This window comes from Colletes gigas, unplaced genomic scaffold (genome assembly GCF_013123115.1).
Source record: "Colletes gigas isolate AHSC1104 unplaced genomic scaffold, ASM1312311v1 Colletes_gigas_Sc00002, whole genome shotgun sequence".
Taxonomy (NCBI): Eukaryota; Metazoa; Arthropoda; class Insecta; order Hymenoptera; family Colletidae; genus Colletes; species Colletes gigas.
The window spans coordinates 3656348-3894567 of record NW_025106631.1 but is presented as its reverse complement, the minus strand read 5'-3'; the positions used below and the strand labels follow the sequence as shown (position 1 = coordinate 3894567).

At 41.4% G+C, this 238220-nt stretch overlaps 9 protein-coding genes across 21 annotated transcripts; 3 read left to right on the top strand and 6 right to left on the bottom strand.

Moving 5' to 3' along the window:
• Positions 1-2501: 2501 nt before the first annotated feature.
• On the top strand, positions 2502-28868 carry LOC122399848 (arylalkylamine N-acetyltransferase 1-like). 3 transcript variants are annotated; one of them, XM_043400885.1, is made up of 4 exons: positions 2502-2612; positions 25134-25401; positions 27702-27918; positions 28650-28868. In XM_043400885.1, exons 2-4 carry the CDS (start codon positions 25167-25169, stop codon positions 28846-28848), a joined length of 651 nt encoding a protein of 216 aa, XP_043256820.1. In that variant the 5' UTR covers positions 2502-2612; positions 25134-25166; the 3' UTR covers positions 28849-28868. The 3 variants fall into 3 exon arrangements, with proteins under 3 accessions (XP_043256820.1, XP_043256810.1, XP_043256801.1); XM_043400875.1 differs by lacking the exon at positions 2502-2612 and adding an exon at positions 5512-5786; XM_043400866.1 differs by lacking the exon at positions 2502-2612 and adding an exon at positions 21242-21728.
• A 138-nt stretch (positions 28869-29006) lies between these two features.
• LOC122399862 (dnaJ homolog subfamily C member 4-like) lies at positions 29007-31122 on the bottom strand. Of its 2 annotated transcripts, XM_043400907.1 has the most exons (5): positions 30682-31122; positions 30516-30606; positions 30176-30341; positions 30109-30145; positions 29007-30031 (listed from the first exon to the last, which is right to left on the bottom strand). In XM_043400907.1, the coding sequence occupies exons 1-5, from the start codon at positions 30759-30761 to the stop codon at positions 29725-29727; spliced, it is 681 nt and encodes a 226-aa protein (XP_043256842.1). In that variant the 5' UTR covers positions 30762-31122; the 3' UTR covers positions 29007-29724. The 2 variants fall into 2 exon arrangements, with proteins under 2 accessions (XP_043256842.1, XP_043256832.1); XM_043400897.1 differs by having other exon boundaries at positions 30109-30341; positions 30682-31117.
• A 1172-nt stretch (positions 31123-32294) lies between these two features.
• Positions 32295-35802, bottom strand: LOC122399843 (alpha-(1,6)-fucosyltransferase). Its single transcript, XM_043400854.1, has 6 exons — positions 35661-35802; positions 35000-35286; positions 34725-34898; positions 34422-34640; positions 34274-34355; positions 32295-34196 (listed from the first exon to the last, which is right to left on the bottom strand). Exons 2-6 carry the CDS (start codon positions 35233-35235, stop codon positions 33135-33137), a joined length of 1773 nt encoding a protein of 590 aa, XP_043256789.1. The 5' UTR covers positions 35236-35286; positions 35661-35802; the 3' UTR covers positions 32295-33134.
• A 444-nt stretch (positions 35803-36246) lies between these two features.
• LOC122399823 (maternal protein pumilio-like) lies at positions 36247-176553 on the top strand. 4 transcript variants are annotated; one of them, XM_043400819.1, is made up of 18 exons: positions 36247-37552; positions 38335-38556; positions 38666-38794; positions 39000-39122; positions 57761-57893; positions 67118-67229; positions 67304-67403; positions 67489-67619; positions 71079-71433; positions 167485-167874; positions 169045-169285; positions 169840-170004; positions 170266-170385; positions 170606-170900; positions 170993-171233; positions 171407-171797; positions 171881-172049; positions 172186-176553. In XM_043400819.1, the coding sequence occupies exons 1-18, from the start codon at positions 37457-37459 to the stop codon at positions 172499-172501; spliced, it is 3729 nt and encodes a 1242-aa protein (XP_043256754.1). In that variant the 5' UTR covers positions 36247-37456; the 3' UTR covers positions 172502-176553. The 4 variants fall into 4 exon arrangements, with proteins under 4 accessions (XP_043256754.1, XP_043256763.1, XP_043256769.1 ...); XM_043400828.1 differs by lacking the exon at positions 169840-170004; XM_043400834.1 differs by lacking the exons at positions 36247-37552; positions 38335-38556; positions 38666-38794; positions 39000-39122 and adding an exon at positions 40809-41795.
• A 6592-nt stretch (positions 176554-183145) lies between these two features.
• Positions 183146-185587, bottom strand: LOC122400466 (pre-mRNA 3'-end-processing factor FIP1). Of its 3 annotated transcripts, XM_043401973.1 has the most exons (6): positions 185573-185587; positions 185298-185501; positions 184498-185053; positions 184145-184401; positions 183696-184039; positions 183146-183464 (listed from the first exon to the last, which is right to left on the bottom strand). In XM_043401973.1, exons 2-6 carry the CDS (start codon positions 185475-185477, stop codon positions 183344-183346), a joined length of 1458 nt encoding a protein of 485 aa, XP_043257908.1. In that variant the 5' UTR covers positions 185478-185501; positions 185573-185587; the 3' UTR covers positions 183146-183343. The 3 variants fall into 3 exon arrangements, with proteins under 3 accessions (XP_043257908.1, XP_043257891.1, XP_043257900.1); XM_043401956.1 differs by having other exon boundaries at positions 184145-185053; XM_043401965.1 differs by having other exon boundaries at positions 183146-183458; positions 184145-185053.
• Positions 185588-186661: 1074 nt separating this feature from the next.
• On the top strand, positions 186662-187867 carry LOC122400482 (probable signal peptidase complex subunit 2). The gene is made up of 3 exons (XM_043401986.1): positions 186662-186764; positions 187039-187343; positions 187421-187867. The coding sequence occupies exons 1-3, from the start codon at positions 186699-186701 to the stop codon at positions 187662-187664; spliced, it is 615 nt and encodes a 204-aa protein (XP_043257921.1). The 5' UTR covers positions 186662-186698; the 3' UTR covers positions 187665-187867.
• A 105-nt stretch (positions 187868-187972) lies between these two features.
• On the bottom strand, positions 187973-193391 carry LOC122400452 (structural maintenance of chromosomes protein 3). Of its 2 annotated transcripts, none has more exons than XM_043401945.1 (15): positions 193250-193391; positions 192805-192880; positions 192549-192727; positions 192314-192472; positions 192078-192237; positions 191732-192017; positions 191492-191666; positions 191308-191421; positions 190990-191240; positions 190786-190929; positions 189345-190724; positions 189116-189281; positions 188896-189034; positions 188574-188811; positions 187973-188416 (listed from the first exon to the last, which is right to left on the bottom strand). In XM_043401945.1, exons 1-15 carry the CDS (start codon positions 193262-193264, stop codon positions 188359-188361), a joined length of 3540 nt encoding a protein of 1179 aa, XP_043257880.1. In that variant the 5' UTR covers positions 193265-193391; the 3' UTR covers positions 187973-188358. The 2 variants fall into 2 exon arrangements, with proteins under 2 accessions (XP_043257880.1, XP_043257871.1); XM_043401936.1 differs by having other exon boundaries at positions 187973-188399.
• A 681-nt stretch (positions 193392-194072) lies between these two features.
• Positions 194073-195258, bottom strand: LOC122400925 (DNA-directed RNA polymerase II subunit RPB3). Its single transcript, XM_043402701.1, has 5 exons — positions 195081-195258; positions 194870-195014; positions 194595-194802; positions 194325-194531; positions 194073-194257 (listed from the first exon to the last, which is right to left on the bottom strand). The coding sequence occupies exons 1-5, from the start codon at positions 195164-195166 to the stop codon at positions 194073-194075; spliced, it is 831 nt and encodes a 276-aa protein (XP_043258636.1). The 5' UTR covers positions 195167-195258.
• A 232-nt stretch (positions 195259-195490) lies between these two features.
• Positions 195491-198454, bottom strand: LOC122399443 (reticulocalbin-2). 4 transcript variants are annotated; one of them, XM_043400132.1, is made up of 5 exons: positions 197722-197913; positions 197075-197316; positions 196835-196982; positions 196315-196770; positions 195491-196243 (listed from the first exon to the last, which is right to left on the bottom strand). In XM_043400132.1, exons 1-5 carry the CDS (start codon positions 197727-197729, stop codon positions 196072-196074), a joined length of 1026 nt encoding a protein of 341 aa, XP_043256067.1. In that variant the 5' UTR covers positions 197730-197913; the 3' UTR covers positions 195491-196071. The 4 variants fall into 4 exon arrangements, with proteins under 4 accessions (XP_043256067.1, XP_043256092.1, XP_043256084.1 ...); XM_043400157.1 differs by having other exon boundaries at positions 197772-197913; XM_043400149.1 differs by having other exon boundaries at positions 197648-197741.
• Between the last annotated feature and the right edge of the window lie 39766 nt (positions 198455-238220).

Genomic DNA, 238220 nt, shown 5'->3' with positions numbered 1-238220 from the left:
TCGTTGAAAAAGAAAGAATCGTTTCGAATTCGAAGACTTAAGACGAGCAAAGCCATTTCGAGCTTTTTTAATCATTGACTTCCCATTTGCATTATTTCATTTTCGAATATTACGTTAATTTATATACTATTTTCAAAAACTCGAAAGAGCAATTGGAATAAATAGTAAAAATGGAGAAGGATCGAACAGGTATAACAGATATACAAACGAAGAGGCTATTGTTGAGCGTAACTTGCATATGATACCGCGAAAATATTAGAATTTTGTATAAAAAAAAATTCACTCATCTCAGTCGCTTAATAACACCTTACGCAATGAGATGTTATTTTTTATATCGCCCAACAGGTAATTTTAACCGCGTTTAATTAATTTTAGCAACACTGCACTATTCAACGTTCGTGTCGCTTTACTATTAAACCTGTAGAAATAACAGGTAATTACGAGCGTCCGCTGTGTGATTACGCGAATAGACATGGCTACCGCTACTCAGCGGTTCTTGTGTTACACGGATGATCACGCTAGCCGTATCCGCGTGGTATTTACGAATTTCCATGAATCTGAGTAATGGATCGAAAATAAGACGCGTTAATCCGTTAAATTGTACGAGAGCTGCTTCGCGAGGCGTGTCGATTCTCATTAATTCGCGAAACAGCGCGGAAATGCGCCCAAGAAGGGTGCAAATGAAATGTTAGTTTTCAAGACTTCCATATTTGGGTGCTGTGAAACGATTATTAAATTCGTAATAGAATCAGATAATGTTTGTTTGCGAAAGGACAATGCATAGATCTCATGGAAAATGTCCCCCGGTTAAATTAGCTGAACTTTTTATATTTTATTTCTATTTCTATTTTCTATTTTTTTTGGGGTGCGATACCGGCATTATCGGCTTCGTAATAACACCGTTTATCTTCTATTTTTTAATTTTTTAAATTCTCTATTTCCTACTTCCACATGTCTCCTGTTCCATATTCCTTACTCCAGGTATTCCCCTCCTTTCTACTCTTTTAACTCCTTCTCCTTCTCCTCCCCCTCATCATCTCCTTTACCCCTTCTTAACTCTCCCGCAACCCTAACTTTTTATATGATGTAGTTCATTATGTATTGATGAAAAGTTCCAATGGGCCCCAAGCTCGTAAATTGAACAGTTTCCGAGATACCGGGGGATCAAAAGTCAATGATAGTCCTCCTTATTCCAGACTACCACGTTTGAGCATATTTGAGTCTAAGAAGCACTGTTGTACATTGTCCATTTATTTGACCCCTTAAAACTCAATAGTAGTACAGTGGGTTCTTAAATATTACCTCTTGACCCCTGGCCCATTGACTCCCCTTCAGGAGTCAAAATAAAAAGACGCCAAAAGGGTAAAAAATGGTTCTCTTTTTCAATGTACAAACATGATGAACCGTCGACATAGCTTGCTCACTCCTTGAAAGCTAGCTAGATAGCTCACTCCAAGCTAGCTAGATAGCTCACTCCAAGCTAGCTAGATAGCTCACTCCTTGCCAGTTAGATAGCTCACTCTTTGTCAGTTAGCTAGCTCACTCCTTACCAGCTAGATAGCTCACTCTTTGTCAGTTAGCTAGCTCACTCCTTACCAGCTAGATAGCTCACTCTTTGTCAGCTAGCTAACTCACTCCTGTTTTGACTCCTGAAGGGGAGTCAATAGGTCAGGGGTCAAGGGGTAATATTTAAGAGCCCACAGTACTACTATTGAGTTTTAAGGGGTCAAATAAATGGACAGTGTACAACAGTGCTTCTCACACTCAAATGGTAGTCTAGAATAGGGTGGTAGTCTGGAATAAGGCGCACTAAGGGGCCATTTTCCATAAGATCTGTGCAGAGTCTTTTGCAGTGTCACAGACGAATATAAGAGGATAGCTGACAACATCGTGGAAAAATTCGTGATTTCCACCCCCTAGAAATTGCTAATAGAATTTGCTACCAATTTCTCTCCCCCAGATACAAAACACACTAGACTTCGCGAACCTGAACGATTAATATGATAATATCACCTGAATGATTCTTTAAATCGTTGGAAATAACAGTCGATCCGTTAACTGAAAAAAGTGAATGGAAATCGCTATTGATGGCTTCCTTTCATCCCCAACACCCCTCCAGTCTCATTGACGCTTTTACGCCTCTGCAGAGGCCATCCGGGGCCCCGTCAACGGGGCAATTGATATTTCCGTGGAAAGTTCTGTGCCGCGTTTCACTGCGCGCACCGATTTAGAACGTGAATGCATCGGCACATGGCCGACGGGCCAACATTAAATTGCTTGATTTCGTTAGGATTTATGGTACAGAGTCGCGCCGGGGAGCCGTTTCTATGATCGCCCCGACGCATCGAGTTGAAGGCCTGATTACTAACAGGTTCGTATCTGCTCTAATCAAATTCAATGGAAAAATAGACTCGGGGTCTACCCTTTCCACGGGTTCCACGACGAAGGGATATTACGCGCCGGATGGTAATGACCCTCCCTATTGCTCGAACATTGTTCCCGGGAGTTGGCAGTGCGTAGTTGGCGATAGACCGAAGGGGACGCGTGTGTTTCGTTCTTTCGAAACGTCGAAAAACCGACGAAAAGTCACCAAAAAAAGTCGAGGCATACAGGTAGGCACGCGTATCTTACGCCTAGCTTAATTCGTTAAAATTATATCATCTTAGCGACCAGAAGAGATCAGAAATTAGCGTCTTTGATCCAGGCCCCGTGGATGCATTCTAATCAACTGTTAATTAATACTATCAAACTTAATTTGTTACGTTTGTGTAAACCAGTGATCTGGTGTCAGTGTCATCGCCCCCAATATCTATTTGCCTCTTTCGTTCGATCTAATTACCTCTTCTTTGTTGATAAAGACGCTTTTAACACTTTGACTGCCACGTCACCCGTATGTGGGTGACAGAACTTTTAACAGTGAAACTAAAACAATTAATTCCCAAGTTAAAATGTCAAAGGAAATAAATTTTAATAGGCTTCGTAAATTTTGACTACGACAACTTTTAAGTTGTGTAATTTACGATTGTCTAAAATCAAAGTTTTGGTCTCGTAGACAATTTTAGGATTTTAGACTGGCAGTCAAAGTGTTAATAGATACTTTTAATAGAGACAACATTGTTGAAAAACTCGAGTCGCCGATAACATTGTTGCACCTAACGATACATCGATTTTTTCGCGTGCTAAAACAATCGGATCGTCGGATTTATTGGGCACCGCGCGAGGCTGGCGTGCCCAAAGACGAATGTTCCGCCGAACCGGGGATATATTTTCCGCGAGGACGATTTACGCCGTCCAATGTCCACCGTTGCTGTGCAAATACATCGGCGACATTGGCAGTGTGTTCTCCACGATCCTACGCCCCGTCTATTTCCGGCCGGAACGGAAATAAACGCCAGCGTTAAGGTGGGAGTCTCGTGTGAATGATAGAAAATTGAACCATTTTTCCTAATTTTTTTCAAGGAAATGTTGCATCTGACACTATGATTCTTTTTTGCAATTTACTTAGCTATCCTTTGGGAGTACAAGATAATTTTTTTATTAATTTTTAATAACTTTTAATGTTGTTATCACGTCCGCGGTAAACGTGTGTTTATACACTGGCGTTAGGTGATTCCAGCTCTCAAGTTTGACTAAATTAAAAAAATCAAAAAGATTTTTATTCGGTAGGTTTGCAGTTATCGCCCGTACCAAAATAATTAATTTATATTGCAAATTGACAAAATGGTGAAAGCTTGAAGTAAAAATTGCAAAATTTCGTCGTTTCTTTTGCAACTTTTCAATAAAAAATTAATCACCCGAAGCAATGACATAATAATTGACATTTATCTCTCAAAATTTAACAGTACTTAAATATATATACTTTCAAAAAATGAAGTAAAAAAAAATTGATATTTTTGAGGTCTCACAAGAGACTCCCCCTTTAATATTAGGGGATTCGGCGCAACAATCGAGAGGATCCTTTTTAAAAAATAATTCTCAAACGTTGAGAGACATTTCGAGACTCTTCATCCTTTAAAAAAGTATTTGCAATCGTATTTGGTGCGAGCACTTCGAACGCCTGAATTTAAAAAGAATATGATTTGCAAAACTTACGTATATTGATCTGAAGAAACACGAATTTCCATCTACGTCCGTAAAACAGTAGTAAATAGATTGTTTGCGCGCCACGGTGTTGTTTAAAAAATAGATGCGTATCGACGATAGGGTTAACAGATGCTAGAGAGGTATGTAACGTTGCAGTTACGAGAGATTATAGAAGGTTAAACTGCACTCTTATCGACTTTAGCGACACGAGACCTTACGCCGACTGTACGCGCGTTACTCCGACAGAATAAGCCGCGATGCAAATAGTCGAGGATGGGATTAAGTCCACTGTCGGCTTACGGGGTTCGAATCGTAAAAAATGATACTTCTGAAAAGCCAGAGTCAAAAAGGTCCACTTCCGGTTCGACGACCCTGCTCGAATCCTACTTTTACGCGATCCCAATGCTCGTAGCTTTGCTGCAACCTTTGCACTGTTAGCTGTTTGAAAGTAGTAGCATTTTTACACACTATGCTTTCAATCTGAATACAAGATAACATTAATATTATGCAAGATATTGCTATGAAATAATTTTCTATTACAATAGTCGAGGATGGAATTAAGTCCATTGTTGGTTTACGGGGTTCGAATCGTAAAAAATACTTCTGGAAAGCCAGAGTCAAAAAGGTCCACTTCCGGTTCGACGACCCTGCTCGAATCCTACTTTTACGCGATCCCAATGCTCGTAGCTTTGCTGCAACCTTTGCACTTTTAACTGTTTGAAAGTAGTAGCATTTTTACAATCTATGTTTTCAATCTGAATACAAGATAACATTACTGTTATGCAAAATGCTGCTATGAAATAATTTTCTAACATACAGAGATACAGAGACCACCATGACTCTCTGAATTTAGTAAATAAACAAAAGAAACACGTTCAATTTTTAACCCTTTGCACTCCAGATTATATTTGAATTTTGTTACCAGCAGCTTCCAACGCTTTTGAGTGTTTTATTTGAAATTTATATTAGCTAAAAAGTAGGGCAAATTTAAACAAATCCAATTAAATATCTGTTTTATTTACATTATTGTTGTATTTTTTAATTTTCAAGTGTATGATATCTCGTTGGTTTGGACTTGAAAAAATATCGAATGAGACAAAGGAGCTCCTGAGATAAAAATTGATGACATAGGTGTACAAAGGGTTAATATTGCCACTGTAAAAATTCCCTCGAAATTGTTAGCGAGATCGAAGAAATATTTCACAGCGTGGAGGCTCGATTTATCTTTTTCCAATATGGCGGCTGCCTTAGAAGAGCTACCAGCCACTGTTGTGGTCCTCGAAAATTCGAATAAAATTGATGAAACGGTCTCCGTAATGCAATGGCGGGATGTTTATCTCGATGCAACAATGACGTTGCCGGCGAGTGCACTCGATAACGGAATTATCATCGACGAGTGGAAACGTCCAGCGGAACGTCCGAGCAGGCAGATTCCCGCGCGAAGTCGACGGCTGTTGCGCGAGAAATAATTTCGTCCCGGCGTCGTCGGCATGTAATTCGATTACACGCTCCGCTTTCGGAGCACCGGTACGTGCCCGAAGTACAAAATATCCCATCCTCGCTAGTTCCGCGTGTTCGACGTGCACCGGCGCAACGACGACAGGCGGGGAGGGTCAGGTGGCTGGGGGGAGGGGCCACGGCGTCCCGACGCATCGAGCACCTGCTTTGATTTTCGTTCGATCCGCAGCGCGACGAGGCAAGCCGTAAGTGTTCACACATCGTCGCCTGGCCAGGCATTTCGACTCGCGTGCCGCGGGCCCCAAATCGCGAGCACGCCGACTTGGGGGGACCTTTCGACCCCTAAACAAATAAATATCGCGTTGGTAAATACTTCGCGTTCGAGGTGCACAACTGTTGTATAAATTGTCCCAATCTTTTGAGCACGAGTTCTAGAGAAGGAGTATAATGGAACCTAAAGCTATGTTATTTTGACGTGCTATTGACGATAGGTTTTATTAGGTTTCGAGTCAAGTTTTGTTCAACTTTCCAATTAGAAAGAGTTCTCTAGCTTCTCGAAGAGTGGAAAATAATTTTAGCCCGAGTTCTAGAGAAAGAGTATAATGGAGGCACCTAAAACTATGTTATTCCGACTTCCTCGCTATTGACGATAGGTTTTATTAGGTTTCGAGACAAGTTTTGTTCAACTTTCCAATTAGAAAGAGTTCTCTAGCTTCTCGAAGAGTGGAAAATAATTTTAGCCCTTATATTTTTATCGGATTCACACGCAAGCGATAGAACAAAGGTGGTGGAGTGTCTATTTCAACACTTTAACGTCACCACTGATATTGTACGCCAAAGTGAGATACAGAATTGTTACAAGGAATTATAAATGTAACAAACGTAGTAAGTTGAGTGTACGATGAAATGGTAACTGATACAGTAGATCACACGCAAGTGACAGTGGCCAGCATCTACTAACTCGCGAAGTCACGTATACGTGACAGCGGCCGTCAAAGTGTCGATAGTCTATTTTAACCCTTTGCACTCAGTTTTCATCTGAGTCCCACTCGACCTTTTTTCAAGTCCAAACCAAAGACATTGAAAATTACAAAATACATCAATAGTGTAAATAAAATAGATATTCGATTGAATTTATTTGTTCCTCTGTTTGTTTAAATTGCTCTATCTTTTAATTAACGTAAATTTCAAATAAAACAAAATTGAAATATAATTCGGAGTGCAAAGGGTTGTTAGCCAAAGGGGGGCGTGTGTCGATGTTGCCCCGGGCGCCAAGGAAGCTAAGCACAGATATGACACTGGTCATCCGGTTCTCCAGGCCAAGGGGATGATGGTACCGCGTTTTCATCCATATTTATTCATTTATTTAGACTTCCTCGCAGTGTCGAGGTCTATATTACGCATTATAGACGTACTTTCGCTGTCAGACCTACACGACATACTGATCCTCGTACGAAACTAAAGTCATGTACATGTGACAGCGTAATCTTTTATTCCATGGGCGTATAAACAAATGAAACGTACTGCTGAACATACTCTTAACCCTTTGCACTCCGAATTATATTTGAATTTTGTTACCAGCAGCTTCCAACGCTTTTGAGTGTTTTATTTGAAATTTACGTTAGCTAAAAAGTTGGGCAAATTTAAACAAATAGAGGAACAAATCCTCCGAATTATATTTGAATTTTGTTACCAGCAGCTTCCACCGCTTTTGAGTGTTTTATTTGACATTTACGTTAGCTAAAAAGTTGGGCAAATTTAAACAAATTCAATTAAATATCTGTTTTATTTACATTATTGTTGTATTTTTTAATTTTCAAGTGTATGGTATCTCCTTGGTTTGGACTTGAAAAAATGTCGAGTTCGACATAGGTGTGCAAAGGGTTAATAACAGTGTAATTCAGAATTTCCCAAAATCTAATCGAGTTCTCTTAATAAGAAGTTTTGGTGGATCAAAATAAAATGAAATTTATTTTAAGCCCCTCTATAATATATCATATTTAAAAAAAAATACTTTTAAAGATATTTTCCCATGTCTGGTATGTGGTACATATGTATAACTTAGCAGTCTACATGTTAAACGGGTAGAACCGATTATTATACATAAGCCACAGAGTCTATGCCAGAGGTGGAGAACCTTTTGACATTTAATGGCCGCGTGTCGCTTTATGGATTCTTCCTAAGGCCATACACTTCATTTACAGTCCCGCTAAAATCGTAGATAGTTTTCTTAATCTAACGCAACTATTCTCAACTTATGGCGCGTGGAACGAAATAATATAAAAAGATATTAGGGAAAGCAACGAGTTCAAAAGTATCATAGTTCCTACGACAGAAGTTTTCAATTGCATCGTCAACTTGAGGATGACGTGTTTTTCTATATTGTCACGTTGCAGAATTGTTTACTATAGCAATCGTGGACTAAATAATTGTGTAAACTTGCCCCTCCCGCTCATCATTATCATCGGTTAAATGCCGTCATCAAACGCACACAGTGTAGAGTTTTCTTTCTCGCGATGCTACGTCGAAGAAATTTGATAGTCTGCGTAGCTACTGCAATTCTACACTAACGAACTGAACACCCTATTATCGCACTCAATGACGCGTGTCGTAGTAAACGTACGTTTCAGTACGAATTCATAAACTGTTCGATAACATTAGAAAATATGTATCGATGCGAATGTCGCGAGATAAAACGACCGCAACGCTCGTATATTCCGTTGTAGGTGATTAAATTTGTCATTTTACGATCTATAGAAATGCGATAAAAATGCAGAAACTCTATTAAAAAAAAGAAAACAGCAACGATCGTAAAATCTTAGAAACGAGTGCCTCTTAAAGTAACGTTACTTATCGATTAAATATGTCATTGTTTATGAAATCGTGGGAAATCGGTCCTGAGTACGTTTCAGTCCCTCGACATCTTCCAACTTGGTTTAGAAACGGACTCTAAAACGAGCTCGACCGCCACAGCTTCGAACGCTAAACGAGATTAGCCTCGATTGCAACGATATACACGTCCGATCGAATGTACCAGGTGATCGCTTTACGTACCTCGAATACAAATATTTCCGCGACGAAATGTTCATTCATGACGCGTACCAATCAAACGTTTCATCGCGGCATACGGAACCACCCGGAACAGTTTCCTTTATCTTTACATCCTGGACGATTAGTTTTCAAAACATCCGACGCTTACATCCCGGGTGACTAGGTCACTGGACTCCTGGAACCTTCTGCAAACAAAAAGAAAATTTCTGAGATTAGTGGTAGGTGGTAGACATTGGTAGAAGTAGACACTGTGAGTAATGAGCAGACGTAACAACCAGATTGTATTTAATTGAGTTTTACTTGGTCATTGGTAAAAGTAGAAACTGTGAGTAATGAGTTGATCCACCAGCCAAATTGTGTTTAATTGAGTTTTACTTGGACATTGGTAAAAGTAGAAACTGTGAGTAATGGACAGACGTAACAACCAGATTAAATATAATCTAACAATCAATTAAATATAATTGAGTTTGAGTTGGACATTGGTAGAAATAGAAACTGTGAGTAACGAGCAGATCCACCAGCCAAATTGTGTTTAATTGAGTTTGACTTGGACATTGGTAAAAGTAGAAACTATGAGTAATGAGCAGACCCACCAACTAAATTATATTTAATTAAGTTTGACTTGGTCATTGGTAAAAGTAGAAACTGTGAGTAATGATCCACCAGCCAAATTATATTTAATTGAGCTTGTCTTGGACATTGATAAAAGTAGAAACTCTGAGTAATGATCCACCAGCCAAATTATATTTAATTGAGTTTGACTTGGACATTGGTACAAGTAGAAACTGTGATTAATGGGAAGACATAAATCAAAAGTAAATTGCTGTTTCTCCCTGCTAGTTTTAGCTTTAGTTTTAGTTTGAATTCTCTATGAGGGGACGGTTTCCTTGCAAAAGCTCTGACAGTGTTGAGGCCAGTCTCCCCATAAATGGACAGCCATTACCCCCTGGCAATGATTCCTGTTCCAGACCTCCTGCGTAAACTTCTTCGGGGGCAAAGACCATATGAGTGTGCATAGTCCTATTACAGGTTCACCCCCCACTGGGTCCGCTATGCTAGCTATCGTTCCACTAACGAGATTTGAGCCGATCGCCGGGCAATATGCTCGGGTTGACTAATACGCGACCATTTGACCACCCACTTCCACCGACGACCTTCGTCGATCGTTGATTTACTTCCAAGCAACCCCATATTGTCCACATCCTGGGTCTGGGTTGGTCAGTACTCTTTTCCATCCCTTCTGCGAAGCTACCTGCACCTAAAACTTTCGTATAGTTCTTAAATTTTCATTTCTTCAAAGAAATTTGGGCTTAAATTGGACTTAAATAATGCCCAATTGATATGGAAGGGAAGTATTTCCATAAAACCGTTTGCATATCTATGAAAAATGGATTATTATATCACTGTTCTAAGGCAGGTCGTGTTTCGAGAAGCATGGGTTTTTTAACAGCTTGTATATCGGTAGACTGACATCAGACGAAGGCGTATCCCGCGCAACTTCTCGCGTAAATCACAATTACCGATTCCAAGGCACGGTACGGGGTTCAATGGTAACTAATACGTCTGTAAGTCAACTAATGGATTTATTACGCAGAACACGTTGCATTGTTTATCTCAAGGCGATCCGGAATAATCCAACGTTCGCGACGTGTCGATCGATATTTTATCATCCCATCCTGAGTCGTTCAATCATTTTAACAAAATTTGGGTAACTGAAATTTGGGATCTTTAGAAACATAAAAATGAATCTAACAACCTACGACAATTATTGCACTTGACGACTTGAAATTAAATTGTTGACAATGTTTTCTCGTGTTACCCTTGAGGACCTCCACTTTGGGGGTTGCGTTCACCCCTTTGAAATATACTGGATCAAGTTAAATCTGTCTCTTATTATACTCGCAAGCTCTACTATCGCTAACGATTGTTTTAATTGTTAGAATAATTCGTATAATTTCGAATAAAATTCGATCGATTTAAGACTGCAAGGGCTGATCGTTCGAAAGCGAAGCATAGAGAGAATAACAGGGTCGATGATGGATTTAACTTTTTTTAGTCAGGTGTTTTATACACGACTTCACCTCGAAGGGAACTCACGTTCAATTACCGGCGATTTAATGCGGGAGAAGGTGTACTTTATTCCGATTGGTTTGCCGCTTACGGATCTGGCACCGCCTCTGACGCTCGATCGAGAATCATTTATGTACGCGTACCGTGTACCGCGATCTCTTAACGGGTGGGTGGTTACGTCACGAAGTATATCAATGATCGACCGACACGACTCGCGGATTTTTTTTCAATTATGAACAATTAAAATGAGGACAACGATGTATAGGTCACCGGTAGCGAATCATTCAGCGGACAATTCACCATCGGGATCCATTATTTATTTACTCGCGATATAAACTTGAAGATTCATTATCCTTAATAAATTTATTTATAAGAATTTTAAATTGATTTATATTTAATAATTTAATTGAGACATTAACGAGACAATGGGAGGCATTAAAGCCTTTGAAACTCTCTTAAAAATTCCAAAATGTTTTGAAACCTCGAATAACAGTAATTAAAATGAATTTTTTTCTCTTTGAGTTTCTTCGATAACATCACTATAATTTAGCAGAAAAATTTTATATTTTTAGTTTCAATATATAGTAACAACGAGCTTGCGTACTAGCAAAGAGGTCTAGAACCAATTAACCCTCCGCTGCATGAATAATGTTCTCCCTGCATGCTCGACTGCTATGCAAAATTTTCGAACGAAGTAATTTGCGCCTTGGTTGTTGGGCTATTCTTATGCAGATTGATTTTTAGTAACGTATCCAGCTCAACTTACTCCGTGTCCTAAATAACGGTACATTCGATACGCGTATCCTTCTGCGCCTTTCAAAGCAACTCAGTCTCGCGGCGAGCAAAGAGCTCTCGCGAACGGTTCACGGCTGAGGAATCATCGACGATGAATAATTATTATTAACGGGAAACGTGACGGTTCGCCAAAGCACGAAGTCGCGAGAGCTTATGCCAATAATAAACTTTTAAATAAATATTCGCCGCCCCGTTTCTTCTCCACGCTACTGTAAGTACTTGAACATTGGAGTTTTCGATGCATTTATGGCGTGTGTTACGGAAAACCCCCATGAAACAGAAGACATTTATTACGTAATTTTCATGTAAATATAACTATCGTGTTGTTGAATCTACTCTTTCTGTATTTTTAATTACAATAAGTTGATGAAAAAGTTGGAGTTAGAAAGCAAGGGACATTGAATTTGTCACGTGAACTTATAGCAACGTTGATGCTAATAATAAACTTTTAAAATAAATCTTCAACGTCCTGTTTCTTCTCGACACTATTGTAAGTACCTAATTATTAGAGTTTCGATGCATTTATGGCGTATGTTACGGAAAAGCCCCATGAAACAGAAGACATTTACTATGTCGAGTACCAAGGGATTACAATTTTCATGTAAATATAAGCGTGTTGTTGAATCTATTCTTTCTGTATTTTTAATTACAATAACTTGGTGAAAAAGATGGAGTTAGAAAGCAAGGGAATTTGTCGCGAGAACTTATAGCAACGTCGATGCTAATAATAAACTTTTAAAATAAATCTTCGCCACCCCGTTTCTTCTCGACGCCATTGTGAGTACTTAATTATTAGAGTTTCCATGCATTTATGGCGTACGTTGCGGAAAAACCCCATGGAACAGAAGACATTTATTATGTCGAGTACCAAGGGATCTGTACAATTTTCATATAAATATAAATATCGTGTTGTTTGAGTCTACTCTTTCTATATTTTTAATTACAATAACTTGATGAAAAGGATAGAATTAGAAAGCAAGGGACATTGAATTTGTAGCGAGGTCATGGCGCATATATGGCACTAGGCGTCCGATTGGCGAGGTGGCATTGGAAATGCCACATTCTAGCAATTGGGAGTCGCCAATGTCGTTCCACCAATCGAAGGACCTTCCGTCATGTGATTCAATGCCCCCCGTGTGTGTATTATTAAACACACTCTTGTTATCTTAAACCCCTGCACTTAAAACTAAACGCAATTTATGTGAGACGACCTTTGTTAAAACAATATTCATCTTTGGAGAAGAATTATAGCAGACCATTTTCTGACGGTCGAAGAGAGGATTTCAGTCGTAGGAGAGCCTCGATTAATTGCAGGAAAACGGAACTGAAAATTGTTGCAACGTTCGAGGTTCAGTGCAACAATGAAGGGAACCAATCCAATAAGAAGAAACCCCACTCGCACAGTATATTTCCACTACTGGCAGTTACTTCCCTCCTCCAACTTTGCTCGTTACTAACAACGAGTAACCATCCCCTTCCACTTGTCAACTCGTTGCAATGGTCGAGGCTCTCCTGCAATCATAGAGATCGGTTACAATAATGCAATCATTTTTTCTGCAAACCATAAAATCGATGTTTGATTCAAAGGACAAATACAGTGATAGTTTATACCCTAGTTTATTTAATATAATCTTTTAGGGCCCAAATTGAGAGTCAAAACGTTTACATTAAACAAACTTGTTCAGACACAGTGTGCAACGTTGTCTGTTTGAAATGGAAGACACAACATACTCTCAGCTTTCCATATTCCATAAATCAATAAAATAGCAAATCCATCGATGATAAAGCATCGCACGTCGGTCGAGGTTGTTGCCGTTATTATCGTGTTTCATCTCGAAACCGGTCGCACGGTTTGTAACAAATTAGTCGACGAGAGGCGCGATCGACGCGAAAATTACCAGACACGATAGAACGTCACGCGATGAAAAATCACGGTGGAGAACCTCAGGGGGGAGCGGAAGTCGAGCGAAAGGTCAGTGTCGTGGAATTATGTGGACTAGAACTCGTTCCTGACGCGGGGAACAACAATCGGAGGGGGACAAAGTTTCCATCGAACTTCATTTTGTTTTCTTGGGTGAAAAGATTCGATTAGTTGTAACAAATAATTGTTTTTCGATCTTTATGCTCGTCACGATCATTATATGTGCGATCGGTTACCGCGAAAACAGACTTTAAGCCTGTTTAATCGCCATTGTTAGTGTTAATATTGTACGTTTGCAATCGGTGATATAATAATTCGAAGGATTTATGGCTGATTGTTGAATTTCTTGAATATTCTTCAGCACTGTTTGAGGATTCGTTAGTTTGCTGCGCCAGTTCGGGCGAAATAAAGATGGAGGCGATTTATGTAGAGAGAAGGGATAATAGTATTACTTATTAAATATTCTTTATGGAGATCTCATAGAAATCGCGCAATTAGTATTGCCCTCTGCGAGTAAATTCTAACCAGGGATGGGAAAAAAGTTTCTACCAATTACGGACGACGAATAAACACACAATAAAATGATTTATTCGCGACCTTCGTCCGATCGAGCCGTACATTATAAATTGAATTTTAAAAAGAGGTCAAGAATACAGAAACATTTTATCGTAATGCCTGCGTGCAATTTCGGTCGTTTCCAGTTGCATACCGTGGAGTATTTATTTATTCCTCGTCTCTCTTAACGCGTTATATCAAAGAAAATAAATTTAAGGCTCGTCAATTGCAATGGAGTAACAAAAATTATTTCCAATTATACAGGGTGTTTTGGGAAAAATTTTAATGAGATCTTAGAGGCCAAAATAAGACGAAAATCAAGAATATCAATTTGTTGATGGAGGCTCTGTTAAAATGTTATTGAAAAATTAAATTAAAAAATTTAAAATCGTTCTAAAAAAATTATTTTTAGTTGTGGGGGTCAGTTACAATCATTTTTGGTGAATACACATACCCCCGGAATCTTACCCACTTTCGAGAAAAAAATTCTAGTAGGTTCCTTAATTTTTTGGCGAAAATAAATAATTTCAAATCGTTTTAAAAAAATTATTTTCAGTTGCGGCGGTAAATTATAATAATTTTTGGTGAATAGACATACCCCCGAAATCCTACACACTTTCTAGAAAAAAATTCGAGAAGGTGTGAAATTCTTTGACAAAATTAAAAAATTTCAAATCGTTCTAAAAAAATTATTTTCGGTTGCAAGGATCGATTACAATCATTTTTTGTCATTATACATACCCCGAATTCCCACGCATTTTCGAGAAAAAAAATTCCTTACTGGAAATCTAATTCGAGGCCAGCAATGCTTATGCGAATCTTTAAAATGTCATAACTCCTGAACGGATTGGACGATTTTAATGTTTCAAAATGCAAACAACGCGTATTTTAGTGTAGAATGTGTGGAAATTCTAAGAATATTCGAAAAGTTGTTCCTTAACCCCGTAAAATGAGAAAAATCACATAAAAATGGTCCAACTTTCAAACGACCATAACTACTAGAATAGTGAACATATTTGAATGAAATTTTTTTCTGAAGTAGAGCCCATGGATACCTACAAAAAAGTATTAAACAAAATTTCCACACAGCGTCAAACAAATTTATTAAACGAAAAACTAATTTTTAAGAAAAATTGACAGGGGGTAGGTGCCTAAATTTCTCGGCGAAAAAAAAAAATATCAAATCGAGTTGGAAAAATTATTTTCGATTGCAGGGGTCAATAACAATCATTTTTGGTGAATAGACATACCCCTGAAATCCTACCCACTTTCGAGAAAAAAATTCATGAAGGTGGACAAATTTTTCGGCGAAAAAAAAAATATCAAATCGTTTTGGAAAAATTATTTCCAGTTGCGGGGGTCAATTACAATAATTTTTGGTGGATAGACATATCCCCGAATTCCTACCTACTTACGAGAAAAAAATTCAGGAAAGTGGACAAATTTTACGGCGAAAAAAAAAATATCAAATCGTTTTAGAAAAATTATTTTCGATTGCGGGGGTCAATTACAATCATTTTTAGTGGATAGAAATACCCTTGAAATCCTACCCATTTTCGAGAAAAAAATTCAGGAAGGACAAATTTTTCGGCGGAAAAAAAAAGTTTCAAATCGTTTTGGAAAAATTATTTTCAATTGCGGGGATCAATTACAATCATTTTTGGTGGATAGACATACCACCGAATTCCTGCTCATTTTCGAGAAAAAAATTCAGAACCAGCCGAAGTTTAAATGTTAATAGCTTCTTAACGAAGCCTTCATTAACAAATTTTTATTCTTGATTTTCGTCCTATTTTGGCCTCTAGAATCTTGCATTAAAATATTTCCCATAGTATAAAAGTAAAATGAAGTACTCGTGTTATTTGAATATTATAAATTCCTATTTAATGACGTATAAGAGGACTGTTTTTTGCTCGTTACGCAATAGAGTTTGCCCATCTCCGATACCAATAAATCGCGTCGTCAATAGCGGAAGTCGTCTCGGCGTTCCAACGCCCGCCACCGAATCCGGTTCGAACGGATTCTAGGAACGTGCAAACGATTGTTATATTTCATTCCGGTGCCCGTCAGCGACCGCCTCTCTCGTTTATCGTTCCTCGTGATCAAAGGCTGCTTAGAAACGCGGTGATTGTATTCGCGTTGTAGGAGACCGTTTCAAAGGACTCGCGAACGATCGCCGGACGATAGAGACGCCAGGATGTCCCTGTAAAACGCGCGGCTGGCGGAGAAAAAAAATGTACGAAAAAATGGGTCAAGATCTCGATTTTTATTCCGAGGAACGTCACGTGACGCGGCGAACGTATTTTTATCCGAGTTTTGAGTATCCTTCCCGAAGAGGATACGCGTATATAGCGCGATACTCGCGATGCCCAGGAGCCAGTGATCGACACCATTGACTGCCGCCTAAGGTACGGCCACGGTTCTTGTCGTCGACCTTCGCGGTTTTAGATTAACGACAGTTCCGTGACCAGCCACCGTTGTCTCGTTCCGTACGATTCGTTAAAGGTTGCATAATTCACGGGTAAACAACCCGCGTGCACCTTGAGTTCATGAACACGCGCGTTTCGCGACTTGTCGCCCAGCTTCCTTTGTCTCGTTCGAGCACCGATAATGAATCGTGTTCGGCGCTCGAAACCGATTCCGTTTTTTTTTTCATTCGCGATTTACGTTCGCTATCGGACACCTTGGCGGCAGACCAACGCCTTGACCAATTTGACTATACGTTTCCGTTGAGGCCGCTCTTTCGATGCCGTCGGATTCCTAGATAACGAGCTTCTTGTTTGGATGCCACGATGATTGCTCCGCTTACACGTTCGAAGGTGGAAAATATCTTACAGGATATCGAAATTTAATGTTCGTTGTTTTGTTACTATTTTCATCGAAAAATTTCTATAATGAAATTAATAGTTTCAACGGGAACGAATCGGGAAAGGATCGACTTTCGATCACGATAGTCGATAGGATCGTTCGAGTACTCGATAGTCGCGCGTCGGTGATCGATACACGCCCCCTCGTTTTGCACTTAACACTAGATTTACGGGCATTGATATATTTATCGATACCTTTCGTGTTGACGATTACCTTAAAATACGATTTTTCTTTCAACCCTTTTAGTGCCAAACGACGATATATCGTTGCGTATGCGATGGTGCTCTATTCTTCGCATTAGGAGAAAGCTCTGTCTCAAAAAAAATTTGTAAAACGTTATAAAGGGTCTAATTTTATTGCAAAAGCATTTTTGGTGAACAGACATACCCTCAAAATCCTACCCACTTTCGAGAAAAAAATTCGAGTAGGTATTGAACTTTTTAGATGAAATTAAAATGTTTAAAATCACACTAAAAAAATTATATTTAGTTACAGGGGTCAATTACAATCATTTTTTATCATTACACGTACCCCCGAAATCCTATCCACTTTCGAGAAAAAAATTCGAGTAGGTACTGAACTTTTTAGACGAAATTAAAATATTTAAAATCACACTAAAAAAATTATATTTAGTTACAGGGATCAATTACAATCATTTTTTATCATTACACATACCCCCGAAATCCGACGCATTTTCGAGAAAAAAATTGCTTACCGAAAATCTAATTAGGTGCCTTTTTTCGACGAAAAAAAAAGTTTCAAATCGTTCTGAAAAAATTATTTTCGGTTTCGGGGGTCAATTACAATCATTTTTGGTGAATACACATACCCCTGAATTCCTACCCACTTTCTAGAAAAAAATTCAAAAATGTGTGAAATTTTTCAACGGGGAAAAAAAATTTCAAATTGTTGTGGAAAAATTATTTTCGATTGTGGGGGTCAGTTACAATCATTTTTGGTGAATAGACATATCCTCGAAATCCTGTGCGTTTTCGAGAAAAAAAATTCAGTACGTGCTCCACTTTAAACGTTAATAACTTTCTAACAAAGCCTCATCTATGTTTTTTATCTTATTTTATAATTATGTTATTTATATGATTTGCAATAAATATTGAAATGCCAATTGCCATTACTTTATTTCGTAATGTGCTGCTTTTTGAATTTTGTAAATATCATTCTTAGTTTGGTTTTTATGAGCTTTTTCTCCAACCATAACAAACTCGTCAAATTGGTTCGGTATTCTTCGCATAGGCACCCGTTTTTCGCTCGGTACTAAAAGGGTTAATTATTGCATCGATCAAATTCAACGTAAGTTGTTAAAAAATATTATTTACGCATTCTGCAATTTTAAATATGTAAGTGTTAAACGACACGCGTGTTGATTTTACGTAAACATTTCGATTCGAAGCGAATTCATCGCGCGTACCTTTGCGCCGGTGATTTTCCGAAACATCCGCCGCTCCGCGAGCCTTAATCGGTTTTCGGTGTAGCCGGAAACGTCGGTCAACACGCCGGGTGAATTGTTTTCCGATGCAGTCTGTGTACACTGAACTCGAGCGACGAATTAAGAGATTACCGGGAAGCGTCTCGAGTCCTTTCGAAGAATTCCTGCGAACAGTAATGATACATTGAAACTTCCGGGTTGCAAACACTTTTCTCCCGACACACGAGCAAGGAATTTTGCAACATTTCCCATTAAAATTACAAATATCTCGGTGACAATAAATTTTCACGGTTCTAACGCGTTCACTGTCCAGGCCTCTCAGCGGCGTATCAAATAGCACAGTGATGTGAACCATATACGGGTCACGGACAGCGAACGGGTTGATATAACTTTGCATTTGGATGAAAATATTTACAAAGTAGACAAAAATTGGGGAACCCCATAAATATTGCCAAAGACTTTGCTATTTAGGGTGTTATTCCTCGTCGTGTGAGGTTCGAGGAAAACGTTGTACGACTAAAAGGCGTGTTTGATTCCCATTAAAGTTACAAATATCTAGATGACAGTAAATTTTCGCGGTTCTAACGCGTTCACTGTCCGGCCTCTCAGCGGCGTATCTAATAACACGGTGATGTGAACCATATACGGGTCACGGACAGCGAACGGGTTGATGTGCTTTTACATTTGGATGAAAATATTTACAAAGTAGACAAAAATTGGGAAACCCCATAAATATTGCCAAAGACTTTGCTATTTAGGGTGTTATTCCTCGTCGTGTGAGGTTCGAGGAAAACGTTGTACGACTAAAAGGCGTGTTTGATACGCGCGTTAAACGGTCTCGCGATCCGTCGAATGCTCGTATTTAATTATAACGCTTACGAATTGAGAAACCGCGACGGTTTCAGAGCGTGGTGGCTTCATTACCTTCGAGGAACAGCGTATTCGAGGATACCGGTCGTTTAATTGATACCGTTCGTTCTTGCACAGTATCATCCTCACGTGCGTCAGGGTCTTACAATATAAACGCAAAGTAATCGACGTGGATAGTAATTTCCTCCGCGGATTATTAGTTTTTTTTTGCGTATTTCTATTAAACGTCGATCGCGTGCGGGAAACGAAGCCGAACGTGTACCCGACGCACGTTATTTCTCCCGGTGTCGTTTGCATTTGCATCGAGCAGATATCGAACGATAAAGCCGTTACAAGGCACGTTACAAATCTGTCCGGAACATTCGATTTTCCCTCGGCACTGTTCTGTCGAGAATGAATTACGACGGGGCCCCGGGACGCGGCCATCGTCGAGACGCGGTAAGAATAATTCGCACGTTTAGAGGATCAAGAACGAATACCACAGAACGAGAAAACATCGTTTTTCATTAACACTAGATTTACGAACATTGATCACACGTATATTTATCGATACCTTTCGCGTTGACGATTACCTTAAAATACGATTTTTCTTTTAATTATAATATGTATTCTTGCGATTGCATCGATCAAATTCAACGTAAGTTGTTAAAAAATGATATTTACGCGTTCTGCAATTTTAAATATGGAATCAGACATCCGTAAATCTAGTGTTAAACGCCTCGACTTTGTTTCTCCCTGTTCCTCCGCTAAAATTATTATCTAAAAGTGTACCAATTCGATGGAATACAATTTTTCATTTACACTTTCTTGCAAAACGCTGAGACGTCGAAGTTAAGTCGATGCGGTAGAACCTCGATAATTGCACGAGTGGTACGTCCGTTGCAAGCTGTCGACAAGTCGCCTTGATTATTCAAAGAATTTTCAGGCTCGATTTCCTGCAATAATCGAGGTTCTACTGTATGTATAATAACATAGCAACCATACGAGTTTACCACGTGATACGGTGCTTTTCGTTAACAATTCAAAAACGAAGCCCCATCCGACATTTTTGCGAAGGAAATTGTTGCTCAGAATCGTCTCAGCTACCCCACATTTCCGGTTCTTACGCTATTTACAGGACACCCTGTATATGTATAATCGTGCAGACTCGGTTCACGAAACGTTTAAATAAAATTGTATTTTCGTAACGCGACAGCCATTATCTGCCTACCCTTTTGGTTTTGCATAACGCGGAGACTATAATTTCTTCTTCAGATCGATAAATTACAAAACGCTGCCCACTCTATTTATCCCCCTATACATCGTAATCCACGTTAACCTCTTACTCCATTTCACTGACATTCGTCCTACTCGATACGTTTATCAATTCCGTTTCGACATGTTTTTCCAAGTTTCGAGCCGCCATTTTCTATACACTCGCCGTTACGATTATTTTTCATTCAACGGTACGAAATTGTAAATTATCCTTAATCGATATCACGCGATATTATGCTTAATTAAATGCTCGAAGAACAGTAATAGTATACTTGGGATACAGTATTTAACGAAACAGATCAAATTAAAACGGAGATAATTCTATAGTTTATCTCTATAATTTACATCTCCTTTAATGATGACTGTTAAACAATTACGCTAATTATGTACCATTAACGGAACAGTTTTTTCACTTTCACGTGCATTATTTTGTTATTCGCCGATGCAAACGATTCCAAGGTGGAGAATTTTTCGACTTCACGAAGAATAGAAAAATGGCTCCATCGATATACATAATGTTACAAATTACTTAAGCTTAACCCTTTGCACTCCGAATTATATTTAAATTTTGTTACCAGCATCTCCCAACGCCCTAATTTTTCCCTTTCATAATTTCGAGACGCTCGAATGAATTTTTATTTGACGCGAGTTTCAGTACCGATAATTGACGAATTAACAATTAACAGAAAAGACGAAGAAACGTGAACGTGAATGTGAACGTGAGCGTGAGCGTGCTCGCGCGCGCGCGCGGGCGTTATGTAAAGTATATTTTCCGGTTCTAAAAGATGCAAATCGATTATTCTTAAAAATGCCCGTTTTTCCTGGGAATAAAAATGAGCGATCGCCTCGAGCAAAGATGTCAGATAAAAATGTAAGAAAAAAAAAACCGGAGGCGCGATCGCGCAGGTTCTGGATCGCGATGTTCTCGATCGACGGTATCCTAAACTATATTCGCCTGTCCCTGTAAGAATGGCTTTTGCCCGTACTGAGCGTATATAAGACAGACGACGTCCTATCACAAAGCGCAGTGTTAGATTACCCGCACGTCGTCGTCAACAACGAGCATCGTGTTATTAAGCAAAGTCTCCCCGGTGTTTCTACATTCAGTGACCTATCGAGCGTTTCATCGGGATCACCTCGATCGCGAACGAACCGTCTCCCGGGATCTGATTCGATCGACACGCGAATTTCGCACTGGGACCTCGTCGCGTCAAGGTTCATTCGTACAGAAAACCCGTAACGAATTTATTCACCATGGAAACGATATTGGCGTCCGGTCTGGGAAGCTCCGATCGTATCGAGGGCACCAAGATACAAACGAACTTCGCCAAAGATATGCAGAAAAAGAAAAAGTACACGGTAAGCTCGTACAACTTCTCGAAACGGACATTTTCAAATACGAATCTTTCGAAATTTCTCGTCGACGCACAGTGTGTTCAGCAATGGACAAAAGTCGAAAAACCAAAGTCTATTATAAATTCTTATATCCCAAAATGTTGATAAAGGAACGTAGACTTTAACAACGATCCATAACTTTTACTGAATTTACCAATTTGTTGTTGAGAATGATGTTAGAAATTTATTGCAATTTGAAAATTTGTGTTTTTAATTTGATTTTTGCAAGTTATGTACAGTATTACAGTTCCTTCTAAATTTTTAAACAATCTTTTTACAATATTAGCAATTGGTCTCAATTTTTTATGGTAAATGTTTATCAATTTTGAATTGAGTTTAAAAAAAATACCTCGATTTTGTATACTAATTTAGGGCACATTAAACTTTAATTTAACGCCAATTTTAAAAATCATTTTGCTCGGAATCAGAATCGGAATTAATCTAATAAAAAGTGTGCTTTTATTTATTTGCGAGATAAGAAATTGTTTCTGTATCTATTTTATATTTTAATTAAAAAGGAATAAATTGAAAAACATTACACAGATGCAAAGTTATGATTTTCTTTTCATATACTCAAAATGATCACTACGATATTTCAGACACTTTAAGCAAATCAAAAAACCTTTTGAACAAAACACAGCAATCACTTGACAAGAAATTGCAGTAATAAAAATTAGCAAAACAATTTTTATTCGATAAAAAATCAAGGTCGTTTCAATTTTTTTGACAAAAATGCACAATTTTTGCAATTGATGCATCTTTGTATTCTCTTTAAAAAGGTGTGAGAGGTCTTGGGTCGAAAATTGACTAGTTTGGAAGCTATGATTTTTGTTACGAATTCTCATTTACAAAACACACTGTGCGACGTCCTGAGAATTAATTTTAATTTAATAACGAACGGTAGAGATTTATTCGTTTCAAGAGCAACGAGAAAAGTGGCTTCCAGGATCCGAGGATCTGAGATCGCCACGATCTACGTTGCTCGTGAAATCAACAAAATTATGAAGAGTTTGTTGATTATGGTAGTTAATACACTGTCGTTCAAAACAACAGTTTTTTTAAGATAATTAAAATGGAACGTTTAAAAGTGGCTATAGTCGAACCAGTCGCTGTACTTTCGATGTTACAGCGTTGACAAAAAGTTCGATTCTATACGCAGTAAAAGACAATCGTACGCTGTCCTTAATTTCCTCGTTGCATCCAACATATTACGCGTGGAAAACAATTTACGATTATTACAGACACGATCGTACGGATGATAAAGCAAAAGAACGAGTTCGTTGCTGGCGATGAAACGTTACATCGCCTATCTCTAACAAAGAGACAAGGTGAGACGTCGTTACGGGAAGTTAATAATTACGAAAGGACGTCCAGCAAAATTTTATCACTCATTGGATAGCATCTTCGTCGTGATGCAACCAACGACGTACAAAAAAATATTTGATCGAACGAGTACTCGTCTAAAGAATTAACAATAAAAATCTAATTTGTACAGACTTGGGAGAACATTGAACTTGAAGCATAATTTAGTATTCTAGCTCGAGAATAATTTTGTTGTTTCAAATCAGTTTCAGGCTTTGGAACAATGTTGCGCGGTAACGAATCGGGATGAAATGTTGCCAGAACGCGGACGCGTCTCGAGTCGCGGCACCAGGCCACGTTAATTGCAGCGCGTGAAAGCGCTAATTCAATTCCCGTTCGTCGGGAAAAACAACGGATTGTTGTTATTGTCAATGTTGCATCGGGTTACATTTCCATACACACGTGGCCGTTGCGCGATATACTGTTACCGAGAATTTGTACGATCAGATACGGGCTGGGTTGCCTGAACCGCAACGGTATGCTGCATTGGTGAAATCGTTAGATCGCATTGGCGAACGTTCTTACGAGTATCCCTATGAATAATACCCGTGGGAGTCGAACGGTCCCGAAAAGAAACGGTTACGCGCTCGTTGTTACATGCAAACTCGACAAAACCAAATACGTGGCTCCAACGAACATAGTTTGTCCACTCGTAAACATTTTAGGCAGTTTTAGGTCCTAATAGTAACATTGTCTCATGCTTAATAATTTTAAAATACTACTCTATGCGTTGTATACAAATGTATGTACAAAAATAAACCACTTTGTTACCTAACATTAATTATCTACAATTCTCTAAATTAAAACAGTAGATTATTTTACACACTGCTCAAAGAGTTCCTTTGAACGAACGGAACATTCTATTGGTAATGAATAAAAATGAACCAAAATGATAATTGAATATTTCTTAATCGTACGTGTTACAGTAGTCACCGTGACCGAACCAAGTGAGTCATCTAACTCGACCCGCTTTAAATTACTCATAAACAGTTTAATTTATGGAAAATTATTTGCAACAAAAGACGTATAGTATTACATGCGATAATAATACGGTATTTCCTGTCTTATCGCTGGTAGTTTGCGACAAACTTAGCATTTTACGATGCTCCGAAAGAAAGTAACAAAACAACAAACGGCCATAAATATCACATCTAGCTTTTCACTATTGCCTACTAAATTTCACCGGTTACGGTGACTTGTCACGTTCACTTCTACGGTGAAACTAATATTATTTCGCGTAGCAATAAATTCGATCGTGCCTGGACATGTTTATAAATACTTGGTGTTTGGATTCGGGGGTCAGTCAAGTATTGTGCGGATTCTTGTTATGTTTAAAAATTATATTGCTATGTCGAGAGATTTTTACACGTTTAATTTAAGAAACTCAAAGTAATCTCGCAAAGCAAAATAACACAAAATTGTCCAAGTCTTAGTTCAATCAGTACTCGCATTTTTCCATATAACAAACAATTTACGTGTAACCTAAGGTGGTCGAGTTAGGCGATTCAGTCGGTATAAATGAAATTTAGTAGCTTTCCTATTAACCCTTTGTCCCCTTTGAAGCTAGTTTATGAAACTAAGTATACAGAGTATCGTAGCTTGTGTCTAACTGAACTTTGCTTACAAATTAGAGATACAGAGTATTATAGTTAGACTGCGGATTTTAATGCAAATTCATATATTTATAAAATTAATAAAATAAGAGCTTCGTAGAGGGTTCTTTCAACCCCTAAATACAATAATTCTTATCTTACTTGAGTATATTTTTGCATATTAAATGCATTCTATAGTTTTTTGACATAAATGCATAAATATCCGCAGTCTAATTACAGTTTATATCCAAGTGGACTCTACTTAAAAATTTGAGTTCTTGCAACGCATAAACCATGTATAATAAATCTATTACAACATCTGAGTGCAACGGAGACGTACTGACAGAGAAGAAAACCGCTAAAATTCAATTTATATGCTTATGCTACTATATTTTATTGTTCCATGTTGTCCCAGCTGGCGGATCTGCCGGACACAGACAGCATTGGCATGGACTATCACATCCAAACGGTGACCAAGGATGACAAGCTCAGGATACTGAAGTTCCTCAGGAGGTTCTTCTTCAGGGACGAGCCGCTTAATCACTCGATCCAGTTGATACCGGAAGGCGAGGACAGCACCTGCCTCGAGCTGGAGGAGTATTGCAGCATGTCGGCGGTGGAGAACAATCTCAGCTTCATGGCGGTCTCGAACAGCGGCGCTATAGTGGGTGTCGTGTTAAATGGTAAGAATCTGACCTGAACGCTGGCGTTCCGGAATAACTGTGTCAAAGATCGACCGTTGTTTTCGAGAAGACTTCTACGGTTCTGTTTACGCCAGTCCCGGATATATCTGGGTTAAACGCGGTATTTTCAGCGGAAAAACGATGACACACCGATCTGAAACGTTCAGCGTTACACGTACCGATGACGAGTTCGTTCTCGAAATTTGAATACCGTATTTAATTCCCTACGTGCGGATGCAGCGTGTCTGTGTGTGTGTGCAGCAGACTGCAAAATATTTGCCCGTGCACCGATGCACGTACGTACTTGGAGGCCGCCGTCGTTTGATTCTAAATAGATCAACGCGAACGATAACGAGAATCGCGATGGGAAGGCCTTGTAAATCGGTTAAGAGTCCTTGCGTCGAAACGCGCGCAAACAGCTGCCGTCACTGTTCGCCGCAAAAATCGTATGGAAAAATAGTTACGAGAGGGGGAGGGGGGGAGGGACACACCTACTACGAAACGGTACTGTTCAAACGTTACATAAATTATTGTACGAGTAACCGAGCTAGAGTGAGGCTTATTAATCGCTACCGGTTGTCGCAATCGCGGTAATTACATTAATCTATCGACAGATCCAGTTAGTCTCGTGTTATTGAGATTATAAAAGTCAACTCGATATCCATAAGAAGATATAGCTACAAATATTTACTATATGTGATGGAACGCGAAAACACTTTTCGTCCCTTCGATTCCATTATGATCTTTGAAGGGGGAAAAGGAACTATTTATAACCCGATTCGTTCGAGACTGATGTTTAATTGAAGGTGTTTGAACATTAAAAAGTTCGGTTTAAGAATTCGAGAGACATTGAAATTACAATAAATATAAAATACGAAATTTTTAAGAGAAAGTGCCTGTTACTTGCATTGAAAATTATTTTCCCGGATACATAAGCAACGTTTAGGCATTTCCGTTTGGACGATCTTGTCTACGTTCGTCTAATGCAACGCAAAGAATACTAATTCCGTAACTCGTTTCGCACGACAAATTACAGACTCCCGTCGTCGAATGATGAACGACTTCGTGTCTGCCGCAAAACGGTCGCAAATTATCATTTCGAATGCAAAGTGGACGTTAAAGAGTTACCTTCGACGTAAGCACCCGAGGCTGATTTCCTTACAATAAGACGTTTCATCGGGCTAAAGTAACTGAACGAGTAATTACCATTAATAGCACCTTGGTTGTCCGTATTAATTATTCGAACGATTTTCTTTAATCCGCGACATATTCGATCGTCGAAGGAAAACGTTACGAGTGATTCACGACGCGATAAAGAATTTAAAAAAAAAGAAAAAAAAAACTGAGGTTATGTCGCGAACAGGACACAAGCCGGGCGCGAATGAATTTTTAACCGATATTCGTTTGGGGTTAAAGATGGCGTTGGGAGTCCGAAGTCGTCGTTGATGTGCAACCTGTGCATATCGAGAAACTTCGTGCTTCATGGTAATTAGAGACCTTTAGAATAGAATATACATACGTATGCCGTTCACTATGAGTATGCAAATACGTACTATATGCTGGTTGAATTTATGACTTGTAACAATGTTTCTTATTAGACATCTGTAGCGCGCCGGTCGCAAATGTTGAAATTATTTATGAATATTATTACAGACACGCTGCCACGAGTTGTGTAAACTTTATTTATTGTTCGAACCGTCGCATCTAAACCCTTCGAAGTTTAAAAAAACTGTTACGTCCTCGTAACCTCATGAGCTAACAGTTTCGGTACAAAGAACTATTACTTCGTTTCATCCCGGATCTGCTGGCTAGATTTATCGCTTATCTAGCAGATCCCGCGTTGGACGCGACGTTATTAATCGCTCGAACAATCTAATTATGTATTAATAAACTATCCTGTAATTGGATGCTATTCAACGAGCCATTAACAGCGTCGTATCTTGGACAGGATCTGATATACAAGACATAAAACAGATCCGGTAACGCGGTAATATTATTTGCCAAATTCAAACTTTTATCCCAGGTTCGTTCGTAATTCAATGGTATTCCGAGCAAAAACTGGGTGTAATTTATAACTCGTAACTTGTAATTATTTTTATTAACGATCGGCGTACTTCGTGCATTATTTAACGACGTGGATAATTACAAACGTTTATGGCAAAGGACGGCCACGTATTACCGGAGTTAAATGTATGAATAGATTGATATTTCGTATCGTATATATGAATAGCAAATTACCTTATTATTATAGTTTCTTTTGTTTTTAATTAAACGATAAATTGCGCTTAATCGTTATGCAGGGAAGATGGATCCGCCGAGCGACGAGGAACCGGAATATTTGACCGCTTGCGAGAACCCAAAATTCAAGAAGATTCTCAGGTTACTGCGTTACGTTGACAAAAACGTGAACAGCGACGGACAGTACCGGGGATTGAACATCCTGGAAATTAGGATAATCTCCGTAGACCTGAGCTGGAGGGGCAAAGGGATCGGTAAAGCTCTCATAGAAAAAACGATGTGAGTGAGATTGCTATGTTGCTGCAATTTAAATGTCATTTATCAGTAGCTTGAATTCTGCGACGCAGTAACGCGAACTAAACGACATTTAATTGAGAATCGTTATGCAGCGCGAAACATAACAGGAACATTTCTGACACGTTGTCTGTGTCCACGGTTGTGCAATTGCAGCAACGTTTTTGTAACATTTATTGTTGCGATAACGTTGCAAGAACATTACCGAAATATTCCAGAACTGCATTATTGGTTATATTCTTTCTACCTTTATGTTAACAATTCACACCTTGGTATACGCAGCCTGCTTCATCCAAGATCAATTTTTTGCACGATTTGAAATTGGTTTCTAATTTCTTTATTAATATTTTTATTCGATAGTAACCTAACCTAAACAATCAGATTTTTAAGATTTCGAAATCCTTGGGGGGGGCTCTTCATGTTGTTGGGTATTTTACAGAAAGTACTGAAATTATATTTGCAATATTGTTCTGTATCAGAACACGTTCATCACTTTTCGATCTGTTGCTACTAAATGTAATTAAAGTTGTGTAAGATAGTGTTTTCTGTATGTTGATGGTGGGTCTAGAAGAGCTCAGCGGGAGAGAGCTAACCAAAAATCACGAAAAGATTTTGAGATATCGAGGGTTCCATAATTTAGAGATATTCGATAATCACACCCCTGGAAATGATAAATGAATATTTACATACGGTTAATTTACATGTTCATTTTGCAGTGAAGTCGGGCGGGAAAAAGGATTTCACTTCACACGTGCCGACTGTTCGTCCTTCTTCTCCGGGAAACTTTGCGCGGGATTGGGCTTCGAGCCAATATACGAGCTACCTTACGCGGATTATGTCGACGAAGATGGCAAGCCTGTATTTTCACCGGCACTTCCGCACACGTCGATCGTTACGTACGTTAAGAAATTGTGAACGGCAGCATAATCTATTTTCGAAATCGAGTACCTGTTTAGTAATCGAAGATAACTTCGAGGAACGCACTCCAACGTTTTATACAATTGCTCTTTAACCGTCTCCGTTCGTTTAATCTTTTTTGGCGGCAATTCAAAAGTGTTGATCATTTTTCTCTATTAAAGATTTAATTTATTTATTACTTTTATACGAATTAACGTACTATCGCGGTAATTATTTTATTGTTGCGTGCATAAATGTGTACATTTAACGAAACGAACTTTAAAAACCGGATATCACATTGCTACAATTTTTTTTCTTTTTCTATCGTAATAGACTTACATGTAAGGAAAAAATTTGATTGAAATTCATATAATTCCTAATATTTTCATGATTTGTCAAATGTAATTATAAATGAACGTCTGTGTAGTCCATATTTTAGATATAGTAATTTATGTTTTTATAAATTAGTATAGGCACATTATAATTCCTGATAATGTTTAAAAATTACAATGTTTATATAACACAAAGCAATATACTTTTCTCCGATAAGCTCTACCACAAATTTGTTTTCTCCCATTGAAAATAAATTACACTCTAATACTTACATTCCGGGAACACAAATCAATCTTTTCTTAAATTTGTTATATGTCCAACTATAATAAATTATTAATTAATAATGGGCGCAATTTATAAAAGTAATTTATTTTATCACACATTTAAAAAGACATTTTCAAATTGTACAATTATATACAGTATATTTAACGATCAAAACAAGCTATACAAGATGCAAACCTCATAATATATGTTTTGAGATCTGAACACTTTAAAATCAATGTATGTTACAAACGAAATTCATTTAAAATAACTATTAATTTACTAATATATTATTACACATTATTTAGCGTAAGGATCTAAGTTATATTTTTCTTGTAGCTCGCGAAGATGATCCATTTGTTCTGTCAATGTTTTATCTTTCGTTTCTTCCTTAAGCTTGATATACTCAAGCTCATCCTTTATGTCCCTTTCTGTCACAGAGCGTCTGTTATACGGTGAGTCGTGTTTTGATATCACGAAACTCAAAAATCCTTCGATGAACATGATGAATACAATAATTGTAAAGACTTTTCTCATCATTCGTTTAGATTGTTCTTCGCTCTGACGTCGACTAGTTGCTTTTCTTCGTTCCCATTGCACATTAGCTCTATACACCAATTATTTATACATTTACAGATATTTAACATAAATAATGGTCATAAAACAAGTACACTTATAACATACCTTCTAAATTCGTAAGTTCTGTTTTGATAAGAATAGTTTTTATAAGAATAGTTTTGATAAGAATGATTTTGATAATTGTTTCGACGAAAAGGGTTTTCGTCGTAAACTATATCATTGTAATGTAAGCTCTTATCATATTCCTGTCTTTTGTCCTTTTTACTCAAAGTTGTATAAGCTTCGTTAACCTTTACAAAATCGTCATGACTTCCTTTATTGCCAGCATCAGGGTGCATCTAATTGTAAGTAAAAAATAACATAAGTACAAAACTTTTTTCCATAAATATTTAATAATTTCATCGTTCGAATAATCTGAAAAAAAAAATAATAAGCAAATGTTTGAGATTTTTTTATAACGTCTTTCGAAATAGTGTTGTGATGCACTGAAGCTGTTAAACAAAATGACTCACTTCTTTCGATAATTTAATATAAGCATCCTTTATTTCTTTTTGCGTTGCATTCGGAGAGACACGTAATATTTCATAATGACTATATTTAGGTCTTTAAAGAAACAGAAAACATTTAAAGGTTATTCGTACATTCGGTAAAATACGTGGTACTTTCTACAATTCTAACCTTCGAGAAGAACTGTAATTTCCATAATTACGAATTATCACAGGTATTTTGAATTTATAAGCGCGAAATATATGTGCCATTTGTTCAAAATTCTTTGCGTATTCATAAATTCTTCAAAATATAACTAATAGAATACAAACATCAAAATATTACATATATGTTATAACTACTTTGAAACGTTAGTCAACTGATGAAAATTCAGAATTGTATACTTTGTGAACATGTCACATTCGTGTGAGAATGATCATCATATATTTTACGTAAATTTTTGTACAATAGTCGTCATAAATGCGAAACAAAATAAGGAAGTTAACGAGTAAGGGGTGGTGAAAATTATGGTTTATATTCAACTCATTTCAAGTCGTACTTCTGTTACACGACGCTTGCTACATTTCATGCTTGTATATTCGACTAGAACACAGCTACGAGTACGTAAGTTCCGGCACTTCGGGCATTCGAGAGAGAAGGCGAATATGAACCTTTCTTTCTGGCTTTCGAAACAAATTCATATACAGAAGCATACGATTTTGAGTCTTAACTGCCCAGGCATTTTTATTTTCCGGCCTACGTATACCTATTACACCGTAAATGAGGTGCAGAATAGATCTATCATTCAATGGGACTTCGTGATACACGAACTGGTATACCAAAATGTCTAGACAATCGAGGCTCGAAATGATACGCTGGTCAACGAAAGTCAGATTTCGGCTGTTTCGAGAGCGAAAAGGAATGGCTCACGTTTGCCTTCTTTCTCGAATTTTCGAAGCTGTTCTCTGGACACATTTTCATTATTCAATATAATATTATTTGACCATACGTATTATATTTATGTTTTCCATTTCTTTTGAGTTTAGTAAACAATGGATTAAGTTTGTACATTTTTGCTTATGGACAAGTACTATACAGCGATGACTTGATGGCTAGGCACGCCGATTGGCCGTAGCTTAATGCCTGCTTTCACACGCATTGTCATTATTGGCTGAGTCGCTCACAACTGCAATTCCATCGCGTGACAAAGGATGCGAAACGAAACGTATAGGAACAGAGTAGGATAGGACAAGATTGTACGCTCAAAATATTAGCCATGAATACTACTGTGACTGCCACTATGTAGCGTGACGTCAGAGCGGGCCTCTATGGTGGGAATAAGGCGGCGAGTAGACCTTCTCTCCTTGCCCTTGCCCCGTTTAGTTTGTTGGTGCCTAGCCAACAAGTCATCTCTGGATAGTACTGTGCTCCGCTGACTTGATGTCCCGCGGGACTGCGCAGGGGCAAGAGGAATCAGACCGCGCATTTATCTATCTCGCTCCCTCGCTCTCAGGCAGTGCGCATGCGCGTGTAACTGCCGCGACGAATAGCGAACCAGAGTTCAATGCGTACGTGGGAATACGTGTATCTCTTCTACTTTTCTCGCATTCCTGCCACGAGACTTCGAGTCAGCGGAGTACAGTACAAGTAACCTATTATTTCGTTGTACTTGTTCGATATATATTTTCAAATCATTAAAATACTTCGTAGGGATCGACATTAAAAAACGGTTCGTTTGGTGAATTAAATATTTATTAAAAACCAAATTCAGATTTTATAATATAGTAACAATTCTCATTTGCGTTTGGTGTATAGTATAAAATATATTACAATATGTATACAGGAAACATCCTTAAATGTATAAGATAGGCCTCAAGCCCAGCTCGATGTCTATGCATATTATGCTTGGCATACGTCATTTATGCATTATTTGTTATGCGTATTGTATAAGCTCTAGTATCATAAAAAAATTGTAATGTACATTGATTTCATATTGCATATCTTATGTACAAATTGTACGCTATGACAATTAATTATAACATAGAATTTTTTTATCATGAGATGTGAGATTAACTAGTGATGTAAAATTTGTAATTTCAACTTACAAAAATTGACATTATCAAATGTTTTGTTATTATGTAAACAGCGGCGTTGCCATTGTACATAACGCTTTGAGAATGAAATGGCATTGGCACAAATAACCTTTGTCTATGTTGTATATCAATTAAAATGTTTAATTTGTTTCATACTTTTAAACGTACTAGTTAAAACAATAATTAAAACTTCAACTATATCTCTATACGTCTCTAATTTAAAAATTTCTAATCTTCATTTATAGTTCAATTTTTAAGAAGATCGTAAATTTATTCAGAACTTTCTATAATTTTCGTTTGCAACTATTTATATACAGTCTTCTTAAAATTCAACATGTATATTTGCTTAAAAAATAGCATAACTTACTTCTTTGTCTCACAACTCGTGATAGTGTCAGTTTGTGGAAATAAAACTTGTTACTTGCTAGTAGTAAAATATATACATATTCATGATTTCATTTACTGCTTTTAACAATTTAAATACGAAGGCAAGTTATATTATTTTGCAAGCAATCTGAATATTTTCAGGATCACTACACATTCAGAATGTGTCTACTCGTTTTTGTTTTCATATAACGGAACGTTTGAATATTTCGGGAAGTCTACAGCGTCCACGGGATTCTTTACTTTAAAACTAGGAAATAAGCCCGTCATGCTAGTTCGTGTGTTGTAACCTTTAGAGTAACCGTCCCAATGATTTCCAAGAACTTCGATCAAATCTCCGACTTTTAGCTCTATTTCACCAATTTTCCTTGGCTTATGATCCAAAATAGCCTGATGGGGATGTGGATTTTGACCACCGTAATAGTAAATATCATCCAGCGATGTAAATCGATTATAAGCGTCCGGATAATATGTTTGCATTAACTCGTACGCCACACGGCATACTTGGGAACTAAATGTACATACTAAATAATCACATTCGGACAACAGATGTATGTCTATAATTATTCCTTGTAAGGAAGAATCGGAATATCTTTTTGCGACCGATGCCGTTTCAGCTATTTCTGGATCTCCTATTATATCATAGTTCGGATAACGATTCCTCGCTGTTGTAATTACTTTCGGATCATCACTGGCCAAAAATACCCTTTTTACCTCCGGTTGTGTTTCAAGTTCATTAAAATACTGTTCAACTTTTACCATATATTCATCTATGTCATGATAAGCAGCTTCAGTCCCAACTTTATCCGTTCTTCGTACATGTATTCCAACAATAGGCTTTTTAAAACCGAGTCTTTCCTTTGCATACTCTAGTGTTTTTTTCACGTGTTCTTGAGGTCGCATTAGATATTTTAGAACTTGGCCCACCCACCATACTAACGGATGCCCATGGAGTTTCTCTAATCTGGGAACTAGATCCGCGGGTACACTTGGCGGTTGAAACCTTGGTTTTGGAGAAACATTATCCACAATCGGCAAGGAAATTACTTGCTGGGAAGAGTCACCGGGCCAATTAGCATGAGATACTCCAGTCGTAGATAGGCATGTATCACTGAGCGGCTTAAAAACAGATTCCCAGCCATCCTTATGATACCTCCAACCTTTAGATTTAATTATTAATGTCCGTTCTGTGCCATAAGCAACCAAGAAACAATACGTGATGTGATGGATCTGAAATATATGAAATTTTTAATTTCAATTTTTCATATAAATTTTTTATTTTACGTAAGACGAACATATTTATTTACCTGACATCCAAATCCGCAACCTTTGTTTAAACTGCACACTAACTTTCTTGCTTTACTGCAATCGCTAGGATTTTGTAAAGACCTTAAAAGAATAGATATTAGTGTATTGGTTTTATAAGTTGATAACGACACAGGAGACTACCATTACCTAAATCTTCTTTGCACAAGGTCAGACAAATCTTTTGACTCCTTTTTACGCCATTCGTTGTAGCCATCTGCTTTTATTAATTTGTCAATGTCTGTTGTGAGAGATCTTTTATGATCCCAGACATTCTCTAACATATCTTGTATTTTTTTTTCTTTCTGCTCGTGGCTCAATTTATCAAAAGATTTCTTAAGTTTATTTAGTTCCGCGCTAACATAATACCTATCTCAAAAATTAAAGTACTGTATATAATATTCCTATTGTTTGAAATAGACGAGTAATCTATGTTTTAGATATTACACTTACCAGGTTTCTTGTACGTTATTTCTTATCCTTCGTCGTAATTCTTCGTATTCCGAAGAAGGTACACCGTGTTTTACTTTATCTTGTCGATCCAACAAGTCGTCGTAAAGCGAAGCCTTGTCAAGCTTCTCGTGTATAGAACCTAAATGATCTCCTTGAATGGATTTAGACCTTTCTCTGGAAATTATGTTATCCTGTACAACGAAAAGATCACCAGGCTCTTTCTTTTAAACTTCAGATATATTTGTTCGCTTTTATAATATCTCCCATAGACTTACCCTCTGACTATGTTTTTTAATCCCTCGTTTTGTCTTCTAAGAATTTCAAAGTCGTTTACCATTTTGGCCAAACGTTGAGCATTCTCTTTATTCGTATGACTTTCGTTATCAGACATTAAGCTATTAGTCTTAAAAATATGCGATACTGATATAATTAGTACCAAAAGCCATGTAGCCAGCAATGCTATTCCTACTTTTCCTAACCAACCAGGCCTTCCTGACCAAAATGTTGCCATTTTATATAATGATAGTAGGATTGTTGTATTTAATGTGTAGCATTACGACATCTATAAGTACATTATTATTACAATTATCTAAATACTATTACAAAAAAATTGTATTATGTTACAATATTCATTATTTATTTTTCTCATTAAGCAGTTTATCGATATATGATGTGAAAACAGTTTTACAGTAAGAATGGGAATTATTCTCGATAAAAAGTACTTTATCGATAAAATAGACATGCAGAAAATAATGTAAAATAATACAAAGTTAAAGAAACGAAATGACTAACTTCCTATTAAACGTATCGAAGGAAAGTAATAACAACAGAAAAAAGGGTCAAGTATCAGTAGTTGTCAAAAATTTCACTGACATAAATGCTTCGATATACAAATAATAACGTAATATCGTGGAGATGGGCAGAAAATAATCTTACCAAGTACTTCAACACCTCGATTAGAATCTTTTAAACGCGCGATAAGAAACATTTGTGATCATCTAACGCGGTCATAGGAACGAGACCTTTTATATTAAATTGACAATTTGATCTTTTTCATATGCAGCTACAGTCATTAAACATTTCCTCATGTGGCGGGTGCTGCTAGTGTAAATCACAATTCTTACGTACGCATTATGAAGGGTCCGCACTGGACAGTTACGATAATTTTAACCAATAGCTACACTTGCTTGCAACGATAGAGCGCGATCATTACAAATAAAATTGTTCGGTTGCTCGAAGAATCCAAACAGTAACTAGTTATGAGCACGTGTATAATATTGTAACGCATACGAGGCACCCTAGTAGCATTATTAAGCTTTTCGGTGTAAAATATTTTGTAAAGTAAACGGTTTTATTAATATTTACAGAGCGGTTAATAATACATAAAACGTTATGAATACGAATAACTAATTTTAGAACGTAGCTTTTATATTAGATGGCGGTAAAAATGGTACGTTTGATTTTAGCATGCAACATCACTATCTATTCGTTTCGTGCGCTATTCTGTCGTATAACCTAGAATCGTGACACACCGTGCACGGCGTAGTGCGAATTCTGAACGGACGATTAACGCCGGGCAAAGTCTACGAATTTTTGTTCAAACGTTTTAACAGTGCTGTCGATGGATTGGTTATCGTGGTAAACGTAGATATTAAAGCAAGAAATCGTAAACAGGACAAGCATGAAATTGACAGAAATAACGTATTGGTTCTGCATTGTGTCGCGGTATTTCTAAACGCGGGTTGGTTCTTTCTTTGCCCGCCTCTCTCCCCATCCCCTAGACCCCTTCCGAAAATCGCGCAGCATCCTTGCGCGCGAAACACGCGTATGCCGGTGGACGCACATTGTGTGCCTGTACTTCGTTGTACATACCTGTGAATAGTGTATTTTAAGCTTTAGTTTAACAAGATGAGTGTGTGAAAAACCGAGGCGTTCATAGTAACCGCGAGGAGTACGAATAATTACGAATCGAACGGACTATATATTGTACAACTGGTCGCGCTGTAGTCATCGCGGCGAGGTAAAACTTGTACCGTGAGTCGAAAGAGTACCCACCATTAATTGTTACCCGCTGTCGTTTCGCGAAACGGATTTGCAAACGATCGGTACACCAACGGCCGAACGAATCTGAATTTTGCGGATCTTTCGGTTTCTTCCCCTCTTTGTTTTCCTACCCCTAATTCCCTTCCGTTGCCCGTCGATGAACAAGCAGTTGTCGTTTTTTGTATGTTTCACTTTTTTTTCCATCGACATCCCCCCAGTTTCGTTGGTTCGTCGCCGGAGCAGTTGTGTCGATTGGTAAAACCCGAGAAGCCGAGCAGAGTAGAGCGAGTTACATTCGTTCAACGATTCTCTTTGTGTTCCCGTTTCGTTTTTCGTGTCGTCCGGCAGTGTTGTCAAAAATCCGGCAGCACCGCTCGCGGCCAGCTGCCATTGCTGTACTCTGTCTGGCGTTCTTGGTCGCGGCTTCGCGATAAATACGTTTCTCTGTGGTGATTATCCCCGTTGCCGTCGTCATCGTCGTCAGCATCGTCGTCGTGGAAACAACGGAGATGCCACACTGTTAAGAGCCACACGTTCGGAACATGCCCGCGGTACAGACGTAGCGGGGTGATTCTACCTTTGGCTCCGGACGCCGGTTCTGAGAGAGCTAACCTTCACAGCGAGGGTTCTTCTTATCTGTCGGATCGTCGATCATCGTGCCCGTGGCAGCGGTACAGATTGACAGAACGATGAAGTGGCTCGGTGCGAGTAGCGCTGGTGCTGCGGGTGAACCGGCACCTTCTGTGCAGTTACACCATCCTTCTGCAAATGGACATATACCCGCGGTATGCACCTATTTCGATATTTTTTATTTTTCTCCCCAGATCGATACACGTCCGACGGAAATTTATTATCACCGCGACGATTTTACGTCCGATTTATATATCATAACCTATCTCACGTGTCTCGGAGACAGGAAGATTATTGTTTTACGGAACGTCAATTTAGAAATTTATCGTATCGTTGTTCCGTTGTATTGTAATTCGTTTCGTTTAATATAACGGCGGTCAATGTAGAGGAGTTCTATTCTGTTGCTGAAACATGGGAAAAGAGTTTTTCTATTGTGCATATGCATGGGTATTGCATATGCTTGTGCTTTGTTTGATCCATCATGGCAGAGTATTGTATAGAAATGAAGATGTTTTGGTTGCATTCATTAAACTGCTTATTGCAGTGAAATAAGGGTAATGGTGTGTATATTAATGGTCTCTTTGTAGTCCTCCAAAGCAATGGATTATATATATATATATATCCTTGCTGTAAAAAATTAATTTTGTATATTTGTATAAAGAATAAATAAAACAATAATGTGTATATTTGTGATGAATCAAGTAATTGTGTCACAATTTAGAGTGTGTTTATTAATGTCATAATCGTGAAAATGCTATCATGTTATCACGAAAAGTACGTTTATTAAATCCATGTATTTTGATATTGTATCTTAATTTGCAATTTTCTATAGTCGGTTATAATGCATTGATTTAAGTTTATCCATGACTTCGTACATCAAAATTACTTGCGTGACGTACAATGTAACGTAACAATCTCTTTTGTTTGTTATCAATAGGATGCAGAGCAATGCGGACAAGTAATGGCTGGTGGTGATAGTATGCGTATACAACCTGGCCAAACACATCAAATAGGTGTAAGCAGAACACAAGATGACGCAATGGTGGGTTACGTGTTTCAACGACCCACAGAACCGGAATTTAATGCACAGTCTTCAAGTTTTCAAACAAAACAAGCCCCACGAGCTTGGGCACTTGCGGATGATGCAATTATTGATAATGTAAGTATGTTAAGAAATAGGAATCGTAGTGCGTCAAGCCCATTTTGAAGAATGAAAAATTATATATATAGATAGTTTAATGATAACGATTTATTGTTATAACTTATAGAATCCAGAAAAATGGAAATATCCCATTACTAAACTGAGTGTACCACAACAGAATCAACCGCAACAATTAGGACTGCAAACTATGAACAATGTCCATCTACCTTACGAGATACATCCCATGCAACTTAAAGTGAGTAATATATGTTATGAATGTATATTACCATTAATATGAAAATTAGCAACAAATTAAGTTTATTCCTGTATAATTATTGCGACAGAAATACATATTTTTAATTTATCAATTAAAAGTAATTTGTCTGAATCAAACATTCAAATAATTTTCATCCGTTAAAATACTTTAGTATTAACAGTCGCATTTTATTGTATTTATGTAGAGTGGTGCACCTGGAGCGGAACATTTAGTTTATCTCAACAACCAGATGACAGCACAGCAACAAGTTGCTCTCTTTCATCATCAACAGCAGCAACAACAGCAACAGCAGTTTAGAAATGGACAGGTAAGCACTGTTATTACTCGTTATATCAGAAATATTCCGTGACATAAATCAAATATCTATTGATATATAGTGTTATCTTTTTATACCTTTTGAAACAACGAGATCAAATAATAGATCAAGTATAATTTACTAGGTAAATGGAATTGATTTTTGTACATCTAAGAAAAGTTTATAAGCAGATACTTTATTGTTTCTTCCATGAGTAGAGATTTATCCAGCTTCAATATTTTAAATATATCTGGTATTTATTTATATCGCTACATATCAAAAGAGAAATGTATAGCCGAATGTTATGTCTACCATATTTTGTAATTCGATATGAGAAGAATCACTCCGCGATGTATTCTCACTCCAATTTAAAAATTAACAATAAGTCTTCCGTATTAACGATTTTCGAGCTTTCATGACTAACATCGAAACGCCAATCGTTTCGTTAAGATATTAACGTAAATCAAACGCTTTTAATATTTACGAGAGATCGCTTTTAGAACTTGTAACACCAATCGTGTCTAAGTACGCCTACGTCGAATAAGCGAGGTTAATAGATTTGATTGAAGTTGGACTTTATAAAAGAGTAAGCTTCAATCTGAGCTATACGCGGAAAAGAATTTTATCCTTATTTTAATACTTTAATGTACGTATCAACGTACGAACAAAAGTATTTCATAACCTAATATTTTTAAAGTCTGATAAACAAGAATCTATATGATCGATGTTTTTTCCTTTTGCATGCATCATTAGCATTATTAAGAAATATTTCGTTTTTTTATTATTAGGCTTCTTACTGATTCGTATCTTCGTGTAAAATTGTTTTCATCTTTCGATAATAATAATTCGTTTGTGTTTCGATTTGTTACGTTAATTCTTGTTCGAAGATTCTGTGTCTAATTAGGATATGTCATTGACACTGACGGCAATGACTAACAATCGGACAGTTAGAAAGTTCAGTCGATGTGTTGGTCCCACGTGCAAATCGTGTCAGGGTCGAAATTTGGCGGTATAGCAAATTACAAACGTTTCTAGCGTGTCTTAAGCAGGCGACCTTCGCCGCTTTGGAAGGAGTTCGAAATAAAAATTTGCACGTTAGAAGGAAAAGTATACACTTATCCTTGCTATTTTCTTAGATATGTTCTATTCTATGCTTTTAATCAATTCGAGGAATTTTATGGGCGAGATAGCTGAAGGTACACATAAAGTATAAATATTAACTTTTCATCGTCGTAATAATGTAACGAGATTTACAGAAGTTCAAATAGCGTTACGTTGCACGTTATATTGGTTCAGGATTGCCCTTTGTGTTATTAACCCTTTGACTACGGTGCTCATCGGTTAAAAAGCGACTGCTGCATGTAACATTGTAGATGCAAAAAAAAATGTCAATCGAAGATAAAAGCAAGAGTAAAATAATTGTATGATAAACGGCGTTCGCAGCCAAAGGACTTATTTTCTCTGAAATTAAAATAAGAAATAGCATTTCAATCCTTCGTTTCGTGGTATCATCATTTTGAGTCGAACAAGATATCGATTTGGTCGAAATTAAAAAAAAAAAAGAAAGAAAAAAGAAAACGTTTCGTCGAAAGTGACCAGGTACATTCAAGCGCGATCAAATTTTCATCCGGTCGCCGTGAGAGGTCGTAGAAACGCAGAAAGTAGAAACTAGGGGAACGCCGATTGGTCGACGGTGTTCGCGAAGCGAATAGTGATTGGTAGAGTCCTCGATAGAGGGCGCACCGTTCGAGCGTCGTTCTTTGTTTCGGTTAGGAGGGCAGTCTCTGTCGAAGAGAGAGGCCGGTTAACGAAAAATTGAGGAGCCGAGACAAGTAAAGAACACCGTGACGACGCTAAGCGTTATTTTAACGGCCGATAACGACGCGTCCCGCGATATGCCAAGACGGACGTGAATCTAGAATCAAGAACGCGGTAATCGACTCGCTCCCCCCTGTAAATAAACGCGTATTCGCGGAGTGAGTGTGCAAAGTGCGCGAGAGGAGAAAGGAGGTGGCGGCGGCAGCAGCAGCAGCTTCAGCAGCTTCAGCAGCGGCGGCGGCGGCGGCGGCGGTGGAGGAGGACGAGGAAGAAGAGAGGAGCATAGGTAGCGGTGGCAGCATCGAGGCACACGGAGGTGTCGAACTGTTTGACAGGCGGCCGAACGCTTTTCTTTCTCTCTCTCTCGCACTGTCGTCCGTAGTGCCGCGATTCGTATTGTTCAGCGGCGGTGTGGTGTGCTCTGTTCGCGAGAGATCCGTCTGTCCATCCTCCGTGTTCAGAGAGGAAAAACGAACGTGAAAACAACCGGGAGTGGTGTGTATTATATTCAGTGCCGGCTGAATCGGTGTCTGCGCCCTGACGCCGCGGTTCACGTACGATCGCTGCCTTCTTCTTTCCCTGCAACGCGTCGTCGGGAACCTACGAATCGCCTCCAAGATAGCCTCGTCCACCGGATAGTGCGTGCAAAAGAGTGTGTGTTGAATTTCTCGTTCGCGTTGTCGGTGTACCACGGGGTTAACGGTGAATCTCTCGGAGGTGACGCGCCGTGCCGAGGGTACCTTGGAGACGGTGGAGAGTTTCGGTGTAGGGTACGGCCAGGGAGCGGGCACGAGCACAGGCGACTGGATGAAACCACCGGGGGATCTTTTCCTTTACTGCGACATGAAGGATTTGGGGGCCGACATGGTATTTATTTTCTATCAGTTTGTTTATTGATACTGTTTTTCTTTTCAACTTTCGCCCGCGTCTTGACACTGGTCGTCGAGAATTGCGACTTTTGTAGGTTATGTTTCGATCATTTTTTTAACCCACAACTGAAACCTCCATGTTTACGAAGTCCGCGAGGGGCTTGACGCTCGTCGAGATCGTTGACGTTAGAGACGTACGGAATAACATTCTGTCTGTCTCCTTTTCTCGCGAAAAGAGCGGTCGACTCATTAGTAAAATTTTTGGCGGTATACCTAACCCTTCTGCTGGTGATCGTATACGTGGGAAGTGACGCATTATATTTACGAGAGTATACTTTCGTTTTGTGTTTGTTTTCGGTTCTGTATCTTTTGTGAGCAATAGCAACGAGAATGCTTTCATTTTCGGCATATGTAAATGCAATAAAACCTTTCGAGATACGAATACGATATGCCATGCAATCTGTCAAGATGTCTTATCTTTGTCATTTGTCGAACTTGGGACGTTCTCGTATCGAAGGTAATGTTTGCCCTTCGCAATGAGTAAACTTATCCGTTTGCCGTCAAATTGCAGCCTTTCTGTATTATTAAATATCTATGAATAGTCGATTTGTCCGAACCGAACGATTTAATCGTTATTTTAATAAAGAATGACAAGTTGACAGTCGAGATAAATCACATGCAATTACCAGGGAAATTTCTAATTATTTCAACAATGGTTTTTTCCCCCTTATGTTTGTTTTGTTTTATAAATACACTTTACTGTGTGTGTTTTGCTTTCATAAATTCTCATTAAACGCGTTGTAGAATAGCTGTCAGAGTCGTGAGTAGAATATTTGTGCGAATGCGGTCGCACGGAGGTGTCACTGATAGTTATTCAGCCAATCAGGTCTTCGAACTCGGTTAACCTTGTAACATAACAACGAAGTTACTACTGTTGCCTTGCACGTTAACGATGAAAGGATGGTCGACTTTCGCGCCACGTGTGTTTTAATCGAAATGTTCCGAATCACGGCCCGCCTTATCGTTATTATTAACGATATTTCTAGTAGATATTAACTTACATTTCTATATACATAGAAACGATATATAAAAATTGCAATGGTTAAGAAATTAATATTTACAGCGTAGTAGGTGCAAGGGAGCTGTTGCAACCCTTTTTCTCCCAGGGTGCGCCACCGAACATCTCAGTCCCATGGGTGTTAAGTTCTTGTTGACTATGCAAATGCGTCGCTGCGTTCGACCATAGAAAAAAAATATGTATTTTTTAGTCCTGGCTTGAATCTTTGCAAAGCTCTGCATCCCCCAGCGTTTCTACGGATGTATTGTTTACGTCCTCGAATTTCTGTCCGGTGAAACAACCGGAGTTCTCTCTCCTCTTACCCTCTCTTTCTTTCTCGTAGACTGTCTGTCTCGTTTTCGCACGTGCGCAAGCAAAGCGCGGAGGTACGAGAGAACGTTCGCGTTGTTTAGGTTAATGTACTTTCGCACGAACTTAGAACGCTTTCCGCTGCGAGTGAATAAAACGATATTACGTGTTCGTTATCATCGGGGAATCGTTTCTTCGTTTTTATATTTGTTCCTAATTATCAATCGGTCCTTTTGCCACGTGATTTCGATCGTAAATCGTACGTTTCGAATTTTCGTTTCGTTTCGAAGGGAAGGTGCTTCGTGTTTGGGCCGGTGCCATTTAAATTTATACGGCTTTGTGTTTCGCATACGTTTCCCCCTTGCTCGTGGTTCCCCCTTCGGGCACGCCTAATCGATTGAAACACTGTCAGGGTTCCCTATGGGTAACCGTGACACACGTGAACGATGCGTGTGCTAAAAAACTCAATGGAAGTTTGCCACTATATTTAGCGTAGCGCATCTGACATCGTGTTAGTTTTGTCGCTTCGGTTTTTCGTAAACAAACATGATCAGATTCGATGCTGTAGTTGCAACATTTTCCGTAGTTTTATTTCGCAAAAGCAATAGACTATTCCTAACCTAACCCAATTGTTTTTGCCATTTCTTATCAACCATTTTATTTTTTTACTGTTCTCAAGATTGGGTTAATAACAGCGTATAGTTATATAAGTTTCTATTTTTATTGTTACTTGTTTGTTTTACTTTTTGGTGGAGGGGACGTTTCTAACCTAACCCAGACCTAACCCAATTGTTTTTGCCATTTCTTATCGACCATTTTATTTTTATACTGTTTTCAAGATTAGGTTAATAACAGCGTATAATTATATAAGTTTTGATTTTTTTGTTATTTGTTTGTTTTACTTTTTGGTAGAGGTTCGAACGACCGTCGCTTGGAATAGTCGATCATTCCACCTTTGACGGAATAGTAAAAAACAAATATATTCATTCGCGAGCCAGATACACCGTACTGCGTTATTCTTGCGCCAATATAAACGGCAAATAGTGCCTGGAGGGATATCGATTCGCGTGAGTCACTCTATCTCCTTTTCTAGTCACTCCGAGGTTCAGGGTTGACCTTACTTGCCACAAAATGGTTTTCAATTAGCCTTGTCATTCTCGGTGCTGTCTTTCAGGATTCGCGCACGCACAAAGTGTCTCGTAAAAATAATATACTTTAACGTCTCCATATTGTTTACCTCGTATCTTTACCTTTCATATTTTATCTATTGTTTGCCATTAGGTTAGCTTGTATATACAGGGTGTTAGGTCAACCCTGGGAAAAATTTTAATGGGAGATTCTTGGGGCCAAAATAAGACGAAAATCAAGAATAGCAATTTGTTGATGGAGGCTTCGTTAAAAAGTTATTAACGTTTAAAGTCCCGCTTGTAGAGCGGCAATCTACGAACAGCTGCGTGCGCGCGATTGTCTGCACACTTTAACTTTAAACGTTAATAACTTTTTAACGAAGCCTCAATCGATAAATTAGTATTCTTGCTTTTTGTCTTATTTTGGCCTCTAGAATCTCCCATTAAAATTTTTATTTATATATTATATGTAATAATAATATTAAAGAGGCGATGATGGGCCATCTTGTTGGTCCGTATTTTGGGACTCTCTATATAATTGTTTGGTTAAACTTTCGAAGAGTTAGAGTTAGAACTTCTTCGAAGGGGTAGACCGACGCTAATACAGAGATTTGACTTTACGATAACGTTGGATGCGTCGTGTTTAGTATTACATGTTGCGTTACAGCACAAAAATATCGAGTGTCACCCCGTTGCAACAAACTTTCTCTTCTCGAGTCGACGGTAACAGATGGTTATGGGTAGTTATGCAGTTTACGCCTACGGTTGGCGAGCCTCTCCGCGATAATCGTTACACAAGATCAGTGTCGCCTTTTCAATTATCAACCTAACCGATTTTTCGATGCAAATAAATCGACAAAATTTTACGAACAGCAACATTAAAAGATTTTTAATTCTATTAAGGTGAGAGAAAAGGGTATTAGAGATCAATGCCTCTGAATTATTTTTATAGACGTAACATGACCTAGAGAGCATGCACATGTACGCGTAAACAATTTTCTAGAATTAATGATTTATGTTCCACTGACGCAGAATCAAAGAATGATACATGCATTCGAAACTGATTTTTGTAAACTAGAGTTTTAAGGTGTTAGTCGTTTATTAATAATTTTTTAATGTCATCATTTGTACAATTTTTAATTAGCTAAATTTAAGAAGTTATTCGATATACAGAGTGTTCGATCAACCATGGGAAAAATTTTAATGGGAGATTCTAGAGGCCAAAATAAGACGAAAATCAAGAATACTAATTTGTTGATTGAGGCTTCGTTAAAAAGTTATTAACGTTTAAAGTTAAAGTGTGCAGACTCGCGTGCACGCATTCCTCATGCGGAACTTTAAACGTTAATAACTTTTTAACGAAGCCTCAATCAACAAATTGGTATTCTTGATTTTCGTCTTATTTTGGTCCCTAGAATCTCCCATTAAAATTTTTCCCAGGGATGGTCGAACACCTTGTATACATTTATTAATAACTATAATCACGTGTTACATTAATCTTGTCTCCTGAAGAGGGCCTTCTATATAGGTTGAAATGTACAGTATTAAAATAAACCACATCAGTTCGGCTCAAAAATCAGGACACGGAATATCCATCAAAAATTTCGAAAAATCGTTCTTCCCTGTTATGTTTTCTTTTCGAGAACGATAAATCTCTTCGAGATCGTGTTATCTTTTCGTGAATTATTGAACGTTTTATCGAGACGTCGTCCAAAATATTTTCTTTTTCGAATGTTAGAATTCACCGCGAAAAAAGAAGTAAACACCCCTCCGGCTAAATATTCGTTTTTGAATCACGGCCAGCGTTATGGTTGGGATACGTTGCCTGGCGACTGCATGGCTGCTAAGAAACTATACGCGCCCACGTTATCGTGTTCTATTCGCGATAAAAGAAGAATGAAACCAGTTTCCGGTTTCTCGAGTGACGTCACTCTCCTGGAAAGAGGTGTTCCGCAACATTATAGAAAGGGACATCGAAGGGACGGATAATCCCTTTCTCAACGTCCAGCGGGATCGAAACACGCGAAAAAGCGATTCGCGTACCGTCGAGAATGTTTATTGACATCGGGTTATATGTCAGTGAACTTATGCAAAGCGCCATCGATAATCGATAGTTCGCCGCCGTTTCGAGTCCCGGACTCGAGGCAAGTTGGGTTCCCCCTATTATTTAGAATAATGAATAATAGTGCAACGTTGCACCGATAGCAGGAGAGACCTGCGATCAAAGCAACAAATTCTAGACATTTTTTTTTCCTCGATCGTTTCTCATTTCGCGGAACTCAGTATGCCGAACGAAGCTAGTAGCTTCTCTGCAGATCAATCGAGATTTTGCCATTATCCGGAATTAACAATTTGTTTAATGTTAGTTATTTAGCAAGAAAACAACGAGTTTCAGTAATTCAATTACTTTAATTAATTAAACACGGATTCGTTTTATCGGAGGCGAAAAGATCATTTCGCAACATTTTTTTGTATCGCTCGATAATTTCCGACACAGTTCCCAGAATATGACTCAAAACCCACGCACGTCATTCCCACGCGAATGGTCAACATAATCCTAAAGTATACCTAAAAGTATTAAAAGTTTTGCATGGTACAAATTTTTCAAAAACGTATTTTCTACAATCCCATAGCTTATTGGAAAAGAGATCTGGAGGATTATGTTGTTTAAAAAAAAAAAGGAATATTGCGACGCGTTTGTCTCTGTTAATTTTAATACGAACTTGAACGATATTCACGATGCAGAATCGCGTCGTCGGTCATCTCGTGTCGTATTCCGCGGATTGTGTCATAAAGTGACGTATCGCGTCGTGACTTGTCGTGACGTGACGCGTGCGTGTCGTTGAACCTGATCGCATCGGTTACGCTCGCGGAATCGTCATCGGGGAACAGCAGTGTGTTACACGAACGAGGAGAAATTCATTTCCATAGGTCTTTCCGTACGACCACGGCCGAGTCAGCTGTGTCGTAAGATAAGATTTGCCTATCTTGTCTCCCGGTTGCAGCAATTATTTGCTTATTTTATTTGCTAAACAATGGGTTACCTCATGGTACAGGGTATTTGACGCGACTGGACCTTTGACTCTTTTGGAAACCGCCATTTTGATGCTCGAACACCGGGGGAATGGAAATTGATTTCTCAGGTTGTTCTGCGTGTAAATGTATTAGGGTTAGATAATCGAATGGTGAAATTATTTGCTGTTACCGTTATGGAACACGCACAGTACAGGCGAAATAGTACTTAAAGGAATGTTTTATCAAGGAAGTTGAAGTATCTTGTTAATTATTACTTTCATATGCAAAATAACTGAAGGAATTGATACGAGTATATAATTGCATTGAAAGAAGAAAACTGCTTGCTTTATTACGTCGTAACAGAAACGAAAAATAATTGCAAGTATGTAAATTTTACGGGTAATTGATATCGTTCTTCTGCAATATCGAACAGGCTCTTTGAATGTAAAAAGTTTCACTCGTCACGATTGCTGAATCACTTCTTGATCGAATAGTACATCGATACTTGAAAGCGATAACAATCGGATAGAACAAAGTCTTTTATATAATAATCTCCTCAAAAATAGTTTTAAGAAAGCAAATTGTCATTCCTTTATCCAACACTGTCTCGACATGTCCGGACAGTCTAGACATAGAACCGTGAAGGGTTAATTATAGCAATGGCCACCAATTAAGATTTCTCCTCCAAAAATATGGAAGCGTTTCGAATGCTCGAAGATAAATGATATTTACGAAACATTTTTCAACGAATCTCGGTATTGGTAACAAATGAAATTAAAAACAAAAGGCAATGTAATCGCCATCATCGATCTGCGAATTGGATTATAACACTTCTTTGGTAACTCTCGTCGAGGCCCGGAATCCGTGCCTTAATCTCGTCTAAACTCGTGAAAAAGGAGTCGAATAACAAACTAGGAACCACCCCCCTAGCGCGGTGTTCCGTAATGCGTGGCTACTGCGCACCCGTTCAGCCGATGCAGGCGCATGTGCACGCACACGTACGAACAGGGTCTAGGAGACGGAAGGGTAGAGACGGTCGAGGGAGAGATGAAGAGAGAACAACAGGCAGGGTTCGCCTCCCTCGTGCCTGACGCTGATTCTCTGCGAGGACAGTGGCCGTGACCCGCGGCCGAGGGGCCTGGGGAGGGGTCGGTGGCCCCGTGGCAGTTTAGCGACGACGACGTCCACGCTGCCGCTCTCGAGCGGTGGGGGAACCTCGTGGGTGTGCAGGACGGGTGGGGAGCTCGGTGCGCAACGCGCGGTGGGGACAGCCGCGTCGAGTGGCGGGGGAAGCCGGGCGGAGCGGTGGAGGGCGCTGGGTGTCTGGTAGGGCACTGCTCAGGGGTACTGGGAGCTATAGAGGACAGCCGTTGCTCCTCGTCGTCTCGTCTCATTCTTGGTTTCGTTTTTTCTCCCTTTCTTTCGCCCGTTAGCCGAACCTCAGTCTGTCATTGTTGCACCTCTGTTTGTCCGGCTCCGCTCGTCCTTCTCGACCGTAGCCGCGACCGTGCAAAAGCGCTTTTGCCTGGCTAGCCGGTTCGAAGGGACGGAACGACATCGTCCTCGTCTATCGAACGCGAGGCGACAGCGTCGCGCATCGTTTCCCTTCTTCCCGCCGTCTCTTTCCTCGTGCCCTTACTTTTTTCTTCAATTTTCTCTTCTCCTTCAGCTTTGTCTTCGCTGAACACACAAAAGTTTTCGCTGACCGGTTTCACGGGGGATGGAATGCTACCGTTCGCGCGCTCGCCTAACGAACGGATTCAATGCACCGGGGATTATTATTATTTTATCCGTGTCTAGTTCTCGGCTCGCTGTTATGCAACTGGTAGGAATTTTTGCTGTCGTTTGGGAAACGTTGGTGGGACGTGTTTCGGGGGGTATGCGCCGCGCTGTCTGCCGCAGTTCCGTTACCGAAAGGCAACCCCTTGCCTTCCCCGCCTTCGCGACCAGATGCTTTCGAGACAAAGATTCTTTCACCGAAGCAACAGCGCGTCTGATCGATAAACGTTCCTCGATATCCTTTATCGTTTCGAAGAACTCTGACACCTGATCACTGGCGAAGCTGAAAGTCGATGCGTGCCCCGACCATTCAGCCATATGCCCTACGTCACGATCCTGTTCTGCCCCCAGGTCCAGTTGTAAATTCCACGAAAGTTAAATAGCTTCCGGCTATCCGTCTTCCAACAATTTTTACGGCATTACCTACGGTCGATGGAAGTAGTTTTAGGAAAGGTTGTAGGAAAAATTTTACTTTCTCGAGGACTATGTTTCTATTTTATTATGTAAGAACATGGTAGAATAAGAGCATTATTTAGTATCATATTAATACCAATTTTTTTTGTTATATATCTTCACTATTTATCTTGATTTTTTTTTATAAAAATTGTTCACGATATATCGTGTAAAATCAATGCAGTGTTCTCGGCCCACGTACAAGCAGCAGTAAATGGGAATCGTGTGTGTATTCAAATGAATACACGCTGCGTCTTGGACCCAACTGGACACGAAACGAGCAAAGAACAAGCATTCCGTGTTTCGAGGCCTCGCGAAATTTCGAATAGGAGTTTCGCGTTGGTCTTTCCGTCGTCTATTATTCGCGTTAACGGGTTAGACATTTCTCGGCCGTTGAAACACGTATGCACGACGCATAAGAATATTCCTATCAGTTTGTCCGTGGAATCAAGTCCCGGACCCCTCTTGGTTCTCGTTCGAGGAACGAGAAAGCCGGCGTTGAACGTTCTCTTGTTCGGTTCGCATTTCGACCTCTTCCCGTCTCTTTCTCCCTGTAGTCGTGCTTAACGTGCAAAAGCGTCTCTGCCGGCCGGCGACGCGGTCGATACTCACGGCGTATCGCCCCTGGTTGACCGAGCCTTACCCTTACCCTTACCCTTACCCTTACCCTTACCCTTACCTTACCAAACCTTCAGACGTATCCTCGTTCATCGTTACACGTTCCGTTTTGCGTCTCATCCTCGTGCGTTTCGGAACCGTAAATGCGTAGTCGCCTTTCCTTACGAATTAAAGAGATATCACCGACACGTTTGGGTCCGGTGTCTCGCGAAGTTAGGGCATCTTGTATGATCTTTTCTCCATCGTCGATTCTTAGAATTTCTGTCGCTATCAATGGTATACTATTTATAAGATATTCTGCGTAGTTGCACAGGGTGAATCGGTAGCATTATTATATTCTGCAAGATTAAAATTTTGATTTCACGCCATTGTAAGCTACATAACCTAAAACTCGTTTCTTATTTTCGTAACCTTGTTAAAATTTACAAATTCCATTCAAATTTATTTCAAATTAATATTTCTAGTACCATGGTGGTAAACGGCAACATTGAAATCCTCCAATCCGTCCAGAAGTTATGATATTTCAAAGATTCGCATGAAATTTTCGGGATGACATTTCTGTCCCCAAATTATAGTTTCGGTAAGGAATTTTTTTCTCGAAACTGCGTAGGATTTCGAGGGTATGTCTATTCACCAAAAATGATTGTAATTGACCCCCGCGACCGAAAATAATTTTTCCAGAACGATTTGAAAGTATGTAATTTTGTCGAAAAATTGCATACCTTCTCGAATTTTTTTCTCGAAACTGGGTAGGACTTCAAGTGTATGTGTAATGACAAAAAATGTTTGTAATTGACCCCCACAACTAAAAAAAATTTTTTTAGAACGATTTGGAAATTTTTTTTTTATCGAGAAATTTCCACACCTACTCGAATTTTTTTCTCGAAAACGCGTAGGAATTTGAGGGTATGTCTATTCACCAAAAATGATTGTAATTGACCACCGCAATCGAAAATAATTTTTCCGTGAATGATTTGAAATTTTTTAATTTAATTTTTTTAGTAACTTTTTCACGAAGTCTTAATCAACAAATTCTTGATTCTAATCTTATTTTGGCCTCTAGAATCTTCCATTAAGTTTTTCCCCAAACATCCCCTATATGGGTGACGTAGCAGTCGGTGTTAAAATTTCTAAAAATTGTTGAAAGGTACCTCCAGCGTAGATTTGAAACGACAAAGGACAGATATACTCGTATAGTCGTTAAATTCTTTCTATTAATAGAAATGAATCAATAAATCCCTTTTTGACTGAAAGAAGACTCCGCAATAAAATTCATGCTACAATTTGGGTTTAAAAAAATATTAGGTCTGGATCGAGGGATATATTGTTACCGTGTTATCCACATTTTTCATCGAAGATTTCTTTCTCTTGCGCTTCTCCGTGACGCCCCTCGATTTTAAGATTGGGGGCGTGACTTGCAACTTTGGGAAATCATTGGTCGAACGCTTTATCTTAGCCCCCTCCCTCCCGGTCGCGTTGACTAAACAGTTCGCCCGGTTGGTACGATGTAGGCACTAAACAGGGAAAGGGTTAAACTTGTTGGGATATATGTACTCAGCTGGTTCGCGCACATCATCCTGGTGTATAAGCCTCGCGTATATCGAGGGAAGGGCGCTGTAAATCCGACGTGTATCGCGCGACGTCGTCACGCGATCTTTGGGAATTTAGCAACGTAATGCAAGCGTTGCATAGCACGCTCGGACACCTCGAAATATTAAGCAAAATTAAAGAAAATTAAGCTTTGGCCAGGAACTTTAACAATGTTGATTCTGTTGATTTTTTTTTTCTTTTTTCTTAGCACGTAAATATTTCATCAAGTGGCAATGTTTAACGACTCCCGAGGAGAGAGTAAAACTGGCTCGTTCGAACGGCACGAAATGCGAGTCGAATAAAAAAAATGTGCCGTAAGATGATGCAAACGAAGATTCGCTTTCCAACTTGACACGCGTATCGCCAGAGTTGCTCTTTCTGCCGTGTGTGTTTTCTCCCGTGGGATTTCTAACCGGTTTCTAGACTCGTGTAACTCGTTCGATTTTTTTTTTTTTCTTCCATTTTTTTTGTTATGTTCCCTTTTATCCGCCGATACGTCGATCTAGGTGAAAAGACGTACGAGTCTCGCTGGAATCGACGCTTGAGATATGCTTTTTTCCCCCCCGTCTCTTCTCTTCTTTCGCGATCGCCGTGAGCTTTCGCGCGAACGTTCCTTTTTTTTTTCTCTTCGTTGTTTGCAGAATTCACGCGCGCTGAAATATTCGCGTGCACCGTCCAGGCTGCGTATTTTCGTTTCATCGAATTTCTTGTTCGATCCTCCATTCGGTTATCATCGAATTTTATCCAAAGCTCGTCGAATCCGATTTCTCGACGCGAAGTTAATCTTCAAAGCAGTTTTTCCGATTAAAATTGTTCGAACAATGGGTACTCTATTTCTGTTCCTCGTTCGTTTCGTAATTCTTCGATTTTTAAAGGATAATCGATGTTGCCCTTTTGGCTGGAATTTACGCTGTAATATTATTTCGATTTAAACTTCAAATTTCGGGACTTTTGCGTCGAGATCGCGTTCTTCCCTTATTCGATAAACCACTCAACGCATTTCGCTTTCTCTGCCAATGAATAAATCATGGCTAATGCCTCGGTTAGACGATAGCTTGTCTGGCTTTTTTTTTCGTTTTCTTTTTTCTCACGCGGAACGCGTAAAACGTTTAACCCTTGCACTCGATGATAATGAGCATGTCTGCTCGCCAAATCGATAATTAAGAACGGAATATGCTTAGCGAAAATTTACGATCACCTTTTTTTTACTGCGAAAAGCGATCAATGAAATCGATTTAAATACTAAAATATTGAAATAAAAATTTCTGATGCGACTAATTACGGAACTTGACATAAAAAAAAAACTCTAATTTGATACCATTATTCCCAATTTGGTTAACTTGAAGCCGTCAATTTGACGGAGTCTGACTCCATATTTAAAATTGCAGAACCCGTAAATATTATTTTTTAACAAGTCATGTTGAATTTGATCGATGCAATGGCAATGAATACATATTCTAATTAACACTAAATTTATTGATACCTTCCATGTTGACGATTACCTTAAAATACGATTTTTCTTTTAATCAGAATATGTATTCATGCCATTGCATCAATCAAATTCAACATAAGTTGTTAAAAAATAATATTTGGGCGTTCTGCAATTTTAAATATGGAATCTGACATCCGGCAAATTGACTTCCGTAAATCTAGTGTTAAAAGAAAAATCGTATTGCAAGGTAGTTGTCAATATGAAAGGTATCAATAAATATACGCGAATGTGCGATCAATGTCCGTAAATCTAGTGTTAAAAACAGATGTTCGTTTACGCGGTTGGGTATTTATACTACACGGATACGGAGTTAATCGGGATTTTCGTGGTATGACTTAACACACGCGCGACCGATAAGAATAAATTCGCGCGAAGGATATCCGCTTACGTCGCGCTGTAGCGTAAGATATAATTAACGCGTTTACTGGTGCACCGCGAGTGATAAACAGCGGCCGTTTGAAACGCGCCGAGCGTCGAGACGCACGCTGCACACCTACACGGTGCATGACGCACGTGCTATTGTACGTGATATCGTCGGTGTGATCGATAAAATATAAATATCGCGTGCACGCTCGAGACGGGGTCCGTCTTCGTCCCGCGACGACAGTAAAAATCTTGGCCTTTTTATTTCTCGCCTCGCGACGATTTTTTTTATCGAACACAGCGCCGGAGGAGTGTAGGAGTCGAGGGTTAATAAGCTAATCCTCGAGTTATCCGCTGGAACGAGCCTCGATGGGAGCGTTTATCGGGGATTCGCGTGGAATCGTGTGTCACGTGTTACGCGGTGAATAGTGCTCGACGAGAAGAAAGGGCTCGAAAGTGCCCCGGGGGCCCGTGAATCGAGCCGATACTTCCGTTTAACGATCCACACAGCTGGTTTTGGCGACGATGCGGATGAAAATGCAACGAGATTCCCGTTGGCTCTCTCGTGCCGTCACATCGTCGCGCGTTGCAGTTTACCTGCATCTAGGTTCCCGCAATCTGTGGACGCTTCCCTCTATATATCCTCCCCCCCCCACCGCCGCCTATATCGTTCTTGGTTACGTCACTGACCTCCAGAGTTAGGCGAGGTCGGGCACTGTGCAGCGGTAGCGTTCGGGTCACCGCCAAACGGACTGCCACTCTCCGTTTTCGATTCGAATCTCGTGCAGTCGGTTTTCCTGCCGAAACATGGCGCCACCGTCGAGCACGAAAGCAACACCGATTCCTCGATACTTGGATGTCTCAACTGTTAGTCGCCATGTTTATAGTAAGTCCTCCTATTTATGAACATTTTGGGAGGACCCAGGAAATAGAGTTTCTACGAATTTTGGTCACGTTTATTTTAACATTGTGACAGCCCTGACGGTCACTGGTGACCGGCGCTTTAAACTTAGAACGGTGTTGTAAAATCGTTTGACAACGAAGGAAATTTAATTCTTACTGTCGTACACCATTATACAGAGTGTTCGACCACCCCTGGGAAAAATTTTCCAGTTACCAATTTGTTGATGGAGGCTTCGTTGAAAAGTTATTAACGTATAAAGTTCCGCCCGTACTGAATTTTTTTCTAGAAAGTGGGTAGGATTTCGAGGGTATGTATAATGACCAAAAATGATTGTAATTGACCCCCGCAACCGAAAATAATTTTTCCAAAGTGATTTGAAATTTTTTAATTTTGTCGAAAAACTTTATATCTTCTCGAATTTTTTTCTAGAAAGTGGGTAGGATTTCGAGGGTATGTATAATGACCAAAAATGATTGTAATTGACCTCCGCGACCGGAAATAATTTTTCCAGAACGATTTCGAAGTATGTAATTTCGTCGAAAAATTGCATACCTTCTCGAATTTTTTTCTCGAAACTAGGTAGGATTTCAAGTGTATGTCTAATGACCGAAAATGATTGTAATTGACCCCCGCGAACGAAAATAATTTTTCCAGAACGATTTGAAAGTATATAATTTTGTCGAAAAATTGCATACCTTCTCGAATTTTTTTCTCGAAACTGGGTAGGATTTCAAGTGTATGTCTAATGACCGAAAATAATTGTAATTGACCCCCGCGACTGAAAATAATTTTTCCAGAACGATTTGAAAGTATGTAATTTTGTCGAAAAATTGCATACCTTCTCGAATTTTTTTCTCGAAACTGGGTAGGATTTCAAGTGTATCTTTAATAACCAACAATAATTATAATTGAGCCCCGCAACCGAAAATAATTTTTCCAGAACGATTTGAAATTTTTGAATTCAATTGTTAATAACTTTTAAACGAAGCCTTCATCAACAAATAGGTATTCTTGATTTTCGTCTTATTTTGGCCTCTAGAATCTCCCATTAAAATTTTTTCCAGGGGTGGCCGAACACCCTGTACTATCGAATATTTATATTTTCTTCTGGACATGGAAAACCGACGTGGCAGCGAACGTGTTAATTATCGTTTCGTAACGTCGAGTCAAAGTCGTGGTCCATACACAACGAACATATGACAAACACGTGTTGCACTCGAGACGCAAATTATGGCCCGAACACGACAAACACGAGTCGTGCTCGTAGTAATATTAATTGCATTCTGTATTATTGCTTGACGTTCGGTGTTTGTTTTGTAATCATTTAATTGCCCAGGTTTTTTTGAATAGTATTCGAGAATTAACTCGATTTTTTATAGTATAATTTAGGTAGGAAGTAAGAAGCATGAAAAGCGCATACGTTCATTTACATAACGTTTTTCCATAAAGGAAACAGCATTTGAAAATTGGTTGTTAAGGTAATATATGATCTCGTTTGATGTTATTACTTATGTATTACTTGTGCATCGTACCAGGATTTCTTAAAATTTACCTATATTTCAGTGCATTAGTGTCCATCGATGGCATCGTATAATTTCTTCGAAAAGCCACCTGTAATTAGGGTTGTAGAGGGTTAGACGGTGCACGATATTAACTACGGTAAAACTTGTATTTAACGGATTTCGGATTTAATGAACAGAATTCTATGGATTATGCCGCTGTACTCCTAAGTTATATGCCAGAGGTGACCAAGGTGACAAGCCTCGGGAGCCGCATTCAGGAACTGCAATTCGCAAAGAGCTGCATTCAATATTCAAACGGATAAAAATCGATATTTAATTTACCGATGAGGAAATAATTCCATCAGACTTTAACGTTCAATCTGCTAATTACTTTCGTGATTTTTTCAACTATTACTATTACATCGAAGTAACATTGTTTGTTAACCGTTTGAGTAATTAACCGTCAAGATAGACGGATAATGCCTCTCAGTGGCAAATGAAACCATTAGAATTCTAAAAGCTATTACTTTAAAATAACATTGTTTGTTGACTATTTGTCTAATTAACCGTAGAGATAGTCGGACGGATAACGCTTTCGGTATGAAATAAAACTAGTGGAATCCTAAAACCCTCACCCGTTCTTTTCCGTGTTATTTTAGCTCGTTACCACGCATGAAAGAGCACGGTTATTCAGTCAATTGTGTAATTTTTAAACAAGAATTGGAAGTGGTACTTTCTACATTAATCTTCGTTAACCTGGGCTTGGGGCCAATTTGCTCACGTTGCAGCCGTGCTAAGTGCTTTGTTTGTTTCCTCGCATAGCGTATTATGAATCGACGATGAAAAGCACAGTCGATGAACTACAGAGCCGTTGAAAAGCCCCGATAAAAGGATTGTTAAACAAACTAATTTCCTCGAATAAAAACAAAAATGTACAATTTTCAATGCCTACTGCAAGATTAAAAGAGTGTCAAGACTACTAAAGCTAGATTTAGGTTCCATAGTCAGAATTACAAAATTCGTAACCATTATTTGTTAGCAATTTATATTAAATTTTCCTGGTGCAACGATATCAACCTGCATCCTGTTCGCGTTCTGCGCTGAAATGTGTCGCGATATTTGGTCACGATCGCAAACTTTTGAGTGTTCGGTATAACGTTTCTGATATGACTGATGAAACTTTTACGAATAAAAAATTGAATAGCAATATGAATATTTCGATAAAAAAACATCAGCGAATCGTGTCTATCGCGCTGCATGGCACAATTCGACACGGATTTTTTAAAACCCCTGGCACTAAAATGATTAAACCATAAATCATAGAAACACGGTCCCCCCGGTTGAGAACCCCTGCGCCCTCGAGATCAAACCGATCACTGTACGATCCAACCCGAGTGAAGTTGACGGACGAGACGCGGAGAATCGTCTTTTGGCTCTTCCACTCGCGTTACCGATCGAGGATCTAATAACGATCGATGCCTACGCGGGCATTTATCGCGTCGATCTAGGAAAGGGTGCGTGTGCACCGGTATCAGCCACGTCGACCGTCCGTGCACGCCAGTTACGCTAATTTTAAGCGGATCTGCGGTTGGCTCGTTAGTGTAATTAATACGATCGTTCGCGTTCGTATCTTTCGGTGCACGGGCAAGCAACCGAGCACTTGGGAGTTTCGTGCCGGCACGCGGCGGCGGGTCTGCGAAATGCGTGTTCACTGACCCCGTGTACTTACGACCCGTTTTCTCGTATTGTTTCAGATCGCTCCCTCGGCAAAAAAGCTCTGGGGCGTGGACGAGGGCGGCTCCAAGGACGAAGGGGGTGTAAAAGGCGGTGGGATACTTCACCTGGGCGACCACCAGATGTGGCGGGACTCGACGTGGAGCACCTCAGGTAGGATCCCCGTCCTCGTTCTATCCGATCACACGAGACCTTCGAGAAATCCTGCCATCGACGATCATGAGTACCAGCATTTGGGCTAACTACTGCATATGATCGTTTCTTCTATCTATCTTTATTTAGAATCTTCAGGGGGGAGTCTCATATGAATGGTAGAAAATTGAACCATTTTTCTTAATTTTTTTTTTTTTTTTTTTTTTGAGGAAATGTTACATCTGACGTTATGATTCTTTTTTGCAGTTTACTCAGCTATCCTTTGGAAATACAAGATAATTTTTTTATTAATTTTTAGTAACTTTTAATGTTGTTATCACGTCCGCAGTAAACACTGGCGTAGGTGATTGCAGCTCTCAAAGTTGACTAAAACAACAAAATCGAAAAGTTCTTTTATTCGGTAGGTTTGCAGTTATCGCAGTAAAAATTGATATTTTTGAGGCCTCACATGAGACTCTCCCCTTAAAAATGTATTCAAACACTTTACCGATCAGTGTTGATCAGTTCCTAGTCGGTAAAGTGTAAGATTGTCGTTAAAGTGGAGCCGATTAATAGGTTACCGGTCGGTAAGTGTAGAGACCGGTCGATAAAGCAGGGGATATTGGCGCACGCATGAAAGTGTTTACTTTCACATCGTTCGATGTTTATTACGAACCGGAAACCAGAATCCCACTTTGTTAGGTCTTGGAGAAATTCGATGGAGAAGATAGCAGCGATAGTTTATATACACGAGGCTCACAGGTTAGGATAATAGTCGAGTTCCACTAGAAACGAATCGCATTTTACGAATCTGGAAACGTCGCGAATATGCTTGGCTCATTGAGCAACCGTGCCGAGTATACATTAGCGGAGCTTCATCGAGGGTACTGGTACGTATCAAGGACAATAGGGTTCGGGATATTTGGAAATAGGATTTCGAGAGACCCGAGGATATTCCATAAATGGGGTTAATGGGGATCGATAATTCGTTGGTAGCACGCATTAGTGCCCCCCGCTCTTTATAGGAATTAATCTATCCGTGTCCGTGACTTTTCCAATTTCCCCCCTTTTTTTCATGTCGTGGAAGTTCAGGATTCGAGACGTTACGGTATTCGCCGCAAATACGCGTCCAACGTGGAAACTGTGTCGCAGGGGTTGGCGTATGAACGATGTTCAGGGTCGTTCCTTCGTATTTTCCGTTCGTAAATTCTCCCAATCTACGTCTTCTCGTAACGTCGAAGTTGTTGGGGTCAAATCCCCGGTTATATTCAAATGCTCCCGCATAATTCATAGCTCCACGATAAATCAATAAAAGCTTTCTTTAATCAGTCTTGATTAACGGTATATTTTTTTTTATGGATTTTTAATTGAAAATTAATGGTTTGATTCTATTAAACTCGGAGAGCATAGCCACCGAACAGAGTAGCGAAACTGCACTCAGCGATTAAAATAACTCGAACGCGATCGAGGCCCCCCAAACACGCTACCAATAGTGTTCGGAATTGGTCGTATATCCCGACCGTATTCTGTTCCGGAATGGCCAGCACAAAGCCCGGATCTGAATCCCACCTAAAATCAGCGAGCATTATCGAAAAGGCGAACGCACACTGTGCATAATTCCCTTCTATCGTCGATAGTTGAACTGTATACCGCAGCAACAGAACAGCGGGAACCGAAATATCGGCCACGCTATCGTCAAAATTGCGTGTACAGGTTCGAACAAAAAGATCTCGCTTGTTATTCGACACTAGGCGTTCAAACAATTTTGCCTATTTTTTTCTCTCTCTGGTAGTCAGCAAATTCAATTTCTTGAATCTTAAAAGTTCGGTGTCGTGTTAGAATTCTTTTAAGAATTTTTCCATTTTTGGAGAGCCTTCGTCGCGTTCATTAATTGTCGATCATTAACAGCCCCGGGGTGGTGGTATCCGTGGCTTTTGTCCGGCGAGAATCTGAATCGTTACCCAGCCAAGCCCAACCGAGCACAAAGCCGGACTTTAATCTCACGAGCCGTGCATCCGTGCGTTCGTGTCCGATTCCCCTTCGAAGCCCTTTAAACCCCTCGAAATATCGCGGTCCGCGTCGGGTTTTCTTCTCCAGACACGAAATTAAGCGCGGTCTGATCGATACGCGTTCAGCGGACGCCGTTCCTGGCTGATCGTTACGTAATCTTCAGGGGTAAGGCTGGCTGTTTTCGAGCCCCCGTCAAAGGGGTATTAGTTCTCCAGAAACCGCGACATAGGGTCATTTTGGGGGAAAAAACATCAGGTTTTATTTTTTCCATTCTAAAGTTTCAATTAAAAACAGCTCAAAACATAGATGAGGATGCATATAGTTCAACCCCCTAATGGTCACATTTTTCTAGGATTTCATTCTAGACATTCTAGATCATAAAAAATACACTGCATTTGATTTTTTCTATTCTAAAGTTTCAAACAAAACAGCTCAAAACATAGATGAGGATGCATTTAATTCAACCCCCTAATGGTCACATTTTTCTAGTATTTATTTGTAAACATCTTAATGTCATTTTGTTAATTACAATATTGCATCTTAGATTGTGTATTTTCTTAACGTAGAATGCAAAGGAAAACAGTTATCTTATCTGCACCCCATAAATGGCCAGTTTAATCAGAGATGGCCTCTGAAAATTGATCCATGGATGCGTTAAAGGGTTGATTATACGTAGAAATTTTTTAAATACAACGTAGAACGAAACTTTTATTATGCAGTTTTGAAAGAAATTCGAAAGTGTGCATCTTTTCCCCAAGGCCTGGAGGTTAGATGCACTTCAGATTGAGGACAGACGCACTTCTTTCATTTGTACCCTCTTCTCTCTGCTTTTATTCTTCTTTTTTTTTCTCTCTCTGTCACACATATTATACAACGGAGAATAGTTGGTACACGTTTTATGGAACCGTTTGAGGCAATCCGGTCTAGAAATCCAATCCACTCCAGGCCTCGGTGAATTGTAATCTAGTATCATTCAGAATTTTCATCGCTCTTGATTGGGGTCTCTTCTTTGGTTTTACCTTTGATTATTCTTTAAGAATCTCTGCCTTTCAGTCTCGCGTTTTATACTTGTACTTCTGGAACGCGGTTTTCTTTTGTAGCCCTGCGTAGTTACTTCACTAGCTTTCCTTGTTTTGTTCCATTCAACAATCTCAGCAATACTCACCTTCCTCTTAAACGTAACGATTTATAAGATTTATTTAGAGGCTTCCTTAAAAAGTTATTAACAATTAAATTTAAAAATTTCAAATCGTTTTGGAAAAATTATTTTCGGTTGCGGGGGTCAATTACAATCATTTTTGGTCATTACACATATCCCCGAAATCCTACCCATTTTCTAGACAAAAATTCGAGAAGGTGTGAAATTTTTCAACGGAAAAAAAATATTTCATATCGTTTTGAAAAAATTATTTTCAGTTGCGGGGGTCAATTACAATCATTTTTGGTCAATAGACATAACCCCGAAATCCTATCCACTTTCTAGAGAAAAATTCGAGAAGATGTGAAGTTTTTTGACGAAAAAAAGAAATTTCAAATTGTTCTAAAAAAATTATTTTCAATTGTGGGGGTCAGTTACAATCATTTTTGGTGAATAGACATACCCCCGAAATCCTACGCATTTTCTAGAAAAAAATTCGAGAAGGTGTGAAATTTTTCGACGGAAAAAAAATATTTCAAATCGTTTTGAAAAAATTATTGTCAGTTCCGGGGGTCAGTTACAATCATTTTAGGTTAATAGACATACCCCCAAAATCCTGCGCATTTTCGAGAAAAAAATTCAGTACGAGCGGAACTTTAAACGTCAATAACTTTTTAACAAAGCCTCGAACAACAAATTGGTATTCTTGATTTTCGTCTTCTTTTGGCCTCTAGAATCCCCCATTAAAATTTTTCCCAGGGTTGATTAACACCCTGTATATAATGTAAACGGTCAAGGTTTGTGTTCCAAAATGTCCGTCCGCGGGGGGTTAAAAATACAAGCTCAACTCGATGGTCTGAAATACTCTGCACGATCCGCGTAACATACATCCCCGAACACTGTCCACCTAATTAAAAAAGGAACTTTAATTAATTGGGTTACGACTCGATACATCACCCGATATTTAAATTCTATCGATAACGCGAGAAATATCAGCGAAGAACGTCTTATTAATAGTAATGACGATTTATTTAAATGTCTGTTCGATACGGGGACTCGACGCGCGAGAATTGATACGTATCGATATTAATGAATATATCGCCAGCATCGATTCGTAGCGTGCGTTCATTTTTACGCGAAAGTTTCAATTAGAGCGGCGCCTTTGTGTTCCACATTTGCCTGTCACTTTCTCGAGGCATGTCGATACCGATCTGACAGATATCGAGGAGATTATTACCCCCCCGTAGATATTATTTGCTCGTTGGTTCGTTTGACCGCGGTTGGCAGACCAACGATAGATCGACCAACTGGTTTCCTTTGTCCTTTGCGTCCGAGCAATCGCTCCCGATCGGTGTGTCGCTCATGATTAGACGAAAACTCGTTCTTACCGCGATCTTATCGTTCCTGCGAAGCTATTAGAAAAATAGGAATCGCATGCATCACGGGAGCGTACACGATTAGCAGTTGTTTTCGATTATTAATCCTGTGACACGTTCCACGGTGAAACCTAACCCCTATTCTTTAATTTCTCTTTCACGTTTCGGTTTGTGACACGAAGATGGCGCCTCCGTTTCTCTTGGGGAAACATTGCTTCGCCGTGTCATCTTGAAACACGACTAAAAGTGTAAGTAAAATAGTAAAACCCTTGGTCCATAATTATTGTGACGATTCTTTATTTTAAAAGTCGTCTAAAATTGAAAATTCTGATTCGAAACACCCCCTTGTTTTTCTCAATGTTTATCTTGGATAAATTTTAGTCTACTCGTTTGTCTCGTTTAAATTTTCCCGCCGTTTGACTGTTATTCCGTTACTCGGAATGTTTGATCTGGACAAGAATTTTCCCTCGTTAAGGTTAGTTTTGACCAGAGTGTCGGGCAACGTTTTTGGTCATTCAGGGCGGGAGAAAAGCATCGAGATGCGAAGCGAGCTATACCACGCCGCGTGTTTTACGTCGTGCACGCTTATTGATTGGCACAGAGCACCGAAAGAACAATATATAGACGAAGTAGAAACGCTTCTGTCCTCCGTCGGTTCGAGCGGAGTGTCAATAATCGATACACCGCTACCAAAACAGATCTCCTCCGTTCTGTTTGTCTTCGCAAAAACAAAGGAAATCGGCGTCTCCAGCAGGTTTACGCGATCAATCGATACCGTCGTTTCTTCCTGGTATTTTCGTAATCGCGCGGGGAATTTTATTTTTATTTTAGAAAAACAAAACCATCTGTTCCAACCGAGCTTTATTCGAACGCGAGATTTCATTAAAATGCTGGCGTTACGGTTCGTACGATTCCCTTATTAGCCCAGAAAGTATTAGGTTTCAGTCGAGACATAATCGCACGCACAGATATTTAAAATGTTTTATAAATGCACCGTATTACCATATTTCTTTGGTACACGGTGCGAGACGAAGTGAAATCGAAACTTCCTGCATTCTTCGCAAGTTGGATCTCTCTTTTCTCGTTCGAAGCTTAATTTCTTCGATTACACGTGCTCGCGGTGAATGGGTTTGGAGGTTATGGGGGCTTCCAGAGACGATCGAGTCCAGAAATGCATGGAACCATTTTGTACAAAAATCTCTGTGCTCGCCAAATTTTAAATTCGAATATTTATCAAATAGTAACATTTAATCAGTAAAATAACATTCAGTCGTTAAATCTAACATTTCTACATCATCCAGTGCCATTCGTATCGTCGAAATCCTTCGTCGTCCTACCTAACCTCACTCTCCTTAATCGTTTCAAATTCATGCTTTTACTGCGCCCCGCTGAGCGTAATACTATCATTTTCCAAGGAATATAGTCATAGTTGCCACAACAGAAATTCGATTACTTTTGGGACAAGCCGTTGCGTACGGTCCTTAGTTGCCCCCAAACACGAATATGCCATTTCCCAGATGGATATATTCCGGTTTCGTTCCATTCCGTAGCGCGCGTGTCGGTAGGGGGCGATCGAAGTTTCTCGTCAATTAAACGAATCCGCGGCGGTAATTGGCGGAGAGTCGAGGTGTGTAAGGTTGTTCGGAAAGGTCGCGAAGAGGTTGGTTCCCGTCGGAGTTCGAGTCTCGTACGGGGTTGTCGCGCGAGGGCGATGCTACCGCGGCTGTGCTGTGTGTGTGTGTGTATCGCGTGTGTGTGCACATCGTGTGCATGCAAGGAACACCTGATTCCAGCGACGGCATGGTACCCCGGCTCTTCCATGTGCACGTTGCCCGCCACGGTTCGCTCGCGCGAACGAGCTTCTTTCTATGTGTATTCCGTGTGTTGCATGTGTGTGTGTGTGTGTACGTCACCGCGCGATGGGTGCAACGCGGCTGTTGCCATGGCGACAGACGCCCGGCATCACCGGCGGTGGGGGCAACGTCCCAACGCCCAGGGTCGTACCTACTGATCCACCCTGTGAGCGTTGGCCCGCGCCAACCCCCTGCCCACCTGGACCCCCGCGCGCGACACGAAATTGCGCGTCATACGGAATCCTAACGCTCGGAACGATCCCGTGCCGATCGTCGGGAACGATTCCGTCCGTAATCCGAGATCCCAGATAAACCGAAACTTCCTACGAAATCGAGATCGAGATATTTCCTTGCTACAAGGAGCGAGAATCTTCCACCGAAAAGAAAAAAAGAACACGAACCGTCTTCCATATTGGAGGTTACAAATTTCATCGGTATAGGAATAATGGTAAATTGAGAATTTATAATTGAAATTGATTAATAGTGCAATATGATCTCCTGTGACAGAAACGAAGTAACAAAGAAAAGTTTATAATTGTGAATGCAACGATCTTTTTGTTAACGTCGTGAGAGATATAATGGGAACGTCATTTGAATAGTTTGATGCAAATCGAACGTCGCAGCGATTTAGGTGGAGAAGCTGCTGCAGTTTGTCGACTTCCGGGGGGTCTAGGGGTTTCCATCGTTTCTAGGAACTGCTGAGGATTTTTACGAATAGAATTTGCGTTACAGCTCCGCGGCTTTCTCGCCCCCGCGCCTTTTATCGATCACCGGTTGATACCGGCGCGAGCGCGATACGGGTGTTTCAAGATTATTTTATTATTTCTTTATATTTCGAAAATATACTGCAAATCGTACGTCAATTTTTGCTTCAGAGTCGTCTATAAATATTTATAGACGATTATACGTATATATGATTTACACTAATACATTAATTCACAACGTATATTATTTAAAAGATTATCGTATCTATATAATCGTAGATTTTCCTTGCATCTTACATTCGTGCATGAAACGTATCTTCAGAAGTCATTGGATGTATAAACGTGTTCAAGATGTATACTCCTTTTGTCTTCCAAATTTATTTCGGCTATCTTAATCTTCCAAGGCAACGTTTTGGGATATTTACGTTTTCTTACACATGTAACGCCGCGTATATTTAGATCTACAATATATTTTTTGATTCTTTCGTATAGTGGGTTTACGAATATTTACCTTGGCATTTACGATATCAGCGTACGTGGAAAAATACTTTTTAAAGCAGGCTTTTACAGGCTAATTTTACTTCGGCAATCTTTCGGTTTTATGCGGTAAGCTCTTGTTAGAATTTGATCTCGTTGTTCTGGCTATTACTGTCACTGTCAAATTACATATCATATCGAGTATTTTTAGTCTAATTATAAATTATCGATCCGCAGTCAAAATTAAAACTAATCTCATCTACCATTCCGGACTGCTAATACTTTTATAATACTTTAAGGTTAGGTTGACGAATTGCTAACCCAGACCTAACCTAAAGTTTTGAACCTCCTCTGCATATTCATACAGAAATAATTAAACTAAACAAAATGTTGGGAATAGTTGTTGGCGTTGTTAATGTGATTATCAAAATTATAAAAATTCTTATATATAGGATGTTACAATTTTAAAATTACGTTTCGTAAAATTTATATAGGAATTTTTTGTACGTTATTGGAACTCAGTTGCTAACCCAGACCTAACCTAAAGTTTTGGACCAACTCTGCATATTCATACAGAAATAATAAAACTAAACAAAGTTATAATAATTCTTATATACAGGGTGTTCGGTGAAATCTGGGAAAAATTTTAATGGGAGATTCTAGAGGCCAAAACAAGACGAAAATCAAGAATGTCAATTTCTTGACTGAGGCTTCGTTAAAAAGTTATTAACAATTAAATTCTAAAATTTCAAATCGCTCTGGAAAAATTATTTTTGCTTGCGGGGGTTAATTACAATAATTTTTGGTGAATAGACATACCTGCGAAATCCTACGTATTTTCGAGAAAAAAATTCGAGAAGGTGTGAAATTTTTCGACAAAATTAAAAAATTTCAAATCGCTCTGGAAAAATTATTTTTGGTTGCGGAGGTCAATTATAATCATTTTTTGTCAATAGACATACCCTCGATATCTTGCGCATTTTCGAGAAAAAAAATTCATGAAGGAGTGTAATTTTTCGACAAAAATAAAAAATCTCAAATCGTTCTGGAAAAATTATATTCGGTTGCGGGGGTCAATAATAATCATTTTTGGTGAATAGACATACCTGCGAAATCCTACGTATTTTCGAGAAAAAAATTCGAGAAGGTGTGAAATTTTTCGACAAAATTAAAAAATTTCAAATCGCTCTGGAAAAATTATTTTTGGTTGTGGAGGTCAATTATAATCATTTTTGGTGAATAGACATACCCCCGAAATCCTGCGCATTTTCGAGAAAAAAAATTCTGTACGAGGGGAACTTTAAACGTTAATAATTTTTTAACGAAGTCTCCATCAACAAATTGGTATTCCTGATTTTCGTCTTATTTTGGTGTCTAGAATCACCCATTAAAATCCCCTGTATAGTGTTAAAATTTTAAAATTACGTTTTGTAAAATTTGTATAGGAATTGTTTGTACATTATTGGAACTCGGTTGTTCTTTTCGGTTCAACTTTAATTTTCACAACGTGGAGCATTGAACCCTTTTAACGATCAATCGGTGGAGGTGGAGGAATGTTTGGAATTTGAACCGTTGGATATCCCCACGTCACGCGTCGACAGTGATTTCTCGGAGCGGTCGTGCATTCATTCGGTGCAATATGCACCAAGGTGACACTATGATTAATGTTGCTTTTAATAAATTTCAGATCATGCCGTGTCACAGCCGATTTCCATGGGCACCGGTAGACGCGTGGGTGTGGGGACAGGATATCACCATCAGACGTCAGAAGTCGGAACTGTCCTCAGTCCAAGAAGCAGGTACGGGATCGCTGTTCGAAAACCGAACGCAAATTATTTACGATACCGTATTAATAAACCGATGAATATTGCAGCGAAACTGGTGGTCTGGGAGTCAAAATGGTCGAGTACGTACTTGGATCGAGCCCTACGACGCCCAAGGATTTGGAACCCAGAATGGCCTCCCTGAGATTGGTAAGCGGTCACGCGTGAAAATTTGACGCGGTATTATATTCGATGGTAATTGGAATGCTATACTTATAACTTCCTTTGCACGCAGAATACCGATGCGGACAAGAAAGAAAAAGAGAAGGGCTCGGCAAGTCCTTTCGACAGTTCGAAAGACGACACAGGTCCACAGAATAACGGATTAGCATCACAGAACGGTCTTGACGATGACAAAGGGTTTAAGTAAGTATCAGAAAAGAAATGGACGCAAACGACGAAGACACTGTAGAGAGAGGTAACGAAGAAACAGAGTGGTAAATTTTGTCCGAGCTTCGCTTGATATCAGCTTACTCGGTGTATCTCTGTCTACTACGAGACGAGTAACAAAGTCGCTGTTACAAATTCAATTTTTACGCGAATGATTTCTTACATGTGTGGCTTAGCCGTCCGTATAATTGCTTTCAATCGGACGATCGTAAACGTGTCACGGGTTGTTCGTGAACGATTGTCATTGCTCCGAGGAGCGTAATAGTGGTAACTGTCAAGGGCGTGCATGCTCTACTCGCGGGGACGATGACATCATTGGCTCTCGTCTCTTTCTCCGATGCTTGTTGCACCGTCATCGTGCGCCATCTGGTGTCACGAATGCCCGTCACCCTCGAGACTATATTACCGACGTGATTTTCGCGGCTCGTCCTTATCTCTGCAGTTTCATCGATCCATTTGCAAGCATTGTAAACGGAACCTTTTTACCTACTTGTGACAAAATGTTGTAACCTCCTTTTTTGCCAATTTCATTGCACAAAGTGTCGTAAACGGTACAATCGACGAGGTTTGATTATCTGGAAAGCGTCGGTACCGGTTAAAACGAGAAGTTCGCTTTAGGTTATGTTCTCGAACAGAATAATTTTTACGAATCTACACGAAATAATATAAAGCCCCCCAAAATGAAGAATAAATAGAACAGATGCATTTACCAATATCATTAATTTTATCCATATAGCGTTTAGTGTTAGCACAGCTGTATTTTTTTAAATTTATTTTTGCACCGTGCAGTTATTTCCTTGTATAGTAATTTATTGGATACTTTGTGTGTACACGAAGCAGAGCAACTTTGTTGACGAGACAGTGTTATTTGTCGCTCTTCCGTATTCGTTATGGAAATTCATCAACAACAAGAACCGGGTTAATAAATATGGTAACTAAAACGGAAAGAGACGTTGGGACTGCACAATCTTGACGTAGTTTCTACTTAATAATTCCATTATGGTAATGATGTTTTCCCATCACTGTCGCCCGACACGATTACAGTAACCGCGCTACTCCTTTTTCCCCCGCGACATCAGAGGTGCTGCAGAGAGTCTCTTAACTCGGGCTCGCGTTCTATTACGTCGCCATTATGCAAAATGTCCCGTTACGCTGCGTTCCTAATCGCGTATTCGTGGAATCTTACGCGACTAGTTTAGGCGCTGTTTTGTACGAGATTGTTCAGGGTGACTTTAACAAAAAAAACACTAATAAATTAAGACAACCGAATATATATTTTCTCAGTATCAATTAAACTAAAGTAAATGGAAGAAAGAAATACATATGTACATACATCCATGTGTAAATAGTATGCCACTCTCTGATCCGAGAGGGCTAAATAAATATTGATTTTCTTTTTGCTTAATTAATTATAAAGTGACATGCTATTAAACTAGGTATATTTACTAGAAATTTACAAAGATACTTAGTTTAAGGAACTAATTGTAGTACGGTAACTTTATTGCAATCGTGTACTTTTTTAACATAATGTATATCGACGAGGGAATACGAATGTATTGAAAGTTTGAAAATTGCATTTTTGTTAGGAATTCTGAAGGGTTGTGACATTTACGACTATCGCTTGCAACAACCTAGGAAATCTCACGCCATTTTCTTTATTCAGGGTGTTTGGCCACCTCTGGGAAAAATTTTAATGCGTGATTCTAGAGGCCAAAATAAGACGAAAATCAAGAATAGCAATTTGTTGATGGAGACTTCGTTAAAAAGTTATTAACGTTTAAAATTTCGTCCGCACTGAATTTTTTTCTCGAAAATGCGCAAGATTTCAGGGGTATGTGTAATGACTAAAAATGATTGTAATTGACCCCCGCAACCGAAAATAATTTTCCCAAAACGATTTGAAATTATTTTTTTCCGTCGAAAAATTTCACATATTCTCGATTTTTTTTCTCGAAAGTGGGTAGGATTTCGGGGTTATGTCTATTGACAAAAAATGATTGTAATTGACCCCCGCAACCGAAAATAATTTTTCCATAGCGATTTGAAATTTTTGTTTTTCGTCGAAATTTCTGTATCTACTCGAATTTTTTTCTCGAAAGTACGTAGAATTTCGGGGATATGTCTATTGACCAAAAATGATTGTAATTGACCCCCGGAACCGAAAATAATTTTTCCAAAACGATTTGAAATTATTTTTTTCCGTCGAAAAATTTCACAACTTCTCCAATTTTTTTCTAGAAAGTGGGTAGAATTTCGGAGGTATGTGTATTCACCAAAAATGTTTATAATTGACCTCCGCAACTGAAAATAATTTTTCCAAAACGATTTGAAATTTTTGAATTTAATTGTTAATAACTTTTTAACGAAGCTTCCATCAACAAATTGACATTCTTGATTTTCGTCGTATTTTGGCCTCTAGAATCTCCCATTAAAATTTTTCCCATCGTTGGCTGAACACACTATATAGAAAATAAGTAATCCCGAAGGCGGACATCATCGATTGCAATTAATAGACTCGTCGAGTCGTAGATATCTCGCTGATTTTATTGGGTCATAAACATCGAGCCACGGATTACTATTACGCGCGCAACAATGTGCATCGAGTTGCAGAAGATTTACGCGCCGTCTGTTTGCAAAAGCGCATCTGTTGAACCGGTTAACAGACGCGTTTATCTTCGCCGCGTGAGCTCGCCGGTTTCCAAGGTTTCGCGAACCGCTTTCGATCGAAACGAAACGGCGAAATGCGTGAAACGGAGCGCGAAGCGATCGAAAGAACTTTTGTTCCTCCGGAGGGTTGCATAATCTTGTTATTTCCTCGGGGCTTTCGAATCGGAATAGCTTTGCATTTACTGCTACCGATAGACTAACATTCGCCCATTACTTTTTATTCGATACGTCGGAGAATCTTAGTTTTGTTCCACTGGATCTATAGTAAACATAGTGATTTGTAAATAGAAAGAAAATCTAATTAGGTGCCTAAATTTTTTGACGAAAAAAAAACAAATTTCAGATCGTTTTGGAAAAATTATTTTCGGTAACGGGGGTCAATTACAATAATTTTTGGTGAATACACATACCGTCGAAATCCTACCCACTTTCTAGGAAAACATTCGAGAAGATGTGAAATTTTTCGACGGAAAAAAATAATTTCAAATCGTTTTGGAAAAATTATTTTCGGTAACGGGGGTCAATTACAATCATTTTTGGTGAATAGACATACCCCCGAAATCCTGCGCATTGTCGAGAAAAAAATTCAATACTGGCGGAACTTTAAACGTTAATAACTTTTTAAAAAAGCAGTCGAAATGACTTCCGTGGGCGCTCTAGTGTTAAAGAAGTACAAGTGTTGTAGAGGACAGTATGACCCCCGTTGAGAAATTCGGTTCATCCTCTTGTGGAAAATGTTCTCGTTGCTAAAGTTCTCATTCTTTGCAGCCGTACACCAGGGAGCCGTCAACCATCGCCCGGAGAAGAAGAGTTCCAGAAGAATGCGGCTGCCACCCTGGCCGTGAGCACCGGTGGCGGCGGTGTGGTGTTACTGAAGCCTGGCGTCGACGTGGTCGGCAGCGAGGAGCATTTCATGGCCGCGTTCGCGCCAGCACCGCCACACCATCTTCAGCACCACCAAGCCCCACCCACGCATCATCTTCAGCATCCACACTCGCACGCGGCGCAGCTTTTCGGCGCCCAGGCACCGCCGCCCCCGCAGGGCCCGCCGCCATCGCAGCAACAACAACAACAGCAGGGACCGCCGCAGCCGCAAGACACCACCACTCACTTTGATGTTCAGGTGAGTCTTCCGCCACCTCTGTTCTTCTCACCTTTGATTCCACGGGACACGGACGCGAACGCAGCCGCCATAGAAACGATCCTTTTCCTCCACGGAATACCGGAGGACGACTTATAGAGGCTCTCGAACAACCGGGGATGTCTTAAAGTCTCTGGGATTAGGATCAGGCGAAAAGCTGGCTGGTTCTTAACTCTCTCGATGCATTGTATAGATTTATATCTGAATTCAAGCTAGGGATTGTAGCATCGACTTGTACTGGAGAATCTTAGCAAGTTGATACGTTGCATATTGGTAGGATTAGGGTTAAGCTCATGAGCTTAATGGGAGAGTGATTGGAGCAAATTTTAAATATATTAAAAGTTTGAGAAAGAAATCGTTATAAATTGAAGATGCATTTTGTAATATATACTTGGATTTCTGAGAATAGTAGGTAGATATCTAAATCTCGATTTAGCAACACCATGCAGGAGCCAATTAATCATTTGCAGCGTGCAATATCATCATTCATTGCACTGTCACGTGAAAAGCAAACACGTGTAATATGTGAAAGGGAAAGACAGATACATTAGAAAGATTGTTTTCTTAAACAACATTATTCCATTCTTAGCAGACTTGCAGAGAGTTAAGAATCACTGTGTCATACTATCAACTTTCTGTCACACGATAGTTTGGTCGGTGCATAAAAGGCATGGTCGTATACTTGTTAATTGCCTCTCTTCTTGCAATCAAATTAGATCCACCAGATTTCATGTGGAAATATTGATAATTCAGAGAACTATTTTAAATAAATCTCTTCTGTATCTTCTGTAATAGTTAAAAGGTTCAATGACAATTACTTTAATAACTTACAATTATTATCATAAAAGAAATTTATCTGAAATTATCTGAAAGTATCATGATGTACTCGTCTTTGTTAATTATTACATAAGTATCTATCATTGAACAGTGGTAGGAGTGGTTCCTTGATGCAAATTGATGCAAGAAGCGAGGCAGTCGAGTAGACTAAAAAAAAACTACTACATGCAGTGTATAATAGTAGAGAGAACAACTATTTTTTGGTCCACTGCACTGTGTAGTGTGCGCCTAGCCTTGTGCTTGGAGTCTTCTTGAGAGTTCTACTCTTGAGAGTCATGCCAGAAGTTGTGTCGTCACTCTTGGAGGCATGAAAGAACCCTTACTCCCAGCGCTGTGTCCACTGAAGTGTCTCATTCTTGGTAACAAAACTCTTCGGTGGACACCACAGAAATTAACCCCTGCGGTCAGACACATTTTTAATATTTCGTTCCAGCAAGTTTTCGCTTATACATAAATTAAGCAATACACTTAGAACGACGTGCGTTGCAATTGTTTACAATTTAAAATTAATTCTCTACTTAATTCTTGCCAAAAATCAACCTAATTTTGCGTTAACTATACAGAATGTCCGGTTACCCCTGGGAAAAATTTTAATGGGAGATTCTAGAGGCCAAAATAAGACACACATCAAGAATATTAATTTGTTGATGAAGGCTTTGTTAAAAAGTTATTAACGTTTAAAGTTCCACTAGTACTGAATTTTTTTCTCGAAAAATGCGCAAGATTTCAGGGGTATGTGTAATGACTAAAAATGATTGCAATTGACTTCCCCGACCGAAAGTAATTTTTCTAGAACGATTCGAATGGTTTCAATTTTGTCAAAAAACTAGTCCACTTACTGAATTTTTTTCTCGAAAATGGTTAGGATTTCGAGGGTATGTTTATTAAGCAAAAATGATTGTAATTGACCCCTGCAACTGGAAATAATTTTTCCAAAACGATTCGAAAGTTTTCAATTTTGTCAAAAAACTAGTCCACTTACTGAATTTTTTTCTCGAAAATGGTTAGGATTTCGAGGGTATGTTTATTAAGCAAAAATGATTGTAATTGACCCCTGCAACTGGAAATAATTTTTCCAGAACGATTCGAAAGGTTTCAATTTTGTCAAAAAACTAGTCCACTTACTGAATTTTTTTCTCGAAAATGGTTAGGATTTCAGGGGTATGTGTATTCACCAAAAATGTTTATAATTGAGCCCCGCAATCAAAAATAATTTTTTCAGAATGATTTGAAATTTTTTAAATTAATTTTTTAATTTAGTTTTCGTCTTATTTTGGCCTCCAGAATCTCTCATTAAAATTTTTTCCCAAAGGTAACTGAACACCCTGTATTATATTGCAAGTATGTATTGAGTAAATGATTATGAGAAGAGGACACGAGAATGACTGGAACGAATGGGACTTAAGAGGTTAGGTTATTCGATGGATCCGTGAAATTCCTCGAGCCGGCATATTGTAAACATGGCTATAGATCGGTCTCTGTTGTTCTTGGATCCGGTACCAGTATGATTTCGCCGGATTATCGGAAGGGTGTCCCAGTTTTACCCCCCTTCGGGTGGCTTGGAGTATATTTTGGCGCAAGAATTGATAAATAACGGACTCGGTCGTAAATTGTGAAAGCAGTCGGGCCGGCTTGGCCGTCCTACATAAACGTGCATCGTAAGGTGTGCCGATTACTATCGTCCCTCTCGAGTAGAGTAGTCGAACGAAACTCGTGCATTAACTGATTGGGACGTCCATCGGTGCACTTTACGTAAACAATTTACCAGATATAGTTACGCATAGCAGCGCGGCAAAAGATGAAGCTCGAGGCAAACGCGAAACGTTCGTAAATCGAATCGTTCAGTAACGGAAGTAGGAACAAGATGAGATTCTACGTATAAGAACCGGGATCGATCGAACCGAAATTTTCTGGAATTTCATTTTTAATTTCATTATAATCCTATTACAGGCGTAATTCAATCCGATTTGGGGGTTAGGTCTGTTCAACCGTTCCGCGATTCGAAGAATTCGTCGAGCTTCGCGAAGTTATATAATAGGAAACATTAGGATAAATCTGGAAACGTTTTAACTACTTTCGCGTCGAGTTATTTATTCCGCGCTCGGTCTAAGTAACCGTAAAGTTTTTCTCTCTCTGTTTAAATATTTCAAGGCAGACGTGTTTAAAAATTTCCGTTACAAACGTTGGGAAACTCGAAGCTTCGAATCTCCCGAATTATTTTTAACGCTAGAACCGACAATTATAGTGTGTTTATTTGTACCAAGGAAATGGAAACGATAGGTGCGTGAAGAAACATATAATGCAATGGAAATAAGTGTTTATTCATTCTCTTATAGAAAATTACGGTAAATTTTTTACAGTAAAGGTTTTATTAGAAATTACAAACGTGCCATTTTGACTGGTTTGGTAGTTCTAGTGTCAAAGTAGTTAAATATCTCTCCAAAAAAGTTTATTAGACCCTAGGGGAGATAGTCGTACCGCTGGATAATAATTTGCTTAGAACAAAGTTGCATTTAGAATTGGCGAGACTGGCGAAGGGGACGACGAAAAATGCGTCGAGTCGCGATTTCACTTTGTCTCGTCTACCCAAGAGAGAAGTATGCTAATGTCGTATTCATACTGACGCAACGTCTTGATTACTCAGCGAACGTGGCTGAGAATTATGCCGCCGGCTTGTCCTCAGTTTCGTAAACGTGATCCTTGTTCGTCCGCGTCGTTCTGTCGTCGTCGTCGCGCGCGCGAGAGAGGCGGTTCTCTTTTTTTCCGCCCCACGATCCACGGCGCCACGGAACTCGGGGAATCCATAATAGTTCCATAGCCGCGGCGAGTATTTAAAGCCCTGTAGATGGTTTTACAACGCGAAGGGCGTCGCTGCCGGCGTTAATTTAGCGATTGTGCCGGTGACTAGGAAGAGGTTATTTTTAAGCAGCGAGCAGCTGATGCTAACGAGCGGTCCAACCACCGTGCGGCAACCCTCTTGTACGGGTTCTCGACGGACTTCCTTTGCTTTTGAAGTCGCGTTTCATTCGAACGGGTCCGTCTATTCGAGCGTGCCGCTGCCAGCGTACAACAACCACGCGGGTTCAACGTAATATGTTTACACGTTTCGACGGTACTTTTCGTTAAATAAAAAAGAAAAAAAGACACGAACGTCTATGACGGAGATGAGAAATTACCCAGACGGGGCCTGACAGAAAATGTAGGGCGTCTTTAGAATTTTATAAAAGACGTATCCGCGTTCCGTGTAATCGGTTTTACGGGTTTCAGAAATTTCTTACGCGCGTCTCGCGTAATTTTTTCAAATAATTTTTAAAGAACTTGTAATGTCGTTATGAATAATATCGCGGATAAAATTACACGCCATAGGCTGCCTGAATTTTCAGCTCGTCACCCTCGTTAATTCCCTGGCGTTATAATTATAGCAGGATCCAGCCGTAAACTATCACCTTGTATCTATAACCATCGCGCGCGGTGACGTTTATTTCGTCTTCGACTCCGTGACTTGGCAAGCCGTGCACATTTGCAATACCCGATCTCGTTATTGCATTTTCATAGGCGATCGAACCGGAATTCCAATGCCAGCGTAAAATGGTCCCGACAGGCGCGTTGTTGTTGTTCCGAAGGGGCAGGGATCGAGCGAGAATACGTTTACAGTATTATTCTCCGTTTCTTTTTATTAGAACATGGTAGGAAGAAAAAATAACCGTGTCACGTTTCGTGCTTGCGTCATCGTCGAGAGCTCATTTGCGATGGCCGCCGGTGCCTCGTTCGTTGTTCGTCGTTCGTCGTTCGCGTGTAATTTTAACGCTCCTTCTTTTATTTTTGCGTTCCATTATTCGGCGATCCGCGTTTATAATTATCTTCCACCGTGATTTCGCGAATACGATCGATGGTTTCGAACGGTCTGTCGTTAAAATTGGCTTCGTGACGACCGCGGATCGAGCGGGTTCCCCTCCCGACGACCTTGCTTCGACTTCGTCCTTGGAAATCTAGCCTCGTAGGACACAGTTTTTCTCGTTCCTCCCTCCCCTTGCTTCCTACGTCGCTCGGTGAAAAAGACCCTCCGTATTGGTACGACCTGACAGGCTTAAGAGACGCGCCCGGTGGAAGGGGAATGGAGAACGACCTCGTCCTCGGGCGCAGACAAATGTATAAATCACCGAGTGACAAGTTCTCGACATCTACTTCGAATCCTATTCAGAAAATAGAGCAGGCGATATATAGCCATCCCCGGCACATATTCATATTTATGCACGTTACAGCGCCTGTCCGAACATTCTATCTGCGAATGCATCAAAATGCCTTCCGTTACGAAACCGTTCACCCCCCCGACGTCCAGTAATTTTCCATGGATAGAGTATTTTAATCCTTCGTTCGTTCCCAAATTGCGGATATTTGGATCGAGTGAATTCGCCGCCGCGCACGCAGAATGCACAATTTCCGACGGACGGCGTTGTGCAGCGCTCGGACCGCATACCGGAAGTCGAGTGGACGTCGACGCGCGCGCACTTCCTTCGCCGGACTCGCTGTTCTTCGTTGCTCGACGCTCGTTCTTCCTTCGTGGCCTCGATCTCCTCAATTTTGTATCTATACGCAGTTTTCTAATCGAGGCTCGTGTCCCATTAGTCGCTTCGGGCCATCGACTTCGTCCGGCTCGGCAGATTTATGGGGCTATTCGCTCGGGATTAAAAAAACACCGTGATTAGTATCATTATTCGTTTATTAACAAGATTAAACCCTTTAGTACGAAAATGTAACATCTTAGCGAATTTAATAAAAATAAATTTATTTACAATATGTTTCAAACATTATTTTAGACTTTCTAATAATTGTTCAATTAAATCTGTTTTATTATCTAGTATTATTATTCGTTTATTAACGGGATTAAACCCTTTAGTACGAAGATGTAACATCTTAGCGAATTTAACAAAAATAAATTAATTTACAATATGTTTCAAGCATAATTTTAGACTCTCTAACGATTGTTCAATTAAATCTGTTTTATTAAACATAATTCCAAAGGAAAAATACTTAACTACTTTATTTTATGTTCGTACTAATAATCGAGACGTTTGGATGCAACATCTCAGCGAATTTAACAAAAATAAATTAATTTACAATATGTTTCAAGCATAATTTTTAGACTCTCTAACGATTGTTCAATTAAATCTGTTTTATTATACATAATTTCGAAGGAAAAATACTTAACTACCTTATTTTATGTTCGTATCAATAATCGAGACGTTTGGGTGACCAAATCCAGAAGTGCAGAGAAATTGTTACGAAACAGTAGTTCCTCTTTCGTATATTCTAACCTAGAAAAGTGTATTGTTTCGAAACAATGCGTTCTCGGAAGAATTAAAATTGTACAGAAAAATAACAAAATAAGAGAATTAATGTGCATAAAAGTTACCGAAAGAATTAATTTTATAAATTGGATGGTGTTGTAAAAAAAAAATAGCGATTGAAATTTTGATGTCGAGGAACGTTTAATTACATTTAAATAGTCGTTTTCCAGAGTTATTGGCAGCGTCACGTAGCGCCTCGTAAAAAAATCCCAATTTGTCTAATTCTGGCACTCCGCCCATTAGGTACGTTCGACATCTGCGCGATGCTCCGCAATATCTGTTTTTCTCTTCGCTCCGCAGTCTATATATTTTCTTCCTCTCGACTCTGTATATTTTCTGACACTCGAAAATTCATATTTAATCTTCATCCACGATTAGCAATCGAATATCATTACGAATTACTTGCCAACAGAGTGAAAGTTTAATTTCATTTAAATAAGAAAGTTCCATTCGAGAATTCTTGTCGCCTGACGTTTGATCGGAACTTATCGCGCGTTGCTCGTACGTGTTATTAATTTTCGAACGTTTTCGTACAACTAGAAATGCCATACTTCCGTCGTGCTTTGATTTTAGTTAAAAAATTTCCAGGCTCGTACACGCGTAGGCACCATCTTGGGTGAATAATTCTTCGAACGCAATTATAAAAGTAAATACAACGAAGAATTCAGGCGGAAATGTTAGCCGCGCGTTTCTATTATCCGGAGCGTGCATTTGTTGTACCTCAGCCGCGAAAGATTTAATGGAAATGTAATTTAAATAATTTGACTCGGATCGGGAGCCACAATAATTTAACCAAAGAGCCATATGCGGCTCTCGAGCTCCAGGTTACCGACCCCTGTTCCGTAGCTTATGTTCCCTCTATGATTGTAATCTAGTGGCATTGTTCTATAATGCTCTTTTCTTCATTAACGATCGCTTTGTGTACACTTCAGTAACCTGATTGCGGTTTCTTTTTCTACTTAAACTATATTTTTATAATAGATTGCACAGCCTTCGCAATATAACACAGTCAGGAATGTTTATACAATTCTTTCTCTGTATTTCCGTTTCGTCCGCGAAAGTTTCCAGCCCCTCAAAAATCGATTCGAGACCATCTGGTTGACTCGCGAACAAGTGGTCTAAGAGATAAGATCTTCCTTCTCGCTTGCTCTCGCTCGTTGTCCTTTCTTTCCGTTGTCGACTACGACCGTTGGCAAAAAAAAAACAGAAAGACGACTCCGAGGATCAAGGATACCTCTGTCTATAAATACTGATGGGTGTCGAATTTCGTCTACGAAAGATAAACGCCAAAGAATGCTTTACTTTCCGCGTAACCCAAAGGGTGTTTTATGGTACAAAGAAAAAAAAACTAAACGTATACTCCTTTCTGTGTCAAACGACTTTCCGTGCGTTCCAGACCTAACCCCTCATTCCGATTATCTCTAATTCGGTATTCCACACTCTCACTCGCATGTACAATGTAGATCACGCATATTTGAATAATAATCGTTACCGTAATCCGGCGGACGGTGCGCGACAAATCTCGGGGCCCGGAAGAGATGCTTTGCGTTTGGATAAGGAATTCGTCCGGCGAACGTAATGAATCGTTCGCGTAGGTCGCGACAACGTTCGTTAAAAGAAAGGCCCCGCGGGCGGCACGTCTACCCGTTGCACGGGAATATATACGCGATTCTGCTTGAAAATGAGGAAATCACAAATGAAAGGGGAGAAAATGCGGTGTACAAGTTCTCGGGTCGTCCAACTCGTTTTCCGTCCGTTCTCCCCCCTCTCTCTCTCTCTCTGTCGCTGTTGGGCGCGTGCGTTTCCTCTCCTACGGGAAATGGTACCCATCGTAGGCAGCATTGTTCCCAAGGTAGGGGGCCATAGCTGCATTTTCCACGTGACGAGCGAACCCGCGTGTGCACACAGGTGCAACTCGACCGCCACAGCGCGGCGTTGGTTCCCCGGTAATCTCTTTCTTCCTTGCACGTTCGTTCTACCTTTTTCGCGTTCCGCACGCCTCGATGAAAACGCAAAATGTCGCACAAAGCACGCATCGAGCGTGCTTGCGAGCGCGCGCGTGCACGCTCTCGTTGAAGGAGGGCCGACGAAACACGGCCCCCCGTGTGTGTGCGTGCGTGCGCGTATGTGCGTGTGCGTGTGTTCGGCAAATGGGTAGGAGAAAAAAATTGCGAACGCGACGAGAGTTTATGTTTTCGCCGACGGAATTCGTTATAAATTTTTTTTTTTTTCCCTCCGTTTTCCCTTCTGTAATTAGTGCCGCGTTACGCTAGTCGAACTGGATACCAGACCGCGGTTGTCGCATTAATTAACACGCGGCCTTCGCCTCGCTGTTCGCGTTTCGACGTTTCCCATCGGAAGCCCGGCTCGTTCAGACACCCTTTAGGTACATTCGCCGCGCCGCGTCGCTCTTCTGTCGTTGTCTGTTTCCGGTCTCCCCTCCACCCCCCGCCGCCTTTGTCGCGAACGTTTTCGCCGATACGGCGAAGTTTCGATGATCCGCGCGGTAAACTGTCTCGAATCGTCCGGTCAACCACTGATTCACGCTTTACAGCCCGTCTTCGAATCGTTCTTCGAAAGAGTTCTTTGGTTAGGTTAGGTTGTATCGTGTTGGAGCATATAAGTTCGCCGCAGAGTTCGATCAAATCCTGTCCGAACGATAACATTTTCTCGGTCAAGTGGTTATACATCACTTTAACACGTTGACTGCCATGTCATTCGGATACGGGTGACACGTAAAATCCACCAGGGGGCAGTGTCAGCCGAATACAGCCGATGCTCACATTTTATCGTGTCACGGATAATATTTCTTTCCGTCAGTTAACAAATATTCTTCTAAATGCGTGTTCTTTATTTTCAACTAGTCCATAGAAACAGTTACAAATATATAAATCAGTGAATAAATTGAGGATCGACGACGTCAGTCTGAACTTGACCGAATTGCAAAATGGCGTTGTCAGGCAGCATTGAAAACACAACTCGCCTCGGAACGAAATGTTTTAATTCCCCGAGTTATTAATAATTTTTCATTTCCGAGCGAAGAACGCGACGAATTTATATTAGAATGTTAAAAATATGGCGGCTCTCATCGATTTATTCATTCCGTTACGCTCCTGTTTGTTCCGCGGGATAAAGCGCGAGGAAAAACGAAGATCGAAATATTGCGAGTTTATTCGCGGATTCCTAAAGATATTAATTTATATTTAGACGAGCGTCCCGTTCTAGTTTCGGGTAAAATTTACTGTCCGCGAAGTATACGACCTTGCGAGGAATCCGTGAAGCGCGACACGTGGCCCTCCGATGCTAAAAGGTTCCCTACCCCAAGTCTAGACGTAGGACCGCAAAGGGTTGACCTAACGGGTCGTGGTTCGGTATTTTTAGAGTAACCGGAATCTGACTGTCGGAGGAAGGGGGGATCGAGGACTTGTGGCAATTTAAATCCGGTGTTTTGGTCGCAGGGACAAATTTTTTTATTACAACATTAAATAGTCTACTATTGTAATAGCTATCGTATGTCAAACCATCTCAAATTCCAGGATTATTTAAAATTTACAACACATCTTCAGAGATTTTAGTTACGTCGTATGAATAATTCCAACTTCGTTTCATCGTGGAATTACGATGAATACGGTGCAATTTCGTAATTCCAGTTTCGTAAACACTGTACGGGTAGCGGAACGACGTTTGTCCCGAAAACCTCGAGGGTTTCCGGAGGGCCCGTAATCCGCGAAGTATTTCCTGGACTCGCGACCTCGACGTCGGATTAAACGTAAACGAAATTAACACGGATTATCGAATCTCCGCTGTACCGGGTGCGTGACGCACGCAAAAATAGAACGCTCGCGCCGTTTACGAGCGCATTACGGCTACGGGCGTTTATGCACGCGTGCTCGCTCCGCAGGAACGTATTCACGTCGTTGTAGTGGTACTCCGGAGAAGCGCGTGCACGCATGAGACAGGGCTGCCCTCTGATCGCGTTATTACGCGAAGTCTCGTGCTCGCCAGTGCATGAAGCGATTCCCAGACCTCGTCTCCGCCTCTCTGTCTCCCCTTGTCTCTCTTCGGCTCCCATAGGTCTCCTCGATCGTTCCTTCCACTCTTCTTGTTCGTTCGTTCGGCCTCTCACCGCCTTCTCGTTTTTCCCCTGTTCGCCAACCCCAACTTCTCTCTCTCTCACTCTCTCACACACACACACACACACTGTATCTCTTCCCCTCCCTTCGTTTTCTCCCCTCTTTCCTTCGTTTCAGCGCTTCTTCGGCGAGTACAGTTCTCTTCTTGTGATCACGCGAAAAGCAGGAAGAGGATCATCGCGAGAAAGCCAGCTGTATGGAAGGGGTGGGAGAGAGATAGAGACCCTCGAAGGTGCGCGCACCCACACACGCGCTCGTACACGTACGAGCACACGTATACGCGGGCATCGGGTTGTTGACTCGTTGCCCATTCAGCATAAAGTGCAATGACTTCCTCCGATGAAAATCTGTATCATCGCCCGAAGGCTACGGTCTTCAGGGTACCGCGACGTCGTTCTCGCCGGTGCAGTTCCGGTCAGGGATCGCGGGACGATGTTCTGTTCCCACCGGGGGCCCCTCGGTTCCTGGAATATCGAGTTTCTCGCGGCAGCTTCGGTTCTTGCGGCCTTTGATCCGCCCACGCTTCCGTTAAACGCGATTTACGGCTACTTCGACCGCCTGACAAATATGCCTCGCGATCATTGTCGCCGTCAGGAGCCCCGGGGACACCGGTGGCCTCGATGCTCCCCGGTGTTACGGTTTCGCGAGTATCGAGACTCGTGCAATTATCGAGGCAATATTGCTTCGAGTAAAACGTAGTTGAATTTTTTTCTTATTATAGAATATTACCTGATTTGTGATAATTTAGATAAAATGAATATTAATTTTTTTTTGTTCGGGTCACGATTGATCCCAGTTTCGAATTCAGTTCCTAAAAATTACTTAAAAAAAAAAAAAAATAGGATCGAACAATGACTTGGGATAAACGAGGCGAGATCTATTTCCAAAATTCATTCGAGACAGGTTATTTGCCTCCGTCCACACCGGTGAAGTTTTCCGGTTTCGTCGTGTCGGTCATCAACGGGTTAACGCATTCCACTTAACGAGGTGCCATAAATCCAAGTCCCCGGTTTATTGCCGATCTTCGAAACCTTGGGAACCGCCGGTGTCGGGGAACGTTTAAACCGCTGGGCGGCCCCGGTCGAGGCGGCTTGAAAATGCCAGACGTTTTGATTTTGCTCTGTTCTCAGTATAGATTGTTTGGATGCGCGTTTTGGCCGGCGCGATCGATCTCGTTGCTTTCGCTGCGCCCGTGGGTTTGCGAATAATCGCTACCGTGTCTCGAATTGCCTGACGATACGGTCGAACAAGCCAAGTGCTTGTCACTCATTCGACGATATTTTTGGTACATCTTGCATAATCGGCCATACTTACGCGGCAAACCTACCTCCTGTTCCCCCCTGTCCCGCGTCTATGCGTGCCGTTCCTCAATTTTTCACGCCGGCTGACTCACTTTGGCATGGCCAGCCGCGAACACCGTGCTCCAGATTGCCGTTTCGACGCACAAATGGGTTTGTTGCTCAGAGTTTTCGGTACTACGAGTTCGCTTCTTCCTCGTTAATCGCCCCGCTTTAGAAACACCTCGTTTTAACCCCTTCCTGGTATCCGTGCTACCTCCGAACGTTTCGACAAAATAAAAACCAACGACTCGTTGTATACGGTGCATCGACAAAACTATTAAAAGATTCATTTTCTCAACGTCAACAAAAATAATGGACGCGAAACGTGAACTATATTCCGAGTAAGCGACAACCTCGAACCGATGGTAATCTGATCCTTCCATCGTGTAACGGAGGTTAGTTCAAAATGGCGGCCACCGAAATGCTTTCGAGCTGCAAACGTAAGTACTCGGACGGTCGAAGATTTAATTAATCTACGGGGCCCCGTGCTTTCGGATTTGACTCCCGTGTTTGTCAGTCTCCTTAACGTCGAATCAACGTCCCTTTAAAATTATCGATCGTATAACGGCGAACTTATCTTAGTTGGCTGGAGAGCTTGCAGGTGGCTCGATTCGTTCAAGATGGCGGCTACCGAAAATGCTTTCGAACTGCGACGTACCTCGAGGCACGAGGATTTAATTAATCTACCGAGGCCCGCGTTTCGTATTTAACTCGGTGCTCGTTAGTATCGTTGACGTTGGATCAACGTTTCTTTAAAATTATCGATCGAATAACGGCAAACTTAGTCCGCCTTAGTTGGCTGGAGAGTTTGCAGGTGGCAGGCGATGTCGGTCGACCGGCGAGCGAGTGCGACCGTGTTGGCTAATCAGAAACAACACGGATTAGCAAATCCACGGCAAAGTAGCTTGATAGAGGCTGAAGCAATTAGGTACGGGCAAGAATGTGCACGCTGTTTCCTTACCTCGACCAATTACATCGTGCTTTCATCGGAAGGCTACACTCCAATTAGACGGCATAATCTACTTCGCGCGCTAGACCCTCTGTAAACTGGCGCGCGCAGCAGATTTATTAAACAGCAATTAATTCGTCGGGCTTGTGCAACCCCTTTCGTTCCGCGTCGCGCGACGTGTCCACGTTAATCGAAAATCGGACGATTAGTTTTAAAGTAATTAAAAGGGCGCGGCATTCGGCCCCACCCATTCTCCGTCGGACTGCCGCGCGTCAACATCAGCAATTTTATTTTTTTCGTTTCGATCGAACTTCAAAGGTACATAGGTTTTTGTTTTTAACTCCGAGAAACGGACGCCATTGTACTCGTAGTCGCCACCGACGGCTCATTGGTTTACGTATTCGTGAATTAATTAACGCGCGTGTTAAACGATAAGTGGCTAATTCTTGGGTGCAATTAGTCGAACACCATAAAAAAATATCGAGCGTAAATCCTGGTAAATTTCCTCCGGCGAACTTAGCAAGAATTGTTTTCGTAACAAATTCTGCCTCGAATAGAAGCTTCTGAAACTAATTCAAAAGTAGGGCGCAGAATTGCAGAGTATAGTTCGATCGTTTACGGTGATTTATTTTGAAAACAAAACTTTATTTTGAAACTCCTTTAACAAAAATTTCTAAGAGTTACTAAATCCGGAAACTATATCTTGGGACGTCGCGAATAAAGAAAACTACGGAGTGATTTCGTTAAGATGGAAGAGAGTTGTCCTCCGTTTTCGCAGCACCTGCGCGCCGAGTGAAACGCGCTTCATCGTTGTGGAAGTTTATGTAAGTGTCTCGCGCGTCGTGTTCGTCGACGCGGAAACCGAGCAGGGGGTCAAAGGATCCTCGCCACCTCGGAACCAGTCTCCTGGAAGAGACTACCGTCTCAGCAATTAAGCGGAAAGATCCGATCCTTCGCAGATACGGTTCGGGTTCCGTGAATGTCTCCTCTCGCCGCTCCGTGCCCGAGTCACCGATCGAATTTCGAAGACAAGGGGGCTCGTTTGTTCGAGACGCCGACCGGTTACACCGAAAAACGGCTTCTTTGCTTTTGTAACGAGGTTATGCTCCGTAGCGCGGACAAGATGAATCGAGCATAAGTTGTTCAAACGTCGACCCGACCCTTTCTCAAAGTCCCGCGGGTTCACTAGCGGCCAATTTCTTGTTCGACCATGATTAGGCTCGCTTAATTTCGTCGGTAATACGAATTATAGTTCCTTGCACTTGGAAAGCATAGATTATTTTTCTACGATCTTAACCTCTTAGGCACGGCTGAATTTTGCGCGGGACAATGCTGTTCTCTACATTAACATGACATTGGCGTATCAAAAACAAAGATTGTATATTGTTAACACTGTTATAAAACGTTGTGGAGGCAAAAATAGTGTGAAACGAAGCATATGAAAACGATCGCTCGAGTCGAACAGTGAGCGAGCGAGCCACTAGAGTGAGCCACTAGAGAGAGCTACTAAGATCGAGCCACTATAGCGGTGCATCGTGCCTAAGAGGTTAAAAAATTAATCCCGGAATAGCGGGCAATGGATGGGCTACCGACAGTGACATTATTCAAAAATTTACAAGCCATTTAGGTTTGTATAATTTTTTAAGGGCTCCGTTAATAACATCTAATGGACTCGACAAGACTATGCCCTTCCCTCGATCATTCTAGAATGCTTTTGCACCGAGATCGACCCGCGTTTTTCTCGACGCTACGAGCAAGCCCTTCGCTAGTACTCTCTGGCGCGGACATCTAGTAATTTTCGTCCCGTAAATGTCTCCCGACATCCAACGCGGTCTTCGAGCGGGTAAAATGGCGGGGGGGCCGCGCCAGGTGATTCCGGAAGGCTCCCTTCCTTTTCAGGAGCTATTAAACTCGCGTTTTTTTCGACGCCGTTAATATCCCCGATCCTCCGTGTTCACGGTATTCCGGGCGTCGGGCCGATTATTTCCCCGGAGGCCGAAATTACCGCGTAATTCCTCACCCGGCTTCTAAGCCTGTTAATAGGTCGCGGAGGGAAAGGTCAGGGTTGATGTTCGCGGAAATTTGTCCGTGTATCGTGATCTCTCGCGCGCGGAAAATCTCCCCGCGGCTGCGAATGATTCATCCCAGCCGTCGCAGTCGTGTTGAGGTTAGGGTAAAATCGATTGTAAAAATATTTACATCGACGAGTCGTCGACGCGTTTCCAGATACAGCCCGTTTCACATCGCGCGACATCTTCAGTAACGGGTGAAAGAGTTTTTATGAATATCTTATTCGATCGTTTATCAATTCACTTTACAATTATAGTCGTTCTTGGAACGTAGCGTATCGAGTCTTTAAAAAATATTTTAAATATACAGGGTGTTTGGCTATTCCTGGGAAACATTTTAATGGGAGATTCTAGAGATATGGATATCAATTTGAAACATTTCTGAGCACACTGTATGTTTTCGGTAAAGAATTTTTTTCTCGAAAGTCCGTAGGATTTCGGGGGTATGTGTATTTACCAAAAATGATTGCAATGGACTCCCGCAACCGAAAATAATTTTTCCAGAACAATTTGAAATTTTTTAATTTTGTCGAAAAATTTGTCCAACTACTCCAATTTTTTTCTCGAAAGTGCATAAAATTTCGGGGGTATGTGTATTCACCAAAAATGTTTGTAATTGACCCACGCAACAGAAAATAATTTTTCCAGTACGATTTGAAATTTTCTAATTTTGTCGAAAAATGTATCCATCTACTCGAATTTTTTTCTCGGAAGCGCGTAGACTTTCGAGGGTATATGTAATGACAAAAAATGTTTGTAATTGATTCCCGCAACAGAAAATAATTTTTTTAGATTGATTTGATATATTTTAATTTTGTCGGAAAATTTCAGCATCTACTCGAATTTTTTTTTCGAAAGTGTGTAGGAATTCGGAGGTATGTGTATTCACCAAAAATGATTGCAATGGACTTCTACAACCGAAAATAATTTTTCCAGGACGATTTGAAGTTTTTCAATTTTGTCGAGAATCTTGTCCACCTACTCGAATTTTTTTCTCAGAAATGCGTAGACTTTCGGGGATATATGTAATGACAAAAAATGTTTATAATTGACCCCCACAACGGAAAATAATTTTTTTAGAATGATTTAAAATATTTTAATTGCGTCGAAAAAATTGTCTTGGTATATACCTCGTCTATGGTATGATATAAATCTGGAATTTAATCGTGAACAATGTTTTGAGATCTTTTTGATGAATTTTGCAACTTACGGACCATCCTGGCAACGTAAACGAGTCTCCGGGCCACGAAAAATGGCCGCTGCATGAAAACGAGGTTACACAGAGCACGCTTGCCGAAATTTCTTCGTTTTATTTACGCTCTCCCGTGCAGTTATGAAACGTTCTGTATAATTTGGTGTCTTCCGCGTTCGCGTGTCTTCCGAAGGTCTTTCGATCGAGCGTACCTCGCGCGGATACGTGGGCTTAATTAACGCGCAACAGACCGCGTCCAGCGTGGTGTGTACGCAGCAGCGAACGGACGAAGCCTCGAGAACCACCGAGCTTTAACATTGCTTTGTCATGCGACGCTGCTCAAGACGAAAATGACACTTGGTCCGCGGGGAGTTATTAATGAAACGAGAGAGGATCATTAGTCTTGGAAGAACGGCATCGTGCCTCGCCCGGTGGATCCTAATTAAAACCTCGGATCACCCGCGGAGTAGTCGAATCTAGGCTAGAAACCAACTTGAAGTGGCCTCTCCACCTTCACCTCCAACCCTTGAAGCCGGAGGCCCCCCATTCTCCCTCTTCCCGTTGCAACTCCCCCTCTTCTCCCGGCGTTCCTTCCGCAACATCCGCCTCATCTCGAGCGTGGAAACACAAAGGAAACGCCCTGAAATCGTGACCAAGTGCAAACTCCAGAGCCGGCGGTGCTCAGAGCGTCCGTTCCCTCGGCTCGCTAGTTGCGGCGTCGGGAGTAAATCATCGGGAAAAAGACCATTGGAATTACGTAACCCCGTGGACCCGATCGAACGAGACCTCGAAACGTGTTTTCGTCCGGTCAAACGACTACGAAGTGGTAGGGGGGGCTAGCAGCGAAAGGAGATCTTGCAGAAGATCCTCGAGCTCGAAGCGGGGGGAGGGTTGTTCCTCGTTGCAGCCGGTGATCTCAATGTTTACGTTTTTCGTCGCGTAGCTTTATCGATCACGAAGAATTTCAGTCGCGCGGCCTGTCCACGAGAGGGGAAGAAAATGTTTCCTCGAGCGTCTCGCTCGATCGACGACGACCGCCTTTTTTCTTTTTTTTTTTCAAACGAGCCTCTTTAAAAACCTGGTTACGGGGGCTGGGCTTCGGTCGTTCTCTCGCACCGTGTAGTCCGCGCGTACGACGTTTGTTGCGCGGCCGTCGTCACGGGTGCATGTGCACACAGGTAGCCGCACGACCGCCGACTATATTTACACGCACGCCGCGTTCAGCTGGAAACTTTTTTCTTAACGATAAAAAGATCGGCAGGGTGGCGTGCGGGGGCAGGTCGCCGCGTTCCACGAGGGGTTGATAGGGGTCGACGGGAGAGAGAGAGAGGACGCGAGCTGGAAAACGGTCAGGACGAAGGAGGGCCTCGCGGGCATCCAGCATGCGAGCTCGCGTGCTCGTACATCCCTTGGAATCTAGAGGTTCTCAACTTACCGCGGGATCAGATTCCGCGGATCGATTCGCGATGGATCGCGGGGTTCAAAGACATCGATCCGGGGGGAACTCGCCGGGAATATTAGGTCAAACGCGTCTCGAACAACTTTTCGAAACTTTTCTCGCCACGAACAGGATCGAAAGTTTGGGGGTGCAAACTTTCGTTCAGATTTTTGGAAGTATAAATATCTTTCGTCGTTGGGGGCTACTAAACATATATGATGGAGACAATTTTTTTGTTATTTTTGAAAATTCACAAGATTATCGATATTTGTAATTTTTTTTTTGTTTTTGGAAATTCACAAGATTATCGATGTTTGTAATTTTGTTTTTGTTTTTGGAAATTCACAAGATTATCGATGTTTGTAATTTCTTTTTGTTGTTTTTGGAAATTCACAAGACTATCGATGTTTGTAATTTTTTTTTTTTTGTGTTTGGAAATTCACAAGACTATCGATGTTTGTAATTACCTTTTTTAACAACATTAACCCCTTAGTTTACAATGACGTGTCAGAGACGTGATAAGTTTACCGGGGTAAACCTTGGTGTCGCTTTTGGCACGCACAGTTGGAAATTAAATCGTGAGGCAGGGGGTTAAAAGGCATTTATGGTAATGAAATATGATATAGAATGCTTAGACACTATGATTAAACACAAAAAATTATAATATATTATAACGCAAATGACCGCATGGAGACTCGTATTCTTCCGTACGCTACTACAGCGCTACCTTGGGTTGACTGCAGGAAGTACTTCAATGTTTTTTTTTTTACATAACCTTGAAATGATCTTTGAGTTGAAAAATGAAATAGAAACGTAAAATTTTGATCCTTCCTCCTCGACATAGTAAGAAATTATTTCGCCTCGTAGCACAGATATTCGCTTACGAAATGAAAATACGGCGGTTCTGTCCAAACTTTCGTGCACTTAGCATTCAAAGAGTCCAACACGTTGCAGAGGAATTCACTTGTTTTCAGAACGATGACACGAAACCCGTAAATCAGCGTGCTCGAAATTATATTTTGTCGTGGTTTGCCAAGTAATAAACAGAGATTTTGAATTGCACAATATTTTCTGGGGCGCCCCAGCACAGACAACGAATTTGGTAACACATTCTACTCTTCCCAAAAATAGAAAAATATTTAAAAAACCCCTAAAAGTTACTTAAAAAGTTGAAAAAATTGCTGTATTTCAAATTGTATTGTATATAGTACAAAAATCCAACAGAATTAAACTCACGGGATAATCGTCAGTATATTTCTCCAGTTAGACTATAATGAACGTCTACTAATAAAACAAAAATCGACAGTTATAATTTCATATACAAGTTAAGTCCAGTCAAGATGGCCCCCATTTTTTTTTTTTAATCGTCAATATATATTAAATATAATTATTACACAAAATATAATTTTGAAATTAAATATATATAGAATAATAACATAGAATAAAAAAAATAATCTAAAATTATTACACAAAATATAATTCTGAAGTAAAATACATATACAATAATAATAGTAGAATAAAAAAAATAATATCTGGTAATCGTCTCGCCCGAAATAATCTTAACAGCCGTGCTCGATAACAATACGGCTCGCATCTCCGAAAGAAACGCTTCCTGGACCCCCCCAAGTTCATCGAACCTTTTTCCATTCCCAGAAGTAGAATACTCCATCGAAGCGGGAGCCCAGGAATTTCCGGTATCAGCCCCGTGTATTAATAGAGTGTGTTGCGAGGATCGAGCCGCGTATTTTGCAAGACTCGACGAGCCCTAGACTGGTCGGTTCAACGGAAAAGCTCAAACGTACTTTTTTTCTCTCTCCCTCCCCGTTTTGTCGCGAGTCGATCGAGGCCTATCCGCATCCGCGAGCCGGTTCGAACGCGAAACCCTTTTGGTACCGACGACGCTTTCACAGTCGCACCGCGCGCGTCGGCATCATTGATTTTACGCAAATACGCAATCACGGTCACAACCAGAGAGAGAGAGAGAGAGAGGTGTTTCGCGGCGTCCTGGCAGGGAAACGGGCTTGATTTTTAATTCGTCGACGAGTAGGGGACGACTCATTGACCACACCCCCCGTCCCCCTTTCTCGCGTCAGGGTGTTTTCCACGGCGGTGGTACCTTTTCAGAAATCAGGCTAGTTTTAACGTATGTATATCGCCCCAACCCCGGGTCTCCGCATTCGTCCGCCGCTCTTTCGCGTTCCTCGTCCGTGCACGCTTCTGCACTCCCCTCCCCCCTTTCTCGCAAGCAAACCGGGGAGAGGAGCTATATTCTCATGGGCAACCGTATTTGCGCGTTTACGTACATGAAAGCACGAAGTTGCTGATATGTAAATAATAGCTGCAAGGTACGGTTGGAACAGGGGGGTATGAATATAGCCCTCTCTCCCCCTTTCGATTGCCTCTCCTCCTTTTCTTCGCCGATACATCCCGAGCCTCTTCTCGTTCCACTCGTACCGTTCTCGCTTTTTCTCTATAATTACTTCTTTTTATATCTTTTTCTTTTTTTATAAAACCCCACCCTCGTCTCCCGCTCTATATAAGTATCCCATCGGTTTTCCCGCCCAGTTTCTCTTACTCCCGGTTCATCTTCGATCTGCCTCTCTTCGTATTCTTTTACTTTTTTTTTTTTTTTAACTATTACCTAGCATCTTCGTCTCTCTCGGGCTGCGCTCGAACCGTCCCTCCCCGTCGCGTTGTGTATTTTCCTCCTTTTTTTCTTTTATAACACTGCCCTTCCCTCTCCGCCCCCCTTCGCTCTCCTGTGTCGGTGGGTTCCCATCTCCCTCTTTGTCACTACCCGCACGGCTCCACGCTCTGTGTTCGCCGCGTGGTATCAGTGTGTGTGTGTGTGTGTGTGTGTTGGCCGCAAAAGGGAAAAGGGGGAGAGCTCTTCCTGTAGACAATAGGCTGTTGGCTACGGGCGACGACAATGTGCCGGCTGCGCAAGAAAGACGGCCTGCCTTCGTCTCTCGTTCGCCTCGCTCTCGTTTCTTCTCCTCCGCGGCTTCCTCTCTTCCGCTCCTCTCTCCCTCTCGGCTCTTCACCGGCCCCTGAGAACCCTCGAGGTGGTACAGCGTACATCAAAATTAAGGCACGGCCAATTAAAGTCGCGCCAAACGCGACTCCCGATCCTCTTCTCTTCTCTTCTCTCCTCCGTCGTCGTCGTCGTCGTCGTCGTCTACGTCTACGTCTACGTCGTCGTGGTGTACCCTCTTCGCCCAGGAAGCGACGGAAGTGCCCCAGCGCTGCGCGATATTCACCGGCGCGAAACGATATTTTCGAGGATCCACGGGGGTATTTTTTCCCCAAGACCGGAAGGGCGCCCGAAGACACACACAGAGCGGGAAAAGTTGCTCCGTTGTAACAACGCTGCCCCGACGCGAGCGTTTGTAGAGTCTGTGCAGCTTTTCTAAACTCGTCACGGCGAAAATCGATACACGCATACAGCCAGAGAGAGAGAGAGAGAGAGAGAGAGAGTCTCTCTCGTTGTACGTACTAGTTCACAGTCAATTATTGGCGTTTAACATATATATAATATATACATATATACATCAGGCACATACCGGGTTGCGTTTTAAACCTAACCCGGAGCTAACCCTTTTCCCGGACGGCCTGTCGTTCGATCGAAGGGGAAACAATGCCAGGAGTATTGTAGGCCAATTGATTTTATTTTTTCTCTCCCCTCCCCTTCCCCCTTTTCTATGTTAATCGATGCTCCTTGTATGCTCGCATTATCCGTCCACCCTCGGGTCTACCGCTGATATATCGGGATTCCCTTCGGTTCCGTTTAGAGGTTTGATTCGTCATATCCATCGTCGCTGCCGGGACGACAACCCCCGAGGGGGCGGAATTTTCGATCTTCGACTTTTACTTGTCGACGGGCAGAATACGTCTCGTTAGGCGAAATTAGGATGCATTCGGCGCTGCTTCCTGGATGACCCTCGTTTAACCCTTCGACCAGGAAGGGATTCACTTTTCCGCCGTCGTACGCATCTCGTCTCATTTGTTTAACCTCTTCGCGCCCTTGGCCACACATGTGGATGTTTAGTTTTTTTTTTTTGTAATTATAGTTAATGTCAATAATAAGTAGATTCAAAAAAGATAAAAAAAATCGTATCTGAAGAGGTTAAGGAATATTGTACGTTTGAAAATACATACGCATCGCGTTTCGAGCATTTTATTTTAGGAATACATTCGCGCGTTTCACAGTGGATTTTTGTTGAACTTTATTTATTAACAATATAATAACAGAGGATTTTAACGTAAGCAGTAATATACAGAGTGTTAGGTCACCCCTGGGAAAAATTTTAATGGAGGATTCTAGAGGCCAAAATAATACCAATTTGTTGATGGAGGCTTCGTTAAAAAGTTATTAACAATTAAATTCAAAAGTTTCAAATCGTTTTGGAAAAATTATTTTCGGTTGCGGGGGTCGATTACAATCATTTTTGGTGAATACACATATCTTCGAAATCCTATCCACTTTCGAGAAAAAAATTCGAGAAGGTGTGAAACTTTCGACGGCGAAAAAAAATTTCAAATCCTTTTGGAAAAATTATTTTCAGTTACGGGGATCAATTACAATCATATTTGGTGAATAGATATACCCCCGAAATCCTACTCACTTCTTGGAAAAAAATTCATGAAGCAGTGAAATTTTTCGACAAAAGTAAAAAATTTCAAATCGTTCTAAAAAAATTATTTTCGGTTCCGGGGGTCAATTACGATTATTTTTAGTCATTACACATACCCCCGAAATCCTACCCACTTCTTGGAAAAAAATTCGAGAAGTTGTGAAATTTTTCGATGGAAAAAAAAATTTCAAATCTTTCTAAAAAAATTATTTTCGATTACGGGGGTCAATTACGATTATTTTTAGTCATTACACATACCTCTGAAATCTTGTGCATTTTCGAGAAAAAAAATTCAGTATGGTTGAAACTTCAAACATTAATAACTTTTTAGCAAAGCCTCCATCAACAAATTGATATTCTTGATTTTCGTCTTATTTTGGCCTCTAGAATCTCCCATTAAAATTTTTCATAGCCTGACCGAACACCCTGTATAAACTTTAATTGACACTAAGTTTTTTAATGGTACAAACGGAACGAACTGGAAATGAATGAAAAAATAGATAATGAAAGCAAAAACGCAATATCGCGGATCGATAATTTCGACGTCACACGCGCACAAAACGTTCATTCATTCGGATGTCGTTGTCCTCCAACAATGTTGATAAACCGTAAATAGACACGAAATAATAAATTGTTCAATTTCGTCCATCGTGACGTTTGCAGATATGCAGAGTAACATTGCAGGGTATATTCGTTGGTGTAACCGAAGTATTCATAATTTATTTCGCCGTGGAGTAATCTCGTAAAATATAGAATATGAGAATAAGGTTCTTTACGGGGCTGTCGTAAACAATACCTTTCCGCGCAATTAGAGAACAATTGGAAGAGGATGTTTTTTCTTTCGGAGATACAATTTTTCAGGAAATTGCCCGATGTAGTATTTTCTTCCACTGTCAAGGGCCGATTGGAAGAGTCGGTATCATTAATATTTATACGTAGTTCCAGCAAATGATATCGATTGCACTTCGTCGGAATCGAGACTCGTGGAATTATCCGATCTGTAACTAATATCTCCTACTTTAATCCCTCTTTGTACCTCGTAGAATGGCACCAACTTCATATTTCAGGCATGAAATAATACAAATAGAACGATCGGTCCTTTGAAAATACTCGAACATTTTATCGTTGTTAATCTAACGCGACGCAGAAACAAGACTTTATTTTTATAAAAAAAAAATTGTTAATCGTAAATATTCTATGCCTGAAACCCAATTTACAAAATTTTTATTCTAGACTATTGTAAACTGCATAACCTAAAATTTGTTCCAGTAATTATTTTTATAACCTTGTTAAAATTCACAAATTCTATGCAAATTTATTTCTCTCGACATCTCAACTCGAGAATTAATTTTTCCAGTTCCATTATTGGAATTGTAGGATTACGGGACGTGTGTGGTTTAAATTATACAACAATATTTTACTGTAGAATTTTTCTTTTATTATAAGCGTGAAGGTACATCTCAGAGATCCGTTTCTAATCTGTGCAGTTCACCCGCAGTAGAAAGGCAAGAGTGAAGCGCAGCTCGCCCTAGAACTCTTATCTTTGTATAATAAACACCATGAGTTCGTAGAAACCGTGGCCAAAACTGAAACGAAACTCTAGCCATACACAGTCGTCACAGTCGATTTTCGTAACATCGTGAGACGGTTAGAAAGTCCAACATCCATAGTGGAAAATCCCTGTCACCCATACATGGGCGCCATGACAGTCAAAGTATTAATACATAATAATACATAAGAATGTTCACAATTTTTTATTTCATCACCGTTGGAACAGTAATTATTTCAAAAAATAATAATCGAATCACCGGTTCCGTCGTGTCCGATAATACACTTCTCGCGGAGGGTCGAAACCTGCCCCCCTCCCCCCAAATGACGTGCAACGTCGGTTCCGGGTTAAGAAACACGGAACGAAAGAAATTTTTTTTTTTCCCTTCCGCGTTGCACGCGTTTTCCCGAGGCGACGTCGACACGGCCAGGAGCCACCGGAATAAAACGATCCCCCGGTTCCTTTCACCGGTTTCTTGCGACGCGCTAATGCTCCTAGTTACTTTTTTTTTTTTTTTTTCACCTGCGAGCGGGTTTCTGATCTTCGTGCAAACCTCTCGAAAGCGGCGACAGGGCAGGGCCGTACTTGGCGCGAGGGACGCTGAACGAGGGGGGGAGCCAGCCTAGCTTCTTCTCTTGCTCCCCCTCTTCTTGCAGAGAGACCGCGTGCGTGTGAGCCGACGGACGTGTGCGCGCTGCCAAGGTACGAAGGGGGTAGTCATCTTCTTTTGAATCTCGTGAAACTCGCGCCCGCCTTTGTCTCACCCTCGTCCAAGTGCAGGTGGTTGGGGCGACAGGGCCGTACACTCAAAAGCACTTGGAGAGAAGAGACGAACGAGAGGGAAAGAAGCCGGGTGAGGACAGAAGGGTGCCTCGGGGACAGGGGGCTCGGGAGAACGTCTGTCAATATTGGAAATTACATGCAGTCTCGTGCTACTTTCACCGGGCAACTGAATTATTCAGAATAATCATACTGCGTCCCGCGGACCCCCGACGCCCGTGCGTCCGGGGGGAGGACGGAGTAACGCGTCGCGGGATATCTCGCGCGCGTCCCTGGCTCGTTCCACGGGAAGATTTCATTCCGTTCGGAATCGTCGACGGGACACGACGGTGTCGCGTTACGCTCGCTCGCTGATATTCTCGATTGCCCCGGGAACCTTTCGGTTGACTCAGTCTCGGAGCGTTTCCGCGAACGGCGATTCGGTAATTAATTTGTTCGCGAGCCTTCGAAAGGCTGGGACAGCTTAAAGAAAACAGTCGAAACAACGCACCCTTTGTTCTCGTCGTTTTTATCGGCGACGCGATAACAGGGGTTTGGAATCACTATTACAGTATCCGGTTTCAGGAGTCAATTATGAAAACCGAGCCCCCGCTGTTACGGATATATCGATTCCCGGCTTATTTCGGTTTCAGAACATTATATCGGGTTCTATAACTGCTATTTCCGGTTCTCGTTCGGTGATCGTATATAATAGGTGCTCGTTGATCGAAATTAAGATTTTGTCGAACTCTCTGGTATTTTTAAAAATTCAGCGAGATCGAAGAACCGCGTTGAAACGGTTATTTTTGGAACTTGGAACGAGTGTTGTTATTTATTAATTATCTCAGGAGCATCCTGCACGTATTGACAATAAATATTTACATTAGTATCGACCCACCGATTTCAGTGACATTAAAGTACGGCAAAGGGGAGAGGTTAACGCTTGTTCTGGAGTGAAACCAGACAGTCTGGGTTAGGTCTGGGTCCGGGTTCTAGACAATAACGAGGAATAAACAATTGTAACTAGAGGTTTTTACGATCCCCGATTACGAGCCAAGGATGCTCGGTTAACCTCCCCCTTACGACATATTTCAAGCCATTGGAAATTAGCTAGGTTGTTAACATGCAAAATAAACATATCGAATTTTTTTTTTTGTTCATTTATTCTACAGGATATCATGAATAAAAATTAACTTAGTTGACGTTTGAGTAGCAATTAAAGCTCAGTTTATTATTACTATTTTAATATAATTAACCCCTTAACGCTCACGCCCGTGACATACAGGATGTTCGACCACCCCTGAGAAAAATTTTTCTCGAAAGCTAATTTGTTGACGGAGGCTTCGTTAAAAAGTTATTATCGTTTAAAGTTCCACCCATACTGAATTTTTTTTCTCGAAAATGGTTAGGATTTCGAGGGTATGTCTATTCGTCAAAAATGCTTGTAATTGGCCCCCGCAACCGAATACAATTTTTTTAGAATGATTTGAAATTTTTTTTTTCGTCGAAAAATTTCAACAACCCTGTCGATTTTTCTTAAAAATTCGTTATTGATTTTTAGTAATTTTGTTTGACGCCTTATAGAAAAGTTGTAGGTATCCATGAGCTCTACGTCAGAAAAAAGTTTCATTGAAATATATTCACTATTGTAGGAGTTATGGTCATTTGGAAATGGGACCATTTTTATGGGGTTTTTCTCATTTTACGGGATTATGGAACAACTTTTTGAATATTTTTGGTATTTCTACATATTCTCCACTAAAATACGCGTTATTTGCCGTTTGAAACATTAAAATCCTCCAATCCGTTCAGAAGTTATGACGTTTTATAGATACGCATGAAATTTCAGGGTAACATTTCTGACCAGAAATTAGATTTTTGGTAAGGAATTTTTTTCTCGAAAGTGCGTAGGATTTCGGGAGTATGCCAATTCACCAAAAATGCTTGTAATTAACCCCTGCAACTAAATATAATTTTTTCAGTATGATCCGAAATTTTTTAATTTCGTCTAAAAATTCAATACCTACTCGAATTTTTTTCTCGAAAGTGGGTAGGATTTCGGGGGTATGCCTATTCACCAAAAATGCTTGTAATTAACCCCTGCAACTGAAAATATTTTTTCCAGAAAGATTAGAAATTGTTTAATTTTGTCAAAAAATTTCACATCTACTCGAATTTTTTTCTCGAAAGTGTGCAGGATTTCGGGGGTATGTCTATTCACCAAAAATGCTTGTAATTAACCCCTGCAACTAAATATAATTTTTTTAGTACGATTCGAAATTTTTTAATTTCGTCTAAAAATTTCAATACTTACTCGAATTTCTTTCTCGAAAGTGATGTATATTTATATCATAAAATAGAAAATTATAATGCTTGATATAGAATGATTTAGGATGAGTTTATGACAAAAAAATTTGTGCATTTTTGGACGGTAAATTGAAAAAAAATGTGAGCGTCAAGGGGTTGATAGGAATACTCCGTAAATCAAATTTTCGATTCTTCGAGCAGCTCCCAAACTTTCGCGTCTTCCTTGTTCTTTCCCGGGGGAGGGGAAATATTAACGCGAACGTTGGACGTTTTGCAAAAGTGCTGAACCGCGACGAATCGCTGGCCATGCATTCTACGTGACTGTGCTCCCCGCGTCCGAAATCGGCACGTAATTAAACGGGAGGTAATTAAATCCCATGGTAAAATACACTCGATAAAAGTACCACCCCGGTGGGTATATCATCGCCTCCGATGGAGAACCGATGAGTTTCGCTTGGCCGGAGTACACAGCCGTCAAATGTTTGAGGAGAAGCACCTCGATCTAACGAGGTTTGCCGTGTCCTGGTCAAAGAAGCGGGCGAAGGGGAGTCCGAAGGACGAAGGGCCGTTCGGAACCAACGAACCGCGTTCCCTTTAACCGAGAAACCAAGGGAACCGACGCGAAATAAAATTCCGCGCGATCTGACCGCCGATTAGCCAACCCGAAACCTGTCGTTACACATTTTTCCACCTGGCTAAAATATTCCAACATTTCGGTGATTCAATCATTATATCATAACTGAAATTCTTCGTAAAATTTTCTTCTCGAACAACGAACAAACACGTTGATAATATTAAATAATATCTGCGAGCTTGACAAAACATCGCGACCCGAGTATAATATCGAGGTCCGAAATTTAATACTTCCATTCTGGTTTTCGTGCGGCCCGGATGTTCCTCGCGTAACTTCTTAAAACGTATATACGGTATGCACGTAATATAAACATAACGTTGCAGATACATACGTTCATGCATACAAAGTATACAAAGTGTACGAAGTTTATAAACACTGATTACATTGACCATGAGCGACACGAACCGCAGACTCGGAACGGAACGGAAACTCTTGTTACTTCTTTCAGCGTTGGCCAGATTACGTTCCGTGAAAAATCATAGTCGACCGAGTAAACTTTTATTCGCGTATTCGCTGCGCGGAGCACGTTTTCTCTCATTGACCGATCAATCAGTCTCTTGCGTAGACGGTCGCGGAATAATTTTATTTACAAAATAAATAACGTCGAAGACAGCGAGTTTTTATTACGTATCGACGAAAAATCGTAGCAGATACGGTGTTCTCGTGAATTTAATTGCCGGGTTTAATATACAGCCACGGAGTAAAAATATTCCCGGTGCGTCGGTCGCGATTAATCGGTCATTAATTCTCGGCTCGATCGAGCGTACGCGATACGTTTGAAACAGCGGCGGGCGAATCTTCCCGCGGAATCATGGAAGCTCCTCTCTCTTGGCGGCTTTGTCGTGTCCTCGGGTAAAAGAGGTGGCCGCACAGAGGGAAAGAGAGAATGGCAGTGAGCGCGCTGGCGAAGGGAGGGTGAAGGAGTCTCTGAGGGCGACAGGGCTGTGTTCTCTCGTTGGGTCTCCGTCGCGGTACGAGCAGAAACGAACGTGTCTGGCGCGTACGCCGGAGAGAGATCGAAGCCGCGGATACCCGCGAACGTCGGACGAAGAGGGGAAAAAGCTTGGCGGGGCGGGAGAGAGACAGAGGGAGCAGCGAACGAGTAGAAAGGGTGCGGAGAGAGGGAAACACGGTATTAAGGGAGAAGGAGAAAGGATACCGTTGGTCGGAGGGAGAGGTAACGAGTGGCAGTGAACGCTAGAGCGAGAGAGAGAGGGGTGCACGCGTCACACCGGCCGCCGCGTCGCGTCGCGTCACTCAAAGCTCGGGCCATGGGAGCGAGGAGGCTCGAGAGGAGGCAGCAGTCAGTTCTCAACTGCCTTTCTATGCGGCAACCGTTGCGAGCGCGGCTTAAGCCCGGATCACGCTGGACTTAACGGCTCGCCACGGAGAACCGGCCTTTCTCGCCGCCGCTTTCCGACCAACGGACCAAGTCGTGTTACCGGAGGAAAAGCTACCAACGACCAAACACCCACCGGCAGGGACCATCGTCGATCGCGTGTCAACCGCGAGGAACATCGTCGCCGTAGCCGCCGGCCGCGCGCGCCTGTCACGCGGAAACTATGACTTCCAGCAGTGCCTTCCCGTCGAAGCTGTTCCCCGGTCTCGTCTTCCGCGTTTGAGAAAACGAGGGGGGGATCAATCGTTCTTCGTGTGCCTTTTTTCGGGATTTTTGTGAACCGCGCGGGCGACCCGACTCCACCACGATCGAGAGGCTTTTCACCTTCGTCGGGTCGAAGAAAGTTTTTGGTGCCGTTTCGCGCAACAGTGCGCCTTGTACAGAACCGGGAGTGAGTGCAATCGAGAGAACACACCCACGTGGTCCCGCGGATTACTCCGTGTCTCCCGCGTTTTACAGTGAAATTTTCGACGGATCCCGGGAGACCGAGTGACCAGTTTTCTCAGTGATATACTGTACATAGATAGATATAATATCGTTGACCCCCCTCGGTGGACAGAACGGTGGAATGCCTTTGGTCCACTTTCCCTCGAACTTGGTGACTTTGAAACCATGAGATCCGACTCTTGGTTCTGTTAAGGAATCCGACCACCGGCTGGACCGAGGCTACGCGGAATCAGAGTTTTCCCACGACGGGTTTTCGTTTCTCCGCGTGAGATTTTAGTGGGTGCGCGCGCGCGCTCGCGTGCCTCTGCACAGGATAACAACGCTCGGCGATAAATGCTAGCGCCTCGCGATATTTCGTCCGTTGGCTGAGCGGGACAGGAGGACTCGCGGGGATAAGAAGGAAATCGCAGCTCTACGAGCCGCGGAAATATGGTGGTTCTCGAGCTGGAGACCGTCTACGCCCAGGCAGCACCCCATACGAAATTGCTGAACAAGCGTTTCGTAGGGGCACACCACTGGCTGGGCCCTCTCAAGGAGGCCCTGGTCGCGCGACTCGCGGCCGACAAGGTACGGACTCGAACCACTGCCCAATTTACACGCGATCCCTTTACTAACGGGTATCAAACACAGAGAACGAAAGCTTCTAGTAGTCGATAAAACATAAACTGTTTATTTATTACTCATTAACTACCAGACAAAGTTAGAACTTGCCCTGGACGCCATTGTCTAAACTTAAGGGTTAAATTAAAAATTGTACTATACCTATACTGATGAAAATTTAGGGGGCTGGTGTAGTCTGCAAGTGAAAAAGTCCCTTCTCAGGGAAACACGCTTGCTGGACACAAATCCTATCTAAATAAAAACTGCGTACAGCTCGTAAAAGATAGACAAGTGTTTATGCGTTTCTCTTTAAATACGACCAAGTTTAAATCGTGGAATAAAATACTCCACAACGAGGCGATAAGTATCTAAGGGGGCAGTCTAATTTGGAAGTAGAAAAAGAAAGGATTACGAATAAAATTTCATCGAGTGAAGTGGTTCTGATTGTTCTTCGTCTTTTGGAATCTAAATCCGTTCGTTTTTTCAATGCACTTTTTGTATTCCTTTTTCGTGGCGTACTGATATATTCTCACTTATAGATTTACTTTCAACACGGTTCGAAAAGTCTCGCTGTTGCCACTTTCAATGTAGCCGTGCCATAAAAAATGCAAATAAAAAATATCGATCTTCCCAAAGTGCCAGACTGGAATATATCATTAACCGTTCGATCGAATAAACGTCACAGATGAAACGCTATACGTTCGTTTTATCGGTTATCTATTATTCGAATAAAATTGTGTCCGTCTCTGGTGCAATAACCCGGCAAATACATATCTCGATTAGAATATTTTGATTCACCAAAATATCGATGACCCGGAAACCGATTTACTATTTTCGGTGCCATTCAATTTTTCATCATTTAAATAATTTCCTATCGTAACAAAGTTCATTTATTCCCTGTGTATGTGTTAATAAAAGAACGTAACTTTATTATTTACGAAAGCAACTCATCGAAAATTTGTTAAACGCACACGCCGTGATAAAAGGTTTATCTGTGGCCTTTTCCGCGATAAAAATCAACAAATTTACGCACAACAGTAAAATAACAATGCGGGAACATTGATGTTGCATCGATTAATATACGTTTAACAAGCTTCCAAAGTGTTGTTTTCGCAATTAAAAAATAATTACGCTCGCTCTTCAATTTCGATCATAAATAACGGATAATTATTTTCCAAATCCGCCTCTCGTAAGAACGAGCATTTCTAATTTAATAATCGTTGCACGGAGTATTCCGATCGTTCCACGTCAATGGCGTTTTTCCGAGCTCCGGACGGTTCTTTATTTTTGCGTCAACACAGTTTGCCAATCAATAATTTTAGAATACACGCTTTGTTATTGTGCGTCCACGTTAGCTTAGATTTTCCACCATATTTTAAAATTGCGTTACACCCATTAATTGTTGATAATTTGGCACACGGGTACCTCGTCTATCCATCTCTATTCTGTCTACAATTTCGTCGCGGCTTTGTTGGAGTATTTTAGTGATTTATTAACGATTACCAAAAGCTTAGAAATGTACTAAATTATATAAAATGTTCAAAACTATAGCAGTGGTGTGCAAAATAAAAACGCACGTTTCAAGTGTAATTGAAACCAGTCGATAATATTTTATAAAAATATAAAGGGTCTGTAGATGGTTGAAATGACATACGAGTTTAATCCAGATTAAAATACATGTTATTTCAAAAATATATAAATATATAAAAGTTTTAAATCCGATTAAATTTGGGCAAGGAAACAGTTAAGGGGTCAGGGAATCGTTTACTTGACCTAACCCAAGGATCATGGTTTTTCACACACACCCCTATTCGATGTGATCCCTCTTGTTTGCGAGGATCGCCCGGTTCACGGGTCGCGTTCATTCGGACATACCTGCCCCGAACGTCGCCGCGACGATATTTATAAGCGTATAGGATTCTTGCACGATGCACTCATCGGCTGGCATTAGACAAAAACCGTTTTCATTGAGGATTTCGGGCGGAACTCCACCTCGAGAATGTTATTTATAATGCGAACGGTCGGGACGCGAACTGTTGACTAATCTATTCGTTGCCCGTGTAATGGACATGTGTCGGAGGAACGTGGAATTTCTCGTTCGAATTTTGAACAACACGCGTCGATGAAACGACAGTTCATCGCTATAACGCGCGGGCTGTTTCGAATCTGACGGTGGAAATTGCTTGTTTGAACATGGTTTGATAACCCATTGTCTTTCATTCGGATTTTAATTAAATCTGAATCCAAATGAAACGCAATTATACTGGCAATTTATGCACGGATATTCTGCAAATCGTATGGCGGTCATTATTTTGGTTAATTTTTCTCGCAAAGCGAAGGCAGAAATTATTTCTAGCGCGGAGGAGTAGGTTAATGTAAGGGAAAACGAGGAATTTATTGCCCCGGTAGGTTGGTACGTTTCGTCACGTTCTCGGTGTTGATCGAGATCAGTTCTGGGAATGCTCAGCATTGCTCTTGGGAGGTTGGAACGGGACAGACTGAACAGGATACGAATCTTAACTGTTTCGCTGCTTAACTCGTTGATTGTGTCACATTGGAGACCGCTGACCGGCGCTTAGAATTTAGAGATTAGAAAAACACTATAGAAAATGTTTGAATCTCTGCCAAGAATGTGCTAATTAGTTGCATTTTGGTATAAATAGTTCGAAAATGCATGTTTAATATACAGGGTGATCAGCCACCCCTGGGAAAAATTTTAATGGGAAATTCTAGAAGCCAAAATAAGACGAAAATCAAAATTTCACTTCATGAATTTTTTTCTAAAAAATGGGTAGGATTTCGGGTGTATGTCTATTGATAAAAAATGATTATAATTGACCCCCAAAAACGAATATAATTTTTCCAGATCGATTTGAAATTTTTTAATTTTGGCGAAAAATGTCATACCTTCTCGAATTTTTTTCTCGAAAGTGGGTAGGATTTCGGTGGTATGTCTATTGACCAAAAATGATTATAATTGACCCCCGCAACCGAATATAATTTTTCCAGACCAATTTGAAATTTTTTAATTTTGTCGAAAATTGTCATACCTTCTCGAATTTTTTTCTCGAAAATCCGCAAGATTTCGGGGATATGTCTATTCACTTAAAATTATTGTAATTCTCCCCCGCAACAGAATATAATTTTTCCAGACCAATTTGAAGTTTTTTAATTTTGTCGAAAAATGTCATACATTCTCGAATTTTTTCTTCGATAATGAGTAGGATTTCGGGGGTATGTCTATCCACCAAAAATGATTGCAATTAACCCCTGCAACCAAAAATAATTTTTCCAGATCGATTTGAAATTTGTTAATTTTGTCGAAAAATGTCATACCTTCTTGAGTTTTTTTCTCGAGAATGGGTAGGATTTCGGGGGTATGTCTATTGACCAAAAATGATTATAATTGACCCCCTCGACCAAAAATATTTTTTTCAGAACGATTCGAAAGTTTTCAATATTGTCGAAAAATTTTACACCTTCTCGAATTTTTTTCTCGAAAGTGGGAAGGATTTCGAGGGTATATCTATTCATAAAAAATGATTGCAATTGACCCCTGCAACCAAAAATAATTTTTCCAGAACGATATGAAATTTTTGAATTTAATTGTTAATAACTTTTTAACGAAGCCTCAGTCAAGAAATTGATATTCTTGATTTTCGTCTTATTTTGGCCCCCAGAATCTTCCATTACAGTTTTTGCCAGGGATGGCTGAACACCCTGTGTATTTCGGTTGTTCTCGTGAAATTATTAATGTTTGCTGTCCGAATAAACGGACATGTCCCAGTTAGTGAACATTTGGCAAAGATTTTCTTTCGTGGGAAGAAAGAGTGCATTTAACAATATCTGCGAGCTCCACGGAGCAATATATGTAATATTATTTATTCCATCCTCGATCAATTTTTCCGACCATTATGCGATATCGTAACTGCCTCGTTCCAAATCGCCCTGTTGTGAACGAAGAGTGGTCGCTCGAGACACGATTTTTAACGTTATTTGTTTCCTAAATTTCTTTATTTGTTATTCTGATTTTTCTGTCGAACGCCAATGGTTCTGGGACTTACGATTCGATTTTCCTTCCCTGTAATACGATACTTCAACATTAGCATATCTATGATCCACAATCAAAATTGTAAATGGATTTTCGACCCTTCTTTTTTCATATAAAGCACGAATGAATTCCAAAACAGTTTGATCTACGAACATAACCTTGCACATATTTCCTATGCATAGAAACCCCTTATTTCTTTAACAAACCAAGCATAGACGTTCAACGAATTAACCCTTTCTACCCGAGGTACACATTTGCACTCCTTCCACGTGTTCTCTTAACATAACAGAAAAATATTAAAAAAAAGAAAAACATCCACAAAAGTCTACAATTGATTTCTGATCACGCAAACCCGAGGTATTTTCCACGTTACCAAGTACGGCTTACCAAAGTGCAAAATGTTCGATCCCATTCGCAGAAATATACAACAATAAACATGGAAAATAATCCAATATATTGCATTAAACGGGCAAGGTAAAATCGCCCGGAGCCGGTGCAATCGTTGACGCAATAAATTTCTGTTTATTATCGGCGCGGTTTTCGTGCATTTTCATCGGGCGTAAGTTCCACGGAACGCATATGGAAACGATAATCGACGTGTGCACGGTCACTCACGATTGCCTTTTTTCTCCTCCTCTTTTTCTCGACGGAGGCTAATGAAATAAGCAGGATCGTTACGTCCAGTTTCCCGAACGCTTTAACCAGCCGCGCGCGTCGACTGTTGCTATCCGTTAAACGCGCAATAAAAAGTTCCGCTATTAAATATTAAACTTTTGCCGTGTTAATGGCCGGGTATCCGCGCGTATGCTCCGTGTATACCGCTGTATTAAGTCAGGAACATGCATACACGCGTACCAACCCTCCCCCCACCCTCCTAATTCCCACTCGGATGGGTATATCCCGGGAGCATATATAATCGAGTAACCTGATTCAACCTCGAATAACACGCGTCCTGATTTAAAAAAAAAAAACTGCATGTCCAATAAACAGAGGGGGGGGGGCGGGGGGTAGCGCGGGGTAGCGCGGGGGTGGAACACGGGAGCGGTCCATCAGGAACACGCCAGCTAATTATCTGTGTTTCGTCGTGTCGATGCCGGCACGGAACAAACGCCAAACCGACGAGTTCGGAACGTGTCCCAGGACCACGGATAAAACACACACGGATTATTAGAGCGCGGGCGTCGTTTCGTTCACGGCGTAATTAAGGTCGTCGATAAGTTTCCCCGAACGACACGTCTTTTCGCGGGAAATCGGTGGATACGGCACCGCCGGGGGTTTTGGCCCACTTGTCCCTTTAGTAGGCCAACTTATACGCACGGCATAGAATTTTTAAGAGCCGTTCTATTTTCTATTGGCCCCACCGGGTACAATTCGCTCTGCGGTTAAGCCTATAGTACAAATCCCGAGAGGTATTCGTGGTATTTAAAATTAGAGAGATCGAGAAAGGTAGCGGGTTCCGGTAAACGGTTACTTTTCGCCCTAAAGCATTCGAATATAAAGGGAAACGAGACTTCGGGAGGCTCGAGAACCGCAAATCAGTCGATGTGCAGCGACACGTTACGCGCAATCCTCTCTCTGTCGAGAGAGAGAAAAAAATACTCGTCGCGTTCCCGATTACCATTACAGAGGACCACCAAGCATCTCCCTCTTCTCTCTGTCTTCTCTGTCTTCTCTCCAGAGTCTCGCGTTTGTAGTCGAAAAGTATTTTTCCCGGGAGGAAAAAAATTGGTTCGTCGTGATGTCGACGCGGTTTCCTTCGATTCACCCGCTACGACGATCGATAGAGAGAACGCGAAACGAGGAGAGGAAGTTGGAACGATTCAAAAGGGGAAGTCCGCGAGACGCTCGATGATTAAGAGGGAAAACGGAACAGTGGACCCCCCCCGCGGGTCTCTGGTGTCGTCTACGCCGTGGCGACGTCGTTTCCACGTTTCTCCGGCGACAGTTCCCTAATCCTGGCGTTACCGGGCTTTTCGCGACGTTGGCTCACGACTTCGCGAGGATTTTTGCCGATAACAGCGCAACTCGATCTCCTCCGTGGAATACTAATCGCGCGTAGATCCTCCGCGAGCGGAACAGCCTGCCCCCCCCCCGGAGACTCTTAATATACATTCTTTCTTTTTTCTTTCTTCTTTTTTCTCTTTTCTGTTTTTTTTTCGCCTTCCGAAGGACGTCGTTAAAAAGTCTCGCGAAGCAGAAATCCGGTCACGTGGGTTAGATTGCGAGGATGGAACGCCGATTTTAACAAATCAGGCTCTATTTAATTTTGTCACTTATTATTTATGTAAACGGCGGCTGGAACAATTTTCGAACGACGAAAGATGAAGCAGAAGTAGACCTTCTCTCGTTGTTAAAATATTCTTTCTTAATCGTACGAGACGCGAGGTTAAACGTTCCTGAATGTTAGGCCCTTTTGGGGTATACGGCCCTGCTCTGTGCGCAGGCGCGTTGGACACCAAGGGACACGCCGAATGCGAGGCGCAGTAGTAAGAAAGAAACGTGTAAAGTTAACGCGCTACGTAACCTCTTCTTTCGAATACACTTAATTATCCTGTGTCACATTATTATTAAGAGATCCCTACATATATTAACATACAACCATTGAAAATATTATACATCTTGCGCAAAGAAGTTACTTCATTCCAGTAGGGGTTTGTGTAATTTTTATATCGGGTAAAGATGTCGGACGAAGGAGGCATTCAAGATGCAAGTCATTTTTCACGGATAGATTCTCGTTATGCATTAGAGTCACTGGGTTAAAAAATAGGCAGCTCATAAGAGGATTTCAAATTGTGCAAGTGTACCGGAACAAAGTGTCAGTAAACGGTTGTCATAAAACAATCGTCGAATGATTGCATGCAACGAGCAGTAGCAGATTTTTACAGAATTTTTCTTTTTAACCTCTTTGTTAGACGCATGAATTTAAAACAAGTGAAAGAAGTACATATGTAAATAGGAGTCACGGTGCAGGTAGAATGATGTCATTCGAACCTGTCTTCGATGATCAAGTTAATTCCCAACCATATAAATGTTAATTCAAAACGTAACCTCGATGGTCAGGACATAACCTCAAATGATTTATTTCTTGCGCCCCGTAAAGATAAATTTAGGCGATCAGCGCGAATCAGAAATTAGAACGTAATATATTTTTGTATCGAGTTGTACGCCGGGACAGATTTATCGTGACATTGGCGGGGGAGTATAGTATTTCGTCCATGACAAATAATTACTCTTCGTTCGAGTTCGATGCTATCCACGTCGTTAATATTGATTGGAAATCGGATAAGGCTGATTCGTAACGAGAACATCAAGTATTTCGTCTTCGAGTATGTCTTTTCGTGTATATAATTAATCCTAAATATTGAAATTAATGTACATAAATGCATCCTCGGCAATATGCAAACGAATGGGCACAGCTGCGTCGCATTAATACCATTCTCTGGGTACTGAAACAGCAATTTCGTTCGATTCTACCATGAAATTCGGTTAAAAATCATTTCTACTCTGCGAACCGTATAATAATGCCGGGGGGGGGGGGCAGGTCTGGCCTGAAGGCCTTAGTTTGCCCGAGCTTTAAAACGAAACTAGACTTGGACGCTCGCTGCATTAATTATACACAAACTAAATACTTCCAGGGCTCACAAATTTGGTAAAAAAATACCTTCAGTTTGGTATCTTCATTGCAATTAACATATTTTATATTTACAACCGAGCAACGAGTCCAGCGTTCCCCGTACTCATTAGTTAACTAACCTCCAAAAATGCAATTATTTCGTAACAACTTTAACCGCGAAATATGTTTATAATTGCTACCCGACGAGTAAAAGTTAGAAAATGTTCCCTAACCTGACCCGGACCATCGAAATATCAGATCGAAAATAAAACAGTCCGTGTGTGGATCCAACGGGGAAAGTGAAATTCGTGATGAGCGCGTGCAAGGTACTCGGTTGGAGTTTGTCTGTGTAATTGTCTCAATAAACGGCGATTAATTAAGACTGACGTGACACGATCGCGGTCGAATCGTGGCGCACACTTTGTTCCATCGGTTTGCACGGATCGTTGCACGCGTTCGGCGAATCGAATTCGCGTTTACGCTTTCTAGAACTGCTTCGAGTCGCGTCGTTCGTGCCCGTAGGATCGTCGCGAGGCGAAAGCACGTTTGACAAGCAACGAAGGAGTTTGGATACTTTGACGCGTTCTCCTGTTCGACCGTGCATCGCGCGCCCGGGCCCTTTCGTTCCCCGCGCTAAACGGTTCAACCCAATCACGCGGTCCGCTAGGCGGCGCGTCGGTCGCGGTGCTTCCCCCATTGGCATTTTGACAAATAGATCGGCCCCTGTTCGCCGGTAACGCGACCGGAGTACCGAGTGTCTTTGATAACCTCGGCGAAAGCGCACGCGATATGCTAATATTCTCAATACTTCCGACACGCGGGTGCGCCAGGAACGCGCCACGGCGACGAAATAGCCACTCGAAACGAACAGCTGGCGCTACTTTGTCGCTGCTTCGTACTCGACTATGTAACGTCACCTTTAACCCTTTGCACGCTTCTATAAATTGCTTCGCGACGAAGAGAGTGCCAATTTTCTACAGGGAAGTATTTATGCTTTAAAAACTTAGACGATACGGAACATAATGATAAAATATTTATTAGCAATTAATATAAACTTTTTCATTTAGATTATTTTTTTTTTTTTTAATTCATGTTTTACTTGGTGCTGGGTTCTCTTCTTTTGTAGTAGATATTGGTTTCTTTTAGACATTTCAGGGTATTTTCTATATGTTTCTGTGACATTAAGGCTATAGGTGATTTTGTCTTTGGGCGATGTATGTATCTTCTACGTTCATGGATAGTTGGTCGTTATGATTTTGTTGCATAGGTTATATATGTTGGTAATTCGATTTTTTTCATTAAGTACTCGTGTGTGAGTCTACAGTGTTCTGTTCGTGAGCCTTGTTGTGATTATTCGGTTTTACCTCTTCACATTATTGGCGGGTAATGGTCGATCAAAATCAACCAAATTATTGTAGTAGTTTTCGATACTTTCTAGACGCTCTGACATCGTGGATCAGTTGAACCGAATATTATAGAGGACAGAAATTAGTATGTGGAACGTTTTGAATTTTATTATGCGACGGCACACAAGAGACGAGGAGAAAACGACCGCTGGACTTTCGAACCAAAGAGAAACACAATACTAGGCATTAGAGATAACGACTGAGCATGAGCGAAAGCAACTTGACACTTGGAGGACCGATAATCTGAATGTAAACGCACAGAGTCGTTGCATTGGCCCGCTGGCAGTTCTCGCGTAGGTTCCGAGGGTGGTTAAATCGGCCCGCTGGCGGTCAAAGAGTCGGAGCAAAACAGTCCTCGTGCCGATCGTATCACGTATTTTACAACCAGTGGTTTTCAATCTATCCGATAGAGATCTTGCCAACGTTTCAGCGAATAAAAAATTTTTCTCAAGGTTGTCTCGATTCAACATCGAATTTTCTATCGAATTTTTGTATCAAATTTATTTAGAACTTTATAGCGACACAATTTTCTTTTTCCATCGTATTAATTTTTTCAAGCGATTTTCCACCTTCGCGAGAAATCCAATTATAGTATTTTTGTTCCATCATCATTGTTTCACCGCATTCCGTGTTCTTTGTGATAATATACAATGGATGGCTACAACAAAGCTAGCATAGAAATAAACAAAATGTGATCAGAATTGACGAGTAAAAACATACTCAGTCGGATTCTCCCCGTCCTATTGTTTTAGTTATGTTTTCCCGATAAATGGCGACTGCATTCATACTCCCCTCCCCCCTCACGGTTTCCCTACACTCATAAATTCTGAAAAAAAGTATCCAGGGTGCTCGGTCACTCCTGGGAAAAATTTTAATGGGGTGTTCTAGGGACCAAAATAAGACGAATATCAAGAATACCAATTTGTTGATGCAGGCTCCGTTAAAAAGTTATTAACAATTAAATTCAAAAATTTCAAATCGGTCTGGAAAAATTATTTTCGGTTGCGGGGGTCAATTTCAATCATTTTTGGTGAATACATATAACTTCGAAATCCTATCCACTTTCGAGAAAAAAATTCGAGAAGGTGTGATATTTTTCGACGAAATTAAAATATTTAAAATCATACTAAAAAAATTATATTTAATTACAGGGGTCAATTACAATCATTTTTGGTCATTACAGATACCCCCGAAATCCTACCCACTTTCGAGAAAAAAATTCGAGAAGGTGTGAAATTTTTCGACGGAAAAAAAGATTTCAAATCGTTTTGAAAAAATTCTTTTCGGTTGCGGGGGTCAATTACGATTATTTGTAGTCATTACACATACCCCTGAAATCTTGGCCATTTTCGAGAAAAAAATTCGAGAAGGTGTGAAATTTTCCGACGAAAAAAATTTGTTGAAATCGTTCTTAAAAAATTATTTTCGTCTGCGGGGGTTAATTGCTATCATTTTTGGTCATTACACATACCCTCGAAATCTTGCGCATTTTCGAGAAAAAAAATTAAGGACGGGCGAAACTTTAAACGTTAATAACTTTTTAAGGAGGCCTTCATCAACAAATTGGTATTCTTGATTTTCGTCTTATTTCGGCCTCTAGAATCTCCCATTAAAATTTTTCCCACGGTTGTCCGTACACCCTGTATATAATTTAATAACCGTATTAATTCATCGACTACCGATGTATTCGATTATCATAATCGATAACTCCGTAAATGCATACTTTTTTCGGATACTGTACATCAAACGTTCGACGAACTCCTACAGACAGATCGATCGACGGGGGGGGGTTTTATGCGACTGCATTAATATGGAAACGCGTCCCCTCGGATATTATATACCACCGTTACCCTTTCTCGCCGACACGAGTGTCTTCGTCTGTACATTTATTAACGATTGGCCTATTTCAACGATCCTTCAAATTTGAATAATCAAGCGACATTTAAAGGACGATTCAACAGAGGCTCTCCCCGGGTTCTGTTCACTTTTAATTAATCGTCCCATTTGCGAGTCCGATCGAAACCCAGCCTTTCTCTCTCTGTCTGGATTTATTATATTTATGCCTATTTATGAAACGTTTTTAAAAGCGACTTTCTAAATTAAATAACAAAGACAAAGGAAAGATTTATTTATAACCGAACTGTAACATCTTGTAAGCGCGCTCGGTATGCGATTTTACTCGTTGAACTCTGAAGTCGTTTTACGATCGGTTTTAGTACGAGTGTTGCAACGATTCGTAATCGAATGATCGAGGCGTTGCCGTCGTCACGCAAAATTGAAACGGCCGAGAAACAATCTTTCACGTTCATCGGCCAAACTAATAGTACTCTGTTTAATATATTTGGAGTCGGTTGCGCGCCGCGGCGCTTGGAACAATTTACTACCCGCGCTATAATGGAGAAATGTATTTTATTAACGCGTAAATGTTTAAGCACCGTAGGAGCTTCCACCTGCGATTTATAGAGATTGCTCTTCGCGTGCGGTGCTCGCGTTACCCCGTACCATAACCACACACGTTACAACTCTCCAATATATTTGTCTTATCAGCTCGTTCGCGTCTTCGCGTCGCTTTTTCCGCGCTGCTTTTGTACTCCGCGCGCGTCCCCCCCACAATGACTGTTCTCGGATGTCGCTGGAACCGCGAGCCGTATTGTTCCACGTCTGTTTCCTCGTCGATGTTATCTTCCGCGAACGATAGAACGGTTGTCAATTACAATTTTCACTTAACGAGCCCTACGCGCCGCCATTTTCAATTCCAAAACGTCCGATATTCGACACGAGGCGAAGATCCACGTTTAAAACTAAATCGAAGTCGTTCGGTGACGTTTCTTCGTACGAAATTCCATTTTCGAGAAAATTCGTGTCGAAACTTGTTTGGGGGCACCGGTCCACCGAAAAGCTAGTTCACTTAACCCTTTGCACTCCTATGTCAAGTGTGACTTGACATCAATTTTTATCTCAGGAGCTCCTTCGTCAAGTCCCATTCGACATTTTTTCAAGTCCAAACCAAACAGATATCATACACTTGAAAATTACAAAACACAACAACAGTGTAAATAAAACATGTGGCGCTGCTTCGCTGCGGGTAGGAACTCGTGAGAATTCGTAGGAGGACAGAAAAGGAAAGGAGGGGGCTCGTTTCGTCCGGGCCTGCTAGGGGACTCATCCAGTAAGGCTTTCTAGCAGGCCCTGCCTTAGACGACTGGGGTTAGTTCGAGGAGTGTATATAGCAATCGAGGGGTCGGTTGAGCGCTTGTGAGAGCGCGACCCCTCTGGTGGCGAGCATGGGAGGCGACGCCACAAACACTTATTTTAACAGGTAAATTTCAAATAAAACGCTTGAAAGCATTGGGAGCCGCTGGTAACAAAATTGGAATATAATTTGGAGCGCAAAGGGTTAATGCTATTTTTTTCAGTTCGTAACAAAAATCTTATCTCTAAATATCGTGAATAGGCTATATAAGACTATACCAATTTCTTTAGTCGAAATCGGTTTATCCGCGCCCCAAATTTCAAGTCACATTTAAACCCGTCAACGATAAATCAGTACAGCGATGTTTCTTCGCATTGCCAAAAAGTAAACACTCTTGCGCCGTGAATGGAACGGGGACTCTTGGCTGCATCGCGTTGATACAACGCTATCGTTTCACGTTTTATCGCCGAGCGTAATCGGTTCCCGCTACGTTTCGTCCGCGAAGTAATTAGAAAACGTTCGCTTCTTCGCGCCGGCTCCAGACGCGGTCTCGAAACGCGTTCCATCGCCGCGAGTTAATTCGTAACGTCGGAAAGTCACGGGGGAAACATAGTTTACCGTAATTTCCACGTCTCTGCCCCGGTTCCAGCCCGCCCGGAAGCGGTTCTTTCTCCCACAGTCGGGCGTCGTTTCAGCACCCGCGAGTCTTCGTCTATGGAAATTTAATCATCGAGCCCGGGCTCTTTCTCTCGACGATGCACGCGATAATGATTTCTCTGTATGCCGTTCGTAATCATTCACCGGGGGCCTCTGTGACGGCTAGAGAAGAAGAAGAAGAAAAAAAAAGAATAATTATCGTTCGACGGTGGAGAACGGATTCGTTCCCGCGTTCCCTCCTCCCCCCTAACCGTCGAATCGCTACGCGACGGGAAGAAGAAAGGTGAAACCTACTTCCAACTCTCGTGGCTTCCTTCGTCCCTGAAAATCTAATTATTGCCCCACCTTGAGCCGACCCGACCGTTCCCGTGGCACGCAAAGTAATTCTCGATCCTAATCTGGACAAAAGAAACTACATAAACAACGTGTCGCGTTCGCTCTGACCCATTTCTTGCGATTCGAGCCAGAGGCTGGGCAACGAGTAAAAAAAACGAATAATTTCGCTGATATCACTATTCAGACGCGACGGGGACCACGTATGTATTGTGGGTTGCTGGGAAGTTGGCACTCAAGAGAGACCGGGGGGGTTCGATTGGTCGCCGCGAAGTGGGCGTGACCATCAGCCTTTCCCTTATTGGTTTAGACGGTCACATGGCTACTCCAGAACTGGTAGCTACTTATTCCTCTCACCAGCAACGTTCACTAGATGATACTTGAACGACAGTAGTATTTATTATTATTAGACTGCGGATTTTTATGCAAATTCATATATTTATTAATAAAATAAGAGCTTCGTAGAGGGTTCTTTCAACCCCTAAATACAATAATTCTTATCTTACTTCAGTTTTTCTTATATTTTTGCATATTAAATGCATTCTATAGTTTTTTGACAATCTAAATCTCCCATAAATGCATAAATATCCGCAGTCTAGTTATTATAGAAACTATTAAAATAGTTGAGAAGACGTAAACAATATATTAACCCCTTAACGATCATATTTTTCGGGTTAACCAAGAATGATCAGTAGACTGCGGATGTTTATGCATTTATGGGGAATTTAATTTTCAAAAAACTACAGAGAGCACTTAATGTGTAAAAATATAAGGAATACTTAAAGCAAGATACGAATTAATATATTTAGGGATTGAAACAACCCTCTACAAAGCTCTCATTCCGTTAATTCTATTAATCAGAATATGAATTTGCATAAAAATCCGCATTCTAATGATCAGTTTTCTTTATTGGATTTGTTTCTAAAAATGCGGTCTTTGTTAATCAGAATGTTGTATCCAACGTATAATTTGAAGGGAAACAAATATTATCATCCCTTAAAAAATATTAAATTTAAATAGTTTAATATTTAAAATATTGATTTGTGGAATCAATGATGTAATTATTAATAAAATTACTTTAAATTATATTATTAATAATTATAGGCATATTTAAATTTAGGCATATGTTATCTTTAAATATAGTATTTATATTGAATGATTAATATTAAATTTTAATAGAATAAAAATTAAAATTTTATTACTTTTAGATTATATAAGATTAATTTTTTTTAGAATTGTAATATTAATTTCTTCAATAGTAATATTATATAGAATTGAATATATAGAAAATGAAATTTTTATAAAACGATTTATTTATTTAGTAATATTATTTGTATAGATCAAACAAATATCGTTTTTCAAAGCAGTCAGACTCGGGCATGAACGTTAAGGGGTTAAAAGCAATATTTTGCTCGAGATGGGTTGACGAAACGTTTTAGAGATTTTTTCCCCCCAGAAAACCACCCTCGTCTAGCGTTGGCCAGGGTTAAACGGAAGTCACGATCGACGTGTCAGGGCGCGCGGAAACAAATAAACCGCGGTCTGAGCGAAGTTAACGGCCCCCCGGGTCTGCGGTGTTTCGAGGCTCGGTCAATTTACGTTCGCCCATTGTGCGGAAAAGTTAAATTCTTCCTAATTGGTCCGTCGAGTGGGCGCGTTTCGCGTCTCTCTTTCGCCTTTCTTCGCCAGGAAATTTAATTATCGCGCGCGGAACAGGGGGGGGGGCCACCCTCCCCCCGCTGAATGCTTGCACCGTCGCGGTGTGTGTCCTTTAATTGTGAGTCGTAAATCACGCACCGGTTTCGAGACGTCGAAACGAGTCGACGGGGAATAACTGGCGAGAGCACGAGCCCCGGAAATGTTTCGTTACAAATACGCGACAGGTGCTTCTAGCTACGCTCAGACTCCGCGGCCCGTGATTTATGCGATTATGCTAAGCGTTCGTTCGATAGTTTTCCTCTCGATAACCGCTAACGAGAGTAAAAGTGGCCGGAATTTTGTTCGACTTGTTCGCGATACTTTTTCGATCAGTAGTTTGGCCTGGTTCGTTTTACTTGGAAAACTCTTTTATTCTTATTTTAGGTTTAATATCGTCCAATTCATGGGAAGCCCAAATGGCTTCGAACTTCGAGCGTGTCGAGTGTAACTTGACGCTCGTCCTTATAGATATATGTTCACTCATCCTCTTTCCTTATCTCAGTTGAATTCCGAGAAGTAACCATGCCAGAAACGACGTCCGTTTTTATACCCTTCCTTGTCTTATAATTGAAAAGACATAGGGACGTCGATCTTGTCTGTCTTCGTTGTTTTCAATTGCAAGACAAGGAAGAACGTTTCAACAGTCGTGTGGCCCTAGCCTTAAGTATCCTACTGCATCTATTTGTAGAAATTTTAAAGGCGATTCTAGGCACTGTAGAATAGGACGAAGATATAACGAAAGTGCAACGAAGATCTCTGTTCCAACGGACGTTAAAACGAGGAGGGGGAAAAATGGCACCCGCGTACAAAGGGTCGAGCAACCCTGTCGATCGGGTACTCTCGAGGGCGGGATTGGCGAGCGGGCACGTAGGATCGTCCAGAAGGGTCGTTGCATCGCGAGATGCGAATTCTCCCTTGTTGTTTCGCTTGCGTCCGCGGGTTCGGGGTTGGGAAACGAGATTTCCCCGTCGGTCGGTTGCATCGTCGATTGAATGGACAATCGTTCGACTAACGAGATCACGCGCAGCGGCAAGATTTGATCGATAGACGAGAATCCGGGGTGCTCGAAGCCGCGTTTAAAGCCAATTGGATTCCTCGAATCTCTATCGATAGAGAGGCCCCATGGCGGCGCTGCACCGGCCGTCAATGGCGGCCGCTGTATGGCTGTCGACGGGCACGCGGGCCGCTCCTTTCGTCGTATTCTTTGAAAGAGCTCTCTTCTTCCGCCGACATACCATTTTGCTCGGTGGTTAGTCTAACCGCGAGCCATGATTCTCGATGGAATGCTAAGAACACAGTGGAGGGCTTCTCGAGCCCCTTTTCCGTCTCCTTTCTCCCCTCGATACCGTTGCACCGGCTATTGCATAAACCGCCTCGGTTCTTGCCTCAGAGACCCGGAACTCGACGAGTTCTCAAGACACGGGGCTTTCAGCTACGCGAGTACGCCCGGCCAAGAAAAATCTGTTTCGATAGAACCCCGCCGTAAGCGGCCTAGGATTATTAAACGATCGCTGTAGAGGTTATTTAAATCGAGCTTCTGTGTTTCTTTCGCAAAGGAAAAATCGTTCGGTATTATTTTTCCCGTCGTTCCGACCAAGAAGCTCACCGAGAGCCCTCTCGCGTCTCACCGCTATCTCCCGCCATTTTGCGTGGACTTCGTGCGATAGTCGCCCGGTGACTATCTGACGTATCCTTGGAAATGTTTGTTTAAATCACTGTAGAGAAGATAGAGAAGGTCTAACCGTACCGATAGAATAAACTAAAAGTGTCGAAAGCTGCGAGTTCGAAGCGTCGGTCAACGGTGACCGCAATGGCATCCCAGCGCGTTCTAACCTATAAACCGTGTAATTTCTCGATCGTAAACGCCTCTGTGCGCATAGTTAAAATTTCGCGAGGACTATTTAATGCGGCTCCGACCATAACGAATGAATATAACGTCGTTAATGCCAATAAAAAATTTCGTGGTGCGATTGCATAGATCCTCGAGCGTATAAATAAGGAATCGAAAAAATGTTGTATAGACGAGCATAAACGTCGAGCTGTCCCTTCGTTCCAGGCTTCCTTATCGGGACTTCTGGCATCCTACAAGCTTAGCTATTGTTCGGTTTAACCATTATATTAATTAAATTGTGGACGTGTGAAACAAATTTTCGAAACGAATATCCATAAAACTGAAATTCAGTAAGTAATCCAATTTGAATTTCTGTATTCGTAGTAATTTTATTCAACACGGTGCACGCTTTGTTAGTCACGTGCAAATTGAATTCAACAGACCACAACCGATCATTCTAAATAATGCGTACCCACATAATGCGGCCGGTGTTTCGTTTTATTTTCCGAACGATACGGTTAATAAATTTGAATACTAGCGTAATTTGAATTTGAATATGACTTCTCGAAGCGTTTGGCTGCCAAAACTCTTGACGGGGCACGAGGATTGATGTTCGTTGCGCAAGAGGAATATAACGGTGGCGCGGGCGCGATTATGGGTTTTTTATTAAAATTTCTTTGCTAATATCGCGTGACTGAACAAGCGACCTAATTCGCGGAATCCAGTCGAGTGAGGCGAATCGCGTTTTCGCGTACTTCACCGGTTAAGTCATCATCGAGCCATCCACCTTCGAAGTTCTATCGAGGAGAGCTCCGGAGGTGCAACTCGTGGTGCATTCAGTAACGACCTTTCCTTTGCAAACGAGAGGTCTATTTATATACCTCTCAGGATTTATGCGGCGACTGCCAATGTCAACGTGTTCGATTGTTCGCGCAAAACGAGGCACTTTCAACGATCGAGCGCGCGCGATTCCAACTTCTTCGGGGATATTATTCGAAAGTAATCCAAAGATGTCAACCGCGAGATAAGAAGATTTATTGCCGTTTGTTAGCCCGTGGAAAATTGTTTAACTCGCGGTCTTCGCGTACGAATCTGTTTTCCACCCTTCGACTCTCAGGGGTGGCTCGTGCGACGAGCTTTATGGGGGCAATTTGCAAACGATTGAATATTTAGGCAGGCAATACCCGATATATTCGAACCGATAACGAGAATATAATTTCATCGGATAATGTAATAAATACAATTTCCATTTTGCGATTGCAATTTGACGAGATAAACATTTTCTTCGACACCTTTACCAATCAGGATATATCTTTTTATTTATAATTAAAATGACAGTTCGTTTCTAACGGGTTTAATGGGGAATTCTAGAGGCCAAAATAAGACGAAAATCAAGAATATTAATTTGTTGATGAAGGTTTCGTTAAAAAGTTATTAACGTTTAAAGTTCGGCTGGTTCTGAATTTTTTTCTCGAAAATACGCAGGATTTCCAGGGTATGTCTATTCACAAAAAATGATAGTAATTAACCCCTCTGGGTAATAATAATTTTTTTAGAATGATTTGAAATTTTTTTAATTTCACCGAGATATTTGTCCACTTAGTGAATTTTTTTCTCAAATCTGGGCAGGAATTCGGGGGTATTTCTATTCACCAAAAATGATTGTAACCAACCCCTCTGGGTAACAATAATTTTTTTAGAATGATTTGAAATTTTTTAATTTCACCGAAAAATTCCACATCTTCTCGAATTTTTTTCAAGAAAGTGGGTAGGATTTCGTGGGTATGTCTGTTCGCCAAAAATGATTGTAATTGACCCCTGCAGTTAAAAATAATTTTTTTATAAGGATTTGTAATTTTTTAATTTCACCGAGAAATTTGTCCACTTAGTGAATTTTTTTCTCGAATCTGGGCAGGAATTCGAGGGTATGTCTATTCACCAAAAATGATTGTAATTGAACCCCACAACCGAAAACAATTTTTCCAAAACGATTTGAAATTTTTTTCCCCCGTCGAAAAATTTCACACACTTTCGAATTTTTTTCTAGAAAATGCGCAATATTTCGGGGGTATGTCTATTGACCAAAAATGATTATAATTGACCTCCTCAACAGAATATAATTTTTCCAGAACGATTTGAGATTTTTTAATTTTATCGAAAAATTTCACACCTCGAATTTTTTGCTAGAAAATGCGCAGTATTTCGGGGGTATGTCTATTCACCAAAAATAATTGTAATTGACCCCCGCAGCCGAAAATAATTTTTCCAGAACGATTCGAAATTTTTGAATTTAATTGTTAATAACTTTTTAACGAATCCTCCGTCAACAAATAGCTATTCTTGACTTTCGTCTTATTTTGGCCTCTAGAATCCCTCATTTAAATTTTTCCCATGGTTAACTGAACACCCTGTATAATAAATTTCTGTAATGATGTGAAATTTCTGTAAATTCGACCAACAATATCAAGGATAGGTTTTAGTTTGTTGCATTCAGTAATGATGTGGCGGAACGTTCTACGTTGGTAATAAAAGCACGAAATAGCAGCAGGATACAATTATATGAATTTATTGATGTATATCTACACGAAAACGTTGATAATGAGAGCCACAAAATACATAGTAGCAGGATACAATTATATGCATTTATTGGAACATTCAAGGAGTCCGATAACCGGTGTTACAAGCAGCTATATAGTCATTCCCCGCGAGAAAATCGATCCGAAGTATAAAATAAAGATTTTTTTCATCGCGTACGACGTGTCTGTGTATGACTTGCCGTTTCTGCTTGTACATATGTAACGTTCATAAGCACCGATCCTGTTTCATTCGATTCCAACTAATTATCATTGTTAATAACTCGAACTTAATTGCCTATTTTAATTCTGTAATCATTTTACACCGCCTATATCGATGTTCATGTTTTGCAGCGAGGGTACGTAAGGGGAACAAGTAGCAATTTATTCTTGTACGTGCAAAATATTCGAATAATCACGTTCAATCTGTCTATTTGCGGTCTTCTCCAATTGCAAATTTAAGTAATTGAGAAATCGACAATGCTTGTCTCATCGAAAACAATAATGAACCAAAATAGAAAGAAACCGGGTCAGCTTAATATAGCGCTTTAAAGAATATAAAAATTCATTATTCAACGAGTCGATTCCCTCTTCTATACATTATTAAAAAAGAAAATTTAAAGATTAATACAGAACGACACTATTATACGAATTAATTTGAACACACCTTATTGCATTACAAAAATACTTTATTCGTCATAGGAGCGGTTCTATGGAAAAATACAATATGGCGTGTCAGACTTTTTCACAAGAAACACGTCCTTCTTTCCGCGATGTTTACGTGACAATATTTATCATCAAGACAACGTTTATAACTGGTTATTACTATCTGGAAAACTTTAATTAACACGTTCACTGTCATATCAAAACTGTATAATATTCTCCAAGACAAAAACATCGATTTTATACCATCGTAACCTACATAACCTAAAATTTGATTCAGTTCTTATTCTCCTAACCTCGACATCTCGACTTGAGAATTTTTCTAGCACCTTAGTGATAAATCCCGTCATCCATGCATCGGTGGCGTGGCAGTCGAAGTGTTGAATCGCAAAATTAAAGAAACTAATTACGATTATTGTGATATTTTTATCCCATAGACCATAAGTGTACGCAACCGGCTAAAAGCTTGTTTTAAATAGTTCCGGTGCACCGAACGGGTAGTTTCCTGTTCGATACGGGTGCTCGACTTTATTTTAGCTACGGATCGACGGTTCAGGCGCATCCGTAGCTCGCCGAGAAACAAAACGCGCGTCGACGATTCGCCGGATCGCGTCACCGGCGACAAGACGTCTGGTACGTGACGATCGTGCGGAATTCCGTAGCGACAGTGTTGTCGTTCGATGCATTTCGATGTCATCGTCGCGTTTTCCCGCGTAACCGTAGCGTTCGCAGATGCATCTGGCGATTTCTATGGCGCATTGTCTGCCTCGACGTTGTCGACCGGCCAGAAAACCAGCTGTCGAGAGCCCCCGCGGAACGTTCCTCGCTTATTCCGCGCCCGCTTTCGACGCGTACTGCATCCTTATCTGTTCCCCGACGTCCTCTTCCCGTCGCGGATAAAAATATCAGATAAATCCAAAAAACGAACGACCATTCCCGCTCGACAATAGAAACGTAGCCAACACCGTCGATTTCCACCCCGTTTCGTACTAATTCGAGATACTTGGCACGTGTTAAATATACTGACTCATAGAAAACTTGATTTTCAGACAAATATAGAATCATCGTTAAAAAATTATAACGATAATACTATTTTTTAAATATTACTATAATTTTTTAAAAATAGCAATACTTTTGTGGCGTCATCTCCCATGCTCGCCACCAGAGGTCTCACGTTCTCACAAGCGCTCGATCGACTCCTCGGTTGCTATGCAGGGTATTCGGCTAACCCTAGGAAAAATTTTAATGAGAGATTCTAGAGGTCAAAATAAGACGAAAATCAAGAATATCAATTTGTTGATGGAGGCTTCGTTAAAAAGTTATTAACAATTAAATTCAAAAATTTCAAATCGTTCTGGAAAAATTATTTTCATTTGCGGGGGTCAATTAAAATCATTTTTGGTGAATAGACAAACCCCCGAAATCCTACCCACTTTATAGAAAAAAATTCGAGAAGTGTAATTTTTCGACGAAAAAAAAATATTTCAAATCGTTCTGGAAAAATTATTTTCATTTGCGGGGGTCAATTACAATTATTTTAGGTGAATAGACATAACCCCGAAATCCTACCCACTTTCTAGAAAAAAATTCGAGAAGTTGTGTAATTTTTCGACGGAAAAAAATATTTCAAATCGTTCTGGAAAAATTATTTTCATTTGCGGGGGTCAATTACAATCATTTTTGGTGAATAGACATACCCACGAAATACTGCGCATTTTCGAGAAAAAAAATTCAATACGAGCGAAACTTTAAACGTTAATAACTTCTTAACAAAGCCTCTATTAACAAATTGGCATTCTTGATTTTCGTCTTGTTTTGGCCTCTAGACCTACTTTCCAATATTCCAATCGTCCAAGACAGGGCCTGCTAGGAAGCCTTATTGTCCACTCCTTTCCATTTTCTGTCCTTCGAAATTCTCTGAGTTCCTAACCTCAGCAAAGCAGCGCCACGCTTCAACCGTGGACGTAACTAATTTTAATAAAATCTAGCGTTAATATCCGTATTCATAAATTACAAATTATAAAAATTCAAAGGAAAAAAAATCGTGCACCGACCCACTCGGTGGGCTATTAACTTCTATCTAGACGCGGATTCCGTCCACGGCCGAGTGGAAAATGTGTGCGATAAATGGGGGAGCGCGTAACTCGAGGGCCGCGGTATGAAATTTGTCCCTCGTTTTCTACTCGTCGGAACATCCTGGCGGAGTTTGGTCGTTCAGCTTTGATACGCCGTGCACCGAGTCGACGATCTGTTGCTTTACCGAGAAGAGGGGCTTGTATAAAACCGTGGAGGGTTAAGGTTCCTTTCCCGAACGCGTCGGAAATGTGAAATAGCCCGGGAGAAAGAGAGAGAGAAACATAGAGGTCGCCCCTGTATGACTTTGTATTATGCATACGACAGATTTGCCCGCGAATTGAAGGCTGCACTTTCAGCCCGGGTTTCCCCCGGCTATAGAAAACCGCGGATGGTTCATCCTGCGGTGAAATCGCCGCGGTTCGGCCGCGTGTCCCTTTTCATAGCGGCAAGTATATGGACACACACCCGGGTGGGGTTGGAACGCGCGTGAAGCGTCGTGCAAACAGCGCCGGGATGATAAAATGTGGGGACTTTTAACCGCGGGGACGAACGGCCGGGAAAAGTTTGAAGGGAAAACGGCGGGCGAAGTATTTCACCGCTAATTAACATTATTTTCTTTCGTCGGCGGCGTCGCGGATCGAGACCGGGAGACCCTCCTTTTCGCCCTTTATGCGAGGCCAAACCGGTGAAAAATGTGTAACGTCTCCTTTGCGGGTTATTCAACTAACGTCTCGGTAAAAAAAGAGTTAATCGCGCACAGTGCCGCGGTTCTTCTCCTTCCTGGCGCAACCCAGACGATTCCAATCTCGCGGCGAAGTTATTTTTAACGAAGGAACGAGTCCTTAGAGTCGCATTGCACGCGTACCGCGATAGTTTCCGTTCCACGAGAATTTAAACGGTGTTTCTCGACCTCCTGCCGCTGGAGGGGGGCAGAAAATTATTTATTTATATCTCGAAGCATAGTTATTATGATTAGGCTGCAAATCGGGTTCTTCGAAGTCATTTTGGTTAAATAAAAAATAGAAAACCATAGAAAGTCACTTGTATTATAGATTTATTTTTTTCTTCTCTTTACAGTATTTTAATTTTAAACAAAAAAAAAAAGGATAAAGTGTTAGCTAATCGCCAGTAGTCGAATGGAGATTTTCTAGACGATGGTCACTCCAGGCGGGGGCATCAAAGAGTTAAAAAGATTTTCATTCGTGCGTCGCTGGGTTCATCGTCGGGTTCCACTGGATTTCATTTTCCTCGAGAAGCTCCGCCTTCGGTGTCGGTCGTGATAAGCGCCGGTCGCTGCTCGCCGTGTCCTGATTCCAGAATTCCTCCGGGATAGGGAGCACCGCGTTAGTGGGTCTCTGCTCTCCCCTCGATGTTTCATCTTCGGCCTTTGGGCTACGCCGCGGCTCTCCCGATGATCAAACTTCTCGCGACGATCGCGGTTTTATTTATTAAACTTCTCCTAACGCCTCCATCTTGAAAACAAAATGGAATTTTTTAAATATTCCGTGGATATATACAGTATGTTCACCCCTGGGAAAAATTTTAATGGGAGATTCTAGAGGCCAAAATAAGACGAAAATCAAGAATACCAATTTGTTGATGGAGGCTTCGTTAAAATGTTATTAACAATTAAAATCAAAAATTTCAAATCGTTCTGGAAAAATTATTTTCGTCTGCAGGGGTCAATTATAATCATTTTTGGTGAATAGACATACCCCCGAAATTTTACGCTGTTTCGAGAAAAAAATTCGGGTAGATGGACAAATTTTCGACAAAACTAAAAAGTTTCAAATCGTTCTGAAAAAATTATTTTTGGTTGCAGAGGTTAATTACAATCATTTTTGGTGAATAGACATACCCCCGAAATCCTACGCACTTTCGAGAAAAAAATTCGGGTAGATGGACAAATTTTCGACAAAATTGAAAACTTTCGAATCGTTCTAAAAAAATTCTTTTCGGTTCCGGGGGTCAATTACAATCATTTTTAGTCATTACACATACCCCCGAAATCCTACCCACTTCTTAGAAAAAAATTCATGAATGTGTTAAATTTTTCAACAAAAGTAAAAAATCTCAAATCGTTCTGGAAAAATTATATTCGATTGCGGGGATCAATTACAATAATTTTTGGTGGATTGATATACCCTCGAAATCCTACGCACTTTCGAGAAAAAAATTCGTGTAGTTGGACAAATTTTCGAGAAAATTCAAAAGTTTCAAATCGTCCTGGAAAAATTATTTTCGGTTCCGGGGGTCAATTACAATCATTTTTAGTCATTACACATACCCCTGAAATCTTGCGCATTTTCGAGAAAAAAATTCAGCACGAGCGGAACTTTAAACGTTAATAACTTTTTAACAAAGCTTCCATCAACAAATTGGTATTCTTGTTTTTCGACTTATTTTGACCTCCAGAATCTCCCATTAAAATTCTTCCAGGCCGAACACCCTGTATAGTCGGTGGACCTGTAATAATTTTCTTTTAATTTATCAACTTGTCCCACATGGTTTGATAAATTTTTCGGACGATAGTCGATGAAATTGTCGCTAAGTGCGTGGGAGTATCGCTAAACTGTAGCACGGTGCGAGGAGACCGGTAAATTATTTAGGTCAGATTGCAGTTTGGAGGCATCTACGGAGTTTAACTCTCGAAAACTGGTTTAGATCACCCGCGCAAAGCATAGCGGCGGAACGAGAGAATGCGAACTGACTAGGTCATTAACAAATATAATCAACCACAGTGGTTCTAGACGCGAGACCCGTGAGACTACGGATGAAACGTTAATCCGATCGGACGGGTTATCACGGACGTTAAGTACTCGGGATTTGCCTCTTAGGTGAACTGTCAATCCGGTCGTAATTTGCAAAGGTAACGATCAATTTTCGAAAACTTGGTCCACCGTGTAACGGGAAATATTTCAAGAATCTGGTCGAGATTCGAAGTTTGGCGACAGGGGAGAGGAAGCTCAATTTTAGATGAACATTGAACCCCGATGAGTATATCCGTTACAGGACGACAGGTTCCAGGGGCGAGCGGAGTTTCGGTCGAATTATAGATGAATGGAAATTCTGGACAGCTAGATCTATTCGCAACGTTCGATCGATCCTGGGGGAGATAAAAAAAACTCCCGTTGGGTATTCTAGATAAAATTGGTAGTTTATTATAAATGAAAAATTAAACTTTGATTGGAAATATTTAAAAAGTAGACCTTGCGCTCTCCGTGTTAGAAAGTGCTTTGGTTTTTCGTTCTTGAAAATAGAAAATTTCTAGTCGTGGAAGCGATTCGAAGCGATTTGGATCGCCGTGCGCCGGTCCGCGACAAGGTTGCAAAGCGCGACAGTCGTGAGGATCGCGTGTAAATAATAGCCGGTTATCAAACGGCGTGATATAAATTGCGATTAATTAGACGATAGAGCTGGCAGTTTTCTGGTAGCGAGCGTCGCTTAGAGACGCGATAATTCACGTTTCTGCTCGCGGCGCGTCATTTCCTCCCATCTCACGGTGAATCTACCTTACGTACGTCCCACGAAGGGAATGTAATAATTACCAGGGCAGCTCTTATTACCATGGAGGTCTCGCATTACCGCTGAGTAGACGGCCACGATGAGATAGCGTTCTGGTGCCTTCGTGCTCTCACGTTGGCTTCTCGTTGTGTCGCTTCGCGAGACACGCCGCGTTGTTACCACGGTGGATAGTTTAGTCACTTAGCGGATAGTTCCATGGCGATCCAACTTCGTCCAAGATTGTTGTCCTTTGAGGGATAACTGGCGCGTCCGAGCCTTCCGAGAATTTCATGGCTCCGTTCGACGCCAAACCGTTGCATTCGTTTCGTCCATTGTCTCGAAAACCTGGCACACGAAAATAATAATAAAAAAAAAGAGCTCATAACCACCGGGGTTGGCTTCGTGTAATCGAATATCGTAGCTTGGGCGTATTATTTTTTTAACGCGTAACCGCGGTTGAAACTCAACTCGAGACCGCCATATATGTACTTTGATTGCACACGCCTCCGAACGCGAATCCTTTCGACGCTCGAAACGATTAGGGCGTCGTGTTTCCCGTCGAAAAATCTCATTCTTGGAAGAAGAACGGTTTCGTTATCTGCAGTCCCCGCTATCCCCCTCCGCTGCTTTTGTAACCGTCGCGGCGAGCGAGACGGAACGAATACACGCGGGACACAGAGAGCGACGACAAACCGTAACACTCGCGCGAGGACTTCGCCCGAGCTTCGATCGTAACACGATACTCCCGAGACGAAGAGGGTCAATGTTTTTTCTCACTTTCACTCGTTAGATTTCTCAAACGGACGAATTACCGAACGCGAAAAAAACGTTGGCTCTGTCTGCTCCTGGGAAATATGATACGTAACGGTCTGTCGTCGCCTCGCTCGCTGGTAAAATATGGGGGACTGTTTCGTTATAAATTGACCTTGTGAACACTGTACCCTGTGACCATTTAGCGACGGAAAAAATTCTATTCGATCAATTATCGTATCGTGACGATTTAAGATTTGGAGTTACGGGAATTCGGTACGAAGACTTTCCTTCCATTAAATGTACTACGCCCGTTCTAACGTCGACGAGCCCGGACTTCCGGTTCTTCGCTGGACTCGATTGTTCTTATCGCCGTGAATTTCCGCTGGTGGATTTTTTCTCTTTCTTTTTTCACTCCGGAAGCCGCCTCTTCCGTCGGTTTCTCTCTCACTCCGTAGCAAAATCACGCGTAGACGTCGTTCTTAATACGTATCACGGGGTGGCACGATTAATAATCGTTACGGGTCGCGCGCGCTAGGATAACGTTCTATCGATCCTCGCCGAGGGCTGAATGCAAAACGGGGGAGCCGACCCCCGCGCGTTGTTTTCCCGTTTTATTCTCGAACGAACGTCCCGATGGTTTTCTGTGGCAGCCTTTGTCGAAGTGTGGTCCCATTCCTGAGCAACGTGAATTCTTAGCGGGTCACCGCGCCCCGACAGCCCGGCCAGACTGTCGTTTCATTTTCTTGGAATATTTAAACAACGATCCCACGCAGTTTTCGTCCAGCTTCCACGCGATACGGTGGACAGCGGATCGACGATCGTATCGGTGGATCCGCCATTATGGCCGATACACCAAGAGTCCTGTTTTTAGTCAATTTATATTGGACGATTTTTACATCGTGAAATCACTATTTCTGTTTGTATTTGAAAACAACACTAGTATCAATTTTATATATGATTTTAAATAATGCAGCGAGTTTGAATAATTTTCTGAAACTGTCGCAGATAGTTGTTGGTCGTGGATTAGGTTTAATTGAGATACACTTGTGTAATTATAAGCTTCACTATTAATGTTTATTATAAGCAGAGCAAATTCATATTTTTATTGATACAATTAATGAAATCGGAGCTTTGTAGAGGGTGTCTTACTTTAAATATTTCTTATATTTTTGCATAACAAATGCATTCTGTAGTTTTTTGAGAATTAAAATTTCTCATAAATGCATAGACATACGCAGTCTAATTATAAGTATATTGATGAATATAAGATATAGCACACGTGGTGGACAAAACAACAGAAAACATCTTGCGATCGAAAGACGAGCGACGACAAAACACACACATACAATTCATACACACACACACTCAGGCACACATGGCGGGCAATACGAGTTTCTATCTCAACAATACTTGAGTTGAGCAAGTATAAATCTGAATCATTCAATGATTAATAAAATGATGTTAAATAAAATTTATCATTACGAAACAAAACTTTCTATTAAGTCAGACCGATAATCGCCCCTTTCGCTCAATTCCGGGTTCATCGAAGAAACCCATAAATTCAAAGGTTGAAACGGTTGATAAAATGTGAAAGTAATGCTAATTTAACAGGCTTTCGCGCAATCTGTATGACAATCTAGAAGAATAATATCTGCATAAACGAGACGTTACCGACTTCGGTAATGGTTGCATGAAATTTTGTAATTTTAAACGAAGCGAGTTCGTCAAACTGTGGTCCACGGACGCCTGGGGGTACGTGCCTTCTCGAAAGATATTAACAGAGGAGAAAACGAAACAATATTTTCGTAATTATAGTAATTAAGATTTCATTAAAGTTTTGCGCAGAGAAGACAAACATTTCTCTTTCGCGTGAAACTTAATCCTCTTTAGGGTTTATTTAAAACGTCCTTTGAGGAAATGCAGAACTTAAATATAGAGTTTTTTAATTATTGGCAAAATTATCTTCGCAAGTGTGCCGGTTTACGAGAAATCCGTGTCCCTAACTTTTTGTCTAATTGGATAGAAAATTTGATCTTCGTTACTAACTCGATTTTTCCTATTTTTGTTCCAGGTAAGTCACGAAAGTTTAACATTGTCGAATCCACCGCTAATCGTCAAAGAGTTTCTCCACGCAGGTATTTAGTATAATTACTCATTGTTCAGTATCAGGTTTTCCCACAAGTATACAAATTTTTTTTATTAACACTTACAGACCAAACGTATAATCTTCTCGTTCTACTAGTTTTTTTATTACAAGGCCTCCTCATGAACCCGTGAATAATTATTTTATTATTTGCTACGTAAATCCATGTCTTTGTGACAACAAATAATGTTGTACTTCTGGGTAATCATAGCAGGTTGCAAATAAATTCGTATTTGCTTTTGCAAATGGATTTAAAATACATTTTAAAATTGATAAAAATTAATTTTTATTATCGAAGTGCTGGTAAACGAATGTAGATGGAACTTCAAGTGCTTTTTACTTTTCGTGGATTATTTATTTTTCAAGGCGGCGAAGTAGAACCTCCGTGTTTAACACGTTGGCTACGTGTCACTCGAATTCGAGTGACGCGTACGGCCCACTGGGGGCCGTGTCACTCGTATACGAGTGACGTTCGTATTTACTTGGCCGCGAATGATATTAGTACGCATTTCTGACAGAGTGCGATATCCTTTTTTTAACAATAATTCCCGTAGAATTTATTCTCAATGCCATAACGTGTGCTCCGGAGTGACCGATAAATTTACAAATTTCATACGATTATCCTATCAATCCCAACCGAGCAAATAAAATTTTACGAGCATTGAAAACCATCCGGAAGCTGCTAATTATTTATTTACGTCATTAATACACGATATTTGAATTACGATCGCTCAATATAATTCTATTTAGACGCCTGGTACAGATTAATTAATTTGGTCGCTTCAAATCTTTGGAAAAATTAAGACAAATTTATTTTTCATTGCTCTGCAGAAATGGAATTTATATTATAAGTGTCTGTAAAGTTTTATTTTATATATTTTTATAGTCGGTAAAAATACAGGGTGTTCCGGGAAAAATTTTAATGGGAGATTGTAGAGGCCAAAATAAGACGAAAATCAAGAATACAAATTTGTTGATGGAGGCTTCGTTAAATAGTTATTAATAATTAAATTAAAAAATTTCAAATCGTTATGGAAAAATTATTTTCGGTTGCGGGGGTCAATTACAATCATTTTTGGTCAATAGACATACCCCCGAAATCTTGCGCAATTTCGAGAAAAAAATTCATGAAGGAGTGAAATTTTTCGACAAAACCAAAAATATGAAATCGTTTTGGAAAAATTATATTCGGTTGCGGAGGTCAATTATAATCATTTTTGGTCAATAAACATACCCCCGAAATCTTGCGTATTTTCGAGAAAAAAAATCGAGAAGGTGTGAAATTTTTCGATGGAAAAAAAAATTTCAAATTGATTTGGAAAAATTATTTTCGGTTGCGGGGGTCAATTACAATCATTTTTGGTCAATAGACATAACCCCGAAATCTTGCGTATTTTCGAGAAAAAAAATCGAGAAGGTGTGAAATTTTTCGACGGGAAAAAAAATTTCAAATTGATTTGGAAAAATTATTTTCGGTTGCGGGGGTCAATTACAATCATTTTTGGTCAATAGACATACCCCCGAAATCTTGCGCAATTTCGAGAAAAAAATTCATGAAGGAGTGAAATTTTTCGACAAAACCAAAAATAAGAAATCGTTTTGGAAAAATTATATTCGGTTGCGGAGGTCAATTATAATCATTTTTGGTCAATAGACATACCCCCGAAATCTTGCGTATTTTCGAGAAAAAAAATCGAGAAGGTGTGAAATTTTTCGATGGAAAAAAAAATTTCAAATTGATTTGGAAAAATTATTTTCGGTTGCGGGGGTCAATTACAATCATTTTTGGTCAATAGACATACCCCCGAAATCTTGCGTATTTTCGAGAAAAAAAATCGAGAAGGTGTGAAATTTTTCGATGGAAAAAAAAATTTCAAATTGATTTGGAAAAATTATTTTCGGTTGCGGGGGTCAATTACAATCATTTTTGGTCAATAGACATACCCCCGAAATCTTGCGCAATTTCGAGAAAAAAATTCATGAAGGAGTGAAATTTTTCGACAAAACCAAAAATAAGAAATCGTTTTGGAATAATTATATTCGGTTTCGGGGGTCAATTATAATCATTTTTTATTATTACACATACCCCCAAAATGCTACCCACTTTCGAGAAAAAAATTCGAGAAGGTGTGAAAGTTTTCGACGGAAAAAAAAAATTTCAAATTGATTTGGAAAAATTATTTTCGGTTACGGGGGTCAATTACAATCAGTTTTGGTCATTACACATACCCCCGAAATCCTACCCACTTTCGAGAAAAAAATTCATGAAGGAGTGAAATTTTTCGACAAAAGTAAAAAATCTCAAATCGTTTTGGAAAAATTATATTCGGTTGCGGGGGTCAATTACAATAGTTTTTGGTGAATAGACATATCCCCGAAATCCTGCGCATTTTCGAGAAAAAAATTCACAATATTGGCGAAACTTTAAACGTTAATAACTTTTTAACGAAGCTTCAGTGAAGAAATTGATATTCTTGATTTTCGTCTTATTTTGGCCTCCAGAATCGCCAATTAAAATTTTTCCCAGGGGTGGCCTGGTATACCCTGCATATTACCAAATTATCAGATCGGAACTCAAGAAGTTTTCGAGGCTAAGAGAATTAGAAAGTAATCACACTTTTGGTATGCCTATTCGCAGTTAACGCGGGGTCATGGTGTGATTAAAGTAATCACCGAAGTTTAGTAGCGAATTTTATTGCAACTTGTACGGTTGCTCGCGAGAACGGAACCATTGCGTGTCGAGGTCTTCAACTTTAACACCGTTTTTCTCAAAATTGCTGCAGCTCCGGTGTCTGAAACAACTTTCGCGCTAACAATCTTCATTTAACTCGAACTATAACTGGGTACGATATCTGGATTCGATCTATTTCAAACATCGTGTCACAGTTCCTTCAAAATCTCATTATTATTTCAAATTCGAGCGATCAAATATGAACCCGTAGAATTTCCGTGCTTTGTCGATTCAATATTAAAATCAAGATTGAATTACAAATTCATTCACTTTAAATTCATATATTTCTGTCTATCACAAATATTATTTATCTTTCTTCCATTATATTCATTTCTCTCTTTACCTATTGCATAATATCAAGAATTAGTTTGCAAAATTAATAAAGAAAAAATTTATTTGTTCCGTTAGGATCGATATACGATAATTGTATAAAAATCGTAGTATAATTATCGGTCCCTCCACAGCAATTACCGCGTTAATTTTCATTTTAAATAGTAACTTCACCCAAAAAGGACTCGTGCATTATTTATAATCGAACCATTCGATTAAACAGACTTTTCTCCAAATTATCGTTATATTTTGTTCCAAACAATCGGTCGTGTTCCCGTCGATTCACAAAATCAGCAAACAAAAATCCACGCACGCGATAATGAAATATTCATACGCTAGAATCGAAACGTATCGAAAGAGTGTGGTGTCGAGGTATCGACGCTCGAAATCGATAAACGCCAGAACGATTACCAAACGATACACCCAGAATGCTCTTTATTGCGTGGCGTCGATGCTAGTTCGAGAACTGTTCTTCCCATCGTTAGACTTGAATACACATTCTACGTTTCTGACACAGTTTCCGCGACAGTTTCTATTTGAAGCGATAATGGCCGACCGCGCGAATGCAGAAACGGCACATATGTATTTAATGCACGGCCTTGTTGATTGCAACGCTGTTTTGGCAGGACGTCTTTTGTACACGAAACGTTCCCCTAACAGACCATTGCCAAATAGGAAAACATCGCGGTATATTGGCTGGTTTCGAGAATGCGCCTCCATCGACGTGTAGACCCAGGAAAAACCACTAAATCCGTACGTTTGGACGAGCTTAATCTTCGATGGCCATCGGTCGAACCGATAAGGTTAGCCACTCGAACGATTGCTCCTACGAAAAAACTTCGATACACGCGATCGTCTGGAGAATAGGGTAGTCTAGGAATCCTTGATTTAAAATTTCTTGCTAAAATTCTATAACCTGAAAAATTTGCCTATTACTCTCAAAAATTCAATCCCAAAAAAATCATCTTTTATTTGTTCCAAAATTTTTGTCTCACAAAATCCGCAGTGCATACTTCTAACTAAACAAGTTCCTCGTCTTGATCATTTTTATTAAATGAAATTCTGCTTTTCAAAAAAAAAATTTGAATAAATGTAATTAAATAATTCGATAAATTACGTAATCAACGGATTCGAGTATCGGGGGGTTTGTCGATTACTGATTAAGTCCAACCTTTCCCCCTCTTCGCGTTCGTCGCATCCGGGGATTTATTCTTCGTGAAAAGAATTCTATTCGAAACTTGTTCGATGGAAGTTTAACCGGTCCGGATGGAAGAATCGTCGGAGGGGAGGGGTCTTATAGGCTGCCTTGAGAGCGAGGTAATAAGGCGGAAGGCTCTTTCGTAAAAGGAAACAGAATTAAATTCTATCCCCGCGGATGGTATATTGACTCGAACGCGCTAGGAATATTGATGAGATTTTTAGGTATCCGGGCGGGGCGTTATGTAATCGGTGAGCAACGGTTTGGTAAATAAACCCACGAATTCCCGGGACTCGATTATCCAACGGCTACGCGGGCTTTCTTCCGTTTATTTTTATTTCCCCCTCCGTCGCGTTATGATAATAATTCCCGCGGGCATACGACGAACGGAGGAGTACAGCGGCCCCGAAGGAGACCGAAAGAGTCAACTTAACGGTCAAGCAGCGTTTACGACCGCGGAAGTACCGTTGTTTCGCAACCGGCGATGTTTGTCGGAGCCATATTCCCGCAATTTCCTCGACGCTTGATTTCTATTGGGTTCGGTGCACGTGAAATTGTTGTGTGCCCCTCGGTCAAGCTTCAAAGGTTCGCAATTTGGTCGAAATTTTGTGCGTTTAACCGATTTTCCACGCGACTCTTTAACCCTTCGTTATCGTGCATTCCTTCAAAATTAAAATGTAAAATAAATTGTCTCGCGAATATAGAAATAACGAGCTTTCATCGAATCCCAATTCGAAATTACGTATAAAATATAACTATAAATTAGGTATAAAATATAACTATAAATATAACTATAAATATAACTATAAATATAACTATAAATTAGGAATAAAATATAACACTATAGGGTAAGGAATATAATTTAAAAATCACTCGTGTATATAGGGTTAGGAAACTGGAATTGTGTGGTAAAACGATGATTAATTATACTTTCTATTTTTGGACTCGTTATTGCACAGTTCGGACGCGTATATGCGAGTTTTCCATGATTAATGGTTTTATCGTACGTGGAGAAAATGAAATGAAAATAAGAAGACGCGACCCGCGTGTGTTCCGACAACGGTGGTTGCATCACCGGAAGTACGAGAGCGAAGTGGGGACAGCGACGGGTACGCGAGACGGTAATGGAATATGCGACGTTCGGAATAAAATTGTTAATTTCATGCGGATTCGTAATTGCCTGGATATACCCCGTTTCGTTTTCGAATATTTCCAGGCGGAAAATACGCGATATCGTGAAAAAAAAATGTTTAATGTTGTTTGCTACTTCTTCTTGGCGGACGCCTGTCGTTGGAACGAGCTATTTAACGGGCGACGCTATCAACCCTATCAATTTTTAATATTTCACGGACGATCGGTCGAGCGACCAGCTTCTCGAGCGTCGTTAGAAAAAAGACGTCGAGAAAACTTCGTCGTTCGAGCGAGAAAATGAAGCAGGTATTAACGACGGAGGGGGGGAGGGGAATCGCTTTGACCCAGCTTGTAAAAGGTCGTATAATGAAATCTAGCAGTCTTTCAAGTTTTCTGCCCGTTTGACTTTTCGAGGTTATAAATTGTCTGCAATTTCGCGACTAGATAGATTCTGGGGGTTCCGACGCGTACACGCAAACACGTTCGAACGTATGCAAACGTGGCCACGCGTTTCCGTCGATCGATGGTTCACGGGGGTTTGGAAACACGCGCGTGTGTTTAGATTCTTTCTGCTACCGTGGAACGAGATATCGACGCGAACCCGGTATAAATGTACAGCCTGGAGCTGGAAAGAATGGCTCCGGATTAAGGGAGGTCGAGAATAGATTGCTTCTTCGTGACTGGCGAGGGAAATTAAAAATAAAGAAAAGATCGGATTTCCTTTTTAGAAAATTCTTGAATTAAAGTTTCTCGTAAATCTATCTCGATATCATTCGAAACGTAGAATTCACGGGCGTGCAAATAGAAGAGGCGATCCGAATAAGTATGACGGTATTCTTAGACCGATCCAATAAACAATCGCGCGAAGTTTCATAAAAATCGACACCGTGCCATTTATATCAGAACTTCCATTCGTAATTGCGATTTCGCTGCCCGCGAACGACACACGATATCGACTGATCGATACGAGCGATGCCCGTGCACTGCGTCGAAATTCTTATCGCTGGATTGCGAATTTTATGAATTTTGCGACGCACGAAAAACATATGCAAAACGTATGCAGAATACAACGGCGGTACTTTGCATGGCACGGTTTATGCGTGCCAGAAAAATACCGCACTGGTGCAATATACCGTTGCAACACTTTACTATAAATCAACGCAGAACTGTTTATTAACTGTGTCAAGTTTAAAATAAATAATACTTAACGACTCACATAATATTACGAAATACTTTTAGCTAATTCAAATGTTGGCGCCCTTATGCGTAGGACCCGTGTGTACCACGAGGACCGTTACGGTTAAGGTTAGGTTAGGTTAGGTGTGAGTCGACGACGCGAGAGCCAGAACATCGTCACAACGAGACAGTCGTGTTGTGGTTAGTAAATCGTGTGAAGCAGAAAGAACACTACAGTTACACAATAATATTATAATTATGGCGTGTGGGTGGAAATTCATCCATAGGTACCGTTAGCGTAACGGTAAAGCATCGTGTTAAATACATTAAATACATCAAATATAAAACGTAGCGTGATGTTGTAGAGTTGACCGGTAAGGTTAAGGTTAGGTTAGGTGTGAGACGACGACGCGAGAGCCAGAACATCGTTACAGCGAGACAGTCGCGTTGTGGTTAGTAAATCATGTAAAGCAGAAAGAACCAGTACAATTACACAATAATATTATAATTATAGCGTGTGGGTGGAAATTCACTCATAGGTACTGTTAGCGTAACGGTAAAGCATCGTATTAAATACATTATAAAACTTAGCGTTGTAGAGTTGATCGGTAAGGTTAAGGTTAGGTTAGGTGTGAGACGACGATACGAGAGCCAGAACATCGTTACAGCGAGACGATCGTGTTGTGGTTAGTAAATCATGTGAAGCAGAAAGAACCAGTACAATTACACAATTATAGCGTGTGGGTGGAAATTCACTCATAGGTACTGTTAGCGTAACGGTAAAGCATCGTGTTAAATACATTAAATACATTAAATACATTAAATATAAAACGTAGCGTGCTATTGTAGGGTTGACCGTTAAGGTTAAGGTTAGGTTAGGTGCGAGACGACGATGCGAGTGTCAGTCGCGTTGTGGTTAGTAAATCATGTAAAACAGAAAGAACCAGTACAATTACACAATAATATTATAATTATAGCGTGTGGGTGGAAATTCACTCATAGGTACTGTTAGCGTAACGATAAAGCATCGTGTTAAATACATTAAATACATTAAATATAAAACGTAGCGTGGCGTTGTAGGGTTAAGAACCACTGTTCTAACCCGATGGGTGCCGTCAGGAGCGTTCTCGTCGGTTCCCCGAGCAGTACATAGAGCCGTAGCGTGTAGGTTCGAAAAACAATAGCTCGTGTACAAGCAGACGATCCTAAGGCAGTGTCTAGTCCTCGCTTTGTGCACGTACACGCGACGCGGCCGGCTTTCATGCATCTTGCTGTACGCGCGTGTCTGCGCGTGGGCGGGTCGGTTCCGTGACAGTGTGCGCCTCGCGACTGTATATACAGAAGAAGTGCAATCAGGGCTTACAAAGGTTGTAGCATTTCATAAAGGTCACATCCACAACCCCGCCTCTCTCCCTTGGGGTGTATTAAAATCAACCCCCGTGTTTGCAACGCGCCTCGACGAGGATCCTGGTTTTTCTCTTTCCTCCCTTGCACGTGTGCGTCCTCGACGTACCGATATCTTCGCGTATTAACGGTTCATCCCCGCGTGTTTATTGTCGTTTATTTATTTTTTGCCCGGCCGTGTACGCTTTTACGATTACGAATTCATCGATTCTCTGTTCCCGGGCACATGTTAACGAGTGCCATGGGTGGATATTTTCTTTTTTTTACACGCGTGATCCCTCTGTGGTAGTGCGATCGGATCGATGCTCGACCGTCTCGACGCGTAGAGATCTCGCGTCCGTGATAAATGTCGCGGATAAAATTATAATGTACGAACTCGTGGATAGAAATCCCCCCCCCGTTTTTTATGCGTCTCTGTAGGATCGTTCCAGGTCTGAAAGGATTCGAGCGGTTTCTTCTTGACAATCGCGTTCGGGGGTTGAAATCGAGGGATACAAGGGGGTTGCTGACCGAGTAATCGACGAAGTTTTTATTTTCTATCGAGGAAAGTGCGTTTCGCGATACCTTGGGAGTTTGTAGGATAACGTAATGCAAAATTAACTCTGTTTAAAATGGATTCCACCGAGCGAAGAGTGGATTACACTTGAGACTTACCCTTTTATTTAGTTTTATGTTAATTAAATTAATATGTAATAAAATTTTAATACACTATATTTCTGTTATTTGCGTATGCTGCTCATGGTAAAATACCAAGTTTGATAAATGAATAAATTCGTAGGAATTACTCGGTGGAAGTTTAGCTGTCGAATAGAAGCGTCATTTCATAGGGATAATGCTCGTATGATCGTATGTTGGATTTGCATACGTCTAAGAGTTCGGAGGCATATATAAACGTATAAGCATTTTATTAATATTTTTGAACGGATCGAAATGTAAATTCTTGAATATCTTGGAACAGGAAAATCTGGACTTACCAGCTTGCTTTCGAAAGAAACCGCTCATGTAATGTCAAGGTCTCTCATATCACTGGCAGGGTCTTTCACTCTGAAGTATTGAAAATGGCGGCTCATCGTGAATTTCCTACTCGAGCGCTATTCGTAATAAGAAAAATTAATTTCATAAAGAAAACACGATTCTGTACTTTCTACTATAGTTTATTGCAAAAATGCAATTAATTTCATGGATAAAAAGCAGCAATATTTTTAAAATTATATTTAATTTTATCAAGCAGCGAAAATACTGATGAGATACTTCCTTTTTCGATAAATAGAGTTTTTAGGGAATTAAATAGCTTATCTAAGTTATTTAATTAATAGACAAATATTGACACACGGACGAATCGTTTCCTGTTGGAATCGTTCGAACGTATCTTCCCTGCCTTTTTCAATCCGTTCGTCGATCTGTTCTCCGTTCAGACTCTTATCTGGCCATCGATGACCATTATCTGATAAATCTGCTATGGCAAGGCGAGAGGCGAGTTCGCGACCTTCTCGCTGCAAAAATCGACCGAATGTGTGTCGCGTAACTCGCCCAGAAGGTCGAGCCCGAGCAGTGGCGCATTATGCTACCAGCCATATGAAAGGCATTCGCCTAGGGGCCCCACATAAATCATTGTCTCAGAAACTTTTGACGAGCGCAGAACCGAGAAATCTCTCCACGGTTTTTTTCCAACGATTTCAAAATAATTATCGTTCTCACACCAGATTCAATTTTATAGCTATCAAAATTGTGAAAATAAAAGTCCTCGTTAAGAAGTTATTAATGCTTCAAGTTCCGCCCGTAGAGAATTTTTTTCTCGAAAATGCGCAGGATTTCGGGGGTATGTCTACTCACTAAAAATGATTGTAATTGACCCCCTCAAACAAAAATAATTTTTCTAGAAAGATTTGAAATTTTTGGATTTTGTCGAAAAATTTCACACCTTCTCGAATTTTTTTCTCGAAAGTGGGTAGGATTTCGAGGATATGTTTATTCATCAAAAATGATTGTAATTGACGCCCGCAACCAAAAAGAATTTTTCCAGAACGATTCGAAAGTTTTCAATTTTGTCAAAAAATTTCACACCTTCTCGAATTTTTTTCTCGAAAGTGGATAGGATTTTGGGGGTAAGTCTATTCATAAAAAATGATTGTAATTGACCCCCGCAACCGAAAACAATTTTTCCAGGGCGATTTGAAATTTTTTTTTCCCGTCGAGAAATTGTACACGTTTCCAATTTTTTTATCGGAAGTGAGTAGGATTTCGAGGGTATGTGTATTCATAAAAAATGATTGTAATTGACCCCCGCAACCAAAAAGAATTTTTTCAGAACGATTCGAAAGTTTTCAATTTTGTCAAAAAATTTGTCCACTTACTGAATTTTTTTCTCGAAAATGGTTAGGATTTCGAGTATATGTGTATTCATCAAAAATGATTGTAATTGACCCGTGCAACCAAAAATAATTTTTTCAGAACGATTCGAAAGTTTTTAACTATTTAACAAACCTCAGTCAAGAAATTGATATTCTTGATTCTCGTCTTATTTTGGGCTCTAAAATCTCCCATTAAAATTTTTCCCAAGGCTGGCTGAACACCCTGTATAATTTAAATTTATAAATAAATAATTCCATATTATTTAAAAAGCGTTCATTCCTTCAATTATCTTTTTTAATGAGATTCTAAAATTTCGTTTTGGCGTGGGCCCCTTTTAGGTACGATGCGCCATTGCACTCGACGTGACAAAGTGGCGAAACGAATACAAACATTTAGTCGGACGCGCGACGACCAACGGTCTAATAAAATCGGCGTCTCCGCTCGGCGAAGACGTTCTTCCGTTGTCTAACGTCACCGTAACGCCCACGCCGATCCTTTCCCCTTAATAAAACTAATTGGCTCGCCTCGATCTTCTTTCCTTCGTTCATTTCCGTCGACAAACGTCTCGATGAACTCCTCCCGGCGAACTGTTAAACAAATTAGTGGTTAATCGGTACGCGACGAGATTACCAGCCACCCCCTCTGAGGAATCGATGAATGAAACACGACCGTAGAAACGGTTTGGCCCGCGTGAAAGATTTAGCCAACGAACCGTCGAGTATTTTCGACGCTTCTGCGTCTTCTTTAGCGCGTCGATACTTTAATCCCTTTCGACTTTGTAAATCTACTTTGCGCGATCGTCGGGCGTACGACGTTCGAAACCAACGGGAAGAACTTTCAGCCATTTTTACACCCCCCCGAGCTTGCATTTCTCGGTATTCATTATAACTTATAAAAATAGACGATCGCCACTTCGTCGTTCCGACGTTCAAACCATTTTAATATTCAGGGTTTTTTTCTAACCTTAGGAATAAATTATCATCCGTAAAGGGTATTTTTAATCAGTCGGTTTAAGAAAATTCTGAAAGTTTACCTAACTGGAAATTCGTATCGAAACGATTAATAGAAATTTATCGCACGGGGAAAAATTATAATTCAAAACGACGCGTAATAAAATGCGAGTGATTTGTATTCGGTATTACGCTTTATTAGCGCAGATAATAAAATGAAAAATTCTCTACGGCTCGTCGTTACGAGAGATAAGTTCGGTGATATATTAGCATTAATGTTAAAATTATTAAATCATCAATTACAGGACGTATTCGCGTGGCGTAAAATAAGATCGATGGGAGGAGGCGCGTTTTGCAAAAATGTTTTTTCATCAGCGCGTTGTAATTTACGATTAAAATTGTAAAATCAGATTTGTTCTCTCCGCTGAGCCTCACCATTGATGTTATTTTGTAATTTTAATTATTAGTTCATGAATTTCTGATGGGTAGCGAATTTGAAAGCGCTGGGCAAAATTGTGGTCACGTGGGTTAATGTAATTTATACTTGGATTTTAGTATATTAATACGAACCATATTATAATCAAAGGTTGATGCAGATACCATAAACCTTGATGAGTATCTTTTTTTTTTCGAACATCTGAATCAAATATGCACTCGAGGTTTATTCTTATTTGGTTATTACAGCAATTTTTTCGAAGAATGAGCAATATAAAAGTTCCATTTAAAAATAAAATGTATACATTCTCGTCAATATTTTATTTTGTGCAGAAATGAGCGCAAAAAATATTCCTATGGCGTAATTTGTCAAACATTCGTGTCGCAAAGGCGAAATGTAGTTCGTGCTCATTTAAAATTGAAATTAAAAATCTGAAACGGTGAAATATGAAAACGTAAAATTTGATAAAAAATAAAGGGTTTAAAGTGAAAATTCGCGATTATTGTTCGTAAACCGCACAGAATAGACAATTCGACTACTTTCTGATGGAAATTAGTCTCGTCTTGTTGACCAGGTGTTCAGCACCGCTTCCACGGACGACACGCTTTCTTCTGCGGCGCCTCCGCGAACGACACTCGTCCAATTACTTTCGTTCCGAGTTTTCCCGCGCTTTCTGCGTCATTTTCGGTCACGACGACGACGACGAAATCCGCTCTTGGCCGCTTTCGAATTTCTTCGTTCCACCGATTTTTCCCTTTGGAAGCAATTATTCGAAGCGGTCTCGCCGGATACTTCCGCCGACACGCTTTCACGAACGATCCTCCGCGGATGCTTTTTCGATCGGGCAGGTCCAATGAAAATTAGGTTTTCAGACGACGTTCTTATGAAACTCGGAGTCGCCTTGTAAGCAGATGCCCGGTTTACAACTTTTTCTTTCGTTCGGAGGATTTTACTTTCGCTGAGAAACCATCGGGAGAAAGATTTGATATCCAAATTCGAATATATGAATTGTGATTTTTGAAAGAACCATAATGTATGTTTATAATTTGTGGTAAAATTAACTGAACACGAAAAATGCATCCCTATTAGTAACCTAACCTAACCAAAGTAAAAATCGTTCTTTGTCACTAATTTGATTTTATCTTTCTGTTTCAGGTAAGTCGTGAAAACCCAGCGTACACGAATTCGCGGCTAATTTCCAAAGAAATTTCCCATCGCAGGTATTTATTATAATCGTTCATTGTTAAGAAGGCAGTGTTAGGTTATCTCATAAGTACGTAACTTTCCACGATGGGTACTTAAGGTGGGAATAAACAACAACTTCTATAAACTTCACCATATAATAGCTTTTATTATCTACAAATTCTTTTACATCTTCCAGTCCATTTCTCGTGTTGGATCGGACCATAATTATATCACTGCATTATAAATTTGCGTTGCTCATTTCGCGAATCGTTTCTCAGTTCTTTCTCATCTCGTTCGCCCAGTTTCAAACGGTACTTTGATTAATTAAAACTGCGAGATCGTTATATTTAAAGCACAATGTTGAAACATTAAACTCTCCTATCGATCTATCCGTCTATGCTTGTCTCGTTGTCCTACTTATCTGGAAAAAGCGAAGAAATAAAACGCAGACTAACAAATCTCGTTCATGAATTTTTTAAAAGTCAGCCCTTGTCATTCTGGCGAACTGTCGAAACTGGAATCGTACAGAGGGCGTAAATAATCATACAACGATGTTACGCGGGAAATTTAAACTTTCCATATTTAGTTATCAAATGTGTTTTAGAACTTTATAACCCCCATAACTCATAAAATGACGTTGTTGGAGATTTCAGTTATCAATCAACCCTTCTCAGAAAATCTAAAACCTTAATATTTGCCACGTAGCTTGGACCCAAGTCGATCAATTTTGCAATGGCGGTTCCGCGAAGACTCGCGTGTCGGTGTTCCGGATGACGCATAACGGGTGTCGCGTGAAAAAGAAGCCAGATAGGTGGGGCTGTGGTTAACGGCCCATTAGACCGCGACAGGGTAACCCCGGCCGCACCCTTAAAGGCCATCCAATAATAAAATCCGCGTCATTTGGCTAAAAGCTACCACGAAGGGTATCTGGTATCAAGGTGTGGCTCCAACCCTTATCACGCGAGTTCTCCTCCATCGAGTTTACCTTCCTGCGCCTCTTCCTCTCCTCTCTCTCTCTCTCTCTCGCTCTCTCTCGCTCTCGCTCTCGCTCTCGCTCTTGCTCTTCCTGTATCCCGCCCTTCTTTTTCTTTTTCGTTATTTCTCGCTCGTCCATCCCCCTGGAGGATCGCTCGTCATCGTGAATGGGCGCGCGAGCGCCGCGTGCACCGGCCCGGGGAGAGTTTATTTTAATTGAATTTTGCAACTAGGCTAGCGCCTCGTAACGGGAAAAGCTGCGCTCGCGGGAGAGACCAGACCGCGGTTAGACTGCTCACAATGGCCATTGTTTCGCGACGGGGTACCTCGATAATTGTGAATCCGTTCCACATGCATTTTTTTCGTCCCACGGAACGACGTGCGAGCGAACGTTGCGGCCTGAGATCCCCGAGTTTTCAGGTAACGGTAACGTTCGGCTGCCTCGCGCGTTTACAGATGGAAAGAATCGTACTCGATTAATGGACGATAAAAACTCCTCCTGCGGCCGGGTTTAATTGAACTGTTGCCCGACGGAGAAGCTTTTATCGGCCCGACGGGATGCTTAATACGATTGTATAATCCACGGTGTGTAATTTTTATCGAACGAACGGACCGTCAAAAGTGTTTTATTTCCCCATTGCGTATGTCTGCGGTAGATATACGTTGTATAGTACGGGCCTCGATATAGCGAGGTCGTAAACTCGAGTAGGTGTTAAAGTTTAGACGTTTCAGCTCCCGAAACAAGTGAATTGACAGAAATACGAGCAGTTAAGGACCTTACGAAGAAATGTTTTATCTAGTGTCGCCATTTTTAGGAAGTCATTTTTAGAGGTCTTATTCAAGTCTTTAATATCTTAATTTACCTGCTTATAATATATGCATTTAGAAAATGGAAGAAGGTAGTGCAGTTATGCTCAAACAAAATGTCATGTACGGCCCTAAGTGCCCTAACAGTAGTCAGTTCCAATCTTCAAGAGTTTAGTTTACCACCTCGCTATATTGTGGCCCCCGGACTACACGGTAACGATTCTTAGTTTCGTAGACGGAGATGAAATTCGACACCAGCAGACATTTGTACACAAAGCTATCCTCGAGCCTCTGAGTCGCCATTCTTTTTTTTTTGTCGACGACCGTTGTCGACGACCGAAGAAAAGGACGAGTGAGAACGCGCGAGAGAGAGAGACAAATTTCTCCTGTATACAAATCGTCGCGGGCACTCCAGCTCGTATCGTTTTTCAGATGTCGTCTTTCGCGCTTCACTGGCTCCAAGGGGCATCCCCCCCAGTTGGAAGGGATAGAAGTGTTGAACTTACAAATTCACGGAATTACGTCTGTGGTTCAGTCTGAGAATCGTCACTGTATCGTAAGGTGAAAGAAAAGTCCCGTAGCAAGAGAGTTTTCTATATTTTTGTTGCACGTTGAAATAGTCTCGCTTTCTGAAACTAATTTGATATTTAACACACGTTGACTGCCAGTATAAAATCCTGAAATTGTTTACGAGACCAAAACTCTGATTTTAGGCAATTGTAAACTTCACGACTTAAAAGTTGTCGTAATAGTTACTTTTCTAACCTCTTTAAAATTTACAAAGCCTATTAAAATTTTCTTTAACATTTCATCTTGAGAATTCATTGTTTTAGTTCCACTGTTAAAAGTTGTGTCATCTATATATGGGTGACGTGGCAGTTGAAGTGTTAAATATGTTTAATATCGGGGAAGATCAATGGCCGAAAAATCGACTCTTATTTAAGATCCAACGTGACGGTAAAGGCTCGATGTTACCTCGTATCTTTACGAGATTATTTATCCCAAGAATGTTGTACGTTTCTATTTGATATCGCTTGGAGCAAGTTCCTGGATCAGAGGGAAAAACGCATCCCGCGTTTTCGTCACCGTTGAACGCGTTTCAGACTGGTCGTGCCACGCGGAACCGGGACAGGTTCACAGGTGGCATTCGCGCGGGCATTTTGTTTTTTGTTTTCGACCGCGGGCTTCCTGGATGACGCGGAAACGGGCAACGATCCTTCGCCGCGGCGTTTCCCAAACCGTGCCTCCCTTGTGAAACGTTTCGCGAATAATAAAACTCTCCGTTGCGTAACGCGACCGTTCCAGGGACCCGATAAAAAACAGTGCCTGAGAATCGTGCCGGGGAATTTTGCAGGATTTGCGTACGGTGTTATCTAACGAGGACATCTAATGGCTCTGTAGACTCGGCCACTTATTGTTCGAGCATTGATTAGTTCGTGCACACAAAAGAGAGGAATTTGAAAGATAAAATACAACGTGAAAAGTGGTTCGATCGCGATTGGTTCAGCAGATTTTGAGATAAAAAAAAAAGAATTCTAAATTAAATACCTTGGCTGCCGGATCGAAACTTTCGATCAAAAATCTTTTCGGTATTTATTTTACGGTGCTTTGTAAGAAAAAAAATTGTACAGGACAAAGTGGGAGTTTTATTTTTACGGATAGAGGGCGTGTTTGGGGGGGAATGAAAATTGTTTGGGAAACACTGGGGTCCGGTGGCTGTCGAACGGTACAAAACGGGTCGGAGAGGGTGTCGAGCGTCTCGGGTCAGTTCGATCGGTTCCCGGTTGGCGTTCCGGGAACCGGTTTTCCGCCGATGGAACATTAACACCAGCGGTTCTCCGCGTTTCGCGGCGATCGCGTGATTTACGGCCACGGGGAACAGTGAAAAGAACACGAAACTCCGCGGGTAGTCCGTGCTTAGAAAGTTGCCATCGCTGCGAACGACGCGCGTTATCTGGAGCGAACGGTAGCTACGCTCGCGAAACGACATTTCGCACGACACCGTTTCTGGATGTTCCCCCGACACGCGCAACTTGCACCTGGACAGCCTGATCGACGTATGAAATTGCTCGAGGGACGAGCATTTTCGCGTTACGGGTGTATCTTTGAGTGCTTTTCGAATATTTCCTTACAAAACTCCAGGGGCTTTTTCCACCGATTTTTACCCAAAAATAAAAACAAATTTTATCAGAGTTCCGGTACAGATTTAAACTCCATTTCAAGCTTTTCGTCGATCGTTTCTCTGTATTAAAATGTCAAGCTATTGTTGGTCCTGTTTTTAAACTAAAATGAATTGCTAAAATTTTACTTTTTATTTATATACGGTGCTACTCGGAGAGATTCTAGAGGCCAAAATAAGTCGAAAATCAAGAATTCTAATTTGTTGATTGAAGCTTCGTTAGAAAGTTATTAAAAGAATTATTGTTAAATTATTAATAAAATTTGTCTACCTACTCGAATTTTTTTCTCGAAAGTGCGTAGGATTACGGAAGTATGTGTATTCACTAAATGTGATTGTAATTGACCCCTGCAACTAAAAATAATTTTTTTAGAAAGATCTGAAATTTTTTTTTTCGCCGAAATTTCTGAACCTACTCGAATTTTTTTCTCGAAAATGCCTAGGATTTCGGGCTTATATGTATTGACCAAAAATAATTGTAATTCACTCCTACAACTAAAAATAATTTTTTTAAAACGATGTGAAATTTTTTAATTTTGCCGAAATTTCTGCACCTACTCGAATTTTTTTCTCGAAAATGCGTAGGATTTCTGGGATACATCTATTGACCAAAAATGATTGTAATTGACCCCTGCAACTAAAAATAATTTTTCCAGAACGATTTGAAATTTTTTCTTTTCACCGAAATTTCTGAACCTTCTCGAATTTTTTTCTTGAAAGTGTGTAGGATTTCGGGGATACGTCTATTGACCAAAAATGATTGTAATTGACCCCTACAACTAAAAATAATTTTTCTAGAAAGATTGGAAATTTTTTTTTTTTTCGAAATTTCTGAACCTACTCGAATTTTTTTCTCGAAAATGCGTAGGATTTCGGGGGTACGTCTATTCACCAAAAATTATTGTAATTGAGCCCTGGAACTAAAAATAATTTTTTTAGAACGATTTGAAATTTCTTAATTTCGCCAAAAAATTTTCCAAAAACAACGAAGCCTCAATGAACAAATTGTTATTCTTGATGTTCGTCTTATTTTGACCTCTAAAATTTCTGATTAAAATTTTTCCCAGAGGTGGCCGAACACCCTGTATATAGATAACTGAAGTATAGTTTGCTAATTCGTCACAGTTTCGTTGATGATTTTGCATTTTAAAAGTTTCCACGAATTTCGAATAGAAATTTCAACTCCCGGAGTCTTTACAGCGGAGAAAACGTAATGTTTTTGTCCCACTAAGGTAATTTCAACTCCATCGAGACCGCGTGGCTCGTTTATAAATTTTTAACGCGTGTAACTAACAATTCGGCCACCCGCTGCAGTCGAGAAAGTTAGACGTAATTTAGTGACTCGCGTGAATCAAATAAACATCGCAAGAAGACAGCCAACAGAATGAAACAGTAGTTTGGATGGAAACTTCGAATTACGTCGGAAGTACGTGGCGAATTTTGAAAGGAATTATTCTAGCGACACGAGGTCTTCGCAAAGTTGCATATTCTAATCAAACTTTTACGCGAACAGAAATAATTCCGTTCGTTACGATTCTCCGTGTATTTTTATCTCGTACGAGTTTGAAAAATTTATAGAAAAATTACTGCTCTCCGGATACTGATTACGAAACTGTTCGAAAGTAACTGTTTAACTCTAGGAACATATGGTATGTACTTATATTTTCGTAAGAACTAATTTTAATTTCTCTCCGGCGTCCGCTATTTTTAGATCCTCTTCGGGAACATTTGGTTTACGTTAGATGACCACGTGTGTATGGCTTCCTAAATGAAATTGTTCGAAAAATTTTCTTACCAAAGATCGAAAATACATCGCCTCGCCACATTGTGCAAATTATTTCTCACATAAAGTTGCCTATCTGCACAAAAATTAATAATATAATAATAATAGCCAGATTAGTGTCAAACGCAGAAATATTCGATTTTTAAAAATTTTATAATCATTAGAATTCTTCTATTATCGTCAATAGCAGTTTGTTAAATGGTCGAAAACCTAAAAAAAAAATTTCAATCGTGGCCCAAGTCGTTCAAGTTCAATTTTCCAAACTCTACGGCTCTCCCATCGTCCATTTCCGCCGTTCCGGAAACCAGCATCGATGTTTTCGGTCCGCGAGCAGCGAGTTACTCCCAAAATAGTGTTCCGTGGGATCCTTGGAAATGATAAATGAATAATACCCTCGACGTTTGGAGTTTGCGGGACACAAACTGGTCGGCTGTCGCTTGAATCGAGCCGTATCGGCGGGCAAACACGCCACGACGTTTCCAACCGATTAATTAGTCATTCCGTCGGTCTAATCGTAATACGTGAGCACGCGATTTCACGTCGCGGAACGAACGCAGCCGCGTTACGGTCAATGGGAACCGGAACGTGTGGAATACTGGCCAAGTTCGTGACTCGGTCGAATCCGCGACTCGCAATACAGAGCTTCTCCCCCCCTCCCACGCCTAAACAAAGTTTCGACCCGTTGTTCGAGCAAATTCTCATCGGGATGATTGCTCGGATAAAGATTTATCGAATCGCGATCAGAGATGGGCGGAATCTCATTCGAATAAATCGACGACCAATTAAACCAAACGGTCGTAATTTATTCCTGACAATTTTTATTTTGGTCCTCGGGAAGTATTTTATTTTATATTCGTAAATTGACTTCTATTTGCGTTCTATTAAAATTCTAAGCAACGAATTCTTGATTTAGCTCTCTAAAGCGTTGCAATTTATTCCCGACAATTTTTATTTTGGTCCTCGGGAAGTATTTTATTTTATATTAGTAAATTGACTTCTATTTGCGTTCTATTAAAATTCTAAGCATCGAATTCGTGGTTTGACTCTCTAAAGCGTTGCAATTTATTCCTGAGAATTTTTATTTTGGTCGTCGGGAAGTATTTTATTTTATATCCGAAATCAGAGCGAATACAAATTTGATATTTGTAAATTGACTTCTATTTGCGTTCTATTAAAATTCTAAGCAACGAATTCTTGGTTTGACTCTCTAAAGCGTTGCAATTTATTCCTGAGAATTTTTATTTTGGTCGTCGGGAAGTATTTTATTTTATATTCGAAACCAGAGCGAATTTTATTAGCAAATAAAAATTTTATATTTGTAAATTGACCTTTTTCTACGTTCTATTAAAATTCTAAACAACGAATTTTTGGTTTTCGATTTTATCTAGATAAGAATTTTGTGCCCATCGCTGCTTTAGAATCGTAGCGCTAGGCCGAAAGCGGCAGTAATTTCAGGAAACGATCGACGTCTGGGAATCGCTGTGCAATCGAACACCTCGACCCTTGACCTCTTTTCGTCGAAACGAATACCCGGAGTTGCGATCTTCACGATTCTCTCTCTATCCCGGTGGTTTCTGCGCTTTTTTCCAAAGTTCTCAGCGCCCCCCATTGGCACACTGTCGAAACCGAATGCGTGGGCATATTTTCTGAGAGATAAAAATTTCCTTTCGTTGTAAACGATATTAACACTTCAATGGCCGCACGTATCACGCGAAAATCGTTGTCCATCACCACTGATATTTTACACCAAAGTGAAATACACAAAGATACTAAGAATATTATTATAAACATAACCTCAATAAACGTAATAAGTTGAATGTACGATAAAATGGTAACTGATCATGCGCACGTGACAGTGGCCAACGTCTACTAACTCTCGAAGTCACGTATACGTGACAGCGGCCATCAAAGTGTTGAAATACGTATCTTGGTTGAAATGCCTGTGACCGTCGCAGACAGTCTTTAATTTATCCCCATTTTTCACATTAAAAAGTTGCTCTTCCTAACCTAATTCCTCGCAAGTCGTGCGCCCCAGTTCCAATTTTCCACGCTAGGTGGAAGAGAATCGATCTCGACGCGGATCGTAATCTAATCTTTCCGCCAAAGTTTGCCGGTGCAGTTCGTTCGCCGCGCAGTTTGAAAACGTTAGTTTCGCGAATCGTAAATCGTTCTTGTACACCCTGTACAAGCCCGGAGGCCGAGGCGAACGCCTCCGGGGGAACGAATAATTCCTTCGGCTCCGCATTCACGGATGCCTCGTTGTTTTTCTGCCCGTCTTAATTGTTGCGTCCCGATTGTTCCCGATGGCTATCGAACCAGTTCTCGAATCGTGCCTCTATAGAACCGGAACCCGGCTCCTCGGACCAGGAATATTCTGCGATTACCTGGCTTTCGTCAGATTTAGTAGAGAACGATCGGTCCTGGGAAATATCGAGATAAGTCTCCCATTCTTTAAACCGTTGTGTTTCAATTTAGCAAGGGGAATAAATAAATTGGTTGATCGTTAACACTAGAACTGCCAAACCAGTCAAAATTCGTAATTTCTAATAAAACTTGTAAAAAATTTACTCGACTGAATTTTTGAAAACACTTATTTCAATTTCTTTGGTACAAATAAACACACAATAATAATTGTCGGTAGTTCTAATGTTAAACAATCTTTTCTCGAAAGTAAAAATTGCTATAAAATGTATTATTATCTCTGTCCACGATGATTTACTTTGAATTAGTAATTAAATATTTACATAAGAATTTCTTAGCATTCTGTCATAAATATACAACAATTTTGTCACGTAACAAAGTAGAATCCTATTACAAGGGAGGGGGAGAACCACCCCCTGAAGCGTATACTTTATGTATACTTTATTTAAGAATTTTTATTCATAGGTAGCTATCACACACAATATTTAGATTTTTCCCAAAGGTGACGAAAGTAATTTCCAACTTTATTTTCCAATTTTTAGAAAGTAAACAATTTCAAAATGGCGGAGTTACGACGACGTCCCCGACAAACACCGGGGCACCTTAGGTATGAAAAATGTCGATCCCCGGTACATGAACAACGTTCCATTATCCAGCAGTCTAGAATTTTCTACGAAGTGTTTTTTACGATGGAAACGGTCGTTAGTGAAAAATAGAAACGATTATCGATCGGTAATGGTGTGTATCGAATTCGAGACGGCATCGCGATGCAAGTCGATAGAGATTTGGAATCGAAGAGTCGTCCGGTGACCTGTCGCGTGTATTTTCGGTGTCTGCCGTGGAATCAGGAATGCGGCGCGAGCAACGAAGACACCCTGTATATTCCGTACACGCAGTCAGGTGAGCTAACGGTGCTCTGAAGCGGTTAAGTAACGGGCTTCTCCGCTATTTGTCGTTGTACTTTTATTTCACGCAAACAGAGCCCGGGTTTCATATATATATATATATACATATATATATACACATATATATAACAGTATACATATACTGCTTCTTCTTCGTTTTGATTTATCGACGCGTTCCTCTTCCTTTTCTCACGCTATGCTTCCATTCGCCTCCCGGTGTTCCGGCTACACGCTTATCGTCCAAAGAATCGTCGATTTCTGAGCGTTTGCTGCACGGGACCAGATCGGATATAGTTAACACATTGCAGGATGGGAAAGTGTGTTTTTCCTCGGGAACAAGCGATTTATTTCTCTATTTTTTATCAACCCATTTCCATCATTAGCGTCGTACATACTCGTGCAATTTTCCTGGACATTATCACCGGATATACAGGTTGTTCGACATTGGGAAAAATTTTAATGGGAGACAAAAATCAACAATATCAATTTCTTGACTGAGGCTTCGTTAAAAAGATATTGAAAAATTTCAAATCGTTCTGGAAAAATTATGTTCGGTTGGGGGGTGAATTACAATCATTTTTGGTTGATATACATATCCTCGAAATCCTAACCGTTTTCGAGAAAAAAATTCAATAAGTGGACAAATTTTTTGACAAAATCGAAAACTTCGGAATCGTTCTGGAAAAATTACTGTCGGTTGTGGGGGTCTATTACAATTATTTTTGGTCAATAGACATACCCCCGAAATCCTACCCACTTTCGAGGAAAAAATTCGAGGTGTGAAATTTTTCGACAAAAGTAAAAATTTCAAATCAGTCTGAAAAAATTATTTTTGGTTGCGGGGGTCAATTACAATCATTTTTGGTGATTACACATACCCTCGAAATCCTAACCATTTTCGAGAAAAAAATTCAGTAAATGGACAAATTTTTTGACAAAATCGAAAACTTCCGAATCGTTCTGGAAAAATTATTTTCAGTTGTGGGGGTCGATTACAATCATTTTGGGTGATTACATATACCCTCGAAATCCTAACCATTTTCGAGAAAAAAATTCAGTAAGTGGACAAATTTTTCGACGAAAGTAAAAAATTTCAAATCAGTCTAGAAAAATTACTTTCAATTGTGGGGGTCAATTACAATCATTTTTTATCAATAGACATACCCCCGAAAGCCTAACCATTTGCGAGAAAAAAATTCAGTACGAACGAAACTTTAAACGTTAATAACTCTTTAACGAAGCCTCCATCAACAAATTGGTATCCTAGATTTTCATCCTATTTTGGCCTCTAGAATCTCCCATTATACGCCCATTTGCGTTATAAAGAACTAGTAGCCGAGAACGAATCATTTATTTTATAATAAAGAGTAAATAATTTGTCGATTGATTTCGATCGTATAAATTTTACATAGGTGGATTCTAATAAAAAAAATGGGTCTCTGAAAGTAAATGATCCCTGCCGCAAAGCCTACCGCTGGGTAGCGGTAAACGCGTAGTAGGTGAGGTAATTCTACCGCCATGGGTGAGTCACATGGATGGAGGTAAATCTACCTCCTGCAGGAACATGTTAAAACACTATTCCTGTTCAACTGTAACTGGAATTTATATCCCCGCTCGTTGAGAATAACCGAGACTGGTCGTTTCTCCGGATCCTTTTCAAACAATTATAAAATCATCTGTGTAGCTAGAAATTATTAAAATTACGTATTATTTCATCAAACCTCTGTATGAAACTTTGTTAAAAAATTTCTCTCACGCTCGTGGCAGCTAGTAGAATATTTTAAAAAATTCTAACATCTACCATTTCGAGTATTTAATATTTTTAATATTAATATCTTTGATAATTAATATTGAAATTGATACGATTTTTTAAAAAATACACTGCTAGATCTCTGTCTACTTTTTACGAGTAAATAAATCCTTTCGCGTACGTCCGTTGTTTTCGTTTCAATTTCACGCGTGTTTGCTCGTATAAAGGTATAACGACTGGGGAAAAATGGACTCTAAAATATTTCTGACCGTGGTAAAATAATCGTACATCAACGGGCCACCACTGTGTGGTAGCGAAGTGCAAATTGGCCCCCGGGCAAACATGAGTTTGACACGCCTGTGCTAGATGTAAACCATTCGTCGGTTGGGCCAATAGGAAGGAAAGGTCGGAGTTTGCGTAAAAAACGTGTGGACAAACCAATTTCATTTAAAGTAAAAACTATATTTACCGACGAAAGTAGATGCAACGTTTTTAGAAACGGTGGGGTAAAAAGGTAATCGCGAAAAGCAGCGATCCAGTTCGACGAAGAAAATTTACGAACGAACGTCGAACGTGGCAACGGAACAGACAATTTATGCATAATCGAGCACGCTGTGGATGGAATTTATTTATTTAAATATATCGAAAAATAATTTTAACGACTATTCGTCAAATAAAAAATAAAAGGAGGCTGTTTGACTTGGAGAGGTTATGTTGATCCAAGCGAAAAGTTTTGTTCCATAGAATATTAATAGATCACAATATAAAATTCGTTAAATGTAATTAGACTGTTCAAGTATTTTTACCTTGGACTAAATATATTTTGTGCGGTTAAAGAAGATTCACACATATGTTATTATCAAGATTGAGAACTCTAATTACATGTAACTGTGTTGCACAAACACGCTCTATTAGGAGGCCTCTAAAATTAACCTGAATATATTTCCCATATAAACAGTTTGTGGAAACTGCACGTTTCTATCCGGTCGAAGCAATTGTTGGTTTTTGGGTTTATCCAACGTCGACCACAATCTATCGAAATTCCTGTGGCCAAAACTTTTAATTCGTCGGTCGCGCTGAATCGAAACTCGATCGCAACCCCTCGATACTAGGTTAGGTCTGCAACTATTCGAACAGTTTACCGTTTGCTGTATTCGACAAATATTCGAATATTGCTACTTAAATGTAATAATTGCAACTTGCACATAATATAAATAAAATTAGAACTACAGCAAATTTTGGGTAACTGCGAGAAACATTAGATTATAAAAGCATGGTTTTTAGTTCCGAGAAAGGCACGAGCCGAGCTGTGGCGCTCGACTTTGTGTCTTGCCGAATGTAGAAAAGGACAGGGAACAAGAGATAAATAAGAATAACACAATGCGTGACTTATTTTTTTTTATTTTTTCTCAACGAGACCTTTGACAATGTTTGCAAAAATACTTGCGAGTTCTTTTTTTGATTGGATGGAGGCGATTCCTGGGGCCTTCTGCATAGCAAGTTTGTAGGTTAGAATCAATAATACGCTCTGTCTCGGTCTGGCGCGCGAGATATGGTAATGTACGGGGTCGAAATCTAGATTCGGTTCAATTCAGCCTCGCGGAAAGTTTTACTGGCCAGTTCCACCGTTCATTACCACTCGCAGATGCACGAACATTTCAGCGGCCGGGTTCTCCGGCGCTCGTATCGAAAAGTTTCCGGGCCGCGCGTGTGTTTCGACTGCACCCGTTTGCCAGCCTTAGAATGGAAACGGGAGTTCGCGGAGGTACGCAAGGGACAGGCTTTTATATTCCCGCGCGTTTCCACGCCTCGTTCTTCACGGTAATTTCCCGTTCGGAGGAACAAAACGTCACGCGACGGATCGCCGATCCGCCCCAGCGAATTAATTTTCACGACCATCGTGGAATTTCTATTTTCATTACAAGGTTGATCCCTTCTACACAAATTATATACAAAATATATACACTATCAGGTAGTTAGTAAAAATAAAAAACTGATGTATTTGAGCATAGATAAGTACACGTTACCGTGTAATAAAGGCGAGGTGCAATTGCATGCTATTATTAATCTAACCTTGAATGCATCACGATCAGATTACGATAAAATTGTATACCGCGAGGAAAAGTGTTGGACAGAGTTTAAAACACGCGGTCTTGACGCCGTCAGCTATTGGTCGCTCGTCGAGTGGCGAGAACCAATCGCGCGTTTCTTTTTACGTAACCTAACCCTTCAGCGTTTCTTCTGTTCCCGCGTCTTGGAACCGTGGCACGACGAACACGCGTCGTAGAACGATTTCCCTCTGCAAATACGAAATGTTCGTGAATCGAGTGTTTATTTAGAACAGATCCATCGTACTAACAAAAGGAGAACAATAAAGTAGCAGTGTAATAAAGTTCATTAGCAGTATTTAACAGTGAAATAGGTTGTCCCACGTACGCGGGAATACGCCAATTGATAAGGAACGAATCATGGTAGTTGGGAAAGGGTGAGTTATAGTGATGGACCGGGACAGTACGAGAATGAATCGTATTCGGATGCACGATAAATTAGCATGGATCAGTCGTTGCGTTCGTAACAAAAATTCATCCTAACGACACTCGTGATTTGTATTCTCCCGTAGGATGGATTTATATATGCAGTACAAAATAACGGTGTTTTCGGAATGTTTTATCCCTGCCATTATTACCCGCTCGAAAAAAAAATCTTCCGTCGCGTTTTCAATATTTCCGTCATTCGGCGATTAATTTTCAGCTCTCGATGCGTTTGTTTCGAAATAAATTTTAACGAGACAGCCCCCGCGCGCGTACAATTGTGTTTCTCTTTTTATCGGCCGCGAGGGTGCAGGTCGGTGTTTGATCTCCGATCAATCTGAGATGCCCTCGAATCGGCGCGTGTCAAGTTGGAAACAAACGGTGTCAAACCGTGTGTCGCGCGCGGTCGATCGGCAAAACCGTAACGCGCAGAATTGAATACTCGCGACGCGGCGCGTCAGAGGAACTAAAAGCGCGTTATCGAAACGCCGCCGCGGCACGATATCCGCGCCGTTATCAAGGTTCCTCCGCGATCGTTGTGACAATGCGAAACGATAAAACGATGGCGGCGGATGCATGCTCCGATTCGAGACCGTTTGATGTCTGCATTACATCGATCTTTCGCGGACGGTTCGTGCAATACCAGTGGTGCACAAGTCCGGCCCACGGGCCAATCCCATCCCTCCCTCGAGTTCATCCCACCCACAAACTACAAATATCAAGATCTAATTTGTAAAGTGCAATGGACGTTTTCATAACTATGCGTCGTACCAACATTGCAACGATTCTTTGTACGTAGGGAAATCAAAAAGGTTTTCTTATTTAATTTATAAGTTCAGAGGTTACTGAAAATAAATTTAGATAGGATTCTTGAATTTTAACGAGGTTAAATGGCAATCGACACGCTCGATGCAAAGATGGAGATTTTTCTAATCGATTGCCAACGTCTTTTATCGTGTTATTTATAATCGTAGAAACGGTTGCACACCACTGGCGCGTTCACACAGAGAACCGATAGGCGGTGACGCTATTAGCGACAAAAAGTTATCGCAACAGGAACGCGCAGTGCGTACGAACGATTTCTCTTCCTCTTCGGGGATCGCTGGCAACGTCCTGCCGCGTCGAAAGTGCGACGTGTCGGCGATTGTACTCGGTCGTTCGACTATAAACAATCGGGGGGAAAAAAAGGGATCGCGAAAAAGTGCAGTTTTCTGAAAGACAATACGTTCTTTCCCTTTTTATTTGTCCCCTCCTTTTCCCGCGACCGTAAAATGGAAAGTTGGCCGGCGTTGTTCGTCCAGTTTCCGTCGTCTCGAGATCCTAGAGGGCGCCTGGTTAGCTTCTAAATTTAATTAAAACAAAATGGCGTCTATGTCTACGTCGATATATTTACTTAAACGAGGCAAAGCACAAATATTTGTCTATTTTCCACGAGAACGGACCACCGGCCGTGAAGTTGCTGCCAATTCGTAGAAACGATCGATCTTTCCGCCGTACGCCATCGCAAGAAAGGCAACCCGCAAACGCGCGCGGTAAATGTTAAAGTTGCCATTCGAACAGCACCGTTTTGAAAGTCAAACGAGCACGCTCGAAAGTTCGTTGAACCCTCTTGTTCCTACGGTAAAACCCGTTTTCACGACCGCGTTGCGAGGGATTTGGTAACGAATATCTCTTACCTAATGGGTTCTTATATCACTGATTACGCCGCGGACCACTCTGTGCCCGTAATCGAACCACGGGCTTTCCGCCAATTCCACGGCTGGACGTAATTCTCCTGGCAGTGGAAACTAGGCGCTCGCGTTACCGCCGCCATTCGTCTTTCTACCACTTTCGCGAGTCAATCGGAAATCGACCTCGTCCTTCGATGAAAAAAATCACCGTGCAGTCTCGAGACTTCTTAACCTCTAAAATATCAACCCTTGACGGTCAAATGCCGCCATTACAAATTCATTATTCCTCCTTAATTATGCACAATAAACTCAACCAAAATTATTAAAATTTCTAAATTGATTTCTTTAGAATTTTTTCAAAATTGATAAATTTATTTCTTCGTCGAATATTTTTGGTGTCCGGTTAAAAACAACTTATCACCGTTTACAGTTTTCACGAGGCGAGAGAAAAAAAAAAAATACGGAACAATGGCGCTCGTTCGTTCGTGTAAATCCGAATATCGCAGCCGAAGTGTTAATCGGATAGTTATCCGAGTTTAAATCCGACCACGGTCGATCGGCGATCGTTTTTCACCCGTCGGTAGGAATCGAACGCCGCGAGCCATTAAGGGCGGATAATGGCCGGCGTGAAGAGGGAGGGTTTTCGAAAAATCTGGCAACGATTGTCGCCACGGTCGACTCGTGCCAGATTTCTTCTCCTCGGCGTGGATACTCGAGTATAGAGCAGAGGAGAGGAGGAATCAATAGGCCTCGTATTGTAGCGCGGGATTTGTAAGCCGCCGGCGGAAACCTTACGTATTCAACAGTGAGTCACACTTCCAGGAACGTATCCCACCCCTCTTCTCTCTCACCTACGACAATGTTCCGCGGCCATTGTTTCCCACCCTTGCCAAAATCAAACGCTCTTCGAGTCTTTCTCTCTCTCCCTCTCGCGTGCTCTCTGTGTCGCGAGCTTCAACCCCATTTCTTTTTCTCACCCCTTTTCAAACGCAATCACCGTGATTTCCATTTAGGCGTTCGTTTCAGCGCTTCCTGTTCGAGGGCACTAATGACTTCTGCTGCGGCGACAGGCTCCCGCTGTAACTCCATTGAAAAACTGTGCCCGTGAATTGAGTAGCCTCTCCTCTCGACCCGTTCTTTCTCGCTTTCGAACGGATCGCGGATCGCTTGCCGTTCTGGGCCCCCTCCCCTCCCCACGAATCTACAAAGCTCCGTTCTCCTCCGTCAACCTGTTGGCCCCGTACGTCGCGTCATGCCGCGTCCACATTGCCCCGATAGCTGATCCTCCGTGTTCTCTCTCGTCGAAGAAGTATGTAAGCGAGATAGCAGGAGGAGAGAGAAAGAAACTAGAGTGCAGCGTTTCGTCCTGGTCTTGCTAGTCGACATATCCAGTACTGGCCGCCAGAGGGCTCGCTCTCTCGCAAACGTTTCGACCCTTCTGTTTCCATATATACCCTCCTCGATCGACCGTCCAATATCCCGGCGTTCTCAGGCAGCGCCTGCTAAGATTATTTTAAATGATTAACTCTTTGCATTCGAAGTTTTTTTTCATTCTTATTACCAGCAACTCGAAGCAATTTTAGTGAAAAGATCATATTTACATATAAGTAAATGATACATGCATTAAAAGAAAAGTCATCGTTGCATGTTATAATTTTTTTAATTGATCATGGATACAAATGTTATGATATATAAAAAAAACAAAAAATTATAAAATTCTGTAAATTTTGTAATCGTCCAAGCAATCGCCAATATGTAATTATTTGCATTGCCTCCATAGCGGAGCCCTCGAGTGCAAAGGTTTAATATATCGATCCTATTCGTGCAAAGAAAAGGATTTAATATACTTGGAATTTATATAAGTGGGGAGAACCCTCTTCTCTGAGGTACAAATCCACGAACAACGCGAAATTCGTCAGCCGCGATACGAAAGAGAGAGAGAGGCGAGTTGTGATTCCAATTTATTATTATCTCATATTCCTTTAACTTCTAACGAACCAACATCTAATCTTGTAACACAAGCTCGAATGAAACTGGGTATTCCTTTAATACCATGTCGAAGCTCGAACGTTCTCTGCAAATGGTAATGCGTAAGTTGCAACAACTTCGGGGGAAGTATTTCAAAAACAAACTTAAACGCTACCAATTTAGTCGTTCGCGGTACCGTGGTATCGTGAAGCATTACAATGCGAGACCAGCGCCATCCCGACTCGACTTTTGGAAGTGTGAGAATCCAAACTTTGTATTACCGCGGGGAACCGTGGAAGGCACTATGGCGTTTAGTAATACAAACTTTGGCCACCCCAGGAAACATTTCCCATCTCGGCATTATTCGTGACAAACCATCTTGCTGCCAAAGGATGCCATCTTGTTGTAATTAAAACTCGAGTATTTATAATCTTTTCACGTATCAAATTATTTGTAACGCTGGCGTTGTTTCAGTGGGCACATTACCATCTTCCTCCATTTTTTCTGTCTGGTAACGCAGGCCGTAGCCTGGTCGAACGCTACGTAGATAATTGTAACCTAATCGCTCGATGAGGTTGAAAGAGATAAGCGGCGGATTCGTTGCCTCGAGTGAACATTGGGTCGCGATAAGATAGCCGCGTGTTATTAAACATTTCGCAGACGTAATAAGCGTCTCGAGTAACCTGGCGTCCATCGTTCCGCGGAGTTTATGGTTTTCTCGGGGACCAAAGCGTCCGGCGATGACGACTGTTCTTGGAATGGTACTTTGGCTGTAACCAGTCGAACGAATCTACGTCGGTAGTAGATCGGTTATAATAGATCACTTTGTACCCGTTTAACTGCGACACTTTATTTAGAATATGACAAAGTCCTGGACTTAGCCACCTCGATGGCCGTTTCTACGAAGCTGACGCAACGACGGAGAAATGGACGACATTGTAAAAGCACACGGGATGATCGATTTTGACAGTTTATGTTTCTTAGAAATCGGTGATCATCGAGTAAACGCACCTCATTGGAAATAAAATACGTTCAAACTCGTCCTTTTGTAAATTATTCTTTTTGAAAATTTAAAGAAAATCCGTCGTTGCTTGGACGATATTGCGTTGAATATAGTCGATCTGCATACAACATTATTGCCTTATATCTACCCCTGGAGTATGCTTCCGTAGTTTGACGAGGCAAATCCGGATCACCCTGCATATAATGGCTTTGAAGGATTTTGGAAGCAGCGCAGGAAGTGATAGGATAGAGCAAAGTTTAGGAAGTGTCGTCGCGGAGAACATGGAAGGTAGAGCGAAACAGGGTCAAAACTATTTTAAACATTTTCGTGCAGACACCTGCACCGATAATAACAAAGACAATTTTCGTGGGAGGCGAGCATAAGAATATTTATAAGAAAAAGTAAACGTGTTAAAAAACTTTGTTTTAGAGGTTATATTGTATTTTAAATGAACGCATATTTTATTCCTTTTTACGTTCGTACGCGAATCTGTGCCAATTTAGTTTTCCCTTTCACACTCTTTTACCGTCATATACTCTCAAAAATTTAAGGTATATATAAACTATATATCTAAGTGCAGACGCGCATAACATGAATTCAACGGTAAACAATTAAAAGCAGATTTATTTAATGATCAATCATGAAAAATAAATTTGAATTTTCCTTGCCTTTTGAAAAGTTTTGAGCATCCTCAAAGACAGAATACTTTCCTTCCAATGGCGGATCTTCTGCCTGCAAAGAATTGCAGATATAATTAATTAATTTATCCAGAGAGATGTTGCGTGAATTTGTCCTATCTAAAACAATTACTAATCAACTTCAAAGCTTCCATTCAGCGCGATAAATTTCGAAGCAACCTCGGTTCACAGTACTATTTCACATTCTTCGCGTCAAAGACTCGTTTCCTTTCTCTTCCGCTTTTCATTCCCGTCTCTTTTTACAACAACAAACGACGCGCTGTCGTCTTGGCTCTGTCCCGAACGGGTTAACCTATATTGCAGCCTGTCGCAAACCCAACAATGCACCGTCTAATGATCAAAAACTAAATCTATAGATCTAGCTTAATATTCAGAAGAAAACAGAAGCTACGTAAATAGGTTTGTGTACGAATAGATTAAAAAGAAGATTTGTCGACGGTCGCGTCGCGTTGGGTACACCGGACACCGTCCGATAACCGAGGTGCAGCAGCTGCATTGGGCGGCGTGCAGACTGGGATGGGTTACCGCTAGGGGGACAAAAAACATCAGCGTTGATTTTCGTATACTCAATTATTTTATAGATGATTTAGTGTCTTTAGATGATTCGACTGGTATCAACTCCGATCTTCTCTACGTATAGAATCGATCCTCGTAACCTATCTGATCCTTTAAATCCCTATGCGTGGTTACATATGTTCGCGTGATCTTCCCGCGGAATTCAGTCGGACAAGGCGCGAGAGAAGGCAGAGTTCTCCAAGTTCATCGGACCTTGAACGATACAAAGAGCGATGCCCACGGGTTGGGAAAGAGGGGTCCCCCGAAGGTTTGCGCGTGGAATAATCATGAAACGTAACCGTGGCCTTGGCTCAAGCTCGAGCCGCTTCCGGAAGAGGTTAATACCCGAAACGCATCGCTGGCTCGGGAGGGCTAGAGCGTGTCGCGAGCGGGTTCGAGTTTCTCCACGCTCTCGCGTAGGGAACGAGCTGTTCGGAACGACTCCTATTTATTTGCTGAATCGTTGTCTTCGTTAAAGGTCTCCGCCGTTTTTATGATCGGGGGCGTGTAACGATCTTGCGGGACGGGAACGAGAAAAAAGCACAGCGGGTGGGTGGTCCCCCTCCCCGTAATCGGTAACGGGTAATTGGCTAATTAGAGACAAATGCGCTCCTTAAACGGGAGGGGAAATTAAACCGAAGACGCGCGAGCCAATTCGTCCGTAATTTGTTTCGCAATCTTCTTCGGTGACGTTAACCGAAAGGTCGACGCAACACGGGGAACTTTCCGTCGACGCGTTTGTCGGTTCTTGTCCGCGTTTACTGTTGTTCCGTAATAGAATTCGATGCTTTATCGTTATTAGAGGTTAACTGTTCCCGTTGGTACCGGTAAACGTCGAAGAAAAATACTTGTAGTGCATTTGACAATAATTGAAGAATTCTATAAGCTTGTGGAAATTAAATTTAAATTCTATCCGAACGTTTCGACTGAATTGCTTGCTTTGAGGTTAAAGAGTAGTTGCGTTGTTCCTCCGATAGAGGCGCTAGCAGTAGACAGACGTGACAATTACTTTCTGGTCTGGTTTACATGATTTAATGGTATCCCTTTTCATTGTCGATAGTTTATTGATAATTATTAACATATTAATAGGATGAATAAACAGTGAAGCAAAATATAACGTCTATTGCAGTCACTGAGTTCCATTTATTTTTGTTCGACGCAAACTGACTTGCACTTGCTCGTGGCCAACTTGTTGCTAGGAACAAACAGAATGTTTGTGAGGGGCGGACTCAGCAAAGGGACACGTAGGGTAAATGCGTTTTAAAAATTCTTCGTAAAGGCGAAGTCGACAAAAAGTTCTTGTGTAAATATAATATAATAATAAAGGCGCAAGAACATTTTGTTGAGTTTGTTCTCCAGAAAAATGCTTGAAACGCCATTCTCTCTATGCTTCTGTCCAGTTGGGCCTTACAACTCCTTGAAACCGAAACAAAACCCTGATGTTTCTCTGATTGTTTTCCGGGCACATAAAATGTTTAAAACAGAAATTCCGTATTTTGGGAAATTTTTCTTGAATATTACAGTCTACTGACATAAATAATCACTTGCTCGGTGGAGGAAAATTTACACACGGTGTGGTGTAAATTTCAACGGCGCTGATTGCCAACTTCGATGTTTGCGTCTCTGGCATGCAATCGCCATCGCTGGAATTCCAATCTCACCACGTGGAAACATTCCTCCGCCGAAAAAAAAAAAATGGTTATTTATGTGTGGAAGATACGCCTAACAATCGTGTGCTATTCACGACTATTACCGTACCTGTGATTTCTCTAAGGAATTTTTCAAAATCCAAATTGTACAATGTCTTTGAGCGACTCTACCCATTTTTACATATTTTCAAAAACTGATTTCATTTAAAAAAAAACAAACTTTGATTTCAAACAATTGTTGACTATATAAATCAAAGTGTATCGTGGTACTTATTTTTGTAAAAAATACAGAGCGAATTTAAATTTTAAATATTCATGTATTTTTATTTTATGCGCATACCCGGTTAGAAAGAAATTTGCGTAAAAATGACACGAGAACGTCGAATGGAAACAATGAGTCGACGGTGGAAAAAAAAAACATTGAAATTAGGTCACGTCTTTACGTTGTACGATGTAATTAGAATCAAACGGATAGAATTCTGAAATGCCCACGTCGGTAATCGTAGGCAGAAACGGCATGGCGAGGAGTAGGTCATTTACATCTACCGAAACGTAGAAGTAATTACGTAATGGCGGAAAAATCGTTCCACGAATTTAACAAATTTCTGCTTCGTTTTTTTTTTTGTCGCCTTTGATCGTCAAAAACGAAAGAATCTTTGGAAGGAGTGGAAGCGATAGCGTAATTGATTTTGAGAAGGTTTCGATGTAATACGTGGAATCCAAGATGGCGTCGGGTCTTGTAGGGCTTAGATAACTTCGATGTTTATAAGTATAGGCGGCGCAGAGTCCGGTCGACCGCGTAGATAAGAAACTGTGCAGATAAGGGTGGATACTCTAGATTCTCTCTTTCAATGGCACAATGAATTTGCAACTATACGCCGGAAAACGTACACCAATAAAGTTTCGCGGTCGAACGACACATGCACGAATAATTGTGTCCCCTCAAAAGAGACCGACAACGCCATTTGAAGACTGACTTCCGGTTAGAAACCGATTCCGTAAAATACATCGATACGATCGTTCCACTGTATCCTGTCGAGAGCTAATTTGTCCTCGATCGACGTACATTAATATTTTTATACACACACTTTTCGTATAAAATTGATTAATCTTTCTAATTAAAGATATATTTTTTAATAGTTGTACTACTGTCGTATATGCAACAAGCTATGGGTTATTTCTTTTTTATATTAAAGCAGATTTTTAAGGTTAGGTACAGTAAACGTCACTCGAACGATCTACAAACAAAAATGGCGGACAATTTAATAGAGTTGATATCACTGTCGTATGCAACAAGCTATGAGTTATTTCTTTTTTATATTAAAGGAGATTTTTAAGGTTAGGTACAGTAAACGTCACTCGAACGATCTACAAACAAAAATGGCGGACAATTTAATAGAGTTGATACTACTGTCGTATGCAACAAGCTACGAGTTATTTCTTTTTTATATTAAAGCAGATTTAAGGTTAGGTACAGTAAACGTCACTCGAACGATCTACAAACAAAAATGGCGGACAATTTAATAGAGTTGATATCACTGTCGTATGCAACAAGCTATGAGTTATTTCTTTTTTATGTTACAAAGGATGTAAGGTTAGGTACAGAAACGTCACTCGAACGATCTACAAACAAAAATGGCGGACAACTTAATAGAGTTGATATCACTGTCGTATGCAACAAGCTATGAGTTATTTCTTTTTTATATTAAAGCAGATTTTTAAGGTTAGGTACAGTAAACGTCACTCGAACGATCTACAAACAAAAATGGCGGACAATTTAATAGAGTTGATACTACTGTCATATGCAACAGCTATGAGTTATTTCTTTTTTATGTTAAAGCAGATTCAAGGTTAGGTACAGAAATTTCACTCGAACGATCGACAAATAAAAATGGCGGACGTGAGAATCGAAAGTAGTGTCGCTGTTATTAGAAAATAGTATAAATTGGGAAGGTCGAGTAGCAGGGAAAAGTTTAACCCGGTGCGGTTGACAAGGCAGGTCCCAGACTCGATGCTCTCCTCTCCGTCACGGTCAAACCGTACCCACGTTTGTCGGTCAATTAGAGTCCAGACCGAGTACCGGTAACATAGAGGCGAACGGTTTGTCGGTGAACGTCCGCAGGGGGTCGTCGACCCAAGCCAAAGCCAACCCAGCCCTCCCTCCTCTACGTTCGTCGACTTTTAACGTCGCTTTTACCGCACTCCGCCTCGAACGCGGACGTTCTCCCAACTTCTCCAGTTTCTCGACCTTGATCCGTAACTTTTTTTTTTTTAAAGTCAACTGGGCCCGGGGTGTCGGTGTTGGGTCTCCTGCCCCGGTAACAGGAGAGAGATATGTCGTCATCGAGCCCCGGAGATTACGTTACTCGGCACTGATCCGCACGATCGACTCCTCGTAATCCTTAAACGAGTCTTCTAGCAAAGCAGACGGAAAAATAACCATTCTTTGTGAATCGTGAGAGTTTCTTTTTACTTCCAAATAGCCAAAAATCTAGGAGCTCGACAATGACATTTATAGGTTATTTCGAAAACCAACATGGCTGACATTGTGGTGGCCATCTTGCTCGTTCGAAACTAGGGAATCAAATTGTCATAGTCAAAATTCTATAGTTCACATTAATAAAATTTAAATTAAATAATTTTTTAAATTTTTATTATTTTAATAATTAATGGTAATTCTATATTTTAGTTTTGACAATGACATTTATAGGTTATTTCGAAAACCAATATGGCTGACATCGTGGCGGTCGTTCTTATTAGTTCGAAACAAGGGAATCAAAATGTCATAGTCAAAATCTCATAGTTCCAGCTGTAAATACACATTAATAAAATTTAAATTAAATAATTTTTATTATTTTAATAATTAATGGTTATTCTACATTTCAGTTTTGGGAAAAATGTATTTAAAGTATCTGGTATCGTGTTATTTTATTGCTGGGAGTTCCGACAATGACATTTATAGGTTATTTCGAAAACCAATATGGCTGACATCGGTGGCGGCCATCTTGCTCGTTCGAAACGAAGGAATCAAAATTCTACTTAGAGTTTCAGCTGTAAATATATTTCAGTTTCGAGAAAAGTGTGTTTTAAGTTTCTGATATCGTTATTGGACTGTTGGGGGGTATCCTTTCCCTCGAAATGTAAATTTAAAAAGAATACAAAACGAAATCGATCTTTTTTGCCGTGGATTACTGGAAGACCCCCTTAAGCGCCTTAATCTCGGTCCGAGCGATTGGAGTTCTGCCCAGAGAGTTCCTCGGTAAACGTTCCGGGCGCATTGTCGAATAAATTAAGACGACGGGGACGAGCCTGACGTCCCTGCCGGTTGAGCCTCCGCACGCTCGCCACGTTCTAGCCGAAAATTTGCATGCGATATCGTGTGCCTGCCGACTGTTCCCCGGGACCTACACGGCACACTCCTGCAGAGATTTCGCCTGATAACAGACCCGTGAGTCGGTATATCCAAGAGAAGATCGATATATTTTGCAGCACCGCGGATATTTTTAGGACCGAGCAATATTTTCGAGACTCGATTGCTCCCGGTCGACGAAGTCTCGCGAACCCTAGATTCCTAGATTCCTTCGAAACGATTATAATCCCTCGAATCGATCATTTCTATCAAAATATACATTTTAACTTCGTTGAAATCGACTAGCGATAAACATTTCTTTATAAATACTTGGTCGCTGATCAAAGCAGACTTTACTCCTTGCAAGTTTAAAATTCTCCAAGCGTACATTTAAAAGAAGAATCCAAGCGAGGACTATAATTAGATATACCTGTGATTGTTTTCTAGAGCATATAACTCTTTGCGTCCGTAGAAACGCGCGGGGAACGTTTAATTACCAGTCGGTTACATCGGGTGCTTTCTAACCTCTTTACATGTCGGCACACTTAAGAGAAACTCGACAGTTTCATCTTTACCAAACAACTAGGATCGTATTAGCATCGCGAAGACATTTCAATGACACCTAATCTCATCTAGAAACACCTACAACACTGCCTGGTTTAAAAACAAGATCGATCGTAATTTTATATGAATCCCAGAACGCGAATGCTCTACCACTAGAAAAGATTATTCCTGCGAATTACAGCAGTGGTGTTCTCTCTGTTGCAGCAATTGTTCCGAAGCCAGCCGCAGGGAGCCACGCCGCAGCAGCTGCAGTTGCTGCAGCAACAACAGCAGCAACAGCAGCAGCAGTACCTGGCCGCGTCGCAGGCGCAGCAGCAGCAGCAGCAGCAACAGCAGCAACAGAATTTTCCCACGGCGCCGTACACCGTGATCAGCGGCCAGGAACCGTACGTCGGCGCGTTGATAGCCGGCGCGCCACCGCCGGTGGTGCCCCAGTATTATGGAGTCGCGCCGTGGGTTTATCCAGCGGGACTGCTGCCGCAAGCGCCACCTCAGGCAGCGGCCCCGCCGCCCCCCAGACGACCGCTGACACCGTCATCGGCCGCCGCCGCGGCAGCTGCCGCCCAAGACACGGCGAACAATTTGGCGCAGACTGTAAGCGGCTAATTAGTCGCTCTAACCTGATCCTAGGCGAACGGACATCGGCCACGCTCGGTGTTTAGAAATAAATCCCATTGTCGACGCGACGTTTTAACCTCTTAGTCGCGATACTACACGTTGCCACTTTCGTACAAGAACCTACCCACCGCCAGAAGGTCTTTGGTAGAGATTAAATATAAACTTGCTGTGCGATTTACCGACCCATTAACGTCTCTGCGTCTCTGTTAACCGTTCGAGTGCCAAGGAACTTTGTTACGATCCTTGAGCACCCATGAGAATAGCGGAAGCAAAGGTGGAACCAGCGGGACGCCTTAAGAGGCTACTACGGGCTAGAATTTCGAAAAGAAACCAGCTATGTCAAGTTCAACAGAAATTGTTGGCAAATAGGTTTTATGAGTTGTGCTGAAAATATCGAAGCTAAAGCAATTTGAATACCTTTGCTGCACATGGAATAGAAAAAGCTTTATTCATTGTTGTATCTTCTCATAATGCATATCATAACTATTCAATCAGTATTTTTGTAGTATAATGTGATCATGATTAGGTAAACTTACGTTTATATTACACTGTTAGCTGATCGACTCTTTAGATAGAAGATTGAATTTAATCGAAGAATTAGATTTGATCCATACTTGTGCCAAATTTCGACACGATCGACCGAGTAGCTCCTGAGATCCTTTGCCCAATTACTTTGAAAAATGTGACTCAGAGAAAAGCGACTTTCAAGTGTCAGATAGTAACGGGAGATACACACAGCTGTCCCGCAATTAATCTGCTATTCCAGTTCCATAAAGTGGTCCTTCCTTTTCCTCAAAATACTCTTGCGGAGCAGTTCTCGAATTTCTCATAAATCACGCTATCTTGATAGTTCTCTATCTTGCATGCGTTTTCCATCCATTACGATTTGCACTACATGCGCCTGTCCGCCTCAAGTTTTGAAATCCTACCGAACGGTTTCATCTGTAATTATTTCTATCTTCCAACGAGTTTGTTAAACTCAAATCAACATTGAATCCTTATTAAAAAATAAATTTTCTGTATGGATTCTCATGGCACTCAAACGGTTAAAACTAGTTTTGGTACACATGGGTGGTGTTTTCTGATCGCCTCCGTCGGTGGTGTTTTGGTAGAATAGTAACTAAAATTGATATGTTAAATCTGCAGGTTCAGGGGCAGTATCAGGTGATACCAGCGTATTACGATCAAAATGGATCCATAGTGATGGGCGGTGTGCGCGGATTAAGCTCCGCGGCAACCCCCATGAGACTGGTCAGTCCTGCGCCGGTTTTGGTGAACAGAGCCCCGTCTCAACCGCCGCCCGGACCACCGGCTCCACCGCCACCGAGTCTATACTCTCAACCGACTCCCACATCCCACAGTAACGCGACAGCAGGAGAATGTTTGGGTAAGGTCCTCCAGGATGCTGGACGCTGTAATTAAATACCCGGATCCGCCCGTTCGTCGTTGTAGATATGTGTTATTGTTTCTCGGTATTCTTCCCTGAGAAGTACAGAAATACCTGTGCAATCTGTGACAAGCGGTGTGTCTCTGGTTTCCAATATAACAAAAAATATTCAAGTGTTTTAAAGTGCCCTCGTTGGACATATTTCTGGAGACGCCCGCTTGTCCCGTTTCGCCCGTATACATAATATGTATATACATGCATGGCACACAGCGATGTATCAATGATATACATTCGATCAACGTCGGAGTTAACCGTGTCTCTGTTGTCTGTACATACGTGTGTCACGCCACGTATTAACCCCGTGACTAAAAAAAAAAAGAAAAGAAAAAGAGAAAGACCCGTTAATATCTATCGATGTCAATAGCGGAAGCGTGGTGTGTGTATGTGTTGGAACGGTGTACCGCTAGGCTTAATAGACGGTGTGAGGTTTGGTAACGTACGGGCAGATTAATTGATAACTAAGAGCGTGTGTGGGTTGCGGGCTTTCGGTGCAGGTCTGGCGGCGTGCAGTGCTGCAGCGGTGGTTGCACAGGCCCAAGCGGTCGCCGTACAACAGGCGCAGCAGCAAGGATCAGGACTAGCCGCGGGTTTAGCCGCACTAGGATACGGGGGCTCCCCACTGGGGGCGCTGGGCTCGCCCGCTCAGCTCCAGAGCACAGGTACAACATTCTCTAGCCAACGACCGATCGTTGAGAGCCCTCCTTCGGTATCAGGCGTCGTTCTGTACATAACCAAGATCGAATATGTTTTGCATGCTTTGCGAGGAGCGTATCGTTTGTCTTTATTGTCATGTCGAACACGTAATCCTACTTCCAGTGACGTCCTTTTGTTTCTTAAAATCGTAACCGCCGGTGGCCGCGCGCATATCCGCTCTGTTCGTCATCGATTCCGCTACAAAACCACCGACTTTTTGTTCGCAGGTCTCGGTCTTGGCGCATCGTCGACCGCTCGAAGAGACTCCTTCGATAGAAACACGTCAGCGTTTAGCCCCAGCTTGGAGTACAGCCGCGGGAAGTGGCCCCAAAGTTACGGAGCCCTTGGTAAGAATTATTCCTACGCTGGATGGAGTCCCTATCCCTGTATGGAGAATGTGACAACTACTCTCAGGAACAAAAGGATAGCACGCTATTTTATTTTCTGTATTCCTACACGTATAGAGTATTTTTAGAATAACGTGCTATCTTTTTGACGCACCACTCGCTACATATATACTCTACCACTCTCTATAGTTTGTCTACATCCTCGTGATCGTGTTTGCAGGCACGGTAACAGCATCGCCAAGCCCATTAGGATTATCCTTGACGCCGCCACCAACTTTAGGCGGATCCTTAGGGGGGCTGGTCGGCGGAGCCAGTCGCGTCTCCGCTGCTCCCGGGGCCGAGGCAAAGTTTCGCGCGAGCACGGTTCCGGCTTTAACGGCAAACGGAGTTTTCGGTTCCAGTAACTCCCTTTTCCCGAACCTGGTGGGCAAACCCGGTCGCGGCGGCACCACCAGCATCGGTGACAAAAACGCTGGAGGACGATCACGCTTGCTGGAGGACTTTAGAAATAACCGGTACGGTGGTTCTCGCGTTGCTCCGTTCGTCCAACGGTGTTACGTTTCCGGTGGCGAGCTTACGTTACAAGACGCTATTTCTCATGCTGCAGATTCCCGAGTCTTCAACTGCGCGACCTGGCGAATCACATAGTCGAATTCAGCCAAGATCAGCATGGCTCCCGTTTCATTCAGCAGAAACTGGAACGCGCCTCGGCCAGCGAAAAGCAGCTCGTGTTCCAAGAAATCTTGACTTCTGCTTACTCACTGATGACGGACGTGTTTGGGAATTACGTTATTCAGAAGTTCTTCGAGTTCGGCACGCCGGAACAGAAATCCACCCTCGCTCAAAAGGTGATTATTCGCGATGAGTATCTTCGTTGGTTCGTTTCAAAATGATGATCTATTTTGCGTGTCAACTGATCTTGTCCATTGATAGAGTGCAATAAAAGCCTGAACGAGTTGAACGAAAGATGTCTCGTGAGGCTCTTTTGAATGTTCCTACTTTCGTATGCATGTTGTGTTAGGTTCGAGGACACGTACTGCCCTTGGCGCTGCAGATGTACGGCTGTAGAGTGATTCAGAAGGCTCTCGAATCGATCGGGCCGGAACAGCAGCAGGAGATCGTGCGGGAGCTGGACGGGCACGTTTTGAAGTGCGTAAAAGATCAAAATGGGAATCACGTCGTGCAGAAGTGTATCGAGTGCGTCGAGCCGCGGGCGTTGCAATTCGTGATCGGTGCGTTCGCCGGTCAGGTTTACTCGTTGAGCACTCATCCTTACGGGTGCAGAGTGATCCAACGTATCCTGGAGCATTGCACTCCCGAACAGACCCAGGGTATCCTTCAGGAGCTACACGCCGCCACTGATCAACTCATTCAAGATCAGTATGGTAATTACGTTATCCAGCATGTACTCGGTGAGTAAACGCTTCCCATCGCAGATTCTTTTTCTTTTTCCCTCAACAAAAATGCTTTTACTTTTGCCTGTTTGTTTCCGAAGAACATGGAAAACCGGAGGACAAAGCACAGTTGATCAACAGCGTTAGGGGTAAAGTACTTACACTTTCTCAACACAAGTTCGCGAGCAATGTCGTTGAAAAGTGTGTAACTCATGCTACGAGACAAGAACGCGCTGTGCTCATCGAAGAGGTGTGCGGCTTTAACGACAAGTAAGTTTTCCGCGGTAGATTATAATTAAGGAAGCGCAAGATTTATATCCAATTTTGCCGGGGGGGACCACGTATAGGCGCGTTACGTAAATTAGTTCCTCCGTGTCACTAATATTTTGCACGTGTTACAAAACAGCGCATTGAACGTAATGATGAAGGATCAGTATGCCAACTACGTGGTGCAGAAGATGATCGACGTGGCGGAACCAGCGCAACGCAAAATATTGATGCACAAGATACGCCCGCACTTGAACAGCTTGCGCAAGTACACCTACGGCAAGCACATCATCGTCAAGTTGGAGAAGTTTTTCATGAAAACAGCGTCAGCGATGGGGGTGGCGACGCCTGCTGGTCCTTCAACGAGCGGAGGCGATCTTGGCCCCATCGGGCCGCCTGCTTCCGCTGCTGGTCCAGTCTCCACGCCGGCTCAGCAGCCAACGCAGGTTCTATAAACGTACGGTTTCAGAAAGTAACAACCATTCGAGATCTTCGTGCGTTGAAAGGAACACGTACCCAAGACCTACGTAAAATATTTATTGCAACGTGTATCCGTCGTCCATTGATCCATAATGGGCGAGAGAAACGAGGATCCGTTTTCGCGCGCCGTGCTCGTCTCGTTGTTCCTTCTTTCGGAAGCTATAAAGACCCGAAAGCGTGAGAAACTACCGCGTATCCAATTCAAAACGTAACCGAAGGAAAGAAGGGAAAACACTACCGAGACGATTTTTCTTATTTTTACAAAAAAAAACCCCCGTAACGAAGGCCGACTGAATTTGTACAGAACGTCCGGAGAAAGGACGACGCGGGATCACGGCGCCGGGAAACGAGAAAAGAAGAAGAAAAAAAAAGAAATTAATAACTTCAAGGTCGAGAATGTGTGTCAGGAAAAGAATCAATTTGTAGAGATAACGTTAGAGGTGCAGTGCATTTTTCTATTAGCGATCAAACGTGCTGCCGAGTAATATTATTCGTAGCGAATTCGTATCGAAATGTCCCCGAAAGTTGCACCGATAACGTTTTTCGAGAACCGAAGTTTCTTCGCAAACGGCTCGAACAAGCTCTCGTCGGGCTTGATCGTAAAAAGAAACTGCAGTGCTGAGATGGCTGATTGTCTTTATCACCGCTCGTTTAATCGATCAGTTGACGCAATTTATAAAGACGGCACGAACACGTTCCGACAATTTGTATGAAAACTACTTTCTCCCCCGCCCTCCCCCCCTCCCCTCGGTTTGGGTAAAATCGTTATTTAACAAACACACAAGTTTATTGTCCTTTTTAAACTCAGCACTATTTCGTAAGAGCGTAGAGCTCTGTCCTCTGGCAAACACTTAAGCGAAAATATAGGAAAAATGCAAAAAAGAGGTAAACAGCAAGAGATATCGCGCACGCGAGCCGAGATCACAGTTAAGCTCGGTAAAACAACAGCAAACAAGGTTCGAAGACGAGAAAATTGTGTTTAGACAGCTAGGATAGATCTTAGAGCTGCATGCATTTATATCGAGTTGTAACGAGAGTGCGATGTCCGTAATATAACCATGCGCGAGACGTCTTGATCGCGAGTGTACCGTGCATCCTTTCGCACGCTAAAAAACAAGTAGTATTATCTTTGTGCGCGGTACACGCGCACGATCAACGAATCGGTATCGGTTCCAGATTTGATAGATGGTTAGGAGCTACAAGATATGTTGATTAAAATCTAGCATAGCGTTTGACATGGGAATGAAGCTGAGTATCCCTGACCGGATCGCTGATCTGCCCCCTTGATTGCTTCAGATTGTTCGTGGATAAATATTAATAATTAAAGGAGGAAAAAGAATAAAAAACGATACCAGGAAAAAAGGAAAGGAAACCAAGTTCGTTATTCTCGTTTCACGTTTAGAATGAAATTTTCGAAAACGAATCGGTATATAAACACGACATATACGCGTATTCCTTCTCGAAAGAAAAAGGTAAAATGATAAAAGAAAAAAAAAAACGTAACAACAATACCCGGAATTTAGCAGAAGCGATATGGAAAGAATGAAACAAAAGATGGTAAAAGACAGTGAAAAAATAATGAGGAGAGACATCAAGTCGTCAGCACGGTTCTCCTTTGTTCGTTTTACGTTTGTCGCCTTCGAGCGCGGAGCATTTTTTTCTACTCTCTTAAACGTCCTTTTTACATCCCCCTGTTCCCCTCAACCTTGTCCCTCGACCCTTTCCCGCGTACCCTGCCCCCCAACGGCCCCCCCTATCCCAAAGATCCTCGAATTTTGTAAATTGTGATATAAATAAATAACAAATGTGTATAGGAACGACGTGACAACCCTACATGAGGAACCGTAAATTCAATGAATAATTTTATTTTTCACGGGAATTCTCTCCTTTTTAACGGACTTTGTGAATATCGTGTATTATAATAATTACTAATTATATTAAATTTAAATATGATTTACGTTCTAATGCTGCTGACCCTCGATCAATATACGTTACACTTCCCATTCTCCTACCGTGTTAAAGAAAAGATGGTTTCGACCACCTAAAACCCCCCCCGTAAATCCCACACCCCTTCTCCCAATCACGTACACACACGCTCATACATTATCCAGTTGTAAGATATAGACATTTTTGACAAAGGAGACGCTTTATAGGAAAGAGATCGTTTATATTCGGATTCATTCGATTCCCCCCCAAAAAAACCACACCCCCCTCGTCCATCCAAGCTCCTCTCGCCCCCATTTTCTCCTCAGTCCTTTTAAAAGTAATCGCAGCCATCGCGTGGATCAACGCGCGGTGATTTTTGAACGTAACCGAGACCCATTGTACATTGTATAAATGATAACGCGTTCTTTAAAAAAAAAGAAGAAAAACGTCAGGAAATTAATGTTCCCATTGCGTGTGTATCTATATCTCTTTTCGCGCCACATTTCCCCTCCGCCCAACCCCCAAACACCCCACCAATTACACGTTCACACGTTAGAAACATATACCGTGTACACATCCGAGCATTTTCGATTTGTATATTAACACTGAATCACAAGACGGTGGAGAAGAGCACCTCTCAGCTGTTTTCAATAGCGTCGGACTTGTTTTTTTTTTAAATCGAATTCGCGAACAGCGTTCATTTCTCGAGTTCGGTTAGCTTCGTTTTTATACTCTTCACTTCTCGTTCGATAGTTGTATAGTTGTACACGCGTTGAAGCCAATTCACATTCGATGACTCACTCTCTCTCTCTCTCTCTCTTACACACACACATACATACGCATTTTCTGCGGATTTCATCGCTATTTTAATCCAGTCGGGCAACGTTGTACGTACGATTTTATTCGTTCAGGACGCCGATTTCGACAATTTCGTTGTTCGGATTTCTTTGTAAATTTCTCCGAGAACGAACACCGCATCGCTTCGAGACAGAACGAAAAAAAAGCTTCATCCGTATCGCAATCACGAGTCGTGGCACGTGTGTATATATAAATTATTCTTCGTCGGGTTTTATTCGACGATTGTACAAAACAGAAAAAAAAAAGAAAGAAAAAATCAAGAAATCACGCAAAGTTTTTTAAATTCGATGTTCGTACGCGCGACAACACCATCCACTCCACCCCAAACACCATTTGTATACACCATTTGTATACACCATCCGAAAAGGTTCGTTGCGTGCTGCATTCTCGTAATCGACGACAGACAATGATAATAATAAGATCGAGTTGTAATCTTAAACCGTGTACAATGTATAATATTTTGTTAAAACTTAGGTGTTAAATATGTAGAATTCTAAAGGAACAGAATGGAGGAAAAAAAGAACGGAGGAACGGAGACGAGAACAGAAAGCAAAGGGAGAACCGCGAAAAAATGCAACTCGAGATCCGTCGCGATTTTGTACAAAAGCAAATTTAAAGAATGACTAAAAGTGCAAAATACGGTAAGAGGAGGAAGAACATAGCCGCGTTTCTTTGTAAGATATTGTAAATAACGATTTATTAATGAAATTGACAAATTCTTAGGTGCCCTTTCTCTTTCTTCTTCGCGCGGAGATTACTTACTCTAGTTGGTGACACGACCCGGTTCACGAATAGGAAAAAAAAATGAACAAATAAAGAAACCGAGAGCAAAGAAGGGGAAATAAAACGTTGATTGAAAGAAGAACAAAAAAAAAAAAACAAAATGGTAGCGCGCGAGACGCCCAGTACTTATCGGATTTTTGAGGCGGTTTTTTTTATTATTTCTTATTTTTTAGTTCGCTCGATGTGCCCGCTCTCTCCCATTCGCGAGAAACCTATTAATTTCGATCGATCGGTACTCGGTGCTCGCGTCGAAACGATAACGAGAGACGAATTTGTTGTTCCCCCCACCACCCACCCACCCATTCTCCTCCCCTCCACCACACGCACGGAATCGATCTTTTCGGAAATACGCTGAGAGGAGGCTGCTCGTTTTTGGAGCCGCAGAACACACACGAAATATATATATATATATATATACATATATATATATAAAAGGATACAAAGAGGAAAAAAAAGAAAAGAAAAAGAACAAAATAGGGAAACTGGAAAAAACGAAAAACGAAAACAGTAACATGTGTACGATAACGAAAACGCAAAAAACTCGATATATACAGACAGAGACATTCCAACCGCCAACTCTTTTCACCCTTCGGTCGACAGGATATAATTAGTTCGCTGTTAACGCGGATTGTTATACGTAGTTAACGACGCTGACGCGTTCGCTGATATTTAATAAGGGATGACGATAGTTCCTTCGTCCGTGTAAATCGCGCGCATCATTTGTAAATTAAAAAACGTCGGTAACGTACGTCTCATTTTTTGTAATAGAAGCATCGATAAATAATCACCCAACCACCACCACCACTACCACCACCACCACCACCACCACCACCACCACCACCAACCCCCCCTCCCCCCTGTCGAAGTAGGAAAACCCGCGAAAGAAAAGAAACCGAAAAGTCACATAGCAGAAGCGAAACTCGAACGCAAAATCTCATGTCTTATCAGCTAAGGTTAACTTGATTACTATTATACTTTTTATTATTATAATTATCATTAATATTATTATTCTTATTATTATGATTAATACGATTATTATAATTATTATCGCTATAGTTATTCTTACCAATATTGTTTGATTAACGACCTTCCCTTTATTAATTATTATTGCTATTTACTAATGTTTGCTAGATACACACTTCTATATAAATATGAATATAAATATATATGTGTATGTATGTATATACACGTATATACATATATGTATATATATGCATATGTATACATACACCGAAATATATATATATATATATATATACACATACATACGTACATATATATAAAAATGAACACGCGTAAAACACGCTCACGTATATAACGCTTTATAAATACGATACATATAAATACGAATATACTTTCTTTTTACGACCCCCGGCTGTCCCTGTTTCCTTTTGTTTTAGAACTTTAGTAACGGACGTTTGGCGATCGGTTCGTCAACTAATCGCTGTCATATGTGTTATATACGTGTGTGTATGTGTGCGTGCGCATGTATGTACATATGTATGTGTATGTATGTACACGCATATATACATATACGTATATCTACTTAAAGCTTCTGAACGAAAAACGAAAATCCTTTAAACATTTTGATTATAAATAGTGTAAATTTTTTATATAGCGCGAGAATGGAAAATATTGGTTGCGCGACTTCTACGGAGGCGCCGGTGCACCGTGTATAAAACGAAACAGAGCGAAAACAATGCGGAATAATGATACGTAAAGAGCGGAATTTACCAAATTAAATGGCAGATATACACAGGATATGATCCTTCGATTTATTTCACCACGACGAGAGCAAACGCGTACGAAGTTGTTTTTTATACTTCGTCTTTTTCTTTTTTTTTTATTATTAGCATTACAAATCGCGCGATCTCAAGATCCGCGTCTACGAAATTTCATTGTCCGGCCAGCGAATCGTTCATGCGTACAATTCTGTTCCAGCGTGTTGTACTCTTTGTAAAATATGATGTAAAAGTGCGCGAGACATTCACAGTATTTCTGTACACACGGTGTTCGGTATGGTTCTTACATTATTTTGTAAATTCCTCCGCGAGATCGTACGGGTTTAATATAGCCGCCCAGCGAACGGGACAAATTTGTTAACGGAGGATCCGAATCGCGGGATTTGTAACGCGAAAGAAAACAAGCAAACGAAAAATTGTATCGAATCTTATTCTCGCCTGTGTTGCGTGTAACAAACGACTAAGAAAAAGGTGGGGGACGATCGACTGGCTCGTTCGTTCCCCTCGAATCGTCGCGTGAAAACTTCGATAATTGTCAAGAAATGAATTGCTAAAAATCGTACTCGCGAAGTTTTCACGCGCTCGCTCCAGAGACGCAGAAATACAAATAATAAAACACAAGAACGACCCGATCCTTTGGTTGTTTCGAATTGTAAAATTGAATTGTATTTTTAGTAATCGCTTGGTACACGGTTGCTTTCGTTCGCCCGTTGCCCGTGCAAACAGTCGCTCGTCTCTGGCGCTAGCGTCGCGCTCCCAGAATGGGGCACCGTCGTGTCGTGCTTGTACATAACGAACTCGTGTCCGAACAAAATTTTACATTTATTCTTTCGTCGTCGAAATAATCCAAGACTCTCGTCGGCGCGCGGTGCCCCGGGGAATCCTCGGAAATTATGCGTTCCCGGAATGGAAACAAAGAATAAAGGTAAACGCTCGACTCGGCGTGTACAAAGATATCGTGCAAGCAATACGACAGCGTTTTCCACGCGTTGCGTTACGTATAATCCCTTTTTGCGCTCCCTTTTTAACGTTTGATATTTGTACTTTAGATACCAATCATCATCTCTTTATCTCTCTTTCGTCCCCCTTTCTCCTACGAGACCCGAGTACACACGGCCAGCCCTCGCGCGAGGGTTGTGGGTCGGTGTGCTCGCCTAACATCTGGAAAACGGAAAAAAAGAAAAAAAAGAAAAGAAAACCGAAGGAACAAGAAAGGGTTTCTCCCCCCTGTAACGCCAGGGGGGGGGAACGCGTACGGAGGATTCGAAAGAGGAAAAATTAAGCAACCCTATAAATAATTGATTATACATATATATATACATATAAATATATATATATCTGTATATGTATACCTTAACAAACAAAAAAAAAACTTTAAAACCTATCGGTATATGATATATATGTAATAAGTACTATTTAAATATTGTAACAATTGTATATGATTTTAATACTACATGCTAATTGTATTATATATATATGAAGGATCTGCGACCTCCCACTTGTAGTACACACTCGATCGTACGCACGCAACACACTCATCTAACCCCCTCTCCACGTACACAGCCCAAATCGCATACGTAAACACAGGCACATATACAGAGGACACGTACGATACAATGCAAACACACACACATGCCACTGTCGTACTTGTGTGCACGAGCAAACAGGTACACACGTATACACACATGCATACGCTACGTACACACTGATTCAGATAGGACATTTCTCTCCCATTCATCATCGTGTTCGCACCCACCGGTTTCAACTGCCATGGCGCTATATATTTATGTGTACGAACAGCAGTTATAGTCGAACGACAAAGGAAAAGAAATAGAAAAACTTGATTCGTCGGCACCCTTCGTTCCGGGGCTGCGCGCGCATACGGACGAAGGGTGGACGAGGACGGGCTTAGAGTAACATCCACGGGAATGGTGCGCCCTGATATTAAGACTGATGTACAGTAGCGCGCTATTCTCATATCGCGGAAAATATCATCGTCACCTTTATCCACCGCGTCATCACGCCAACACACACACACACACACACAGGCACACTCACACTCACCAAGGCACCGTTACACCTAGCAACCACTACGGATTCGCAGGGCTAATTGAACATATATATATATAAAAAAAAAAATTATATATATATATATATATACACATCGTATATATTTGTCAGATATATGTCATATATGTATGCGTACATTCGTTCACCGCGCCACACTGGCTCCTACACAATCGCACGCGTCGTTTTTATTAATTTTTTTTTTGTTTTTTTCGTTTTACACGCGTCGTTCGGAAAAGGAAAAAAAAAGAAGGGGAAACGAAATTCTTTATGTCGGATTTCTCGCGAGGGGACGGAAAAATGTGTCGCGTCGGGTAAATCGTAAGTTGTAATATATATGTAAGAGTGTAATAAGATGTAATGTAAATTATTTGACGTTGCGTTGCTCGATACTGTTTTTCGGAGGAGAGGCGTGAAAATTTTACGATAAGTGTCGGATCGTGTTATTTTCCTTTTTCGTTTTCAATTCGGAAAAGCTCTCTTCTCGTTTTCGCGGCCGAGCGAAAAAGCTTGATCCTTCGTTTGAACGCGAACCGCGCGCGAACCATGTACGAGCCGGTGATGCTTCTGGGACACACGGTAGATATTTGCAGCGGGATATATAAAAGAAAAAAAGAGCAAGAAAAATGTATTCCATATTAGCGGATAAATTTAGATAAGTGGGACGGACAGGCATACGGATTAAAATTAAAAAAAAGAATTGCATAACTTGTATATTAGTGTATAGAACGTAGTAGAAACGATGAAATAGCCACGAAGATGAATCATTTTCGACGATGTTTTTTACAAGCAGGCAGAACAGTGCGAGTAGATTAAAGAGACAAACAAATAATAAATAAAAGAAAAAAAAAAAAAATAATAAGAAGATGTAATACGTCATTGTACCATTTAAGCAAGGTGAAACTAAAACGAGAAAAAAAAAAACAAAGTAACGAGAGAGAGAGCATGTCGAGAAAAAACAGTTTATAAAAAATGATGCACTAGCGACGAAAAAAGAGCCACTTATATAAAAAATTTAATAGACCGCCACCTCGAAAGAAAAGGAAACAAAAGCAAATTGTAAGAAAAGAAAAAGAAAAAAAAATACGAGAACAAGTAACGATACTTGCCCCCGTTGACCCGCCATCCGGTAACATAAAGAGCGTAGATTTTTTTAATGATAATCACACGGACACGCTACTCACGCGATGGTAGCCGGACCGTATTCGAGTTTTTTGAAAATGTATCGCGAGTGACGACGCACGCGGGAAGAAATTTTTAAATGCTCACACACACACGTAATGTACACACACGCGCGAAATAGCCGAGAGAATACAGCAAAAAGAAAGAAAAAAAAAGAGAAAAAAAAATGGTACTTGCATATAGTTCTGTACTTCCTCGATTCGTTTTCTTTCTTGTTACGAACACGCCTGCGTTCGCGTTCGCCACTGTCGCGTTTTCATATTTATTCTTTCATTTTATTCTCACCTCTATATTGTCCCTCACCCCCGTTCATCGTGACACACGACGCCTTCTTTTTCGACTCGTGGTGGCAGCGTTTCGATGAATTGCCCAGGTCCAAAGAGTTCCGTTCCTCGGCTTCTACGTTTGTACGTTCTGTCGAACCGACACGCGATGCGTTTTTTCCGCCGATTATACATGTATTGTAAAACTATTCCCAGGAACGATAACGCGTCGTTACGGTATTATTATATATACTAATTAGCGTCTTTGTCGATTGTATTTCATATTTTCTAGAACGTTAATAAAAAGGATTTTTGAATCTGAGTATATAATGTGAAAGGAGGATGTCGTGATAACTTATTACAACAAAACGAGAATTAAAAATAATAATAAAAAAAAAAACCAGAGAATCGATAGAAATCTCCATGTTCCTGTTCGCTCTGAACGAGATCATCGTGCAAACCTTTCTTTTTTGCTCTTTGGATCCAACGCATTCTCGTTTTTTAATTCTTTCTTTTTTTTTTCGTCGTTAGTGTTTCCTCGAATCTTTCGTTTTTTACCTTCTAACTTCCTGCCCTTTGTTTTTGGTACGTTTCTTCGATAACGATCGATTCAATGTCTTGAAACAATGGTACATAAAAAAAAAAATCGAGAAATGACGCCCCGTGACAACGTAACTGCATTTTACAGAATCGGGAAAATTAGAGATTTATTGCAATTTATCGAGTTACTCGTTAGTCGTTTCAGCAGGTGTTCCTACGTGAATCATCGTGCGAATTAAATAAAGTTATAATTAAATAATCGATTAATCGAGTATATGCATATATGTACTTCAGTATACTTCGAAATGGTATTTGTTCGTACTGAAAAACTTTGCATCTAGTAGACGCGGTTATATTACATGTATGCTCTCTGTCGCTTGTGTTTTAACTTCTTTAATTTTTTTTTTTTTTTTTTTTTTTTTGTATGTAAGAAGTACCTACCTTAGATCTTATTTATTGTCACCCTCCTACACCGGACTCGAGACAATTTACACGTAGGGCGATCTACGTTCTTCGCCACCGTCGATTGTCTGCTCTCTTTCTTGAACCTCCGTAAATAGTCGAACAAACGTTGTTTTTATTTCCTTTCAAAAAATTGTCCAAACAACGAGAAATAAAAAAATTGAAACGTAGGCAGCCGTACTGGTAGCTTGTCTCAGCTATTAGCATCTCACTCATTAGTAGGCATACCTAACACATCAGGTACACACGACACCTCTACATACACTCAAAAGAAAACAAACAAAAAATAATAATGAATTAACGGTATTCTAAATGTAACGTGTATATGATGGCTGTACAAATGTAACATTTTTTTCCGTTATGTATGATGATATTAACGATAACGAAAACGGGAAGATTCGATGCAAAAAACGAGGTACAATTGAATTAAAGAGAAAAAAAAGTAAACGAAAAAGGAATACGTGTGCGTATCGATCGACGCGAGTGCACGGCTGCACGGCTGGCACGAGTGTCGATCAGTTGATTCACCCACGAGTGATTTACCAATAAAATACTATTACTTTTAATTATTATAAAATACCATTTCTGTAATAACATTATGATATAAAACCATACATTGAATGGCAAGTATCGGTGATTTCGTGTACCTCCATGTCCCGTTTGCAATTTCGTCTCCACGTAGGTGTGTCTCGGTGTCCCGTGAAATGGCACATACACTCGGGGGATTCTGGTGCAACGAAACTTTCGTGTCATTAATGATAAAGTTTATTGTTATTGTTTATAATTCATTTCTTGGCTAGAAATCGCGTATTCTTTACGCAAACGAGAACATCGGAAAATATCGGAACAACAATCTGCCATAAACGCCGAGCAATCCCGTTTGCCGCGTGTACCGTAACGCGCGAGAGTGTTACATCGTTAAAAGATTCCGGCGCGCCAATGTGGCCGCGGATAAGTCTTAAGTAACATTTTTCTTTTTTCCATTTGTTTAGTTTTATTCGCTCTCTTCTTTAGAACGTTCCCTCTCGGAGCGTCTGGATTTCTTCTTGCGTCGACTCGGACTTCTGGATCTAGATTTGTGTCTGCGTGATCGCGATCTCGATCGATGTCTGTGCCTTGAACAAGTTCGAAATATATTATTACTGATAGACGACGCGCCACCACTTACGACGATAATGCCACCACGAAATAAAGCGACGTGTAAACGAAAAAAGAATAATTAAACGATTAAATTAATCACCATTGATAATAATTAATTTAAATTACTGATCGATCGTGCGTCGAATCCCGGCACGGATTATTGTTCAAACACCGCTTTATTTCTAAACACGGCGCCGCTCAATTACCGCTCTTTGTGTCGATATTGGGAACGGGACCTGTCGCGGTCCCTCTCCTCCTCCCTCGACATCGAGTCCCTTTCTCTGTCCCGTTCCCTGACCATGGAATCCTTTTCTCTTTCGCGATCGCGTTCTCTGTCTTTGTCTCGTTCTCTGTCTCTTCCCATCGAGTCTAATTCTCTGTCGCGATCTCTTTCCCTGTCCCGGTCTCTCTCGCGGTCTCTAGAGTCTCTGGGCGGTAGTAGCGGGGGTATATTCGTAGGCGGTACCATGGTCGGTATCGTTTTGGGGCCAGTGTCCTTGTCGTCCTCTCCCTCTGTCATTGGAATAGCTAAATTCGTCGGTTGCCACGTCTACAACGAAACGCAAATGACCAATTACTATCAACACATGATTTAACCGTGGCCCCTATAAAAGGAATCGAAACAATTAGACAAATAGGATTGTGTTACATGTACCGGATCATTGCCCCACTGATTGTCCTGCGTGGGCTCGTAGCTCTGATAGTACGGGTCTGTTTCTGGCATGTAAAACGGAGCTGGTTCGCCAGGGTACCCGGGCGGGGGCATGTCGAACGCGGGGGGCATCCCCGCGCCTGGTGGCGGCACGCTCATGTCAGGGAAACCTGGTTTTCTAGAATACTCCCTTCTGTCCGCGGTCATCACTTGTATCACGTTTCCTTTCGGCGGGGATTTATCAAGATTCCTTCTAGAAGCTAAACCAGAACTACCAATTACATCTATCGTTCCCGCCATTTTTCTTCCCGGAGGCGGTCCAGCTCTTTTAGGTCCCATTATACCAGAATATTTACTGTTATCGTTCGTAATCGCCACTTGAGGTACGCGCATACTGCCTGCATTACCACCGCCACCTCCAGCATTCAATATCAGACCAACGCCGGACTCGCTTCTCATTCTCTTCTGCCTTTCGCAATACGCTCTCCATGTTTCCTCGTTAAAACCATAATTAAAGTAATCGGTGATGTCTGCACCGGGTTGCCTCCATGGTTTATCTTCCAATTGATCTAAATTGAATTCATGAGCAGGCATACCATTGATAACCCCTATAGTTTCAAATTCGTCTATACTAAATTTTCCTGGCTGTTTGTTCAATTTGTCCGGCACCCCGGACGCGTTTGTAAGCAATCCCCCCCTTTTAATGTTGAGGCTGCCGTACGCGGGGGTCGATTTAATGTCACCGATGACGACATGGACGTCGTCATCGGAGTCCGTGTCACTGGGTGCTTCACCATCTTCCTGACTCGAAGATTCCCTCACTCCGTTTTTGTTTATCTCTGTATTACTTTCGTTTTGAGTATTGTTGATCGACGAGGACTCCTCTTCCGGCGGTTCGGTCTCTTCCGTTGCCTAGAAAAGTAATAACCCATACATCTACTTGCATACGAATCGTTTATACACGATGTAGGTTATGTCGATCAAGTAAGGCGTGTGTTTGGTACGATGTAACGTATGCATTTTTACTAAAAAATACAGAGTGTACAAACAGTTTACGGAAAGATCAAGTTCTTGCATGTCGCGATTGTGTTTGGTTTATCGTATTGGCATTGAATCCGGTAACAGTAACCGGACGTACAGGTTAGAAATAGTGTACCTCCGCTGTTGTATCGGGGATGCTTTCCGCTTTTTGATCATCCGAAATTTGTGATTTCTCTTGAACCGTAGCGGGGGCTGAATCATTCTCCTGACTTTCCGGCTCGACGGATGTCGGCGTATATTCTTTCCCGTCGGTCGAATCCCCGTACAACCACTGATCTTCGTTTTCATCCGCCATTCTTTCTTTTCTCTAGCTTGACAACTAAAGACCATAGTATGATCACCATACACCGTCAGTCACACGTTTAACATAACTCCAAAAGCAATACATACTACGTGTTAGTAATTCTGACCGAGCAGAAAATAAATATACTCGTCTCATCTTAAATATGTTAAATATTAGCTTAATAACACGCTTGGCAATACGTATTAAATATACTTTTATTATTGGACATTTTAATTATTCTAACAGCGGCTAATTCAATGCACGAATAATTCGTACTTTAAAACAATCTTCCAACGCTCTCTTTTATTTATAGATACAAATATTTATATTACATATTTATTATCAACATTAACATATATTCGGACTAGTGTAAGTGTTCTTATTATTTGTATGCGTCTTTTTCTCTCCGTAATTAAATTCCTTAAGATAAATAATTCCTCAGTTAAGTAAAAGTAAGGACACAAAGTTAAAAGTAAAGTTTTAATTCACGGAATTTCTTGGAAATGGCGTCATAATTTTGGGAATTCGTAATACTTTAAAGGGGGTTCGTAAAGGAAAGTAAATAAGTCTGAGTTTGTTTCATTCGCAGTAACTTTATTTCGTAACCATATTATGGTTAAACAATCTTGTACGAAAGTGGAATGAAGAATTCCCGGTGCATCCAATGCACCCACGTTCGCCAACAGTTCTACTGTACATATTACTAAATCTACTATCCGACAATTCGAATGATCAGTATTTAATTATAAGTTACTTTTATTAATTCATTTCGAATTAGCTTTTATTAATATTCTTTGTACTGCTAAATTATTAATTAAATTCGATGGTAAAGACGTTAAAAACCACTATAGTCGATCTTTGTAATTCGTGGTACGAACAGTGATGGACATTCGTGGAAATTTTCCCTCGCAAGATTCCTTTCTGCGCATGCGTCACAGCTACCTGTCGTCCGCTACCATAGATATATCTTTAGCTCAAAAAGAGGTGCATGTTTTGTACAAAATTGAACTTTCTACTTCAAATGCTCGTCAATCAGGCAAAAATTAACTTATCGAAGATCCCCTACGTATTTCTCTAGCTATACTCATGTAGATTAAGAGGAAATTTTTTATTTTTGTCTCTTTCCCTGTAACTTCCTTAAATTTTGCTCCAGTGCGCATGCACCATCCAGTGAACCAAACAATCTTGAGAATTTGACGTGTACAAAACTATATAGTGAATTACTATAGATACATGCTACATTGCTTCGTTCGCGAGGTTGTGTTTAAGATGGGTGCCGACAAAAACAGTGAGACTCTTGTAAGTTTAATACTCGTATTGTTCGTAATATATATATTAAAATACGAGCTCGTATATCTCTGATTTTAACACGTGTAATCCATTATGTTTTCTTCGTAAGTGATCGACGGGTTAAGTTTTACGTATGGTACATACAATATTGAAAAGATTGTTGGCTAAAATTTGTATACGTGTTAACATGTATTTTATTTTTCCCGATTGTGGGCGTTACGACTAGACGCTGAACCCTTGATAGATGTTTAATATTTTCAACTAACGATACGTATTGTTTCAGGTTGTGCAAATCAATAAGTGGGACGGTTCGGCCGTGAAAAATGCATTGGACGACGCGGTTAAGGATGTACTTACGAAAAAGTACAACTACATAGAGAACTTTGCATTACTCGATGGGAGGTTAATTCTCAGTGGAATAGCTGTAACAGTAGCTATTATTGCCTTACTGTGCGACCAGCAGTATCCTTTCCCAGCATCTAAGCCTGTTTTAGTCGCCTGCGCCTCTACATACTTTCTGTTAATGGGAATTTTGACACTGTATACAACGTACAAGGAGAAGAGTATATTCGTTGTCGCGATACATAGGTAAATTTTGGTATATTTAATATTTTTAGCGATCACGAAGCGGTAACTCTTAATTGTACATGTATATTAATTAACAGAGATCAAGCGGGTTTCAATCCTGATCTTATTTGGGAAGCGAGCTCCTATTTGAAAAAACACGACGATAAATACAACCTGGTATTGTCCGTCAGGAATACAGCTACTGGAAATGTGAACGAAACCAGCGTCACAAAGTCTGTAGGGAACTTCATAGACGTCAATGGCGTTGTTATTCCAGAATTAGTTGAGAACGTCGTGACAAACATGCACGACAGTTTAACCAGTCAACGCAAAGAGAAGTAACAGGGGAAATATCATACTTATTTAATTAAATGCAACACTCATTCTTTTTTAATTCATAAAACAACAATTATCTTTCCACGTTTCGCGTACTTATCGTCGGTATAAATACAATCTGAAAATAAAGCCCACAGACTTAAAATGAGATATGTATTGTAATTCGTGTCTAAATATAATAGAAAAAGAAATATAAATTTTTACATAGCCATTAATAGAACAAGTTCGTTGTTCGCTTACGTTATATATATTATCTGTGAATTTTTCTTAATAATATAAAATTGCTGAAATTAAACGCACGTATTCATTTAAATGTCGCACAGATATACAAAGATGTGCAAAATCAGAGCGACATTGCGTTAAAAGTACGTAAACAATGTGACCGTGTATTGTTAACGAAACATAAAAAATGATTGTTCATTGTTCCCTTAAACAGGTACATTAACATACACTTTCCCACACAATCGAAGTCATGATTTAATCTGATAAAAATAAATTTGTAAAACGACCAATAGAAACAATAGTCGAGGTGATTTTCGCGACATAAATCAGGGCCAAGAAAAATAACAGTTTCCAGATTGACAATGATTTTATAAATAGTTTATATCCTACATTTAACCATGCGTCGTGTCGTCTTCCACAAAGTCGGCTGCCTCTTCTCGCGTCACGCACACAACGTGAGAAACTTTGTTTCGAAATTTCACACCATAAAATTTGTTCGCGTGTTGTAACAGTTCTGGCCTGCAAGGAAATTGATTCTAAATAATACATAGGGGAACTATGTATGCTAATTATGGATACGAAATTGTTCAAAGTATATATTTTATTTCTTTCGTCCAAGATACATAATGTAGCATATATAGATCAAACATATTTACTTGATAAACGTTTCGACTGTTAAATGTTTCGACTTACCTGAACGTCGTCGTGATAAATTGGGCGTCGGAGCTAAGTTCGTGGATCATATCTGCCACAGCTTTCCTGTGTTGCGCGTCCAAAGCTTGATCGATTTCGTCGAACAAGTAGAACGGCGCTGGATCACACTTTTGAATTGCAAATATTAACGCTAACGCCACCAATGACTTCTGACCGCCGGACAATTGATTCATTTCTCTCATTTCAGCTCTGTGGCCGGTAAAAGACACTCGTATACCTGGAAAGAGAGAAAAATTCATTTATCTTTGTATTTAAAAACCAGGTACTTGCAACAATTTTTTTTTGCCACGTTTTCTCTTACCAACTCCAATAAATCTGTCAGAATCCGCTGATTCTGGCGTCGTGTCGTCTCCTTCGTCGCCATCCGCCGTCTTCATAACTAATTGTGCGTGGCCCGATGGCACAAGTTTCTTGAACACTTCGCTAAAATATTTGCTCACCTGAAAACGGAATATTTACAGATAAAAATTGGACGATCGAGCAACCACGCAAAGACAAGAAATTAACATCGCGTTACACACTTGTTTGAAGGTAAATTGAATCGCTTCGCATTTACGTTGCTCGAGCACCGACATCAGTTCCTTAATCTTCTCATCGCCTCTGTCCAACTCCTCTTTTCTCTTCACCAGTTTCTCTTTCTGGTCGCTGAACGACATGAACTGGTCCAATGCTTTTTTATTTACATGACTGAAATGAAATTCAAAGTATCAGTCGCGAGTCCCTTTAAATTTATATAGCGTACTCTTTTACCTGTATTTTTTCAAATGATTGTTTGCCTTCTCCATTTCTTTGAACAACTGTTTGGTGGACATAGCGCTGAACTTGGAGTATACCTCGTGACTAGGTAGCGCGCCAAGTTCAGTGATCTTTTGTGTACACTCTACTATTTTCTGTTGCAGGATGTTCAATTTGCTGGCTAGCTTCTCTAAATCTTTAGCATCTGCTTCTATCTTCTCTTGCGCTTCCTTCTCCTTCACCTTCCATTTCTCACCCTCCGCAGACTCCACCTTCTGCTTCTTTATGGCGTTGCTGACTCTCTCGTTCTGAGCCTTGAAGTCTGCATTCACTTTCACCAATCTCTTCTCGATATCTGCCAATTGGGCGTTCGATGATTCCAATTGTCGTTGTCGATCTTCCACCGATATTTCTTGCAAAGCCTGAACCAGTTCGTCTTTCCTCCTCACTAAATTATTGGTCAATAAGTTTTCTAATTTATTCTTTTCCGCCTCCAGTCGCATACGTTTGGCAAATGCCTCTTTATTGTCTTTCGTCAGACGTCTTATATCGTCGTTCAGTGTGTCGACCTGACGTTGATCGGCAACAGATAATTGTGCCATGAGTTCTTGGTGCAATTCACTCTCCAACCCTTCTTTAGTCGCACGCATTGCGTCTAAACTTGAAGTACACTGTGCGAGGCTTCTTTCTTTAGGCGTACGGTACCTTCCTATCGCGCTCAGTTCTTCCTTCATGAGTCGTATCTCCGCCTTCATCTTATCATACACATCTTTAGCTTTGCTGTTCTTAGTCTCAGTCCGTTGCATTTCGCTAACGTAGGAACTAATGTTCTGATCCGCCTTTCTGATCTCCTCTTTAAGCGTCGCTAACTGAGACTCGAGGGAGGAAATTTGCGCCATCAGCTCAGACCTGGTTTTCTGTATATCCAAACGCGACCTCTGCGTATTGAAGTATCCACCTGTTAGCGATCCTTTCGACGACACTTGGTCACCTTCCAGAGTCACGCAATCCAAACCAGTAGTACGGGCCAAATTTGTCGCGGTTTCCAGGTTACGGCAGATCAACGTTTTCCCAAAAATGTACCTCAAAGCTTTGTCATACTTCTCGTCGTAATCCAACTTCGAGATCATAGGCATAGCGTCGCTGGTGTTTGGGTAATCTATATCCTTCACGTAGAGCTTATTCAAAGGCATGAACGTCACCTCGCCCGGAAGTCGTTGGTTGTTCATCTCTTTCATGATCTTCGTGCCGAATTTATCGGTGTCCACGATGTGATGGAACAATCGATTCCCGGCAGTCACTTCCACAGCCATGTAAAAGTTCTTCTCGCAGCTGAAGTTCTCGATCACAGGACCGTAATAGCTTTTCACCTCGTGGGCCATGTCTTTGCGCGTTCTAGAATACGAAGCATGATTCAGTAAATACGGACCATTCGGTGCAGTCGCGTAATACTTGCCGAAATGTGTCCAGTACTTTTCGCACGCTGTCTCGTCCGTTTAGAATAGGCTTTCCAGCCATGGACCGTAAACTTTGGTCTGCTTTCGCCAAGTCTTCTTTGAGTCCCGACAAATTAAGTTGCAACACGCTTTCTTGACGGTACCTGTAATATTAAAAATTTAATTTACGGTCGTGTTAGGTGTTCACGTATTAATATACATACTGTTCTTTTCTAGTGGCCTGACACTGATCCTTCGCTTTGGTCAATTCGTAATACTGCTTATTATGTTCATCTATCGACGATCGTTGCTGTTCCATTTCGCGCGTGTGCTCTTCTATCTTCCTCTCCAAAATCACCTGTTTCTCCGCATCTTTCTTCAGGTCGTCGCTGATCTTTCTTTGGTGTTCCTCTTTATCTTTAATTTGCTTGGTAAGTTGCTTAAGCTCGTTTTGTATCCATTTGTCTCTGGCGTCCTAACAAAGGGATTATTCAAGCACCATCTCTCTATCTTTAATCTTCGATTCAACAAACATTCGATACCTTGCTGGTGAATTGACTGCCGCGACCCTGCTTCGCGTACAATTCTTTTCGTTTCTGTTCTTTCAATTGCAACTCGCGCGTGCATTCCTCCTCCACGCGTTTCATTTCCTCGTACTAAAATAAACTCTCGTTTTAAATCAAATTTACGTAAATATAACGCAATAACAAATTACGTATAACATACTTCTGGCTTGAGTACTTCTAATTCCGCTTCTCTCGCTGCAATGTTTACTTTCAATTTTTCTAATTCCTGTTGAGCTCGTTTTTTACTGTCATTGTCTCCTTTCACTTCTTCCAACAGATCGTTAATAGTTAAATTCAATTTGGTTTTCTCTTTGAGTAACTGCTGTTGCTCGGCGCTATGAAATAAAGTTCTCCGCTTATTACACAGTTTCTTATTTGCGTTCATCTTTACGGATATTACCTAAGCGTGTCGCGTTCCTCTTTCGCGGTCTGCACTTCCTTCTTCGCCTCTTTTAGACGTTTCATGGCGGCTCTTACCATTTCCTGTGCAGTCTTCGCTTCCGCGCCTAATCGCGCCTGTTCCGCGCCGCTGTTAGCCCTGGACTTCTCCACCTCTTCCAACTTTCTTTTATTCTCTTTAAGCTCCCGCTCGTGAATCGTGTATTCCAAACAGCGTCGTTGTTTGTCCCAACATTGGTACTCTTTGAGCTCCTCCTTTTCTTCCTCCAAGGTCTTCAAACGTTCCTCTGCAATTCGAGCACAAAGTGTTTTCTAAACGGTCATTACCAGCTCGAATCGGGATTTACCTATTGTTCGCAAAAAGTCCTGAATTTTCTCCAATTTTCCCTCCGTTTCTTTTAAAATAAATTTCGATTCCTCTCGTCGGTCGTCGTACACTCTCGTACCAGCTACTTCTCTCAATAATTTCAGTCTTTGCGAATCTGGTGCTGTCGCCATTTGGTTTATCTACGGAATATATGTTTCTCATTTTTTAAAATCACGTATTTACTACCAAAGGGTTGCACGGGATCCCAAAAAATACCTTTCCTTGCTTCACTATATAGTATGGATTTGACCTAGAAAATCCTGCAGATTCCAATAAATTCATTACATCGTTTCTAGTTACTATTCTCTTGTTAAGAAAATATTGGTCCTTTTTCGAGCCGATCACTCTCCTCAGATACACTTCTTCTTTGTCAATCTATAGAAATGTTTGATCAGATTTATAACACGAAATTAAAAAACAAATAATAAATTATATGACAAGCATTAAATACCGGTAATCTTCCATCTGAATTATCAAATATGATTTCTACGTGAGCGGAAATGACTCTCGGTCCGGTACCCTCGTGTAACAGAGCCTGTCTCTGTTCGGGCCTGAGATGAGAGAATTCATCGCTTAAGACGAACTGAATTGCATAAAAAAAATTGCTCTTGCCAGAGCCGTTTCTTCCGACTGGAAATAAACTCATCATATATGTAATCCTTGTTTAAATATGTTTAAATTAATCGCAATTAAATATTTAGACATACCTACTACATTGTGCCTTGGATCAAAGGGTTCTACTACTGTCTGCTCGCGATATGACTTAAACCCTTGTATGATCACCTAATTGTAGAGAAATGATTACGCAGAATATTATTGCAGTTGCATTTTGTCAAACTACTGTACAAGTATCGCGTTAAGACTAAAGATATCATTTTTCTAAAGTTTAATTGTTGGTGCATATTTCTAATCTCTTGGGTAAATAAATGTACTGTAGAAACATCTTGCATAGGTTTAGATTCAACCATTCGATGGTTTTTGGGGAAAGAAATTACTGACAACGTATCAAAAGCAATCTCTGTAAACGTTCAAAGTGAATGACAATAACAATATCTGCTTCGTAAACGCAGCGTCTGTTGGAAAGGAAGTAGCGTGGAGGCGCGCAAAAGGCGACAGGAGCTCGATAGGAGACCTGTTGTTATTTAATGATACCTGCTTGATGTACATAGTGCGATTAGAGATCACACGAATGTTACTCGTGTTACACTATAGAGGCAACTCAATCAGAAAAGTAACTTCTCTGTCACTGAATGAAACAAAACCATTCAATCGACTTGTTGGCAAAGCGACATTTGTAAGGTGATCCGCTAAACGACAACACGTAAATGTCTCTAGATTTAGGCGGGAGGATTGGTACCATCACCACTACACAAGCAAGAAACTACTATTTTTTGATTATTGCGATTGAAGAAAGTTTCAATGTACAAGAATTAATGAATAAGTAAAAATAGTAAACGATCAAACAAAATATTTCCTTTCGAAGTAGGGTGAGGAGTTGCTAGAAACAGGCTCATCGATATTCGCATTTCCCTCGATTGAATTAGTTTATCTGTTTATGTCTGCTGAATAGAATTGAAAGGAGACAAAATAGAAACGGAGATAGGTAAAAGGGCAGGCGGAAGATGTTTGGAAAGAACGGAAGACGAATATGAAAAAGCAATAGGGATTTATTTCAGAAAATGTGGGGGCGAAAAATATGGTGACTTTCCCCTCGCGTGTCCAGTGATGGTATGCGCGCTAGAATTTTCCCTCGCAGGATTTCTTTCTGCGCATGCGTAAGCTGACGTCACTACGCACGTCCCCTCTATTTCATTAATACGAAAATATCGCTTTAAACCAAAATATTCGTTTAATTTCTGAAATCCATCCAGCATGGATAAAACTTAAGGATAAAATAATAATAACCAACAATTTTAATGACAATTTTATTTCAAGAATAAGGATTTTATTTCTAAATTGCTAATAAATATGTCGATCAATGATGAATGCTCAGCGCGTCGCTTTGAACTTCGTGGCTTAACTGTGTCTGCAAGTTGGATAATTTATTTTTCAAAGCTGCTATGCCCATCATTACGATATTTTCAGGCTTCAAAGCTCCGCTACTTTCGACATTGAAGTAGTATTTATTTGGTTTAGCTTCCCAATTGAACGGAGCTTCGTCTGAAACATTTTATAAATTATTAACTCAGTAGATGACAATCAATCACCCAAGTATTACGATACTTACACTGATCCTCTTCTAATTCACTGTATTCTGATTTTGGCCATTCATCGGGCTTTGGGAACAAAGTATGTCTCATGCAATTGTCTGGGTCGTATTCGAAGCTCACACCGGCTGTTGGGTTCCATTTTGCGTGTTCCTTTCCAAAGCCTTTCTTGGCATATGCTCTCAGCTTCAGTTCTTGTCCCTTACGCAATTTTACTATCAATATTTCTGTAAAATCAATCTATGCTGTAACACAATGGTGATAAACGTATTGGTTTGAAAATTATTAACCATCTGTTTCTCCGTATTCGCTGGCATCATCCTCTCTGTGTCTGGATGTAACAGGAAGTACTCTCGGGTCGCTGGATTTAAAATCTGCTGTGGTTACGTGTCTCGTTTGATCCTCTATGCATTTTACATCCAATGTAAACTCTACGCTACATTCAGGACAGAAATCCATGCATTGGCAATCCCTCGTATATTGTATCCTATCGACAACCTAAATTTATTTCATTTTAACTTGAACCATGTCTTAGATATTAGACGTTTAATTTTTAAATACTCACGTCGTCGCTGATCAGTGGTATCATACCGATTCTGTGCGCCAGAAATTCGTCACTCAAGACCGTGGAATTTGCTTCTAATTGGATCCAATCGATAGCCATGGTAGGTGTTTCCGCGATAAAGACACGTCTCATGCTGTTTGCTACACTGAACACGTTGGAAACGTTTAATAACACGTTACGAAAAAGGATCGACTGCGGCATAACCTCTTACCTCAACTCGGTGTCTTCGACTTGAAATTTCACATTTTCCTCGGTCAGATCGGAAATATGCACCGATGGTTGATTAGCGTACGGCATTTTAACAAAATTTATATTAAAAATATGTAAAAATCGTATTTTATACGTGATACGCTGTCAAACGATACGTCAAATTCCTTCTGTGTTTGTCTATATTCTATCTCACGTGTTTGAAGAGCAGCGCCATCACGGAACATTCGAATCAAATACACATTCCCACATTCATTTTAAAAATTTCGTTCTTTAATGGAATTACGAAGGAAAACATTTAAGATGCTAAGTACATTTTATTTAAAAAATTCATCACATTACATGTTACGAAAAGTAGACAAACCTTTGGTCAAAGATTATATCGAAAAACACTACACAGTATATTTGTATTTTTAAACTTTTTGGTTCGAATAAAATTAGCACTATCTACGTATCTCGAATTTATGTTACATTTGTTTAAATACCGAACGATGATCAGTAAAGGTCTAACTACTTAAATTATTTATTTAGGTAAGTCACAACTTCGGTTCAGTACGATCCTTTTTATAATTTCACATGTACATAAGAATCTGGTGCTCGAAGCGTGCGTATAATTAATCATTTACACAATAAATAATGAGAATAAGATAATATAACGCTGGTAACTTTTACTAATCGTAAGAAATATAAAGTCTATGGGTGCTGATGCATCTTGCGTTAGATGTCATTGCATTTATGGCACTAAAGTTTTGTAAAAACTGGAAGACTGCAGTCCGAGAGATACTGTTTGTTACTTCGAGCATGTTTGTGCAATTACGAACGACTTCGATATAAATATGGTTTAAATGCAGCAGATATAGGAATACCAAAAACATACATAGAGTCGAAAGGGCGATATTCAGAAGTATTCAAAATATTTTCGCGGATGGAAATTTGCAACAGGTGTTACGAAAAAGAGATAAAGATTTTTGCTAACGCGTCTGGGCGATCGATTCTCAAAGCTCGTCTTGGAAACGCTCGATATCCTGCAAATGGTCTCCGTAATCCGTGGCTTCGCTGCCTACAAAAGTATCGTGATGATCTAGAATTTCGTCGAAGGACAATCGATTGTCGTGATCGTCGTCGCACGCCGCAAACAGATGATCCACCTCATCGCCAGCGATTTCTCTAAAATATTCATGTATTTGGTAACGTCTACCAATTATTAGCCGAGCAAAATATAGAAATGTTTTACTTACTCGTTGCTAGGCACTAGCCAAGAAAGTATTTCATCCAAATCCAGTCGCCCGTCCCTATTTTTATCATGCTCATAATCGAACTTGTCTTTTTCTATCAACAACCACTCTTTATCTTCCGCCTTAGCTCTGTTCCCAATAAATTCTTGGAAACTGATAAATCCATCCTTATCCGTGTCTTTGTCGTCCAAAGCTTGCTTAAGCAGAAGCGGGAACATTCTAGGAGTTTCTTCGGGATGAGTGTAAGCCTTGAACTCCTCCGTGTCCAGATAACCATTTTTATCTATATCTGCAGTCTCGAACGTCTGCTTGTCATCGGTGATGAGCTTGTCGTTCACTGCTAAATCTTCCGGATCTGTGCCGTACGTGTCTTGCAAAATTTCATTCCAACTTATTTTACCATCTTCGTCGCTATCGGCGTCCTCCAATCGGTCTTTTGATTCCTCCGTGGAAAGCATGCTGTTTCCAACATAAATTCATACGCGTTCTTCTTCTAAGTTCACAATACTCTAAATATACATACCTGAACGAACGTAAGATCCATGCTTTCAGTTCGTTTCTCTCTATCAGTGTATCGTTATTCAAATCCATTTTTGTTAATAAAATTCCTAGTCGTCTCTTCGATTCCTTCATTGGAAGTTTGTCAAACTCTTCTGCTTCCTTTATGCTTCCTTTAAAACAGAGTTTGTTACATGGTAGACTTTGTTTGGAAATCATCGATATTAGAGACTGTGATTTTGAGTTCCTCTTTAACAATACACACCGAGTATAGCTTCATGATCAAACTCCTGATGGTGTTCCCCTCCTGCGTAATGGTCCAAGTCTCTTGGACTGTACGCGCCATCCTCTGTTCTCTCATTACTAGTGGGTTTGTTATGTTGATAGGTATGTATGTGTGCAGACGCCGCGTTCCCGGTTGAAAACAAACCAAATACCATGAGAATCAGGAACAGAGAAATAGTTTCGCGCGTGCGACGCGTACACATCGTTAATTTTGGTACAACCCTGAAAATCGGAATATAAAAGTTCTGTAACCTCTAATAATATACGGTCCGTTTCATGTTTCGGACTGTCCGGATCATCCGAGTCGGATGTCCGAGTGATTCGCTTTGAATCGGAAAAGGTCGGGCGGATTCGGTTGGGACGTCTTTAACGTGCAAATAATTCGGACAGTCCGAGGAAGTACAAAAAATTTTGACTGCTTTGCACCCCTATATTACACGACGTTTTCGATCAAATAGTCAAGTGAGATCGACAAAACTGTTTCGAGTTTGTCTGATAGTCCGATTACGATCAGACTAGACTCGGACTACCCGAATTTTTGGATGTCACGGACGTCCGATTGGCTTTCTCTGGCCTGGCCCCAGGTCCTTAATCTTGTGTACCCCGAACATCTCTAGTTAACCTCACATCAACATTTGACAGCTACGACGATATCCACAGTGAATACCACAACGAACCTAATCGACTGCTTGTCGTCACGCGTGTCGTGCAATCGTTCTAAAAGATCAATAGATAGTAGCTTTCGATTTATGTTAACGATTGTGGATTTCCTCAGCGATTAGGAAAGCGAACGTTCGTTCGTAAATTGTTTAAATTGTTCGATCCAAAGTAAATATTCCAGGCATCGTATCGTCGTATGGAATGCGAAATCGTGGCAGATTACAGCGAATGTTTTACATTAATAAACGACGTTAAAGAATATTTCACGCGTTATTATTTACAGAGAGTTAAGGTGTAGGATGTTCACGTACCTATTTGAAACTGTCAGAACTGTTAGAATCGGAAGATCATTGTTTCTCTGTAATGAATTGATCACGCCGGTCGTATCGGGAATCGTGATTGATGAGATCCTCGATTTTGCTTCTGGCGTTCACTTGTTGATTACAGCGTCGAAATCGTTCGTTTCTCCGAGGAATGTACCGATCCACGCACGTGTTCGAATATCAAATCTGTGCTCCGTGCCGTGAAAAGAGACGAGGAGTAAAGAAAGGCGCCGGGAGCCGCTTCAGTCGCGACCAGTATGTGCAGTCATGACTTTGTTCTAGGGTGCCCGTACAAAAATAGATTAACCGTACTAACATGCGTCCCATTTATTTCTAACTTCAGTGAATGCCCATCCAAGAGAAAAGGAAGTCGGAAGAGTGAAATATCAACGCGCAGGGCATCTTCTTTTCGAGGTATTTAAAGATACGTTAATAAAGACACGTAACGAGAGTGTTGGGCGGAAGTGTTAATTTCCAAAAATATTCCGTTCAATTAGTGGTAACAATAATGACAATAAATTTCAATTTTAATGTCTCTATACTCTATGTTACTGTCCCTTACCTTAATAGATGATTGTTCTAGTCGCGAATACTTTACGCGGGAATACTTTAGGCGGGAAACTTTTTCATGACTGTATGCATGTACAGATTGTACGTAAACGAGATAAGTTTCTTTAGATTAAAAAGTCTCTAATCATTCGTGAGTGTTATTTTCGAGATACGTGCAAATGAAACTTTTGCGGAATAATAAGGCGGTATCAGATACGGTTTTAACCATTACGTCCTGTCATTTCTACCAACTAATTTTAGATATCGATTTTATTACACTAAAAAAAAGAAATTGATTCAAGGCCACGCAGAAAGGTTCGCATCCTTTCAATCTCTTCGAGCTACTTATATTATTAACTTTGTACAGTTACAAAATTTATAATTACTGGTCTATACTACTTCTGGCCACAGATTATATTTTCGTTTAGGAATTTTTTTCTCGAAAGTGCGTAGGATTTCGGGGCTATGACTACATGTACTTCTGAATTTTCCTACAGGCCTCCGCTGGACTCGAGAGGACGCTGCTGACCACTTCTGATACTTCTGACAACGTATAACGATTACTACAAGCTACTGCTTGCCCCTGCTGGTCTCTGCTGCCCTCTGCTGACCACTTCTGACCACTGCTTATACTTCTGACAACGTACAATGATTACTACTGACTCCTACCAGTCCCAGTTGGCTTCTGCTGACCGCTGCTGACCACTCCTGATACTTCTGACAATGTACAATGATTACTACTGACTCCTACCAGACCCAGTTGGCTTTTGCTGACCGCTGCTGACCACTCCTGATACTTCTTACAACGTATAACGATTACTACAAGCTACTGCTTGCCCCTGCTACCCTCTGCTGCCCTCTGCTGATCACTGCTGCCCTCTGCTGACCACTTCTGACCACTGCTTATACTTCTGACAACGTACAATGATTACTACTGACTCCTACCAGTCCCAGTTGGCTTCTGCTGACCGCTGCTGACCACTCCTGATACTTCTGACAACGTATAACGATTATTACTTGTTACTGCTTACCCCTGCTGGTCTCTGCATGCCTCTGCATCCCTCTGCTGGACTCTGCTGACCCCAGCTAACCCTTACTGACCACTGCTGACCACTACTGACCTTTGTTGACAACTTCTGACATGATGTATATGTATTAAAGCTTTGTATAATGTAAATCTATGGCAATAAATGATATAATTTAACAGAATTCTATTGTTCTCATCATTTTTACCTTTCTTTTCCTCTCGAAATCATTCCCATAGTTATAAGATACGTGCCACCTCTTCCCATATGTTCCCCCGATATCCTCCCGATGTCCTCATCATTTCCCAGAAATTTTGCTGGCAAAATCGAGAATTCATTTTTCGTCGAAAAGTCCTGAAACAACTTTGAAGTCCTGAAACAACGAAAAAGCCCTGAAACAGATGGAAAGTCCTGAAACAACGAAAACGCCCTGAAACAACGAAAATTCGAAGCAGTTGGAAAGTCCTGAAACAGCTAGAAAGTCCTGAAACAACGAAAAAGCCCTGAAACAACGAAAATTCGAAGCAGTTGGAAAGCCCTGAAACCGCTGGAAAGTCCTGAAACAGCTGGAAAAGCCTGAAACAACGAAAAAGCCCTGAAACAACGAAAATTCGAAAGTTGGAAAGTCCTGAAACAGCTGGAAAGCCCTGAAACGGTTGGAAAGTCCTGAAACAACGAAAAAGTCCTGAAACAACGAAAATTCGAAAGTTGGGAAGTCCTGAAACAGCCGGAAAGTCCTGAAACGGTTGGAAAGTCCTGAAACAACGAAAAAGTCCTGAAACAACGAAAATTCGAAAGTTGGAAAGTCCTGAAACAGCTGGAAAGTCCTGAAACAGCTGGGAAGTCCTGGAATTTCTTGGAAACGCTGAATTTTTAGCAAAGTTTTGAGTTTCGGGACTTCCTTGTGGGTTCAGGGAAACCAAGGAGTTTCAGGGAGTCTTATAACTAAGGTAATGACTTGGAGAGGAAAAGAAAGGTAAAAAATGATGAGAACACATAGAATTCTTTGTAATTGTATCATTTATTGCCATAGATTTGCATTATACAATGTTTTAATACATATATATCATGGCAGAAGTTGTTAACAAGGGTCAGCAGTGGTCAGCAGTGGTCAGCAGGGGTCAGCAGGGGTCTGCAGGGGTCAGCAGAGGTCAGCAGAGGCCAGCAGGGGGATGCAGAGGCATGCAGAGACGAGCAGGGGCAAGCAGCGGCCAGCAGTGGTCAGCAGGGGACAGCAGAGGCCAGCAGGGGACAGTAGGGGATAGTAGGGGATAGTAGGGGACAGTAGGGGACAGCAGAGACCAGCAGGGGCAAGCAGTGGTAAGTTGTAATCGTTATACGTTGTCGGAAGCATCAGGGGTGGTCAGCAGTGGTCAGCAAGGGCCAGCAGAGGCAGGCAGAAGCCCGCACATGTTGGCAGAGGTTAGCAGAGACCAGCAGGAGGATGCAGGGGCATGCAGAGACCAGCAGGGGCAAGGAGTAACAAGTAGTAATCGTTATACGTTGTCGGAAGCATCAGGAGTGGTCATTAGTGGTCATCAGAGGCCAGCAGAGGCCAGCAGAGGCATGCAGAGGCAAGCAGAGGCTTGCAGTGGCAAGTAGAGACCAGCAGGGGCAAGCAGTAACAAGTACTAATCGTTATACGTTGTCGGAAGCATCAGGAGTGGTCATTAGTGGTCATCAGAGGCCAGCAGAGGCATGCAGAGGCAAGCAGAGGCTTGCAGAGGCAAGTAGAGACCAGCTGGGGCAAGCAGTAACATGTAGTAATCGTCACACGTTGTCGGAAGCATCGGTGGTGGTCAGCAGTGGACAACAGAGGCCAGCATCAGCCAGCAGGGATCAGCAGGGGCAAGCAGTAACATGTAGTAATCGTCACACGTTGTCGGAAGCATCGGTGGTGGTCAGCAGTGGTCAGTAGAGGCCAGCAGAGGCCAGCAGAGGCCAGCAGTAGCAAGTTGTAATCGTTATACGTTGTCAGAAGTATCAGGAGTGGTCAGCAGAGGCCAGTGGAGGCTGGTTGAAGTCAGTAGAGGCGTTGTAAGTTGTCAGAAATATAATCGGTGGTCAGTGGAGGCCAGTGGAGGCTGGCAGAAGTCAGTAGTAATCGTTATACGTTGTCAGAAATATAAGCGGTGGTCATCAGAGGCCAGCAGAGGCTGGGAGAGGCTGGCAGTAGCTAATCGTAATCGTTATACGTTGTCAGAAGTATTAGCAGTGGCCAGCAATGGTCTGCAGAGGCCTGTAGGAAAGTTCAAAGTACATTTATTAATTTTCAATCTTAAAGTATCTCGGTTTTGACAAATCGTATTAATAATGTACATATGTACGCTCATACATAGGATTAATAAAGAAAATCTTTTTTCAATAATTAACACTTTACCGACCGGTAGCGGTTGATTAGTCGGCTATCGGTCGGTAAGCGTTGGTCGGTAAAAAAGTTGATTAATACGCTATCGGTCGGTAAGTGTTGGCCGGTAAAAAAGTCGATTAATAGGCTATCGGTCGGTAATGTGTTAAAATATGATCAGGGGGTCTTAAAACGTGTATTTTAATAAAAGAAATTTCACAAAATTTTTTCGGGCAGCTTCGAAGAATCGAGAAAGAGGACATGAGTCAGTTCGTCTGTGTCCGAACTTTCAGGTCGGTATGGCAGTCAGACTAGGCCACGAAAGCTTATAAGATGTGAAATCTACTCGTACACCAGGTCTATGGTATTAGAGCGACCTCTTCGTTTAAGAAATGATTTCAGGAATTATAGTCAACTGTACCATTGAAATCGTCAAAGCTAGTGAACTTAGAGAATATGACTCATAGAATAAATCTATCGATTAAATTTTTTGTCCCGGATTGTCGGGGTTACGAGATCCATTTGTCATTCTCAACGTGACCGATTGAGCAAAGAACAACGGTATGACATTTGCAGTGGTTAGAATTGAAATTAAATTTTAGTATGGAATTACAAGTAAGGTGTATGATTACAAACGAGGTATAGAATAGACTATGCATCTTATGGAAGTTGGTGTCACACTGAAGTACCGACCTGGCAAAAGGCCAGTGGTTTTCAAGCGACCTCTACGCGTAAAAAACGGTGATCTCGCGAACTAATTGAACTACTGAATTGGTAAAGTCAGCGAACGTCGAATGCATAAATGCAATCTCTTAGGAATCACTTTTGAACTGTATGTAGGTCTACTTTAGAGGTTAGGCCAAAAGTGCCCCTTCATCGAAGGGATCTGCACAATTGTAAAGTATACGAAACACTGACATAGAAACGATTCAGAATCGAATTGACCCCATAGAGCTTTGATCTTAGTCACAAAAGAATACAAAGAGACGCAACCAGTTCGCGGCGTCGGTCACCGATGCAAAGCATTCGGATTTCCGTCTCGCCAATCAGTTCTGACCAACCGCCCTTTGTCAATTTCCATACCAATTCACGGCAAACGTAAAGAAAAGAGAAACAGAAGGGCGTGTTTCCAACGTTCGCTAAACATCGTACGATAATCGACGAGTTAAATCGCAGGGACGAAATGGAAAGAATTCGAATAAATCCTCGGCACCGAAATTGCAAAAATACGGTAACGGCGGAAAATCGTGCGGCGCTGTAATATTTTACGTGCGCGCGCGCGTTAACGCGCGGAGGGCGAGGAGGGGAATGGAAATATTTCGGCTCGATGTTTAACAAATTTTATCGTTCGATTGTACTTTACGGGTCGCGAACAATAACATTCTGGCAATTACCATCATAAAAGGAGAAACACACGTCGGGGAGCATAACGAGACCAGAATTAATTTTCCGGCCGGAGCAAATGAATTATTTACCAGGCGTTAACGTATTAACCAAAACGTTAATAACGAACCTCTGCATTATTAACGAGTACGAATCGACGATTTTATCGTTCGGGGCCTCGAAACGAGAAGGACACGGGCTAGGTACAGAATAAATCATCTAATTGGCTAAACATTATACCGCGGTGACATCTCTTGCACTCGTCACCAGAGGGCTGCTCTCTTAACTCTTTCGCGAGTCGACTGTCTTCAGTCTCGACTGACCACCGATTTGTGTATGTATATTCACTTCTCGATCGACTATTGAATGTCTTGACGTCTAAGGGAGGGCTAGGTAGCTAGTTTTAAGGTGATATAGATACATATTAGCCTCGGTAAAATAGGCAATGAAATCCTCGAAGTTTTGATAACAATTCTTGCGACTACAATTTGCCTTGTAGCTTAGCAAACTAGACGAGGCCTTTCTCGTGCAATAATGGAGGTTATGTACACTTAGAGCATCAGTACAGGGTGCTAAAATTTCTCTAAATGACGAGGGACCCTGAGATATCCAGATATTTTCGATTCCGTCGGGATGCAGACGCTTGTGATTTTTGTCGATTCGATGGCGGTGGGGGGGGGGGGGGTTAGCCTCAGCCAGCCGAGAGGAGGCATTCCGTCTGACATTCAAATGTGTCGGGCCGCGCAACGAGAAAAAGGATACGCCGGAGCCCGACGGCCGCCTATTCATCGCTCAAAGGGATCATTTATCAACATATTTGATATGCTCCTGGCCGCGTTACACCATTGCAGGAACCTTGCCTGGTCTTTCCACTCGGGGCTTCCATAGAAATAATATGCTAATCGCGCGAAGGCGGAGTTTAAAAAGTGCCCCGATAAATTCTCGAGACTTTTCGACGTAATTTCGCCCCTTCGCGCCGCCGCCGCCAGTCTCGAAAGATTCTTTTTGCACGGTTTCCGACATCTTAAAAGAGACCATCCCCCGCCTCTTTATCGCGGTATATCAGACGTTTGAATATATTTTTTCGACCTGCTTCGCGGGCCAAAGGGTAAAGGACCGACGTATCTTAACACTTTGACGGCCGCTGTCACGTATACGTGATCTACTGTATCATTCGACTTATTACGTTTGTTGAGGTTATATTTGAGGTTATAATTCCTTATAATAACTTTGGTCTACGATATCAGTGGTGACGAATAACGATATTTGCGTGATACGTGCGGCCATTAAAGTGTTAAACCTGTTTCGAGTCTCTAGGCAAAAAAAAATTGCAAAACTAAATAAAATGGCGGAGTTCTATATTGGAAAAAAAAGGAAACTGGATGATTTGGACGATGATTAAAATTAGAAATTGAAGCCGAGGTCGCGATTTTTCGTGCGTAAGTGATTGACGCGGCGCGTTAAGATCATTTACAAATCCCCTCATCGGCACTTATGCGTGCGGTGACGCATACGCACATATTTATGCACCCCTTGTACATATCGTGCCCTCATACATACATCGGTCATATTAGCCGCAAAGCGGACTACCCCGACGAGGACCGCCGGTTCCGTTTATTTAACCCAACGTCGGTGTCGGAGTCGTTACTTACAGAGACTTGGCGCTGAACCACGTCGTCACTTTCAATGATAAATCGTAATTCACGCCCCCTACCCAGCGCAAGATACAATCTCCTTTCGAGTAACTCGATGGCCGATGAATCCTATTCCTAGACTTCGATCGTCACGACTTTGAGAATTCAAAATATATTTTAATAATAAATCGTAATTCACGCCCTCTAGTGAGCGTAAGATACAATCATCTTTATATTTCGACCCTCGAAAAATAAAAAATTCGATACATTTTCTGGTCACCAGTCATTTTATTACGATTTTGAAGTCCTGTTGTTCTTGTCTTGGAGAACAAGATGGCGTCGGTTTAACCCCTCAACGCTCACATTTTTCGAGTGGACCAACAATGATTAGTTTTCTTTATTGGACTTGTTTCTAACCTGTATCAATTTTAGCGATTTTTGTTAATTACAATGTTCTATCTGACATATAATTCCAAGGAAAACAAGTATTGACTCGGGCATGAGCGTTAGGAGGTTAAAAGCAACCCTTTGGCGAGTCTTCGAACGATCCCCAAAAATTCGAAACCACGGTGCTCGTGGGTCGCGATTAAAGTAGTGGGGGAATTCCATTTTTCGAAATATAGAAAATCCCCAAGCATATTCCCCAAGCGTCCCCTTTTATTCGTCGTACAGTGAACGGATGACGTCGAACCAATCCCCTGGACATTCAATTACGGAACGCCACGTCAGCGGGACACTTTCAAGCATATTGAGGCTGGGATCTGTACCCGGTCGCCATTCGCTTTAAGCCCTCTTTTCCATATTTATCTTGGTCTCCTTCATTACGGGCCACTTGGAGAGATCCTCACCGGGTTTCTCTCTCTTTCTTTCCCTTTTTATCGTTCGACATCTTCGGGATTGCCGGGTTCGCGTCTCCTCTGTTCCAGCAGAAAGACGCAGATTGCTTAACGCGGGAAAGAGGAGGGGGAGGAATTTACGAGCAGCTATGATAAACTCACGACCAGCATAATCGAACGTCTTTCACGATAATTTCCGCGATGGCGGCCCAAGGATTAACCGGCGGATTCCTTTCGATTCGATTGAAACGCAGGAAATGGAAAATATTCCCCGGTTTGTAATTATTTTTCGCGAGTTAAGGATTTTAACATTTGTCACAGCTTTCGAAAACTGAATTCCACAACCGGGGGCGAGGAAGGACGCGGAAGAAGAGCGTAAACGTTAACGCCACACCGGTTACGATCGGAGTGTTTTACAGTTTTCGCGATGAACTCGAACTTACGACGAAGTTTACGACGAATAAAATCAACAGCGTCGAATATCAGAAGGATAAATATTATTCGATCGTCTGGATACCTTTTTCACAGCGTTTCGTAAAGGCATCCTAGCAGACGCTGAGATATTCGGTAGTCGATCGAGCGCTTGCGAGAAAGGCAAGAGCGTAGCCCTCTGGTGGCGAGTTTGGAGACTATGGACACCACAGTTTCAATGATGGTTTTATTTTTATTTAGATGGATCAGATTGTCTATTTAGAGGCTTTTATCTGTCCAAGAATTTTTAAGATCGTCGATGAATTTCGAGGCGTTTCGTAGTTAAGGCTCTTAGAAATTGGTTACTAAATAAAGTACTCAGATTTCCTTTCTATAAACTCTACACTTTATTTCAATTACGGTTAGAAGAGACATCCTTTCTATATGAGTTTTACCCCATGGTTTCAACGATGGTTTTATTTCTATTTTTATTCAGTGAACGATGCACCAGACGAGTGTCTATCTCTCGTGTGCACGTTACTCGAGACTTTTATCTATTCAATCAATTTTTAAGTTAAGGCATCCTAGCAAACACTGAGATATTGAGTAGTCAATGGAGCGCTTGCGAGAGAGTCAAGAACGTGGCCCTCTGGTGGCGAGTTTGGAGACTATGGACCCTACAGTTTCAATGATGGTTGTATTTCTATTTTTATTCAGTGAACGATGGACCAGACGATTGTCTATTTAGAGATTTTTATCTGTCCCAAGAATTTTTAAGATGGTCGATGGTTAAAAAGCGTTTGAATATCTGTCGAATTTTGACTTCTTCTTCCCCTGAAACTAGATGGTGATGTCTAGCAGACGCTGAGATATTTGGTAGTCAATGGAGCGCTTGCGAGAAAGGCAAGAGCGTAGCCCTCTGGTGGCGAGTTTGGAGACGATGGACCTCACGGTTTCAACGATGGTATTATTTTTATTCAGTGAACAATGGACCAGACGATTGTCTATTTAGGGACTTTTATCTGTCCAAGAATTTTTAAGATGGTCGATGGTTAAAAAGCGTTTGAATATCTGTCGAATATTGTCTCCTTTTTCCCCTGAAACTAGATGGTGATGTACGACGAAATATTTCGAGGCGTTTCGTAGTTAAAGCATCCTAGCAGACACTGAGATATTAGGTGGTTAATCGAGCACTTGCGAGAAAGGTAAAAACGTAGCCCTCTGGTGGCGAGTGTGGGAAACGATGGACTCCATGGTTTTATTTTTATTGAGTGAACGATGGTCCAGACGATTGTCTATTTAGAGACTTTTATCTGTCCCAATAATTTTTAAGATGGTCGATGATTAAGAACTGTTTGAATATCCGTCGAATTTTGTCTCCGTTTTTCCCTGAGGCTAGACGGTGGTGTACGACGAAATATTTCGAGGCGTTTCGCAAGGATCGTAAGAGTGTTCGACGTTTCCGCGTCGCGATAGCCCCGACCGGGGCATACGCCCCGCGATTTAAGTCGTCAACTTTTATGGGGGTAGTTTTCGCGGAGACGGTTTCCGCGGCAAGCCGCATAAAAGGGGGTGGAAGTTTCTGGTAATATGGCGGCTTCCCCGGCAGGAATATGGCGGCAACTGTATACAAGAGATAGCGACAATATTGAGGCGACCGGGAGGCTCGAAGAAAAGCAACCGGGTTTTGCTCCTCCCGACTAGGATATCGGGTCGCTGCCCTCCTTTTCTTCCCGCAATTTCTTCTACCCGTTTCGAGATCGAAACCACATCGTCCGACTATCACAAAATTAAAAAACAGCAAATAAAACAGTCATTTTCCAACCAACGCTCGCTTGGACGTTCTTAGAGTATCCAAACTAAATTGCACACTTCTAAAGTTGCTATCTGCTTCCATTAAACTACCATTACTCTGATAAATAGAACTAAATCTCCTCAGTAACGATGTTGGCGATTTCTCGCCTCTCGTACTCGCCGCCAGAGGGCTACGGCTCTCATATCTCTCGCAAGCACTCGACTGACCTTCCCTTTACATATATACGCTTCTCAAGACTTGCTAGAAAGCCTCTCCAAGCCTTTTCTCGCTTCCTCCATTAGCAGAAGCAGATCACTGATACAAATTAATAACAAAAGACTTCCACGGAAACAAGGATCCCCCCCAGCAAACCCAGGCGCCCAGACACGGTTCCATACGTCGCCTAAACGCCTACCAAACGAAATAAAATCTAGTCCCCGCCGCGCAGGAGAAGACGCATCAACCGTTTGTTGCATTTCCTGGCCGGAGTTCCAGATTTTCGTGGCTCAGCGGCTGTCGGCGGCCGGATTAAGACGAGGACTGCACTCACGGCGGCGGTCGTTCAGAGGCTGCTGATTGCATCTGGCATTTGTGTCACGCCCTTGAGTGCCCAGTCGATATGCCCGGGCAAATTGGGAATTGGTATTCCGCTGACGGTCTCCTAGACGGCCAGACGGATTTGCGATGGAGCACCTTAGGCTAAAGGAGGATGACCGGTCGGGGGCAGCTCTCGCGCGGAGGCTTGGTGGATCCCGTTAAACTTGGTCAAATCGTTTCTCCACGATCACCTCGCACCGGAATACTAAGGGCTGACAAAAGAGGAGCGTACGTTGCCAAGCGTACCTTTTTCTGCCGGATCGTTAACTGGCCTTGGAATGTCCTTCGAATTAATCGTAATTTACCTTGGAACACCCAGGATAGCTTCTCGATAAACCCCGTTAATTTTTCATTATCGTATTATCATTACAGCATACAGGGTTAAATAAATATTTATTTTATAGTTTTTAAATTATAATTAAAAATGGATATTATAAATTGATTGTAGCAATATCTTGAAATGATATACAATGAAATTCTTATGAAATAGTCCAAGGGAGGGAGTACAAGAAATGATATTTGAATGATTTGAGAAGACCATTGTATCCCCAAAAAAATATTTCTTTTGTAGGGTAATTTTTTCCAGAGTTGGTTATCCATGTTTCTCTATAATTGTATAATTTTTTTTATTACATAAGTGGCAATCTTTATTTAGAACCACCTTGTTTGTATTTCAATATTTGTCTCATTAAATGTCGAGGAGGATGACACTAAAAATCGTGACAATGTTTAGTAGTAATAATCCTTCGCTCAAAGCTGACAAAAATGAGGTGTTTTATGTCATCCTTGTTGATCCTAGGTCCCTGAATATCCAGGTAGCATAATAATTGTTCCTCCATATTACAATCCTCCCGATTGGAAGAGTTCCTTTCGGTTCCTTTAAGCGTTTCGTTTCCGAGCTTTTTGTTATCAGTCGAACGCAGCTCGAGGTATCGATATCCCCTGGACTCGATCCTGACCCTTCGCGCGGAAATGTGGCTGACCGAGTGTGAGCCAAGCTGTAAAAACTTCCACGCCGTATTTTGCACCGCTGTACCAAAGGTTTTGGCCTTCCCGCCCGAACATCCGCGACCACATGCGGATCTCTGATCTCTGAAAATATTGCGGCACATGCACACCACCACATAGGGCTCGGTTCCCTGAAAATTGGCCCCAAATCGTTGGAAAATACGAGCGACGATATCAGAGTGGAGATTTTCCTCGATACGTTGTTCAATTGCTGCAAGGTTGATAAGTGGAGAGGAAGATTCATAGAAAAATTATTTTGAATTCAAGGAAAATTTGTCGAGGCTTTTCTTTCTTACTCCCTACTCTACATCTACAAAGGAGGATTCAATATGAGAGTCACAATATCTATCAAATAAGGTGGTTAAATTGCTTCAAAGTTGATAAGTGGAATGGAAGGAAAAAATTATTTCAAATTCAAGGAAAATCTGTCAGGGCTTTTCTTTCTAGCTCCCTACTCTACATGTATAAAGGAGGATTCAATATGAGAGCCACAATATCTATCAAATAAGGTGGTTAAATTGCTTCAAAGTTGATAAGTGGAATGGAAGAAAAAATTATTTCAAATTCAAGGAAAATCTGTCAGGGCTTTTCTTTCTAGCTCCCTACTCTACATGTATAAAGGAGGATTCAATATGAGAGCCACAATATCTATCAAATAAGGTGGTTAAATTGCTTCAAAGTTGATAAGTGGAATGGAAGAAAAAAATTATTTCAAATTCAAGGAAAATCTGTCAGGGCTTTTCTTTCTAGCTCCCTACTCTACATGTATAAAGGAGGATTTAAGTTGAGAGCTACAATATCTATCAAATAAGGTGGTTAACCCTCAGGTTTTGGTCAAGAAATGTATAAACAGATTATTAAGAGTGTTTGATGTCCAGTATGTCCACAATACATGTCAGAGCTTTTCTTTCTAGCTCCCTACTCTACATCTACAAACTTTGATTTAATTTGAGAGCCACAATATCTACCAAATAAGGTTGTTAACCATCAGGTTTTGATCAAGAAATATATAAAAAAGACTACTAAGAGTGTCTGACCCAATATGACCAACAATACTTGCCACAGCTTTTCTTTCTAGCTCCCTACTCTACATATACAAAGAGGATTCAACACTTTCGACGTTGACCAGTCTAATGTTACAGATCAGGTGATTTGTTCGAGAGGAATACACTTTGGATTTATATTTTCAGGTCGTGGAAGATTCACCCTTCGCCCGGAAGCCAACGATCTCGGCGTTTAACTTCTGGACTTCCGGTACCGAACACAGGACGACGGAAAAGCTCGGCTCGATCGACGCTGGGGGAATTATTCTTTCGACCGTACGATCGCCATCCAACCGACGGCACGGCGCTCGTTTCAGGCAAGGGTTGATAATAAATTCAAATTTAGGGGTGCTCGCAATCTGTGATTCAGCGCCATTAAGCACAGGATCCTTGCGAAAGGACGCTTCCCGCGCTTACTTTCTCCTAACTTGGCACGTCCGCGAGTGGTCTTTAAACCCGTTAAGAGGCGAAAGAGATCACTTTGGTGGCAAAGGAGTATCAATTTCTTATCGTTCCATGATTTTTCACCGACCATCCCCCTATACATATAATTCAGACGAATTTCGCGGGGTCGCGAGTCCGTAGACTCAATCTACACTGCACAGAAATATTTTCAGATACAATATAACCAGATACTTGACCCTTTTACCCGTTACATAACATCTAATATTGTTAACCCCTTAACACTCATATTTTTCGGGTTAACCAAGAATGATCAGTTTTCTTTATTGGTTTTGTTTCTAAAATTGCGGTCTTTTTGTTAATTACAATGTTGTATCCAACGTATAATTTGAAGGAAAACAAATATTATCATCCCTTGAACCATTAGATTAAACAAATATCGTTTTTCAAAGCAGTCAGACTCGGGCATGAACGTTAAGGGGTTAATCGACTGTAACAAATTTTACTTCAAATAAAACAGAATTATCAAAGGAAATACCTGTCTATTCTTTTATTTTTCCAATCCTTTGAACATTCCAGTGCTCAGACAACGATCTCAACTACCTTCGAAGGCCAGACAAGTGATTTCGAGAAAAACATAGATCGACCTTTACTTTTTCAACGATTCATTCGACCGTATTTCGCGTAATATTTGCAGTATCATCGCCAGAAGTACCCACGGAGTTCCTCTTGTCGCGGAACCATCTTCAAATAACGACGTATGCGCGAAAATCCCCGAATCCCGAATCAACTTACACGATAGAGATATCGCGGTCGTAAAGCACGCGAAATAAAATCTAAGTACCTTAGAAACAGAATGCCGAACGAGCCAGTCTTTATGGGTAATCGAACCAAGTTTTTAACTGTCTAGATGTCCCCCCCTTTCCGGTACATAAAGTCCCTAGGAAATATTCCGCGAGAGGAACCGAACGAGACGGGGGGGTACGTCGTAGATCAATTAAATAAAAATGGTTCCCTTTTGCTTTATATTCGCGCGTACCTTCGCGGAATCTCTTCCGGTACTCTTCCAGAGTTACGGGGGAGGGAGGGGGGTTGTTTGTTAGCAACGACGCGGCGACGAATCGATCCCCCGGCGATAATGAATGTGGCATCGGGACGAGAAAAAGAAGGTTTCCGCCTTGATTTATATCGGCTCGATATTTTCCGCAGGTCTCAGTGTTTCTTAATTCGAGGTTTCGCCGCGGAGGTAATTCGATTTTCCCGGGCGAATCGGTCGGAAGTAAATCAGAGTACAGTCCCCGGTGAAACCCCCGATCGCCCGGGGTTTTGGTATTCGCCATAATTTCACCAAGATGCATCGATACACGGGTCGTTTCGCAGTCGCGTCGCTTTCGCGACCGTATTAATCTCACGGAGTCGCCGATGTTACGAACGCAAACACGATTTTTGTGGTAGTTTCAGAGCTCTTCACGTTTCGACGAAACGTCGATTTTATATAATAATAGGTCTCTAAGCACTATTTATAGGAAATATAACAACAGGGATGTTTTATTAGTGGGGCGCACATGTCTTTTTTTTCTTGGGAACGGTAACCCATCCTAGTCTGTACGCCACTCCATGGTGCTGCACTTCAACGATCGGACAACGATATACCTATCGCTTTGTCTACTATTCTGCCTCACTAATATCCCTGTTATACATATGTATTTCCTATAAATAGTGTTTGGAGACCTATGCAGGGTGTTCCACCACCACTGGGACAATTTTTAATGCGAGAATAACGAATAACGTTTAAAATTCACGATGGTAGTTGGATGGTAGTACTCGAATTTTTTTCTCGTAAATACGCAGGATTTCGGAGATGTGTCTATTCACCAAAAATGATTGTAATCGGCCCCCGCAACTAAATATAATTTTTTAGAACGATTTGGAATTTTCTAATTTCGTTGGAAAATTTGTTCACCTACTCGAATTTTTTTCTCGAAACCGCGTAGGATTTCGAGGGTATGTGTATTCACCAAAAATGATTGTAATAGATCCCCGCAGCTAAATATATTTTTTTTAGAACGATTCGAAAGTTTTCAATTTTGTCAAAAAATTTCACACCTTCTCGAATTTTTTTCTCGAAACCGCGTAGGATTTCGAGGGTATGTGTATTCACCAAAAATGATTGTAATAGATCCCCGCAGCTAAATATATTTTTTTTAGAACGATTCGAAAGTTTTCAATTTTGTCAAAAAATTTCACACCTTCTCGAATTTTTTTCTCGAAACCGCGTAGGATTCCGAAGGTATGTGTAATGACCAAAAATTATTGTAATTGACCCCTGCAACCAAAAATAATTTTTTCAACTTGATTTGAAATTTTTTAATAACTTTTTAACGAAGCCTCAATCAACAAATTGGTATTCTTGATTTTAGTCTTATTTTGGCCTCTAGAATCCCCCATTATAATTTTTCCCAAGGGTAGCCAAACACCCTGTATATGTATACATTCCTTGAACGACTTCCCAATATCCCAATCATCTAAGACAAGGTCTGCTAAAAAACCTTACTAATGAGTCCTCTAGCAGTCCCCGGACGAAACGAAAGTCCTACGAAAATTCTAACCAGTTCCAACCCTCAGCAAAGCAGCACCACACTGTGAATTCGAAGGGTCTCAGAAAAATTTTTCTAAATTCAGTTTTCCAAATTCACGTGGTCACCAAAGTCGAATACCCAACATCTAAATCAGCTATTCTTACTGACCACCGTTATTTCTCGTCAAAATCGACGGGGAAAAATGGCTTTAAAATGGTACGTCGGAGGCGTGTATCGGGTGTTCTGGCGTCACGTTCGCGGCGTTCGATCGCCGTTGGGTCCCGTCGATGGGCTAATTGCATAATCAAACGCAGCGGCGAACGAATGCACCGGGGCATTCCGCGATTTCATCGCCCGGACGCGGTCTATCGTCGGTCGTCGTTACGTTCGATCGGTTCCGCGGCGCGGAGCGTAGCGGAACAGCGCAGAACGGGGCGAGAGCCGCGGGTGTGCGGAGCGGCTGATAAATCCGACGTTGTTGCCCGCTATAAATCAATTATAATATTTCACGGTTGGCCACGGCGGCGTATCGATTATCGGCAATAAATGTTCCCGAACATCGAACTTTCCCGCTAACGGGGAAGCCTAAGCGATCTCTGCGAACGAATCGGCCCGTTGTCTCTGCCTCGTCGCGAATCGAACGAGCGCGTCGACGCGTCGAAAACGACGCGCGAAATGAATGCACACGGCACACCGGACGCGGTCTATCGTTCGGCCTCCCGTGTGTGTCGTTCCGTTCGATCGACCGACGAGCACCGTCCCAAAACGGAGGCGCTGATAAATTTCGACGCGCGTCGTTCCCGCGATAAATCAATTATAATATTCCACGGTTCGCTTGGGGTATCGGTTATTAGTAAAACACGTCGCCGTTGCGGAAGGCGGCCATATATATCCGACGAACGAGTTTCTCTCGATTACAAATTTCGCGTTTTCCCGCCCGTCGAACGCGCCCGGAACCGAGTTGAACGCCCGTTTGCCGCACGCTCGTCCTCTTCTTCGTCGCGGCCGCCATCTTTCTTATCGCTCGCCCGTCTTAACGCCGCACGATGGCGGCCGTTGCGCGCCAAACGCGGTAAAAAGTGATTTTATACAAATATATAATGAATAGACTGCGGATATTTATTATTTAAAATGAAAACTGAACATGTTCGATTAGTTATAACTCAAAAAATCTTAGAAATATAAAAGTATACTATGGTGTAATTTAAATACGTATAAAATAAATTTAATTCAATTACTCATCATTTACCTTGAAGAATCAAAGCAACAATAAACGATGATTATAATTCTGAACATTTGAAATTCACGTAGTCGTATCAAAAATCGATGAATGATAAAAAAAATCATACTAAATCATGGTCCATGTGTCCCCATTGCTATTAGTGAATCATTATTTCATTGTATATTTGTATAAAACCACTTTTTACCATGTTTGGTGTGCAATGGCGTTTCCAAGTCGCTTTTAATTCCAACGAAAACTGGTAATTTCTTATTCTTGGAAACCTTGGTATACATTGAGTTCTTGAATATATATTTCGAGGAAGATACCGATAATTTTTAATTTAATAATTTGCACGTTTCCTTGCATGTTCGAAGAGACGTTAACCCGGAGACTGGCGCATTATTCACCGTTTATTGGATTTACCGATTTTTCCACCGGCGACGCGAGCATAAATCCTTCGATCCGACCTGTTCTGCCATGAAACGACTGATACCGCGCACCGTGCGAGCCGAACGAGCCTCCAGTAGAGTCGATAATGGATTCTGGACGGTGTCGAGGCGTTCGTTTGGCTCCTGAAACGTTTCATCGTAACCGTCGAGCATCGATTTATCGTTTTCTCGTCTTAGCGCGCGATTACAGCCGCGCAAAAAGAACGGGGACGAACAAATACAACGCAACGGAATAATTTATGGCTGCACCGGTGCAGTTGCAAAACAAAAATATTGTTCTTCTTCGATCTTAACCGTTCGAGTCGTTAGATTTCAGCACATTTCGATCGTTGTGGACAACTACGTTCACACAGAGCTCCTTCTTTTAAAGTAAATAATACATTTCACAATAGGTACAATACTATAATAATAGTGCAATAATACATTACAAAATAAGTGTCGTGATGGTAGTGACGTTGGTAGAACGGCTGGTCAGTCGATCTAAAAAGTGCAGCTGCATGGCGTTCAGGTACCGGACAGGGATGGGTGACCGCTCGTTTTTTCCCCGGAGTTCTACATTACAATAAAATTATTCCACGAGTTCTACAGCTTCGACAACTAATTTACAACTATCCAATGCATAAATATATGCGTTCTAAATAGTATGAACAAATGAAACCACGGGGCACACCGACGATCCATGGAAATTCGAGGGAAAAACCGTTGACTGTCGCTGACGGTCACCGGTGACCGCCGATTTAAATTCTCATTGTATCAAACATTACAAAATAATCTCAATAATTTCTATCGAAGAAAACTTGAAACATTTGTAAACTCACAGTACGTAATGCATACGTAATAACACAGATGTGCAAAATATAAAATAAAAGAAGCGTAATCGCGCTGTTTGGGATTCTTCGACAGTGTTTTTCCAATTAGCTCCATCGAATGTAAAATTGCTTCTAAAGACAAAAGAGTGTGCTCAGAGTACATGGAACTTCGAATACCATCGTCGTAATCAGATTCACGAGGAGCATGCGAGTTTTGAGGAACGTAAGCGCCACGTCGTTCGAACGAATTCGAGCTCCCATCGTCTTATAAGATCTTGTCGGTCTTGAAGAGGGCAGGGTTCGACTGTTCCCAGTTATTCCCGCAGATCTAAAGATTTCGGAACGCACCGCGTCGCTGCATTTGCATAGTCTACCGATTCCAATGCTTTCCGCGCCTTGCACCCTTCGCCCCCTCCCCTTCAAGGACTTAGTTCTTTCCACCGTCTCCGATGCAAATTACAATATTCCCGTGCCATTCGTTCGGATATGAAAATATATGCGTCTCCCGATCAAAATAACGCGCGTGCCGCGGAACAAAGGACCCAGAAGACTCTCCCCATTTGCGTTCCTCTTCGCGCACCTGTAAATGGACCCATTTATTCGACGAAACGTTCTCTTGGAGGTGTATTTTAATCCACGACTAGGTTAACAATTACACAGATATTTGATTGAATCTGCTTATTGATTGAATTTGTTTGTTCCTCTATTTGTTTAAATTGCTTTATTTTATGTTGAGAGCTGCTGGTAACAAAATTGATATATAATTCGGGGTGCAAAGGGTTAAACGTGATAACAACATTAAAAGTTAATAAAAATTAATAAAAAAATTATCCTATATTCCCAAAGGATAGCTAAGTAAATTGCAAAAAAGACTCATACCATCGGATGTAACATTTCCTTAAAAAAAAAATTGAGAAAAATGGTTCAATTTTCTATCATTCACATGAGACTCCCCCCTTAATAAAAATAGGGGGTCAAGCTGAAATACGTTCGAGGAACTGCACCTCGAACGTGCGTTTTGTTTAGATCATTATGAAGATAGGAATAGGGAACGTTAGTCGAGAGCAGTCACAGTCTTACATTTATGTTCTTCATGTTAAATAGTTTTAGTAAATATTGAATAATACAGTTTATATAGTTACGTTTATTGTCCACGTCTCTGACAATCCTCGAGAATCTTCACAATATGCAAATGGAAGGGATGGCGGAATTCTAGGCGACTTGCTCTCTGCTTTCGTGGCGCTGAGAAGCGAGAAAAATCATTGGAAGGTTGAAAACAGCATAGTTTTGTCCTGGGTTCTGATACTGGACTCCTATTGAGAAGCTACAGTCCTAGCAGATCCTAGGAACTGAGAGTTACTCGAACGCTTGCGAGAGAGACAAGAGCGACGTAGCCCTCTAGCGGCGAGTACGGGAGGCGACGAACCCCGTAAAGCAAGTATAAGTCGCAAGAAAATTGTTATCGACGCGATATATCGGGTGGAATCATTTTCGTTTCTTGCGAGTAATCGCAGGAAAATAGGTACTTACTTTGAACTCGAAGGGTTCAGGGTTCAGGGTTCACCGAGGTTCCCTTTGTATGTTTTCGACGAGTCTTTGTCGATTATTCTCTAATCGCGGAATCAGACGGACTAGGGAATTCGTAGGAGGCGATCGTAACCCGCATATTGCAAATCCGGTTACGTTTCACAGAGGGAGAAACGTGAGGGGGGATGAGAGCCTCATTATGGTTAGAAATAATATCCCCGCGGGGCCATTCTACGACTCGTGTCCTCGAAATTTCGACGAATCGTTGCTCGTTTCAATCGAACTTTTCCTTTCGGCGAAGATCGATCGTTCGATGTTTTATTTTTCTTGTCGCGCAAAATGGCGCGTGGGCTCGAGAAATCCTTTCGCGTTGCAGTGTTTCGGGGCGGAAATTAAAATTTTTGCGAGGCCAATCGGTCCCCAACGATAGTCATCGTACTTAGCCGCGAGAGTAATGTTTCCCACGCGACCGATACCGCCGCGAAATTATTCCTTTTTTCTTCTACAGCAATATTTAGATAAACCGCGGTACGTGCGTCGACTATGGAACGGTGAAACGGCCGAAACACGCGGGGGGAACGTTGCGCGTTTTATTGTCGATTTCTTCTCCATCGGGTCGGGTCGCGTTTAATCATTTTCAGAGAAAAAAACGACTGCCGCGCCATAAAATCGGGATCGAGCCATAAAACAAAAATCGCTATGCTGGCGTTCGAGCGGACGTTTATTTTTAACTTAACACTCCGCGAACTGAGCGCTGTCGTTTCTATTGGTCGATACAACTATTTCGAATGGTTGAATTTTTATTTTTTTTTAGGAACCTTGCAAAGGATTGTTGAAAATGTTCGACGTCTAGTAAGTGCATAATGCTTAAGTTTTGATAATGAAATGTAAAAAAGATTGTTAAGAGTGATTGAGGTCCAGTATAGCCACAATGCCTGTTGGGGTTCTTCTTTCTAGTTCCCTACTCTAGATATAAAAAAGGAGGATTTAATTTGGGAGCCACAATGTCTACTAAATGAGGTGGTGAATCCTCAGGTTTTGATCAAGAAATATATAAAAAAGATTATTAAGAGTGTCTGACCAACAATACTTGTCAGAGCTTTTCTTTCTAGCTCCCTACTCTACATCTACAAACGAAGACTTAATTTGAGAGCCACAAAACCTACCAAATATGGTGGTGAATCCTCAGGTTTTGACCAAGAAATATATAAAAAACATTATTAAGAGTATCTCACCCAATACGACCAAGAATACTAGTCAGAGCTTTTCTTCCTAGCTCCCTGCTCTACATATACAAAGAGAATTTACCTCAACAATCACAATATCTACCCAATGAGGTGGTTAATCCTCAGTTTGACGAAGCAATATACAAAAATCACGCACTCAAATCCTCAGGTAGAAGTGTACCGAAGAATAGAAGAAGAAAGAAGTGTAAGAGATCTCCAACAGTAGCTGGAAACATCGAACGTTGGGTGATTTTTACACGCAGTTCCCATCGATGAGAATTCTCTGGGTGGAAGAAGAACGTTAACACTAAATACCGAGCGGTGGAACCGGGATTTAATACGAACTATAAGTCGCGTTAAAAAGGGGCCCCCCTTTAACGAAAGAACGCCGTCGTCTCTCGGGTGATCGACGATCTAATTATTTTCAGTCTTTCCTCGTTAGCTCCTCGGGGACGACCCTCCGGGGTCCTCCCGCGGGCGCAAATCGTTCCTTTTGTACCGTCGGCGTGTTATCTAAATCGCGTCGAATATTTCCACGGGGGTAGGACGCCCGGTGGGGTCCGTGCTCGCCCGGCGTTCCCGTTAAAAAGCAACTCGCGTATCAATTTCACGGGACAACGCGGTGCATCGCGGGTAATCCGGCGTGCTGGATCGTCTTTTTGTTCCTGGCCGCTTAATATTGCTTGTCCCGCCGTAATCTCCACACCCCCCCCCGACACCCTGTTTCCCCCAACCGCCGCCCACCCCCCGTTTCGCTCCACTACTCCCGCCACCCCCTTCGTAGCAGTAGCGTAGACCGAAATTTTCTTGGATCGCTACACCCTCGGGGATATCAAATCTCAGTTCCCACTGATACCTAAACCCTATCCCTTCATCAAACACCTCGATGTCATCGATGATGTTCCCCCAAAATTTAGACGAAACAAGACGAGGAAGGGTGACTTGAATAGATCGTGAAAAACGAGAAAAGCAAAGGATAGTCTGTCGAGGAATGTATCTCACTTGCGAGAGAGCGGTCCCCCTGGCGGCGAGTACGCGAGGCTATCCCTTCATCGACACCTCGATGTCATCGATGATGTTTCCCTAAAATTTAGACGAAACAAGACGAGGAAGGGTGACTTGAATAGATCGTGAAAAACGAGATAAGAAAATGATAGTTTTTCTTTTTTTTTTTTTGTTACTTGTTATTTTTCCTGATTGATTGCAGTACCTTGGGCTGCGCCCTATAACCTGCATTTAAAAAATGTTTGGTTATTGTCTGTATGATATTGTGGTGGGGTGGTTTTATTGTGTTAATTTCGAGGGCGAAAATGATAGTCTGTTGAGGATCGTACATATAAGGATTGGTGGCCCAATCTCACTTGCGAGAGAGCGGTCCCCCTGGCGGCGAGTACGCGAGGCTACGCCACCGTGGTCTTGCCCACCGACGGGCCGCGCCAATGTCGTTCTTTTCGGTGTTTCGCAGCTCGCGTTTCCGTGGTACTTAACGTAAGTACGTCGAGTTCGGGGCGGAGAAAATAAAGAAACCTCTCGAGTTTTCGCCCCGTCCGAACCACCCCCCTGTTTCCCACCCCCACGGCGGACGTAGAGCGTTCCGGGCTGCGCCGCGACCCGGGAGGGACAATGTTATTTTACGGCACGGTGAGTTTGAGCCTCTTTCATCCGGCGACACGGTGCTCGCGCGCTGCGATTCTGACGGTAATGGTTGGCGGCGGAGGCGACCGAGGCGATGGTGGCCGGTGGCGGCGGTTCCTACCGAACCCGCCACACCCTCGCGGCTGCCTCCGGCTCGCCCTCTGCGCGCCGTTTAATCTGATCAACCGCGGATTATATCGGACAGCACCCTGACGAACAGCAGGAGAAAAAATCGTCGCGACGACGTCCCGCGTTCCGGTCTTCCGGGGGGCCGGGTTCGCTGGAAGGGCTGGAAGGATCGTCGAGATTGCGTACCATCCATAGAACCACTCTGTATCACGACAATACCGTGCAAAAATCAGAATATTAACAATTATCAGAATTAACCTTCACGGTGACGATTCGCCATGTACAAAGTTGAATAGACCATCTTTGTCATTTGTAACTTACATTCGCGTTTATTTCCTTCATAAAGAAGGCGTTTACATAAAAATAAAATGTACCGGATGTCCCAGTACTTAGATTTTTCGATACCAAATCGTGAAGTGGAAGGTTAGTTAAACCAACGCCATCTTTGTTACTCGTAACTTACATTCGCGTTTATTTCCTTCATAAAGAAGGCGTTTTGATAAAAATAAAATATACCGGATGTCCCCGTACTTAGATATTTCGATACCAAATCGCGAAGTGGAAGGTTAACTACACCGACGCCATCTTTGTTACCCGTAACGTAACTTGCGTTCGTATTTATTTAATTTAAACGATTGAAGAAGGCATTTCTATCGTCTATATACACATGACGGATGCCTCGTGTTTAGATTTTTCGATACCAAATCGCGAAGTGGAAGGTTAACTACACCGACGCCATCTTTGTTACTCGTAACTTACATTCGCGTTTATTTCCTTCATAAAGAAGGCGTTTACATAAAAATAAAATATACCGGATGTCCCCGTACTTAGATATTTCGATACCAAATCGCGAAGTGGAAGGTTAACTACACCGACGCCATCTTTGTTACCCGTACCGTAACTTGCGTTCGTATTTATTTAATTTAAATGTTACAGAAGGCATTTCTATCGTCTGTATATACACACGATGGACTCTTTCTGTTAGTAAATAAAAAATAAAATATACCGGGTGGTTTTTGCATTCGAAGGGAAACGAGTGGCTGGTACCGTGGTTTAAGGCCAGCGTTTGGAAGTGGAGCACACTTACGGATCGGTGAAATTGCAGAAGGATAGAGAAGTCTTGCCTTTTTTATTAGATCAAACCGAGTGTGACCAAGCTGTACGTTCAACTTGACTCGGTCACTCGGCTCCTGTCCGAGCGAATAAACGTCGCCGCGCCTTATTCCGTGCCACCCCCTTTTTCCCGTGCCATCCCCGGGGCATTTTTTTTACGTCATCGGGAGACCCTGCTGTCCCGGCAGCATTTTATCGGCCAACTTGCCCGTCCGGGTTCTCAATTTCATTTCTCTCCCTTGTATATATACGAATTTTGCAACGAACGCGCGAATCCATCTCTACTACTACTTCTGACTACTTCTATTTTCTACTAAAAATTCCCGTTTTCCGATTCTGGAATTAACACTGAACGTCGACACTTTTGATGCTAAAAAATTTTTACTCAAATAGTAAAATGATATTCTTATTAGGAACACTGATAGAATCGACTTGTAATGTTGTTAATTTGGATTTAGTCCACGATATTTTTTAAAACATTTGGCTTCAGTCTATTCCAATATCTAAAATTTGTATAAGATTTGATGTTCAATGATATTGTTAAGGGAGTTTAGAGTTTTTAAAATAAAAAGTAAATTACCCCCAGATTGATCCGGATGAAACATCGAGGACCGAGAGCAGATAGGAGGACAAGATTCCACGCTCGACAAAGAACGCTGATCTGCTTGGGGGCCAGTAATAGCCAGCGTTCCACGTATATCGCCCGGGCACCTTTCTTACGGTCGCTTATTGCAACGACGATGGCGTCGCCGTAACTCGATTTTGCGTTCCATCTGAGACGTTGAAGGTCCCTCACGGCCGCTCCTCAATAAGGCAATTCGCTGACCCGAATTGACTACCATTGCCGCGGAAAGAATGACTTTTCACGCGATATTTCCTTCGTTGGAAAGGGTCCCCGCCTCCGAGAGGCCTTCAATTTTTACATTAAAAAAGGAAAAGAAGAAAGATTCCCGGGAGTCTCAGATTTCAGCCTATATTTTAGAACGATCTTCAAACGGAGTGCTTATTTGTTAGTTGTACTTGTACCTATCCTATTCGAGTCTATAAAATAAATAAATAATAAATCCATACCATTTTCACGAGTCTCGAGTTACCACTAACGTATACTAAATTTTCTTCTGTCAGATTTATCGACAGAATAGAAAAATAATAGTGTGTTACAAGAAAAACGTGGTTGCCAACCGGAAATAAGTAAAACCAAAAGAAGAAAGACAAAACACTGACCCGCCATCTATACACCTTTTTTTTATTAGTAGACGCGCTAATTACCGGTAAATTCAACATCTTCCAAACGCGATACAGAAAAAGAAAACTGTTCCCACGTTCCTACCAGTTTCATAGGCCTCTATGCACTATTTACAGTAAATACAAGAAGGATATTAACGGTGAAGAAGCGTAGACGAAGTGAAAGGTGCAGTGTTGTCCGATCGTCCAAGTGCAGCTGCATCGGGCGGGGGAGTGCACCTAGGATGGGTTACCGCTCCACAAGAAAAAAAAGAAAGAAAAATCTCTCGACGGTCAGGTTGGAATTAATATTTGTCGAACAAGATCGACACACGCGAGGGTGTCCTCTCGAGGTTTCGAGAAAGGATCGTTCGTCGATTGAATATTCGCGCGAACATCATCGGAGTCCAGGGGCGGGATCATCGTTAATCGTTATGATTCTCTAGGGGGTCGAATAAATGCACGATCCAGATCCCGGGATTCTTATCTGTCCGCCAAAGCTTAATCCTCCGTTGCGAAGGCGGTCGCGCGGTAAAAAGTATTTTACGAGCTGCTTATACGTTTCAGCGGTCACCCTGACACCGAATCCAATTTTCCAGATACGATCTTTAGTAGGGATCAGGTGTCGAAGGTCCCCGGGGTTCCTTTCCACCGTGGTGTGTTCCCATTTGTGTATGTACACCCATGAAATCATTATGACATCGCGTCACGTGCAGGGGTTAATTCTCATAGACAAATCGAACGATTTCCTCGTGCAATTTTCCTAGACGATAGACAACCCAAGATTTCGGTGTTACTTTCCTAGACGATAGACACCCAAGATTTCGGTGTTACTTTCCCAGCCGGTCGCGTCACGTGCAGGGGGTTAATTCTCATAGACAAATCGAACAATTTCCCATCGATGACATTTTTCTTGTGCAATTTTCCTAGGCGATAGACACCCAAGATTTCGGTGTTACTTTCCTAGACGTTAGACACCCAAGATTTCGATGTTACTTTCCCAGCCGGTCGCGTCACGTGCAGGGGGTTAATTCTCATAGACAAATCGAACAATTTCCCATCGATGACGTTTTTCTTGTGCAATTTTCCTAGGCGATAGACACCCAAGATTTCGGTGTTACTTTCGTAGGCGACAGACACCCAAGATTTCGGTGTTACTTTCCTAGACGATAGGTACAACCCAAGATTTCGGTGTTACTTTCCCAGCCGGTCGCGTCTGTCTCAGCCCCCCCTCCCCCCTGGTGTATCGCCATATTTTAATATTTCCCGCGGCAGCCCCGGAACCGGGACGAGATAAAATGCTTTACGACGCCGAGGAATTAACCCTTGATTTCCAAGCATTACTCTCACCGCGGAGTCTGCCGAGATAAAGGGGTGGCTCCTTCCTTACTATCTCTCCGCGGCATAATGGCCGACGAAGAAGGGCACCGTTCATCGCGGAAAGATATAATGGAGCCGCGGGCTCCTCCACGGCCCCGTACACCCGCGATTTATGGTTTCTTTTATTTAGGGGAATAATGGAGCAAGGTTACCAGGGTGCAACCGTGCTTCGTATCGTCAGTCTTGTTCCCTGGAACGTTGACGAGACGCGTTACCCTCGTTTCACTTTCCAGCCTTGCGCGAAAACAAATGGCCCCCTATTGACTCGTTCATATACGATTCGAATACTCGTATACGATCGGATACATAAGAAACTATTGTCATTGATACTAGATTGCCCAAGGAAGTCATTTCGACTGCTTTTTAACCCTTTGCACTCCGAATTATATTTCAATTTTGTTACCAGCAGCTCCCAACGCCCTTAAGGGGGGTCAGACACCTTTGAAATCTTCAAAAATTCGATTTTTGTTTATTTTGCATATTTGGAAGACTGTATCCTTTCTGTGTATTTTAAGCACAGCCAAGATCTAAAATTCCAAAAATTGACGAAATGATAGCCAAAAATATAAACATAGAATAATGAATGAAAAGAAACAAAATGTTTCAGTTTACCTCTATTTACTACTTCACAATTTGTACAACATATCAGTGCGTTTATTAATAATTGTAGTTATCTCCCCCTCCTTCATTTCCGGTATATACTGAGTTTCAGTCTTTCTAGTGTTAAAAACTTTAGCTTATTCGTTGCAAATCGAACCCAAAATTACATTTCACTTTTCATTCGTGATATATTTGAGATGAAATTATATTAATACTCAAAACAGATCACCAAAGACGATTGTCAAATTATTATTCAAGCACAAGCTACTAAAAATTAAATTTCTATTTCTTAAAATTCAATTAATTAAATTTAATTAAATTTTAATAAAAATTAAAATAAATTTCAACATCTCAACAGACCATTCGAACAGAACAACAGAACAACTAAAAATTAAATTTCTATTTCTTAAAATTATTTAAAATATTATATATCTCAAAATTAAATTAATTAAATTAAATTAAATAAAAATTAAATTAAATTTCAACATCTCAACAGAATATTCGTAGAACTCAATTGGGATACCGAATGCTACGCGAAGCAGTCTTTGAAAGCGTGGCTTTACTTCCCGTACTCGCCGCCAGAGGGCCACGCTCTCGTCTTTCTCGCAAGCGTTCGAGTAACTCTCAGTTCCTAGGATCTGCTAGGACTGTAGCTTCTCAATAGGAGTCCAGTATCAGAACCCTGGACGAAACAATGTTGTTTTCAACCTTCCAATGATTTTTCTCGCTTCTCATCGCCACGAAAGCAGAGAGCAAGGTCGCCCAGAATTCCGCCATCCCTTCGCTTGTAAGCTACCGGCTGTACATACAACGCCCTCCCCCAAACACGATTTCTGGCGCTGGGAGGGGGGTGTTGCGCTGCATCTTTCCACCCCCACCCGGATGCACTCCCGACACCTTGCGTTTCTCAGCTCGAGTAGATGGAAGAAGAGACCCCTAGAGCCAGACGTAGCGGGGGGTTTGGGTGCTAGGTGGTCCGCCGAGTGGTGTGTATCAATATTCATCAGCGTCCTATGTTCGGTTGGCTCAAATTCGTAGGATTAGCCCGGAAACTTCGCGCCGCTCTCCTCTCCCGTGCATCAGCGTTCACCGCGCAAGAAGGACGAAGACGGTCGTGAGGGTCGAAACGGGGATGGAAAGAGACGGGGGTACGAGGAGCGTGTAGGGGCGCGAGAGGGAGAGATACCCGGTGACGCTACCACCGCGGTATTCTAATCCGGGTAGGCGGGCGTGTGTGACGTCATATTGCATAACAATTAATCAACGGGCGATAACAGCTAGCCAGGGTCGACGGAGTGGGAAGCCCTGATAATCATTTCACCGGGCAGCTTAAAGTGCCACTAGTTAACGCTAAGCCGATTTAAAAGCGATTTAATATCCGGAATATTATACCTAGGTTTGGGCCCCTCTCTTTCTATCCGGGGGACCATCTATCTCTCTCGCTCCGCGACCCCCCCGTGACCCGACAAAAGCGAGGAATCCTCCAACGGGGGATAAGAGCGTGTCTTCCTTTCAAGAAATACGTTCAACGATCGCGCTTGTAATTTTTGCTCCTCGAGACTCCTCGCACAGGTCTCTAGCAACGCGCTTCTTCCAACACTGTACCGCTAATAACCGATGGCACCAGCCACATGCTAATGCATAATACCGATCAAACAACTGTTTAAGCAGCCCCGAGTTAAGTGCGTCCCATTCTTTCGTTCACCCCTGTCCCAGCGAACGGGGTTGGTTTTGTCCAACCCGTGCCCCCGTCGACCGTGATTCTCGTCACTGTCGCGTACCCGCGACTCCATCTTGTCTCCCCCGTCGCGGAAAAACCAGCTACGAGTTAATGATCCACTTTGCAACGAGCTACGTCGTCTCTTTTCGGGGGATTTTCTCGTTTTCACGTTGGTGCATCTTCGATCTTGCGATCCGATTCTTTGTTGCGTTCAGCGTTTCGGGGGGAGGGTCGTAGTCGACCGTGAAGCACACAGTCAATCTCGTAGAGGGCTCTGCTGGTCAATAGTTCCGCGGCGAGACGCGTACGCCGTATATCCCATTTTCGTCGATCGCTGATTGAGGACAGATGCACGAGCAGGGGAAGTGCACTGTGCAGCGCGGATGAGGGTACAGTCGATCACAATGACCCCCCGGGTGCACAATGGCGCACCGACTCTCTTCACCGGGGCCATTCGCGACCCGAGAATCACTCGGCCGTGACAAAGAGCTGTGTTCGCGCTCCCGCAAATATGTTGTAAATAGAGGAATACACCGGAGTGTGTCTGACGCCGGGGCTCGAGTGGAGCGGGTCAGCACCTTGACGCCGTCACTAGCGGAGAACAAAACAAAATGTCCCTAGGAACAATACTTTCACTAATCGAAAACTCTATTACATTAGGATTTATTCTCGATCAATTTCAACGCACAATTACAATTACGAAGCGGTGCACTTGGGTTGGGGTTCGATTCTTATTTTTCCAATCTACTCGCTATTTCTATTTCTATTTTTTTTTTTTGGTATAACACCATTTATCTTCTATTTTTTAATTTTTAAATTCTCTATTTCCTACTTCTACCTCCTGTTCCTTACTCCAGTTATTACCTTCCTTTCTACTCTTTTAACTCCTTCTACTCTCCCTCATCATCTCCTTTTCCCCATCTTAACTCTCCCGCAATCTATTCCCTAATATGGTTTCTAAATATTTCTTAATATTTTAGCGAGCATATATTGGCAGCCAAGGGCTGTATCAATTTAAAATATTTACGTTTACATTGCAATTTTACGTAGTAATTTTGTATGTCAAATAATAAAATTATTGGATATTATGGGATATATTTAAAACGACATTCGTTGTTAGGACACACTGTCTGTTGTTTTTAAACATGTACGTATCTAGATTCTGGATATTCCTGAATCTATCAGACCTAACTCAGACCTAACCTAGATCTAATCCAGACCTAACCCAGACCTACAGGTACAATAACGTCTATTTAACATTAGTCATTTCAGTTTTGTATTGTAATCTATCAGACTTAACTCAGACCTAACTCAGACCTAACCCAGATCTAATCCAGACCTAACTCAGACCTAACCCAGATCTAATTCAGACGTAACCCAGACCTAACTCAGACCTAACCCAGATTTAATCCAGACCTAACTCAGTCCTAACCCAGATCTAATCCAGACCTAACTCAGACCTAACTCAGACCTAACCCAGATCTAATCCAGACCTAACTCAGACCTAACCCAGATCTAATTCAGACCTAACCCAGACCTAACTCAGACCTAACCCAGATCTAATCCAGACCTAACTCAGTCCTAACCCAGATCTAATCCAGACCTAACCCAGACATAACTCAGACCTAACCCAGATCTAATCCAGACCTAACTCAGACCTAACCCAGATCTAATCCAGACCTAACCCAGACCTAACTCAGGCCTAACCCAGATCTAATCCAGACCTAACTCAGGCCTAACTTAGACTAACCCAGACCTAACCCAGACCTAACTCAGACCTAATCCACACCTAATCCAGACCTAACCCAGACCTACAGATACAATAACGTCTATTTAACATTAGCCATTTCAGTTTTGTATTGTATTTATAGAATTCCCAACAGAAATAACTATAAAATTGCAACTATGGGGCGTTCTTAATACCTGGACACGTCGACGTAACATTTTCTCGAAACGAGTCGCAATTTCACCGCGACGGATCTTCGATCGTGCCCTTCCGTCGATCTATCGATATCGTAGTCGGAATATAGTACGGAAGCGGCAAAGCGGATGAACTTTGACAAAAAAAAAAAAGCAGTTGACGCGATCGATCCGCGATGGTTTCGGGAAGCGGCGCGCGGTTCGTTTCCATAAAATCTGTTGCTCGCGTTGCCGGAGCGAAATCCTAATTAAACGGCAGATTCGAATTCGCCGGTGGTCCGCGTACAAGCTTAATCCCGGGAAAGCGCCGATAATATCGATCGACGAGCGCGGCGAGTTAATTAAATTAAAATACTCGTATAATAGCGCGCCAGATGGCACGGCCAGAACATACAACCTGGTATTGAGTGCTAGTTCACCCCACCGGCAACCTCTACCACCCCTCTCTCTCTCTCTCTCTCGCCCCGCCATAATACGTAACTCGTTTAGCCTCGCAGGTTGACAAAAAAAAAAGAAGTAAGAAGGGCGGCGCTGCCGCGGGATTTCGTTTGGCCAAAGCGTTTAAGGGACCCCCAACACGTCCTCTTTCGACCATCTTTCACGCTCAAATCGCGCTTCTTCCTTCAAAACACCTTTTATCATTAGCAAACTGCAGACGTTTGTGTTATAGTGTGTTCTTTTATGGAGAATTTTAATTTTGGAAATAACTACAGAAAGGTGCATTTGATATGCAAAAATATGAGACAATATATATAGTAAGATGGGAATTATTATATTCGGGGGTTGAAACAATCCTCTATGAAGCTCCCATTAACCCTTTGCACTCGAATTATATTTCAATTTTGTCACCAGACCACCCAACGCTTTTAAGTGTTTTATTTGAAGTCTACGTTAACTAAAAAATAGAACAATTTAAACAAATAGAGGAAGAAACAAATTCAATTAAATATCTGTTTCATTTACACTACTGCTGTATTTTGTAATTTTCAAGTGTATGATATCTCTTTGGTTTGGACTTAATAAAACTGACGTCCAGTCACACTCGACATGGGAGTGCAAAATATGAATTTGCATAGAGATTCATGGTTAGTTCAAACGTCAATATCCATATCACGAGTACCAAAAATGGTAGATAGCTAACGAAATATTCACTAACTATGTCGTGTCTCCTGGGTGGTCTTTGAAGCAACGCGCCGCCATGACAGTTTGGATAATCGCGGTCGGATGATCTTAATCCCCGACGCGTGTTTACGTTTCTCTCGATTTGGAAGAACAGGTACCGGTAGATCCGAGATGATACGGTCCTGATTACCTATTTACCAATGACAATCGAATGGTTATTTAGTTTCATGGGGTGAGAATCGAACCGCAGTTTAGCATTACCCGGAGGCCCGTAGGCTGGTCGTTAGCGGCGTTGTCGCAACATATGCGCACGGCAGGCTCCATATGGGCCACCGTGGACCCAAATACGGAGCCCCCGTGCCCCGAACAGAGGGATCGATACCGTTTCGCTCCTTTAATCGGCCAACTTTTGCGGCTATCCGCAATGTTTCCCCGGTATTTTCACCATCTACCAGAAACTGGCCCCCAAAAATTCAAATATTCAAAAATTCTATGGTAAATATTCCATCGATCGCATAAAATCGAAACCCAACTAGTTAATAAACGAGAAAGAAAAGAATTTTTTAACATTTCGATCGAAGGTCCGTTCAAACAAAATATCGACTAAAATCCAAATTTATTTTAATTTAGCTAAGAATTTGTGCATCCGTGGATGTCGATGACCTCGTCAATTTTAAATTTCCAAAGAGAATAATTAATCCTACCGCAAATATTACAAAATCTGTCCTAATCCCCGAAATAAACAAACCCAATATTTGCTGACCCAACCCCTGGACAAGAGTCTTGGATAATTCAAAATTTCGTAATGATTAGACTGCGGATCTTCATGCAAATTCATATTTTTGTTAGTAAAATTATTGAAATTGGAGCTTTGTAGAGGGTTGTCTCAACCCCTAGATATAATAATTCGTGTCTTACTTTAAATATTTCCTATATTTTTGCATAACAAGTGCATTCTGTAGTTTTCTGAGAATTAAAATTTCCCATAAACGCATAAACATCCGCAGTCTAGTAATGACCACCCCGTTTAACAAAAATAAAAATAAGTTTCCCCGGGTCCAGTTTGTCGAACTTGATATTTTCTCGTTCCATTTTTGCAGTCATCCAAGCGTAAGCTGGGATGGACAGTTCGAGTGGTCTATCGGGTTTCATCAATTCCCGCAAGCATTGCGGTCGTCGGCGACTTTAAATGCGACCATATGATGAGGGCGGCCAAAAAAACCTGATATTTTCTACGACCATAGCGCGTGGTTCGAGGTGGGGTGGGGGGAGATGGGTTTGTACGGCAAGTGCGCGTACACCATGAAACGGAAGAGACCCCCACGGAGAAGTGTACGGGCAGTGAGCAGGTTGACTAGCTTTGTCCGTGCTCGATGATGACGATGGGGTCGATCTCCGGCACAGATGGGCCGCTAATCTCATTGAAAACTCATGAGGACTCTCAGGGTGGGGAGGTGGGCCCGGGGTGGTGATCCAAGGGCTGAACCCTGCCCCTGGAAGTCTCTGTAAGTCCTTGCATTGGGGGCCAAGCACCGTGCCAACCACCATATGTCGTACGTATATGCGTGCGCGTGTAAACGCGTGATGCATGCTCGCGAGAATATGTCGGGCGCTTTTTTTCTCTGCTCCTCGTCGGGGACGCGGTCGCCAGAACAGAAACCACGGTCTTCGTCGATACCAAAAACGTTTAATCGCCACACGAGATTAATACGAAGATTTGGGATCAGTTCTTGGGAACGAAAGTCCAGAAATTAACACGATTGCCTTGTAAAATTAGCTTTGAGCGTCGTATTCTTCATATATGGAAACTAGAAAAATGAATTCTCAAGTTTAGACGTCGAGACAACGCGTTGAAAAGCTACTTTTGGGGTCCATCACCCATTCTCGCAAGCGCTCGACCGACTCCCGATATCTCGGCGTCTGAGGCTCCACAGGACTCCACATACCATATCTCTATCTTAGAATACCACTTAGAATACGAAAACTGTAAAAGAATCTCCAGAAAATCAAAGACAATCCCCTGTTATCGTGTTCCCCTGGAGCACCGTCTAAGAAGACTATGTCCACCTTGGATCGAGATCATCCTTCCGGACGAGTCTTGTCCAGGGTAGCTCGTGTACACATTTAAGGCCACCGTTAAGATCGCCGTAGCATAACTGCCGGCTGTGGCTCTCTCATGCATATTCCCGTGGTTTAACAAACACTCCTTGCGGAGACACGGCCAAGAGGAAGGGAGAAGGGTCGAGCCGGAAGCGGAGGAACCAGAGCAAGAGAGAGAGAGTAGCTAACGGAGAAAGAGAGAAAACCCCGGCACGTACTCGCGGGCATACGGGGTTGCTTTACGAGCGGACAACTAAGGTATGCTGCCGGTTTCACCCCCTGCTCCCCCGGTATAATCGTGCTTTTCGTAACGCGAGCTGCAACGGGAGGTTTTATACCCCTGGCTCTACGACGGAGCCGGTGCATCCACCGTGACCGGGTCCCGTCGCACTCGCTGACCCCACGGAATACGCTGCGCGTAAACTTTCGGAACTTGGCCAGATACCGTGTGCCCCGCGATTCTGCTGAAGCTACGCTCCTAAATAATAATCTCAATCCTCGTCACTCACCTATTAAGCGTGTTTTCCTATCGTTCAACCCCTTAACAGTCCAAGGTATCACGGTCATGGGCCGTCATCTTGTGTCCAGCACCTCACGGTCACTGGCGGCCATCTTGTGTCCAGTACTTCACAGTCACAGGCCACCATCTTGTGTCCAGCACCTCACGGTCACGGGCCGCCATCTTGTGTTCAGCACCTCACTATCACGGGCCGCCATCTTGTGTCCAGCACCTCACGGTCACTGGCGGTCATCTTGTGTCCAGCAGCTCACGATCACGAGCCGCCATCTTGTGTCCAGCACCTCACGTTCACGGGTCGCCATCTTGTGTCCAGCGTGTCACGGTCACGGGCCGCCATCTTGTGTCCAGCACCTCACTGATACCTGTATTTAAACAAAAAACGCTAATTCACTATACATTCCTATTTTTGTTACATTGAAACAACATATCCAAGTGATCCCGTGAAAAGAAAAACGCTAAACAATTTTTGGACGTGTTAAAGCAAGTGGTAGTAAAGTCTGTCGACTTAACCTAACCTGTTGCTGTAAACAATGTCCAAAGTTCTGTGTCCAAGAATCCCCCCTCCCCCTTGGTAAAAGGATGCACGAAATCCTCGTCTTGCCAAGAGAACGCTTTAACGAGTTAAGAACAGTCGCAAACATGGGAATCCGCTTTGGGTCTAAGAGTCTGTTCCAATGTTTGCGATATGGACTGTTTGTAGGTGCAGTGGACCGATCAGGTAGAGAGGGGTCGATCTCGGGCGGTCTGGCGTGATTGCTAGCGACAGAGCAGTTAGGGGCGATGAACGGACGATTGGCGGATCGAAAGATAGCGAAACTAGATACCCCGCACATATGCTGGCCCCTAACTACGAGGAAATATGCACTTTGGCACGCGATCGCGTTCGAACTCGTTAAAATTTCTGCGGCGACCAGCGCCCTCGGACTTTTCGTTTTGAAAAACTGTCTTTGAATTCGTTGGTAACAGCTGGGCGAAACTCACCCGTGGTTTTTAATCGTCTCGTGTTTAAATTCGTTGTTCCAAAGCGTACAAGCTGATCTGCATCGACTATTCCGACCCGCCATTTCTGTGGAATCAAGTCACCGTCTAGTTTTACGATTTTTCATTGTCGAAGTCTCGTTACAAAGTATTGTTCATATTCTAAACTCCCCTTTTGATTTAACACACCAAACGTAACCTAGTCACTGGGCGACCAGAACGCCTCGATGTGGCACTACACAGCTGTAACGTTTTCTTTTACTTCTCACAATAAACTATGTACTATAAACTGAAACACGTGTCGTTATTATCCATTTGTTCTCTACCAGAATTCCTTTCAGTCCGTTAACATAACCAACAGGTTATGCACCAAGATAGAATGTACTGTAATTGTCGAAACGGAATGTAATCGTGTAAACCTAACCTCTTCGGGCCGTTCGACCGCGTGGCGAAAGTGCTGTGAACGAGTGCACGTAGCAGTGTTAGAAATGGATCAGTTTTCTTCGAATTAACACGTTGACTGGCAGTCTAAAATCCTAAAATTGTCAACGAGACCAAAACTTTGATTCTAGACAATTGTAAATTACACAACTTAAAAGTAGTCGTAGTAGTTACTTTCGTAACCTCATTAAAATTTACGAAGCCTATTAAAATTTATTTTTAACATTTTAACTTGAGAATTAATTGTTTTAGTTTCACTGTTAAAAGTTCTGTCAGCCACATATGGATGGCGTGGCAGTCAAAGTGTTAATAACGACGATCAACGAGTGGAAATTCCGAATGCGAACGCGTTGCACGGGCGCCGTGAGACCGTAACGAGAAAGACTGATTTTTCTTGCAATCGAAGCTGTCGCTAATTCCCTCGCAGAGCCCAGGTGTCCCCTGGATATCCGCGGGAACGTCTAGGCAGCTCCGGGAATCCGGGACTCGGACAAATTACACGCGGGACAGACTTAATCTAGCTTCGTTTCTCCAGGGAACGCCGAAAGAGAATCAAAGTCACATCTGTGACGTCCAGAACGACGCCGCCGGTCGTACCGGGTCTCCTCGCGGCAAGATTGATGACGCCACCCGCGCTTTCTCACCGTTTCCAGTATTCTCTCTACCGGCCGTAGCCGTCGGCTGACAACGAGAGAAAGGAAGATGCGATTTTCTCCGTGCAAATGAGACGTCTCCGACCGGGAACTACGCCACGGCTTCAACCGTGCCCGCTGACAAATGTCCCGTGACATTGGCCCGGGGAACGATCTCTGTCATTGTTACCGGGCTACGGAGGTAATTAAATATTTCAACCGTTTCGATGACGACAGTGAAACCGACAGTGAAAAGTCGCGGTTTCTAGGAAGCGGATCAATTCGTCTTTCTGTCTTTCGTTAAATTGTTCATGACTCTGGTCTAAATATGCAAGTGCTTTTCAGCCACTTAATTACTGGATTTCCTCTTAGCTTACAATGACCAAACCTTGGTGTTGCTTTTGACACGTACAATTGGAAATTAAATCGTAAGACAAGAGGTTAAGATCGAAAATTGATTTACAAAATTCCGAGGCTCGACTGTCCCTTCAACATCACGCTATTTTATTCTAAAATTTTTTAGGTTAGAAATTCATATTTAGGATACGGAGGTTTCGCGATCCACCAGTTCGAGATTTCGGCGTTCGGTTTCTGTCGCCGATACGGTTCCCACTTGGCGCGTCAGGAAGCGAATCCTCGAAGAGGGAAAGCCCCGAGGGTCCGAGGCGCGGCAGGGTCGCAGGGTCTGGGCGTCGTCCATCATTCGTTGAAACGACGAAACGCTCGGTAGGTTCGGGTTTTCGGAGCAGAGGAGATCTGCATAGCGAGCCGGCATCTCGGGACGAGCGAGCTAAGTGCGGGATTATGCAAAGCAGCGGCCATACAGTATAAAAATACGGAGCAACTCCGCGCCATCTTTTCCGGACCATTCTAATAACTCCCTCCCATCCACCCACCTCCGCCGCCCCCGCGATTCTCTGGCTGCTGTGCGTCCTGCGCCTCGACGACCAAGGGGGAGGGGGGAACCACGAACCCAACCCGCGCGAGCACGCGAAACGGTCGCCCCTCTTCCAAGATTTCGGCAAATATAATCGTAAAGCCGTCGACGAGGCCGTCGCGACTACATGAACTGTGACCTCCGATGCCTCCGCCGAGATCCTCCTCGCTGGCTCGATTCGAGACGATTCGATCGCTAGATGGCGATCCTTGTTCCCTCTTTCTCGTCTCTGTTCTTTCTATTCTTTCTACAGGGTTTAAAATATATTTAAAAAAGCACGTTCCTCCTCTCGCGACGATGATTTTTAGGTTAACTTGGTGAATACGACTCTGTCTTTGAAGAATAATCTAATTCTAAGTTGTTCTATGTTTTTAGTGTATTCAGATTTTTAGGTTAGCTTGGCGAATCTCTGTCTTTGAAGAATAATTTAATTCTAGGTTATCCTGCGTCTTTAGTTTACTCAGATTTTTAGGTTAACTTGAAGAATATGACTCTGTCTTTGAAGAATAATTTAATTTTTGGTTATTGTATGTCTTTAGTATGTTCAGATTTTTAGGTTAACTTGGCGAATCTCTGTCTTTGAAGAATCATTTAATTCTAGGTTATTCAAATAGTGTATTCAATTTAATTTAGTGTATTTAAATTTTTAGGTTAACTTGATGAATAGGACTCTGTCTTTGAAGAATAATTTAATTCTATGTTATCCTGCGTCTTTATAATGTACTCAGATTTTTAGGTTAGCTTGGCGAAATCTCTATCTTTGAAGAATCATTTAATTCTAGATTAGTCTATGTCTTTAATGTATTCAGATTTTTAGGTTACCTTAATGAATACGACTCTGTCTTTGAAAAACCATTTAATTCTAGGTTATCCCGTGTTTCTAGTGTACTCAGCTTTCGACCAAGTAAATGTTTCTCGTTCCAATGGTATTTCCCATTTGTTTTATTGGTTCCGCGAATCAAGAGGACCACGTATCGAAAGTACTGTTCGCGGTTGAATTATGTTTCGTGGGATCGTACGATTCCGGCACAATACATCATTGCACGTAGGAAGTCGAGATTCCAGCGTACTCACCGGCACACTAGATTACGCGTTTCTTGTCCCGATTTCGGTGTCATTCGTCGCCATTAAATCGGCGTTAAGCGATGGCTCTTAAGAGCGCGTCAATGCCAGTCACGCCGATGATTAACGACGCATGCATATTTACGCGTCCCATTAATTTGTTACGTTCCGTTCCGGGGCTACGCGCGTTACCCGAACGACGATCGAACCGCGAATGATCGAACAGCCTTCCTTGTCATCCTCTACTAACTTTAAATCACTGATTTATCAAAACAGATACTCTCTAGCCTCAGATAAAATAAAATGAAACCTACGAAAGATCTGAAAACACTAGAAACACGTATATCGATAGGGGACCTAACCTTTAAATTAATTCGTTCGTAGCGACACTTTCCTGCACTCCCCAACAGAGGGCTACGCTCCTAACTCTCTTACAAGTGCTCCACCTACCACCAATTCCTATATAAGGCCCGCTAGGATCGCTTTTACTCATGATTTACTGCCCCCAACTTCTCTCACACAATGTAAATAAATAAATAAAACATCCTCCACCACATTTTCTTCCTATCCAAAGAACCTCGAACACGATTCCCCTCCTCTGATCGGTTCAAATCGTCAAAAGGGGTGGTCGCGTACGGTTCGGTCTGGCGGGTGGTTCCCCGGTTTGCTTAAATTTGGGAAACTGGTGGAAACTTCTCGCCTAGGCGGCTCACGTTTTCCGCGAGCGAGGCGCGAGATAGCGGCGTCCGATAAGCGGGCCCGGTTGGAAGTCGCATTAATTTCTCTCGGTCGACTCCCTCCCCTCCAACCCGCGGTACGTAACGGGTGGTCGAAGGGAGGGGGAACGAGGTGGGGGTCGGCACGCAGAAACGGTGGTTCCGTTTAGGTAAGGTATTCACGTAACACATAAGCAACCGCCACGCGCAGCCCACCGTGTGCACAGAGATAACAGCCGAAGGTGGCATCTTAGGTGGCACTTCGAATAGAATTAAATTCCCCGAGCAACCGCGGTAGCGACCCGATATCGTCTACCGGATGATACCAACAAGGGCGTACGGCGACGGGTGGGGGGTGGGTGGGGGGGTGGCGAAACAAACTTCCACGCGGTGTAAATGCGGAAAGTGAATTCAAATTCCCTCGGTGCTTGTTCTCTGCGGCGACTGCGGATCCCCGTGACTAGATTCGGGATCGATGGAAGGTGGTCCACCCTTCTGCTAGCCGCTAGATACCGGGGGGGATGCGAGCCTTGATCGATGATTATTAGGTTGACGTATCGCCGTGATGAACCGTTCGTACCCGGAGGATCGAGTTTCGAGGAATGTCGGATTCTTTGGGTTCCAAGTAATAATGTCTTCTTTCAACCCCTGTTACAAATTTCTTATTAAAATTGGGGGTTGGAAACTTGTGTAGTCGATTCACTTGAAAAGAAGATACAATAAACAGGGTGTTTTTATTGTATGTTAAATTAAGTCTTTGTAATACATTTTATGAGATCCAGGTGCCATTTGTTAGATCTGTGGTCTCATCTGTAAGGTATAGTAGCAGATTTTACCTAAGACACCGGAATATTGAGTAGTTGGTCGGGCGCTTGCGAGAAAGACAAGATAGTGGCCCTCTGGTGACGAATACTGGAGGCTATGACTCCACAGGTCCTTAGAAAGTGATCCATTGATACCTGCAATGTTTGCAAAGCCTTGCAAAGTCGAAAACAAAGAGTTCAGACACATACTCGATAAAAGAAACGATGAAACGAATCCCAGAAGACTTGTATCGAACGACACTAATTAC

What these genes read in the sequence shown, in the direction of transcription:
- LOC122399443 (XM_043400132.1), bottom strand. An exon ending in TGATCATGAAGCTATACTCG is followed by an intron (nt 196,983 to 197,074) that starts GTGTGTATTGTT and finishes TCTGTTTTAAAG; the next exon opens with GAAGCATAAAGGAAGCAGAA. An exon ending in TGGATCTTACGTTCGTTCAG is followed by an intron (nt 196,771 to 196,834) that starts GTATGTATATTT and finishes TGTTGGAAACAG; the next exon opens with CATGCTTTCCACGGAGGAAT.
- LOC122400466 (XM_043401956.1), bottom strand. Translation starts at nt 185,477, where the DNA reads ATGGCGGATGAAAACGAAGATCAGTGGTTGTACGGGGATTCGACCGAC. An exon ending in ATCAGTGGGGCAATGATCCG is followed by an intron (nt 184,040 to 184,144) that starts GTACATGTAACA and finishes GTTTCGTTGTAG; the next exon opens with ACGTGGCAACCGACGAATTT. An exon ending in CAATATCGACACAAAGAGCG is followed by an intron (nt 183,465 to 183,695) that starts GTAATTGAGCGG and finishes AACTTGTTCAAG; the next exon opens with GCACAGACATCGATCGAGAT.
- LOC122400452 (XM_043401936.1), bottom strand. An exon ending in GAGGAACGCGACACGCTTAG is followed by an intron (nt 191,667 to 191,731) that starts GTAATATCCGTA and finishes TTTATTTCATAG; the next exon opens with CGCCGAGCAACAGCAGTTAC. An exon ending in AATCATTTGAAAAAATACAG is followed by an intron (nt 189,282 to 189,344) that starts GTAAAAGAGTAC and finishes ATTTCATTTCAG; the next exon opens with TCATGTAAATAAAAAAGCAT.
- LOC122400482 (XM_043401986.1), top strand. Translation starts at nt 186,699, where the DNA reads ATGCTACATTGCTTCGTTCGCGAGGTTGTGTTTAAGATGGGTGCCGAC. An exon ending in ACAAAAACAGTGAGACTCTT is followed by an intron (nt 186,765 to 187,038) that starts GTAAGTTTAATA and finishes GTATTGTTTCAG; the next exon opens with GTTGTGCAAATCAATAAGTG. An exon ending in TTCGTTGTCGCGATACATAG is followed by an intron (nt 187,344 to 187,420) that starts GTAAATTTTGGT and finishes ATTAATTAACAG; the next exon opens with AGATCAAGCGGGTTTCAATC.
- LOC122399843 (XM_043400854.1), bottom strand. Translation starts at nt 35,235, where the DNA reads ATGGCAACATTTTGGTCAGGAAGGCCTGGTTGGTTAGGAAAAGTAGGA. An exon ending in TTAAAAAACATAGTCAGAGG is followed by an intron (nt 34,899 to 34,999) that starts GTAAGTCTATGG and finishes CATAATTTCCAG; the next exon opens with AGAAAGGTCTAAATCCATTC. An exon ending in CTTGTGCAAAGAAGATTTAG is followed by an intron (nt 34,356 to 34,421) that starts GTAATGGTAGTC and finishes TATTCTTTTAAG; the next exon opens with GTCTTTACAAAATCCTAGCG.
- LOC122399823 (XM_043400819.1), top strand. Translation starts at nt 37,457, where the DNA reads ATGAAGTGGCTCGGTGCGAGTAGCGCTGGTGCTGCGGGTGAACCGGCA. An exon ending in AGCAGTTTAGAAATGGACAG is followed by an intron (nt 39,123 to 57,760) that starts GTAAGCACTGTT and finishes GTATTGTTTCAG; the next exon opens with ATCGCTCCCTCGGCAAAAAA. An exon ending in CGCTCAGCTCCAGAGCACAG is followed by an intron (nt 170,005 to 170,265) that starts GTACAACATTCT and finishes TTTTGTTCGCAG; the next exon opens with GTCTCGGTCTTGGCGCATCG.
- LOC122399862 (XM_043400897.1), bottom strand. Translation starts at nt 30,761, where the DNA reads ATGGCACATATATTTCGCGCTTATAAATTCAAAATACCTGTGATAATT. An exon ending in AATTACAGTTCTTCTCGAAG is followed by an intron (nt 30,607 to 30,681) that starts GTTAGAATTGTA and finishes GTTTCTTTAAAG; the next exon opens with ACCTAAATATAGTCATTATG. An exon ending in ATATTAAATTATCGAAAGAA is followed by an intron (nt 30,342 to 30,515) that starts GTGAGTCATTTT and finishes ACTTACAATTAG; the next exon opens with ATGCACCCTGATGCTGGCAA.
- LOC122399848 (XM_043400866.1), top strand. Translation starts at nt 21,624, where the DNA reads ATGGAAACGATATTGGCGTCCGGTCTGGGAAGCTCCGATCGTATCGAG. An exon ending in AGAAAAAGAAAAAGTACACG is followed by an intron (nt 21,729 to 25,133) that starts GTAAGCTCGTAC and finishes ATGTTGTCCCAG; the next exon opens with CTGGCGGATCTGCCGGACAC. An exon ending in AGTGGGTGTCGTGTTAAATG is followed by an intron (nt 25,402 to 27,701) that starts GTAAGAATCTGA and finishes ATCGTTATGCAG; the next exon opens with GGAAGATGGATCCGCCGAGC.
- LOC122400925 (XM_043402701.1), bottom strand. Translation starts at nt 195,166, where the DNA reads ATGCCGTACGCTAATCAACCATCGGTGCATATTTCCGATCTGACCGAG. An exon ending in TACCACTGATCAGCGACGAC is followed by an intron (nt 194,803 to 194,869) that starts GTGAGTATTTAA and finishes AAATAAATTTAG; the next exon opens with GTTGTCGATAGGATACAATA. An exon ending in TGAATTAGAAGAGGATCAGT is followed by an intron (nt 194,258 to 194,324) that starts GTAAGTATCGTA and finishes AAAATGTTTCAG; the next exon opens with ACGAAGCTCCGTTCAATTGG.